Below are 283,394 nucleotides of genomic sequence, written 5' to 3'. Positions count from 1 at the left end.
CAGTGGACGTCTACCGGGAAACGGAGCCGAATGGAGGCCACTTGTATTCTGTTGTCTTGGCCCCGTTTCTTGCGAAATAATGTTTCGGCCATATCTACCTCGTTACTTATCTGATTGCAGCGATGACCGCGTCTATGGAAACCTTATTCCGATCCCTACGGCCCGATGTGGTCGAATTTGACGTTCGACTTCCGCACAAAAAACTGGACAAGAAACGGGATATAGCCCTTGACGAAAAACGCAGATCCCCACTGTTTTGGCCGTATCTCCTTCGTTACTCGACGGATTGGGACGATTCTCGCGCCGTTGGAAAGCTAAATCAGAGGCCCAAAACAATGCTGACCGGTCCAAATCACAATTTCAATCCGTTGAAAAATTATCGGGCAGGTTGATCGGTAATCCAAGCACCGAGCGATCTGCCATCCCGGCCCGAACCGAGATGCGGTCGGAGCGTGGTTGGAACGTCACTGTATGTTTCCCATGACATATGGGTTCCAAAGGATAAAGAATCAAGGCATTCCGACTTGTAACGAAGGAAAGGTGCGAATAATACCCGATTCATCGTTCGGAAGCAGTTCTGTACCGCACGATTTTCAAATATGATGCACTCGGGATCGTGCGGATCGGCCCGACCATAGTCGTAGCCCTCTGAGTTAGCTTGAAATCAGCGTTGGTTTGACACGAATCCGACCCATAACGAATGAGTTATGGCCAAAACAGTGGACGTCTACCGGGAAACGAAGCCGAATGGAGGCCACTTGGATTCTGTTGTCTTGGCCCCGTTTCTTGCGAAATAATGTTTCGGCCTTATCTCCCTCGTTACTTATCGGATTGCGACGATTCACGCGTCTATGGAAACCTTATTCCGATCCTTACGGCCCGATGCGGTCGAATTTGACGTTCGACTTCCGCACCAAAAACTCGGCAAGAAACAGGATATAGCCCTTGACGGAAAACGCAGATCCCCTCTGTTTTGGCCGTATCTCCTTCATTACTCGACGGATTGGGACCATTCTCGTGCCGTTGGAAAGATAAATCAGAGGCCTAAAACAATGCTGACCGGTCCAAATCACAATTCCAGTCCGTTGAAAAATTATCGGGCAGGTTGATCGGTAATCCAAGCACCGAGCGATCTCGCCATCCCGGGGCCGAACCGAGATGCGGTCGGAGCGTGGTTGGAACGTCACTGTATGTTTCCCATGACATATGGGTTCCAAAGGATAAAGAATCAAGGCATTCCGACTTGTAACGAAGGAAAGGTGCGCATAATACCCGATTCATCGTTCGAAAGCAGTTCTGTACCGCACGATTTTCAAATACGATGCACTCGGGATCGTGCGGATCGGCACGACCATAGTCGTAGCCCTCTAAGTTAGCTAGAAATCAGCGTTGGTTTGACCTGAATCCGAACCATAACGAATGAATTATTGCCAAAGCAGTGGACGATTACCGGGAAACGGAGCCCAATGGAGGCCACTTGGATTCTGTTGTCTTGGCCCCATTTTTGCGAAATAATGTTTCGGCCTTATCTCCCTCGTTACTTATCGGATTGCGGCGATTCACGCATCTATGGAAACCCTATTCCGATCCCTACGGCCCGATGTGGTCAAAATTTATGTTCGACGTCTGCACAAAAAACTAGGCAAGAAATGGGATATAGCCCTTGACGGAAAACGCAGATCCCCTCTATTTTGGCCGTATCTCGTTCGTTACTCGACGGATTGGGACGATTCTCACGCCGTTGGAAAGCTAAATCAGGGGCCCAAAATAATGCTGACCGGTCCAAATCACAATTCCAGTCCGTTGAAAAATTATCGGGCAGGTTGACCGGTAATCCACGGACCGAGCGATCTCGCCCTCCCGGGCCGAACCGAAATGCGGTCGGAGCGTGGTTGGAACGTCACTGAACGTTTCCCATGACATATGGGTTCCAAAGGAGAAAGAATCAAGGCATTCCGACTTGTAACGAAGGAATGGTGCACATAATACCCGATTCATCGTTCGTAAGCCGTTCTGAACCGCACGATTTTCAAATACGATGCACTCAGGATCGTGCGGATCGGCAAGACGATAGTCGTAGCCCTCTGAGTTAGCTTGAAATCAGCGTTGGATTAACATGAATCCGACCCATAACGAATGAGTTATGGCCTAAACAGTGGACGTCTACCGGGAAACGGAGCCCAATGGAGGCCACTTGGATTCTATTGTCTTGGCCCCGTTTCTTGCGAAATAATGTTTCGGCCTTATCTCCCTCGTTACTTATCGGATTGCGGCGATTCACGCGTCTATAGAAACCCTATTCCGATCCCTACGGCCCGATGCGATCAAAATTTATGTTCGACTTCTGCACAAAAAACTTGGCAAGAAATGGGATATAGCCCTTGACGGAAAACGTAAATCCCCACTGTTTTGGCCGTATCTCCTTCGTTACTCGACGGATTGGGACGATTCTCGCACCGTTGGAAAGCTAAATTAGAGGCCCAAAACAATGCTGACCGGTCCAAATCACAATTCCAGTCCGTTGAAAAATTATCGGGCAGGTTGACCGGTAATCCATGCACCAAACGATCTCGCCCTCCCGGCCCGAACCGAGATGTGGTCGGAGCGTGGTTGAAACGTCACTGAACGTTTCCCATGACATATGGGTTCCAAAGGCGAAAGAATTAAGGCATTCCGACTTGTAACGAAGGAATGGTGCACATAATACCCGATTCATCGTTCGGAAGCCGTTCTGAACCGCACGATTTTCAAATACGATGCACTCGGGATCGTGCGGATCGGCATGACCATAGTCGTAGCCCTCTAAGTTAGCTAGAAATCAACGTTGGTTTGACCTGAATCTGACTCATAACGAATGAATTATGGCCAAAACAGTGGACGATTACCGGGAAACAGAGCCCAATGGAGGCCACTTGGATTTTGTTGTCTTGGCCCCGTTTCTTGCGAAATAATGTTTCGGCCTTATCTCCCTCGTTACTTATCGGATTGCGGCGATTCACGCGTCTACGGAAACCCTATTCCGATCCCTACGGCTCGATGTGGTCGAGAATTTATGTTCGACTTCTGCACGAAAAACTAGGCAAGAAATGGGATATAGCCCTTGATGGAAAACGCAGATCCCCTCTATTTTGGCCGTATCTCGTTCGTTACTCGACGGATTGGGATGATTCTCATGCCGTTGGAAAGCTAAATCAGGGGCCCAAAACAATGCTGACCGGTCCAAGTCACAATTCCAGTCCGTTGAAAAATTATCGGGTAGGTTGACCGGTAATCCACGGACCGAGCGATCTCGCCCTCCCGGGCCGAACCGAGATGCGGTCGGAGCGTGGTTGGAACGTCACTAAACGTTTCCCATGACATATGGGTTCCAAAGGAGAAAGAATCAAGGTATTCCGACTTGTAACGAAGGAATGGTGCACATAATACCTGATTTATCATTCGTAAGCCATTCTGAAACGCACGATTTTAAATACGATGCACTCAGGATCGTGCAGATCGGCAAGACCATAGTCGTAGCCCTCTGAGTTAGCTTGAAATCAGCGTTGGATTGACATGAATCCGACCCATAACGAATGAGTTATGGCCAAAACAGTGGACGTCTACCGGGAAACGGAGCCCAATGGAGGCCACTTGGATTCTGTTGTCTTGGCTCCGTTTCTTGCGAAATAATGTGTTGGTCTTATCTCCCTCGTTACTCATCGGATTGCAGCGATTCACGCGTCTATGGAAACCTTATTCCGATCCCTACGGCCCGATGTGGTCGAATTTGACGTTCGACTTCCGTACAAAAAACTGGGCAAGAAACGGGATATAGCCCTTGACTGAAAACGCAGATCCCCACTGTTTTGGCCGTATCTCCTTCGTTACTCGACGGATTGGGACGATTCTCACGCCGTTGGAAAGCTAAATCAGAGGCCCAAAACAATGCTGACCGGTCCAAATCACAATTCCAGTCCGTTGAATAATTATGGGGTAGGTTGACCGGTAATCCATGCACCGAGCGATCTCGCCCTCCTGGCCCGAACCGAGATGTGGTCGGAGCGTGGTTGGAACGTCACTGTATGTTTCCCATGACATATGGGTTCCAAAGGTGAAAGAATCAAGGCATTCCGACTTGTAACGAAGGAAAGGTGCGCATAATACCCGATTCATCGTTCGGAAGCAGATCTGAACCGCACGATTTTCAAATACGATGCACTCAGGATCGTGCGGATCGGCACGACCATAGTCGTAGCCCTCTGAGTTAGCTTGAAATAAGCGCTGGTTTGACCTGAATCCGACCAATAACGAATGAGTTATGGGCAAAACAGTGGACGTCTACCGGGAAACGGAGCCCAATGGAGGCCACTTGGATTCTATTGTCTTGGCCCCGTTTCTTGCGAAATAATATTTCGGCCTTATCTCCCTCGTTACTTATCGGATTACGGCGATTCACGCGTCTATGGAAACCTTATTCCGATCCCTACGGCCCGATGCGGTCTAATTAGACGTTTGATTTCCGCACAAAAAACTGGGCAAGAAACGGGATATAGCCCTTAACAGAAAACGCAGATCCCCATTGTTTTGGCTATATCTCCTTCGTTACTCGACGGATTGGGACGATTCTCGCGCCGTTGGAAAGCTAAATCAGAGGTCCAAAACAATGCTTACCGGTCCAAATCACAATTCCAGTCCGTTGAAAAATTATGGGGCAGGTTGACCGGTAATCCATGCACCGAGCGATCTCGCCCTCCTGGCCCGAACCGAGATGTGGTCGGAGCGTGGTTGGAACGTCACTGTATGTTTCCCATGACATATGGGTTCCAAAGGTGAAAGAATCAAGGCATTCCGACTTGTAACGAAGTAAAGGTGCGCATAATACCCAATTCATCGTTCGGAAGTAGATCTGAACCGCATGATTTTCAAATACAATGCACTCGGGATCGTGCGGATCGGCATGACCACAGTCGTAGCCCTCTGAGTTAGCTTGAAATCAGCGTTGGTTTGACCTGAATCCGACCCATAACGAATGAGTTATGGCCAAAACAGTGGACGTCTACCGGGAAACGGAGCCCAATGGAGGCCACTTGGATTCTGTTGTCTTGGCCCCGTTTCTTGCGAAATAATGTTTCGGCCTTATCTCCCTCGTTACTTATCGGATTACGGCGATTCACGCATCTATGGAAACCTTATTCCGATCCCTACGGCCCGATGCGGTCTAATTTGACGTTCGATTTCCGCACAAAAAACTGGGAAAGAAACGGGATATAGCCCTTGACAGAAAACGAAGATCCCCACTGTTTTGGCTATATCTCCTTCGTTACTCGACAGATTGGGACGATTCTCGCGCGATTGGAAAGCTAAATCAGAGGCCCAAAACAATGCTGACCGGTCCAAATCACAATTCCAGTCCGTTGAAAAATTATCGGGCAGGTTGACCGATAATCCATGCACCGAACGATCTCGCCCTCCCGGCCCGAACCGAGATGTGGTCGGAGCGTGGTTGAAACGTCACTGAACGTTTCCCATGACATATGAGTTCCAAAGGCGAAAGAATCAAGGCATTCCGACTTGTAACGAAGGAATGGTGCACATAATACCCGATTCATCGTTCGGAAGCCGTTCTGAACCGCACGATTTTCAAATACGATGCACTCGGGATCGTACGGATCGGCACGACCATAGTCGTATCCCTCTAAGTTAGCTAGAAATCAGCGTTGGTTTGACCTGAATCCGACCCATAACGAATGAGTTATGGCCAAAACAGTGGACGATTACCGGGAAACGGAGCCCAATGGAGGCCACTTGGATTCTGTTGTCTTGGCCCCGTTTCTTGCGAAATAAAGTTTCGGCCTTATCTCCCTCGTTACTTATCGGATTGCAGCTAGGGTTGTAAACGAATCGAATATTTTTGCTCGATTCGATATTCGATTCGAAATTTTGATATTCGTATTCGAAATTATTCGATTCGTATTCGATTATAAATATTCGATTCGATTCGATTAATAAACGAATCGAATATGAAATTTTGATATTCGATTCGATATTCGTATGTATTCGATTCGATTAATAAATAAATAGATAAATATTATATATATATATATATATATTGAATATATATCTAATTTTAAAATATTAAATTAGATATTAAAAAAATTGAAAATTTGAGATACACGCCTATTCCCTAAATTTCAAACACACACCTATCCCACGCGGGCCACGCCTGTATCCCTATTATTTGAAACACACGCATTTTCCCTTTACATTTCTTTTTCTCTCTCATTTCATTAACCTAAATTTGAAACACACACCTATTTGTTTCCGCCGCCCCGCCCCCCACACACCAGACCACTATCGCCGCCCTCACGGCTCACACGCTGCCAGCTCCAGCCAGCCTTCTCTGCCGCCGCCGCCCACACCCTACTGACGTCGTTGGATCCTCAGCCTTCTCCGCTGCGGGCTGCCCGTCGCCACTCGCCAGCAACTAACGTCGCTCGTCTCCAGTCGCCAGCACCCCGCCACGGCGTCGCCTCTCCTCCAACTGTCGTCTGCTGCTGCCGTATACTAGCAGGTTAGTATGTGATGTCTGTTTAAGAAATCTCCCATTCCCTCTCCTCTGTTGCGCCGCTACTTTATTTTTTGAGTTATTGCAAGAACGCATATATTACATATTGCTGAATGTGATTTCTGTTTAAGAAATCTAGTGTTTTATGAAATCTAATAGCTGCATTGATGAATGTGATGTATGCTGTAGTATACTTTTACTTTTAATTCTTGGATTCTTGGATTCTTTTGTCATCGAACTAATTAATTCGTGTCTGTTGTCGGTGGAGTTTGGTTTTGGGGTTGGGGAAGGAAGAAAGTAAGGTCTTTAATGGATTAAATCAAGTTATAGTGGCTATCAAGCACTGTTTCCATGTAATTTTCATCCAAACAGTTATTATCGAATTGGTAAAACATTGGGAAATTTATTAAGTGTTTTGATTATGATTCCAATAATCCTAATATGATGATTAAGCATTCTGATATAATAGTCCGATAGCAAGCTTGCATGTTAGGGAGCTTTAATTTTATTTTACTGTTATTATGAATTTAGATGGTTGGAATTTGGAAATGTGGAATTAGATTTACTGTTATTGTGAGGCTTATTTAATATTTTTGCAGGAATATGGATGCTTCAAATTTAATAAGCATACATTTAATTATTTTATTACTTCTTGTAGGAGCAAGAAGAACCTTTCCATGTGATGTTGAAGTCCACTTAGTTTACAAGCTTGGTGGAAGATTGGATGTTTGACATTGTTTTATTGAAGTGTTGTTTTGATGAATTTGAAACCTATCTTTATTTTATGTATTGCAAACTTTTGAATGTTATGATGTGTATTGAGAATTTAAATGGTGGAATCATCAAATGAGCTTTTTTTGATGTGTGTCATTATTAGGTAGATGTATTGAAATATATCACTATATTTTTTAGAATATTATTTCACATATTTTTTTCTCTAAAATTTCGAATCGAATAGTTCGAATCGAATCGAATAGAAGGGAAAACGAATCGAATATTCGAATCGAATATTCGAATTTTTTAATTTAGAGTAATTTTAAAAAACGAATCGAATACACGAATCGAAGCGAATAATTTCAAAATCAAATCGAATCGAATATCGAATCGCATTTTGTATTCGAAATCTAAACGAATACCGAATCGAATATACGAATTATTTCACGAATACGAATCGAATATTGAGATATTCGTCAGTATTCGATTCGGTTACAACCCTAATTGCAGCGATTCACGCGTCTATGGAAACCTTATTCCGATCCCTACGGCCCGACGTGGTCGAATTTGACGTTCGACTTCCGCACAAAAAACTGGGCAAGAAACGGGATATAGCCCTTGACGGAAAACGCAGATCCCCACTGTTTTGGCCGTATCTCCTTCGTTACTTGATGGATTGGGACGATTCTCGCGCCGTTGGAAAGCTAAATCAGAGGCCCAAAACAATGCTTACCGGTCCAAATCACAATTCCAGTCCGTTGAAAAATTATGGGGCAGGTTGACCGGTAATCCATGCACCGAGCGATCTCGCCCTCCTGGCCCGAACCGAGATGTGGTCGGAGCGTGGTTGGAACGTCACTGTATGTTTCCCATGACATATGGGTTCCAAATGTGAAAGAATCAAGGCATTCCGACTTGTAACGAAGGAAAGGTGCGCATAATACCCGATTCATCGTTCGGAAGCAGATCTGAACCGCACGATTTTCAAATGCGATGCACTCGGGATCGTGCGGATCAGCACGACCATAGTCGTAGCCCTCTGAGTTAGCTTGAAATAAGCGTTGGTTTGACCTGAATCCGACCCATAACGAATGAGTTATGGCCAAAACAGTGGACGTCTACCGGGAAACGGATCCCAATGGAGGCCACTTGGATTCTGTTGTCTTGGCCCCGTTTCTTGCGAAATAATGTTTCGGCCTTATCTCCCTCGTTACTTATCGGATTGCGGCGATTCACGCGTCTATAGAAACCCTATTCTGATCCCTACGGCCCGATGTGATCGAAATTCATGTTCGACTTCTGCACAAAAAACTAGGCAAGAAATGGGATATAGCCCTTGACGGAAAACGCAGATCCCCTCTATTTTGGCCGTATCTCCTTCGTTACTCGACGGATTGGGTCGATTCTCACGCCGTTGGAAATCTAAATCAGAGGCCCAAAACAATGCTGACCGGTCCAAATCACAATTCCAGTCCATTGAAAAATTATCGGGCAGGTTGACCGGTAATCCACGGACCGAGCGATCTCGCCCTCCCGGCCCGAACCGAGATGCGGTCAGAGCATGGTTGGAATGTCACTAAACGTTTCCCATGACATATGGGTTCCAAAGGAGAAAGAATCAAGGCATTCCGACTTGTAACGAAGGAATGGTGCGCATAATACCCGATTCATCGTTCTGAAGCAGATCTGAACCGCACGATTTTCAAATACGATGCAATCGGGATCGTGCGGATCGGCACGACCATAGTCGTAGCCCTCTGAGTTAGCTTGAAATCAGCTTTGGTTTGACCTGAATCCGACCCATAACGAATGAGTTATGGCCAAAACAGTGGACGTCTACCGGGAAACGGAGCCCAATGGAGGCCACTTGGATTCTGTTGTCTTGGCCCCGTTTCTTGCGAAATAATGTTTCGGCCTTATCTCCCTCGTTACTTATCGGATTACGGCGATTCACGCGTCTATGGAAACCTTATTCCGATCCCTACGGCTCGATGCGGTCTAATTTGACGTTCGATTTCCACACAAAAAACTGGGCAAGAAACGGGATATAGCCCTTGACAGAAAATGCAGATCCCCACTGTTTTGGCTATATCTCCTTCGTTACTCGACAGATTGGGACGATTCTCACGCCGTTGGAAAGCTAAATCAGAGGCCCAAAACAATGCTGACCGGTCCAAATCACAATTCTAGTCCGTTGAAAAATTATCGGGCAGGTTGACCGATAATCCATGCACCGAACGATCTCGCCCTCCCGGCCCGAACCGAGATGTGGTCGGAGCGTGGTTGAAACGTCACTGAACGTTTCCCATGACATACGAGTTCCAAAGGCGAAAGAATCAAGGCATTCCGACTTGTAACGATGGAATGGTGCACATAATACCCGATTCATCGTTCGGAAGCCGTTCTGAACCGCACGATTTTCAAATACGATGCACTCGGGATCGTGCGGATCGGCACGATCATAGTCGTAGCCCTCTAAGTTAGCTAGAAATCAGCGTTGGTTTGACCTGAATCCGACCCATAACGAATGAGTTATGGCCAAAACAGTGGACGATTACCGGGAAACGGAGCCCAATGGAGGCCACTTCGATTCTGTTGTCATGGCCCCGTTTCTTGCGAAATAATGTTTCGGCCTTATCTCCCTCCTTACTTATCGGATTGTGGCAATTCACGCGTCTATAGAAACCCTATTCCGATCCCTACGATCCGATGCGATCGAAATTTATGTTCGACTTCTGCACAAAAAACTAGGCAAGAAATGGGATATAGCCCTTCACGGAAAATGCAGATCCCCTCTATTTTGGCCGTATCTCCTTCGTTACTCGACGGATTGGGACGATTCTCACGCCGTTGGAAAGCTAAATCAGAGGCCCAAAACAATACTGACCGGTCCAAATCACAATTCCAGTCCGTTGAAAAATTATCGGGTAGGTTGACCGGTAATCCACGGACCGAGCGATCTCGCCCTCCCGGGCCGAACCGAGATGCGGTCGGAGCGTGGTTGGAACGTCACTGAACGTTTCCCATGACATATGGGTTCCAAAGGAGAAAGAATCAAGGCATTTCCGACTTGTAACGAAGGAATGGTGCACATAATACCCGATTCATCGTTCGTAAGCCGTTCTGAACCACACGATTTTCAAATACGATGCACTCAGGATCGTGCGGATCGGCAAGACCATAGTCGTAGCTCTCTGAGTTAGCTTGAAATCAGCGTTGGATTGACATGAATCCGACCCATAACGAATGAGTTATGGCCAAAACAGTGGACGTCTACCGGGAAACGGAGCCGAATGGAGGCCACTTGGATTCTATTGTCTTGGCCCCGTTTCTTGCGAAATAATGTGTCGGCCTTATCTCCCTCGTTACTTATCGGATTGCGGCAATTCACGCGTCTATGGAAACCTTATTCCGATCCCTACGGCCCGATACTGTCGAATTTGACGTTCGACTTCCGCACAAAAAACTGGGCAAGAAACGGGATATAGCCCTTGACGGAAAACACAAATCCCCACTGTTTTGGCCGTATCTCCTTCGTTACTCGACGGATTGGGACGATTCTCGCACCGTTGGAAAGCTAAATCAGAGGCCCAAAACAATGCTGACCGGTCCAAATCACAATTCCAGTCCGTTGAAAAATTATCGGGCAGGTTGACCGGTAATCCATGCACCGAGCGATTTCGCCCTCCCGACCCGAACCGAGATGCGGTCGGAAAGTGGTTGGAACGTCACTGAACGTTTCCCATGATATATGGGTTCCAAAGGCGAAAGAATCAAGGCATTCCGACTTGTAACGAAGGAATGGTGCACATAATACCCGATTCATCGTTCGGAAGCCGTTCTGAACCCACGATTTTCAAATACGATGCACTCGGGATCGTGTGGATCGGCACGACCATAGTCGTAGCCCTCTGAGTTAGCTTGAAATCAGCGTTGGTTTGACATGAATCCGACCCATAACAAATGAGTTATGGCCAAAATAGTGGACGTCTACCGGGAAACGGAGCCCAATGGAGGCCACTTGGATTCTGTTGTCTTGGCCCCGTTTCTTGCGAAATAATATTTCGGCCTTATCTCCCTCGTTACTTATCGGATTGCGGCGATTCACGCGTCTATGGAAACCTTATTCCGATCCCTACGGCCCGATGCGGTCGAATTTGACGTTCGACTTCCGCACAAAAAACTGGGCAAGAAACGGGATGTAGCCATTGACGGAAAACGCAAATCCCCACTGTTTTGGCTGTATCTCCTTTGTTACTCGACGGATTGGGACGATTCTCACGCCGTTGGAAAGCTAAATCAGAGGCCCAAAACAATGCTTACCGGTCCAAATCACAATTCCAGTCCGTTGAAAAATTATAGGGCAGGTTGACCGGTAATCCATGCACCAAGCGGTCTCGCCCTCCTGGCCCGAACCGAGATGCGGTCGGAGCGTGGTTGGAACGTCACTGTTTGTTTCCCATGACATATGGGTTCCAAAGGTGAAAGAATTAAGGCATTCCGACTTGTAACGAAGGAAAGCTGGGCGTAATACCCGATTCATCGTTCGGAAGCAGATCTGAACCGCACGATTTTCAAATACGATGCACTCAGGATCGTGCGGATCGGCACAACCATAGTCGTAGCCCTCTGAGTTAGCCTGAAATCAACGTTAGTTTGACCTGAATCTGACCCATAACGATTGAGTTATGGCCAAAACAGTGGACGTCTACCGGGAAACGGAGCCCAATGGAGGCCACTTGGATTCTATTGTCTTGGCCCCGTTTCTTGCGAAAAAATGTTTCGGCCTTATCTCCCTCGTTACTTATCGGATTACAGCGATTCATGCGTCTATGGAAACCTTATTCCGATCCCTACGGCCCGATGTGGTCGAATTTGACGTTCGACTTCCGCACAAAAAACTGGGCAAGAAACGGGATATAGCCCTTGACGGAAAACGCAGATCCCCACTGTTTTGGCCGTATCTCCTTCGTTACTCGACGGATTGGGACGATTCTTGCGCCGTTGGAAAGCTAAATCAGAGGCCCAAAACAATGGTTACCGGTCCAAATCACAATTCCAGTCCTTTGAAAAATTATCGGGCAGGTTGACCGATAATCCATGCACCGAGCGATCTCGCCCTCCCGACCCGAACCGAGATGCGGTCGGAGCGTGGTTGGAACGTCACTGAACGTTTCCCATGACATATGGGTTCCAAAGGAGAAAGAATCAAGGCATTCCGACTTGTAACGAAGGAATGGTGCGCATAATACCCGATTCATCATTCTGAAGCAGATCTGAACCGCACGATTTTCAAATACGATGCAATCGGGATCGTGCGGATCGGCACGACCATAGTCGTAGCCCTCTGAGTTAGCTTGAAATCAGCTTTGGTTTGACCTGAATCCGACCCATAACGAATGAGTTATGGCCAAAACAGTGGACGTCTACCGGGAAACGGAGCCCAATGGAGGCCACTTGGATTCTATTGTCTTGGCCCCGTTTCTTGCGAAATAATGTTTCGGCCTTATCTCCCTCGTTAGTTATCGGATTACGGCGATTCACGCGTCTATGGAAACCTTATTCCGATCCCTACGTCCCGATGCGGTCTAATTTGACGTTCGATTTCCGCACAAAAAACTGGGCAAGAAACGGGATATAGCCCTTGACAGAAAACGCAGATCCCCACTGTTTTGGCTATATCTCCTTCGTTACTCGACGGATTGGGACGATTCTCACGCCGTTGGAAAGCTAAATCAGAGGCCCAAAACAATGCTTACCGGTCAAAATCACAATTCCAGTCCGTTGAAAAATTATGGGGCAGGTTGACCGGTAATCCATGCACCGAGCGATCTCGCCCTCCTGGCCCGAACCGAGATGTGGTCGGAGCGTGGTTGGAACGTCACTGTATGTTTCCCATGACATATGGGTTCCAAAGGTTAAAGAATCAAGGCATTCCGACTTGTAACGAAGAAAAGGTGCGCATAATACCCGATTCATTGTTCGGAAGCAGATCTGAACCGCACAATTTTCAAATACGATGCACTCGAGATCGTGCGCATCGGCACGGCCATAGTCGTATCCCTCTGAGTTAGCTTGAAATCAGCGTTGGTTTGACCTGAATCCGACCCATAACGAATGAGTTATGGCCAAAACAGTGGACGTCTACCGGGAAACGGAGCCCAATGGAGGCCACTTGGATTCTGTTGTCTTGGCCCCGTTTCTTGCGAAATAATGTTTCGGCCTTATCTCCCTCGTTACTTATCGGATTACGGCGATTCACGCGTCTATGGAAACCTTATTCCGATCCCTACGGCTCGATGCGGTCTAATTTGACGTTCGATTTCCACACAAAAAACTGGGCAAGAAACGGGATATAGCCCTTGACAGAAAACGCAGATCCCCACTGTTTTGGCTATATCTCCTTCGTTACTCGACAGATTGGGACGATTCTCACGCCGTTGGAAAGCTAAATCAGAGGCCCAAAACAATGCTGACCGGTCCAAATCACAATTCTAGTCCGTTGAAAAATTATCGGGCAGGTTGACCGATAATCCATGCACCGAACGATCTCGCCCTCCCGGCCCGAACCGAGATGTGGTCGGAGCGTGGTTGAAACGTCACTGAACGTTTCCCATGACATACGAGTTCCAAAGGCGAAAGAATCAAGGCATTCCGACTTGTAACGATGGAATGGTGCACATAATACCCGATTCATCGTTCGGAAGCCGTTCTGAACCGCACGATTTTCAAATACGATGCACTCGGGATCGTGCGGATCGGCACGATCATAGTCGTAGCCCTCTAAGTTAGCTAGAAATCAGCGTTGGTTTGACCTGAATCCGACCCATAACGAATGAGTTATGGCCAAAACAGTGGACGATTACCGGGAAACGGAGCCCAATGGAGGCCACTTCGATTCTGTTGTCATGGCCCCGTTTCTTGCGAAATAATGTTTCGGCCTTATCTCCCTCCTTACTTATCGGATTGTGGCAATTCACGCATCTATAGAAACCCTATTCCGATCCCTACGATCCGATGCGATCGAAATTTATGTTCGACTTCTGCACAAAAAACTAGGCAAGAAATGGGATATAGCCCTTCACGGAAAACGCAGATCCCCTCTATTTTGGCCGTATCTCCTTCGTTACTCGACGGATTGGGACGATTCTCACGCCGTTGGAAAGCTAAATCAGAGGCCCAAAACAATACTGACCGGTCCAAATCACAATTCCAGTCCGTTGAAAAATTATCGGGCAGGTTGACCGGTAATCCACGGACCGAGCGATCTCGCCCTCCCGGGCCGAACCGAGATGCGGTCAGAGCGTGGTTGGAACGTCACTGAACGTTTCCCATGACATATGGGTTCCAAAGGAGAAAGAATCAAGGCATTCCGACTTGTAACGAAGGAATGGTGCACATAATACCCGATTCATCGTTCGTAAGCCGTTCTGAACCGCACGATTTTCAAATACGATGCACTCAGGATCGTGCGGATCGGCAAGACCATAGTCGTAGCTCTCTGAGTTAGCTTGAAATCAGCGTTGGATTGACATGAATCCGACCCATAACGAATGAGTTATGGCCAAAACAGTGGACGTCTACCGGGAAACGGAGCCGAATGGAGGCCACTTGGATTCTATTGTCTTGGCCCCGTTTCTTGCGAAATAATGTGTCGGCCTTATCTCCCTCGTTACTTATCGGATTGCGGCAATTCACGCGTCTATGGAAACCTTATTCCGATCCCTACGGCCCGATACTGTCGAATTTGACGTTCGACTTCCGCACAAAAAACTGGGCAAGAAACGGGATATAGCCCTTGACGAAAAACACAAATCCCCACTGTTTTGGCCGTATCTCCTTCGTTACTCGACGGATTGGGACGATTCTCGCACCGTTGGAAAGCTAAATCAGAGGCCCAAAACAATGCTGACCGGGCCAAATCACAATTCCAGTCCGTTGAAAAATTATCGGGCAGGTTGACCGGTAATCCATGCACCGAGCGATTTCGCCCTCCCGACCCGAACCGAGATGCGGTCGGAAAGTGGTTGGAACGTCACTGAACGTTTCCCATGATATATGGGTTCCAAAGGCGAAAGAATCAAGGCATTCCGACTTGTAACGAAGGAATGGTGCACATAATACCCGATTCATCGTTCGGAAGCCGTTCTGAACCCACGATTTTCAAATACGATGCACTCGGGATCGTGTGGATCGGCACGACCATAGTCGTAGCCCTCTGAGTTAGCTTGAAATCAGCGTTGGTTTGACATGAATCCGACCCATAACAAATGAGTTATGGCCAAAATAGTGGACGTCTACCGGGAAACGGAGCCCAATGGAGGCCACTTGGATTCTGTTGTCTTGGCCCCGTTTCTTGCGAAATAATATTTCGGCCTTATCTCACTCGTTACTTATCGGATTGCGGCGATTCACGCGTCTATGGAAACCTTATTCCGATCCCTACGGCCCGATGCGGTCGAATTTGACGTTCGACTTCCGCACAAAAAACTGGGCAAGAAACGGGATGTAGCCATTGACGGAAAACGCAAATCCCCACTGTTTTGGCTGTATCTCCTTTGTTACTCGACGGATTGGGACGATTCTCACGCCGTTGGAAAGCTAAATCAGAGGCCCAAAACAATGCTTACCGGTCCAAATCACAATTCCAGTCCGTTGAAAAATTATAGGGCAGGTTGACCGGTAATCCATGCACCAAGCGGTCTCGCCCTCCTGGCCCGAACCGAGATGCGGTCGGAGCGTGGTTGGAACGTCACTGTTTGTTTCCCATGACATATGGGTTCCAAAGGTGAAAGAATTAAGGCATTCCGACTTGTAACGAAGGAAAGCTGGGCGTAATACCCGATTCATCGTTCGGAAGCAGATCTGAACCGCACGATTTTCAAATACGATGCACTCAGGATCGTGCGGATCGGCACAACCATAGTCGTAGCCCTCTGAGTTAGCCTGAAATCAACGTTAGTTTGACCTGAATCTGACCCATAACGATTGAGTTATGGCCAAAACAGTGGACGTCTACCGGGAAACGGAGCCCAATGGAGGCCACTTGGATTCTATTGTCTTGGCCCCGTTTCTTGCGAAAAAATGTTTCGGCCTTATCTCCCTCGTTACTTATCGGATTACAGCGATTCATGCGTCTATGGAAACCTTATTCCGATCCCTACGGCCCGATGTGGTCGAATTTGACGTTCGACTTCCGCACAAAAAACTGGGCAAGAAACGGGATATAGCCCTTGACGGAAAACGCAGATCCCCACTGTTTTGGCCGTATCTCCTTCGTTACTCGACGGATTGGGACGATTCTTGCGCCGTTGGAAAGCTAAATCAGAGGCCCAAAACAATGGTTACCGGTCCAAATCACAATTCCAGTCCTTTGAAAAATTATCGGGCAGGTTGACCGATAATCCATGCACCGAGCGATCTCGCCCTCCCGACCCGAACCGAGATGCGGTCGGAGCGTGGTTGGAACGTCACTGAACGTTTCCCATGACATATGGGTTCCAAAGACGAAAGAATCAAGGCATTCCGACTTGTAACGAAGGAATGGTGCCCATAATACCCGATTCATCATTCGGAAGCCGTTCTGAACCGCATGATTTTCAAATACGATGCACTCGGGATCGTGGGGATCGGCACGACCATAGTCGTAGCCCTCTGAGTTAGCTTGAAATCAGCGTTGGTTTGACATGAATCCGACCCATAACAAATGAGTTATGGCCAAAATAGTGGACGTCTACCGGGAAACGGAGCCCAATGGAGGGCACTTGGATTCTGTTGTCTTGGCCCTGTTTCTTGCGAAATAATATTTCGGCCTTATCTCCTCGTTACTTATCGGATTGCGGCGATTCACGCGTCTATGGAAACCTTATTCTGATCCCTACGGCCCGATGCGGTCGAATTTGACGTTCGACTTCCGCACAAAAAACTGGGCAAGAAACGGGATATAGCCATTGACGGAAAACGCAAATCCCCACTGTTTTGGCCGTATCTCCTTTGTTACTCGACGGATTGGGACGATTCTCACGCCGTTGGAAAGCTAAATCAGAGGCCCAACACAATGCTTACCGGTCCAAATCACAATTCCAGTCCGTTGAAAAATTATGGGGCAGGTTGACCGGTAATCCATGCACCGAGCGGTCTCGCCCTCCCGACCCGAACCGAGATGCGGTCAGAGCATGGTTGGAACGTCACTGTTTGTTTCCCATGACATATGGGTTCCAAAGGTGAAAGAATTAAGGCATTCCGACTTGTAACGAAGGAAAGCTGCGCATAATACCCGATTCATCGTTCGGAAGCAGATCTGAACCGCACGATTTTCAAATACGATGCACTCAGGATCGTGCGGATCGGCACGACCATAGTCGTATCCCTCTGAGTTAGATTGAAATCAACGTTAGTTTGACATGAATCCGACCCATAACGAATGAGTTATGGCCAAAACAGTGGACGTCTACCGGGAAACGGAGCCCAATGGAGGCCACTTGGATTCTATTGTCTTGTCCCCGTTTCTTGCGAAATAATGTTTCGGCCTTATCTCCCTCGTTACTTATCGGATTACAGCGATTCATGCGTCTATGGAAACCTTATTCCGATCCCTACGGCCCGATGTGGTCGAATTTGACGTTCGACTTCCGCACAAAAAACTGGGCAAGAAACGGGATATAGCCCTTGACGGAAAACGCAGATCCCCACTGTTTTGGCCGTATCTCCTTCGTTACTCGACGGATTGGGACGATTCTCGCGCCTTTGGAAAGCTAAATCAGAGGCCCAAAACAATGCTTACCGGTCAAAATCACAATTCCAGTCCGTTGAAAAATTATCGGGCAGGTTGACCGGTAATCCATGCACCGAGCGATCTCGCCCTCCCGACCCGAACCGAGATGCGGTCGGAGCGTGGTTGGAACGTCACTGAACATTTCCCATGACATATGGGTTCCAAAGGCGAAAGAATCAAGGCATTCCGACTTGTAACGAAGGAATGGTGCACATAATACCCGATTCATCGTTCGGAAGCCGTTCTGAACCGCACGATTTTCAAATAAAATGCACTCGGGATCGTGTGGATCGGCACGACCATAGTCGTAGCCCTCTGAGTTAGCTTGAAATCAGCGTTGGTTTGACATGAATCTGACCCATAACTAATGAGTTATGGCCAAAATAGTGGACGTCTACCGGGAAACGGAGCACAATGGAGGCCACTTGGATTCTGCGATTCACGCGTCTATGGAAACCTTATTCCGATCCCTACGGCCCGATGCGGTCGAATTTGACGTTCGACTTCCGCACAAAAAACTGGGCAAGAAACGGGATATAGCCCATGACGGAAAACGCAAATCTCCACTGTTTTGGCCGTATCTCCTTCGTTACTCGACGGATTGGGACGATTCTCGCGCCTTTGGAAAGCTAAATCAGAGACCCAAAACAATGGTTACCGGTCCAAATCACAATTCCAGTCCTTTGAAAAATTATCGGGCAGGTTGACCGATAATCCATGCACCGAGCGATCTCGCCCTCCCGACCCGAACCGAGATGCGGTCGGAGCGTGGTTGGAACGTCACTGAACGTTTCCCATGACATATGGGTTCCAAAGGCGAAAGAATCAAGGCATTCCGACTTGTAACGAAGGAATGGTGCACATAATACCCGATTCATCATTCGGAAGCCGTTCTGAACCGCATGATTTTCAAATACGATGCACTCGGGATCGTGTGGATCGGCACGACCATAGTCGTAGCCCTCTGAGTTAGCTTGAAATCAGCGTTGGTTTGACATGAATCCGACCCATAACAAATGAGTTATGGCTAAAATAGTTGACGTCTACCGGGAAACGGAGCCCAATGGAGGCCACTTGGATTCTGTTGTCTTGGCCCCGTTTCTTGCGAAATAATATTTCGGCCTTATCTCCCTCGTTACTTATCGAATTGCGGCGATTCACGCGTCTATGGAAACCTTATTCCGATCCCTACGGCCCGATGCGGTCGAATTTGACGTTCGACTTCCGCACAAAAAACTGGGCAAGAAACGGGATGTAGCCATTGACGGAAAACGCAAATCCCCACTGTTTTGGCTGTATCTCCTTTGTTACTCGACGGATTGGGACGATTCTCGCGCCTTTGGAAAGCTAAATCAGAGGCCCAAAACAATGCTTACCGGTCCAAATCACAATTCCAGTCCGTTGAAAAATTATAGGGCAGGTTGACCGGTAATCCATGCACCAAGCGGTCTCGCCCTCCTGGCCCGAACCGAGATGCGGTCGGAGCGTGGTTGGAACGTCACTGTTTGTTTCCCATGACATATGGGTTCCAAAGGTGAAAGAATTAAGGCATTCCGACTTGTAACGAAGGAAAGCTGGGCGTAATACCCGATTTATCGTTCGGAAGCAGATCTGAACCGCACGATTTTCAAATACGATGCACTCAGGATCGTGCGGATCGGCACAACCATAGTCGTAGCCCTCTGAGTTAGCCTGAAATCAACGTTAGTTTGACCTGAATCTGACCCATAACGATTGAGTTATGGCCAAAACAGTGGACGTCTACCGGGAAACGGAGCCCAATGGAGGCCACTTGGATTCTATTGTCTTGGCCCCGTTTCTTGCGAAAAAATGTTTCGGCCTTATCTCCCTCGTTACTTATCGGATTACAGCGATTCATGCGTCTATGGAAACCTTATTCCGATCCCTACGGCCCGATGTGGTCGAATTTGACGTTCGACTTCCGCACAAAAAACTGGGCAAGAAACGTGATATAGCCCTTGACGGAAAACGCAGATCCCCACTGTTTTGGCCGTATCTCCTTCGTTACTCGACGGATTGGGACGATTCTCGCGCCTTTGGAAAGCTAAATCAGAGACCCAAAACAATGGTTACCGGTCCAAATCACAATTCCAGTCCTTTGAAAAATTATCGGGCAGGTTGACCGATAATCCATGCACCGAGCGATCTCGCCCTCCCGACCCGAACCGAGATGCGGTCGGAGCGTGGTTGGAACGTCACTGAACGTTTCCCATGACATATGGGTTCCAAAGGCGAAAGAATCAAGGCATTCCGACTTGTAACGAAGGAATGGTGCACATAATACCCGATTCATCATTCGGAAGCCGTTCTGAACCGCATGATTTTCAAATACGATGCACTCGGGATCGTGTGGATCGGCACGACCATAGTCGTAGCCCTCTGAGTTAGCTTGAAATCAGCGTTGGTTTGACATGAATCCGACCCATAACAAATGAGTTATGGCCAAAATAGTGGACGTCTACCGGGAAACGGAGCCCAATGGAGGGCACTTGGATTCTGTTGTCTTGGCCCTGTTTCTTGCGAAATAATATTTCGGCCTTATCTCCCTCGTTACTTATCGGATTGCGGCGATTCACGCGTCTATGGAAACCTTATTCTGATCCCTACGGCCCGATGCGGTCGAATTTGACGTTCGACTTCCGCACAAAAAACTGGGCAACAAACGGGATATAGCCCTTGACGGAAAACGCAGATCCCCACTGTTTTGGCCGTATCTCCTTCGTTACTCGACGGATTGGGACGATTCTCGCGCCTTTGGAAAGCTAAATCAGAGGCCCAAAACAATGGTTACCGGTCCATCACAATTCCAGTCCGTTGAAAAATTATCGGGCAGGTTGATCGGTAATCCATGCACCGAGCGATCTCGCCCTCCCGACCCGAACCGAGATACGGTCGGAGCGTGGTTGGAACGTCACTGAACGTTTCCCATGACATATGGGTTCCAAAGGCGAAAGAATCAAGGCATTCTGACTTGTAACGAAGGAATGGTGCACATAATACCCGATTCATCGTTCGGAAGCCGTTCTGAACCGCACGATTTTCAAATAAAATGCACTCGGGATCGTGTGGATCGGCACGACCATAGTCGTAGCCCTCTGAGTTAGCTTGAAATCAGCGTTGGTTTGACATGAATCTGACCCATAACTAATGAGTTATAGCCAAAATAGTGGACGTCTACCGGGAAACGGAGCACAATGGAGGCCACTTGGATTCTGCGATTCACGCGTCTATGGAAACCTTATTCCGATCCCTACGGCCCGATGCGGTCGAATTTGACGTTCGACTTCCGCACAAAAAACTGGGCAAGAAACGGGATATAGCCCATGACGGAAAACGCAAATCCCCACTGTTTTGGCCGTATCTCCTTCGTTACTCGACGGATTGGGACGATTCTCACGCCGTTGGAAAGCTAAATCAGAGGCCCAAAACAATGCTTACCGGTCCAAATCAAAATTCCAGTCCGTTGAAAAATTATGGGGCAGGTTGACCGGTAATCCATGCACCGAGCGTTCTCGCCCTCCTGGCCCGAACCGAGATGCGGTCGGAGCGTGGTTGGAACTTCAATGTTTGTTTCCCATGACATGTGGGTTCCAAAGGTAAAAGAATTAAGGCATTCCGACTTGTAACGAAGGAAAGGTGCGCATAATACCCGATTCATCGTACGGAAGCAGGTCTGAACCGCACGATTTTCAAATACGATGCACTCAGGATTGTGCGGATCGGCACAACCATTGTCGTATCCCTCTGAGTTAGCTTGAAATCAACGTTGGTTTGACCTGAATCCGACCCATAACGAATGAGTTATGGCCAAACCAGTGGACGTCTACCGGGAAACGGACCCCAATGGAGGCCACTTGGATTCTATTGTCTTGGCCCCGTTTCTTGCGAAATAATGTTTCGGCCTTATCTCCCTCGTTGCTTATCGGATTGCAGCGATTCATGCATCTATGGAAACCTTATTCCGATCCCTACGGCCCGATGCGGTCGAATTTGACGTTCGACTTCCGCACAAAAAACTGGGCAAGAAACGGGATATAGCCCTTGACGGAAAACGCAGATCACCACTGTTTTGGCCGTATCTCCTTCGTTACTCGACGGATTGGGACGATTCTCGCGCCTTTGGAAAGCTAAATCAGAGGCCCAAAACAATGGTTACCGGTCCAAATCACAATTCCAGTCCGTTGAAAAATTATCGGGCAGGTTGACCGATAATCCATGCACCGAGCGATCTCGCCCTCCCGACCCGAACCGAGATGCGGTCGGAGCGTGGTTGGAACGTCACTGAACGTTTCCCATGACATATGGGTTCCAAAGGCGAAAGAAACAAGGCATTCCGACTTGTAACGAAGGAATGGTGCACATAATACCCGATTCATCGTTCGGAAGCCGTTCTGAACCGCACGATTTTCAAATAAAATGCACTCGGGATCGTGTGGATCGGCACGACCATAGTCGTAGCCCTCTGAGTTAGCTTGAAATCAGCGTTGGTTTGACATGAATCTGACCCATAACTAATGAGTTATGGCCAAAATAGTGGACGTCTACCGGGAAACGGAGCACAATGGAGGCCACTTGGATTCTGCGATTCACGCGTCTATGGAAACCTTATTCCGATCCCTACGGCCCGATGCGGTCGAATTTGACGTTCGACTTCCGCACAAAAAACTGGGCAAGAAACGGGATATAGCCCATGACGGAAAACGCAAATCCCCACTGTTTTGGCCGTATCTCCTTCGTTACTCGACGGATTGGGACGATTCTCACGCCGTTGGAAAGCTAAATCAGAGGCCCAAAACAATGCTTACCGGTCCAAATCAAAATTCCAGTCCGTTGAAAAATTATGGGGCAGGTTGACCGGTAATCCATGCACCGAGCGGTCTCGCCCTCCTGGCCCGAACCGAGATGCGGTCCGAGCGTGGTTGGAACTTCAATGTTTGTTTCCCATGACATATGGGTTCCAAAGGTAAAAGAATTAAGGCATTCCGACTTGTAACGAAGGAAAGGTGCGCATAATACCCGATTCATCGTACGGAAGCAGATCTGAACCGCACGATTTTCAAATACGATGCACTCAGGATCGTGCGGATCGGCACAACCATTGTCGTAGCCCTCTGAGTTAGCTTGAAATCAACGTTGGTTTGACCTGAATCCGACCCATAACGAATGAGTTATGGCCAAACCAGTGGACGTCTACCGGGAAACGGAGCCCAATGGAGGCCACTTGGATTCTATTGTCTTGGCCCCGTTTCTTGCGAAATAATGTTTCGGCCTTATCTCTCTCGTTGCTTATCGGATTGCAGCGATTCATGCATCTATGGAAACCTTATTCCGATCCCTACGGCCCGATGTGGTCGAATTTGACGTTCGACTTCCGCACAAAAAACTGGGCAAGAAACGGGATATAGCCCTTGACGGAAAACGCAGATCCCCACTATTTTGGCCGTATCTCCTTCGTTACTCGACGGATTGGGACGATTCTCGCGCCTTTGGAAAGCTAAATCAGAGGCCCAAAACAATGGTTACCGGTCCAAATCACAATTCCAGTCCGTTGAAAAATTATCGGGAAGGTTGACCGGTAATCCATGCACCGAGCGATCTCGCCCTCCCGACCTGAACCGAGATGCGGTCAGAGCGTGGTTGGAACGTCACTGAACGTTTCCCATGACATATGGGTTCCAAAGGCGAAAGAAACAAGGCATTCCGACTTGTAACGAAGGAATGGTGCACATAATACCCGATTCATCGTTCGTAAGCCGTTCTGAACCGCACGATTTTCAAATAAAATGCACTCGGGATCGTGTGGATCGGCACGACCATAGTCGTAGCCCTCTGAGTTAGCTTGAAATCAGCGTTGGTTTGACATGAATCTGACCCATAACTAATGAGTTATGGCCAAAATAGTGGACGTCTACCGGGAAACGGAGCACAATGGAGGCCACTTGGATTCTGCGATTCACGCGTCTATGGAAACCTTATTCCGATCCCTACGGCCCGATGCGATCGAATTTGACGTTCGACTTCCGCACAAAAAACTGGGCAAGAAACGGGATATAGCCCATGACGGAAAACGCAAATCCCCACTGTTTTGGCCGTATCTCCTTCGTTACTCGACGGATTGGGACGATTCTCACGCCGTTGGAAAGCTAAATCAGAGGCCCAAAACAATGCTTACCGGTCCAAATCAAAATTCCAGTCCGTTGAAAAATTATGGGGCAGGTTGACCGGTAATCCATGCACCGAGCGGTCTCGCCCTCCTGGCCCGAACCGAGATGCGGTCGGAGCGTGGTTGGAACTTCAATGTTTGTTTCCCATGACATATGGGTTCCAAAGGTAAAAGAATTAAGGCATTCCGACTTGTAACGAAGGAAAGGTGCGCATAATACCCGATTCATCGTACGGAAGCAGATCTGAACCGCACGATTTTCAAATACGATGCACTCAGGATCGTGCGGATCGGCACAACCATTGTCGTAGCCCTCTGAGTTAGCTTGAAATCAACGTTGGTTTGACCTGAATCCGACCCATAACGAATGAGTTATGGCCAAACCAGTGGACGTCTACCGGGAAACGGAGCCCAATGGAGGCCACTTGGATTCTATTGTCTTGGCCCCGTTTCTTGCGAAATAATGTTTCGGCCTTATCTCTCTCGTTGCTTATCGGATTGCAGCGATTCATGCATCTATGGAAACCTTATTCCGATCCCTACGGCCCGATGTGGTCGAATTTGACGTTCGACTTCCGCACAAAAAACTGGGCAAGAAACGGGATATAGCCCTTGACGGAAAACGCAAATCCCCACTGTTTTGGCCGTATCTCCTTCGTTATTCGACGGATTGGGACGATTCTCGCGCCGTTGGAAAGCTAAATCAGAGGCCCAAAACAATACTTACCGGTCCAAATCACAATTCCAGTCCGTTGAAAAATTATCGAGCAGGTTGACCGGTAATCCATGCACCGAGCGATTTCGCCCTCCCGACCCGAACCGAGATGCGGTCGGAGCGTGGTTGGAACGTCACTGAACGTTTCCCATGACATATGGGTTCCAAAGGCGAAAGAATCAAGGCATTCCGACTTGTAACGAAGGAATGGTGCACATAATACCCGATTCATCGTTCGGAAGCCGTTCTGAACCCACGATTTTCAAATACGATGCACTCGGGATCGTGTGGATCGGCACGACCATAGTCGTAGCCCTCTGAGTTAGCTTGAAATCAGCGTTGGTTTGACATGAATCCGACCCATAACAAATGAGTTATGGCCAAAATAGTGGACGTCTACCGGGAAACGGAGCCCAATGGAGGCCACTTGGATTCTGTTGTCTTGGCCCCGTTTCTTGCGAAATAATATTTCGGCGTTATCTCCCTCGTTACTTATCGGATTGCGGCGATTCACGCGTCTATGGAAACCTTATTCCGATCCCTACGGCCCGATGCTGTCGAATTTGACGATCGACTTCCGCACAAAAAACTGGGCAAGAAACGGGATGTAGCCATTGACGGAAAACGCAAATCCCCACTGTTTTGGCCGTATCTCCTTTGTTACTCGACGGATTGGGACGATTCTCACGCCGTTGGAAAGCTAAATCAGAGGCCCAAAACAATGCTTACCGGTCCAAATCACAATTCCAGTCCGTTGAAAAATTATAGGGCAGGTTGACCGGTAATCCATGCACCAAGCGGTCTCGCCCTCCTGGCCCGAACCGAGATGCGGTCGGAGCGTGGTTGGAACGTCACTGTTTGTTTCCCATGACATATGGGTTCCAAAGGTGAAAGAATTAAGGCATTCCGACTTGCAACGAAGGAAAGCTGGGCGTAATACCCGATTCATCGTTCGTAAGCAGATCTGAACCGCACGATTTTCAAATACGACGCACTCAGGATCGTGCGGATCGGCACAACCATAGTCGTAGCCCTCTGAGTTAGCTTGAAATCAACATTAGTTTGACCTGAATCCGACCCATAACGAATGAGTTATGGCCAAAACAGTGGACGTCTACCGGGAAACGGAGCCCAATGGAGGCCACTTGGATTCTATTGTCTTGGCCCCGTTTCTTGCGAAAAAATGTTTCGGCCTTATCTCCCTCGTTACTTATCGGATTACAGCGATTCACGCGTCTATGGAAACCTTATTCCGATCCCTACGGCCCGATGTGGTCGAATTTGACGTTCGACTTTCGCACAAAAAACTGGGCAAGAAACGGGATATAGCCCTTGACGGAAAACGCAGATCCCCACTGTTTTGGCCGTATCTCCTTCGTTACTCGACGGATTGGGACGATTCTCACGCCTTTGGAAAGCTAAATCAGAGGCCCAAAACAATGGTTACCGGTCCAAATCACAATTCCAGTCCGTTGAAAAATTATCGGGCAGGTTGACCGATAATCCATGCACCGAGCGATCTCGCCCTCCTGACCCGAACCGAGATGCGGTCGGAGCGTGGTTGGAACGTCACTGAACGTTTCCCATGACATATGGGTTCCAAAGGTGAAAGAATCAAGGCATTCCGACTTGTAACGAAGGAATGGTGCACATAATACCCGATTCATCGTTCGGAAGCCGTTCTGAACCGCACGATTTTCAAATACGATGCACTCGGGATCGTGTGGATCGGCATGACCATAGTCGTAGCCCTCTGAGTTAGCTTGAAATCAGCGTTGGTTTGACATAAATCCGACCCATAACAAATGAGTTATGGCCAAAATAGTGGACGTCTACCGGGAAACGGAGCCCAATGGAGGGCACTTGGATTCTGTTGTCTTGGCCCTGTTTCTTGCGAAATAATATTTCGGCCTTATCTCCCTCGTTACTTATCGGATTGCGGCGATTCACGCGTCTATGGAAACCTTATTCTGATCCCTACGGCCCAATACGGTCGAATTTGACGTTCGGCTTCCGCACAAAAAACTGGGCAAGAAACGGGATATAGCCATTGACGGAAAACGCAAATCCCCACTGTTTTGGCCGTATCTCCTTTGTTACTCGATGGATTGGGACGATTCTCACGCCGTTGGAAAGCTAAATCAGAGGCCCAAAACAATGCTTACCGGTCCAAATCACAATTCCAGTCCGTTGAAAAATTATGGGGCAGGTTGACCGGTAATCCATGCACCGAGCGGTCTCGCCCTCCTGGCCCGAACCGAGATGCGGTCGGAGCGTGGTTGGAACATCACTGTTTGTTTCCCATGACATATGGGTTCCAAAGGTGAAATAATTAAGGCATTCCGACTTGTAACGAAGGAAAGCTGCGCATAATACCCGATTCATCGTTCGGAAGCAGATCTGAACCGCACGATTTTCAAATACGATGCACTCAGGATCGTGCGGATCGGCACAACCATAGTCGTAGCCCTCTGAGTTAGCTTGAAATAAACGTTAGTTTGACATGAATCCGACCCATAACGAATGAGTTATGGCCAAAACAGTGGACGTCTACCGGGAAACGGAGCCCAATGGAGGCCACTTGGATTCTATTGTCTTGGCCCCGTTTTTTGCGAAATAATGTTTCGGCCTTATCTCCCTCGTTACTTATCGGATTACAGCGATTCATGCATCTATGGAAACCTTATTCCGATCCCTACGGTCCGATGTGGTCGAATTTGACGTTCGACTTCCGCACAAAAAACTGGGCAAGAAACGGGATATAGCCCTTGACGGAAAACGCAGATCCCCACTGTTTTGGCCGTATCTCCTTCGTTACTAGACGGATTGGGACGATTCTCACGCCGTTGGAAAGCTAAATCAGAGGCCCAAAACAATGGTTACCGGTCCAAATCACAATTTCAGTCCGTTGAAAAATTATCGGGCAGGTTGACCGGTAATCCATGCACCGAGCGATCTCGCCCTCCCGACCCGAACCGAGATGCGGTCGGAGCGTGGTTGGAACGTCACTGAACGTTTCCCATGACATATGGGTTCCAAAGGCGAAAGAATAAAGGCATTCCGACTTGTAACGAAGGAATGGTGCACATAATACCCGATTCATCGTTCGGAAGCCGTTCTGAACCGCACGATTTTCAAATAAAATGCACTCGGGATCGTGTGGATCGGCACGACCATAGTCGTAGCCCTCTGAGTTAGCTTGAAATCAGCGTTGGTTTGACATGAATCTGACCCATAACTAATGAGTTATGGCCAAAATAGTGGACGTCTACCGGGAAACGAAGCCCAATGGAGGCCACTTGGATTCTGCGATTCACGCGTCTATGGAAACCTTATTCCGATCCCTATGGCCCGATGCGGTCGAATTTGACGTTCGACTTCCGCACAAAAAACTGGGCAAGAAACGGGATATAGACCTTGACGGAAAACGCAAATTCCCACTGTTTTGGCCGTATCTCCTTCGTTACTCGACGGATTGGGACGATTCTCACGCCGTTGGAAAGCTAAATCAGAGGCCCAAAACAATGCTTACCGGTCCAAATCACAATTCCAGTCCGTTGAAAAATTATGGGGCAGGTTGACCGGTAATCCATGCACCGAGCGGTCTCGCCCTCCTGGCCCGAACCGAGATGCGGTCGGAGCGTGGTTGGAACGTCAATGTTTGTTTCCCATGACATATGGATTCCAAAGGTGAAAGAATTAAGGCATTCCGACTTGTAACGAAGGAAAGGTGCGCATAATACCCGATTCATCGTACGGAAGCAGATCTGAACCGCACGATTTTCAAATACGATGCACAACCATTGTCGTAGCCCTCTGAGTTAGCTTGAAATCAACGTTGGTTTGACCTGAATCCGACCCATAACGAATGAGTTATGGCCAAAACAGTGGACGTCTACCGGGAAACGGAGCCCAATGGAGGCCACTTGGATTCTATTGTCTTGGGCCCGTTTCTTGCGAAATAATGTTTCGGCCTTATCTCTCTCGTTACTTATCGGATTGCAGCGATTCATGCATCTATGGAAACTTTATTCCGATCCCTACGGCCCGATGTGGTCGAATTTGACGTTCGACTTCCGCACAAAAAATTGGGCAAGAAACGGGATATAGCCCTTGACGGAAAACGCAGATCCCCACTGTTTTGGCCGTATCTCCTTCGTTATTCGACGGATTGGGATGATTCTCGCGCCGTTGGAAAGCTAAATCAGAGGCCCAAAACAATGCTTACCGGTCCAAAACACAATTCCAGTCCGTTGAAAAATTATGGGGCAGGTTGACCAATAATCCATGCACCGAGCGATCTCGCCCTCCTGGCCCGAACCGAGATGTGGTCGGAGCGTGGTTGGAACGTAACGGTATGTTTCCCATGGCATATGGGTTCCAAAGGTGTAAGAATTAAGGCATTCCGACTTGTAACGAAGGAATGGTGCACATAATACCCGATTCATCATTCGGAAGCCGTTCTGAACCGCACGATTTTCAAATACGATGCACTCGGGATCGTGCGGATCGGCACGACCATAGTCGTAGCCCTCTGAGTTAGCTTGAAATCAGCGTTGGTTTGACCTGAATCCAACCCATAACGAATGAGTTATGGCCAAAACAGTGGACGTCTACCGGGAAACGGAGCCCAATGGAGGCCACTTGGATTCTATTGTCTTGGCCCCGTTTCTTGCGAAATAATGTTTCGGCGTTATCTCCCTCGTTACTTATCGAATTACGGCGATTCACCCATCTATGGAAACCTTATTCCGATCCCTACGGCCCGATGCGGTCTAATTTGACGTTCGATTTCCGCACAAAAAACTGGGCAAGAAACGGGATATAGCCCTTGACAGAAAACGCAGATCCCCACTGTTTTGGCTATATCTCCTTCGTTACTCGACAGATTGGGACGATTCTCGCGCCGTTGGAAAGCTAAATCAGAGGCCCAAAACAATGCTGACCGGTCCAAATCACAATTTCAGTCCGTTGAAAAATTATCGGGCAAGTTGACCGGTAATCCATGCACCGAACGATCTCGCCCTCCCAGCCCGAACCGAGATGTGGTCGGAGCGTGGTTGAAACGTCAATGCACGTTTCCCATGACATATGGGTTCCAAAGGCGAAAGAATCAAGGCATTCCGACTTGTAACGAAGGAATGGTGCACATAATACCCGATTCATCGTTCGGAAGCAAATCTGAACCGCACGATTTTCAAATACGATGCACTCATGATCGTGCGGATCGGCAAGACCATAGTCGTAGCCCTCTGAGTTAGCTTGAAATCAGCGTTGGTTTGACCTGAATCCGACCCATAACGAATGAGTTATGGCCAAAACAGTAGACGTCTACCGGGAAACGGAGCCCAATGGAGGCCACTTGGATACTATTGTCTTGGCCCCGTTTCTTGCGAAATAATGTTTCGGCCTTATCTCCCTCGTTACTTATCGGATTACGGCGATTCACGCGTCTATGGAAACCTTATTCCGATCCCTACGGCCCGATGCGGTCTAATTTGACGTTCGCTTTCCGCACAAAAAACTGGGCAAGAAACGGGATATAGCCCTTGACAGAAAACGCAGATCCCCACTGTTTTGGCTATATCTCCTTCGTTACTCGACAGATTGGGACGATTCTCGCGCCGTTGGAAAGCTAAATTAGAGGCCCAACACAATGCTGACCGGTCCAAATCACAATTCCAGTCCGTTGAAAAATTATCGGGCAGGTTGATCTGTAATCCATGCACCGAACGATCTCGCCCTCCCGGCCCGAACCGAGATGTGGTCGGAGCGTGGTTGAAACGTCACTGAACGTTTCCCATGACATATGGGTTCCAAAGGCGAAAGAATCAAGGCATTCCGACTTGTAACGAAGGAATGGTGCACATAATACCCGATTCATCATTCGGAAGCCGTTCTGAACCGCACGATTTTCAAATACGATGCACTCGGGATCGTGCGGATCGGCACGACCATAGTCGTAGCCCTCTAAGTTAGCTAGAAATCAGCGTTGGTTTGACCTGAATCCGACCCATAACGAATGAGTTATGGCCAAAACAGTGGACGATTACCGGGAAACGGAGCCCAATGGAGGCCACTTGGATTCTGTTGTCTTGGCCCCGTTTCTTGCGAAATAATGTTTCGGCCTTATCTCCCTCGTTACTTATCGAATTGCGGCGATTCACGCGTCTATAGAAACCCTATTCCGATCCCTACGGCCCGATGCGATCAAAATTTATGTTCGACTTCTGCACACAAAAAACTAGGCAAGAAATGGGATATAGCCCTTGACGGAAAACGCAGATCCCCTCTATTTTGGCCGTATCTCCTTCGTTACTAGACGGATTGGGACGATTCTCACGCCGTTGGAAAGCTAAATCAGAGGCCCAAAACAATGGTTACCGGTCCAAATCACAATTCCAGTCCGTTGAAAAATTATCGGGCAGGTTGACCGGTAATCCATGCACCGAGCGATCTCGCCCTCCCGACCCGAACCGAGATGCGGTCGGAGCGTGGTTGGAACGTCACTGAACGTTTCCCATGACATATGGGTTCCAAAGGCGAAAGAATAAAGGCATTCCGACTTGTAACGAAGGAATGGTGCACATAATACCCGATTCATCGTTCGTAAGCCGTTCTGAACCGCACGATTTTCAAATAAAATGCACTCGGGATCGTGTGGATCGGCACGACCATAGTCGTAGCCCTCTGAGTTAGCTTGAAATCAGCGTTGGTTTGACATGAATCTGACCCATAACTAATGAGTTATGGCCAAAATAGTGGACGTCTACCGGGAAACGAAGCCCAATGGAGGCCACTTGGATTCTGCGATTCACGCGTCTATGGAAACCTTATTCCGATCCCTATGGCCCGATGCGGTCGAATTTGACGTTCGACTTCCGCACAAAAAACTGGGCAAGAAACGGGATATAGCCCTTGACGGAAAACGCAAATCCCCACTGTTTTGGCCGTATCTCCTTCGTTACTCGACGGATTGGGACGATTCTCACGCCGTTGGAAAGCTAAATCAGAGGCCCAAAACAATGCTTACCGGTCCAAATCACAATTCCAGTCCGTTGAAAAATTATGGGGCAGGTTGACCGGTAATCCATGCACCGAGCGGTCTCGCCCTCCTGGCCCGAACCGAGATGCGGTCGGAGCGTGGTTGGAACGTCAATGTTTGTTTCCCATGACATATGGGTTCCAAAGGTGAAAGAATTAAGGCATTCCGACTTGTAACGAAGGAAAGGTGCGCATAATACCCGATTCATCGTACGGAAGCAGATCTGAACCGCACGATTTTCAAATACGATGCACAACCATTGTCGTAGCCCTCTGAGTTAGCTTGAAATCAACGTTGGTTTGACCTGACTCCGACCCATAACGAATGAGTTATGGCCAAAACAGTGGACGTCTACCGGGAAACGGAGCCCAATGGAGGCCACTTGGATTCTATTGTCTTGGGCCCGTTTCTTGCGAAATAATGTTTCGGCCTTATCTCTCTCGTTACTTATCGGATTGCAGCGATTCATGCATCTATGGAAACCTTATTCCGATCCCTACGGCCCGATGTGGTCGAATTTGACGTTCGACTTCCGCACAAAAAATTGGGCAAGAAACGGGATATAGCCCTTGACGAAAAACGCAGATCCCCACTGTTTTGGCCGTATCTCCTTCGTTATTCGACGGATTGGGATGATTCTCGCGCCGTTGGAAAGCTAAATCAGAGGCCCAAAACAATGCTTACCGGTCCAAAACACAATTCCAGTCCGTTGAAAAATTATGGGGCAGGTTGACCGATAATCCATGCACCGAGCGATCTCGCCCTCCTGGCCCGAACCGAGATGTGGTCGGAGCGTGGTTGGAACGTCACTGTATGTTTCCCATGGCATATGGGTTCCAAAGGTGTAAGAATTAAGGCATTCCGACTTGTAACGAAGGAATGGTGCACATAATACCCGATTCATCATTCGGAAGCCGTTCTGAACCGCACGATTTTCAAATACGATGCACTCGGGATCGTGCGGATCGGCACGACCATAGTCGTAGCCCTCTGAGTTAGCTTGAAATCAGCGTTGGTTTGACCCGAATCCAACCCATAACGAATGAGTTATGGCCAAAACAGTGGACGTCTACCGGGAAACGGAGCCCAATGGAGGCCACTTGGATTCTATTGTCTTGGCCCCGTTTCTTGCGAAATAATGTTTCGGCGTTATCTCCCTCGTTACTTATCGAATTACGGCGATTCACCCATCTATGGAAACCTTATTCCGATCCCTACGGCCCGATGCGGTCTAATTTGACGTTCGATTTCCGCACAAAAAACTGGGCAAGAAACGGGATATAGCCCTTGACAGAAAACGCAGATCCCCACTGTTTTGGCTATATCTCCTTCGTTACTCGACAGATTGGGACGATTCTCGCGCCGTTGGAAAGCTAAATCAGAGGCCCAAAACAATGCTGACCGGTCCAAATCACAATTTCAGTCCGTTGAAAAATTATCGGGCAAGTTGACCGGTAATCCATGCACCGAACGATCTCGCCCTCCCAGCCCGAATCGAGATGTGGTCGGAGCGTGGTTGAAATGTCAATGCACGTTTCCCATGACATATTGGTTCCAAAGGCGAAAGAATCAAGGCATTCCGACTTGTAACGAAGGAATGGTGCACATAATACCCGATTCATCGTTCGGAAGCAAATCTGAACCGCACGATTTTCAAATACGATGCACTCATGATCGTGCGGATCGGCAAGACCATAGTCGTAGCCCTCTGAGTTAGCTTGAAATCAGCGTTGGTTTGACCTGAATCCGACCCATAACGAATGAGTTATGGCCAAAACAGTAGACGTCTACCGGGAAACGGAGCCCAATGGAGGCCACTTGGATACTATTGTCTTGGCCCCGTTTCTTGCGAAATAATGTTTCGGCCTTATCTCCCTCGTTACTTATCGGATTACGGCGATTCATGCGTCTATGGAAACCTTATTCCGATCCCTACGGCCCGATGCGGTCTAATTTGACGTTCGCTTTCCGCACAAAAAACTGGGCAAGAAACGGGATATAGCCCTTGACAGAAAACGCAGATCCCCACTGTTTTGGCTATATCTCCTTCGTTACTCGACAGATTGGGACGATTCTCGCGCCGTTGGAAAGCTAAATCAGAGGCCCAACACAATGCTGACCGGTCCAAATCACAATTCCAGTCCGTTGAAAAATTATCGGGCAGGTTGATCTGTAATCCATGCACCGAACGATCTCGCCCTCCCGGCCCGAACCGAGATGTGGTCGGAGCGTGGTTGAAACGTCACTGAACGTTTCCCATGACATATGGGTTCCAAACGCGAAAGAATCAAGGCATTCCGACTTGTAACGAAGGAATGGTGCACATAATACCCGATTCATCATTCGGAAGCCGTTCTGAACCGCACGATTTTCAAATACGATGCACTCGGGATCGTGCGGATCGGCATGACCATAGTCGTAGCCCTCTAAGTTAGCTAGAAATCAGCGTTGGTTTGACCTGAATCCGACCCATAACGAATGAGTTATGGCCAAAACAGTGGACGATTACCGGGAAACGGAGCCCAAAGGAGGCCACTTGGATTCTGTTGTCTTGGCCCCGTTTCTTGCGAAATAATGTTTCGGCCTTATCTCCCTCGTTACTTATCGGATTGCGGCGATTCACGCGTCTATAGAAACCCTATTCCGATCCCTACGGCCCGATGCGATCAAAATTTATGTTCGACTTCTGCACACAAAAAACTAGGCAAGAAATGGGATATAGCCCTTGACGGAAAACGCAGATCCCCTCTATTTTGGCCTTATCTACTTCGTTACTCGACGGATTGGGACGATTCTCACGCCGTTGGAAAGCTAAATCAGAGGCCCAAAACAATGCTGACCGGTCCAAATCACAATTCCAGTCCGTTGAAAAATTATCGGGCAGGTTGACCGGTAATCCACGGACCGAGCGATCTCGCCCTCCCAGGCCGAACCGAGATGCGGTCGGAGCGCGTTTGGAACGTCACTGAACGTTTCCCATAACATATGGGTTCAAAAGGAGAAAGAATCAAGGCATTTCGACTTGTAACGAAGGAATGGTGCACATAATACCCGATTCCTCGTTCGTAAGCCATTCTGAACTGCACAATTTTCAAATACGATGCACTCAGGATCGTACGGATCGGCAAGACCATAGTCGTAGCCCTCTGAGTTAGCTTGAAATCAGCGTTGGATTGACATGAATCCGACCCATAACGAATGAGTTATGGCCAAAACAGTGGACGTCTACCGGGAAACGGAGCCCAATGGAGGCCACTTGGATTCTGTTGTCTTGGCCCCGTTTCTTGCGAAATAATGTGTCGGCCTTATCTCCCTCGTTACTTATCGGATTGCGGCGATTCACGCGTCTATGGAAACCTTATTCCGATCCCTACGGCCCGATGCTGTCGAATTTGACGTTCGACTTCCGCACAAAAAACTGGGCAAGAAACGGGATATAGCCCTTAACGGAAAACGCATATCTCCACTGTTTTGGCCGTATCTCCTTCGTTATTCGACGGATTGGGACGATTCTCGCGCCGTTGGAAAGCTCATTCAGAGGCCCAAAACAATGCTGACCGGTCCAAATCACAATTCCAGTCCGTTGAAAAATTATCGGGCAGGTTGACCGATAATCCATGCACCGAGCGGTCTCGCCCTCCTGTCCCGAACCAAGATGCGGTCGGAGCGTGGTTGGAACGTCACTGTTTGTTTCCCATGACATATGGGTTCCAAAGGTGAAAGAATCAAGGCATTCCGACTTGTAAAGAAGGAAAGGTGCGCATAATACCCGATTCATCATTCGGAAGCAGATCTGAACCGCACGATTTTCAAATACGATGCACTCGGGATCGTGTAGATCGGCATGACCATAGTCGTAGCCCTCTAAGTTAGCTTGAAATCAGCGTTGGTTTGACTTGAATCCGACCCATAACGAATGAGTTATGGCCAAAACAGTGGACGTCTACCGGGAAACGGAGCCCAATGGAGGCCACTTGGATTCTATTGTCTTGGCCCCGTTTCTTGCGAAATAATGTTTCGGCCTTATCTCCCTCGTTACTTATCGAATTACGGCGATTCACGCGTCTATGGAAACCTTATTCCGATCCCTACGGCCCGATGCGGTCTAATTTGACGTTCGATTTCCGCACAAAAAACTGGGCATGAAACGGGATATAGCCCTTGACAGAAAACGCAGATCCCCACTGTTTTGGATATATCTCCTTCGTTACTCGACAGATTGGGACGATTCTCGCACCGTTGGAAAGCTAAATCAGAGGCCCAAAACAATGCTGACCGGTCCAAATCACAATTCAAGTCCGTTGAAAAATTATCGGGCAGGTTGACCGGTAAGCCATGCACCGAATGATCTCGCCCTCCCGGCACGAACCGAGATGTGGTCGGAGCATGGTTGAAACGTCACTGAACGTTTCTCATGACATATGGGTTCCAAAGGCGAAAGAATCAAGGCATTCTGACTTGTAACGAAGGAATGGTGCACATAATACCCGATTCGTCGTTCGGAAGCCGTTCTGAACTGCACGATTTTCAAATACGATGCACTCGGGATCGTGCGGATCGGCACGACCATAGTCGTAGCCCTCTAAGTTAGCTAGAAATCAGCGTTGGTTTGACCTGAATCCGACCCATAACAAATGAGTTATGGCCAAAACAGTGGACGATTACCGGGAAATGGAGCTCAATGGAGGCCACTTGGATTCTGTTGTCTTGGCCTCGTTTCTTGCGAAATAATGTTTCGGCCTTATCTCCCTCGTTACTTATCGGATTGCGGCGATTCATGCGTCTATAGAAACCTTATTCCAATCCCTACGGCCCGATGCGATCGAAATTTATGTTCGACTTCTGCACAAAAAACTTGGCAAGAAATGGGATATAGCCCTTGACGGAAAACGCAGATCCCCTCTATTTTGGCCGTATCTCCTTCGTTACTCGACGGATTGGGACGATTCTCACGCCGTTGGAAAGCTAAATCAGAGGCCCAAAACAATGCTGACCGGTCTAAATCACAATTCCAGTCCGTTGAAAAATTATCGGGCAGGTTGACCGGTAATCCATGCACCGAGCGATCTCGCCCTCCCGACCCGAACCGAGATGCGGTCGGAGCGTGGTTGGAACGTCACTGAACGTTTCCCATGACATATGGGTTCCAAAGGCGAAAGAATCAAGGCATTTCGACTTGTAACGAAGGAATGGTGCACATAATACCCGATTCATCGTTCGTAAGCCGTTCTGAACCGCACGATTTTCAAATACGATGCACTCAGGATCGTGCGGATCGGCAAGACCATAGTCGTAGCCCTCTGAGTTAGCTTGAAATCAGCGTTGGATTGACATGAATCCGACCCATAACGAATGAGTTATGGCCAAAACAGTGGACGTCTACCGGGAAACGGAGCCCAATGGAGGCCACTTGGATTCTGTTGTCTTGGCCTCGTTTCTTGCCAAATACTCCCTCCGTCCCAATAAAAGTGGCCACTTTTTTTTGGGCACGGAGATTAAGAAATTGAGTGTTATATGTTTTAATAGAGTGTGGCCTACAATTGTTGACCAAATTAGTGAGTAATTATTGACTTAATTAAAATAATTTTGGCATTTTTAGAAAGTGGCCTACAATTGTTGACCAAATTAGTGAGTAATTGTTGATTTAATTAAAGTAAACTTTTGCCATTTTTAGAAAGTAGTCACTTTTAATGGGACACCCAAAAAGGAAATGTGGCCACTTTTATTCGGACGGAGGGAGTAATATTTCGGCCTTATCTCCCTCGTTACTTATCGGATTGCGACGATTCACGCGTCTATCGAAACCTTATTCCGATCCCTACGGCCCGATGCTATCGAATTTGACGTTCGACTTCCGCACAAAAAACTGGGCAAGAAACGGGATATAGCCCTTGACGGAAAACGCAAATCCCCACTGTTTTGGCCGTATCTCCTTCGTTACTCGACGGATTGGGACGATTCTCACGCCGTTGGAAAGCTAAATCAAAGGCTCAAAACAATGCTGACCGGTCCAAATCACAATTCCAGTCCGTTGAAAAATTATCGGGCAGGTTGATCGGTAATCCACGGACCGAGCGATCTCGCCCTCCCGGCCCGAACCGAGATGCGGTTGGAGCGTGGTTGGAACATCACTGAACGTTTCCCATGACATATGGGTTCCAAAGGAGAAAGAATCAAGGCATTCCGACTTGTAACGAAGGAATGGTACACATAATACCCGATTCATCGTTCGGAAGCATATCTGAACCGCACGATTTTTTCAAATACGATGCACTCGGGATCGTGCGGATCGGCACGACCATAGTCGTAACCCTCTGAGTTAGCTTGAAATCAACGTTGGTTTGACCTGAATCACACCCATAACGAATGAGTTATGGCCAAAACAGTGGACGTCTACCGGGAAACGGAGCCCAATGGAGGCCACTTGGATTCTATTGTCTTGGCCCCGTTTCTTGCGAAATAATGTTTCGGCCTTATCTCCCTCGTTACTTATCGGATTGCGGCGATTCACGCGTCTATGGAAACCTTCTTCCGATCCCTACAGCCCGATGCGGTCGAATTTGACGTTCGGATTCCGCACAAAAAACTGGGCAAGAAACGGGATATAGCCCTTGACAGAAAACGCAGATCCCCACTGTTTTGGCCGTATCTCCTTCGTTACTCGACGGATTGGGACGATTCTCACGCCGTTGGAAAGCTATATCAGAGGCCCAAAACAATGCTGACCGGTCCAAATCACAATTCCAGTCCGTTGAAAAATTATCAGGCAGGTTGACCGGTAATCCACGTACCGAGCGATCTCGCCCTCCCGGCCCGAACCGAGATGCGGTCGGAGCGTGGTTGGAACATCATTGAACGTTTTTTTATGACATATGAGTTCCAAAGGCGAAAAAATCAAGGCATTCCGACTTGTAACGAAGGAACGGTGCACATAATACCCCGATTCATCGTTCGGAAGTAGTTCTGAACCGCACGATTTTCAAATACGATGCACTCGGGATCGTGCGGATCGGCTCGGCCATAGTCGTAGCCCTCTGAGTTAGCTTAACATCAGCATTGGTTTTACATGAATCCGACCCATAACGAATGAGTTATGGCCAAAACAGTGGACGTCTACCGGGAAACGGAGCCCAATGGAGGCCACTTGGATTCTGTTGTCTTGGCGCCGTTTCTTGCGAAATAATGGTTCGGCCTTATCTCCCTTGTTACTTATCTGATTGTGGCGATTCACGCGTCAATGGAAACCTTATTCTGATCCCTAAGGCCCGATGCTGTCGAATTTGACGTTCGACTTCCGCACAAAAAATTGGGCAAGAAACGGGATATAGCCCTTGACGAAAAACGCAGATCTCCACTGTTTTGGCCGTATCTCCTTCGTTACTCGACGGATTGGGATGATTCTCATGCTGTTGGAAAGTTAAATCAGAGGCCCAAAACAATGCTAACCGGTCAAAATCACAATTCCAGTCCGTTGAAAAATTTTCTGACAGGTTGACTGGTAATCCATGCACCGAGCGATCTCGCCCTCCCGGCCCGAACCGAGATGCGGTCGGAGCGTGGTTGGAACGTCACTCTATGTTTCACATGACATATGGGTTCCAAAGGTGAAAGAATCAAGGCATTCCGACTTGTAACGAAGGAAAGGTGCGCATAATACCCGATTCATCGTTTGGAAGCAATTCTTAATCGCACGATTTTCAAATACGATGCACTCGGGATCGTGCGGATGGGCCCGACCATAGTCGTAGCCCTCTGAGTTAGCTTTAAATCAGCATTGGTTTGACATGAATCTGACCCATAACGAATGAGTTATGGCCAAAACAGTGGACGTCTACCGAGAAACGGAGCCCAATGGAGGCCACTTGTATTCTGTTGTCTTGGCCCCGTTTCTTGCGAAATAATGTTTCGGCCTTATCTCCCTCGTTACTTATCGGATTGCGGTGATTCATGCGTCTATGGAAACCCTATTCCGATCCCTACGGTCCGATACGGTCGAAATTTATGTTCGACTTCCGCACAAAAAACTGGGCAAGAAACGGGATATAGCCCTTGACGGAAAACGCAGATCCCCACTGTTTTGGCCGTATCTCCTTCGTTACTCGACGGATTGGGACTATTCTCGCGCCGTTGGAAAGCTAAATCAGAGGCCCAAAACAATGCTGACCGGTCCAAATCACAATTCTAGTCCATTGAAAAATTATCAGGCAGGTTGACCGGTAATCCATGCACCGAGCGATCTCGCCCTCCCGGCCCGAACCGAGATGTGGTCGGAGCGTGGTTGAAATGTCACTGAACGTTTCCCATGACATATGGGTTCCAAAGGCGAAAGAATCAAGGCATTCCGACTTGTAACGAAGGAATGGTGCACATAATACCCGATTCATCGTTCGGAAGCCGTTCTGAACCGCACGATTTTTAAATACGATGCACTCGGGATCGTGCGGATCGGAACGTCCATAGTCGTAGCCCTCTGAGTTAGCTTGATAACAGCGTTGTTTTGACATGAATCCGACCCATAACGAATGAGTTATGGCCAAAACAGTGGACGTCTACCGGGAAACGGAGCCCAATGGAGGCCACTTGGATTCTGTTGTCTTGGCCCCGTTTCTTGCGAAATAATATTTCGGCCTTATCTCCCTCGTTACTTATCGGATTGCGGCGATTCACGCGTCTATGGAAACCTTATTCCCATCCCTACGGCCCGATGCGGTCGAATTTGACGTTCGACTTCTGCACAAAAAACTGGGCAAGAAATGGGATATAGCCCTTGACGGAAAACGCAGATCCCCACTGTTTTGGCCGTATCTCCTTCGTTACTCGACGGATTGGGATGATTCTCGCGCCGTTAGAAAGCTAAATCAGAGGCCCAAATCAATCCTTACTGGTCCAAATCACAATTCCAGTCCGTTGAAAAATTATGGGGCAGATTGACCGGTAATCCATGCACCGAACGATCCCGCCCTCCCGGCCCCAACCGAGATGTGGTCGGAGCGTGGTTGAAACGTCACTGAACGTTTTCCATGACATATGGGTTCCAAAAGCGAAAGAATCAAGGCATTCCGACTTGTACCGAAGGAATGGTGCACATAATACCCGATTCATCGTTCGGAAGCCGTTCTGAACCGCACGATTTTCAAATACGATGCACTCGGGATCGTGCGGATCGGCACGACCATAGTCGTAGCCCTCTAAGTTAGCTAGAAATCAGCGTTGGTTTGACCTGAATCCGACCCATAACGAATGAGTTATGGCAAAAAACAGTGGACGATTACCGGGAAACGGAGCCCAATGGAGGCCACTTGGATTCTGTTGTCTTGGCCCCGTTTCTTGCGAAATAATGTTTCGGCCTTATCTCCCTCGTTACTCATCGGATTGCGGTGATTCACGCGTCTATGGAAACCCTATTTCGATCCCTACGGCCCGATGCGGTCAAAATTTATGTTCGACTTCTGCACAAAAAACTAGGCAAGAAATGGGATATAGCCCTTGACGGAAAACGCAGATCCCCACTGTTTTGGCCGTATCTCCATCGTTACTTGACGGATTGGGACGATTCTCGCGCCGTTGGAAAGCTAAATCAGAGGCCCAAAACAATGCTGACCGGTCCAAATCACAATTTCAGTCCGTTGAAAAATTATGGGGCAGGTTGACAGGTAATATATGCACCAAGCGATCTCGCCCTCCCGGCCCGAACCGATATGCGGTCGGAGCGTGGTTGGAACGTCACTGTATGTTTCCCATGACATATGGGTTCCAAAGGTGAAAGAATCAAGGCATTCCAACTTGTAACGAAGGAAAGGTGCGCATAATACCCGATTCATCGTTCGAAAGCAGATCTGAACCGCACGATTTTCAAATACGATGCACTCGGGATCATGCGGATCGGCCCGACCATACTCATAGCCCTCTGAGTTAGCTTGAAATCAGCGTTGGTTTGACCTGAATTCGACCCATAACAAATGAGTTATGGCCAAAACAGTGGACGTCTACCGGGAAACGGAGCCCAATGGAGGCCACTTGGATTATGTTGTCTTGGCCCCGTTTCTTGCGAAATAATGTTTCGGCCTTATCTCCCTCGTTGCCTATCGGATTGCGGCGATTCACGTGTCTATGGAAACCTTATTCCGATCCCTACGGCCCGATGCGGTGGAATTTGACGTTCGACTTCCGCACAAAAAACTGGGCAAGAAACGGGATATAGCCCTTGACGGAAAACGCAGATCCCCACTGTTTTGGCCATATCTCCTTCGTTACTCGACGGATTGGGACGATTCTCGCGCCGTTGGAAAGATAAATCAGAGGCCCGAAACAATGCTGACCGGTCCAAATCACAATTCCAGTCCGTTGAAAAATTATCGGGCAGGTTGACCGGTAATCCTCGTATCGAGCGATCTCGCCCTCCCGGGCCGAACCGAGATGCGGTCGGAGCGTGCTTGGAACGTCACTGAACGTTTCCCATGACATATGGGTTCCAAAGGCGAAAGAATCAAGGCATTCCGACTTGTAACGAAGGAATGGTGCACATAATACCTGATTCATCGTTCGGAAGCCGTTCTGAACTGCACGATTTTCAAATACGATGCACTCGGGATCGTGCGGATCGGCACGACCATAGTCGTAGCCCTCTGAGATAGCTTGAAATCAGCGTTGGTTTAACATGAATCCGACCCATAACAAATGAGTTATGGCCAAAACAGTGGACGTCTACCGGGAAACGGAGCCCAATGGAGGCCACTTGCATTCTGTTGTCTTGGCCCCGTTCCTTCCGAAATAATGTTTCCGCCTTATCTCCCTCGTTACTTATCGGATTGCGGCGATTCACGCGTCTATGGAAACCTTATTCCGATCCCTACGGCCCGATGCGGTCGAATTTGACGTTCGACTTCCACACAAAAAATTGGGCAAGAAACGGGATATAGCCCTTCACGGAAAACGCAGATCCCCACTGTTTTGGCCGTATCTCCTTCGTTACTCGACGGATTGGGACGATTCTTGCACCGTTGGAAAGCTAAATCAGAGGCCCAAAACAATGCTGACTGGTCCAAATCATAATTCCAGTCCTTTGAAAAATTATCGGGCAGGTTGACCGATAATCCATGCACCGAGCGATCTCGCCCTCCCGGCCTGAACCGAGATGCGGTCGGAGCATGGTTGGAATATCACTAAACGTTTCCCATGACATATGGGTTCCAAAGGCGAAAGAATCAAGGCATTCTGACTTGTAACGAAGGAATGGTGCACGTAATACCCGATTCATCGTTCGGAAGCCGTTCTGAACCGCACGATTTTCAAATACGATGCACTCAGGATCGTGTGGATCGGCACGACCATAGTCGTAGCCCTCTGAGTTAGCTTAAAATCAGCGGTTGTTTGACATGAATCCGACCCATAACGAATGAGTTATGGCCAAAATAGTGGACGTCTACCGGGAAATGGAGCCCAATGGAGGCCACTTTGATTCTGATGTCTTGGCCCCGTTTCTTGCGAAATAATGTTTCGGCCTTATCTCCCTCGTTACTTATCGGATTGTGGCGATTCACGCGTCTATGGAAACCTTATTCCGATCCCTACGGCCCGATGCGGTCGAAATTGATGTTCGAATTCCGCACAAAAAACTGGGCAAGAAACGGGATATAGCCCTTGACGGAAAACGCAGATCCCCACTGTTTTGGCCGTATCTCCTTCGTTACTCGACGGATTGGGACGATTCTCACGCTGTTGGAAAGCTAAATCAGAGGACCAAAACAATGCTGACCGGTCCAAATCACAATTCCAGTGAGATATTGGCAAAACGGTCTGTCGGGGGACGGCGCTACATCCCCTCCGTTTCCCAACCTATCATTGTCTAATTTGGTCAGTTCAAAGACCGTTGGGAATATTTTTAAGGTGGCTACGTGGGAGCATGATCAGAATTAAAATCCGTGTCGGTCGATTTTTGGGCGAGTGGTTCGCCAAGGCCATTTTAGCTACATTAAGTGGCTCGGAGAGCCGAAATCTCGATTTTGGCACGGAAGCGATTCTGCGAGGAAAATTCACCACATGTTCCCCATCATGAAAGATAACCAAGGGCCCAAGAATCATGCAATTCAGACGTGTAACGAGGGAGATATTGGCAAAACGGTTCGTCGGGGGACGGCGCTACGTCCCCTCCGTTTCCCAATCTATCATTGTCTGATTTGGTCAGTTCAAAGACCGTTGGGAATATTTTTAAGGTGGCTACGTGGGAGCATGATCAGAATTGAAATCTGTGTCGGTCGATTTTTGGGCGAGTGGTTCGCCAATGCCATTTTAGCTACATTAAGTGGCTCGGGGAGCCGAAATCTCGATTTTGACACAGAAGCGGTTCGGCGAGGGAATTTCACCACATGTTCCCCATCATGAAAGATAACCAAGGTCCCAAGAATCATGCAATTCAGACGTATAACGAGGGAGATATGTGCAAAACGGTCTGTCGGGGGACGGCGCTACGTCCCCTCCGTTTCCCAACCTATCATTGTCTGATTTGGTCCGTTCAAAGACCGTTGGGAATATTTTTAGGGTGGCTACATGGGAGCATGATCAGAATTGAAATTCGTGTCGGTCGATTTTTGGGCGAGTGGTTCGCCAAGGCCATTTTAGCTACATTAAGTGGCTCGGGGAGCCGAAATCTCGATTTTGGCACGGAAGCGATTCCGCGAGGGAAATTCACCACATGTTCCCCATCATGAAAGATAACCAAGGGCCCAAGAATCATGCAATTCAGACATGTAACGAGGGAAATATTGGCAAAATGGTCCGTCGAGGGACGGCGCTACGTCCCCTCCGTTTCCCAACCTATCATTGTTTGATTTGGTCAGTTCAAAGACCGTTGGGAATAATTTTAGGGTGGCTACGTGGGAGCATGATCAGAATTGAAATCCGTGTTGGTCGATTTTTGGGCGAGTGGTTCGCCAAGGCCATTTTAGCTACATTAAGTGGCTCGGGGAGCCGAAATCTCGATTTTGGCACGGAAGCGATTCCGCGAGGAAAATTCACCACTTGTTCCCCATCATGAAAGATATCCAAGGGCCCAAGAATCATGCAATTCAGACGTGTAACGAGGGAGATATTGGCAAAACGGTCTGTCGGGGGACGGCGCTACGTCCCCTCCGTTTCCCAACCTATCATTGTCTGATTTGGTCCGTTTGGGTGGCTACGTGGGAGTATGATCAGAATTGAAATCCGTGTCGGTCGATTTTTGGGCGAGTGGTTCGTAGAGGCCATTTTAGCTATATTAAGTGGCTCGGGGAGCCGAAATCTCGATTTTGGCACGGAAGCGGTTCGGCGAGGGAATTTCATCACATGTTCCCCATCATGAAAGATAACCAAGGTCCCAAGAATCATGCAATTCAGACGTATAACGAGGGAGATATGTGCAAAACGGTCCGTCGGGGGACGGCGCTACGTCCCCTCCGTTTCCCAACCTATCATGGTCTGATTTGGTCCGTTCAAAGACCGTTGGGAATATTTTTAGGGTGGCTACGTGGGAGCATGATCAGAATTGAAATCCGTGTCGGTCGATTTTTTGGCGAGTGGTTCGTCAATGCCATTTTAGCTACATTAAGTGGCTCGGGGAGCCGAAATCTCAATTTTGACACGGAAGCGGTTCTGCGAGGGAATTTCACCACATGTTCCCTATCATGAAAGATATCCAAGGTCCCAAGAATCATGCTAAAAGAAAAGTAGAAAATTATTTGATAGACAATGGGAGTAATTTACATGTCAACCTTCTAGCAAAATATATAAGAAACCAAAAAGAATCACAGTTCGATTTCAACCAGTGTCATTCCTCAGCTTAACGTAATCCACTTGAAGTTTCTAAAAATTTATCACTAGTGAATAAATAAAATTTTCTCAATTCACAAATTCGAAATCCACCACAAAATAAAGATCTTACATCATTATTCAATTGTTACACAAGCACTCACCTCATATTTCATTTCATCAAAATTCAATACATACATGGAACTACGGAACACCGAGATTTAAACACAATGCACAACAATTTCCAAGTGCTCAAGGTGTATATAATCATCAGCACCACACCAGTTTTGGATAAAACCACCAAATTCAAATCCACAATTGCTCTTCATCAGTATAAATGCATCTAAGAAGTTGTTTAATATACAAGGACAAACTTCACATAACTTTCTTTGGGTGTTAGCAGAAGAAAGCAGCTCTGACTCATATCCATGATCAAAATCAAGATGCCTTTAGTTAGCTTGACAGCTCGAAACTCAGTGTCACTTGTCAAGAACAGAATTCAGCCTTCCAAACTCATTTGTCGTAGCACCTCTGTGATCAGGTCGTGTTTCTAGTTTTGAGTGAACAATCGTCCATCTCGAGCCTCTATGCTTCTCCTGTATTTCCATATATAGGAGGATAATATTAAAGAATGGAATACTGCAAATGGAGATTGTAATCATAAGACATCATTAAACTTTACTACATGGCAAGTAAATACTCCCTCCGTCCATGAAATGAGTACCCATATTTCCTTTTTCGTCCGTCCACGAAATGAGTGCCCATTTCCCTTTTTGGCAAGTGTACCCCACACATCTCTTTAATTAATACACTCAAAAAGTGGGACCCTTAAACTATTCACGCTACATTTCATACATTTCTTAAAACCCGTGCCGTCCACAAATGGGTACTCATTTCGTGGACGGAGGGAGTATTATTTACAAGATCAAACGTTAGGATGAGCAAACGGATGGCTCAGTTAAAGAACTGCGAAAACCAAGAAAACCAAAATTTTAATGGCTTTTCTGTAGGCGGGAGGAAAAGATCAAACTATAAATATATGCCAAAGTAAACAAGAAGCCCTTGTCTGTGATAAAAAGGTGTATGATATAAAGACATGTGATGTACAGCAGCATATAACCGAAATATCACAAATGGTAAACGTACGACTTTATGGTGTTAAAACAGAAGATAGAAAAAGTTGTATCAAGAATTATTGTAGGAGTCTAGCATCCAGAATCCTGATGAGACCACCAAGATTCTTAACCAATCTACGACGTAACATTTGATCAACAATCAACACATTGAAGAAAGTAAGCAGGATCTATGTCGAGCTTAAATGAGATATAAAAGTAATGTAATATGCATTAGAATAAAATGTTCCTTGAAGGGGGACGCTCAGGCTATGATGTTTCTTACCTTCAGTAGGAAAGCCAAGATGAGAGGGTCACAATTGGGAACATCAACGCTAAACCATAGTTAACTAAACTATCTATTTGCTTTATCTTTTCCATCCGGCCCAGAATTGTATTCCAAGTGTGTGTAAATGGGCAACTGACTTGTTTAGCCTGCAACACAAAACCCTCACTTTCAGAAAATTATGGTGGTAAAACAGCAAGAGTAAAAAAACAGCCATCATGCACTAGCAAGTATATAGAGGTCGCACATTTAGTTTAGGGTCAATTCTTCTGGAACATCTGAATCTTCTAATGTCCTTCAGTTCCCCCAACCTGATTGATCTGAAGGCATCTCAGTTGTAGACTTTCTGTAGTATCGGCCTGAGAAGGCACGATAAGGTGAATCCGTATGGATGGTTTCCATGACAGAACCAAAGAAGTTGGTAACCGGTACCTAAATCAGCAGGAGGGTCAAAACAAAGTTATTTGGATGTCTATAATAGCCATTTGACCACAAAGATATTTGTCTTCACATAGGCTGTTGTGATAAATTCGGCCACTTTTGGGGCATATGCTGAAAAATCTGTGATTGGATTCCACATATCAAGATTTTAGATACCCCAAATCCTGCAAGTTCCTCTAAGGACTTGAATATTATTTAAAACGTGTAGAATAGAAAAAAGCCACTCATGACTTATATAGATCAAAGGACAGGCAAGTTAAATGAAGATGGAAAGAGAAGCAAGGGAAGATTCTACAGGTCTCTTATCACACTGCACCACAGTAAAACCAAAAAGAAGAACCACATACAAAACCAATATCTGTATTCTATATACCTCCTCTAACAGCCGTTGGTATAAATCAGTTCGATAATATGCAGTTGACATCAATGTATTTGGATTGTACGAATTGAAAAGACTGCAAAACAAAGTGGGTCAACTTAAAAGTTATTATCAGTAATGGAGACATCATAACACAACAAATTGGGATCTCATAATTAAGCGAAAAATCCAAAGTAAGAATGGTCCTGCAAAACCGAAATGCTCATTATGTATACCTGCTCAATGAGGCATTGTCATACATATTTAACCTCTCAAAGAAGGCAAGAGTATAAAATGTAAATCGATCAACAACAGATGCACCAACCTGCAAGAAAAGAACAAAAGAAACAGTAAAAACCAAAAAATCCTGGAAAAAGTACATTTACTATACGAAAGAATAAAAAATAACTGCAATTTAACATCTTCTAGAAATACCAATACCATCCCTCATGCACAACGCAGGTAAAATATTAATACTTACATCTGAGTCCAAGTGGTGTGAGTATGAATTTTCTCCCTTCTTGCTACTTCCAATAGCCAAAACACCAAGTGATTGTAGCTGCCGAGCAATGAACAGAGCCCTTAGTATATGAACAACTACAACTAGCATGACAAGAAAGTAGATGCCCGTTCATAGTGCTTTGGTAAAGGTAGAAGTTGCAACACTATATAAAATAAAAAACACACACACAAATATCAGGCAAAACTGTAGGAAACAATAACTCACCTGGGAAAATAGAGTGGCAGCCTGGCAAGTATCTACCATTATTAGCAACTCTTTAAATCTGAAAGTCAGAATAGAAACAAGAAAGCACTCATTAAAATCCAGAGTGATAGAAAATCTGATCTTACAGGTCAATTACATTTACAGAAAAAAGAAACTAGTTTAACTCAACATGACATTCCCTTGTTACAGAAAGGCTCAAAAACTGAATCAAACAGCAGATGTTTTATGCAATTATGCTTCTCTCCAGTTCTTAGCCGTGTTGCAAAAGCAAACATTGGGAAAATATATGTAACTATAATACTCCTTAGTCATATGATATCAGGATACCTGCGCTTTTCCTTCATTTGTTTCACTGCATCAGCTAAATCATGGCTCTGAAGCTCCTCTGAGTCTTGAAATTTCATAAACTCATCCCCGCCATGCCCAGTCATGTAAAGAAGTATATGACTGCCTTCATCACTTAGCAGTCGTTTTGACCTAGGAACTGCTGTTCATGACGCCCAGTCAATATTCGCAAAAAGTTTTCAACAGTCACTTCATAACCTCGATAGTCTACCTAGTATTTGCAAAAAAGATTTCAGAATAAACAATCAAACATATCGTTTTCGAGAGAAGCAGGATTATGATATTAAAGTGAAACAGTCTGTCTTACATGCTCTTCTTATGAAATTGATCGTGAAAAAGCAAACAAGTTCTGCCTAAATGAAAGATGAATACTCTAAAAATGTTTTAGAGTTAATGATAATTCGTGTCATGACATGCGATGTCCAATGGTTTACTGTTTACATACTAAAAGTTTGAACCCACCTCCACATTGTCCCCATACAAGTTGAGACGGTGGTTTTCATTGTTGAAGACCTGGGCAGGATACTTGTTCCAAGCATTGCAAGCTATATCATCAGCCAGCATGAGAATTATCCTCTCATCTGGAATTCCTAATCGTTTCACCGTTCTTAAGACAAAAAGCCAATTAAAAAATAAGTAAAAATCATTATATAATTCGTTTTGACACGTCAACGACAACAAATAAAAAACCAAGACAAGCACGGGAGGAAGAATAGACCCCGATTACCTGTACAAGGATAAAGTATTGGCCATATGCCGATAATTAAAACTGAAGGATAGATTTTTAGCAAAATTGAATTAAATGCTGATTATATGAACAAGCTGCAATAACAACAATGTAGAAACTAGAAACACAACTATAACAGTTCAAAAGAATTAGTAATAAATCTAGCGTTCGATTTGCTTTACCCTCAACATCAAACCCAGTAATTCGACCATACAGCCAACATTTATGGTTACCACAAAAAATTCATTCTCTTCACTTATGTACTGATCCACCAACAACAAATATTCCTTATGAAAAGATCTTTTTTTTTACAATTTTCTACAAAACAAAGCATACAGTAAGAGCTCCAATAACTCGCCTACTAATTCTAAGGTTCCGTTATAAAAATTCTCAAGCTTTGTTTTCAGTACCTCGGCCGAAATCGAATAAATCAAGGCATACAGGTTGAGTGAAGGAAAGGTACAATACCAGAAGCGGGAGGTACAGACAAGAAAAGCCCAATTGTTGGTGTGCATAGTGGTATAGGAAGAACCGGACGCACTTGAGGCGATCGCATTGCAGAGAAACAGTAGAAGGATCGCAATCGACAACGGCTTGAATTTGGATGATGTCGCCATTTTTCAGCGACTGTGAGCTTCTGTTGGACTAATATTTCTCAAAGCTTGGCAAATATTAAAATAACCATTTTGCTTAAGCAAAGGTTAATAATAATTGTAAACACTTTACAAAAATATCCTTGTACTTTCAAAACCTGTTTAAAATCTGGAAAGAAAGAAAAATGAAATCAAAACCCCAACCCATTCCTCCCATCGTCTCCCTAAGGTCAAAAGTCTTGGGTTCGAATCCCTTGTGGTGGGGCCTTTAAATTTCTTTATTTAATATTGTTAATTTATCAAAAAATAAATGCGAAATTGGGAAGCACAAAAACCTTGTTCTGCATATAGAAAAAGGGATAACGAAACTGAAGGTTCAATAAGGCCAGGCAGCTCATGAATCACAAGATTGAATAATGATTTGTGAACAAAATTGGAGTGACTAAAACATCAAACTCGCAACCATACATTGATCCACCAAAATGTTTAGTAGGAAACGATTTGAAATCGGCAGAATTACCTCTTCAATCATCATTTGAAATGTTCACCATCCCTACACGCTCATCTTCTGGCAAAACTGACCAATTAGGAGATTGCAGTGCCCTCAACCATCGAAAATCATCCACATTCGCCCAATTCCCAGTCTCCTCATCAAGATTTGCCTCTGCCAAATCCTCCTCCATTCCTCTGTAACTTAAGCAATATGGCGCAAACCTAACGCCATTACTGTCCTCTATTATAGGTCTGCTCCTCACCCGAAGATACAAGTCACAATTCTTTGCCTTATGAATCCTGATCTGGTGCGAGGCCAACACGAACAAGCACCCTTCTGCTCCCTCGATCAAGACCGAACCCATAACCACCCCAACATAAACCTTGCACTTCACCACATTATCCACAAACACTGCCCTCAAACAACCCTTCAATCTGACCTCACAATCCCTCAAATTCGATAGTGTGAACTCCCCATTTCGAGCATCCAGCTCGCCTCTCTTGAATTCCTTCACCAATACCTCTTTATCCTTGTTCCTGAACCCGGGAGCAGCGCTCAAATCCCTAAACCCTACCTCCCCGAATCCAGCATTGATCTTACTACTCTCCGGTTCAGAAACGACTTCATTCTTCTGATCTGGCGCTGGGGCGGCACTCTTCTTCGATGATTTATTCTTGAAGGCGAATTTCTTCTTCGGAGCGACGGCCGCGGATGCGTCATCTAGGGTTTGCCTGAGGTACGTGATGGCGCTGAGGGAATTACGTACTTCGTAGGGCGGGAGCAAGTAGGAATTCTCCGCGACCAGCTTCTCGAGGGCGGAGATTTCGAGGGAGATCGCCTCCAGGTCGGTTTTTTTAGGCAGGTCCGGCTGTGTTTGGATCCGGGAGATTTGGGCTTCGATTGAGAGCTTTGATTGCGAGAACTGAGACAGGAACGATTTTGTGGATCCGGATGAGTTAGGCTCAGGCTTTGCGGTGGCGCGGGACTGTTGGCGGTTGGCGAGACGCTCCAGCATCGCCGCGTGCTTCTGCTCAAGAGCAACGGCGCTGGAATCATACGACGATTGTTTTTTGTCTTCCATTTCGCCGTGCTGGAAAGTGGTGTTCCGGCTGCAGCTCTTTTATTTCACTGACCTGAAATTGAATTTTTCCAACAATTCAACTCCAAATTAATGTGCCAATTATTCTATTTCTATATATATTTATATACTAGCACTAACATTTGTATTTGCTCAATGCACTAAAACGAGCTTATATTTCTTTTTATAAATTAGAAAAAAATTAAAAAAAAAAAAAAAAGAAATTGGAGATTTATACATGAGGATTCGTTATGCTAAATTTCACAGTCCATATAAGACCGACTAAGCAAGTTATCAAAATAATATAGTACTAGTATCGCTATCCCGTGCGATGCACGGGAATCGTTATAGTTATCTAAAATAGTAAAAAAAAAATTAAAATTAAATTACATAATTAATTAATTAATTAAGAATGATTCACTTGTAAGTTGTAAATTATAAAATTTAAGTAGTCAAATCATTCACTTGTGTTCATCAAGCAAGAGCAAGACAATATGTTCGATGCATCGTAAAAAATATCTTTATACCATATTCTATAATAAAAATAAATAAAATGTTAAAATAATAAGAGAGAGAATTAAGAAAATAATTTCTTTTAAAACTTCTAACTATTAATTTTAAATTAATTTATTATATAATATATATCAAATTGAAGCTATTGTCATAATCTTTAATTTGATATGTATATTGAATATTTAGTCATTAGTTAAATTACATTGTGATTGAAAAGAAAAAGAAAAAAAAGCGCAAAAAAAGCAAGAATGAGTATGAATTGTGAAAGAAAAATGGGCATTTTGGAGTAGCAAAAAATTATTATAAAAAAAAACTAACACTAAAAATCATCCGTTATTATATATATATATATATATATATATATATATATATATATTGATGTTATATTTTTGCTATGAATAAAAGAAATTAAAATTAAAATAAAATAAAATAAAATAAAAGTATAAAAATTGAAGAAAATAAAATAAACCAAAACATAAAAGATAATATCCAAAAATAACGAGAGATAAAAAAAATTAGTTTGAGCCTTTTAACTTCTATATTTTTATTTTAAATCTATTAATTTGATATGTGTATTGAATATTTAGTCATTAGTTAAATTACATTATAATTGAAAAGAAAAAGAAAAAAAGCGAAAACAAAAAAAAGAAAGAATGAGTGTGAATTGTGAAAGAAAAATAGGCATTTTGGAGTAGCAAAAAATTATTATAAAAAAAAAACTATCACTAAAAATCATCCGTTAAAACTGTTTGTTAAAACATCCGTTTTTATATATATATATAAATATATATATATATTGATGTCATTTTTGCTATGAATAAAAGAAATTAAAATTAAAATAAAATTAATTAAATAAAATAAAAGTATAAAAATTGAAGAAAATAAAATAAACCAAAACATAAAAGATAATATCCAAAAATAACAAGAGAGATAAAAAAATTAGTTTGAGCCTTTTAACTTCTATATTTTTATTTTAAATCTATTTTTAACATAATATATACTAAAGTAAAGCCCTTATTATAATTTTTAATTTAATATTATATTTTTTAAAATATTTTATCATTAGTTAAATTATACTACAATTTTTATAAATAGAGAAAAAGAAAAAGAAATAAAAAAATACTCCCTCCGTCCACCAAAAACAGTCCTAAAGGTGGACGGCATGGGTTTTAATAAAAACTAGATGACTGCCCAAAAACTGTAACAGAACAAAGGAAAAATCAGGATGTACAAGCATAACCCAGAAAAAATCAGGATGTACAAGCATAACCCAGGAACATATAAAATATTTTTAATTGTGTACTCTCCCATATCTCAAATAAAAAAATTAAACATTTGATCTCAAGTAACCAATGTCATTATCATTATCTAACCATATAACAGATTTAATTTAGGAATTTGTTGTCAAGGGATATATTCAAAGGTAAAAAGCGGAGAGTTATCCACAGGAAGATAATAGAGGAGAACAACCAATGTGGCAATACAAAACAATCAAATAAGAACCGACTAAGTTAAGGGAAACAGAACTTACGGTTGCTTCCGAACATTTTTCTTCAGCAAAATAAAGCCAATAGTGCGTATTCGTTAACCTGGAATGTGAACAGCAAGAGATTATGAGAAAAACTCCACTAACAAATTCAAAAACAACAAAAGTATGAAATCATAAACTATTCAAAGCATCAATAAAAGAAATTTAATGCAGACATATACTATCTCAAACACTCGCATCCCTATCATGGCAATCAGTTCAGTGAACGAATAAACACCGAGGTATCGTCATTATTATAATTTGCCTCAATACAAACGACATTGGGACGATAGAAACATTAGTAACACGATATAATGCGGTAAACGGACAAATCAAAAAACAGTAGTTTTGTATAATTTCAAAGTCCAAACTTACCATCACCCCTTACTTTTTACCAACTATGCCCCTTTAACATCATCACAAAACACTCTCTGCAAAACCAATCCATCCTTGTTCATTTCTCACAAATTCAATCAACATTTCGCAAGAAAGAGGAGTTTCAAGTGCTGAGCTAATTCCAGCCTCCACCAAATTTCAAGCAACCAAACATCAGCAAGTTTTCCAAAGGTTTTTAACTTTTAAATTTCTGTAACTTCAGTTCTAATTTCAGCTATAACACACATCTCGATATATATACACATATATTTCAAATGAAACCAAAATGCCGTACATGAATTAACAGCTGCATATGTGTATATTTTGTGTATAGCAGAACAAAGATTTCAAAAGGAATGACAACTTCACAAATAGTTTTAAAGAAAAGAACTTTGACTTGAATAATCTGGATTTTAGCTTTTGAACTCTATTTTGTGATGCTTGAGTCGAACTGAGTCGGTGGGTACCGAGTTGAGTCGGATGGGTGTTGTTGTAGCTGCTGAGCCGAGTCAGGGAAGGTGGGCAACAGCCTCAGGGCTTTGTTTTATCACCGGAGTTCAGAGGGAAGAGATGGAGGGAGACCGGGCGTCGACTGTGGTGGCACGGCTGCTGCTGTAGTCTGTCCGGCGAGGCTTTGAGATGAGGGAGAACGGATGGAGGCAGCGCTGCGTAGGGGCGGCGTCGTTGCCAGAAATTGAGAGGAGCCGTGATTGGGGCTAGGGCTCAGACGGCGGAGTCCCTCACCGTCGCCGTTCTGGGTCAGAGAGGAGGCGAGAGCAGAGGGGTAAGGGAGATGAGGCGGTGACCGTGGCGGCGGTTGCTGCCGCCGAGAAAGAGAGGGATATGGGGCGCCGGTGTGGCCGGAGATGAGGGAGAAGATGAAGGGAGTCGGGTGAGGGGCGGCGTGTGTTGGTCCGTGTGTGTGTGGCCGACCTTGAGTGAAATAGAGTCGAGGGAGTCGGGAGAGGAGTGGCTGGCGGCGTTCGTCGCCGGAGGAGGAGCCGTGGCGGCGAGGTTTTGAGAGAGGGCCGGATTCAGTAAGGTTTGAGAGAGATTAGAGAGAGGGCGAGTTTTGGTGCTCAGAGAGATTGAAACCTTTCTTGTGAGTTGTGAGTGTGAAGCGGAAGAAGAGGAATAGGGTTGGGGTGTTGGGCCATCTGTTTTGGGACGGAATTATTAAAGTTTGGGCTGCAGAATTAATTTGTGTTTGGGCCACACCATTTTAATTAAACTCTTGGGTCTGAATCATTTTAAAGAATGTGGGCTGCACTATTTAAATTATTGGGCTGCCAATTAATTTCTTTAATTAGATTATTGATTTAGGCCTAAATTTATTATTTAATTAGACTATTAATTAGTTTAATTATTTATGTTAAAGAATGAATTGCATAATAATATTATTATGTACATATATGGTGTAATTACTTATTATATGATTAAGCATGAAATGATTTGCATTAAGTATTTGTGCAATAAGAGTATTTATGATTTAAATTGGTTTTTCATAAATCCAATCATCAAAGAAAATCGAACAAGGATATTGTTGGTGTCCTTAGCTCAGAATTTAAATTTTCAAGTATTTATGATTAAATTTTGAAAACCCGACTTGGTGAATCATAAAATGTTAAGCACTTCACTATGACTTAAGATTACATTCGAGAGACCTATTAAGAATAGATTTCTTGTAGGCTTTGTGGTTCAGGAGAATTAGCGTCGCTATTCCGATTCAGAGTTATGAGTAAAACTGCAGGCATTGCCTAATCAGGTGGGCTTACTTTCCAAATGTATAAAGTATGAATGAGTTATTAAGCTCTAAATGTTTCAATGAAATGCAAATTGTTTATTCAATTAAATGCAAACTGTTTATCCGATAAAATGTTTATGTGCACTCTGCTCTGTTTAAGGCTCGCCACAACGAATCGTTCGAGGTTCTCTTATGGCCTAACACGTTATTTGAGAATTATGTACACTCGTTAGCTGACCTGGTGGGTTGATCTCCATCGGGTACTAACTAAGAGACGTTATAAGAGTGCTTGTTGGATGTGTTCCGGAGCATGTAATGTAAGGCCTGTCTGGGTAGCGTCCCGAGGTCAAATGAAACTTGTCTGGGTTACGCCCTTGTCTGGGTCAAAAGTCTTGGGTTCGAATCCCTTGTGGTGGGGCCTTTAAATTTCTTTATTTAATATTGTTAATTTATCAAAAAATAAATGCGAAATTGGGAAGCACAAAAACCTTGTTCTGCATATAGAAAAAGGGATAACGAAATTGAAGGTTCAATAAGGCCAAGCAGCTCATGAATCACAAGATTGAATAATGATTTGTGAACAAAATTGGAGTGACTAAAACATCAAACTCGCAACCATACATTGATCCACCAAAATGTTTAGTAGGAAACGATTTGAAATCAGCAGAATTACCTCTTCAATCATCATTTGAAATGTTCACCATCCCTACACGCTCATCTTCTGGCAAAACTGACCAATTAGGATATTGCAGTGCCCTCAACCATCGAAAATCATCCACATTCGCCCAATTCCCAGTCTCCTCATCAAGATTTGCCTCTGCCAAATCCTCCTACATTCCTTTGTAACTTAAGCAATATGGTGTAAACCTAACGCTGTTACTGACCTCGATTATAGGTCTGCTCCTCACCCGAAGATACAAGTCACAATTCTTTGCATTATGAATCCTAATCTGGTGCGAGGCCAACACAAACACGCACCCTTCTGCTCCATCGATCAAGACCGAACCCATAACCACCCCAACATAAACCTTGCACTTCACCACATTATCCACAAACACTGCCCTCAAACAACCCTTCAATCTGACCTCACAATCCCTCAAATTCGACAGTGTGAACTCCCCATTTCGAGCATCCAACTCGCCTCTCTTGAATTCCTTCACCAATACCTCTTTATCCTTGTTCCTGAACCCGGGAGTAGCGTTCAAATCCCTAAACCCTACCTTCCCCAATCCAGCATTGATCTTACTACTCTTCGGTTCAGAAACGACTTCATTCTTTTGATCTGGCGCTGGGGCGGAAATTTTCTTCGATGATTTATTCTTGAAGGTAAATTTCTTCTTCGGAGAGACGGCCGCGGATGCGTCATCTAGGGTTTGCTTGAGGTACGTGATGGCGCTGAGAGAATTACGTACTTCGTAGGGCGGGAGCAAGTAGGAATTCTCCGGTTCAAGCTGGGACAAGATGTTCTCTTATACAATTCTAAGCTGCGTTTGTTTCCTGGCAAGCTGCAGTCAAGGTGGACGGGGCCGTATGTGGTGCATAAGAGCAATTGGAATGGAACGTATGAGTTGTTCGCTGCTGATGACATTACTTTCACTATCAATGGTCATCGTCTCAAGCATTACTTCAAGTCGGATGATGATCGCGGTCTTGAAGTTGTCAAATTCAACGACCCATGAGATTGAGGTATCGTCGAGCTCTAGACGTTAAATTAAGCACTTGTTGGGAGGTAACCCAATTTTTATTGCTTTATTTCTTTTTTTCATTTTTTCTCTTTTTCGTTGTTTCGTCTCGTTTTTCTGTTTTCTAAAAAAAATGCAGATGAGTGCGGCGACCGCCGCGGATTGAAGGAAATTCGTGAAGTAGGCGGCGACCGCCGCGAGCCCCGCCGAGAATTCGACGACCTGCCAGCGCCCGCCGAGCCCAGGCCATTTTGAAAGGTAAGAGTGGCGATCGTCGCCTGACCGCCGCGCCAAGCTTGTGGGTTTCTTTAAAAAAATGCCCTTTTTTCTCCCTTTTTTCTTCACTCTTTCAATTCCTATCTCTCTCAACCTCTAAACCCCACGAAAATTTCATTTTTTCTTTCTCAAATTACTCCCAACTCACTTCAAATCCACCAAATTCCTTCCACACATCTCCTACCCACATCATAACCTTCCATTCCATCCGTTTAATTTAAGTGTTCATCTACTTTTTCATCTACATTCAAATTTGGGGGTTTTGTGTAGGGTTTTTGATTCTTCACTCTTTATTGCGAAAGATTCAAGGTAACTCACTTCTATCCTTTGCTTTTATTGTTATTCTTGCTAGTTTTGCTAAGATTTTGGCTATTGTTATAGCTTAGCTTGGTGATTTAGCTTGATTCTATGATATTGGAGTAGTTAGTGTAGTGTATTATTTTGTGAAGTTTTGTTGTGGATTGAAACATGCTAGGCACTAGTTGAGTTCCTTATTCATATTTCTTATATATGCTTTATTTTGGTGCTAGCCTATGAATTTGTTGTGGAATTTTGTTGGAATTGCTTGAATGAATGATGGGAATAGGCATTATTCATGGTGGTTCTTGTTTTTATTTGTTTGATGATTTATATGAGTAGTGTTATCTTGGGAGTTTTTGATTATGCTCAGAGGAGTACCATATTGCATTTTGTGGGGAGACTTTGCCTGTTATTGAGGGGATTAAGAGTTGAATTTTGGATTAGGGGGATGAGTTTGAATGATGATTTTGCTAAGTTAGGGATTTCATTTGTTTATTTTTGTTGGTTTGATTGGTTTTGGTGGTGCATTGGAATTAATTGAAAAAAATTTGTAGGAACAATGCCACTAAAGAAACGAAAGGGGAGCATTGGAGGAGCCTCGGGATCAAGAAGTGCTCCATTGACACCCGATCAGCCGGAGTATCACGGCGTGGTACTCATGTTGGAGTTAGATCGACCAAAGTTCTCGGCACTGTGGCACCGGAAGATAGAGCCCACACATTATGTTGATCCGGTAGTGCTTCAAGAGATAGGGGTGTATGGAGACGTCCAACAGTTATTTGTTAACATCGGGTGGAACCGCATTTTAGTAGGAGGATGGCCCACATAAGAGAGGGATACCCTCGAGATGATGAGCACGTTTGATGAGAGATTGGTGTCGATGACATACCCCGACTCTATGGCCTTCCAGCTTAACAACAATTGGGAGCATGATGTGGATATGAGTGCCATTAACAACATCTTTGAGTGCCCAACTGACTGCACTTTTACACATATCAGTGGATTTAGACCAGTGGAGTTGTGGCAGGATTTGGTGCACCCCGAGGTTGGTGACTACCCATCGGGCACCTCAAAGGCAGCATCAGAAACCCGATCTTTCGGGCAGTCCAACACATCATCGCACATACCATTCTCGCCCACAAGGAGAACAGTAATGTGAGCCAATTGGATCTTTATATTATCTATGCCATGCTCACAAGAACCCACATCAGCTTCGCCGACATCTTGGTCCAGTAGTTGTATAAGGTCGCCAAAGCCAACAAGGGCATTATTACAATAAGAGGGATGTTCACCCCTATTGCCCTACATTTCTGTCCCGAGGTGGAGGGATGGTCGATTGTGCGGGGTGACACGTTATTACATGCTTGACGGATGCACGATATGCGGGTGATATCCCGAGCTCATCCGCCTTTCCAGTTTGTTCAGAGGGACGGGGATCACTTTCCCTTGCCCAACACTGCGCTCACCACGATCAATGGTCGTTATGATATGGCCAACTGTAAGATGGACACTCCTGCTCATCATGCACTTTCAGGACCAGGAAGAGGCGAGCACAGGGTGCAAGCACAGGGCGAGGCAGAGGTAGACGAAGAGGAAGAGGCTGCATCCCCCCCCTCATGGACATAAAGGTGCTGCTACCGGCGAATGAGGACACTATGACATGGCTGAGTTAACTAATATGATGGGTAGATTGGATGTCCAGTTCACCGTCTTTCGTGGCGACGTGATGGCTATTAGGATGGCGCAACAAGAGGCCGACCGACGCCAGACAGAGTTCAATGCTTATACACGTGAGCAGTTTGGCCGCCAACAGCAATTTGAGGAGTATGAGCGAGCTGAGCTAGAGCGTCAGATGACTATGCAGGAGGAGCTTTTGCGCGATTTTCGACGGTTTCGTGATCCACCGACCTCCTGATTGCGTTTCTGTAAGTATGCATAACATAATCTTTATCCATTTTTCCCTCCAAATTTATTTTCGAGCTTTTGCTCTTTAATAAGTTTGGGGGAGAGAGATGGAGATTAGTTATGTTTTGCATTATTTTCTTCTGTTTTAGTTGCTTTTATTTGCTTGTTTTAGTCTGCTTAGCTCGTGTTTGGTCTGTAGTCGAAGAGTGTTGGTGTCTAGCCTGTACTGTATATTCTTGATATATTATGTTTATGTTGGTTGGTGCTTTTCTGCGACGCATTTGAGTTGTTTATTACTCCGTTTGATTTTTGGTGAGAGACCTATGATGACTTATGTGATAAAATTTCTTGGAATTCAAATTTCGTTGATAATTTGAGCATAATTGGAACTAATTTGCATAATATTTTAGTGATTTTAACCTTGACTTTTGGACGTTGAATATACCTGTGAGGATTTGAGCCATAATTGTATATCATACACAATTTATTCTTTATTGTAAGTTTTGTCATGCATGTAGTGATCTTCTAGAGCTTGTTATGGTTTATGTATTGAGGTTGTTGTTGTTCCCATGATTAGAAGATGATTTTAGGCCATATTTTGTTAGCCACATTATTATCCCAAACATTGTCCTTAACGAATAAACTATCATTTGTTATCCACTTTGAGCCTATTTAGCTTTTATTCTTTAGCCGGATGATAGGGGGTGGTGTAGTATATGGGGATCTCTGTGTGGTGAATGTTCATAGTGGGTCATGGAAAAGAAGGGATGATGTTGTGTTACTATTTACTCTTATAAGCTCTAGGAAATTGTGAAAAGAAAAAAAAATGTTGAAAGAAGGAAAAAAAAGAAAAAAAAGTATGAAGTCAAGTGTTTATTGAGAAATTTGTTGGAAATCGACTTTGTTTATGGAAAAAATAGTGTTGAAGAGCATAAAAGAGTGTCTAGTCTTGAATTATGATGATTAAATCCCTTGGTTGGAGTGTTTATGGTGATATAGTTGGGTGGAAGATGAAATTTATTCCATGCTTGATTAGTGAAGTCATAAGGTTGGTGTTCTTAATTTAATTGAGTCACTTAACCTATATTTTCGCTACCTTAACCAATGTCCCTACATTAAAACCCGAAGAAAAAGACCTTTTTGATCTTAGTCTTGGTACACTATTAGCGATGGAGATTGTAGACGATTGGCAAGCTTATGGTAAGTGATCTACATTGCATTGAATTCGATGAGAGTATACACGTTCCATTCCACCAATTGAGAGTTGAATGATACACATACCTTGTGAGATTCAATTGTTTGGAATGTCAAGGTTGATTTTGCTATAAGTTGTGTTTATTGGTGAATTTTGTGCTTAATTGTTGAGGATTTGAGAATTCTATCTTTCTATGTTTTTCTGAGGCTTCTATGATCCAGATTTCTGCCCATTCGTGTTTATTGACTTTATTCTTCCCATTATTCGAGGACGAACAATGACTTAAGTTTGGGGGAGTTGATAAACACTCATTTTGCGTTGTTTTTATGAGTGTTTAAGTGCTAGGATTATGCTTGATTGTGAATCATATGGTTTAAGTTTTATATTCTTTTGTGATATTACGTTTAGGTTCGGTTTTGGCTATTTTGTTATAGGTTTGAGTGTTTTAACTAAATATGAATATTGAAGATCCAAGTATCGAGTCACAAGTGTTTCGGATGCGAAAATCGAAAAAACGAGCTCGAAGAGCTCGAAAAAATGAAGATGTGGAGTGGACGGCGGACTGCCGGCGACCGCCGCCCACATGAGGAAGTTTGTGAAGGATGCGGCAACCAGGCGGCGCCCGCCGTGAAAACCATCGAGAATTCGGCATTTTGTGGTGTGTTGGCGGCGACCGCCGGGAAACCGCCGCCACATGAAGAGATTTATTGAAGGAGGCGACGACCGCCGCGTAATCGCCGACTAGGTCGCTGCGTGTCCGAGTTTTTTTTTTCTTACGCGTTTTCAGTGTTGTTTTTTAGTTAAAACTCTATTTTTTACCCTGACACTATATATAGATCCTCTTTCGACCTATTTAGGGGTCCCGACTTTAGTTTTTCAATTTCTTAGCTTTAAATTATTATTGCTTTCCAGTTTTGAAGGCTTGGATTGGATTTCTACAAGATTGAAGATTCAAACTGTTGCAATCGTTTTATTTCCGGTTTTATATAATTCAGTTTTTACAATTGCATTTTTTTTAATTATGTTTCCGTTTTATTTCAATATGTCTGCCTAGTTTTCTTATCTGATTCCAGGGTTCGTAAGTAGTTAATTGAATTCATGTGATTTATTTGTTAATACCTATTTACTTTCCAGTTTATGATTCATAATTCCTGGTGCTTGAATTCGTATGAATTATCTGATCAATAGTTTGCATGTGTAGCTATCCGGTTTGAGACCTAGCGGAGATAATTGTTTAGCGGATTCAAGAATGGATGATATGATGTTAACCTTGAGACCTAGCGGAGATAGATTGATCATAGAGAGTTATTCTTATGTGCTTTTGGGAGTTAGTAGATTTTCTTGAGACCTAGCGGAGATAGAGAATTTACTAATCCACGATCATTGCTGCTCTAGCGAGAGTAATTGATTAATTAAGTGACTCTCATTATAACTGGATTAAACTAGTTAATATGATTAATAGATTGATTATGTGGATTTAGTTAATGAATTTACTACCTTAGGATCAGTTGTTTTCATTATTTGATTTTCCCTATTGAATTTTATTTGCTGCTATTTGAATTTAGCTTTAGTTAAATTTTCTTCATTTTATGTTTGCCTGTCTACTGTTAGGGGTGTAAGTGAGTCGAGCTAGCTCACGAGCTACTCGGGATCGACTCGAAAATTACTCGAAATCGTCTCGGTATAAGTCGAGTCGAGCTCGAGCTCGAGCTACTCGACTAGGTATCGAGCCCGAGTTCGAGTTTCATCATACTCGACTCGTTAGGCTCGCGAGCCTAATCGAGCTTTCAAACAAATTACGATTTTATCCCTATATTATAGCTTAATTACTAATATAGCTCATAATATATACAATTTGTTGAAGCATGTATGAGACGAGCTTAAACGAGCTCGAGCTCACCGAGCCTAAACGAGCTCGAGTTCGATTAAGATTCAATAATCGAGCCGGACCGAGTCGAGCTCGAGCTCATCGAATATGCAATCGAGTCGAGCTCGAGCTCAAAAATCTCAAACTCGACCGAGTCGAGCTCGAGCTCGAGCTTGATACATATAGACCGAGCTCGAGCTCGAGTATGTCAATACTCGACTCGACTCGACTCGGCTCATTTACACCCCTATCTACTGTGAGAGTTTATTTAGGGAGTAGCTCAGTCCCTGTGGAGACGATACTCTGCTTACTATTTGTTACTATAATTGTGCTGCATGAGTTGCGGTTTTGTTGCTAATAAAAATAGTGATCACACTTATGGCACTATTAGTGCCAAAGTACCAACGGAAATCCAAATTAAACCATAAGTGTCAATGGAAATCCAAAATAAAACCAAGTAAAATCTTGAACCTAACCCGATCCGGCACGCGACCCGCGTGCCTAATCCTACCTGGTTCGCCTAATTAAGGGTAAAAATGTCCGAAATCATTAAAAATGCTAAAATTTACGTTTTTTCAATTAGTGACCATAAATGGTGTTTTATGCTTCATTTTGGTTATTTCAAAATTTCGCTCAAAAAATGGTTTCAAAGAAGGGCAACGTGGCCTCATCACAGCCGTTACCACATTGTGGGTCATTCGGGATAGAACGTCCCTCTATGTGATCAAAATAGTTGAAGAAGCGCACGTGCTGTAAGCCGCCCACCGCCCAATTGCTTTGCAACTACAATTCCAATTTCAATTCTAACCCATCGATGCTTCCCATGAGTTTCACCTTTCTCCTCTAACCATAATTCAACTCTCCAGGGCAATGGCTTCTCTGCACCTTCCCTTCTTTTCTGTAAGTCTCTCTCTCCCTCCGATGCAGAGCAGACCGCAAGTATTTCCTATTTGCTGTTTTTCTTTTGATTTAATGCGAAAAGTTTTTCGAATGCCAAATCTCGGATATTATATGGTAGTATTCGCTTGAGCGACGGTAGCAATATAAATGTGCCATCATTATTCTTCCGCGCATGTCAGCTTTGTTTGCATTTATGTTAACAGAGTTTAAAATTAATGTTTCATAGATCAAATGATCGTTTAAATTATCGTGATTAGTTTACTGAACGAGGGAAATCTCACTATCTGAGGAATGGGATAGTTTTCTTCGAAAGTTTAGACTATAATTTTCCATTTCTCTTAACTTCTTAAGGAGGGCAGCTGGTAATTCCGCGAACTTCCGATGCGTGTGCAGATAAATGGGAAGTGTCAAAATTGAATTAATGGAGTAGGAAGTGGGTGAAAGAAAAGATAAATGGGAAGTGGCAAGATATAGTTAATTGAAAACGAAATAGGTAAAGTTCTTTCAACTGATTTTCCCCCATTGAATCTGAATTTCTAGTTAGAACAACATATATTGGCAACTTAGTGTGTTACTTCAAATTGCGTCTTTTTGAACGCTTTTATGAAAAATTTAGTTGCCTCAACTCTGTGTCATGATTTGGGAAGGAAAGATATACCATTTGGAGTTGAGTATAATCCGACTCAAAATTTATTGTTTAAACTTGCTCCTCTTTCCACGTCTAGATGTCTATCACTTGTATTGGTTGCAAGCATCTCTATGATTGCCTGAGAATGTGTTTCCATGTGCATATGGAATTGCTAAAAGGATATAGATTGCATGAGAAGAGTAGAAGCCTGTAGGCTTTTTGTTGATATTCTAGTAAGTTATGTCTTCCTACACATGCAGAAAGTCGGTGGTACAAGAGAGTCGCTGAGGACATTATTAGCTGGCAAGTCTTCCCTCATTGTGTTATTGTTCTTCATCTTACTGATCATTCTCTAATATCCCTTACTTGTGGCAGAAACCGTTCGATCAATTAGTATGAACAAAGAAACTTTTTGGAGGCCAAGAATGATATCTTTTCAGGGATCTCTCAAGTTTGTGCATACTTATCGCATCACACCTACTGGAGCCACAATGGAGAATAAAGAATTACCTTCAAATTACTTAAAAGACAAAATGATGGTTCCAAATGCAGATCCGCCCAGAGACGAAGATGTCAATCTTCTATCTCAGTTCTTCAAGAGAAGGTACAAATGGTTCGAGTAGTGAGGTCCAGAGTAGCTACATGAAACTCTTCCAGATTAATATTATTTGAACAAACCTTCAGAAATTGGTTAAATGAATACTCTAATTTATTTCAAGCAGAGCTTGCTAGCAATTGCTAGTAATTCCATTTTGCTGAATATAACTTGGCCTGATGATTTATGTGAGAAGTCAAGTAGCAAGTTGGTTTGATCAGTCACCAACTGAAAATCAGGCTTGTCTTAATGTATGAGAGGCTAGTCTGCACGTTGGTTCTGTTATTCGCTTATGCATGTTTTTGTTCAACCTAAGAGATTCTTGCTCGTGCTAATGATATCAAATATGTATATATGAATAATATGATTATATCTCTGTATCTAAGTTTTAGTTTGTAAAAAGATATTTTGCTGAATCATGGCAAGCAACATTAATCGTCGGCTTGCTATGAGGTTCATTATGTTTACCAGTGCCGTTGTTTGAGAGAACAATTTTTCTATTTTGGATGCATAATATGTACTTATGTTGTGGTGGGTTCATATCTCAGACTAGATTGCATTCCTGACTGGGTAGGTCAATGAAAGTATTTGCAGAATTACATTGCATCAAGTTCCTTCCATAATGTTAGCATCTCTTGATCAAATTAAATGTGTTTCTTTCTAGTGCAACATCTGAAAATATTTAGATTGTTTTGCAGTTCAAGGCTTGTTATCTTGACTGGAGCTGGGATAAGCACAGAGAGTGGGATTCCTGATTACCGGAGGTTATGTTACAACCTTGTATAAAAGTTTCCTGCTGATATATAGATATCAACGATGACCCCTCATAAAGATTCTTCTATGTTACTTAACCCCCCCCCCCCTTCTGAAATACATGATACTTCAAAAGTTCAAATTAAAAACTCCCTATGTCCGGAATGACATTTGTTTCATTGATTTTTTTACTTTCTTTTCTTTCTGCTTCTTAGTTATTGTAGTTTCTAAACTTAATTTCCATCCAATTCTGCCATTTAGTTGCAGATTTTACTTTTTTCTTTTATTGTCTAAGCTATCTTGTATGGCTATGTCATCTGTCATTTTGTTATTCTCATGCAGCCCACATAAAGCAAAATTCATAAACTGTGATACACTGTCTTTTTTTTCTGAATTTAAAGTAACTGCTCTGATCCTGTGAGCTTGTGGCAAAGCTTCCCTATATTATTCATTCAGTTGTTGAATTCCGAATTTATTGTTCACATCTAATGTTATTTGCAGTAATAGTTGTGATTAGGGTATCCACTTGGAGGTTTCTTCTATAGCCACTATGAGCATTGTGTTGTTTGGTTCAGTCAGATTGTGAATTCTAATGAACAGATGGAATGCAGCTTCATATTAAATTTTCAAACTTGTTTTGATTCCATTAACTTGTTCTTACCTTGCTTATCCTTATTTCATTTTAACATCAAAAACTTATCTGTTAAAGTTATTCAGATGTTATCTGATTACTGGTTTCTATCTTAAATCCTTGCAGTCCAAATGGAGCTTATAGTACTGGTTTCCGGCCAATCACTCACCAGGTGATATAAGCATGTCTTGCAAATAATTTATTTTCTTTATATTATCTTATTTTTAAATTTTGCCAACTTCTTTATGCATTTGGGTCTGAGGTATTACTAACTATGGCGTGTGAGTAAACTGCCAGTTGACTCATATGATAGTTGTGCTGTTTCATTATTTACTTCGGCTAGATCTTAAAATCTCCCATGCATCCTTGATAGATGCAAGCATGGAATAAAAGAACATCATTGATCTCTCTCTATTGTCTGTAAAAAACTTGATTATCTTTCTTATAGGATAAGGGCGGAAACACAAGAATTTATGGCTTCATCTGGGCATTCTGGCCTGCCTTTGTTACTAGAGCAGGCTGAGAGTTGCTTAATAATGAAAACTAGCTTTTGAGATTTCCCTTTTATCTGTTCTTTTGGTTCTAAAGACTAATAGTTTGATAAGTTGTCAATGGTCCGTATAATAGTCTTGTCAATCAATTGAAAAGGAAATTTTGGACGACTAATCTGTTATTTTAAACTTGCACTGGCCACCTGTGTATATGTGTGTCAGTTTACATAGATGTACTAGAGTTTTAGAAATCTATTACTTTCATATTATCATACTACTTAATCCTCTTTGCCTTGATAAGCTCTTTAATTGTGAGAATTTTGATGTACTTGCAGATAGATGATTCAAATATTTAAGTTTTTATATGTACTATTTCAATAATAGGAATTTATGCGGTCCAGTCGTGCCCGAAGACGGTATTGGGCTAGGAGTTATGCTGGGTGGAGAAAATTTACTACAGCACAACCAGGGCCTGCACATATTGCATTAGCTTCTCTTGAGAAAGCCGGGCGTGTAAAATTTATGATGACTCAAAATGTAGACCGGTAATGGCTATTCACTCAAGGTATCTAGTTTTAATGTTAGTAACGCTTTTATAACTTTATTAGACATTAATTATGTGTAGAAGTTCTAACATATCAGGTTATTAGGCAGTATGGTAGGAATCCGCCTCACCCTGCAACTTGTCTGCTGTGTATACTTATTTATGCACATATATATGTGTATGATGTAATTACTTGTATTGGCATAAAAACAGCAGCGTACTGGATTGCGCATTCTTTATCCTTGATGTTTGTTATGAATTCTGTACCTTTTCAATCCCAAAACACACTGGAGAAGTGCTTCCTTTTTTCAGTATTAACCACAAGCACTTGTTATTTCCATCTATTTAACTTTTTCTTTTTATTACTTACTGAGTTACAAGTATGATTACTTTTTTTATAATCAGTATTATTTACTTGAGCTCTAGTTGAGAATAACTTGTAAAAGCCAAGGGCTAAATATACTAAAACGAACATAACTTAGTAACATAACTGGACTGCTCAAGTATAGAAAGAATTTTTGGCGGGTTTACTGTTGGTATCGTGCTTATATGCAAGGGTTTGGTCTACACTTGAACTACCTGGCTAAACCATATAAACATACATATCTTCAGGCGTTAGCAATACTTTTATTTCTATATCACAGGTTGCACCATCGAGCTGGAAGCAATCCTCTAGAGTTGCACGGGACTGTATATATTGTTGCTTGTACGAATTGTGGCTTTTCTCTTTCTCGAAGCTCATTTCAGGATCAAGTGAAGGCTATAAACCCAAAGGTTGCTTTTGGAAATCCACACTGTTTTTTTGTAGTTTTGTTTAACAAAGAAGCTTAGATATTGCTTTTAAATTTGTAAATTGTACCCTGAACTAGTTTAGCCTTGATAACCATTTATAAAATAAAACTTGATAGTTTGAAGTATATAAAAGATGACGATAAATTGATTCAATAATTATTGTTAATTTTATTAATTTATTTTCAAAATTATTTGATCTGAAATTATTTCCTCCATCATTGTTCTAATTATGATTCAACTGTATACTTTAGTGGTATTCGAATATATGTTAGAGGCTAATGGAAATTGGGCAAGTCATAGATGTAAGCCAAATGTTGATCCATTTTATATCTGTGCTTGTTTCATTCATAGATCATATACTCCTCATGGGTGTCTCAAATCATTCTTGGCTACGCTTTGGTATAATGTCTTACCTTGTTCCGGCTTCTGGGTATATTATACTTATTCACACTTCAATTTCAAATTCATGGCTTATTCCGCCTAATGACGTGTTATTTTTTGTCTTTTCTCCCCACTTGATAGAACTACAGCACTTCCAAGATCTATTCAAATCCTTCATCTGATAACAAGTTGCGTACTTCGACATATGCATGTTCAACTGGAGAGGAAATTTTAAAATTTGAAGTTGCTAACTTGAAATAATTATAAGCACTTGCTTCCTATTATTCTTCTTATTGACAATCCACTTTTATAAGTTTATAGTTGGAATGCAATTGCAAGGGAGAATATTATAAATACACAAGTGTTATAGCCCTTTGGATATATATCTATGTAATGGTGTTGTATTATTTGGTAATTAAGATGATATATTTTACTTCAGGAGAAATTTTAGCCATCGATGTGATGTCATGTCAGTATTGCTTTTGTGGTAGTCAGTGCGGCATATGATTATCTAATTAGAATAACATTCATAAGTATCTGCAGAGAATGAAATATGTTCCCCTAAAACTTTAGTGTCATACATCTCTGTTATAGGAGAAGGGAATCATCCCTGGTAAATCCTAAACATGGCCACAACTTTAGTTGAATCTTGCCTGACTATTTTCTGGAGCATGATTTTGCTCAGCCTCAAGAACTCTTGCTTGGTCCATAAGCAGTTTTATGGTGACTTCTGTTTGTCACGATATGTAAACCTCCTTTCTGGCTGCTTAACTGAATTTACCAATATAAAGGAAACTCATAATTAAGAAAAATCTTGCTTCTTCTATCTTTTCTGTTCCTTATAAGCTTCTCCTTCATCATGTATCTTTTCACGGCAGACCACAAACTGAAGCTGACAACTTTTAAGTTTTTTGTAGATTTCCTTTGCTTGCTTCGTGTAGGCTTATTCATTAATCACTCTAGCTATTGCAAATTTATGCTACAATATTTAATGTCATTGCAGTGGGCAGAAGCAATCGAAAGTTTAGATTATGACAGCCGTTCGGACAAGAGCTTTGGAATGAAGCAAAGGCCTGATGGTGATATTGAGATTGATGAGAAGTTCTGGGAGGAGGAATTCCATATACCAAATTGTGAGAAATGTGATGGTATACTGAAACCTGATGTAAGCACCTCCTTAACGTGTTATTTGGGTCCTACCCTGAGTATTATTTCTTTGTTCCGTGCAGCATAAATTAAAGTATGTATTCGTTGAGCTAGTTTGTGCTGCATGCTACTTTTGTTGTTAGTACTTGTATGTTTTTTGAACAAGTAATAACCTTATTTTATATAACAATTAAGACTTATCAAAAGAAATTTGTGTAATTTAACAAAAATAACAAAAATAAGTAAATAAATATCAAATGGTGAAAGGACATATGTAACCTAAGTTTATTAAATGAAACAGTCAAATGATCAAAGAGGTAAAGAATTATGTGTAATAAGAAAACCCTTAGTGTTTAAATTTTTAAAGGCGCATTGTATTTAAACACCTTTGTTCGTGTGAAGGGTATCTCGATCCAATTAACTGAACAATGAATAACCCTTTTAGTGAGTTTTCTTTTCCACAGTTTTTTATGATAGCTATAGCTTTCTGGGTGGACATTTTCCTAAGGAGAATCTACCTCATATTTACTTGCATTATCTCTCCTTCCATGGAGGTAGCAAATTTTGGATGAACTACATAAATCTCTCATATACTATCTAGTTTCACTCTTCTCAACTTTGTGAAAAATTGTTGTATTCAGCTGCTAACGTTTTGTAAATTTAGCCTCATAGTTTTACATCATTAAGCTGCTATTGAATTCAGGTGCCCTTCTCTCTCTCATAGATATACCTTTTCAGGTTGTCTTTTTTGGTGATAACGTCCCAAAGGGTAGATCAGATAGAGCAGTAGAAGCTGCGAAAGAATGTGACGCTTTCCTTGTACTTGGTTCTTCATTGATGACGATGTCTGCTTTCCGACTCATTAGGTAAAACTTATGCTGGTGTGTCTTTTATATTCATGTAAGTTATGTATTTTTCTCTGTCTATTTCAACATTGTGGATGTCCATATAATCTTTGACCATATGTCAGGAATGGTCTGTAACTTTCTAATCTGTTGTCAGTCTAGATTATATCAGTTGACTTAATCATTAGTGCTTTCCAAGGTTTATGTATCATCTAGGATACTTCTGCGTCACTACAAAATTGATTTATGTAAACGAGAGTATGTTATCATAATAAGATAATAATTAATCTATACGTATAGTGAAAATAATACTTGAAGCAAATAATGCAATCATACAAACTGCACAATTCTATTTGGAAAACTGCTCATTCTAGTTGGAAAAGGGTTTTAACTTTAATGAAAATGAGTAATGATGTAGGAATTCAAGGACTTCAGGGCTGGCCCTGTAGTATGGAAAGATCTTCCCATGTTTAAGCCTTAATTTAGATAACTTATATCCGCCTAACCCTGTTGCTTTCTCAATCATGAAATGAAACCATACTTCCATATATTTGTGCAGAGCTGCTCACGAAGCTGGTGCTGCTACTGCTATTGTAAATATTGGCATTACCAGAGCTGACGATTTCGTTCCTTTGAAAATTAACTCCAGACTTGGAGAGGTATGCATTTCTATCTCTTGTACTCAAACCTATGTAGTGGAATTATTGATGTTTCGTCACCTGATGGTACAGATATTACCAAGATTGCTTTCAGTTGGATCCCTTGGTGTCCCTGTTGTCTAGAGCGTGCAGCAAAACCATGTAAGGTTGACTTGCTGCACAGACGCTCCTTGTTGTATTTGAAGTCTAAATATAATTATGTTGTTATCAATTCAAAAATTGGAAATTCAAATTTTCATTGGAACTCATATTGTGTCGATGAAAGATGCCTATCCCAGCCAAGTTCTAATTGAGGGAACCTGATGTTTCAAGAAAGTTAATATTCTTTTTCTTCTAGATCAATGCAAGAGATTTGTTACTTGCACCTTCTCATATTTACACTTCCTCCGTTCATGATAAGTATGGTCTTTTTGTCATTTCATTCGTCCATAATAAGTATGTTTTTTCGTTTAAAGATATATACCCTTGTATTTTTCTTGTCTCGCACACGATATGCAATAAACTTATCTCACAAATTATTTATTGATTACCTAACAAATTAACTTTGGTGGATCTCTTTTTTCATTTTATCACATTTCTCAATATTTTTTTTAACCTGTGCACCACTCTTATCATGGAAGGATAATATGTACATTTTGGGGCAATAGTGTTAATACTTTTTTTATCCTGACATATTTCATGAGTTGGTGTCATACCCAACTCAATATTTTGTTGAGAGGCACTCCCATGCGCTTTGAGCGTACGGTGTGCTCACCCAAATTAACGCATTAGTTAGAATATAGATAGAAAAGGAATAGATTTTATACCAATTGGAGTATGTGGATAGATGGTCCGTCACTTGGTTTTGGGCTCCACTTTTGTCCTTGATCTCGATGTCAAACTCTTGTAGCAATAGGATTTGTCAGATCAACTTTGGTTTGGACTCTTTCGCCATCAAGTACTTTAGGGCAATATGGTTTGTACACCACGGTCTTGCTCCCAAAGAGATAGGACTTGAACTTCTCAAATGGGAATACCACGGCGAGGAGCTCCTTCTCGGTAGTGGTCTAGTTGCTCTGGGTAACATTCACAATTTTTGAGGCGTAATAAATCACGAAGCCCTCCTTCCCAATCTTTTGCCCTATTACAACTCCCACCGCATATCCGTCCGCATCGCACATGAGCTCAAAGGGCATGCCCCACTCAGGTGGTCTGATGATGGGCATTGTGGTCAGATGCGTCTTCAGAGTCTTGAAGGCTTCATGAAATTCTTGATCAAAGTCCGAGGGCACATCATTCTAGAGTAATCTGGTCATGGGCTGAGCGATCTTGGCAAAGTCCTTGGCAAAGCGTCGATAAAACCATGCATGCCCAAGTAATCCTCTGAATTGTTTGACTGATGTCGGTAGTGGTAACTTGGCTATGATGTCGACCATGGCCTTGTCCACATCGATACCACACTTTGATATAATATGTCTCAAGATTATGCCTTTTTTCTATCATGAAATAGCATTTCTCATAATATATCATGTATATATAACTGTATATTTATGTGTAGTGTAAATGTCTTTACCAAATGATGGTTATGGATATGGTGCACACTTTGTGATGTTTGGAGCAAGCATTAGTTGTTTATGGATTGCATTTATGCATATGTGTTTTGTTTACTGACAATTGAAAGGAAATGCAAGAAACAAAATCAAGGGCTAGATATCTTGATCATGGTATATATATGATCAATGTTTTTTTCGTTTAGTTTACAAATTAATTTGCAAATTTGATCTCTTGAAGTAATGTGTTGAAAAGATGTACCTTTCACATGGAGTATATCTTACTCTGTTTGTGAAGAACATGATTTGAAATTGGATTCCACTATAAATATGTGGAGCAAAATAAAGTGTTACGTGGATTCTACTACTATAAAGAGAAGTGAAATGATATTATGGACAGATCAAAATGATAAAAGTGAAAACGATACTGTGGAGTATATTTTTAAAGGTGAAAATAAAGGTGGACATTTTTTGTTTGAAGTATGTACGTATAAGTTGTTTTGTATTTGCACTTGATGAGAGAGCTGGATTCCCAAAGTGGCACGAAAAAAAGGAGAAAAAGACTCAAAAAATGGGGCGCATGATCAACAATCAGCATCTCCCCAGCTCATCAGAATCTGACCTTACTTCTTGTCCCTCTCTCTCTCTCTCTCTCTCTCTCTCTCCTCAACACTAGAAGGCCATGTTACCACTAAAGCTGGTTCGCTCTCTGGTTTCCGGCGATGATGTCACGAACCCCCTTTTCCTCTGCATCCACCACCACAATCTCGAACACGAGAGCGACGACAACGAGGATCCCACTCTCTCGAGAAACAAAACCCCATTGATGCTCTTCCTCCCCAATCAAGAATTGGTTAGAGACACATACAGATTGGCCTCCATTGCTAGAGCCATCGGAATGGATCTCCAACCCAACCCTTCTCTCTCCCACATCATCTTCTCATGGCCATCGCCGCCGCCGCCCCAGTCATGCACGTTGTCGTCCTCATCAACATCACCACATTCATGGGCTTCATCGTCTGCACCGTCATCATCGCTGTCGTATTCATGGTCGCTGCCAGATGGCAGCGTGCCGCTACCGTTCCCCTCCTTCGCCACCGCGTCCCTCTCCCACCTCCGCCTCTTCGTCAGCCTCTCCAAGGGCTACTTCAAGCTGGCCTTCTTGAAAAACGGCTGCACCCCTCTTGAAAAAATCGAATCTTTCAGCAATAATAACTGGCATTGCACCTCGCTTTCGCTCTTCGCCGCAAGCACCGGCGAGCGCGTTGAGTCCATGGATGGATTTTCGAGGGCCTTGCTTGGGAAGGGGTGGGCCCTTTTCAAGACTAATTGTGGTAGCGAGAGAGATTTTCAAGATTCTACGGAGAGGGAATTATATTTGTATAAAAAGTTGGATGCGAGTAGGATTTGTAGAAATGGGGATTTGAGGGAATGCAGTAGGGCCAGAGAGTTGAGGCTGCCGGCATTGGATTTTAGGAATGCGCCATTGAGGATTTTGCAGTATATTCTTCTCATGACTGACGATGTCTTCTACCTTGCCTAGCAATAGCAATTCAAGTGAGAATCCATTTCCTTTTCTTGGCTGTTCTTGTTCAATTTGATCTTATCTGTATGTGTTTCCTTAGAGGGCGTACTATAGGTTAATGTATTATTTATTAAGATTTATTAGAGACCTCCAATATGCTAAAGCCCTTGATTATTTCTACAATTTGAGATAACCTACTTGATTCATATTCTCTTGAAAGGGCTAAGATTGTAGAAATCGTTGTAATGAAGTTAAATATATTCAATCATGTGTATTGTCGATCTTGAATAGTAAATGCCCCCTCGGTGGTTTGGTTTGTTTTTCTTGATTATTATTGGTATTGGTATGGTAGGAATTTAGGTTGTTGCAATTAAATAGACTTGTACCGTTATTGGCATTTGTGAGTAATTACAAGGTACTCTCATGTGTTGTCAATGTATTAAATGGAACTAATAATTGGACTGTTACACTAGAGGGTGCTTAAGTGAGCCTTCATATGGAGGGGATATAGTATATGATTAATGTAGAGATCCTTGAATATGGATATTGCTCGTAACTATTAGGTGCTAAGCATTTATTCCAGCATCAGTTGAAGGACATGAATGCACGATAGGTTGGAGATAGGATTTGATCTGCATTCAACTAAGTCTGAAAATCTGTTTAATGATTCTATCAGATAATGTGAGGAGTATATAGTGCTGATTGATTAAATTTAGCTGAAGGGAAGTGTCTTTGTGATGGCTATTGTTTTTGAGGGGTGGTCGTACACTTAATAGAAAACCATATCCTTGTAATTTTGTCTTTCGCAAACCCAAACAAGATATTGTTTTATCAGTTTTGATCTTCGCCAAAGGAGGTATAAACTACAATCTTAGATAGACATACACATAGTGCACGCAAACTGCAATTCTATCTGTTCAATCCATTCAAGCTAAATACTTTTAGAGAAACATCTTGATCGTGCTCGCTATCTTTTACACGTGTCAGTAATAACTCTATGATGAACCTCTGAGCACTAACTATCTTAAACAGACTAACTAATGATGTAGAAAGATTGTAGTGTTTAAAACTTTAAATGCATATGGATATTATCGTGTAAGATTGTGGTTGCGCTGAAGTTCTGTGCATATGGATATTGTCATGTAAGATTGTGGTTGCGCTGAAGTTCTGTGCATATGGATATTACCATGTAAGATATGGTTGCGCTAAAGTTCTGTTGCTGTTAATTTACTTCCATGCGGCCAAATTCCGGAACTTCATGGTTGTCTGAGTAAAAACTTAAGTGTGTATGAAGTGATTGTGATGATGAATTTACTATAATTTTGGTGTCCGTTGTTATTAATAGCAAGAGCTGTAGTAACCCTGCACGATACCAATCTATACTTCAAATCTGTATAAAGGTTGACCTGTTTCTGGTTAAGCTTGATTCACGTGTAATCCTCTGAATCTTCAACTTATCAGGTAGATCTAAGCTTTTATACTCTACTTTTGTTGTCTGTGGTTGGGCTAGTATTGATTGATTGAACATCCATGAGTTTTTTCTTGATGTCTAGTAAATATGTAGAATCCTTCTCACTATAGCGGACTAATATATAAAGAATCGTATAGTTTACACTTTACACCATCTGTACCATGTGAAGACCAGATAAAAGTATTTAAAGGTTTGTAACTAGCATTTTCACATCAGTACTATTATACTTTGGGAAACATGGGATGTTTTACTTCAACAAATAATCTGACGAAGTATTTCCTAATATTTGCATCATTGGTTGAAGGACATGAGAGGTAATAGAAGCGCCCAGGTGAACTTGATGGCCCATAGGCAAATTGCAGGTCACTTTGTTGGCAAATATGTAAAGGTAAATTATTCTTTGAGTATGACAGTTGAAATTCTTTATGGGGTGTTCGGTTTGGCGGATTAGACAGGACTTAGTTTCATTATATGCTGTTTGGTTGGGTGGACTCAACCCAATAACTAGTCTTAGGATAGTGCCATGTAGGGGCTCTGGGGCTGTTTGGTAGGGCAGATAAAGCTAAGATAGCTTACATATCTGAGCTTAATTAGGTGTTTGGTAGCCATGATACATATTAACAAAAGCCCGAGATAAGGCTTGGACCCATGTAAAAAACACTGTTCCTCTTAGTATAACATATCCGACCTCCCCCCTCCGTTTCCTAATCCTAACATGAACAGTAACACATATTAGAAAATACTTAGACTAAAAAACCCATGGAACCACGCGAAATTCAACTCATATACAGAATTTGAAAAGCAACAAAGAACTAGAAACTTTCTTCACCTTGATGAATTCTTCAGTCATTTCCTCCAAGATCACAAAATATACCTCCAAACGCTCAGGAACCCACAAAATTTCGATTATCAGCAGAATCCTTGAAGAAGCCTCCAACTACGATTGATGGAGAACCGGTGAGAAGGTCTGTTGCCCGATTGAAGGAACCAAAAGGAAACCGCGAAAGAAGCAAAAATCGAACCTTATTTCTTAGGATGAGTTATTGAAGCTGCATAGCTGAGAAATTTCTTTCTCAGATCTGATAAATCAGACCAGTTTCGTCTTTTTAGGGCAAATCGGATCTTAATGAGGCGCCTTTTCTTCATTTGTCTATTGTGCACATTTGGTTCTCTTATTGAGAATTTACATTTTAACAAATACAACTTCAAACTGATAATTTGATTTCAAGTCTGATTTAGAGATTCTATTTTGATCGCTGTAGAAATCTATTAAAGGGCCTCTTCTGATGTCTGTTTAAGAATATTAAGAAATGTACAAAACAGCGTAGAAACGAGGTTCTACTCAAATGGGGTGGGCTTTTTCGAAACTATTTTTGTTATTACTTGCATCTATTAATTACATCTTCAACTGAAGTTGAGAATTAAGTCTGAAATGAGAATGATGATATATAAGTCGTGCTATTTCTGATATATAAATGATAAATCTGATATATAAGTCATGCTGTTTCTGATATATGAGTCTGATATATAACGCAGATATATGTGAAGGATGATATAAGTCTGATAATTCTTGTCTGATATATGAGAATGATAGGTCTGTTATATGAGAATGATGATATGTCTGTGAAGTTGTGAAGTTGTGAAGTTTGATATATGAGAATGATGATATAGTGGGCTGTGAAGTTGCTGTATTTTGGGCTTCGAATTTGCTCATATATCAGTCATATATGAGAATCATGATATATAAGTCTGATATATGAGAATGATGATATATAAGTTAATATATAAATTAGAAATTTCTTACTTTTCTTAGTTTTTTGATGTTGATATATAAGTCTGAATACCAGATATAGAAGTCTGAAATTTCTAATGTTGATATATAAGTCTGAATACCTGAATATATAAGTGTGAATACTTGAGATACCTGATTCTTCAGGCTTAGTTTTCTTAGTTTTCTGATGTTCGTAATTATTTCTTAGTTTTTTAGAGTTGCCTGAGATAAAACAGACAACATGTTGATTACAACATTTGAATAGATAGTGGTAGTGGTCTTGAATAATACAAAATTAATTATCTTTTAACCTCGTTAAAATGCAGATTTGGTTATCAAAGTCTTTCTTAACTAGTTGGGATGTTTATATGCAGAAATTGAGTTCACCTCTCATTGAGACTTTATTGCTATGGCGCGGAATGATGATAGATATGAGTTCACCTCTGTATGCTCAGCTACTAATTGTGCTATAAGAAGTAGAGAGAGATCTGGTTGAGTGGTGGTGAGTTTGCTGGAGATGGTTTTGGCATGTATTCTTTTTGCGGTTCTGTTGTAACTATTAGAGCACTTTGTTTCGGTTAAATATCTGGCTGACATTGTGATCTTCTATGTAAAGTTATTTGCTTCTTACTAAGAGGGTGTTTCACTAAGCTTCTTTTAGATGTTTGAAGAGCTTATAAGTTGTCAAAATATTTGGATAATTGAGCTTATAAGCTAGAGTGAGAGAGAGAATGTTAGTGAGTAAGAGAAAATTGGATTGAGATGAAATGGTAAGATATATGATGGAAATAACAAACCATAGTAGTGTTATTTTTGTGAAATGATTGTTGATTATGAAAAGAGTTGGGGTTAGGAACTTATTTTGGGGGAGCTTATAAGTTGTTGGAGCTTATTCTTATTTCTTACAACTTATAAGCTATTTAGAAGCTTATTTTGCCAAACATCCTCAAAGGTTATTGGGTTTGAATTTGCTTGAGTTTGTGTTGAATGGACATCAGATTAGTAGCTCGAGTTAGAAGGATCTGCTCCTACACCTTCTAATTTCATTGTCAGCATCGTTGATGTTCTATATGTACGCTAGTTTGAATCTAGTTGTAGACTTGGTTGCTAAATACGTAGAACTTTAATGTTCTGTAGATGCTAGAGTATATTTTTTTTCTTTCAATCTTACACTTGAGTTTAGATTGTATATTCCTATCTTTTGATCAGTATAATCTATGGCTATTGATTCCACATTTGTTCATTAGCTTCTCTCTCCATGTTTTGTTATCTATAAAGTAAGGCCCCTTCCAGCGATGGCATTGATCATCTTTGACCTAGGCACTGCTTGTTCTCGTTTGCCACAGTTGTCATGAACTTGCTTTCGGATTATGTTGCACCAGCACGCGTGCTGAATTATATTTGTTTGTTTATATATGCACGCCTTATTCTTTATTTTCAAGTCATTTAACATTAAGGGTGCGTTCTCTTAACTGTATAATAGGAAACGAATGTCAACTTTTTTCCAGATCCCAGGAACTTCGGTCTGTACTCTGGCATATAAATGAAGGGATGGAAGAGGGTTACGTTCACCATGAAATGACTCGGAACTTGGATCTCAGTCTGTTTGAGATTGCTCATTATAATCATGACCAAGGATGTTTTCGTGCAAGCCAGGGATAAGGAATGAATAAACAGAACCGGTCCTCGCAGATGACTGATGTTTCAAAATGTATGAATTCTGCTTTAGATTGTTATTGAGATATAGATTAGCTACTGCTGGGAAATAAAATTGATCTTGCAAAGCATGTACGAAGTTATAGTGTGTTTTGCTGCTTTATACAGTTGCTGCATTTAGCTTACAATGTCTTGCAATTCTACAAGTTGGATTGAATTTGTTCTACTTTACAAACATTGGGCTTTTAAGAAGTTTGTTAGATAATGGAAATATGCATGCAATCTGTTTGTTAAATTCTATTTAAGTAAAAACTAGACAAAATTTAACAAGAGCCGAGGTCAGTAGTGGGGGTGACCTAATAGCTGACCTGATAGAGGAGGAATCACATTGGGTTAGTGAGACTACAGTGAGATGATATGATAGCTGACCTGATCTTTTTAGTTTTGATTATTGTATTTTTCATTTAATTTTAATTGCAGAAATTTAAATAACACAATTGACTTCAAATTAAACTTCATTTAATTTTAAAAATCCTAAAAATTACATTAAAAAAAAAATCTAAAGACATAATTTAAAATTACTTAATTAAAAATTAAAAACATAAAATCCTAAAGATCTTTTCCTTCTCTCATCCTAGCGATGATTTTCGCGCAACGCTGCTTGTGGAGGGCGAGGGTTTCTGGACTCATGTCGTCGGTCTTCATGAATAAAATCCGATCGTCGTGCATCTTCTTCTTGAGTTCGTTCGAATTAGCGACCTCGGCCATCATTTGTTTGATGTTCTCGTCCGACCTGTCCATCCTCTCCACGTATTCGGGTGGAAGCCCGAAGCTTTGCGACGCCTTTCATTTCCCTTTCGCCGCTCTCGCCGCGCCGCCTTGTTTTCAATCGACCGGGAAGACGTGATCTTCTCTCCCGACGCCAAGGTAGTGAAGTCGCCTGTCTCCGACGTCTTCGTCCTCTTGGAGGAATGGACATCGCCCTCAAGGTACACGGACTTGAACCTCCGGTTGATTCGGAGCATCCTCCATGCATTCCAGTAGTTGAAGGGGCCGTTAGTTAGGCTCCTTGCTTGGAAGATGATTTGGGCCTTTTGTTGGAGCATGTCGTCGGAATGACCGGAAGGCCACTTCGCGCAAACCTCCACCCAAACATTCTCCCACAATTAGGGCTGTAAACGAACCGAGCCGAACCGAATACCTCTAGCCTCGGGCTCGGTTCGCGAATTTTTGGGCAGGCTCGAATTCGGCTCGAGCTCGAGATCGAGCTTTAAAATGAGCTCGAGCTCGGCTCGATGAAATAATACTAAGTTCGAGCTCGATTCGTATTCGGTTCGTTAATTATTCGTTTAGTTCGAACTCGAGCTCGAGCTCGAGCTTGGCTCGATTTTAGAGTTCGATTTCAAAACCGAACTCGAGCTCGAATTCGAATTCAGGCTCGAGTTTGAGCTCGGTTCGTGTATTAATAATATATACAACCTATTTTGTAGTTCACTCCACAAATTTCAATCCACAATACAAAATCACAAAATAAATCCCAAAAAAAGTATCAAAATTACATAATAAACATAATTTCATAAAACATGGCATTGGGTCTTGAATCTCCTTGCAAATAGCATCCTACAAATATAAAAAATATTCAAATTAAATAAAAACCAACAAAAAAGTAATACAAAGAATTAGACAAATTCAAAAGAAACCAGTACTAACAGTTGGAACAGACACAGGGGAAAAAAGAAGAAACAGAGAGGGTGAACTTGATACTGCACAGTCTAATAATCGCCAGCGTTCCTACACTCAAGCGTAACAACTAGAGCATCTGCTCACAAATAGGTTTTTCAGGCTGCATGTTTCCATGTTTCCATCTGCACTAAATAGAAATATAAGCATAGAGCCCAGAAGCCCACAAATAAACACTTCAGGAATGGCGATATCAACCTGTAAAAGTTATATTTAAGTATTTTAAAAGTTAATTGACTAATTAAGATGTATTTAGCTTATATAATAAATATTAAATTATAATTAGTAAATAGTAATATAAGACTATATAAGTTATCTTCTTTTAGAATTAATAAAATAATTATAAATATAAGAATATATTATATAACTAATTAATATTATTATAATCATATTTCTAATTAATGATGATTTATAATTTTTAATTTATTTTTAATAAATAGATACTTTGTAAACTTACTGAAAATTATTTGTTTTAACTATTATAATTATCTTAATTATTCAGAAAATGAAATATATAAAATTAATAATTTAATGAACCTATTCGCGAACCTATTCGCGAGCCTATTCGCGAACCTGTTCGCGAACCTATTCGCGAACATGTTCGCGAGCCTATTCGTGAACCTATTCGCGAGCCTATTCGCGAATAGGCTCGCGAATAGGTTCGAGCCGAATAGGCTCGCGAGCTCACGAACCGAATATGTAAAGGCTCGAGTTCGGCTCGATAATTTTATCGAGCTCGGATTCGGGCTCGAGTTCGGCTCGTTAAGAAAACGAACGAATTTCGAACGAGCTTTTTTCGAGCCGAGCTCCGAATAGTTCGCGAGCGGCTTGGTTCGTTTACACCCCTACCCACAACTTCACATCCTGGGCCACTCGGGAGAAGTGTCCCTTTATTTGGCGGGGCTTCAAGTCGAGGCCGAGGAGGGCGTTCACCCGCTCTAGAATCCGGCCCCAGTAGGCCTCGCCTTTTTTATCGACACCCCAGATGGCGTCGTTCGTCTCCTCCGCCCAAACACGGACAATAAGGTCCGTCTCCTCGAGGGTGTATGTATGTCGAATGGCTCTTCCCTCCTCCGGCTCTCTCACCGGCGCCTTCTCCTTGAAGGCCATAGCCTTTCGCGGCCCTCCTTTCTTGGGCTTCGACGCACTGTGGGCGGCCGGTGGCTCCTCGTCGCCGCTTGGACGAGGTTTCTCCTCCAAGTTGATACCCGCCAAATTGGGATGATAATCATCTCCGCCGGAGAGGTCGGGAACCCAATTTGAGTCGTACCAATTGGTGTTGTATGGATCCATTTTTTTTAGAGAGAAATTGAGAGAAGATAGAAAAGTATGGAAGAGAGGTGAAGAAGAAGAAGATAGGAAAATTTATAGAAGAGAAAAAAAAAATTAAAACTCAAACGATCAAATGACCGAGAATCAAACAAAAAAAAGCAATAGTCAAATGGCAGATTTCCTTTTAATTCGAATTTGTTTTTTTGTTTTTTAAAAAATAAAAATAAAAATTGGCGTGTGTTTATCGAGGCTGCCCTGTTCTATCGGGACCCCATCGAGTCGCCGTCGCCTGCAGTGGGCGACCCGATAGGCGGGGTGACTCGAGACCCCCCTATCGGGTCACCACTGCGGATGCTTTAATAGATGATAGCATTACAACACAATTTCATAATCTAGTTATGAAATTTCCTTCCAAAGCCACTTTAGATGTAGAAGAAATTTGCATCAAATTCACCAAACCTGTACGAGAAAAGAGTGAAGAAAATTCGTTCAACAAAACGGTATTGTCATAGGCAACAAAAATAAACTCATAGCAAATCAAAATGATGTCTCTCCATTACCTACTCTTACTCCTGAATATACCCTTCTTTAGAAACACTTACGCTAACAAATGAAAATCTTTGCTAATTCAAACGAAAATTGAAGAGTAATAATCAAACCAAAGGAACAAAGGTATGTCTCATAGGTCATGTTAAAGATCCATTACTGGAATAACCGTAAAATGAGATTTCCCTAGCTACAGAATTGGAGAAATGCTTATTATCAACACAACCTAGTAAACACATAAAGAAGTGTGTGTATGTTGATTAATGTCCAATGTCTGAGATCCTAGGTTCAAGTCCACCGTGGCGGTCATTAATTTTCTTTATTTAATTTATCTCAAAAAAAAAAAGTTATCAGAAATACTATCCCTGATTCTACAAGAAACTGGTGACCTGTTTACCCGTAGATCGTCAGCTGTATCGTTGTTTCTTATCAAATTTACGAACATTCAAGGAGGAGTGCTGCGTTCTTGATTGAAAAAAATGAAACACGTTGGAAACCCTAGGTATTGTGTGGAAAGGATATAATTGTCTTTTTAAAAATTGTTGAAGGTCTAAATTGTAATAATAGTTATTAATTTAGGATTTAAACCTGCTATCAAACGCAACATGTGTGCTATCTGAGTTTTTATCTTGTCTATCAAACGTAATAAACCTTATTTTAGTATACTACATCAGTCCACGAAAAGTATGGTAATTTTGTCATTTTCAATGTCCACTTTGTATTTTAAGCTATGGTTTCACTTTTTACTCTTAAAAGTTGTCAACAAAACCAGGAGGGGCCCACTGTTTAATTACTTGGAGCCAAAGCTTGACATATTTTTCGGAGTTGGCCACCGATAGAGTTGAGTCCGCTGGAGACGAGAACATCGTTCCAACTAACTAGCCGACTAGACCACCTGACCCACACCAGCTTCAATTTCGACAGATTATAAAGATCATATTTTTTGTACCGAGATTAAAATAATCATAATGTAAACCAAGAAAAGATACTGATGCACGAATCAGCAAACCTTAGCAGTGACCACACTTCAAGAAAATCTTCATTAAGAAACATGGTTCTACTGCAAATTACTATTACATCCTCGGATGATTCTGGGGAAAGAAAAAAACACAACAGAACAATCATCATAATAGATTGTATTATCACTAACTACTAACTACATAAGATGAATAAATAGACACAAAAGATTGAAACATATTCACCAGTGAGTGGGAAGAGGAAGGAAAACAAAGCATCATGTGGCATGAGAGCCGTGTGTTCGTGATGCCCATATCCCAAACACAAGAAACCAGAATACAAACAAGATTGCCCAGTAACGAGCAGGCCCGTACTTGATTCTTGTTAGAACGAACTGTAAACACATGGAGAACATTCATCAGCTCAAATATCCAATGAAAATAACTTTCCTCAAAAGAGTAGTATCGAGCAATCATTCAAATGAAAGCACCTAACTTGACAACTACACCAAATCCTCAAATCAAGCACCGGAAAGGATCCGAGAGTTTTATGGATCCCATTTAAAAACATCCCTCCTTAATAGCCCCATAGGCCATAATGCAACTTCAGAAACTATCTAGTGTAATGCAGGTTAGGTTTCCTGACCATTAATTTTCTCCCTATTGACACCGACTGGAACTTACATATCCTACCCAACATTTTGGAAGAGTAAGCCACATATCCTATCATTATATTATAATTAGGCAAGATGCCAAAAAAGATTTTTTTTAAAAATACCAACCCTATAACTGAGACAGTTTTTAATAAGTGTAATCAGATTTGCTTTAATACCTAATTTATATAACTTTCTTATTTTTTTCAAAAATGATATCCTAGTCCTACACAAGGAAAAATGAAAAAAATGTAGAAAGAAATGCTTTTCGCCTGGATTTTGGCTGGACTCATCCATCAATTTAGTACAGAAAGAACCAAAAGTTCCATTTTTGAATGGTTTTTGCCTCAAACGAGTATTTTGTACCCCTCCACTAATGGCCAAGAAAACATAATATCCACGGAAAATATATGATTTTCAAGAAAAATAAGAAAAACAACCCATGAATCCAAGAATGTACACTTTGGTTATGTAAGAGAGAATAGCAAGAGTCACAAGCTACATCAATTAGGATTTCTGGTTTACAAAACTTGTACAGCCAAAAATATCTCTTGAAGAAATTCATAGCAAGAATTGTAGTGGAGACCGAAATTCCATGATAAAGTTTCAAAATGCACAGACAACAGCTTGCTTTCTAGCAACAGAAAGTATGGAAGTTATTTTGGATTTGGATGAGGTTTCCATGTTAGCTAAAAAGGGATCGAAGTTGTCCTTTTTTATTTTTATTTTTATTTTTCATATTTGATGGTTGACGTAAAGCATGCATGTGCCATAAAAGTGGCAGTGGATCATTTCCCCACAACACTTGAAAGGTGGGGTGTTAAAATGTCAAATCTAAATGGATGGCTTATTTTGTTAAAATGTTGAAGTTTAGGAATTTTTTGGCACTTACCTTTAAAACATCCAATGTTTGGAGAACAAATGTTTTATTTACACATCACAATGCAATGTATCCTATGAAAACTCCTAGCTCTAATCGTGATGAAGGCAGCTGCATTCATTTCCTACACGTTAGGCACTAATGATCATAACTAATTCTAACTAATCTACTTATATTATAAAGGTGTGTTCTTACCAATTTTGATATACCTACAATATCCTTATTTATTTTAAATTCTCACGATAATATAGTAATTTAATATATATTTTCTAAAATCCCTTAAAATTATGATAAAGTTTATCTATTTCTGAGAGAGATATCAACTAAAAAGCAACTGAACTTACGAATCGGAAGAAAACTACAACAGTCAATGCACAGACACCTCCAAGAAGAATATGCAAGCCATTTTTGGCAGTTTTCTGCAGTTGAAGGAACAAGTTTCGATTAAGTTTATGCAAGAAAATAACTGGCAAATACAAAACGAAAAGAACTAATAAGTGATTTAAAAAAAAAAAAAGCATCATCCAATGCTCAATCCAACAAGTGGCAAGACCAATAGCTCGCTCCCAAGCTTAATTATGTCGTAGGAATTAAGAAATTGTAATATACATGAGATAAAGTACAAGCTCATCTTGTCAACGAGCATTACCTAGTACTAGTACTCCTTTTATATCCTTCGGTGTAACAATACTTTTTAGCCATTAATTATGGTTTTGGGCTCAGTCAGTCATTTCCCATTCTTCATTTCAGAATTCAGGGTAGCACATACAAGATGGATCATGGATGTACAGAGCAAGAGATTTGGAATGGAGTCAGTGATGAATGACCCACACACTTAAGAAGATAAATTAAATGAGCAGGTACATATTGAACTCCAAGCATTCATCCGATAAGGGAAACTAGATTAAATAGCACTTTCCCCACATGACTAATAACTCAAAGCATGAAATATTAAACCATGTCTGTGCTTCAGAGCTGAAGACTAATTAGTTACTGTTAGATACTTAGATTCATTTCCCATTATATCTACTTATTATATTTCTCTGATATCTTTTATGTCCCGTATTGATTAAGTTAATTAGGTTAGACTAAAACTAAAAGGATGAACCTGACTTTTGTTTCAGGAGCCCAAGTTCCTTTTGTTATTTAAGTAGAGTTGAGCCATTCAGGATGAACAAAAAAAATTATCTTAGTTGAGTCGGCAGATTTTCCGCCTGAGCAAACCTTTCTGATCAGCATTTCGCGCTCGAGTATTTCAAGATGAAAGAAAATTTAAACCAAAAATGGAAGAGAAGAAAAACAACTTACAGGAGAACCTTCTAATAAAACAAGAACTTGCAGGCAAAGCTACCCAAGTGCCAGGCGCCGATCAGCCCAAGCAGAAAATCTGCCAAACCATTAAGAGAATTTTTTTCGTTCATCCTAAATGACTCATCTCTGCTACTTAAAAAACAAAAGGAACTAGAGCTCTAGACACAAATGCTTAGTTCAACTGTTCTAACATATATAGACATCATTTTCCAATGAAAAAAGGCACAATAACTTCCCATGCTAAACAATTTGACAATGAAGTGCTCCAACCATCATCAGGTTGGGAGTTAGAGTCACCACGGAGGGGAAATGGGGAACCATTATTGATAGTGCAGTGCCGAGTGGTGGGATAAAAGTTTATACTCGACGCAAGTCCAGGGCTCCTGCAGTCTAACTGGAAGAGTAGAATTATAATCATCTTTTTATTTATTGTTTATTATGTTTTCTTGTTGGTTAAGTTTTGCGGGCCTTTGTCTTCTACATGGGCCTTAGTAGGAATTAGTATTTATTAGCCTTTTCCTGCAGAATTAGGGCATACATTATATTTTGAGATTTAGCGGCTTTACGCTGTGGCAGAACTTCTCGTTCTGTGGACTTCGTTAAGGAGTATCTTTCAATTGTGTTCCTGTTGATTCGCTCTCTTCACTCTACTAATTTGGTCCGACCTGCCGGATTCCACCATGTCCACATAGAAGGAACGTCTCGAAGAGGTAGAGAAGACAGCGAAAGATTTGCAGTCCACTTTTGGCTCGCTTGCGGACAAAGTCGATGGGTTGGAGAGTTTTCTGGGGACTGTTGAGACTACTCTCGCTACTCACTCCAAACAATTCGCAGAAATCCTTGCCAAACTCGACGACATGGGAGGCCGTAGAGAAGGCTTTCTCGAGGTAAAGAAAGGTTCGACAGATTTGACGGGGGAGACATACCGCGCATGGACCTTCCTCCATTCGATGGAACCGACCCCATCGCATGGCTTGCGCAGGCCGAGCAGTACTTCTTGGTTCACCGCACTGCTATGGCCAATCGCGTGCAGCTAGCACTTATCGCCATGTCCGGCAAGTGGGTTCTCCGACGTGGCTTGCGCAGGCCGAGCAGTACTTCTGGGCACAGTGGGTTCTCCGACTCCGACGTGCCGCCTCCATTCTTTGGGATCAGTTCACAAAGGGGCTCATAGAACGTTTTGGAGATAGTTCCGCTATCAATGCCTACGAAGCCATGCATCTTACTCGACAAACAGGATCCCTGGAGGAATATTTGCGGTTGTTCGAGGAACGAGTAGCCCAGTTGCCGGCTCTGCCCCCAGAGCAATACTTGGGGATGTTCCTAGGAGGGTTACAAACTTCCATCCGAGATCGGCGTTCCCGACTCGGAGATGATAGATGTTTTTGCTGCCATCCGTGATGCGGCGTTCCAGCAAATCGTCTGCTCCCCCGCCACGATCAAATTTTCCACTGGGAAATTCTTCCAGACCCACTTCGACCTTTCTGAGGTCGTTCCCAAATAGCAGGCAGCCCGCGGTTCCACCTCCAGGCCAACTTCCACACTCGACAACAAGACCCACTAGCTCGCCCGTATTTCGGAATTCTCGACGTCTATCGCCAGCACAACAAGAGGAGTACCGTGCTAAAGGCAAGTGTTATCGTTGTGCCCGCTCCATAAGTGTCCTACCAAATCCTTAGAAGTCCTTCTGGAGGCTGAAGAGGATGAACCGGTGGTCGAAGGGGATGACAGGGAACAAGAACTAAAAGAGGAAACTATCGGGGCGGAGACCATCACGGGGTTGCAACACTTACCAAAATGTCTTCCAACGGGTGTGATGGTGCACAGACTCTTAAGTTGTTTAGCCAAATCGAAGGACGTCGCCTCCTAACGATGGTCGACAGTGGGGCGAGTCACTGCTTTATCGCCAATCAGGCTGCTCGTGCCCTGCCGAGTTTGCAGTGGTCTTGGGAGATGGTACCAGGGTGACCTCCCAAGGTGTATGTAAGGCAATACCCTTCACCATCGCTAATCATTTGTTTCATATCACTTGCTATGTTTTTCCACTGCGCAGTGTCGATGTTATTTTGGGTGTATCATGGCTTGCTCAACTAGGCGATGTTACTGCCAACTGGGCAAATTTGTCGATGGAGTTTGTGGTAAACGGGCAACAAACGTGGGAACCCCTCGCTGACAAGGCGGGCGTGTGGGCGGTCAGAACTGTGCTCCCTCGAGCTTGGCGACGACGCATGGCTACTCTGGGCCATGGAGGGTGAAGGTGTTATGTCCTTTCTGACCTCACCATCCTAACCGCAGCCCAACAAGATGACTTGGGAAATTTGATTTCAGGGTTTCCAACTATGACGCAGACTCCGACGGGATTACCACCATCACGGCAGAGTGATGTGTTGCAGGAGGGTGTTTTCCCCGTTTCTGGTCGTCCTTACCGTTACAATCACTCTCAAAAGGACGAGATGGAAAAGCTAGTAGCCGAGATGTTAGCCGCCGGCAGTATTGCCAAGTTGCAGGCCCTACTCGAGCCCACTTCTGCTTGTACGCAAGAAGGACGAGTCTTGGCATTTTTGCGTAGAATATCACGCTTTGAATAAGGTCACAGTGCCTGACAAATACCCTATCCCGGTCATTCAGGAACTGCTTGATGAGCTTCACAGCGCCAGATGGTTCAGTAAGCTTGACCTGCGCGCCGGCTACCACCAGATCAGAATTGCACCTGAAGACGTTTCTAAAACTGCATTTCGGACTCATTCAGGCCACTATGAATTCCTCGTCATGCCATTTGGACTTACTAATGCTCCGGCTACATTCCAGTGCCTCATGAATGACATTCCGACCCTTTCTCCAGAAGTTTGTGCTCGTATTTTTTGATGACATCCTGATCTATAGCACCTCATGGTCGGACCATTTGCGACATTTGCAACAGGTACTCACTATTCTTAGCAATCACTCCTTAGTACTTAACCCGAAGAAGTGTGTGATTGGGCACTTGCAAGTCGAGTATTTGGGTCATATTGTTGCCAACAAGGGTGTGCAAATAGATCCTTCTTAAGTGGGAGCGGTTTTGAAGTGGCCAACACCCCGTGGTTTTCTCGGCCTCACGGGTTACTATCGTCGCTTTATTTGCGATTATGGCAAACTCGCGGCCCCGTTGACAGCATTGTTAAAGAAGGATGGTCAGAAGCCGTGGCAATGGCCTTCTGAGGCCGAGGCTGCCTTTCAAACTCTCAAACAAGCAATGACTACTGCTCCTGTTCTGCGCATGCCGGATTTTTCTCGACCCTTTGAGATCGAGTGTGATGCATCAGGGCGAGGGATCGGAGCCGTATTGATGCAAGAACGACAACTCATTGCATATTTTAGCAAGAGTTTATCTGGCAGATTACCATCCAAGTCGGCATATGAAAAGGAACTCATGGCGCTAGTCCTTGCAGTGCAACATTGGTGGCCTTACTTATTGGGGCGGAGATTTGTGGTTCGTACGGATCAGAGGAGCCTTAGACAATTGTTATCGCAAACTCTCACAACCCCAGCACATTAGAACTGGGCAGCCAAGCCGTTGGGATTCGATTTTGAAATAACCTATAAGGAAGGGTGACTGAATAAAGCAGCAGATGCCTTTTCTCAACGTGATGAGGAATTGGAGCTAGCGGCGGTCACAGCACCGCATTGGCAGGATTGGAGCTCACTTCAAGACACCGTGAAGGCAGATCCACGGCTGTCTCGGATCATCGAGGCACTTGAAGCAGGCCAGGAGGCGCCAAGACATTACAGTTACTCGCAGGGTACGTTGTTTTATAAAGGCCGAGTTGTGTTGCCCGCTGACTCGCAGTGGATTTCAAAACTCTTTGCTGCATTCCACGCAACCCATTCGGGTGGACATTCGGGAGCTTTCAGAATTTATCGCAGGTTGGCTGCAAATCTTTATTGGACTGGAATGATGAAGTTGATCACTTCATTGGTGGCAGCTTGTGATGTTTGCCAGCAAAATAAGTATGAGACCAAGAGCCCTGCGGGTCTCCTAATTCTACTTCCTATTCCAGATCAAGTGTGGGAGGATATTAGCATGGATTTCATTACAAGACTCCCGCGTTCTGGTGGATATGACTGCATTCTTGTCGTAGTGGATCGTCTTTCCAAATATTGTCATTTTATGGGGTTGCGTCACCCATTTACAGCAAGGACTGTGGCAGAACTCTTTGCTCAAGAGGTGGTGCAATTGCATGGAATGTCGGGATCTATTGTGTCTGACCGCGATCCTATATTCTTATTTCTTAAGTTCATTTTGGAGAGAGCTGTTGGTACTACTTTGCGCATGAGCTCGGCCTACCACCCAGAGACCGATGGGCGGACAAAGGTTATGAATCGTTGTTTGGAAACTTATTTGCGTTGTTTTGCGTCGGAGAGGCCGAAAAGCTGGGGAAAATGGTTGGCCTGGGCCGAGTTTTGCTTTAATACTGGATTTCAATCAAGTGCCGGAATGACACCATTTGAAGCTGTCTATGGCAGACCGCCGGCAGCCCTCATTCTCTTTTTACCTGGGGAAGTTCGCGTGCAGGCCTTAGCAGATTCTCTTCGAGAGCGGGATGACATATTGGTTCATTTGCGGGTTCATTTAGAGCGAGCACAACAATGCATGCTTCACGAGGCTAACAAGCATCGTCGTCCTTAGAGTTTCAAGTGGGGGACAAGGTCTACCTCAAATTCCGTCCTTATAGGCAGCGGAGTTTGTTTTCAGCCGCACATGCTAAGTTGGCGCCGCATCTCTTTGGGCCATTTGAAGTGGATGCACGGATTGGGGCAGTGGCATACCGATTGAAACTTCCTGTTGGGTCCAAGGGGCACCCGGTCTTCCATGTTTCCTTGCTAAAACTTGTTTTCGGTCAGGTCAGGTGGTTGCCTCCCCGACCCTACCAGAAGAGCTTCTGGCAGTGGATCCTCCATATCTTCCAGGTGCTATGTTACAGCGCCGTTTCTTACACCGTGACGGGGCTGAGGTGGAGCAGGTCTTGGTTCAGTGGCAAGGGTTAGCTTCAGAAGAGAGTTCGTGGGTAGATGTTGCAGATATGAAAGGGCAGCTTCCGGATTTTAGCCTTGAGGACAAGGCTGTTTCGCCAACGAGGGCAATTGATAGTGCAGTGCCGAGTGGTGGGATAAAAGTTTATACTCGACGCAAGTCCACGGCACCTGCAGTCTAGCTGGAAGAATTGAATTATAATTATCTTTTTATTTATTGTTTATTATGTTTTCTTGTTGGTTAAGTTTTGCGGGCCTCTGTCTTCTACATGGGCCTTAGTAGGAATTAGTATTTATTAGCCTTTTCCTGCAGAATTAGGGCATACATTAGATTTTGTGATTTAGCGGCTTTACGCTGTGGAGAACTCGTTCTGTGGACTTCGTTAAGGAGTATTCATCTTTCAATTGTGTTCCTGTTGATTCACTCTCTTCACTCTACTAATTATTGATCCTCTTAAATATAAAAAATATAAAAAAATCAGCTCCACGTGATAATTAAACAAGTTTCATGCTCAAATCAGAACTACTAGACAAGTTTCATTTAGTGCTTTGGGGGTTATATTATGCGCACCAGGATTAATCCTGGATGATAGAGTTAAGGTGATTCTCACACAAAGAACAAAAGAAACTGAATTAAATTTACGAATAACTGAATAAAACTCTCCTCAAACTGAGTACCAACAGAAAAACCGTTGTTCCTATTTTCTGCTCCCAAAAAAACCTCCTTTACCTTAATCCGCTAAAACCTATTTATAAAAGATAACATAGACTCCTACTGACTCCTGCTCGAACTCAAAAACTGACTCCTAAACCAACAATAAATAGAAGCAATAAGATAACAAACTCAATAAAATAAACTAAAAATACTCTACGCGCTGAATACTTCTGCTCTCTTTAATAATCAACCACAGCTCCCTCCCCTCGCACTTAAGTCTTACAAGTTGCTGGAACACTAAGTGTCTAAAACTCACCTATGCCTTGTGCTTGTGATAGTAGCCACCCATTCGAACCCAAGCTTCACAAACAGTTAGCTTTAAAGCTAGATGTGCCGTGAAAGGGAACATTGTGAGGCCCCAAAATAGTTCCTGTGCTTTACAGGAAAAGCTCTATTGAACAATTTGTGAATGCAATTCACATGCTGGCTATCTATTCTGGTACATGTTTGGATTGAAATGTACATCTAACAGTCTTACAAGTTCAAAACTCGAGGTGTAATAAATTAACTCAATGCATGGTGGAATATAAGGACTTGTTCTTAGCCTGTGGAACAGTCTAACCTAGACTGGCTGGGCACAGTAAGCTCACAGTTGTTATTGAGGTTCCAAGCCATAACGTCTATAGAATTTCAAGGATGCGTAAAGTCCAATAAAATGGCACTATTAATTTCCATTCTTTGAATTTCTCAAGAAAATCTCCAGGTTCTAACTCTGGGTGTTGCTGCAGCAATCCAGCGGAGGCCAACTTCCAATCATTGGGTTAGTGTAAAATAAAAAGGGTTATTCTAAAATTATAGCCCGAACTTTGATCCCCTCGTAACTTTTTAGCCCGAAATCAAAAACATTACAAATATAGCATGTAATTATCTACGGTGTTCACTTAATGGCCCACATCAAATTTTTCTGCAAACTAAAGCAGTGTGGATTTGTGGCCTGATTTGTGCCTTGAATTTTCAAACTTTCACAATTTCTTACTTGAATTTTTGACAAACTTTGTTCCATGTCAGCTTTAGTTGGCCAGAAAATTTGACGTGGACTATTAAGTGAGCAAAGTAGATAGTACATGCTAAAGTCGGGGGGGGGCTTCAAAGTTCATGCTATAATTTAAGAATAACTCATACTCCCTCCGTCCACGAAATGAGTACCCATTTGTGGACGGCACGGGTTTTAAGAAATGTATGGAGTATATTGTGAATAGTTTAAGGGTCCCACTTTTTGAGTGTATTAATTAAAGAGATGTGTGGGGTACACTTGCCAAAAAGGGAAATGGGTACTCATTTCGTGGACGGACGAAAAAGGAAATATGGGTACTCATTTCGTGGACGGAGGGAGTATATAAAACGCTCTACTTTTATGTTATCATCTTAAACCACAACAGTCATTCTTGTCATCAATTGCAGAATCCATATCAAGCAAAAGGAGGATTGTCATCATGTGAAAAAATGCCATTTTTATGAGATTTAGCCTTCTCACATGTTAGTACACTTAGGGTGCGTTCTCTTTGGTTGTAAATTTATCATGGGAAAAGAAGGGATAAACAAAACTTCACCCTTTAAATCCTTCCTTTCTTTTTCCCTCATTTCCTACAAAATAGAATTTGACCCTTATAAATGGAGGGATAATATTATCCCTCATTTGTAGTGAAAAGGACGAATGAGTAGGGTCAAATTCTATTTTGTAGGAAATGAGGGAAAAGAAAGGAAGAATTTAAAGGGTGAAATTTTATTTATCCCTCCTTTTTCCATGATAAATTGACAACCAAAGTGAATGCACCCTTAAGGTTCCTCAAGAACACATCCTCAACTTGAAATGACTAATCATTAGAACTACAATGATAAAGATCAGTATTTAGTTATAGTTAATTAATTATATATTGTTTCTTTAATTTATTTAGTTATTTAGGCTTAAGTTATTTAGGGCTAGAATAAAGTAATGGGCCATGCTTTTGTACGGGCTTTAAGATATTTCTTGGGCCTCAAGTTTCTGTAGGTCTTTAAATAGTTATTAGTGAATTAGGGTTAGGATTATCGTTGCAGTATTATTTTTGACAGCTTCTGCTGTAGGCCTCGCAAGAGGAGTTTAGGACAGCGTTCTCGCTTTAGGCCTCGCAAGAGGAGGGTTACTCTCTATTTTCCTTGTTCAGTATTTACTTCAATTTATTTCTCTTTCAGCTTTCCTGTTTTCTGTGTATCTCAAACCCTTCACTCTATCATACAACTAACTTATTAGTTATCAATTAGAAATAAATACATGTCTTCAATCAAACCATTATCCTCCAACATCCCAAACTTAATTTCACTAACTAATATAGCGGGAAAAAAGTGAATAATTTGCACCTAATAAGGGCTGAACTGCTACTGGCTCATTCCAGTATGATGGCTAGGGAAAATGAAAACAAAAAATAAGACTATGACTACTGGGCTATTCAAATCTCTATTTTCTATTTTCTTACAGAAATAGAGTATCACGAGTCCAGAAGCAGATAAGTTCAATACATAATCCTCATCTTCTACCTACACAAAAAACAAATGTTCCCTCTCAAAAAAAAAAAAAAAAAGGAAACGGATCTAGGAGTCATAAGCTCCTTTCCAATTCTTGTAATTGTAAGATTACACAAGTCACATGCTTAAACTCAAGATTTATTGAAGATTATCTAAACTATAATGCTACTATAAGTAGAATAAAAATGCATACCAGGGCAAACAAAATGCATTTAAACAAGAAGTTCAAAAAAAAGAGTGCATGCAGCCAGGAAATTGTCAAGCCCAATACCTTTCCCACATGCGGGGCGAGAAGCCAAGCAAGAGTAACAGTCAGCAGACCTGTAGCAAGCAGGATCCCGGTACCCTCCACAGCCCATTTAGTAGCAGTATTTTCAACAGGGGCAACCTCTTCCAAGACAGTATTAGAAGCTGAAGGTTGCTCGCTGACCACCTGGGAAACAGTGATAGAGTTGTTGTTATGTGGATTAAACCACAATGAAATTTCGCTTAACCTCTGCCTTCGAATTGCAGCAACAGCATCAGGATCCACACCATAATTTGTTTGTGGTGCTGCAGGATTAGGTTCTCCATTAACAGTTCTTTCTCTCAATGCTTCATACTCTTTTAAAGAACCTAATATCCTTTTGTAATCTTCAGGTCTTATATTCTTCGTAATAGATCCACATATTTCGCAGACAGTTGATCCATGGCTGATAAACCACTTAAGGGCACAAGCGTAATGTGCTAATGCAAGATCATTTTTGCAAGCACAGCCAAGCTCGAACAGCCTGTCCTGGCTGTCCTCAAGACCTAGCTCTACATCAGCTGTACAGAGAAAAACCTCCCCATTTGGGCTAACAAACTCAACCAACTCAGATCTTTTATAAAGTGAATTATTTTCAATATTCCCTGAGGTGACTTTCAAATTAGACTTAACCTCCTCTTTACCATTTGTAAGATCACATACTGGTGGAGATATACCCAAGAATCCCAGGGCAATATTTCCCCTTCTATCAGGTTCGGAACACTGACAAACTCGACAAGTTTCCGAGACAGCTTCCTTGTCTACATTAAGACATGTTCTGTCAGTTCTTGGTTCTTCATCCTCAGTAGAAGAGAGAATGTTCTCACCGACTACACCCGTTTGATTGGGCCTTTCTTTCTCCATATATTCGCGCAAAGCTACACCTATAGAACATACACTATGTGCTTTTGATGGTAGTGCTATCTTTCAACCAAAAATATCCATCAGGTGAACTCCGCCGTTAGACATATCTTTGAAGTGGTGAGCAAGAGTCTAGCAGAACAAAGTTCGAAAGGAATCTCCCATAAAAGAAACCAAGCATACTTCTCTAGCTTGATATTGGACACTGATACCATGCAGCCAAGAATCACTTCCTAAAAGAAAGAAAAAAAAAAGTCCTGATATAGGAAACGAGCATAGAGGAGGAAGAAGATCTCCAATACTGCAAAGATGGAAAAGGAGTTACGGAAAATATAAGACAGCTTAAGAACGAGAAGAAATCAGTTCTTAGCTTATTGGACTCATCCATATGCAATATCAATACGTAAATAATAAATCCTAGAATTTAAAAAGAGCACGAAATTATTCATGCCAGCTAAACCCCCTTAAAAAGAGGACAAAATCGGATTCACAGGATAGAAACAATACCTAAAAATAATTGTCACAAGTAACAGGCATGATTGAGCTCTTGAAAACAAATCAAATGTTTCCTAAACATGTATAGTGAAACTGAAGTACAATACGTTTATGAAGACTGACTTTAATTCCACACCAGAAAAAATAAATAAATAAAAGATGAAAAACAAAATTGTTGGAGCAATATGCAAATAAACTTGTGCGTCATTTCAGTTTCCCAATCCATCATTACTAGTGTAACAATTACATATAAAGAAGAAATTGTTTATATAATTAATCGGCAATTATGTATATGGGAGCAAAATCTCAACACTAATGGGAAAAGGGAGATGCCCACTAGAATTTCTGGGTGAGATGAACTTTATTAGTAGATACAGCTTTAACAATCGATACAGCGATGACAATAGCATAATTACAGCGGGAAAAGGCCTAAAAAATAAATGCAAAAAAGATGCAGCAGTGAACATAAATCTGAATCTAGTGCAGTAATCAAAAAGCACCAGGAACACAATACTCATATCAGTTGAAGTAATAAACTAGTTTTGAAGAAATGAGAGGACGATGATTCTCATCAAACCAAAGCTAAAATACCAAATATTTGAAGAGAAGAGGAAGAAACAAACCTCCACTAATTAGGAATGCAAATCGTGTGAAAATAATTTGGTAGGTGGCCAAGAAATCTCTCTCTGTCTCTCTCTCTCGTGTTCCAGCGAGTACTGATGGGACTGTGTATTTAGTAGTTGTGCACTTTACTTGTGGCTCTTGCATCCACACCCTTCAGCATTTGCGTGCTTATGTTATAGGCCCCATATATTTTGGCTTTTGACTTTTTAACTATTGAATTAAAATGTTATTGAAAGAAAAAGGGGAAAAAAAAAGAGAGACCCTAATTAAGGTCGAGCTTATTAAAAAATTTGGCAAAAATTCACTCAAAAAAATACTACTAATAAAGAAAAAAAAAGTATCCATCTATTACACGACAAATAACTCGAGTTACTACTAAAATAATCAACTCGACAAAATCACAAAGAATACAAAAGAGCCAGACCGGTCCAAAACCAGAACCTAGCTGACTAACACTCTAAGAAAAACCACCAATGTGCAAGGCAAAAAAGATAACCACAAAGTGCAATCAAACCATGCACAAAACAAGGCATATCATTGACTACCTTGGGGTCCTCGACTGAAGAAAATAATCGATAAACCACACAAGCCAAGCGTACACCTCCCCCACAAAAAATATGACATAATGATACCGGAAGAAAGAGCAAAAGGAACGTTTAACTCCCATAGCCCGGAAAGAATCTCAGGCGCTAAGTACACCCATTCCACGGATACAAGGACGAGGAATAAGAGAAACATAAAAAACCCCTGCACGCCACTGATGTTAGGCCAAGAAACCACATCAACCACCCATGCAACCTAAAGTTGAAGCACGAATCAAGAGCAAGAGCAAGAGCAATGCAAATGATAGATATGAAAATGCTTCTCGAACACCTCCAAAACATGCTATCCTAACTTCAGATTTTGTTTCAATGAATATACTTAGTTTCTTTTGCATGGTTTGTCTCATGTGTGATGTTTTACCCTTAATTTTCTAGATGTAGTTATTTTTGGGCTAGATCTATGTATGATTTTTGTTCATTTGATTTTCTTTTGTTCATGTCTGTTCTATTGGGCATTGTCGCTTTTGGGCATTGTCCTGATACTGGTTGATTTTTATTTACAGGTTGGGGGTTCGCCTAACCCCTTGCCCTTCGGGTGTTTGTTTGTTTTTTTTTTTTTTTAAAATCTAATTATGATGTGTTCTCTTTAATTGATAAATTTATGATGGAAAAATGGAGGATAACAAAAAATTCTCCCTTTATATGCCTTATTTATTTTCTCTCATTTTCTGCAAAAGATAATTTCACAAATTCTCATTTATTCTTTTCACTCCATGAAGAAATAATTTTATCCTCATTTGTGTGTGATAATATTATCACTGCTTAAAGTAAAAAATGATGAAATTCTATTTTATAAAAATAAGAAAAAAAGAGATTTAAAAGGAGAATTTTTTGTTATCTGCTTCGTCGTGTTTGTGCCATTGTCTATTGTTAGTTTAGTCATATTTTATTGTAAAAGTTGTGTAGAGTAGTGGTGATTTTGTGTTAATTGTGATGTTTTAGGTGTTAAATGAATAATGTCGATGTTAAAGCATTTGAAGATTGTGAAGAAAGCTCACAACGACGCAAAAGAGAGTGTTTAAGACATGCTAACCATGGCTCACAATGAATCGGGGGTGATTAGAAGAAGATTGAGAAGAGAAGGCAGTGAACCGCGGCGCACTAGTCAACCGGGTTGACTGCTTGAAGGAAAATGGGCAGAATGTGAAGTGAGCCGCGTCGCACTTGTCAACCGGGCTGACCCTGACAGTTTTCTGACGGGATTTCTCATAAGAATGACGATTTTTAGAGATTCAAATACACTTTTTTCACTTAGAACTTCCATCATTTTCCCTTTTTGAAGCAAGAACAATAGGAAAACTTTAGTTTATCATTTTATTTCACTTTCTTTACGCATTGGAACGGATTTGCACTTTGAATTTCGCAATTATTTCTTTCTCTTTCTTCTTTGTTTTAATACCATGGTTTACTTTTTCTCATACTTTGAATTCTACAGCATGATGAACTAATTTCCATAATCTAGGGTTGGAGATTCAATGGGGTTTAATTGATTTGCTTGTGATGTATTGATGCACATTATCCGATTCAATTGTTTGATATTCGATTTAGCAATTGATCACTGCTTGATTGTGTTTGCAACGTGTGAGATCGAGAGAATAACTCGTTGCTTGATCGTGGTTGAATTGGAATTAGACTTAATCGGAAACGTGTAGTCTAATAATTGATGAATTCATGTGATTTAATTAGCGTAGACTCATACTTGAATGTGAAAACTATGGTTTGAGCACCTACGTTAGGAGAATTTTGTGAGTTTATTAATTGTGCATGATCTTCACTTGTTTATTGATTTCCCAAGAAGATGATCCGTCGCCCTAGAATATTTAATCCTTGAATTTTAGTTTGTTTTATTATCTAGAATTTTTTTCTCGTTGTTTTTGATACACTACTTGATCACTTGAAAATTGGTTAGAATGTTTAGGTGTTATTGTTTTTACGTGTTTAACACATAGATAATTAGCCCTGCTAAGTCTTTCTCGTGGAATACGACTTGGGTTAACTTGTCACTCTACGATTGACCTCGTTCTCTTGCGAGCAATCTAGAGAGTATACTTTAGGTTGAACATTATCCCTCCTCATTTTCCAATTATAGATTTATCAACATGTGTATACATTATAGACATATTCAAACATTTATCGACACGCTTACGTAAATTTTCTTTATTCTTGAATATTTTTCTTATTAATACTTCATCCGTCCAATAAGAATGTGCATGATTGTTGGTGACATGAGTTTTAATAAATGTTAGGTGAGTGTGCTGGTAGTGAAAGAATGAGCCCACTTTTATTAGTAGAAGAATGAGTCCAAAAAAGGAAAGCACATTCTCGTGGGACGTACAAAAAGCGAACAATTTTATGGGACAAAGAGAGTATTATTTATTTTTAGTTCTAAAACAGTTCAATCATTAATCAACACGTGCAAGGAATTTTTTCTCCCTCCGTCCACGTCATGGCTAGTCAAAGTTATTATTCATAATCGAATCTTTCGTCGTGTGTAAATTGCAATTAAATTAAGAGTATAATTTTGAAGTAGCCAAAATGAAACATAAAACATAATTTATGGCCACTCATTGAAAAAACATAAAAATTGGCCATTTTTATTAATTTTGGACGTTTTTACCCTCAATGAGGCGGACCGGGTAGGATCAGGCACGCAGGTCGCATGCCGGGTCGAGTTAGACACTTATAGCACTATTAGTGTCATAAGTGCCAAGATTTTACTTGATTTTATTTTGAATTTTCGTTGGCACTTATGGCACTACCATAAGTGCCAATCCCGCGATGCTTTCTGTTTCTGAGTTCCGTTAGACGCCTCTCAGACGTCGGCGCCCTCCTCTTCCTTTGAGAGAAAGCTCCGGCGATGGTGAGGTGCAAGAGCTCCGCCGTTGCCGGAAGACCGCGACCCTCGTTCCCCTCTCACAGACCATCTCATCTATCTCTCTATTCCCCAATCCAACCCCATACTCCTAATTCAGCAAACGACGTCGTTTTGTGACTAATAATTTCAAAGAAATGTGAGGCAAAACGATGTCGCTTTGATTATCAGAATTCCAGGACACGTAGATAAGTCCGACCGCCAAGTTAGCTTCAATTTTCCGAAAAATTACATAGAGCGCAAAAAATCAATTCAAAGCTTAATTGGGATATACTATGACAGAATTTCTGAAACTGATGCAAAACGCGAAAACGCATATAGTTATAGGATTTAGCGACATTTAGCCCTTATTAATTTATACTTAACGGATTACTCAGAATTTAATGAACAGTCTCGAATCGAAAATCAAGGATTGTGGTAGCAGATGGAATGCACAAGCAAAATAAGGTTAGTCGATGGACTGCAATTTTGAAATAACTAGTACACGCGCCCGTGCGATGCACGACTAACATCAAAATTAAATGATATTTTAAATAAAAAAGTATATCTATTTAATATATTCAAAATATAAATCATATTTTTAAAAGTGAAATATTTCACATCAATTAATTAAAAAAAATATATGAATACGAAAACATATGAATTTTTAACTTTATATTTTCAATATTTCAAATATCAATTAATTAATTTTAATTGATAATGAGTACAATACATAAATTTATCAAATAAATAAAGATCTACAAAATCATCTATTTTTATATAGTTTAATATATTTTTTGAATGCATATTTAAATTATCTTTTCTCGATCATTTTGTCTAAATAAAATTTTTACAAATAAAGTTCTCAAAATTCCGATTTTGCAAAAAGAGATAGGATTTATTTTCATAAATAATAATTGTTCAATTGATTAAGTTTAATTTTATACTCCCTTCTTCCCACATTAATAAGCCATAAGGGCCGGACACAGATTTTAAGAAATAAATAATTTATACTAATAAAATAAGAAAGAGAGTACTTATTTTTTTAGTTTTAAGATATGTTTTTCAAAAAAGTAAGAGAGATAATTATGATTGGATCACATTGACATATGATTTAAATAATGGGTTATATGATTGCTATGTAATAAGCTTCCAATTTAGGAAATGACCTATTAAAATGGGACGTCCAAATTAATAAGGAAATGTGGCCCATTAGTATGCAACGGCGGGAGTAATATTGAATAATAATGTTCGGTTATTTTAGTTGGGTTTCGATTTTAATAAAAAAAATTGAATATATATATGACAACATTCATATTTATATGCATTTAAATTTTAATTTGTATTTTTTATAGACAAATAATTTTTTTATCAATCGATTAGTGGAAAAAAATGGGGCTGAACATGGTATAATTACCATTTAAATTCAAATAGACGAGCTACTACAAAATTAAACTGTTCAATTTACTTTTTTATTTTATTTCTAAATAGGATCAATAATGATTCTCCGATTAATGATTTTTCAATGGTAATTTTGATGCTTAATATATACGTAAATCTAACGTAAAATTTAATTAAAAATAATAATAGTAGATATGTTAATATAAGTAAATATAAAAAATAACACAAACATAACTACAAATTTAATAAATTTAATATTTAAGATGATATAATTAATTATTCATCTATAAATTTATATTAAAAATATTTTAACCTCTACTTCAAAAATAATATTTTTAAATTAAAGAACTTTGAAATGAGCTAATATAAATATTTTTTTAAAAAAACGCAAAAGGAAGAAGAAATACTAGAGAGAGTAGAGAAGAAAGGAAGTGAAAACACTTCAATACATAACTTTTCGAATTTTATTTATGTAATTTTAATCACATTATCTTTCAGATCTTTAATTTACACCAATAAAATTTTTAGAGAGAATTGATTGTTTAAAAGAATAAAAAAAGAAGTGAAGAAAAATTGGTGGATAAAAATACCATAGATTGTGACTTGTGAGAAGTGAGAAAGTTAACGTGTGATTGGTTAGCTAAAAGGAAAGTAAAATAAGTGATATAGGAGAGAGTACAACTAAAACTGGTGTTTCATATATATATATATAGATTAGAGATTAGAGATATATGTCACGAGCTTTCCTAAAAAATTTAGCAATAAAACCAATACAGATCCTTATTTATTGCAACATTCCAAAATATTAATTGGGTAGTTTTGACCACACTCACCTCAATTACATGACCTAACAATCTGATTTTATCTTATTTTCCCTTTTATATAATGTGGTGAGAATTTTCCACATACTTTTCCACGCAATTCAACTCATGTTAATTTTATTACTTTGACTTGTGTAGAGACTAGAGAGAGACAATCAACCATTTATACTTTTCTTAAAAAAAAAAAAAATTGAAACCAAGAATCAGTAGGTTTTGCACTGAATATCTATATAATTTTGAAATTATTGTATGTATTTTATCTCGACTTTTAAAACTTATCAATTACTACAAACATCACAATTTTTTCATTTTTTTAATCATTTTCACAATCGAAAATCTACTCAACTTTAATGAGGATATGGCGTATCAAAAGATAACCTATTATTTTGGTCCAAAAAGTAAATTGCATAAGAGGAAATTAATATTTCTTTCGCAACCGTTAAGGCAAGAAGGCAAAAGCAGAACTATGAATTTTAATGTGTTTTGACTCAATTAAAGAAAAACCCATCTCCTGATTTCAAGATTTATTACAAGGCAATCCGAGAATTTAACCCACAAAAATATCTCCTCATTTACATCGACGTTCCTTTATCCAATGTACATCTGCCACGTCACCGAAACCGCCACCGTGGCGCTCATTCAGCAAACACTATATAACTGAGCCGCCCTTTTCCATCACTCCCTCCGTCTCAGCTCTCCCACCCTCACATGCAAAACTGTTTGCACAATTGGGGAAAAATTAATTCACTCCTCCTTTACAGAAGCAGAGGAGTTTTTAGCAATGGTGTCTAAGGTTTGGTGTGTCCTTCTTCTGGTTTCGGTGGCGGTGCTATGTCCGGCGGCGGCGGCGGCGGACGAGGAGGTTGAAAAGGTGTTGACTTTAGACAGCTCGAATTTCTCCGACGTAGTGTCCAAGCACGATTTCATCGTCGTTGAGTTCTACGCTCCTTGGTAAATTGATAGATTCCGTTATTACACAGATTTACTCTCTAAGTTGATCTGATTTTCTCTTGTTTTTTTTGTTGGTTTTTAAATGTGAGATCGGTTTTTGAGTAAGCTCGAGCTTTGATATTTGATCTGTACTTTATGCATTATACGTTGTGCTTTTTGACGTTTTTCTTCATTAGCAAGGGCCTGCACTTTTGTGTTCTGAATGCAGATTGGGTTCTGATAATTTAAATGATTAATCTGTTAGTTTCTTCCATTTTCTGTATGTGAGTTGAGAAACTGCTGGTTTATGATGCATCTGAAAGCAAAAGGCGAAAACTAAATATCGTTATTTCATTGAACATAATCTTTCTTTAATGTTGGGATCTAACATTTTTTGGCTCTCCTTCTGTTCCGTCTATGATGCCTCTGATAGCGAAAACCGAAAACTAAAAAATTGTCATTTCATTGAACATACTCTTTCTTTTAGGTTGGGATCTAATAACATCTTTTGGCTCTCCCATAGCGGAACAAAAGAAAGTTGGGCAGAAAGAATGACTTAGTGCATTATATGAATTATGAAATATAGTTTAAAATGCAATGTTGACTCAAAATCTTTAAAATAACGCAAAATTACCATAGCTTTTTATGCAAATTGAAACGGTAAATTCCTCTTTTCTGAAAGGGTTTGTGTCCCAAAGTTACAGCGTTGTTTAGAAAATTTCCCCAACTTTTGTTTTCTATTCAAAAACCCAAAATTTCTATGTTTTTAAAAATATGTGCCGCTATACAAAATTCGACGACGGAATAGTGGGTCACCTCGCCGGATTCTTATGTGGATTGATATTGTTTTATTGGGAGAGGTGGGAAAAAAAATTCCACCTAAAATTACGGCAAGGTGACACATATCATTCCGGATTTTTTATAGTGGGATATTTTTTGAAAGACGCTGAAAGTTGGGGGATTTGAATAGAAAATGAAAGTTGGGGTCATTTTCTGAAAAACGTTGAAAGTTTGGGACTCAAAGCATGATTAAGAAATGTTATACATGTACTGTTCATCTTTTTGCATATTTTTTTTTTCAAAATTTAATACTATGTGAAACTGGGGCCACCTTTAGATCATTACTGAATTTTATTTATTAATGTACTTGTTAATATGTGAATAATCCATATTTCCTTTGTTATTTATGTTAACAGGTGCGGGCACTGTAAGTCTCTGGCTCCAGAGGTAATCGTTTCTCCCCTTGCTGTTTGCGGATTCAAGCAAACACACTTCACTTCTTTCTTTTCAATGTTTGTTTCCTTGTATTCAATAAATAAGCTATTTCTCTAATTCATTCTCTTGTTTACAATTTTTCTTAGTATGAAAAAGCTGCATCCATATTAAGCAGCCATGAACCCCCCATTGTCCTGGCTAAAGTTGATGCAAATGAAGAAGCAAATAAGGAGCTGGCTACCGAGTATAAAATCCAGGGTTTTCCTACCATTAAAATCTTAAGAAATGGTGGCAAAAGTGTCCAAGATTACAATGGTCCTCGTCAGGCTGATGGCATTGTCGATTACTTAAAGAAGCAAGCTGGTCCTGCATCAGCTGAAATTAAGTCAGCAGAAGATGCCAGCAGTCTTATTGATGAGAAAAAGATTTTTCTTGTAAGTTATTTTCTCATCCTAATAAACCTGTCTCCTTCTCTTTAATCCTGAGCCGCTGATGAATGTTGTATTGGAATACTAGGTTGGAGTGTTTCCCAAGTTCTCTGGGGAGGAATTTGAGAGCTTCATGGCTTTAGCTGATAAGTTGCGCGCTGACTATGACTTTGGCCATACCCTTGATGCTAAACTCCTTCCTCGTGGTGAATCAGTCAGCAAGCCCACTCTTCGCTTACTTAAGCCTTTTGATGAACTGTTTGTGGATTCCCAGGTATTTCTTGATCAAGCACTTTCCTTACATTTTGTTTAAACCTTTTTTTTCATGCTTCTTTAAGACTTGGTTCATACGAAGCTATTCCACTTTAATTTGTTTAGTTTAATAAAACTGGGAGTATGCTATGCTATTTCAGGACTTTAATGTCGAGGCAATGGAGAAATTTATTGAAGCATCTACTGTTCCAACTGTTACCGTTTGGAACAATGACCCTGATAACCATCCATATATTAACAAATTCTTTGAGGGTCCTGGCTCTAAGGTATCCCTTATTGTCGTTTGATTTTCTGTTTCATGTTGATAACTTGTAATAATATATTTCTTATAAATCTGTTGATTTCTACAGGCCATGCTATTTGTAGATTTCAGCAAAGAGCAGGATGCTTTCGAGGCAAAGTATAAGAATGTGGCAACCCTTTACAAGGGGAAGGGCATCAGTTTCATGTTTGGCGATGTTGATTCTACTCAAAATGCATTCCAGGTAGTCATGTTTTGCATATGTGTGTTCAACTGTTTTTCTCCTGTTCTTTTGAATGAATCAGTTTTGACACAATGTTATTTCTATGCATGACAGTACTTTGGACTTAAGGCAGAACAGGCACCTGTGCTCATTGTACAGCAAACTGATGGACAGAAGTATCTTAAAGCAAACGTAGAGCCTGACCAGATTGAGTCGTGGGTGAAAGATTATCTGGTAGTGAACACGTTTTTAGTAATTACACTTTATTTTGGTGATTCAAATAGCTTTTAATGTTCTTCGTATTATAAAGAATAAAAAAGTAGAGAACAAATGTCTGTCTTGTCTGGAAGCTTTTGCAAATATGGATTTTATCTTATCTGATTTTTCATTCATTGATGACAGGAAGGACTAGTGAAGCCATACATAAGATCAGAACCTATTCCTGAAGTGAACGATGAACCAGTCAAGGTGGTTGTTCGTCACAGCATTCAGGACGTTGTTTTCAACTCTGGAAAGAATGGTATGTCAACAGGGATTCTTTGTTTCCCGCTGTTCTATCTATCTATCTATCTATCTATCTATCTATCTATCTATCCATCTATTACTATTATTATTATTTGATAAAATTAACAATTAAATAAGCAAATTTAAAGATGCTGATGCATTCATCTATAATGTTTTGAATGTTTCAAACTAAGTTTCGTTACAAGTTGCAGTGATAACACATGCTGGTTTGCTATGGTAGGAAGTCATGTTAATAATAATATCTCCATCTTACAGTTCTACTAGAGTTTTATGCGCCTTGGTGTGGACACTGCAAGAGTCTTGCTCCAATCTTGGATGAAGTTGCCGTCTCCTTCGAGAAAGATCCTGATGTTCTGATTGCAAAATTTGTAAGTTTCCTTCCAATGTCTTGATTTGTATGAAAAAGTTGTGGTGTAACACTTGCTTTAATTGCCTTCGAGATACTTGCAGTTCCTGCCATTTGCCTAATGTTATATCCTATATACTTTGCAGAAACAGTTCCATTGCTTGTACAACTGTTTGTTTGATCGTATATGAACCGGTTCTCATAATCAAACCAAACCTTCTCATTCCTAGAATTACTTGTAATAAGTATCATCCATTTTGTTTCATGTGTAATAACTGTATCTGTCATCTCAGGATGCAACTGCGAACGATGTTCCAAGCGACACATTCGAAGTTCAAGGGTTCCCGACACTCTACTTCAGATCTGCAAGTGGCAACTTGTCACAGTATGATGGGGATAGAACGAAGGAGGACATCATCAATTTCATCAACAACAACCGGGATAAGTCTGCCCCGTCATCCTCAGTCGAAACTGAATCCGTAGACGTAGATTCTGCTAAGGACGAGCTTTAAAGAGGTATGTACATTCAACATCACATCGAATTCTCATTCTCGTAATCGAACTAACTGTTATTTCAATTGACACCAGCTATTTTTCCTGTGCAGGCTAGTGTCTAACGAGGGAACTTCTGAAGCGGATTTTATTTATATACCAGTTCCTGCCTTTTTCTACTTTTTAGGTCAAATAAAATCTGGTTTTGTTCCAGTTCTGTAGTAGGATTATATTTATAGTAGCAGAAGATCCGATGCATGTAGCAGATCGTTATCAACATTTGAATTTTGAGGCTCACTTTTAATCAATCTCCATACTTGTTTATCCTCCATTGAAATATAATTTATTACTGACAGTTACATATATAGATGAGAAACAAAAGCAGAGCAGAACAACAGCAAGAAGTCGGTTGTAGATTTAGGCAGCATCTTCATCGAGCTTGTGTGTTAACATTTTGAGAAAGCCTAGCATCTCGTTTCTTGCCCCATTCATGAATCCTCAAATGCAGAGCGGCAGCAGCGATGAGGTAATGCACAGCCTGCATCGGAGTGAGAATATCGATCACCTTCCTGAGCGTGTTGAGTCTCAGCTGATCCGCCATGTGAAGTAATCCAACCAAGGCATCTTGCTTGGGGGCGAGGGTGGCATCGACCCTGCTCTGCCCGACGTCCACGTCCATGGCCTCGGCCTCCGTCATGGCATGCGCCAGCTCCACCATGGACGCATCCGCCACCGTCTCCTGCTGCTCCGCCAGCTTCTCCGTGATCTCCTGCTCCTTCCGTATGGTCTCCTTCTGCAGCACGTCCACCTGCTCCAGCTGGGTCGCGGACAGGTCGCCCAAGTCCCCCGTACTGAGCCCTTGCATGAGCTCCTGGAGCCTGGCCTCAAGCTGCAGCCCGGACTTGGAGTAGAGCAGGTGGAAGGCCATGCTTGGGCGCCACCCTCCCACCCAGAGGAAGGCGTCTTCGAGGCTGCTCCGCCACGAGGGGCTCAGCATGGCAAGAATGTCCGTCTTGCCCCACCGCCCCTTGGCCCTATAGTAATGCTCGTAATGCTGGACCACGCGCTTCACCAGGGGCCGTAGCACCCCCCGGTCCGGGGCCGCCTCCTCCTCCTTGGAGGCGGACACGAGTTCTTCGAGGTGCTGATTCTGTTCTGCGATCCAGCGCTCGAAGAATTTCTCGAAAGAGTCGCCTTCACGGAGACCGCTTCGAATTGTATGTCTCAAGTATGTGAGGCTGTCGGGCGGGGACGTCGACATGGTGTGAGGAACTAGAGCTTGGGTTGAGTGAGGAGTGGAACTAATCAACGTTTTTATACTAAAATCTTGCAGCTGGGTATGTGGTTGTAATTAAGGTGTTTAATTATTATTTTTTTTCAAAAATATAATACAGCTGTTAATATTATAGTTGTTTGAAATAAATATAATAATATAGGGAGGGGCGGGTGTATCTTGAAATCTGAGTGCGAAAATAGACGTAGTTTTGGAAATTATTAGGTGATGTGATGAGGTAATGTGCAGTGCAAGTTGCACATATGCTCTAGCTTTATTAGTCGGTGCGCTTGACGTCGGTAAACAAAACAATTACTATAACCTCAAACGGAGCTCCACTATCTTTCTTACTCTTCATTTATCTCATAGCTGCAACCATAAATTTTAAATTCCGTAACTAACTCTAAACATTTAATATGTTATCATAATTTCTTTTTTGGTGTATTCACAAAAAATTTACTACTATTTTTATTTATAATAATATGGTCGTGGAACCTTTATCTCGTTAATAATTTCACTCATATTTTATTAAAATATGTGTTGTTTACAATGTGATAAGTTTTTTATGAATGAAAGAAGTACTATAATATAATTTGGAGGAGCAAAACACAAATATTTGTGTGTGATTAGTCGCATATTAGTTAGTAAAAACACAAATACTTTTGCGTGGGACACTTAACGATGTTTAATGATAAAAAGTTTCATAAAAAATGCAAAAAAGATGTGTCGCAATGGATACAACATTGTATTCAATCTTTATAGATTCTAGGTTTGAACTTTAGCGCGGTGCATTTTTGCGCGCTTTATCTATTTTTTTTCATAAATTTTATTTTCAATGTATCAAAGTTTTTTTTATTATTTTTGCTTAACAATAAGGTACTTATTTACATAGCTTCGTCTTATGAAAGGTCTGTTCGTCAATTAGATTATACTATTAGTGTTGAATTCTTAGTACCTCATCTTTTCTTCTCTTTTGATTGAAAACTCTCTTGAATAGTTGGCTGAAAAAGTTTATGTTAATATACTATTGTTGCATCGTTAATATAAAAGAAATTATAAGGGTCCATTTTCTAGTTTTTGCTTAGGGTCCTACGAAATACAAGAATCGGTCCTAATAATAATAATAATAATAATAATAATAATAACTACTTAATTATCACAACATTTTTGTGTGAAAAGTATGCATTAAAAATAAGGCTTTTCTTAATATTTTGAAAATTAAAAAAAAAAACATTTTTTGAATTATTCAATTCAGTTTGGCATTTTCCGAACCGAAATCTGCATTTAAAGTTAGAACTGAATTAAATATATAAAATTATTAAATTTGTATATATTTAATTCAATCCTAACTTTGAATAAAATAATAAAAAAGTTGGCTTTTTTTGATTCAGTTCGATTCTGATGAGTATAAAATTTCAACCAATTCAATGGATCTTTATGTGAAGGATTCCGCCATGCTTCTTACTTCACCTTTAAAAGGTTGTGTTTGACAACCTTCAAACGCAGATTTTGCACATGAAGCTTGCCTTCAATTTTGTCGTTTCTCATATTTATTCTTTTTCTGCGGCTCTATTTATAGGTAATGACATTTCACCATATTAAATCTCAACTTGGGCCGCGCTTATGCTATTATATAACCACTTTTTGAAACTATATAAGCTATCTGACAAATAATTATGTTATACAAATAATTTTCTAAAAAACTTACTTCGATGCTACGCAAGCCCAAACTGCAATAGATGTCGTACATGAGTTTTAAAAATTGAATAAACATATCAACTCATTCTCGAACCAAATTTTGGACACATTTCTTACCTGTTAGCATTTTCGAAATTTCACAAACACTTCCTCCATCCACGAAATATTGTCCTACTTATATATTATTTTTGGTCCACAAACCTTTTTTTTTTTTTTTTTTTAACCATCAATTACCACTGATGGATCCACCCATTTCAATTACCCACACTTAAGCCTCACAAATTTTTCCCACTAATAACCTAAATCCTATTATACAAATTTAGTTAACAATTCAACTTCACAACCACGTGAAGTGGTGAGATGGGAAGGCGGGTTGCTCCATCATGTCGATATCTTCGGCCAAAGGTGGTGACCACATATATTCAAGGTTTAATGTAGGAGGTATGATAAAAAAGATACTGAGCTCTGTAACCCAATATTCTTCTAACTTAACTAGAATATGCATCTGAACCAACTTTACAGGTACGTCTCAAAAAAAAAAAAAAAAAAAAGATAAATAAATTTACAGGTACATGAACCACAAGATCAAACTTGATAGACAATAACCGTGAAATGAGGAATTAATAAAAATCAAAACTGGTGATGGCAGAGTAAGGCCAAGGGACCAGCAGCAAGCAACTACCTCTCCCCCAGCTGCACAAAATTAGAGAAACCCTAAGCACTACAAAACACGTAAAAATCAAAATGAACGCGTATCTTGAACTCATACAGCAGCTTAACCTGCTAACTCCATAATCAGTTGCAATGTTTGACTCACTGATGAAACAAAGCTCAAGATTAACAGCTGTACAATGAATGAGCAAATCAGAATTTTCTCCACTTCTCAAAATCAACTATCTCAAATAAAAGAATTTCGCAGCGGTAAATTTTTTAGCAAACCTCCTCAAAAGTAATTGTTACTAAATATGTCATATCTAATGAATCTTGGAAAACTATCCCGTCAAAACATTAAAAATAGCTACCAAGACTGCACAATGGCACTGACTCTACTTTTCCAAGTGGATTTTAGAGAGAAAAAAACATATCTAGAATAAAACTGAAAAGCTGCAAGCAATATTACCTCAGAAGCGCTTTTTCTGCTGTGGAGGGTATCCAGTCATTCCCATCCCAGGATCTTTCCTTCTCATCTATTATTAAATTAAAAAAAAAAAAAACTGTTCAAGGAAGGAACAGAAACTATCATAAACATTCAGCATTATTATTGCCTAAACACCACAAACCTGCTGCTGTTGGTGAGCCTGGGCAGAAACACCCCGTTGCATAGGGATACCACCAGGATTTACACCACCTCCCATACCCGCCTGAGAAGCAAGATTGTAAGCAGGGATTCCTGGAGGTTGCATCCGCTGCATGCCTACCATGGGCATTGGCCGAGGTATTGATCTATTTTGCATTACATGGGCACCTGCCATCGACCCAGACATAGTATTCCCAGAAGATACCTAATAAAAGAAAACCACAAAAGCCTCCATGGGATGAGATGCAAATGATCAAGACAAAATAAGATAGCTACATGATAGCGAGTGCCATCCTTGGAGAGTTTACACACGTGGAACGCATGTGGTGGTTGATTATTAAGTATTTCTGGATTAATTGTTAGTTTTATCATTCAATTAGTTGAGTCAAGCCCAACGCGTGGATGAGCTTTAGATATTATGGTTTTATTATTTATAGGTTGAGTAATAGCTAGTTCTGGTTTTTATTGGATAACTGAAGAAGTTTTCCAGTAGGCCTCTGGGGAGGAGTTATTTATTCAGTTACATATTGGTTTTCCTTATCAATCATCTTTACTCTATCACTACATGGTTAATATAACCAAAAGAATTTTTGGTTAGATAGAAAAAAAGGTTACTAGGCTGGACCTTTTTATGCATTACTCACGAGATGATTCAGTTCCTAGTACATGGTATTCCTTGTATGTCCTTGTATTATGATGATTTCATCCTCCTAATTTTGTTTATGTTATCTGATTCTAGACAAGAATATTGATACCCGAATCTTTTATATTTGGGTAAAAAGTAAAACAGGTCAATGTCTCATTAACTATTGAGTTCAATTATGAAGTTTAACGAAAGAGGAAAAATCTTTCACTTATCCAATGAGCATTCCCGATAATAGCAACTTAATCCTACAAAAGTAGGTTAAGATACTACCATACGCCTCACTCACCGGATGATTATTTCCATGTATATGGTGCTCGTTAAATGTCCTTGTAAAGAATATTGAGACTGGAAACTTTTGAATTGAGAAACAAAGTAAAATAGACCATTCTTATCATCTATGATTTTAATGAGTAGTAGAAATACGGCTCTTCCCACATATTATCACTTAATCCAAGATTTAGATCGCCTTACGGCCCTTACCAATATTCATTAAATTGTAAACAATTATTTTCCACTTTAATTCTAACTGATAAAGAGTCAGAATTACCATTTCGGAGTTTAAATTCAAAAAGAAATCTAGGATGTAATCATCAAATCTTAAGAGTTAATGGACAAGATAAACAATGCAGTCAATCTCCGTCGTAGGTCTAATTAGCCCCTGACAAACGTTTTTCAGGACTTAGTTGCCAAAATAAACATTAGGAATCGCCTCTTGGTGTAAACATTGGGGAGGGAAGTATTTGCACCTTTTCCCTTTAATAACAGTCACAACACATCAAATTACATAAAACCAATTATACGAGTCTTGTAAGTTGGTTAACATAAAAGAATGCAAGGACAAAAAAGTAGCTGCTAATTATGTACTAATTATTAAAAATATCTCATGTTTCCACATTGTTGAACATTTCAAACAGCTTGCATTACTGTTTATTAAAAAGACATTGTTGCTTTTAAAGTTTAATAATACCATTATGTTTGCTGTTTAGAATTTGCATCATCCTCTTTACTCTAACACATCGGGTTTGGGGTTATAATAAACTCGCCTGGAATGTGGATTATTATAATTTCCAAATGACAACAAGAAAACAATTCTTTCCCATGTTTGAAACATGATATTCCATGAGATATTTTCACCTTATCAAAAATATTTGTATTTATATTTTATTCAACGACATGGGGGTAAGAAGGCATTTGTAGACGTGTAATTAGCTGATAGATTATTGATATCCAGAATTAGGATAGACTAAAAGCTGCTGCAGCAGGTATATAGCAAAAACATGATCAAGGCTCATTCAACTTTTGCAACAAACTGAAAACCATTAACCATCACCAACATATAGTACTCCTGCTGGATTAGCATCAATGTTGAAGAAACACCGAATTAAACGTTAAAAGAACAGCAACCATCTGGGGAACTTACCGGTTGAGAGGGTTGGAGACTGATGGTTCCCTCAATATCAGTGCTTGTGTCCACAGGCCGAGTTGGGTAATTCACAACTTTCTCTCCTGGTTGTGGAGGTAACAATGCACTGGCACAATTTATATATCAACGTACATATTAGTACAAAAATGTATCATTAAACATAAAGTGCTTAGAAAGAGAAACATACTTGCAACCCGGCAAAGGTTCCATGCGAAAATATCTGCAGACCAGGGAAAATAAAAAACTAATTGGATTACTAGGTAAATGTGAAATTGATGAGCCTTCAAAACTACCGACACATTACTGTATGAATGAAGCAGAACATTTTTTTTGGTATAAAATATGAATTAAGAGGTTAAAAGAAAAAGAAAAAAAAGATAAAAGGCATGTAAAATGGAAGGATTATGTGAAACTATGGGAATATCCATGAAGCTTTAGGCAGTAACATCTAAAAACTTGATTTGTATGACGAAGCCCACAAATGACCATAATTACATATCTGAAACTCCTTAAGAAAACATTGATCAGTATGCTAACAGTAACACAATTAACAACTAATTAACTGGCGCTTAAAAAAAACAAATCAACTAATTAACTGGAATGACTAAGCATCAATTTTGGAAGATGGAATCCTAAAGTTTCCAGTCAAGAAGTTACAGGCCACACTTAAACTTGAGAAGGCATGAGGCAAAGGAGTAATTCTCTTTTCCTGACATAGGATCATGTAGCAGGCTTGTGGTCATCAATCATGAATGGCTGAATTAAGTGATGAACTTGCATATTATAGGTCAGACAACCCAAGATAGCATGAGAAAAATCGATGACAACACAAGTCTTTCAAGAACCAGAAAAGCATAAATCCATCATTCAGTTCAAAACCTCTTTATGAAACAGAACATATGCATAAAGAACACAAAGATGAGGAAGCAATAGCTGCTACAGATTGGGAAACAAATTCCAATATATGTAAAAGCAGTCATTCATTCAGCCACCCCTACCATAATGAAGCCACAAATAAAGCATATAGATAAGTGAATGAAAAAGATCATCTGAGAAAGGGGGAGAGCCAACAACTCAGTTACATACTCATGCTCAAGAGCTTGTGTGGCTGTTATTCTTTTTCTGGGATCATACCTGTAAGTAAAAATCAGACACGGATTGCATGTGAGACAAAAACAAAAACAATAATATGCACAAGTTACTAAGGAAACTGCGAGGTTTGAACCAATATTATCGATTACATAATTCAAATACAGCAACGGGCAAGATGTCCGCCCAATCACAAAACAGAGAGAATCCATTCAGAATGCCAAACCTCCAATCTCTAAGAATGCCTCTCACAAGAGAAACTTTAAACTCTCCTTTCTTGGAAGTTTACACTCCACATTGCTACATTTAAACTTCCCCATAGATCATCCAATTATTCCTCAAAATCTTCCAAAATTATCCTATTTCGTGCTAACCAAATGGAGTAGAAGAATGCACTGGCCATTACTCTCATAAAATGCCTTCTTTTGCTTACATGCTTACAAGCACTTGATTTTATAACTGTATATGCTACAATTATTGTCAATCAACACCAATTCAGAGGACTAATTACTACTCCCTCAGTCCCACAAGAGTGTGCATCACTTTTGGTGGCACGGGTTTTAATAAAATCTTAGATGAGTGTATTGGGAGTTGAAAAAGTGGTGGGGTAGTGTCCAAAAATGGCAAATGCCCACACTTGTAGGACATCCCAAAATAGAAATAAGGGCACTCTTATGGGACGGAGGGAGTATCTAATATTGGGTAAAGAAGCATATTACTAGATGGAAGCAAGCAATCCCATTAGAATCTCTTAACTGACAGTGACACTTTAACGCACCACTAAGGACATGCATAATTGGGGAAAGATAATAAAACCCATACTTGCATGAATTTAACTATAATCACATACTCAAGCATCTTTGACAGAAGGTCATATGCTGGATTTTTCGGAGGTAGATGGACTACATTGTAAAGTCCAGCATTATTGCTGCACAGATAAAATTAAATAAAATGAGTAAATTCAGTCAACTACATACTACACAAACTAGAGGTCCTCCAGAACATCAATAACAGTTGATGGACAATCTATAGATATCAAGAAACAGGAGTAAAGAAAAGCTAACTATGTACGCCCTTGAATGTGTTGCGAATCAGACTGCCAATGTGGAAGATTTACAAGAGTCGGCCACTTTTCTGGCGTGGGATGGCCTAAAGCCACAAGCAGTTGTCAGCAATTATACAAATAAAAATCACAAAAAGTGGAATCATCAAAAGAACATTCTCACCTAGAACCTTAAATATTCTATCAAGTTGGTCAAGCTGCATCATTAGAAGAAATTTCAGAAAACATACCCAGAAAAAACACCAAGAGAAATACAAGCCGCATACCTGGTGCAAGATTAATACCAGAAAACGCTATAGAAAAGATAAAAATCATACCTGAAATGGGTTTGGTGTCCCTTTGACTTCTTGCCCTTGAAATAGAGGCTTCAGAGTGAGAAGCTCTGCAAAAATGCAGCCGACAGCCCACATGTCTTCCACATAAATTAGGAAGGCCACAAATTAGCAAATGAAATAACTATTGATCTTGAAATTTTCTCTTTAACAATATAGAATGGAAATAAGGCTATCATAATTTGACTTAAAATGCCTGCAATAATGTATATAAAAATATATAATAACTATTTATATATATATACACATGTATATATACATATAGAGAGAGAGAAATGATATCCAAATGGATCTTACCTACAGCACTCGTATAGTGTTTAGCTCCAAGGAGTAACTCAGGCGCACGATACCAAATGGTCACTACAACCTACAGTTCATAAATTAAATGACAAATTATTATCAATATAGCAACTCAAGCAGGCATATATGGACTTAGGACTAAAAGAGGGTCTCATCCAAATATGACAGAATTCATATCTTTCCAAGTTTGTCATATTTTCATTCTCAAAGTTAGATGTTTTACATAAAGCTCACCAACCATGTTGTTTAAAGAATTGTATGAGATATTACAAAAAAATGTGGAGAAAGATTTAATGTAGAACAGTTTACAAACTGCAATAACAAATAATGCTAGAAGAAGACATGGGTTTGGGAAGCATGCCTAAAACAGAAAATTGAGGAAGAATCTCTTACCCCATTTTCAGATAGTGGCTTTAAGGGTGCTTGGTAAATTCTTGCAAGGCCAAAATCAGCAATTTTCACCACTCCATGTTCTTCCCCATCACCCATTACCTGGTTAGCAGAAGTTGAAGATAAATCGAAAGGAAGAGCTTGTGTCACTATCAAGTATCAATAGGAAATTGCACCAATATAAGGGCACGTAAGGAAATTAAACTATATAAACATAACAAGAGGGACAATGCCAACAAAAGTTAGAATAAAATAAAAGCGTTTTACCAAGATATTCGATGGCTTTAGATCCCGGTGAACAATCCAATTACTGCACAGATTTTTTATTGCAGGTGTTAACTGAGGTCTATTTCAAACTTGGATTGACAAGAAAAACTAGGGAAAAATATACCTAAAATTGCATGTAAGATTCTAGTTTGGCGGAAACAAAGAGATCACATATTATCATTATTATACTGACTAAGCAAAAGATAGAGAAAACATATGCACAACCTGTGAAGATAGTTTAGCCCATTAAGAAGCTGCCACAAAATTGACTTAATGGTGTATTGGTTGATAGATTGGTTGACCTTGTCCCTGTGATGTCTGATGATTTCCTGGCACGATCCACAAGACGTCAATCATTTATGCAGCAGTCAGATTGATGGAACATAAATAAGTTCATAGAGCTCTATCTCAGTAGTCAGTCCAACGCAAAACATGAATGAGTTAGACTGCATGCATGATCACAAAAGTCATGATTAAGAAATTTACTCACATAAAGGTCGTGCTCAGCGTAGTCAAAAGCCAGATAAAGCGACATGTCTGTGTGATTGATGTGCACATTTGCAAGCTTTACCACGTTCTCATGAGAAATCTCCCTAAGCAACTGAGGAAAAGCACAATTAACACAAACTTCAGGCAGAGGGCAATGGTGAGAGAAGAGTGAATCAAGAATAGGTAAAGTCATGAGAAAATTTATTAACATGTTATATTCTAGAATTGGAACACAAAGAATGAGAAAATAAGTAAAGAAAGTGAGGAATCTTGAAGATTATTTTTTTGCTTAGCACAAATATCTGTGTTTACCAGGCAGAACATGAATTAGCGAAAGAATTTCTCATTTCATGTTTCTTTGTCAATCGTAAATGAAAGGAAAGATAAAGAAAAAATGGCCAAACTACAGAACTGCAACATGATAAATAAAGAAACGTAGAGAAAGGATGACAGAACACAAACATCAAACTCTTCGTTTCTTCCTTCTCCAATGGCTTATTTAACAGTTAAAGTTTATACTCCACCAAAATCAGCATACACTCAAACAGAAAACCAAACAAAATGGTTGCCCTCATTCAATTCATCCCAAGAAAGAAAACAGAACCCCCTTGAAACAGACGAGAACAAACACCGCAGTTAAGACAAACACACGCACTGCTAATTAAGGGCATAATACAGGACAAGAAGGTCAGAAACATTGAATTCGGAGGGCGTAATTTCACCATGATTTCTCGAATTGCGGTGGGAGAGACGCCGTCACCGTCCTTGGACTGCTTGAACTTCTTGATGGCTATGGATTTGGAACGGTTGGACTTTATCTTGGCCAAGAAAACAAGGCCATAGGTTCCTTCCCCGATTTTGCCGATCACGTCGTACTGCTCCAGCCACTCCGGCTTGCTACTGCTGTTGCTTCCCGAATTGCTCACTCTTCCGTCCCCCATATACGCGATTCAATTACTTTTTTTCTTATTGTGTTGCGATATGTGATGGTTATGTTTCAGCACCTGAAATTGAAACTGAAATTTTTGGGGAAAACCATCTCCGATCCAAGCTTTGGCAATGGCCGGGAAAGAAGAGTATTTACGTCTATTTATACAATTGAAACCGCTGTATGTCGCGTTTGCGTTTCTATCCGCATCACTTCCTTAGTCGCAATTCAGATTTTTAGTCTCATGTGTTTACTCACAAACTTCAAATCATACTTAATACTTACTATGTGCTAATGTGTAAAAAATAAAAATGCCTAATCTAGTAATGGAGCTGGTTTGGTGGATGACTGATGAGATACATAAAATTAATAAGATTCGAGGATGCTTGAATAATTTATCAAACTTTGAGGTGAACAAGATGGCCTAGCACTTGAACAAGTACAAACGATTCGAGTCCATGGTAATAGAAAAATGGATCGTACTAAAAAACAATTACTATATTTTAAGTTCCAGATAAGATAATATTCAATAGCAAGTTACAATCTTTTAAGCTCAAGATAATGATACTTAAAAGATACTATAACATTTCAAGTTTCATACAAGATGATGCTAAGAAGTTCGATATTCAAGAGTCAAATATTATCTTCCGAGCTCTAGATGATAATTTGGTCTTACAATGTTTAGATGAAATGATGCTCAAATTGCAGACGTGGTCTTAAATTAATTCGTATTTGCCAATTTGAAAAAGTTGTACAAAATTAATAAATATTGTCTACATACGATTAACAATAGATGCGGTACATCAATCCCTCCATCATATTTTCCATAAAATTTATATATTTTTTCTAATTATTTTTAATCTAAAATCTTCAATCTCACATTTTAAAACTTCATCAAATAAAAGTTTATATGAAATGATACTTTTATTATTTCAACTAAACTTTGAGATTTAATTAGCAAAAATAACCGTGTGACATCGAATTAAAATAATAATTTATATACAAATAATTTTATTATATAAAGTAATTTAAATTAGGACACAAAGTCTGACGGGTTACACGAGTTATGAAATAGTAGTAACATTGGTAGCACCAACATGTTCATCCTATATAGGGATCCAAGGCCGCAGCTCCGAATTCCTTGCAGCTCGTACCACGCAACAGCAGTGACGAGCTAAACCCTAGCTTCGAAGCAGGCACATCAAACTCCAGCAGATGATTCTCCAGCTGATAACCCGCCACAACTATCGACGTCGTAGGCCCTGTTGTATTCGGCTCCCCCTCCACGAACGCCAGGCACATCACGCCCTTCCCAACTCTCACCATCGTGTTCCACCCATAAAACCGCCAGTACACCTTCTTCCTCTGCAGAATCAGATCCACAGTCGGCACGTCGCCTCCACTCTTGATCGTCTTCGAATCGAAGCAAGCCCCGAACGGAGCCACGGACGCCACTCTCTTCATCCCCTTGCCTGCAGCGGCCTTCACGAACTCCTCCACCAGGGCTGCGTAGATCGATCCGTGCAGGCTCGTATACGCCCTCACCGTTCGTAAGCTCGTGCCTCCTTCTCCGGTCACCTTGTCGATCGACAGCAGAGTTTTATTCAAGGCGAGAGACGTTCCGCCAACTCTGATGGACTTGACGCCGATGAAATACGTGTTGGAGAGATTGCCGATCACTTCGTCGCCAAAGCCTTTCCATGGATTTCTGAGCAAGGGCGTGGTCCACATTGATTCCGAGATCCGTCGGAAAGGTTCTCTGTACACCTCCTGGCCGGCGATCATGTACCCGTTGCCGCCCGAAGGCGGGATGCAGAGGGCCAGCTTGTTGCGGATTTTGAAAGCGGATGAAAGCTGCGACTGGAGCGAAAGCCTAGTTCGGCCTAGGGCGAGGAGGCCCGCCGTGGGGGTTGCGAGGCCTTGGCTTAAGATGGGGTCCGAGTATTGGAAGGGGAAATTTAGCTTATATTGGGTGCCGCGTGTCGACAAGGCCAGCATGACGTCCGTGCTTAGGCCGCTGTAGCCATTGGTGCCGGTGAAGGGGTTGAGGGCCCAGTCGGCGCATGTGTTGTTGGAGCATCCCGGCGCCGCTGCCGAGAAGCAGAAGACACAGCCGATTAAGTTAGCAATCTGGCACCGTTTGGTGCCGCAGAGGATGGGGCGGTAGGTGTCGGCGGCGGAGAAGTAGTCGAGGGAGTTGAACCATAGGAAATTGCCGCCGAGATCGATCCCCACGTTCAGTGTGGTGGCGTTGGAGCCTATTTGGATAGTCGTGTAGTATTGGTTGGTTGTGCCATCTTTTCTGATAGGGAAAATGAAGGCCTTAGGGGATGTTAGAGCATTTGAAAACAAGGATGAAAGGAGCAACGAGGAAATTATCAAGATCGGAACACTAGGGGAAGCCATTATGGTTGTATTGTGAGTGAAGCTCTTGGAATGGATGCATGTTTATGTATTCAGTTTTGGAATAGGATGCCAGCTAATCAGCATTATATTTCAAATCATATTGTCAGGTTGGTCCCCAGCTGAATCCGTTGTTTATTTCTCCACTTACGTATATTTAAGTAATACAATGAATAGTGATACTTCTTTTGCATTCTGTATGCTTTCAATGAAATTATGAAACACTAACCAATTATAACCAAGAACGCACTACAATATTAATACTCATATCTTCCACATTTGTGCTTATCATCACAATCCCACAAACCGATCATAAACACACAACCCCACACATAGAGTCCAACCTACGCAGCTCCAAACTGGTTGCAGCTCGTATCACTGAGCAGCAGCGTCGAGCTAAACCCTAGCTTCGACGCAGACACATCGAACTCCAGCAGATGATTCTCCAACTGATAACCTCCCACAACTATCGACGTCGTCGGCCCCGACAAATTCGGCGGGCCCTCCACAAATGCAAGGCACATCACTCGGTCGCCGACTCTCACCATCGAGTTCGACCCGTAAAACCGCCAGTAAACGCTGCTGCTCTGCAGAACGAGATCCACAGTCGGCACGTCGGCCCCCGTCTTGCTGCTCGAGATCGTTCTCGAATCGAAGCAAGCGCCGAACGGAGCAACGGACGCCACTCTCTTGATGTTCTTAGCTGCAGCAGCCTTCACGAACTCGTCCACCACAGCTCTGTAGATCGATCTGTGCAGGCTCGTATACGCCCTCACCGTCCGTATGCTGGTGCCGCCTTCCCCGGTTCTCTTGTTGATCGACAGAAGTGTCTTGTTTAATGCTAGAGAAGTTTCTCCAACTCTGATGGATTTGACGTCAATGAAGTAGGCAATGGAGAGATTTCCGACCACTTCGTTACCCGAGTTGCTCACTGGGTTTCTGAGCAAGGGTGTGGTCTGGATTGCTTCCGAGATCTGTTGAAACGGTTTCCTGTAAACCTCGTCTCCGATGATCATGTTTCCATTGCCGCCTGAAGACGGGATGCAGAGCGCAAACTTGTCGCTGATTTTGAAGGCGGATGAGAGCTGTGACGGGAGGGAAACCCTAGTTCGGCCGAGGGCGAGGAGGCCGACGGTGGAGGTTGCTAGGCCTTCCCTGAAGTCGGGATAGGGGGAGAATTGGAAGGGGAATCTTTTCACCTCATATTGGGTGGCGCGTGTGGAGGAGACGCGCAGGACGTCCTGGCCGAGGCCGCTGTAAACCTGGGTGCCGGTGAAGGGGTTGAGGGCGTAGTCGGAGCATGTGTTGTTGGTGCATCCGGGGACCGGAGGCGAGAGGAAGCAGAAGACGCAACCGACTCCGTTGGCAATGCGGCACTGGTTGGTGCCGCAGAGGATGGGGCGGTAGGAGTCGGCGGCGGAGAAGTAGTCGAGGGAGTTGAACCACAGGAAATTGCCGCCGAGATCGATCCCCACGTTCAGTGTGGTGGCATTGGAGCCTATTTGGATAGTCGTGTAGTATTGGTTGGTTGCGCCATCTTTCCTTATTGGGAAAATGAAGGCTTTAGGGGATGTTAGAGCATTTGAAAAGAAAGATAAAAGGAGAAACGAGGAAGTTATCAAGATCGAAACACTAGGGAAAGCCATTGATTGCGAAGCTCTTGGATTTGATGCATGTTTTATTTATTGAGTTTTGGAATGGGATGCCAGCTAATCGGCATTAGTATATTCAAATCATATTCAGGTTAGTCTCCCAATTGAATCTATTGTTTATTTCTCCCCTTTAAATCCACTGATCGATATATATATAATTAATATACCATATGGTTGTTGGTGTTAATATAATAACATTATGTAATAAACTACTCAAGTGATGATATATATTGGCGTTCGATTCTATGTGAATTTAAGACTTATTTTTAATTACCTCAAGAAAAAGTTAATCTTAATTTACGAGCGTTTACCAATGAAAGAAGAAGACGGTGATGGCCGTAACAGCAATACACGTGATCATGTCTTAAGCTAATTGTGTCGCGACGAATTCTTTTAGAATCTTTCTTCAATACAACATGTGATTCAAATTTAACAAAAATATATTTTTCGAAGCAAAATTGCTCGTTTAGTTGTGCCAACGCAGAGCCACTTGTTAATAAACTAGTCTGGGCTTTTGATGATAAGGGATCAAAGAAAGGGTTAAATAGTAAATATATTTCTAATATTTATAATAAAAAGTAATAGATCCTTAATATTATAGTAATAATTCTTTTACTAAACATTACAATCAATATTGGACTCTTTCTTCACCCTCAAACTCGTGTTGTTTCATACCATGCATGTCTTTTTATAAGACTGATGATGTATATTATATCATACTCCCTCCATCCTCATAATGACACGGATTTTAATAAAGTAGTAGTTGAATGTGTTGTGATTGGACTAAGAGTCTCATTTTAATTTATTGTTTTATTGTGAGCGGAAAACTTAGTAAAAATAGATTGAATATATTTTATGATGATGTATATAAAATATTTTTTGTTAACTAAATTGGCCACTAAATATATCTGTATATCTGTATGGGCGATTATGCAGATTCATCCAATCAAATAAAATAGAGGTCCCACGAATATCAAAGTCGACATATTATGTGCAAATAAAAGTGAAGAGACAGTCAATGATACAACAATCCTTTTACTCATGTAATGTCAAATGTTAAGAAACCAATGAATATAATCCACAAATTCCAATATTTGTAGCCAAGAATAGGAGCCCAGAATGTGTGGACTAACAACAACTCGTGCAATCGCAACATCAACATGCGTTTACACCTAAGAAAAACAATCGTTAAGCTTCAGCTCTTGTGTTATTCCTTCAACCTATCTGTCGTCGCAGTTTGATCACTTCTCATAACATGGCAGGATTTCATTGCATGAGAATTTGCAGAATCCGATGCAACTTTGAAGGAAACAATAACAAGTGCTACATACCTGGTCGTGTATCATGATCTAGAGCGCTTTAAGCAAACCAAAACACCAATGCTAGCCAGGGCAACGATGATTCCGTAGTGGAGAGGAGTCCATCTACCTTCTACTGGACTCACACTCTCACTTGACACCTTCCTCGTTTCGACTCTCTCGCGACCGTAGTCCAAGTGTAACCTCATCACCTGCAGATAAAAACCACATTGATATTGAATCATGGATATTTTCAAAGATGTGCAGCCAATAATATGATGATGTACAAGTAAAAAATTATTCTGACCTTTAGACCAGCTGATCGTGCACAGGTTAAAGCATTGGCAAGATCCCCATCTGTTGTGAGCAGAACTTTATCACCCTCATCATCTTCATACTAACAGAGGATAAAGCATTAGTGAGTGTCTTTATAAGCAGCAATCTAGAAAGAATGGGTTATATATATGATCTAGACCCACCAAAATTCGAGGGCGAGTGTGATGATTGGATGCTCCCGCCCGTTGCAGAACAGCCGAAACGAGTTCAGCTAGATGCTCCGTGCCTGGTAATACAATATCAAGTTTAATTTCTGTAGAAAAACTGATAAAATATCCATTGGGAACCAGAATGCATGTGCATTGTTGTTGATTACTCACTTACCACAATTAAATCGGTGGACATGGCCTTCAAGGTCCATAAATTTGAAACAAAATGAATTCCCAGGACCAACCGATGGGTATGGGGGCTTCTGATGCTCTGTAGCCTCCGATGCCACATATTGAGATATAGACAACTCACTGTATCAGAGAAGCAAGATAAGCTCCGACATCAACAAGTTTGAAATTAATATAAGCTACAGAAAGACCTAGTAGTATCATAGTCATCAGGATGATCCATGTTAAGAGCTGAATCCCAGAAATTCTGCATCACTGTATTTGCAGTATCATTTACAGAGCCAGAGCTGGTCTCAACCTTTTCAACAAAAATTCAAGTTAATCTCCTCCTACTTGTAGAGATAGCATACAAATAAAGTGCCAAAACGACACCTATATTGTCAATACAAGTCGGAGATTTGAAGAAATTCTAATATGACAAAATTTTCATGAAGTGAATTTAGAACAGAACATCTAAATTCGAATTATGAGTGCAAACAGAACAAGGCACTGACACATATAATTCGAATTATCTCACCATGGAGATTGCCGCATGACTTATCTGCAGAACATCTAAACATGCAGCAACACATCCATCTGCAAAGAAGATAAGTTAATCTTTTCTTTTTTTGCCTTTTTTCAGTGGAAAAGACCGAAGAAAAGCACCAGTTACCTTTATCAAGAACCGGAATATGTAAAAACTTCCTATCGTGCATTATATGCAATGCATCGAGAATAGTTGTCTCTAAGGTTGCACATTCTGGGTTCGGCGTCATTACCTTGAGTAACCAAAGCACGGATCCATGATAAGTCAACAGAAACATCCTAGACGAAACAATAGTTATCATGCAAGTAAAGGAAGAACAACCAATTAGGACTACAATATGAAGTTTAAAGGTAGGAAAATCCAGGGGTAATTATTTAAAATGGAGAAAACTTGGGAGAGAATTATGAGATATTTGAAGCATTCGGATACGAAGCAGCATGAAGATAAGAGTCTATATACACCCTGATTGCAAGGTACTCAAATAGCTAATGCAATGGGAATAGAGTAGACAGCATGTTTTTGCTGTCTTGCAAACTAGAACTACTGAACCAAACAAGCTGTTAAACCTTTTCCATTAGAGTCAGATCTGGAGAGAGGTTTTGGGCCACAACTCGGAAGAGTATATCTCTAGAACTGACATGAAATCACAAGAAATCAGCAGTGAGCTGACTAATCTTGAGAAAAGCAAAATTGATTTACAAATCTTCACACACATATATAGTAGTACAAGTATAGTTTTGTGATCAAAATATCATACGTGAGTATGCCCTGGACGCTGTTCCCTGTCATAACAAGAACTGAATTGACCTTTAGTTCGCGCATCTTTTTAGCAGCAGTTTGAACAGGATCTGAAGGTGCAACAATGGCAACCCTGACGACATAACAATATTGCAGGCTTCTTAACATGATGCAATGTAAATCATATCTCATCAGACCATCAGCAAATGTCATTTACCTAGAATTTTCAGATATGATGGTGGAGAGAGAAGGCTTGAACACACGTTCCCTGAGTGTTTCTATAAAAGTCAATGATGCTGAAATATACAAGACATCAAAAGAAATAAGATAATTTATCAAGATTAGATGCACTTGTGTAAAGACAAATATAAATGCTAAGGAAGAGTATTAAAATTAAATTAAAGAAGAGCTATAACCTCAATGAACCAGAAGAATAGTTAGTGCAAGCAATTGAAAAATATCAAAAAATTCACAAGGAATTCATTAGCTGTGTTAGAAATTGATGTTGCTACAAATACAGCAACTCAACTCAACACAGCAATGCAGAAAACGCAGCAACAAACTCTCAACTCTCAACCTTTAACACTCAAGTTTGTGAAGAGAATTAAACAAGAAAGCAATGAAAGAAGACACCAGATTTTTACGTGGTTCGGTTGTTAAACCTACATCCACGGAAGATCACCCAAGAACTTTCACTAATCAAGATCAGAGGTTACAAAGAATTACACAACAAAGAGCTAGAGATGATAGCTTCTCAAGCCTGAAACAAGACTGCTTTTCTCACTCTCTTTTCACTCTTCTTCTCAGAGAATTCTTCTAACTTCTAACCTGATCTAGGAGGATTACATCAAGTATTTAAACTCATAAAATGGTCAAGTAACGAGCTCACAAAACCAGCTGCAAGATGCTCTGCTCAAAAACGAATTCTGTTAGTTTGTTAAAACAAACTAACTTCCGGTTCTTTCACATAAGCCCTCCAACTGTTGTTAATTGCATCCAAGTCCTTACTTAACTAACTGCAATTATGAATTCACAATCTACAATTCTCCACCTTGAATCATCAGTGCAGTTCTACAGCAATCTCCACCTTCAACCTGCTACTTCACTTTGACAGATTACTCTCCTCATGAGAGTTAAGCTTAACCAATTCACAGCAGTACTCAAACTTGTTCTTAGGTAATGCTTTAGTAAGCATATCTGCTGCATTATCCTCAGTGCCTATTTTAACTATTTTAACATCACCTTTCTCAACTATATCTCTGACAAAATGCATCTTCACTTCAATATGCTTAGAACGTTCATGAAAAACCTGATGTTTAACAAGATATATTGCACTTTGATTATCACAGAATATAGTAACAGGCCCTTGAACAATTCCCATCTCTTGCACCATACCTTTAAGCCACAATCCTTCTTTAACTGCCTCGGTGACAGCCATATACTCTGCCTCAGTTGTGGAGAGAGCAACTACAGACTGAAGCATCGATTTCCAACTGACAGCAGAGTTGAACAAAGTAAAGATATATCCAGTTTGAGACTTCCTGGTATCAATGCTCCCAGCATAATCTGAATCAACAAATCCTTGCAAGGCCTCTCCATCTTTATCCTTCTGTTGTTTATACAGAATTCCAACATCCAGAGTTCCCTTCAAGTATCTCAGAATATACTTTAGAGCCTCCCAGTGAGCTTTTCCTGGATTAGACATGTACCTACTGGTTACACTGATTGAGTGAGCTAAATCAGGTCTAGTACAGACCATAGTATACATAATGCTCCCAACTAGATTAGAATAAGGAACCCTTTCCATCTCCACCTTCTCTCTGTCAGTTTGTGGCCTTTGCTTATCATCCAATTTGATATGTTGTGGGAGAGGAACACCAATGACTTTAGCTTCATGCATCCTGAATTTCTTAAGAACTTTACTAATATAATCAGATTGAATGAGAATAAGCTCTGACTTCTCTCTATTCCTCTTAATATCCATTCCTAAGATCCTCCTTGCTTCTCCCAAATCCTTCATATCAAATTCTGAATTTAAAGCTCTCTTAACTGCATTCACTTCCTTCATTGATTTGCTAGCCACTAGCATATCATCAACATATAGTAGTAGATATACAAAACTACCATCTTTAGCTTCTTTAAGATATACACACCTATCATAAGAAGACCTCCTGAAATTTATGCTCAGCATAAACTCATCAAACCTCTTATTCCATTGTCTTGGACTTTGCTTAAGTCCATACAAAGACTTCTGTAACAAGCATACTTGAGATTCCTTCCCTGGAATACTAAAGCCTTCAGGCTGATCCATATAGATAGTCTCCACTAGTTCACCATTGAGGAAAGCTGTCTTCACATCCAGTTGATGTAATTCAAGGTTAAACTGAGCTACTATTGACAATAGAAGCCTGATCGAACTGTGTTTTACAACTGGAGAATAGATCTCATTAAAATCTATCCCTTCTTGTTGAGTAAAACCTCTAGCCACCAACCTAGCTTTATACCTCAATGTTTCCTTTCCATCAATGACTTCAATTTTCCTTTTAAACAACCATTTGCAGCTTACACACCTTTGTGTCTTAGGTTTAGGAACAAGTTTCCAGGTCTTGTTCTTGATCAGAGAATTGAATTCCTCATTCATAGCTTCAATCCAGAACTCTGACTCTTTGCAAGATATAGCTTCTTTGTAAGTCTTGGGTTCTTGGTAGCTAATTTTCTCAGCAGCTGTTAATGCAAATGATATCTGATCTGCTTCAGCAAATCTGGCAGGAGGTTTGATGCTTCTTCTGATCCTGTCTCTTGCAAGTTGATACTCATGTAGATCATTTCCTCCTTGGTCTGAATCATCATCTCCTTGTTCATCATCAACTTCTTCCTTAACAGACACAATCTTACTTGCATTTTCAGACTTAGTTTCAGCCTTTGAAGACTCCACCTCAAAATCTGTATCAGAGTTCTCCCCCTTAAAAGGCATAATCTCCTCTCTGAAGATTACATCTCTGCTGATCAGAGCTTTTCCTTTTCCAGCCTCAATACACCATAGTTTGTAGCCTTTTACACCACTAGGGTATCCTATCATTACACATTTCAGTGCTCTTGGTTCCAACTTATCTTGCTTTATATGCATATAAGCAAGACAACCAAATTTCCTCAGATTTGTGTAATCTGCTGGCCTTCCAGTCCATCTCTCTTCAGGGGTCTTGAACTCAATTGCTGAAGATGGACATCTATTTATGAGATAGGCTGCAGTAGCAACAGCTTCTCCCCAAAACCTTGCTGCCATTCCAGAGCTGGATAACATACACCTGACTCTCTCTAAGAGGGTCCTGTTCATCCTCTCAACCACCCCATTTTGCTGTGGATTTCCAGGAACAGATTTGTGCCTCTTGATTCCTTTTGCTTTACAGTAGTCTTGAAACTTTTCAGATACAAATTCTAAACCATTGTCTGTTCTTAGACATTTAAGTTTAGAATTCTTCTCATTTTCAACTAGGCTGCACCACTCAACAAACTTATCAAACACATCTGTTTTATTTTTAATCACATAAACCCAAACTTTCCTGGAATAGTCATCAACAAAAGACAAGAAGTAGTTTCCTCCACCTACTGTGGTGGTCTTAGAAGGACCCCATAAGTCAGAATGCACATATTGAAGTGGAGCAGTAGAAGTATGTTTGCCTATTGGATATGACAGCTTTTTACTTTTACTTAAAACACATGCTTCACAGTCATGCATTTTAATATCATGTTGTAGCTTTAGAGTGCCTTGTTTCTTAAGTTCAGTAAGTCCTTTTTCACTAACATGACCTAGTCTAGCATGCCATAGCATAGTATCATTATTAGCAATGTTCTCATTTTCACCTGTTATGGTAGATGCAATCAAATGATATAAACTATGCCTTCTCATGCCTTTCATGATAGTTCTAGAACCCTTAATCACAAGCAAACTATCTTTATCAGATTTAAACTCATAGCCTTTGGCTTGCAGAGAACCAAGGGAAATCAAATTTCTCTTGAGACTGGGAATATACCTGACCTCAGTTAACTTTCTGATGGAGCCATCATGAAGCTTGAGTTTTACTGAGCCGATTCCCTTAACAGTGCATACTTCATCATTTCCTAGTATCACTGATCCCAAGCTTTCTTCCTGCAAATCACAAAACCAGGATTTAGTTGGACACATATGGAAGGAACAACCTGAATCAAGAATCCATTCAGATCCAGGTTTGGAAGAAATTATGTTTAAAGCTTCTGCTTCTTGAATTTGTTCTGCAATGTCAGCAGTATCAGGTGCAGCTCCCTTTTGAGCTTGCTTCCTCTTCCAACTATAGCAATCCTTCCTTATGTGGCCAGGCTTTTGGCAGTAATGACACTTCCTGTTGTCCTTGGAGTCATCATCCTTTCCCTTTGAATTCTGCCCAGACTTTTGCTTATCTTTCCATGGTTTCTTTGACTTTCCCTTTGTGAATTTTCCCTTGACATTTAGACTCTCATTTGGAGCTTCTGGTTTGGAGTCTGCAGCTTTCTGGAGTTCCTTTGATTTCAGGGCATTGATCACTTCTTCAAGAGTAATGGAAGCCTCTCTTCCATAGAGCATGGCATCTTTTAGGTTGTCATATGATTTGGGTAAAGCATTCAGGAGAAGAATGGCTTTATCCTCATCTTCAAGATTGACTTCAATGTCTGCAAGATCATCAACTGCCTTATTGAAGTCATCTAACTGATCCAAGATTGCCTTATCATCTGTAATCCTATAGGAATACAGTCTCCTCTTCATGTAGAGCCTATTTGCCAAAGATTTGGTCATATAAAGGCTCTCCAATTTCTCCCAAACTCCTGCTGCTGTCTCCTCTTTGGCAACCTCACGCAAGACTTTGTCTCCCAAGCAAAGTATGATAGCACTGTGAGCCTTTTGCATCATTTCAAGATGCTTTCCACCATCTTCTTCACCCTTAGGGAGTTTCTTGGTTGTTAGAGCACCAAGAAGTCCCTGCTGAGTAAGAATCGCCTTCATCTTCAATCTCCAAAGGGAAAAATCATTTTTCCCTGTGAATTTCTCAGTTTCAAATTTCGCTGTTGACATTTCAACAAACAGTTTCCAGTCGCCTTAGTATGAATCTTTGACAACTTCACACACTGAGCTCCTTCGGTCTGCCTTCTGTTGGATCTTGCAAGAATCCCTTGCTACGCCTTCTCTTCGATTCCCACAGACGGCGCCACTTTGTTAGAAATTGATGTTGCTACAAATACAGCAACTCAACTCAACACAGCAATGCAGAAAACGCAGCAACAAACTCTCAACTCTCAACCTTTAACACTCAAGTTTGTGAAGAGAATTAAACAAGAAAGCAATGAAAGAAGACACCAGATTTTTACGTGGTTCGGTTGTTAAACCTACATCCACGGAAGATCACCCAAGAACTTTCACTAATCAAGATCAGAGGTTACAAAGAATTACACAACAAAGAGCTAGAGATGATAGCTTCTCAAGCCTGAAACAAGACTGCTTTTCTCACTCTCTTTTCACTCTTCTTCTCAGAGAATTCTTCTAACTTCTAACCTGATCTAGGAGGATTACATCAAGTATTTAAACTCATAAAATGGTCAAGTAACGAGCTCACAAAACCAGCTGCAAGATGCTCTGCTCAAAAACGAATTCTGTTAGTTTGTTAAAACAAACTAACTTCCGGTTCTTTCACATAAGCCCTCCAACTGTTGTTAATTGCATCCAAGTCCTTACTTAACTAACTGCAATTATGAATTCACAATCTACAAGCTGCTTATAAACAAACTACAAACTACTAACAAGAACATTATGGTTTGAGCATTCACAGTCAAATATTTTAGCTAAATCAATTCTCAGCAGCAGTTCAATCAGGTTCATGTTAGTCTCATATAAAATATTTAGATGACGTAAAGGTTCAAAGACGCTAGCATTGAACAGCACAGTATAAAATCCATTCTTGTGAAAGTTCTGTGTACTAGAGTTACGTCGTAGCAAATATAAGTTGCAGGAAGTGTTTGGTCCAGTTCAGAGTGTTGCTTGGATTTGTAGACTTTTATAGTATAAGAATGTTGAAAGTAGCACCAACTTCTTCAGCTAAAGCTTTTTAAGCCAGTCACTTTCCATTAGAGAATTACTGTTACCAGTACTTTGGAAATGCATCATATCATATACTCCAGTGAACTATGTACAAAATATTTGATATTATCTCATATGGACCCCATTACACTTACAATCAAAGAAAAGCTCAATTTTGCAACTACCCTATCAATGCTTTATATCCACAGTTGATAGCATTCTTGTGTAAGAACAAAAATAGAGGGTCCAACATAAACTTAGAGTCACCAAAGGGCCTCCTTCATATACACTTCAATAATAACAGGAAGAAATCAACCAAAAATTAATCAAACTTCATATGAATACATAATGTGCAAGGGGAGAGAGAGAGAGAGAGAGAGAGAGAGAGATTGGAACAAAAAGACTTGCCATTTCTATTTAGGAAAAGGAAAAGGGCTTGATTGGAACAACAGGGAGGTGCCGAAATGTCCTTGATGGGACCTTGTCCCTAAAAATTGAACATTGAAGTGTAAATAACTAACTAACCTGAGAGATTGCTTCCAAATTGACGTTCAACACCTTCAACTGCTGCAGCAATAGCACTTCCCTGCTCTGCAGCCTTCTCCATTCTTGATATAGCATCATAAAGGCATTTTGTGATATCTAACAGTGCAATGACTTCGCCATTCTCAACAACAGGGAGGTGCCGAAATTTCCCTATCAAACACAAAAGACATAACAGATTAACTTGGAAAATATGTAAAATAAATGGATAATAATCACTGCATTATTAGCAGCAAACAGGCCAAGGGATAAGTAGCCTCATGGATTAAGTAAGACCAAACAAGTCAATGCGTAAGTAGCCTCAAGGAAACTGGAACTCAAGTACTATTTCACAACCAAATAATAACAACTTCTTAAGCGTTAAGCATCAAATGGCCATAAGAAAACAAAGCACAAAATTTAACCTTGGACCATCTTCTGTAAAGCTTCAATAGCCAATGAATCCGAGTTCACAAAAATTGGATTTCTTGTCATAACTTTTGAAATTATTGTATTCTCTGGCTTCAGGTCCTCAGCTATAACTCTGGTTGTTATGTCCTAGACCCACACCATAATCAGAAATGTAAGTAAAGTCAATCAACTTATAACGCAATGCCACATTGCATTGCACAGCAATGCTACGACACTTTATGAGCATGTCGCATTGCACAGCAATGCTATCTTTGAATTCTTCACCTTCTTACTTTCTCTTGAGAAGAGGGAAAAAAGAAAACATAAAAAAAGCATATGCACACAATGCTAACATATAATCACCTTATCAGTGACAATTCCTGAGAGCAAGACATTAGAATCAGTCAGCAGAACAGCATCAACCCGCCTTGATGCCATCCTCCTGCATGCCTCCGAAACAGTGGTTGCTTCCGGAATTGTAAGTGCCTTATTTAACCTTAGTTTCTTCACCGTCCTCTCCCAAACAATAGACCTGCTGCATATAGCAAGATAACGAACATATTAGATAACATATGCCATAAAAGATGAGAGTTAAAGCAATCAAGAACTATATAATAGTACAGTAACCAAACAAGAAAAGCACGTGCTTAATATAATCATAGGTAGAATCAACAATTACAGAAGAAAACATGGACAAACATATTTATTGCTTTTTACGCGACATATATTAGAATCAACAGAAATAATGCCAAATCTGAGTGATGAAATTCAACCAAATGAGCCTCAATAAAATGTCTACACCTTTTTGCAGCCAATTGCTCAACCTTATTCATATATTGGAAACATGCAAACTAAATACTATTTGGAGACCATTTTGTCTACATCTTTTTGCAGCCAATTGCTCAAATACTTCAATACAAGACAAGGCCAAAAGCATAATTCACATTGTCATCTCACTCAAGCTCCATTCAAGAAAGCATTCTACGTACTCGTGGAGAAGAAATTTGGAGGCACCCTATACTTTTCAAGTATATAGTTATTAAATTAAGGAGCCAAAAACTAAATTAATCCATATTTAACGACTAATTTCACACGAAAATGCATCTTTAATATCCGCAACACTTCTCATGCACAAAAATACTCACCAGTTTCTCATAATCTATCTCCAAAAACATTGCGATCAAAGCTCATTATTCGTTTAATTTTACGTTCCAACACATCAAAAAACTCAATACAAAACAAAAAGGATGGAAACAACATTTGCACGAACGTAAAATCTTTTTCTTTCTGTTTTTTCTGTTTAATTCATCTTACGAATTTGGGGAGGAGGGTTTCGCATTTGTGGAACTTGCGGCGGCGGAGCCGCTCTCGGAAGGAGGCCCCGACGACGACCTCTTCATGGCGGGGGGAGCACTGCGCTTCTGCGACGGCGGCATGCTCATACTGTTGCGCCTCGGCAGCGGCGCCGGCGACCCGCTCGATTTTTCCATTTTCTTTGTTTAATTTAGTCCAAAAAACTATATTAATCCATATATGATTTGAGCGATGATATATTCATTATCATGCATGCAGAATCTCTCGATCATCTCTCCTGTTGTCGATCACCCTTATTTCTGGTGAAAGCTGATGAATGATTCCTCTGAAATCATTTCTAACCCACCAAATAGCTTATCGATATTTCACTATATAAATTGAGCCATGATTTAATATCAAAGATTATACTATCATGTAATAAATGGTCAGATGTAAGTATTACTCTCTATTTGTGGAAATGTATTTGTACTTTCCTATAGCCATCATTGACATGTTTTTTTTCCTTTTTGAAAAAACTATATGTAAAATACTAACAATAAGATACTGCAATTAACCGTGCAACTGATACCAACTAGTATTCACGGTGATTGAAAAATAAAAAACACAATAAATAATCTCACACAAGTACTAATTCAATATCCAAGCAAATTGATAGAAATATGATGATGAACTATAGCTAAGTTAAAGCAAAGAAAAGAAATAAAATCAGATGATAAAAATTCAATAGTAAAAATACTAATTCTAGAGAATGCAATTAAGCTAATTAAATCTTAGACAATTAACCTATGAGTCGGTCTCCCGTGAGGCCGGTCTCATCCATGAGCCCAGTTCTCATTAGGAGCGCATATATAAAAAGTATTCGCAATTCTACAAACAATATATGCTAGCTTAGAGGTATGCTCCTTTATCTATCATTTCTCAGGTGTGGGTTTGATTCTAGCAAGTTCTCATGAATAAAAATAACAATTCTTGTGAAAAAAAAGTAACTTCTTACAAACATTAACTTTCTTCGGTTCGATTATTACTTTTCATCACAACAATAACTACTTTGACATATGTATTTACGGACAACAACGAACTATCTCTACACTATCATCCAAACTTAACAGAAAGGTGGGGACCAAACTCCACGTCTCACTAATGCAGCACATGTGGGCCGTCTCATTTCATCTGGATCATTGGTGTTGTGGGCTTCTTCTTTCGTTCCATCGGCCCAACTTGGGCATGTTCCATAGTTGTAACAATAAGTAATTCTCATTAAAAATAGTTTTAATTTTCTAATTAGAGCTGCATATATAATCAATAGGTGTAGTATGAAAGCGTGTTACGAATTCCCAAGGACAAAAATGATAAAGTTGTAGAAAAAATAAGGTTGGGATTTGGGAGGAGGAGAAATTAAGAATCAATGATACCACTAAATTACAAGTTCGCGATATCCGACTCAAGGTTATTGCTTCATGTTATTTTATTAAGCACAACTATTACTAAAATGTATATCTGTTATTATTTTTACACAAAGTTGGAGAGATGGTCACAGTTTACTCCTTGGTGAGCAAGTCATAAAACACCTCTGGCTTCTTGCATGCTGATATACATAGTGCCTGGAGAGAGTTAAAATAAAATAAAATAAAAAGCTAAAACAAAAATAAGAACATCTACATATTATTTCTTCCGTTCGTCAAAAGTATAACACTTGACATCGTAAAAAAATAGAACCTTCCTTTTCAAAGAACAACGCCACCATCGGCCCTTCTTATAAATATCCTTAATTGTTTAGGGTTTGTTCAATTTGAAGAATTAGATGTTAGATTAATCTTATGATATCTTGTTCAGTTGGATGGATGTACAGCCGGGTATTCAATCTTGGGACAATGTCATATAGGAATAGTCTTAGTTTATGAGTCTTGACTTACCTCCTATGACAAAATTAATCTCTGATCAATTCAATCTCGATTATTCTCGGGCTAATCCAATCTCAACAATCGAATGCCCCCTTACAAAAAAATCAATCATGACTTATACTTAATTCAACCTCAACCACTCATTTTATATATGGTGAAATCATTTATCTATTAAAAATATATTAATTACCAATTTTATTAAAATGTGTCGAGTCAAAGTGTTATGCTTAATTCTAGCTGACGTAAAAATTATATTTTTTAAAATCACGAATAGTTAAAATTTTATACTATTAAATTAAATAATATGCCCTGTCACTGTGAATCCAACAAAAAGAATGGAAACTTACTTGCATAGCAGAAGCAATGTAAATCAACAAAGATTCGGACCATGGCTTCCCGATAAACTGCAGCCCTATTGGCAACCCACAGCTATCATAACCAACCTGCATGCCGTCACCCATAAATTTTAACTCATGAAATTATATTTGGCAAATTAATTAAAGAGTTGAGAAATTTGATGAGTACAGGAATAGTGACAGCAGGAAGTCCCAGAAAGTTTCCAGCTATCTGATATCGTACTAATGCAGCTGCAAATATATATAAATTAGTTAATCAAAATAGTATAATACAGTACTTATTTTGATTTGAATATCTCAAAACTTATTATTGACATATTAATTTTACAATCTACGTAAAAATCAAAACTTGTTCTTTTATTCATTTAGTTGAAGTTAATTATAGAGAAATATAATGCTAATAGAAATGGTGATATAAGAGTTGATACCTCCATTTATGTAGTCTAGTTCACCGGTTTTCAAGGCGTCGTCCTTTATCGTGTAAGCAGTCACACTGTAACCAAATTTGTTCAGGCAAATGTAAGAAATGAGAGAGAGAGAGAGAGAGAGAGAGAGAGAGAGAGAGAGAGAGAGAGAGAATTTCGTACGTACCCAACAGTTGGAGTAACAATCACATCTGCTATAGAAAATATTTTCTCGTGGAATTGCAGCTGACGTCTCCTGCATGTTCAAATTATTCAAACACTAATTGGCTTTAACCATCAAATTGAGCTTTAATTTTGTGAGGACTACTGTAATAAGATGTTAATTACCTGATTTTCTGTGCATTTAGATAGTCATTGCTGTAGAAGGAATCATATACAGCGAGGCCTACTCGCACATCCCACCCGACCTCTTCCTTCTTCCTGTTCCAACTCTTTTTTATATATCATCAATGTCTCTATCTAAATCTTAATCATAATTAAATACTCACACATTTTGTAGGTAGCTCTTGATTGCATTACTACATTCTGATCCGATTGTTGTATAATGCGACAACCGCATCACCTCTATTTCTGGAATGGTCACCTCTACAGTCTATTTAACAACCAAACTCATTGTTAAATTAATATATACTATATAATTGTTTATAGGATTAATTGTTGCATCTTAAGATGCATGAATTCTACTCTTTTTTCAATTATATTATGACGATCGATGATGATATATGTAGATGAAAGTTACCTTCCAGCCGTATTTGTCAGATAATTTAGCAACCGCGTTGGAGCAGCAGGCCTTGATATCATCAGTGCAGTCATCAAACCACTAGATACATATATGTCACAAAATCACCATACATTCAATGTTTTCATCTAAATAAATTAAAAACAGAAATTAATTAATGCATTATACTATCACAAACCTCTCTATATCTTGCAATCTTGATGTCAGCAGACATATAGTTTGCAGATTTGAGCAAGGGCAAACCTACTTTGGGCTGCAGAAGACGCGATTTCATAATTAAGCTTTTATTGATTAGAGATTCGAATATGAGAAGATGCAAAATGTCTAACCACTGTAGTGGCAGAGTGATGAGATGAATCGCCTCCAGCAATGGCTGCATAACTGTAGGCTAAACATTATTATTGTTATTTATCTAGCTAGGTTTATAAATATTGAATTGTATTCTAGATTTTATTTGGATAAGTGAAAATTAATAGTATAATTCAAGTTTGAATAGTCACTTACGCGATGAGCGCATCTTCAACTGTTGCTGCAAGAATCCCAACCATCCCAATTGTGTAGTTTATGGGAAGAACTCTGCAAAACAAGATGAATACATAAATGAAGTATTTATTTATTTAGACTAAGAAATGATGATAAGAAAATTAAACTTAGTGTTTACCCTTGATGAGGCACACGAGCAAAAGTTGGTTTGAAGCCAACCACACCACAAAGAGCTGCAGGAAGCCTTACAGATCCTACCCAACTCATCAAAACCAACATATATGCATCAAAATGTGTATACATTTTCCATAAAACTTTAAATTGTAAATTACTGAAATCAACGAACCGGAATTGAAAATTCAGTATTAATTAATTTAGTTAGTGTATAAAAGTTGTACCTCCTCCATCAACACCAAGTGCAAGAGGGCATAATCCAGCTGCTACCACTGCTGCCGATCCACTCGAAGATCCTCCAGTAATCTTGCTTCTGTTATAAGGATTTCTAGCAGCCCTTTTTACATATCAATTATAATTATTAATAAAAAGAATTAGTATAATCAAATGAAAATTAGCTAGGATGAGAAATGCAGACCCATAATGAGGATTGATCCGACTAATTCCAGCTCCGAGTTCATGCATATTTGTTTTCCCAACTATTATGGCACCACATAACCGCAGACGCCTAACACAACACGCATCATTTCTACATTCTCTCACTTTCTGCATCCACTTTGTTCCTCCTATATATATATTTTCCCCAAATTTAGCATTCACTCAAAAATTCCACATAAAAAAACTACACTATATACAACTTTGCACTTCATGTAGCCACGATGGTATTATTTGCAGAAAGCTAACAATTGTGTGGAAAATCAAAACAGTTGAAAGTTCATGTATTTTAATCCATGTACAAAACTAGCTAGAATTGTGTCAAAGTTTACGTATTTAGGCACAATTACCCCAAAAAATAACTCTCTCCCAAATATGATAGGCGTAGCTAATTAACCTGTAGTTGGATATGGCATGCAATCGATCTCATCTTTAACAGCTACTGGAACTCCATCTAACACCGATATTGGCTCTCCTGGAAATCGTATCATTATCAAAAACATATACTCCATATGATTAATTCTACAAAAACTTTTAAATTTGTTGTAATTAATTATTGATTGTGGACCTCGTTGATGGCGAAGAGTTGATTCTGCAGCCTGCCTAAGAATGTCTTGGACGCAGTAGTTGATGAAGAAGGACATCTGCTGCTTCTCACTTGATGATTCCCGAACACAACCTATGAATCTCTCTGCCACCTTTTGCACACACACACACACATCATTCTCATTTATGAGTCCATATGCAAAGGGCTAATTCATAATTGCGCCTATAAATATACAAACTTTCAATTATTCTAGTTTTTCCACACGTTTGTTAGTTTTTGACGAATTAATAATATAATATAGTTAGCTAAAGTGGCAAATTAAAGTTATCTTGACTAACTGAAGTAGCGTAGACATTCAACTACGTAAACCATTCAGTACGTCGACTGTTTAAGTCATGTGAACACTTCACAACATTAATTTTAGGACAGTTGACAATCGTATGAAAAGATAATTAAGAACAATTGAAAATTAGAGTGTTATATTGACAGAATTTTTTTTCATATTATATCCCAAATTTAAATGCATGCATGCATGTGAGAAGAAATTTACCATTGTAGGTGTTGTCTCCCCAGATTTATACGCCGTGGCATAATCAAGAACCGTCCAACGATGGAAACTAGGTTGTGGAAGCGTAGGTTCTTCTTCATTATTAACACAATTCACAGCTTCTTCAACTTTTTCTTGAGGTGGTGCATGGGCCTCTACGCATATTGTTTCCTTTTCCTCGTTTCCTGTTAATTACTTGTAAATTTATAAATTATTATTCAATTTTGATTTTTCTCCTATTCTATATATAAATGTGATGTGATGAATAAATACATAAATTTTGATGGTTTTTAGAATTTATCTCAAATTGAAACTGATATGTCATCGATCGGAATTTTTAGCGTGATGATATTTGGATTTGTTGGGCGATGATGGCATCTCTAATAAGTTTGATGTCACGTTCATTTCGATTTTACCGTATTAATTAAAATTTGTATTTAAATAACCAACTTTAAAGAATATAAAAAATATAATAATTTATGCATTTACAATCAATTAATTCTTTTTATAATCACATGATACAAAATAGTAGTATATAAATAAATTGTGCAAGATGTAATAATTGGCAGTTGATCTTAATTTAGAGAGAGTTATTGCATTTCTAACCGTGATGCGGATGCAAAGGAACAAAAAGCGGCTCTTCTTGCAACTCTGCAAACGACACGAGCTGCGAGATGAAGACATTTTCTGAGATACATATCGGAATTTCCAAGAATACTGTGTGAAAGTATACTACAAAAAATATCACAATTAACTGTAAAAAAAAATCATCGCTAAAATATAATTAACGACGGATCCGTTCCATCGTTTCCCATTCCTTTTGTAAGTGGTTTTGAACTTTCATTTATTTGTAAATTAATTAGTTATAGTTTAAAATATTTACAATTAAAATTACCCCTATTTATTGAACTTTACTTTTACTTTTTCTTAAAGTCAATTTCTTTATTTTTTTATTGAGTAGCTAGGCTGAAGAAGATAAAGTGTTTTTTCTTTTCTTTTACGTACAAAATAGTGATCATATAATTAAGGGTAGTTATCTATAATTAAGGTTGATTTTAACTTTTTTTATTATTATTAATTTGTGTGTCAAAACTTAGGAAGATTTGTAAATTGAATAGGAAGGACTATTAAAATATGCACAAGTCTTTTATTTTATTAATTGGGGATAGTTTAATTCCATGATCATTTACTCTTTTAAAGATGAGGAATTATTTAATACAACTGAGCTATATATAAGTCTGTAATACTATTGCAGTAAACAAATTGGAGGGAAAACTCCATAAAAGGTCAAAAAATTTATGTGGCTTGTATATATGATTGGGTACGACTGAGTTCCAGTTTGTATCAAAATGGAACGATGCTTACATCGAAATAGAAACATAGTAATAATTAAATTTGATCGAAGTGCAATTCTCTTAAACATAATACTATATATTTGAAATTTATCTAAGTAGCAAATGATTATATAAATCAAGTCGTATGAATTTTCTGTTGAACCCAACAAAAGCAATTCAAAACGGGGCTCTAGCTAATTGAATCTTCGATTATAGCAGAGGCATGTAAAATAAAAATAAAAATAAAGCGTCACTTGTCACCTAACAAGGGCAATTAATTTAATTAGGTATAGACTTTCTAATAAATTCATTTCATACTAGCTGTCATTTCCTCTTAATTTTATATGTTGTAGCCTATATATGAAGCCACAAATTAGAGGTGGTTTTGGGGGCATCCTGCCGCAACTTACCGTCGGCGGAGGGGCCGCTCCTTCTTTTTTTTTATATATGTAATTGTTTAATTTGGATTAAATAATTCAATTAATAATTAATTAAATTAATTATAAACCTTAATCAATTATTAATAAATTTTAACTAAAAATTAATAAATCTTTTCTTTTTTGGATATTAATAAATCCCATTTGTATTTAATAAGGTGACAGCGCCCAAGTTTTTTGCCTACAAATTTGCAAACGTCCACAATGAAATTTTTTTATAACATATTAGCAGAAAGAGCCTATGTTGTGCATATAATCAATGTTATTTTATTCGATAAAAGAAAAATATAGATACAATATTTATTATATTTAATTTTTTAAATAGCAATTCGATATATTTAATTCTATAATTATAGTAAAACTTCTTTAAAATAATTAAACTCTATAAATTACTCCATATAATACTGATTTATTGCTATTTCCACTGATCTAGTTAAGTAATTAGATTCTATATGATATTATCTTTTTCATGATTCAAAAAAGAGTTCTATATATATCAAACAGATTTGGACATAATGTAAATTAAGTAATTAATTAATACTAATATTTTAATATCTAATGAATTAATATATTTTCTAAATATATAATATACAATTTATATAACTATTAATATAATAGACAATTAATATTTTGTGCCTAATACACATTTTATATTAGTGTAGAGATAATATAATATTTAATTTACCTTTCTGCACGGCAAAACATTAAGTCTTTAGGAATTAAATATACAAAGAGTGTTTGGTAGGCCTATACATTTTTTTTGACTTGATAGGCCTATACATAAGCAAAACAATATGGTACAACCACTGTAAAGAAATTTATGTGCTATCCCATTTTATGAGACTCGTAACTATCAATTTCTCTAAAAAGAATCGTCCCATTTTTATGTAGTATGGTCCATATCTTTGCAAATAATTCAGTCTGCCACAAACCAATTTGACGGCACATTTTTATTGCCTTTCCTAATATCCTTTACCAAAACAAAGATTAATTATTCATTTGACAATTTGAAATTATTTGGATTAAGTTGTTTTTTATATTTTTTTTTTCGTTTTTAACATATTTGTAATAATTGTAATTTTAAACATGTGCATATCAAATTGGAACCACGCACACACGTGAAACTAAAAGTTAAACGGGTTATTCAAATTCGTAATAGTTAATTCTTCTTATAATTGAGAACTAAAGAACTAATAAAAATGTATATAATTAAAAGTGATGCCTGTAAATGTAAATATTTAAAAAAATATGAATTTTTCTATAACTCAACATTTCTTTCAACTCAATTAATTATTGTATTTATTTATCATTCCAAATTAAATAATGTAATAGCGACTTCTAGAAAAGGACCTTGCCGGTATACGGCATATAGATAAGATAACCTTATTTCCACCAGACAAAAACATATTTTTCATCTCCGCACATTGATTTTTACAATTAGCTAGGAGTAGTATATTTTAATTAATTACATTAAATAATGAAAAATATAGTAAATGTGAAGAGGAAAATCAAGAAAATTTAATTACCTTGTGAATTAGATTGTTCTTCTTGAGAAAGTAGAGTAATATGCCTCCCAAAATCGGCGACTCCAGCAACCAAACAAACACTTTCACCAAAAGACCAGCCATGCGAGGAGCTATATACATATACATATATACATAATATTAATGTATATATATTTCCCCACTCTTGGAGATAAATGCAAACCAGTAAATATATATGAGAAATATTTAAAGCATCAAATCAAATAATCAAGCACTTATTTCATAGCAATAACCAAACAATTTTTATAATCCATGGCAAAATTCAGTCCATGCAAGTTCGTTATACAGCAGAGATCATATACTTCTCTGTGATCAATTTCGTGCATGCATGATGAATTATATTGAAAAATGATAATGATAGATTATATATATGTCCGTTTTCACATAGAATTGACTATGGAACATCCATTAATTCCTTAAGCTTTGTCTACTTCATCACACACACACACACACACACACACAATTAACCTTTGACATTGGCTCGGAGATAAAACTCATCGCTGTCGGGGCCGAGATCGACATCGTCGACGGCCTTGTAAACGACGCCGTTATCCTTGAAAATACCCATCCTAACTTACTCTACAATGAAACTATGCTTTTATAAGTGTATATATGATGGAAATGTTTATAAGGGTTTAATTTGATGGACAAAATGATGCTGGTACAAGGCCGCACGTATATATATATAAAGAGAGAGAGAGAGACGTAGCAGTGAGGGCGGAGATGGCAATGAAATGAAAGAAGAATTTGGAGGTAAAGTGTGGCACATGCATATTAATGTGTTTGGGGGGTGTTGAGAAAAAAACAACATCAAATAATAAAGTTATGTTTAAGGTACAAAATTAAAGCCAAGTAGTTCTCTCTCTCTCTTTGGTATTCACGATTCTACCTAACATATGAAATTAACAGAGTGTGGTAAGTGGTGATTCATAATTTTGAACCGGGTTGGGACAAATAATTATATAATTATAAGTGTAATAGATATTTATTGTTAAAAGTGGAGTAGTATATATCTTGAAATATATTGTTCAATTTTAAAGTTATAATACACTTTAAAATACAATTATAAATTATTTAATTAATTTATCTTTCGACGAGTCTTCGTTTCTTGAGAGCGACTGACAAGCTCGTCATCGAAAAGTTTTCTCTCAATGAAAGTGACCAAACAATCATTTACAACTTAAGACCCTTAAGTTATTTCGCTACTTATTTTTTGACAAGTCATTTCAGAAAACACTCTGAAGAATCAACATCAACTTGATTAACAAAAACACCAGAGGATAAGTCACATGTCTCTTATTTTCAACACGCTTCATCGAAAGAGAACTGATATTAGGAGACGGACGCCTAAACATGAGGGAATAGGTCTTTTTTGACCGTGTGAGGGTAGGCTGGGTAGCTCCTCTCAAGATTTTTTCTCGTGTTGGGGTCGATCGTCTGTTTCGTCTAGTTCTCCTTCAGGTGAACACAGAACTCCATTAAGTTGCCATGTTGGATATAACTTTGATGAAGTATCCTTGTGTTTGAAGATAGATGATTCTGATTTGGCTTAAACTCCTCCTTTTATAGAGCAAGAAACTCTTACTATTCTTCACGTGATATGCTCGTCGAAAAGCTTGTGCTCAAATGCCTGCCATTTTCTTCTTTATATTCATTTTAGCCCTACTGAATGGCGTGGTTTAGTCCTGTTGCTGATTTGATTTGTCTCTGAAATAAAATCTTGTAAGATTCTTAGATTGTCTTCTGCCTTTTTTTTATACATTTCATATGTATTATTGGAACACATAAAACACAATGGAAACATCAATTGTAATAAACACCACCTTAAAACACAAGTGGTTTTGACTTTTGATCACATTGCCCATTGAGTATGAATGTGATGATAACTCTCATTCACTCGTATTAGTCTCTTGATGTGCAGTCCGCAAGCAATACATTTACAACAAAGAGTGAAAATTTCCCCACTTATTATTGTATGAATGCTCTCCTCCTGCTCATGTCAAGAAGACGAGCACAAATAGAATAATGAACAAAACCAGTAAAAAACAAATCATCATGATTTGGCCCTTCGCACCCGCCTTCTTCATAACCACACCAACCTTTTTCTGCAAATATGAAATACTACATAAGACGACTAACCACTAACCACCATATAGTCAAGTTATTTACTTAGGAAGCATTTACTTTTGAGAAAAATAGTAAGACTAATCATTTGTTTACTAAAATGGATTGAAACTTTGGGGTATCCCAAGGCCCTTGATTATTTCTATCATTTGATCTAGTTTTGCTTGATAATATCTCATTGAAAGAGTGGGATTGGAGAAATCCTACTCTTGTAGATAAAAATACCCAATCATACAGCTTACCAATCATGCAAAGTAAATGCCATTTAGCTTCGTTTAAGCATGCACATTGATACAGGCATGAAGGCGACATGTTTTTTACCTGAACAAAATCAAGACGGTTTGATGTGCCGTCCATCTCCATGCCAAGTTCATCTACAATTTTCTCCTGATAGATAAGCAATTCAAATGAAAAAGTATAATTCATATAAACATGAACCAGAACATTAATTTGCAAATACTCAAGATATAAGGTTTGAGAAACCTGTTTAGATTAATAAAACGCACTTCATAGTATGTCTTATTAATAGAGGTAGAGGGACTTTCACCTGTGCAAGGAGCTCTTCATGTATAGTAAGCCCTACACCTCCGATCCTTTGCACACTGTTACTAAGTTCATCTAGTTCTTCATCCTGTTGCCTGCAAGAGAAGACTCATCAATAGGAAGGACAGAAAACTGATAGATAGCCCCAAATCCAATAGAAAACGGAGCAGAGAGCATCAATAATCCTACTATAGTTTGTTATTTTCTAACATATACCCTTCCAATTTCATATCTTTTCGGTTTTTTATCTCTAACTATGATGTCCTCTTTCTGACTATAGTTTTCGCTCTCTAGCTTATAAGTTCAATTATCCAAACACTTTGACAGCTTACAAACTCTTGAGACCTTAAATCTCATAAGCTCTGGAAACATCTTATAAACTGTTGGAGCTTATAAGCACTCGAAAATAAGCTTAGCCAAACACCCTCTCAGTCTACATTTTATAGCACCCTTGGTTTTAAAAGGCGGAAGGCGCACAGAGGCGCAAACTGCCCCGTAGCATAGGTGCAGGGCTTTAAGTGCAGGCACGGCCTTTTCGTAGGCAAGGTGCACCTAAAGTATAAAATTTCTAATATATCTACCTATAATATATTTTCTACTAAAAACACAAATATATTCCACCATAGTTCAATAAAACTATAATATCACAATTGACTGGTCAGAGGAGGTTCACAAGGCGTGTAGGAAGTTAATGAAGGAAATGAAAGAGATTGGTCTACGAATTATCGGAGGATCTATTAGTATTGGATTCCTAATTATAACAAAACAATTAGAAGGCCTAAGCAGCATATCTGGTTAGCACGATTCTCTTCTTATTGGGGAACTTTATCCTGTTCTCATCATTCCTTTCCAAAATACACATGCATAAGAGATAATGGTCTCAAAGAGGAAAAAGGGTTCTATGCTACTGGGAAATCACAAAATGCAAGAATCATAGATAGACAGTCACCTATAGCTTACAATTCAGACTAACCAACGGAAAGAAAACAACACAAGGGTTTATAAATATTACCTCATGAGAAGTAGTTGTCTATCAGATTCTGATGATATAAAATCATCATTATCTGCACTGTACTTTTGTGATTGATCAGCATGATGAGGATTTGGCAGTCTCATAAGCTCTCGGCGCATTTCACTGAAATTAGATGTGCTAGTGTCATTCAACTCTTTTCCAGTTACAACTGAATTCTTGACACTTTTCACCTGTTGGCCGAGAAAAATTCCAGTTTATAAGAGCCATAATCAACCAATGAACAAAAAACTATTGTAAATAGCTCAATTAAAATCCTTAAAAGAATTAACCTTCAGAAGCAAACCAAATATTTTGAACTCTAAAAGGAAATCAAATAGGGTAACCAATTTCCTGAAAAATAATAGCTGGTACCTGATTCCGAGCATTGCTTGTCCATCTTCTTCGATTATCAAGCTCCACTTGATCGATACCATACAAAGCAGGATTCCTAGATGCAACAGTTATTGCCTTGTCCAATTCATCTACCTTTCAGTCAGGAGACTATCAGTACTAATGTGATAGAAATGTATCATACATCAGAAATTCTAGAAGCAAATGTATTTACATCAAGCAAACAATAATACTTGTATAGCCGTTGTTCTAATCATGATCATCCATTACGAAAAAGAATCTCATAAGGTGCACTAATAAATATAGTATTGACAGTCTATGACAAAATCTACAATCTTAGCATCCAATAGCAGATTGAAGAAAACTTGTCTACTGATATCTGTCAACTATAAGAATTTGGAAATGTAACTCAAGGAAAATACGTGAAGTTCAAATACAAAATCATACCTGCCATTCTATGCTCTCAGATCCAGTAAGAACCTCCTTAGTGAGGTGTATCCTCTCCCCACTATCTGAAGGCATCCGTTCCCATTTGTGAAAGGTTTGGAGAAACTTATCAATCTAACAAAGCAGGAACTTCATTGTTTAGCTAACATTCAACAAATGCAAATTAATGTAATAGAAGCTATCAAATAATTTATTCAAGAGTTGGACACCCCCCTAGAGGGAAATATCAAACTAGTGGCAGGTGAACATATCTAAACAAACTTGCCTTTAAAGGGTGTTTTTGAACAGATCATCGGCCTACAGATACATTAGGAATTTTTAAGATTCATGGTGCTCAAATTGAGATAGGCGAATCTTTACTCAGATGTCCACTATTGCTTAGCAGAAGGTATTTGACAATATCACAACTAATAAGCCACCGCTTGCTGCATAGCATCTTAGGGCATAAGTACAATGGTTGATACCCGAATTAATCTACTAATATTAGAAGTGTTTAGCTACACGAGCAACTCATGTTACAGTTCGATGATGCTCAAACTCAAATGTGCAAACCTTTACTTATATGTAACTATTGCTTAGCAGAAGTAATCAACAATGTGTGTGTGTGTTAACCTAGTGATAGAGTAGTTAATGCCTGAGGCCAAAGGTCTCAGGTTCGAGTCCACCGTGATGCGGCCTTTAAATTTTGTTTATCCAACCAAAAGAAGAAGTAATCAACAATATCACAATTAATAAGCTAACACTTTCTGCATAACATCTTAGAAAGTATAAAGATAATGCTGATTCAAGAATGCTAATCTGTAATATTAGATGTGTGTAATCACATAACATCTTATCACTAACTCTAAGTTCAATATAGAAGTGCTCAACACATCCTGTACACAATTTGCACTAGATCAAGGGGACCGGATGCGTTCACCAAGCAATCCAGGCGTACAATTCTAAACACCATCAAATCACTCACAAGCTACACTAATAGTAATACACAAAAAGCAACAGCGTTCCAAAAAATACACAAATAAAACAAAGGCGTGGATGCATAGTTTAGTTCACATCAAAGCTTCAAAATCCAATAACATAGGAGGGCCGGGTTCATTAATCAATGTAAAACCCAGTTCAAGCAATTAACGGAATGTGGAAAATCAAAAAAATAAATCCTGGTAATAATAGACCTCTTAAACTATCCCAGAAATAAATTAATCGACCGATCGATCTGGTACCGAATGATGGATATAAAAAGAAACATTAGGTTAAAAAGAAAGAACTTACAGAATCCTGAATCTCCTCTTTCACAATGTAAAAAGGGTCTTGAGCTGACGACATAATCAACTCCAAATAAAGCAATTAAATGGGTTGTTGGCACCTCCAAGTCGCATAGAAACGCTAAGATCTATGGTCTGAGAGGCGACGCTGGGCGGTAGGGGGCGAGGGTGGGGCTCTGCAGTGCAGCGGCGAGCTCCGATCGGTTTGGGATTTCGATTCTCGATTGGGGTGGGAGGGCGGTGCTGCAGCAGGGAGCTCTAATTGTTGTGTTTCCTCAATGCTTCTGAATGAAGCATGGCTTCTCCGTTTCCTCAAATGCTAAGCTAGTTCCGATTGCTCAGCTCACATGACTAGAAGAACTTATGTGTCTCATGTTTCCTTTTCTTTGATTGTTGTGTGAATTTCGGAATGTTTTAATTGGAAATATTGTGCCGAATAGGGGTGTGCACGAACCAGCACCAAAAAAAATTGACTGAACCGATAGATTTTTGAGCAACTTGATTGAACATTTGATTGGGCGATCGAGAAATCATGAATCGATTGTTAGAAATGGATATTGTGTAACACCCTAATCTAATTAAGGAGTTAAATATAAAATTTAAATAAATATTTAATGCGGAAGTCTTTTAAAATAATTTAAAACTCATTTTTAAAATAAATATTTTCGAAAATAATTTTAAGAAAAAGAATTCTTTAAATAAAATTGGTCTTTAAAGTACTTTTAAAACGATTTATAAGATATCAAAATTTTCAATAATGTATTCAAATATAAATCTTGATTTTTAAATCATAAATTTTACAACTTTATTTTCAAAGTACGACATGAAGATGTCAGAAAAATAATTAACTAATTAATAAAGCTTGTACTAAGGAAAAACTCTAAATATAAAATAATATCTTTTTAGCAGCGGAAAATATAACAAAATAAAAGCTTTATATAATTAAAAATTATGTATGTATCCATGTATATATTTTCGTAAAGATATAAATTCTTAAATAAATATTTGAAATGAATTTAAAATATAAATTAAACAAGTCATGACATTAAAATAATATAACAACATTTATTTAAATAAATCACACACAAATCTCAAATAGTATAGAATTTCAGAGTTTACATAACCAAAAGATATAACATGAAATAACATAATATGTTTTAAGAAACATTTATTTTAAATAGATTCGACGCGCCCATTCGACTCTCCACGCGCCTCCAATATCAATCACCTGAAACTGTTGAATATGGGATGAGCATACATGGTACACTCAGTGTGGGAACATGCAATAATTGTCCATGTTAATAAAATGGTAACACATATTGTCATAACGTAACATAAATTTCCATACGCACTGTGGCAACTCCAAGGACTTTAATGTCCCGGACCCTATATGTGGGCCCCTGGCGACAATATAATGGTTGCAACCCTGTAACGTGAAATCGCATTGTGGCATACCAAGGACGGTGAAGTCCTGGACCAATTATGCTGGCCCCTAGCGATAAATATTTTTACAACACATACGGTAAACACATAATATTAAAATGGACAAATATTAACCACGTGCATGTACTGAAATAAATCCCACACCTGAAACTGGAGCTTTGAAAGTTAACTGTGATAATTTAAAGTTCACGTCCTAATCGCGCCGCACCTAGTCAGATAAATTCAAAATATAAGGGCCTATTTGAATCTATAAAAATAATAATAGTAATAGTAATTTAAATCTTAAGAATTTATTATCATATAACCATTTAAAAATCATTGGTCTAATAGATTATAAAAGAGCTTTTCTTATAAAAATATTTGGGCTCAATATTTAATTAAAACTAAGTTCAAATTAATAATGTAAATCGAAATATAAAATTTAATAATATCATTTGTAAAAATATATGCAAATGCAGCCATATTAAAAGTAGAATTAAGCCCAACTTATTTAGTAAAATTAATGCCCAACCATTTAATAAATTAAGCCCCAATTAAAGCTTTAGCCCACCCTTAAGCCCAAATTCATTTTCTCTCTTAAATCCCTAATTTAACTCTCACTTTCACCACACAATTACAAAATACGCAGCTCACCCCACTTCACCATTCACGCAGGCTCCCTTTCCCCCTTCTCCCTCTCTCCCTCGGCCTCCCCCTGCCTCCGCCACCGGCACACCGTCGCCGGAGGCCGACGACTCCTCTTCTTCCACCCAATTGGCCGACCGCAACGCCACCACCGCCGTCCCTGTGTCGACGGAGGCGCGTCCAGCCGCCTCCCTTCTTGTACTGCCGCCGCCGCCCTCTCTCCCTTTCCAGATCCGGCCAGACAACCATCTGACGCCGCCCCCTGCTCCGGCGGGTAGCTCCTCATCCCACTTCATCCCAACTCCCTTTATCAATATAGGTTTCTAAATCTAAATTTGTTTTCTGTAAAATCAATGAATATGTATTCCTTTTCGATTTCTTATGAATTACAAACACTAGATCTAATGATGTGTGTATGCATGTTTGGATTTATAAAAATAAGAATTTTGTGGGAGTTTGGTTGTTTTCTGTAAATTGAAAGAAAGCAGAGATCTTTGCATATGAAAATAAAACTATACAAGTTTATGAGAATTACCGATTGATGATGTGCAGTGAGAAATGGCAGATTGAATTATTTTGTGAAAAGAGCAAATGGAGAAATCTGTTGATGGTTTATGATTTGAAACTGATGGAATGAGAATGATACAATGAGGTTTAAATAGATTGAATTACTTGTTTGAACATAAACGTGTGAAAGAGATCAATCAAAGTTTGCTGCTTCAAAATTTGCTGCTGTGGAAATCAAATTTTACGGAAAGGCTTTTGAATCTTCTGTTTGCTTTTGAATTGAAGATGTTGGGGATTTTAGAATTTGAGAGTAAAATGAATTGTGAGAGTTTAAAAATTATTAAAAATTGTATTTTGTGCAGATATAGAAGTGAACTGTAGGAAAATGAAAATTTGCAGAAATAATAAAATTACCTTTACAGAGAAAAGAGCACAAATGATCTTAAAGATTGCTGCGTTTTTGGCATGATAACTGAGATGATAAAGGATGATGTTTTAAATAAGAAAATTTGAGATGATACTTGTGGCTCAAGAATGTTTTGAGACGAAACGTGGCCGAGTGAAATGAAATGGCTGTAGCAAAGTGATACACCTATACCTTCTTTTAAATTAAAATAATAATTTATATAATATATAAGAATGTATGGGCTTCCATGAAAAATATGAAGCTTTAGCCCATTAATAACAACAAGCCCAACATTAATAAAAATTAAGAAAATATTTTATTCTTTATCCAAAAATCAATATAATGTCATAATAAATATATTTAAATAAATAATTTTATTTAGGCACAAATTTATATAAAAATATGAGTATAGATCTTTATTTCCATAGGTATAATTTATAGTTCAAAGTCACATCTAACTAGGGCGGTTAGATATCTGATAAGAATGAAAATAGGAATGGCTGGCTTGGAGACTTCTTTAAACAAATGTAAATAAATAGAGTAGAAATTGTTAATTTGCAGATACGAAAATAAGGTATCCAAATCCTTGAAATCATTAATTAACTATAAATATTGAAACTTGAATAATTGTTTTAAAATCATTGCAAAAGAATTTGGCATGTTCTTGTATCTCAGAATAAAGCTTCATAATTAAGAATCAGTAAAATATCATAATATGGTTTTTTTATGGGCCCTTCTATAAAATTCTCAGCTTAAAACATAATTCAGGTCCAATTATAAATAAGCTTATAAAATGAGCTATTTAAAGCCCAAACGTAAGAAAATATATATACATGGCCCAATATCAAGAAATTTATAAATATTTATTCAGGCCCAATCTTTGAGCATAATTTTCATTTGCTAAAGTTATAATTTATAACTTAAAATTATCTATCTGACTAGGAGCGCGACTAGACATATTCATAAATTCGCTCAATAGATATATATATATATTAATAACGCGAAACTTTAATAATTTTCAAATAAAAATTGCAAATGAACTAAACGGTTTTGGGCTGTGACAAACCTACCCACTTAAAAAAATTTCGTCCTCGAAATTAACAATTCATAGCTGCAATAATCTTCAACATAATAACTTGAATACTGAACTTGAACATTTTCTCATAATAACTTCAATCATTGCAGCAAATTCACTATACTTTCAACGTAAATAATTTATACTCATCCTCTTGAAAAATATTTGAAATATCTTTACTCATAGCCGCAATAATCTTCAACATATAATTTGAATACTGAACTTTCTCATAATAACTTGCATAATGAACTTGAACTTTCTGATAATAACTTCAATTATTGCAGCAAATTTCAACATACTTTCAACGTAAACAATTTATACTCATCCCTATAAAAATATTTTGAAATACTTTTAAAATACATTTACCTTGAAGTCGGAGTACGTAGAGGTCGAATGGATTTTCTCACACATGACATTTAAGAATTTTATGTAAAATATTTTGCAGAGTCTACAGGAAAGTAGACCTGCTCTGATACCATGCTGTAACACCCTAATCTAATTAAGGAGTTAAATATAAAATTTAAATAAATATTTAATGCGGAAGTCTTTTAAAATAATTTAAAACTCATTTTTAAAATAAATATTTTCGAAAATAATTTTAAGAAAAAGAATTCTTTAAATAAAATTGGTCTTTAAAGTACTTTTAAAACGATTTATAAGATATCAAAATTTTCAATAATGTATTCAAATATAAATCTTGATTTTTAAATCATAAATTTTACAACTTTATTTTCAAAGTACGACATGAAGATGTCAGAAAAATAATTAACTAATTAATAAAGCTTGTACTAAGGAAAAACTCTAAATATAAAATAATATCTTTTTAGCAGCGGAAAATATAACAAAATAAAAGCTTTATATAATTAAAAATTATGTATGTATCCATGTATATATTTTCGTAAAGATATAAATTCTTAAATAAATATTTGAAATGAATTTAAAATATAAATTAAACAAGTCATGACATTAAAATAATATAACAACATTTATTTAAATAAATCACACACAAATCTCAAATAGTATAGAATTTCAGAGTTTACATAACCAAAAGATATAACATGAAATAACATAATATGTTTTAAGAAACATTTATTTTAAATAGATTCGACGCGCCCATTCGACTCTCCACGCGCCTCCAATATCAATCACCTGAAACTGTTGAATATGGGATGAGCATACATGGTACACTCAGTGTGGGAACATGCAATAATTGTCCATGTTAATAAAATGGTAACACATATTGTCATAACGTAACATAAATTTCCATACGCACTGTGGCAACTCCAAGGACTTTAATGTCCCGGACCCTATATGTGGGCCCCTGGCGACAATATAATGGTTGCAACCCTGTAACGTGAAATCGCATTGTGGCATACCAAGGACGGTGAAGTCCTGGACCAATTATGCTGGCCCCTAGCGATAAATATTTTTACAACACATACGGTAAACACATAATATTAAAATGGACAAATATTAACCACGTGCATGTACTGAAATAAATCCCACACCTGAAACTGGAGCTTTGAAAGTTAACTGTGATAATTTAAAGTTCACGTCCTAATCGCGCCGCACCTAGTCAGATAAATTCAAAATATAAGGGCCTATTTGAATCTATAAAAATAATAATAGTAATAGTAATTTAAATCTTAAGAATTTATTATCATATAACCATTTAAAAATCATTGGTCTAATAGATTATAAAAGAGCTTTTCTTATAAAAATATTTGGGCTCAATATTTAATTAAAACTAAGTTCAAATTAATAATGTAAATCGAAATATAAAATTTAATAATATCATTTGTAAAAATATATGCAAATGCAGCCATATTAAAAGTAGAATTAAGCCCAACTTATTTAGTAAAATTAATGCCCAACCATTTAATAAATTAAGCCCCAATTAAAGCTTTAGCCCACCCTTAAGCCCAAATTCATTTTCTCTCTTAAATCCCTAATTTAACTCTCACTTTCACCACACAATTACAAAATACGCAGCTCACCCCACTTCACCATTCACGCAGGCTCCCTTTCCCCCTTCTCCCTCTCTCCCTCGGCCTCCCCCTGCCTCCGCCACCGGCACACCGTCGCCGGAGGCCGACGACTCCTCTTCTTCCACCCAATTGGCCGACCGCAACGCCACCACCGCCGTCCCTGTGTCGACGGAGGCGCGTCCAGCCGCCTCCCTTCTTGTACTGCTGCCGCCGCCCTCTCTCCCTTTCCAGATCCGGCCAGACAACCATCTGACGCCGCCCCCTGCTCCGGCGGGTAGCTCCTCATCCCACTTCATCCCAACTCCCTTTATCAATATAGGTTTCTAAATCTAAATTTGTTTTCTGTAAAATCAATGAATATGTATTCCTTTTCGATTTCTTATGAATTACAAACACTAGATCTAATGATGTGTGTATGCATGTTTGGATTTATAAAAATAAGAATTTTGTGGGAGTTTGGTTGTTTTCTGTAAATTGAAAGAAAGCAGAGATCTTTGCATATGAAAATAAAACTATACAAGTTTATGAGAATTACCGATTGATGATGTGCAGTGAGAAATGGCAGATTGAATTATTTTGTGAAAAGAGCAAATGGAGAAATCTGTTGATGGTTTATGATTTGAAACTGATGGAATGAGAATGATACAATGAGGTTTAAATAGATTGAATTACTTGTTTGAACATAAACGTGTGAAAGAGATCAATCAAAGTTTGCTGCTTCAAAATTTGCTGCTGTGGAAATCAAATTTTACGGAAAGGCTTTTGAATCTTCTGTTTGCTTTTGAATTGAAGATGTTGGGGATTTTAGAATTTGAGAGTAAAATGAATTGTGAGAGTTTAAAAATTATTAAAAATTGTATTTTGTGCAGATATAGAAGTGAACTGTAGGAAAATGAAAATTTGCAGAAATAATAAAATTACCTTTACAGAGAAAAGAGCACAAATGATCTTAAAGATTGCTGCGTTTTTGGCATGATAACTGAGATGATAAAGGATGATGTTTTAAATAAGAAAATTTGAGATGATACTTGTGGCTCAAGAATGTTTTGAGACGAAACGTGGCCGAGTGAAATGAAATGGCTGTAGCAAAGTGATACACCTATACCTTCTTTTAAATTAAAATAATAATTTATATAATATATAAGAATGTATGGGCTTCCATGAAAAATATGAAGCTTTAGCCCATTAATAACAACAAGCCCAACATTAATAAAAATTAAGAAAATATTTTATTCTTTATCCAAAAATCAATATAATGTCATAATAAATATATTTAAATAAATAATTTTATTTAGGCACAAATTTATATAAAAATATGAGTATAGATCTTTATTTCCATAGGTATAATTTATAGTTCAAAGTCACATCTAACTAGGGCGGTTAGATATCTGATAAGAATGAAAATAGGAATGGCTGGCTTGGAGACTTCTTTAAACAAATGTAAATAAATAGAGTAGAAATTGTTAATTTGCAGATACGAAAATAAGGTATCCAAATCCTTGAAATCATTAATTAACTATAAATATTGAAACTTGAATAATTGTTTTAAAATCATTGCAAAAGAATTTGGCATGTTCTTGTATCTCAGAATAAAGCTTCATAATTAAGAATCAGTAAAATATCATAATATGGTTTTTTTATGGGCCCTTCTATAAAATTCTCAGCTTAAAACATAATTCAGGTCCAATTATAAATAAGCTTATAAAATGAGCTATTTAAAGCCCAAACGTAAGAAAATATATATACATGGCCCAATATCAAGAAATTTATAAATATTTATTCAGGCCCAATCTTTGAGCATAATTTTCATTTGCTAAAGTTATAATTTATAACTTAAAATTATCTATCTGACTAGGAGCGCGACTAGACATATTCATAAATTCGCTCAATAGATATATATATATTAATAACGCGAAACTTTAACAATTTTCAAATAAAAATTGCAAATGAACTAAACGGTTTTGGGCTGTGACATATTGGGCTCATTCATCCCTTAAAAGGGCTTATAAGGGAGAGGGTTGCCTCACCATATCTATAAAGTGGCTCATGCCACTATCTAAGGGCTTATAAGGGAGAGGGTTGCCTCACCATATCTATAAAGTGGCTCATGCCACTATCTCCAATCAAATGTGGGACACTTCAATACACCTCCCGCACGCGCAGCGTGGACTATCCCAAACGTCATCTGTTGATAACGATATTGGGGGGCCCATCATTGACTCATGCCACTATCTCCAATCAAATGTGGGACACTTCAATACACCTCCCGCACGCGCAGCGTGGACTATCCCAAACGTCATCTGTTGATAACGATATTGGGGGCCATCATTGGATTGGGTTGGCTCTGATACCATGTTAGAAATAGATATTGAGCACATTCCTCCCTTAAAAGGCCTTATAAGGAAGAGAGTTGCCTCACCATATAAAGTGGCTCATGCCACTATCTCCAATCCAATGTGAGACACTTCAATATTGATTTTTTTGCAATTCAATTTCGATTTTATGTACATGATGATGAGATGATGCTCGAAAATCTATGTAGACATCGAGATTTCACATATCAACACGTAATTAAAATTAATTTTAAATTATATTTACAACAAATACATGTATATAAATTATAAACGAGTCTAACCACTAAATTTACATGTTTAGATAATATTTTTTTTTATTTTTTAATCTTTGATTATTTATACTATTTATTAATTAATGTTTACTTTATAGTGTTTGACTCTCATTTAAACGAATAATCAATTACTATTACTACCTATATTTATATATTTAAATGGGTTTAAATAATTAATTGAGTGTGAAATAAGTACCACTATATAAATTCTAGATATATCCAGATGATTAAATCCTATAAAATAATTTTGAAATACTTTTGTGCTCTGCTTCGATGAACTATATTAAGTAATTATCCATTAAAATTCAAGAACATACAATTTATATATTTATATAATTATATCCAAAAATATTGCTATCATAGTATTATTCATTTTGTGAATAAAATTATACCAATTTTTAAAATATTGTCATAAAATGATTTCCGGTCGAATTTCAATGGACTATAAACTAATTAAAAACTCTTAATTAAACAATGGATCGAGTCTAGTTGTTAAGCACGCAACTTCCTTTCTTTCTTTAATTCTTTTTTTTTTCTTTTATTCTGTTATTCTTTTTTATTTATTTTTGTTTATTTTTTAATTGTCTCCGATTTCCCTACTATTGTATAAGTATTTCAGCCGAGCAATTTCGTTGTTGATCATAGTAGCAGCAACGCGATGCGTACTATGAACAATATTGCGAACGACCGTTGGTCGGATGTAATTGACATGGAAAATGATCGCAACAAGGATGATTATCATTCCAATATGGATTTTACTTTTTGATTGTTGGTTTTTGCGGTAACGTTTAGACTTTTCTGAGCGTTGTTGTTTTTGTTTATCGGACTCTTTTAGAGTCTCTGTTCCTTGCTTGCGTCTTGTGCATTCAAGGGTTTTTATTTCTTCTTTTTATATTAAACTTCCATTTCAGCAGTATAAGTATTGATTGTACGCAGGTTTGACCAATAGTTTTACGCGGCGTATTAAATATATATATTAGATTATTTTATTTGAAGGGAAAAGGTTGGAATTGTTAATCATCATCATCAAATGTGAAAATTAGTTCATAAACACAAGTGGGTCGCCCAATTTTGTGACCAATTTATTTTCTCACAAAATAAATTTTTATTTGAATGCCATGCTGTACGGAAAGAAGTTTCTGCACCGAGAATTGAGAAACCAAACTTTAATTATACCACATCATTACATGTCTTCTTCATTTCGTGAGTAAATACAAAGAAAACATACACACTCGTTTATCTCGTAAATTAATTATGTGATAGTTATAGCTCAAACTTTAATGAATACTATATTTTATTCAAATCTCATATACAAATTGATTATTTTTTATCCGTTATCATTTTTTTGCATTAGAAAGTTTAGTTAGATGCTGGATTTCATGTGTGGCATTTCCACTAAGTATAATTATAATAAAATAAATTGTTTATTCTAAAAAATAAATAAATAAAAGGTTGTAATATTCCACATTATCATTGTTTTTTTATTCTTTTTCTTTTTCTATATTTTTTTAAAATAAACCGATGTCATTTTGATGGTGTGGAATATCTCAATTTTCCTTGTTCTAATTTAGTTAGGTGACAATGACACGCATAAAATTCGACTATCAACTGAACTTTATCATGCAAAAAATCACTGATACACTAATACTGTAACTAAATTAACTTATAAGGTTTAAAATTAATGTATCAATTGAAGTTCATGCTACAACTATCACTATATATATCCCTTTATTTTAAGGCATAAGTAGTATATAATTGAAAAAGATAGAACTGGATCTGAAGTGTAGAGTTTTGACTTTGACCTTAATTAATTGAGTTGGGAATGTTGACTTCAACCAGACAATTTGAGATCCAAATTAAAGATAATGCTGATTTGCTGGCTTGCCATCCCAAGTCAAAACTACAGAAATCCTATACCTATCCAAATCACTTCATCCATTACCAGTATAAATAACTAACAACTATTAACTCAATATATCAAAGAACGAAGATAATGGCTTCTCCCACTCTCTCCATCTTCATAATTTCCTCTTTGCTCATTGTATCTTCTTTCTCAAACGCTCAACCAAAACCTAAAGCCTTCACTTTCCCAATTAGGAAAGACGACGCAACCAACCAATACTACACAACTATCCAACTAGGCTCCAACGCCACCACACTGAACGTGGGGATCGATCTCGGCGGCAATTTCCTATGGTTCAACTCCCTCGACTACTTCTCCGCCGCCGACACCTACCGCCCCATCCTTTGCGGCACCAAACAGTGCCGCATTGCCAACGGAGTCGGCTGCATCTTCTGCTTCCTCTCGCCTCCGGTCCCCGGATGCACCAACAACACATGCTCCGACTACTCCCTCAACCCCTTCACCGGCACCCAGGGCTACAGCGGCCTCGGCCAGGACGTCCTGCGCGTCTCCTCCACACGCGGGGCCCACTATAAGCTCAATGACTTCCCCTTCCAATTCTCCGACCCCGTCTTGCGGGAAGCCCTAGCAGCCCCCACCGTCGGCCTCCTCGCCCTCGGCCGAACTAGGGTTTCTCTCCCGGCGCAGCTCTCGTCCGCTTTCAAAATCAGCGAGAAGTTCGCGCTCTGCATCCCGTCTTCAGGCGGCAATGGGAACATGATCATCGGAGACGAGGTTTACAGGAAACCGTTCCAACAAATCTCGGAAGCAATCCAGACCACACCCTTGCTCAGAAATCCAGTGAGCACCTACGGTAACGAAGTTACCGGCAACCTCTCCATCGCCTACTTCATTGACGTCAGGTCGATCAGAGTTGGAGAAACTTCTCTAGCATTAAACAAGACACTTCTGTCGATCAACAAGAGAACCGGGGAAGGCGGCACCAGCATACGGACGGTGAGGGCGTATACGAGCCTGCACAGATCGATCTACAGAGCTGTGGTGGACGAGTTCGTGAAGGCTGCTGCAGCTAAGAACATCAAGAGAGTGGCGTCCGTTGCTCCGTTCGGCGCTTGCTTCGATTCGAGAACGATCACGAGCAGCAAGACTGGGGGCGACGTGCCGACTGTGGATCTGGTTCTGCAGAGCAGCAGCGTTTACTGGCGGTTTTACGGGTCGAACTCGATGGTGAGAGTCGGCGAGGGAGTGATGTGCCTTGCGTTTGTGGAGGGCCCGCCGAATTTGACGGGGCCGACGACGTCGATAGTTGTGGGAGGTTATCAGTTGGAGAATCATCTGCTGGAGTTCGATGTGTCAGCGTCGAAGCTAGGGTTTAGCTCGACGTTGCTGCTGAGTGATACGAGCTGCAACCAGTTTGGAGCTGCCTAGGTTGGACTCGATTGTGTGTTTATGATCGGTTTGTGGGATTGCGATGATAAGAATAAACGTGGAAGATAAATGGAGTATGAATGTTGTTATGCGTTTCATTGCTAAAATGCATTACTTGGTTATTGGTTATGACTTATGAATGAATAAAGTGTGCTGGTACACCCAATGATTGAGTGTGTAACTGTGTGTTTAATTTAATCTTCTTTCTTTCTTCTTTTTTAATTATTATTATTATTATTATTATTTAATAAATGCATATAATTAAATAAAAAAAGAAAGTTTTACTATTAATTTAATTTAATAGCACTTTTACTATTAATTTAATTTAAGAAAGTTTAATTTAATTTTAGAATATATTCTTGTTTTTTTTTAATAAAAATATTTTTTTAGAATTACGATTCATGTAGTATATACCTTAATAATGTATATTACTGTTATTGGAAAAGTTATTAGGTAAAAATCTGATGCATGTCAATTACAATTTAATTATTACATCTATATGTTGATGAATTATATTTAATTAGTGGATACAAATTTAGAATTCTAATTCATTTTTTTGATATTTTCATACATATAATAAAGAATCTACAAGATTTTATTTTTCACATAATGATTTTTTTAGGGATAATATTTTCAATTAAAATACTTTCATGTCAAATAAATAGGGCAAAGTTTTGTTATTTTGATGCATTAGCTACTAAATTAATTAAATATATAGTCCAAGTTCCCACTTCAGATTTTTTAATTTTTAAAATAACTGTCTTGCCTTTATAAATTTTTATGGAGGGAGTAATTTTGCCACAAATGTATAAAAAATGGAAACCACAAAGAAATTTTTATGGAGGGAGTTGTTCTGCCACGATTGGGAAATATGGGGTCGAATTTTCATTTTACAAAAATTTTGGCTAAGACTTGAAGAAACAAATCAAGAGAGCGAGAAGACAGAGGGTGGAGAGTGGTGGTTTAAGGCTTCTCCAAAATCGTGGAGGCCTTAAACACCTCAATCGATTCAAACACTTATTCACTTTCTTCAAAAATATTTCCGCCCTTCGAATTCGCCGAGATATACTATTATTTTGCAAATTCAAATTATTAGTATATATAGAATTGAAAAGGCAAAAGAAGATGAGCGGTGTGATTGGTCCGACGGCGGCAACGAGACGCAACAGTATGGCCCAGAAGCGCAACCCCTCCTCCACCGTGAAGCGGTCTTCGGGGCCTTCATCGGAGAACGGCTCCGCCGCTAATGGCACCAACGTCAAGCCCTCTTCCCCTCCTCACTTGTAAGTTTATTATTTTTAAGAAAAGAGATGAATAAGAATTGCCCGTTTATAGCTTTGCACATGTTGCTCTTCACATTTTTCCTCTGTCGTCGTTTGATGGAATGAGATTTGAGCTGGTTGATGTTGAAGTAATCGATGGTGTAAATCCTTGAATTGGATTTTCTGTTGATTTCCCGTAGATGGCATAGCTGGTGAACTAGTTCTGGTTTAGGTGCCGTTGACATATTACTGGGAAGTGATTTGGTTCATATAACTAAGAGGGTGTTTGGCTAAGCTTATTTTAAAGAGCTCATAAGATGTTTGAAGAGCTTAAAAGATGCTTAAGAGCTTATAAGTTTTTAAAGTGTTTGGATAATTGAGTTTATAAGCTATAGAGAGAATTTTTAGTTAGAGAGAAAATCGGAAAGAGATGAAATTATAATGATATATGATGAAAATAAAAAATCATAATTAAGTTATTTTTATAAAATGAGTATTGCTTATAAGATAATGAGAAAATAAGTTGGGGGTAAAGGAACTTATTTTTTGGGAGCTTTTATTTTGCCAAACACTTTGAAGGAGCTTATAAGCTCCTAAACAACTTATAAGTTGTTTTAAAGAGCTTATAAGCTCAGCGAAACACCCTCTAAATCTTAGATCGTAATGGCAGTGGCAATAGGATTGATTCTGAATTAATGAGGATTTATTGTATGAGCAACTTTTTAGGTTTCGAGTGTTGATGTACACAAATTTGTTGGAAATTTTGGGTGTTTATGGAGGTTGGGGAGGGGGTGGGGTTACTGTGTTTCAAAATGTCAGTTTTTCTCTAAATAGTATATTATCTTTTCATGCTTTAATTTTCACTGCCAATTGCTTAACATAGGTAGTGTGGATTTATGGTACAACTGTAAAATTAATGGTTACCTATTTTGTGCAAATATTTTTACATTGATTATGCTGAGTGCTTATATCTGTTTTTTGTAAAGCTGTATTTAATGTGTTTATGGTTATTTATATGGTGCACTACAATGTAAATCTTAAGGCGTAAATCTATGGTTCTATTGAGTTATATACGCACATGCAGGTCTACTGCTGGTGAGAGAACAGTGAAGAAGCTTCGGTTATCCAAGGCACTCACAATTCCCGAGGGGACCACTGTATTAGATGCCTGTAGAAGAATGGCCGCCAGACGTGTTGATGCTGTTCTTCTCACTGATGCTAATGCTTTACTTTCAGGAATTGTCACTGATAAGGTTACAATTCCTCACTATTTCTTTTGTTTGTTTAGTATTTATCTTTTATGCATATAAACATGTTGTATATGTGTGTATATATCTGGGAACTGAGTCTCTGCACTTAAAAATCAATCTGAAAAGAATATGCATTAATATCTCTTTAAATTTTCATTGTTTGTTGGTTATTGGTTCATTTTTGGTGCACAGGACATAGCGACGAGGGTTATAGCAGAAGAGTTGAGACCCGAGCAGACATTAATTTCAAAAGTTATGACAAGAAACCCAACTTTTGTGAGCTCAGATTCTCTGGCTATTGATGCATTGCAGAAGATGGTCCAAGGTTAGCTTTTTCTTTTGTTGCTTGCTGAGAATTGCTATGCTTAGTGCCTAAGACTTTATAAATACTTAAATAGTGTGTTAAGAGTTTAGCAGAGTAATTATGTCGTCTTTCCTGAGACATTCCCAAAAAGTATTTCGCTCCATCTGTTTATAAATTACTAGCATTTCCAAGAGTTTTTTTGCTTAAAAAAGAAACACAATATTAAATTGTCTAGTTACTCTATTACCTTCGACATTTCTCACTTAAAATTATAGTTTACCTGTTTTATCAGGGAAATTTAGGCATCTTCCAGTAGTTGAGAATGGTGAAGTCATAGCAATATTAGATATTACTAAATGCCTTTACGATGCCATATCAAGAATGGAGAAAGCTGCAGAGCAGGGAAGTGCTATTGCAGCAGCAGTTGAAGGTGTTGAACGCCAATTTGGAAGCAACTTCTCTGGTTAGTTTATTCATTCTTCTTGCTAGTGTTTTATCTGCAGTAAATATCAGTATCATATTAGGAAGATCATTTGTGGGTATTCCAATGAAGAAAATATCTCGTTAGGGTTAGAGGACATATTGTCAACTCCTCTGAACATTAGAATCATGCTAGGAAGATCAGTAGTAGATATTCCAAATAAAGTAATGGTCTCCTTAGTGTTTGAGAACACATTTTTAGTTGCACATGTTCACTTTCTTCTAGCCCTATCTTTTATAGGTATATTAATTTGTGGTTGGTTATTACATGTTTGTAAGAAACATTTCTTGCAATAGATATGCATGATGACTTGCCATGCCATGCTATGAATTTGAGAGTTAGTTAACGTTGGATAAATTTACAGATCATACAACTTGCCTTAACTTGGTAGTTGGTAATTAGATGCATCTTTTCACATTTTTTGATTAGTTAAGATGCTGACATGCTGTATGACACTATGTTTGGGTAGTAGTGGATCCAAAGTCCAAACTAGTTCAGCTTCATGCTTTTTGCTTAGATTCAAGGACATAAATGTTTTCTAGTTGATACTACCACGGGTTGTTTCAAACATTTTGGAATTGTAAACACTATCTTATCTTGTTTTGGTACTTCATGAATGCTTCTTATTTTTCGCTTGATTGGTCTGCTATCTTTTATTTGTATAAAGATTCGTAAATTTGACCGGAGATTATGTTTATGTTGTTTGCTTTTATTTTTCAGCATCATCGGCTCTCATAGAAACACTTCGCGAACGCATGTTCAAACCTTCTCTGTCTACTATCATTTCCGAGACTTCCAGGTACTTTTTGAGGTTTAGGCATGAAATGGACAAGCATTTTCTCAGTATTGTTTATGCTACTCTATCTATATCTTTTTTTAGGGTTGCAACTGTATCGCCTTCGGACCCAGTTTATGTTGCTGCTAAAAGAATGCGGGAATCACGGGTCAATTCAGTTCTTATTATGACTGGAAACAACATTCAGGGGATACTCACGTACAATCTTTGATCAGAAACCTTTGCTTCTTTTTTTATACTATAAGAGTGAAAGAATGTTTCAATTGACAATCTTTGATCAGAAACATTTGCTTTTCTTTTCATTTTTTTTTTTGGTTTTTGGTTTTCAGTTCAAAAGATATTCTTATGCGAGTTGTGGCTCAAAACCTCTCTCCTGAGCTTACTCTAGTGGAGAAGGTTTGACTACTTATCTTCTCTGTGCTCGAGCTTGTAGTTCATACATTAAATTTTCTGAACACGACATCAATATTTGACCTTTCTTGATATAATTTCTGCATCATTCATGAAGCTGCCTTTGCAATTTAATTTCAATACAAATTAAATGTAGTTCTGCTATGACCCCTTGAAGTTTGAAGTGATACTTTTTCATCCCTCATTAGTTTCAGTTTCATTGGTAGTGGGGCATGTATCGTGAACTTTCATCTTGTAATCATTGTCTGGTATGTTGCTTTTGACTTATTGTTCTTTCATGGTACTTGGTCTTAAGGTAATGACGTCCGACCCTGAATGTACAACACTAGATACAACTATTCTTGACGCACTGCACATAATGCGTGATGGGAAATTTTTACATCTTCCAGTTGTTGACAAAGGTCAGTATTAGTTTTCTATCTTTGAATGCGTGCACCGTTTATTATAAAAAAAATTGACATTTTCCTTTGCAGATGGAACTGTTGCAGCTTGTGTGGATGTTTTGCAGATCACTCATGCAGCAATTTCTATGGTAAAGTTCATTCCTGATTGACTTGTATCTGCATCTTGTGTGGATGTTTTGGCTTGATTTTATGATTTCTTTCGTTGTTTATTGAGACTATTGTTCACTGTATGCCTTCTAATGGCGTGTATTGCCAAAACTTGAGTAGTTATTTATTCATGCAAGGGGTGCAATTGAACTGCGCTTAGCCGAATATCTAAAAGGCTTGAGCTTGTCTTGTTTGTTATCAGCCCGAGCTTGTCTTAATTTACATTATGTAACTATCTTTATAAATAAATTGAAATATTTATCAATTCATTGAAAGAAACAGGTTTTGTTCTCCAAAGACTACCATCTATTTGCCAAAATCCGATATTTTCCTCTGTAAGATAAGTTTCATTAGATGTTTCCTATGTTTGTCAAGTAAAAGGATTAGTAATATATTATATTAAATGTCAAACAATATTTAAAGAGATCTCACAAGCTTGCTCACAAGTCACAAGCCAAATATCTCTTATGGCATGCCAAGTTAGAATGTTCCCCACTTCCCCATCCTAAATATTCCTGCAGCTTAGCTATAGACAAAGGATACGGGATACCTCCTGAATTTTGAGGCTAATTGAGATTTGTGCATTTATCTTGAAGTCGTGCATATAAAACAGAGCTAGTTGTCTTTACTTTTTGAAAATGTATACTAGATATCTTTACTTTTTTTCAATTTTGTAAGGTAGAAAACTTAGGTACACGTAATTTTATTTTGACTCATTTTTTGAGGTTATGCGTTTTTGTACCCAACTCTTGTAGTGATAATTATAGAGATCTGTTGATTAAAAAAGTGAAGGTTGTATTAGTGAAAAGATATGTTATTTCTTAGAGCAAAGATTTACATACCTCCTATTTTCTTTCTAGCTCGAAAATAGCTCTGGTACAGTTAATGATGCAGCGAATACTGTGATGCAAAAATTTTGGGATTCAGCACTTAACTTGGAGCCCGCTGACGAGTGTGATACTCAAAGGTCTTGCTTACCCTTGTTCAGTAAATTGGTGATTGTGAAGCATATATACTAATGAGTTGCTTGCTCTTTTATACAGTGAGATGTCTATGTCCCAATATGTCCCATCAGATGCTATAGAACATTTGAAACCTTCTTACCCAGTTGGAAATTCATTTTCTTTTAAACTTAAGGACCATAAAGGACGTATGCACAGATTTATTCTGGGTAAGTAAAGCTTATATGTCTTGGTTATTTATTGATTTTGTACCCTCTCCAACTCGTGGGATCTTTTAGTATTATTCGGAATTTTCTGTTAACATTTCACCAGGTGCTGTTGTATTAATACACAAAAATTTAACGTTTAGCTGAATTGTGAATTTTACATCTTTTATATAAATTATTATAACAGACTCATAATAGGGGCAGACAATTTTTTTAAAATGGTGCTTCAATGAAATGGACTTTGAGGATATTTAAATGTAATTTATCTATGAAATGCTATGCATGCTTTTAAATTTGGAGGGAAGTGGTCATGATCTTTAATTTACTTAGGAAGTATCATGGTGATGTATGTTAGGCCTCTTTTAATTAGCATTGTGCGTAGTCAGTCTGATTGATCTTAGTAAGAATTAAGATGCATGGTTACTTGTGATTTTTTTTTTGATAAATTAACAATTAAACATAGAAAATCAAAGACCACGTCACGGTAGACTTGAACCCAAAACCTTTGGCTTTAGGCATCATCCACTCTACCGTTGGGCCAACACATACACACTCAGATACTTGTCACTATTGCTTTAAAGGGTGAAGCTTCATAGTTTTTAATAGAAACCTATATCAAGTTTATTTAGGCAATAATATAAGAGTTTTTTTTTTTTTTTTTTTTTTAAACATATTTGTCTCTTTCTCTTCCTATTCAGTCACAGAGAGTTTAGCTGAACTTGTTTCGGCTGTTATGCAACGGGTGGGTGTATCTAATGATCAAAATCGCCCTCAACTTCTGGTGCGTATATCTTTTGTAGTAGATTCTTTCTCATGTGTATTCTTGTTAATGTTTTTGTCGTGTTATCTTTTAGTATGAAGATGATGAAGGTGACAAAGTTCTGCTTACAACGGATGGAGATTTGGCTGGTGCTGTTGCCCATGCAAAATCTGTGGGACAAAAGGTAAGCATAGTTGTCCTCCCCCATAGTTCGCATTATACGCTATGTTGAACTATGTTAAACTGTGAAATCTACTGGATCTAACATATTCTCTAGTGATATTCATGATTTGATAATTAGATAAGATCGAACATCCCCTTGACAATTATCTAGAAAATCATCAATAAAAAATTATACCTGATCCACCTCACTCATTGAGAGTAACATTCCTTCTCAAACTCGATAACTTTCACCTTGACCTTGTGTATACCACAGAATTTTGCTATTTTATGGTATTTGCCATCATTGTCACTTGTATCATCTCCCCGCCCCCTTATTTTGTTATTATAATTTTTTTTTGTATAGATATAAATCATATTACAACATATAACATAAGAAAATTCACATGGTATGTACCTTGTGTGTCACGCACCCCATGGAAGTTATACATGATCTTACTTAAATTTGTATTTACAATGGTTAACATTAGTAAAATTATTAGTACCGATGGTCTTAGTCCGAATTGCTTGCTATTGACACAGTTCAGGTTTTCGTGCTTTGCTACTTTTCAGCTGTGCGTAACAAAGTTACTTGGCTTCGTTGGTGAAATAATACTAATTGCAGGAAGCAAGCTTGCCTTTTGTTACTTTTGCTGTGTGTTTTTGTTCTCAATGCTAAACTAAGTTTGGAATTTCATCATCACAACCACCACCATTAATTATAGTGGTGAGAATGCCATCAGTAATGGCAGCTTAAGCTTAGTCAATGGTATCACGATATCCTTAATTTGGAGTTTTAGATATTAGCTGGAAACCTTAGTTTAAGAAGTCGTGCTTTATCTTCATTTGATATTGTCCTTAACTCTCCAGGTCTTGAGGATTCATTTGGAGTACTATGATTCGAGTCAAGAAACGAGAGAATTGTCATCTGCTACCGCGGCTACAGAAGCCATGGCTACAAAAGAGCGCAAATCAAACTCCCTCGGCTATGGGATATTTGCAGGAGCAGTTGCTGTGACCACCATCGGTGTACTGGTATATTTGAAGCGCTCAAAAGTATGATGCTATGAATTGCCTCTTGAAGGAACAAGTAACTCATTTTGTAGGTAGTATAAAAAAAAATGCCGTAATACAAGGCCATGTGAAATATGGCAAAAGTTGAATTATTTTATATTACCATCTTTTATGGTATATCTTTTAGGGTCTTTAGGTTTTTTTTTTTTCTTGTAATAAAATCTTAATTCAGCTACTCCAGGGGAACAAAATTGTACATCTTAGGGGCTATCTGAAGTTCTGAACAACTTTTTGGTTGAATCAGATATAACCCACTATTGGGATGTTAGCATAATTATTGTTTCTCGATGAACAAATTCTTCAACACACTATTGATCCATTAATTTTATTTTTCTTAATCTAAAGGCATGTGCCATAAATAATGGGACTGAGGGATTATTGTTTCGGAATTTTTTGAGATTTGACACATTGTTTACACTTTTGAAGAGTACTTTATATTTTGTTTTTTCATTAACTTTTTTTTTTTAATGATTTTTTCATTAACTTAGATACACTAATTTATTGCTTCAAAAAAAGATACACTAATTTATGCTATTTCTTTGGAGGAAAAACCTTAGGAAAATACATTTTGAATTGAGCAATGTTTTTCTTCCTGTTTTTATATGTTGTCTTTCCAACATGTTTCAATCCATGATAAAATTTGGCTATTTTACAAATTCTTTGAAGCTGACACCCTTTTTCTATCCTGTTAAATTTGGAAACTCATTTTTTCTCTCACAAAACATAGATCTCTTTCTATCCCTCCCTCTGTCCTCTTCCAAACCACGAAATTGTATGGCGAAATCAGAGAGAGACTGATGTGAGAGAGAGACTTTCCGTGATTTAATTTACAGAGGGGAGAGAATTTGTTGCGTCAGTGCCAGTGGAGAGAGCAGAGGAGAGGAGAGAGAGAGTTGAAAATGTAAATTTTTAATAAAATATTATTAATTATTATTAATCCTTTTATTAAAGTTAAGATGACTATATTTATGTATAATGTTGATTTTTCAAGTAAAAAACTCGCCTCTCTACAATTTTGAGGCTTGGCTGGTTAAAAATAATTGAGAAAAAAAATATATGGGGTGGTGTTCCATATTTGCAATGGCCGTTGATTGTCTCATTTCCCAACAAAAATAAATAAATGTCAGTTTTGCTTGGTAGTTCTCTCTCCTCAATAACTCATGATGTTGGCTCAATTCCAAACCTATCCATTCAATTACTACTTCCTTCTCTCTTGTTAGTTGGAAATGTAAAAACTGAATAAACTTAATTGAGGCTTTCACGCTGTGTTGAAGCCACAGTTGCCATCCTTGGAAAATATACATTTCTCATCTCTCTCTCTCTCTCTCTCCCAACATGCATGTGGTCAGAAACATGTTTGCAATTGGTAAAAGAAAATGATGCAGTATCTAAGTCTCCGACAACCCTCTTTCTTTTCTAGTTAAGAGTTGACATCATCTAGCTAGCCCTCCTAGCTTACTACATTCGAATTCTGGGGCTCCAACACATGTTCAATTTTGTCCACACCTCATCTTCATCTTCATCACCTCTCTCTTAAATCATCTTTTTAATTACTTGAAGAAATGTCAGTTTTTCTTTGCAAAGAAGTGGCAACCAGATTGAGACGTTAGATTGGATATCTACACACCACACCACTGCTCTTCTTTACATTCATCCAGACCTGCCTGCCTTTCACACTTTCGTGAAAGATTTCTGCCTTTTTAACTTTGTCTCATAGATTTTCCATCAGTTGAGTGTAAATATGAATTTACGTTACTCAAAAATCACAAGCTTATAAATTAATGTCTCAAAGTTTGAGCACAGAAAATAAAAATGAAGTAACTAAACAAAATGTGTGAGCTAAAATTACTCAAACACTCCAGAAAAATCTAACGAGAAGAATAAAAATTTACAGCAATCTAGAGTTGAAAAACAGCACAGCCACCAGAGTAGAATAAATAAATATATAAATAATCTTATGATAGATCTTTTTTCACACACATCCCTTCCCACAATTGTATTCTCCTGCAAAAAAATAGAATGCATATTATCAAAAAACATTTTTTCAAGAAAGGTAAATGCATTTCAGCATGCAAAAGAGTGTGAAAGTCATCTCTCTCTCTCTCTTTCTCTCTCACATGGAATGGAAGGAGCAAATGATTGTTGGGGGGAATGAAGCCTGGTCCGAAGCTAAGCATTGGTGGCTACGACACAAGGTAGCAGCTCCGATCCATGATCGGCTTCGAGCCAGACAACACTCCACTCAACCGAAGCACTCACAAAATCAAATATTCGATGATACGTTTGAGGGGAATGAAGCCTGGTCCGAAGCTATTTCCGAGCCTAGCTAACTCAGAAAGCAACTTCGAGCCAGCCAACAATTCCCCCCAACTTATATAAACACCCACTATTTCTGTCTGTGAGAAACCCTACTTCAACTCTCATGTCTTTATATATGCGAGGCTTTGAGGGTTTTGTCACTTCCACTCACACACACACACATACCAACTAACACCTTCTCACTCCAAAATCTTTTATATATAATATATTGCTTATGAATCAGAGGTTGATCCTAAATTAATCTCTGCAAAATGGCATTTATGAGACAAATTTACCCGCTTCATCATATCCCATGTAGTGTAGAAACAAGAAAGTGGAAAAAATTCTCCCAAAATTTTTACCCCTTTATACCTGAATACATACCTAATTTCACTTTTATGTATAACTTTCATTTCCAAGGCTATGACTTCTTGACTCACCAAAACTCCCCCAATTTTTCTGCATCTCTTTTTCATTATTATTATTATTACTGCGCGCTCGTTATATGTGTTGGATTTTTTTTTTTTTTTTATCAGTAAAGTAAAAATTTTATTAAAAGAAAAGGGATCAAGGCATCAGGAATGCCAATCAAAACAACAAAACAAGTTTAAAGTCTTTGGAACACCAAGAAGTAAAAGTAATTCATAACTCCACGATTTTGTAGGCCTCGTTCCAACTCCAAAGTCTCCCCTTAATCTGTAAAACAAGTCTATCAATATCCCAAGCCTTGTCCCGAAAACGACTACCATTCCTGCTTTCCCAGAGCAACCACACTGTTCCCACCCACAAAGCTTTAAGCAGTCTTCTTTCTCTCTTCTTTTTTCCAGCCGCAATGAAAGAAATGAAGTGTTGAAAAATACCTCTCGGATTTGCCGTTTTGATGTCAAGCCATTGAAAGATCTGGTCCCACACCGCCGCTGCTTTCGGACAATAGAGGAACAGGTGTTCCGTCATTTCCTCACTAGAAACACAGGCATTGCACCATCTCTCCTCCACGCTGATCTGGACATTTCTTCTACTCAGATTATCACATGTTGCCAATCTGTTTCTAAGACATCTCCATGCCGTCACCTTGGCTTTATTTGGTGTTGGGGCCTTCCAAACCTTTGCCATCTCCAAAGGTAAAACTTATTGCTCCTCTATTGTTTTTGCCACAATTTCATATGCCGACTTGATTGTGAAGCATCCATCTGGTGTCGCCTTCCAGTTCCATCCGTCTATTACATCTACACAAGGAACAAAATCAGCTATAACCAACTGGAGATCCTCCGCAAACCCTTTCTCCCTCTCCCTTAACTCCCTCCTCCACTCCACCCTCCACACCCACGACCCTCCCTCCCAAAATCCGCTTTCACCAACCAGCCTTTTCTTGTTCAGGCTCAAATTATACAATCTCGGAAACACAAACTTAAGGGGTTTGTCAACCGCCCACACATCCTCCCAAAAGCTGGTATCAAGCCCATCCCCAATTCTTCGCCTCAAATTATTGATGAACCACCTATCTCTCATTCCTCCTTCCTTATCCACAATTTTCTGCCACCACCCTTTCTGTCCACCTCTTCCCGCCACCGAACATTCACCCCCTTCCCCCCACACTAGCCCCCCATAAATCGATTTGATCACCCTTACCCACAAAGCTTTCCCCTCCCCTAAAAATCTCCAGAGCCACTTACTTAACAGGACCTGATTAAACCAATCGATATTCCGAAACCCCAGACCTCCTGAATCCTTGTTTAGGCACAAGGCATTCCACTTGAACCAAGTGATACCCCCCGTCTGTGTGCCTCCTCCCCACAAAAATTTGGAGAACAGTGAATTAAGTTCCTTAATCACCGCTTTAGGTATGAAAGCGAGGGATAATTGATATACCGGGATGGATTGCAACACCGACTTGACTAGAGTAATTCGCCCTGCCAACGAAAGATGTCTCTTCTTCCAGCTTGCCACTTTGTTTGAAACTTTTTCAATCAAAAACTTCCAATCTCCAACACCATTGCTGCGCCCCCCCACTTTAGTACCCAAGTAGTTGCACGGAAAGGAACCGATCTTGCACATGAGGAGCGATGCCCATCTCCTCTCAACTGCCTCATCCACTCCCACTGTCAGAAGACAACTTTTGTCGAAATTTACAGCTAAACCCGAGGCGAACTGAAAGAGAATCAGGAGTTTTTTTACGCTCTCCATATTCCTGTCATCTGCCTACAACAAGAAGATATGTGTTGGATTTTATTATGTGTATTTAATTATTAAAGAGTATAAATTTAGTCATTTGTCTCACCAAATTAGTCCATTCTTTTTTCTTGGGATGTCTCCAAGTATAGATCATTTTTTTAATGAAATTGTGATAAAATTTTATTTTACTATAATGAGCTTACTCATTAATTGTAAAAATGATATGTAGAATAATAAATATCAGAATAATAGGAAAAAAATGCCTATAAATGTTATTTTCTAAAGAAAATTAAATATATACTTTTTCTGTGTGAAAATTAAAGGTCTAATTTCGCACGACGGATGACTCAAATCCAGAACCTCAAATTTTGGACATTAACCTCCTATCGTGAAACCAACACACGCACATGCAAATGATAGTATATATTTATTGGTATTAGAACAAGAGGTATAGTGTAAACTGTAAAAAGAAAAGGAAATTGATTTGTTTAATATTTTTGCATAGAACAAAAAATGAAAATGATTAATTTGTCTTCAGTCAACTCAATAAATCTGTTGGTTTCTCTTTCTCTAGCTAGAATAGATATATAATAAGCATATAGAGTATGATATATGAATTTAAGTTTATGACAGTCAAACACACACAGCAAGACAAAAAGTGAAACATTTCAAAAATGCACTTTACACGAGAAACAGAAGAGTGATTCAGACAGAACCCTCCAATCTCATAAATGCGATTCTTGGATGATATGATCATCACTATTTTATTTTCCATCATTACCTTATTATTTTTAGCTTCCTCTCTACACCTACTTTACAACTCCCACATCAAATGCCATCATGCCCCATCTATTCAATGCTCCATTTTTTTTTTTTTTTTTTTTTTTTTTTTTTTTTTTATCGGTCAAAGTCATGTTAGATGTTAGTAGTTAGTTCCCCATCCACTCCAAGAACCACCTTATCTCTCCATTCACCAAACTCCACCTTATATCTCCAATCACCAATTCGTTCCCAAGAGGGATCGAACCCGGGTCACTTCACTTAAGTGAGGACCCGGTGGCCAGTGTCAATGCTCCATTTTCTACAAATTCATTCTTTATTTAACAAAATTAATTCTAGTATGGCCCCTCTTTTAATTGTTTTGTCTCATCCACTTCTTGTTTTGTCATGATAAACCCCATCTCAATTAACCAACGGCATGATATATTGTGTTAATTTTGTTGCAAAATTATTAAGTATATTTCTATCATAGCATTATGGTCAACTTACATATCTTTGTGTTTATACGGTATGATCTTTGTTTAAAAAGTTTATCACACGCCTTTTTCGTGAGACGAACAATGCATTTAAAAGTATCAATGATCATTCAACACGGATCATATTTAACTAAATGGACCTTTATCATGTGAAGTAATCAAATATGATTAATTAGATTGTATTATTAGTTTATTAAAAATAATTTATAGTCATCCACAGAAATTAAACATGCTCGTAAGAACAAGAATTAATAGGATGAGTATTTTTTTCTCCATTTTGTAAATATGGGAATATATATATCTGATAGATAACTAGCTCAAACTAAAAGGCATTGGTGGTGAGTATCAAATCTTAATTTATTTATGTTTAATTTTATCAAGATTAATGCATGTGTCCATTAATTAAGTCAGATCACATGGTTAAACGGAGATAGCGACAAAACAAGCATGACAAATCATAAGAAGTCAATAACTTGATGGTTTCAAAAAACAAAAAAAAGAAGAAGAAGTCAATAATTTCATATCAACTTTTTCAATCAATTACCAAAGTCATTAATTAAAAAAATGAAAAAGGAAAAGTGAGTAGAGTTAGAGAGGGGTAAAAACACGATTTAAGCGGAATGGTTATTTCCGGGTTGGTGTGAGAGAAACAGTAGCGTTCCGCAAAACACGTCTTCTAGAAAGACGGCGATTTTGGAATGCGAAATCTGGGCGCTTCATCAAACCAATCCAACGGCTGCCCACCCTTTGACATGACACTCTGATTGTCGCTGTCAGCGCAACCCAAGCACGGCGTTCCTACCGAGCAAACACTATTATATATATTGGGAATTCAAAATTATATAAATAAATAAATATGCAAAATCAAGAAATTAAATACTCCATTCATCCTTGCAAAATACTCCCTCTCTCCATATTATAACATTCCAAAAAAATAATATACGCAAATTAAAAAAATATATTAGATAAAATAAACGAGGAACGAGATAAAGAGAATAATGAAAAAAGTAAGAGAAATACAAAGTAAATAAGAAAAGAGATGGAGAGTAGATAAAGTAATTTATTTTATTTTTGGGGTTGAGACATTATAAATGGGACGTCCCACGAAGGAAATTGAGACGTTATAAATGGGACGGAGGGAGGTTTGCATGAAAAAATTGCGGATATCATGAACTTTAAATTTAAGTATTAATTGTAGGATTCAAAATTAATTTAGAATTTTTATTTTAATGTTTTTATAATTTGAATTAATTTATTTTTTATTTTAATGTAATTTTAATTTTGAATTAGTGTAGCGTTAAATTTTACTAATTTAAATAAAATTTATGTTGTTAAATGTAATATTTTATTTAATTGAAAGCACATGAAAAATAAAGATAAAAAAAAATAAGAGTTCAAGTGAGAGAGCCCATTGTAAGGATTGGGCTCACAAATGGCGGAGACCATTTAAGAGCCCCTAGAAGGGCTCTTAGCTGCGAATACTCTAATTCTCTCACATTATCGATTTAATCAGATCATCTCATCTAATCAGATCATCTCAGAGGTCATGTTTGATTTCTTTTGTACTGTGGTTAATAATGGTTACGTATCTCATTCCAGCAAGCTAATTTATGAGGCTTAAATATGAATATGAATATGTATTTATCATAAATTAGCTTCAATTGTATGGGACAGTTTTGGTTGGGGCGAGGGTCATGCTAGCAATGATGTACTTTGTTAGTAAATGTGTTTTTTATTTTTATTTTCATACATTTTATCCTTCATTTGATTATGTGGAGGAAATTTTTCCTTTTTCTTTCAATATAATTTGCATTTTAAGAATAAAATATCGTCGTTCTAATATGAACGAAAAATTTAACTTTCATTTAAGTTTATATCTATTGTGCAAAGTAATTTCCAAGTAATTTCTTAAAGAAGTTGGTCCCCTGTAATTGGTTAAAACAAAACAAATACTCAAGAATGAATATCAACTTAATTGCCAAAGAAGACTAGCCTAAATGAACGTCAAAAGACTACTTATTGAAGAGCTCTTTAATTAGTCCAAGCTAAATGTGAGCATTGGTTGTAGTTCTATTTTGCTTGGATTTACTCTAGTTTGTATTAGTTGCGTTTGTATATAATCTAGTTTGTATATATTTTATTTATGCGAAGCATACCTTGTAGTTATATATTCAATTCATGGTTTCCTCAAAAAAGAAAAAAAAACATATTAAATTCATGGTATAGTAAGTATCTTGTATTTTGAGAAAAAAATGATATAGTAAACTATATGAAGTCTCCATTACAATTTCCTTTTCCTTGAGCATTCGAAACAAAGTACACCCATTTATAAATTTATTGTATGCATTTTTGACTTGGGTAGTCACCAATTATTTATCAATTTGTATGATTAATTACTACATATGTTCTGCTATTTAATCTCTAGCTAGAACACAAATATATACTCCAAAACAATTTGAAATACACCGAAAGGTACTCATATAACTATATTCCGAACAACTTTGGAAATATCATTTTCCAAAGATTCCAAATTTATAGTTGGAACAAAAAGGGTAAAAAGCTATGTACTTTCTTAGGCTAGATCTTGAAAATTAATATTTTATACAAGGTAGTGTACACTTCCAAAGCAACTTTTATGGCTATATATACATATATAAATAACCAATTTAAACGAACCACACTTGTAATCCACCAAATTAAGAAAAACTCTGGAATTAATTTATTTGATCAAAGACAAATGCAAGGGAAAAAGAAGATGAAGATGAAGATGAAGAAAGGGTGTGTGGCAGTGCTAGTTGGAGTTGATGAAACCAACATTGAAAGTGAATTTGAAAGATTCATCATCCCAATCTCATACTTACGCAATCCTCTATTTCAAAGCCTTCTTCATAAAGCTTCACAAATGTATGATTACCAAATCCAAGGTCCCTTAATTCTACCATGCTCTGTCCACGAATTTCTTCGTCTCATACAAAATCTAAATACCTAATTAATTATATATGTATATCATGTGGAAACAATTTTTTTAATTAATTTACTTCTATTGTTTAGAGCTATGTCGTAGTAACCATTTTAACTGATTTTCTTCATGTAATTTAGGTTCTATCATATTGATGTTTTCATCCTAGCTTGTATAAGTGATTTTGTACAGGACATTCTCATACTCGAAGTTTACATATATACTAGTTTTAGTTATCTTCCTTTTTCGACATGCCTAATTTCAAAATTATGTCTCTCACTAGAACATAATTATATATATTTATAAAAAGAGAAGTTATCTTGTATTAAGGGACTTATCTATACTATAATATAAAAAAGCCTTGGGCACAACATGTGGATTGCCTGTTAATTTTACTCTTATTACATGTTTTATTTTAAGGTTATTTTACGTATTATATATTTGTAAAAAATATATTAATTCATTAAATATTACACTAAATCTTTGTGATTATATCTATAGCTATTGATGAGGCTTATAAATAAATATATCTATCCAATAAATTGTATTTTGTAGAAGTAATGAATTAATAGATTTTCTATAAAAAAAATGTTGTAAGAGATAATAGAATTAAATAGATCAAATTGTTAATTGAAAAATTAAATATAATAAATATTATATTTATATATTTTTTATTTTATCAAATAAAATAATATTGATTATGTGTACAACGTACACTCTCTCTGCTAGTACCTCAAAAAGTATCTCACAACAAAATTAATTAACCTATATCTACATAGATTAATTACATAATTGAAAATATACTCTTAACACAATTAATTCCTAATGCACCATACATCAAATATATGTGTCATTCAACATACAACTTATACAACTGAAAATCTATATATATATAAAAGTAAAATAAATTCTATCCTACGTGGCGGCATATAATCACTCTATTTCAATTTTTCTCAATTCTCATCCATTCTTATATTTTTCAATATCTCTAATCAATCTCCACCTCTAATCAAACTCCATCTATTACTATCTTTATAAAAATCAATAATATATAAATCTATAAAAATCAATCAACACTACAAAAAAACGCGTAAATACCGACGAAAATTACCGACGGCGGCGCCGCCGCCGGCAATTACCGACTGCACGGCGGCGGCAAAAAATTACCGACGGCGACGGCATTTTTCCGCCGCTAATTACCGACGCCAAATGCTAATTACCGACGGCATTTGCCGTCGGTAATTAATTTTATTTTTTTTATTTTTTTTTCATTTTTTTTTCATTTATCATCTAATAAATTGATCAAAGATAAAAAATACAAAAACATTAAAATCAAATATATATTGAAATACAAGTGAAAATAAACATTGATTATTACTAATCTAAGATTCTTAGTAAGAATAAGAATCTTATAATTATAAATTAAGAATGTTAATTTGATTAGTGATTCACTCATCAATCATCACTAATACAAGATTATTACTAAGAATTCAAGATTCTTAGTAAGAATCTTATAATTATAACATAAGAATGTTAATTTGATTAGTGATTCACTCATCAATCATCACTAATCCAAGATTATTACTAAGAATTCAAGATTCTTAGTAATAATCTTATAATTATAACTTAAGAATGTTAATTTGATTAGTGATTCACTCATCAATCATCACTAATCCAAGATTATTACTAAGAATTCAAGATTCTTAGTAAGAATCTTATAATTATAACTTAAGAATGTTAATTTGATTAGTGATTCACTCATCAATCATCACTAATCCAAGATTATTACTAAGAATTCAAGATTCTTAGTAAGAATCTTATAATTATAACTTAAGAATGTTAATTTGATTAGTGATTCACTCATCAATCATCACTAATCCAAGATTATTACGAAGAATTCAAGATTCTTAGTAAGAATCTTATAATTATAACTTAAGAATGTTAATTTGATTAGTGATTCACTCATCAATCATCACTAATCCAAGATTATTACTAAGAATTCAAGATTCTTAGTAAGAATCTTATAATTATAACTTTAGAATGTTAATTTGATTAGTGATTCACTCATCAATCATCACTAATCCAAGATTATTACGAAGAATTCAAGATTCTTAGTAAGAATCTTATAATTATAACTTAAGAATGTTAATTTGATTAGTGATTCACTCATCAATCATCACTACTCTAATATTATTGCTAAGCATTCAAAATTGTTAGTGAGAAACTTATAATTATAACTTAATAATGTTAATTTGATTAGTGATTCACTCATCAATCAACACTAAGGTTATGAATGGTGTATAAACTAGATTGATAAAAAAAAAAATCGAAAATTAATAATAAATTAATTAATAAATATTTTTTCGACATAAAAATAAGACCGGAAACGAGCCCAATCCGTAATTAACAATATTTTTTGTATATCATCTCGACATATTCTAAGGTTATGAATATATATGATATTGTATATTGAAGTAGACTTTAAATGAATTAATAGATACTATATATATCAATAATACGAGTGTTCTGTACTGGTGACCATTCGAAAAGAACTTCAAGGTTAAGCGTGCTTGACTTAGAGCACAACTAAGATGGGTGACCGACTGGGAAGTTCGTCTAAATTATGCAATACTGTATAAATACCGAAATAAATTGTGGATATACAATAAAATAAATAAATAAAATAAATAAATAAAAAAATAAATTAAAAAATATTAACGAGGGCAAATGCCGTCGGTAATTACCGACGGCATTTTGCCCTCGGTAATAATTATTACAACTCCGGCGTGTGCGCCACCACCGTCCGGTGGAAATTACCGACGGTGATCTCGCCGCCGCTAATTACCGACGGCATTTGCCGTCGGTAATTTTCCGGCAACTCTCCGCCGTTCAACGGCGGTATTTAACGACGGAAATGCCGGCGGCTTCGCCGCCGTTAATTGCCGGCGGCGGTCGATCGCCGTCGGTAATGGCATTACCGACGAGCCGGTTAGCGACGGCGAGTTGCCGCCGGTAACGCCGCCGGTAGCCTTTATCACCGGCGGCCATGTCTTATTACCGACGGCAAAATGCCGTCGGTAATCGTGCGTTTTTTTGTAGTGCAATAGTATCACTTATACATAATATTTGTAAGTTACTCCAACGAATATAACATCAAGTTGTACAATTAATAACAATATAATTCTCCGATGAATTTTACATTAATATGCAGAATATATACATCAACTTATTCCAACGAATTTTAGATTCATATGCAGATCATATACATCAAAATACTAATTAGTTAACATCTGAGTTTCAATTACATATCCCAAGTTTAATTATTTTTTTTCAATAATCATTCATTCTTTTATTTTTAAAAATTTTAATTAATTTTCAATAAAAATAATTTATGAATATGTCTAAGATTTATAGTTTATAGTTTTGATTTAGATATTACATTGTTCTAATGACTTTTTTTAACGGATTTGCAGTTCACAGTGATCAAATAATCGCATTGGTTGAAATTGAGAAGTTGCTTATTGCTAATTTCACCAGTTTAACCAATTTTCTTGGCATGTCGTTATCAAATGGAACTTTCATATCTGATTCAGACAATCTACTGATATTAGAAGAGATGTCTTACAACATGGAAGAAATGAAAGAAGGCAACGTTAAACTATATGTCTATATCCCTCTTTGACAGATGAGCAAAGAATGATATATGAAAAAACATGGAAGAAATGAAAGAAGACAACGTTAAACTATATGTCTATATCCCTCTTTGACAAATGAACAAATAATGATTTATGAAAAAATAATGGTCGTGGTTGATAGTGGTGTAGGGAGGATTTTTCTTTCTATATGGATATAGCATCATTATTGTTGTCTAGGGCAGTACTACACACTCTAAATTCGGTATACCATTAGATTGCCACAAAGTGTAATTTTTTTATAGCTATTAATTTTGAAAATTAAAAAATGCAACTTTAATTTATTTTGAGTTCGTCCTCCATTTTAGAAAATAGAAAAAAATATTAAAATATAAAAATTACTAATTGTCTTTATGTATGTATGTATATGGTCAGAAACATCTGAGTTTCAATTACATATCCCAAGTTTAATTATTTTTTTTTCAATAATCATTCATTCTTTTTTTTTTCAAAAATTTAATTAATTTTTACTAAAAATAATTTATGAATATGTCTACGATTTATAGTTTATAGTTTTGATTTGGATATTATATTGTTCTAATGACTTTTTATTTAACAGATTTGTAGTTCACAGATGATCAAATAAAAAACTTAGCATTGGTTGAAATTGAGAAGTTGATTCTAATTTCACCAGTTTAACCAATTTTCCTAGCATGTCGTTATCAAACGAAACTGTCATATTTGATTAAGAGAATCTACTGATATTAGAAAAGATGTTTTACAATATGGAAGAAATGAAAAAAGACAACGTTAAACTATATGTCTATATCCTTCTTTGACAGATGAGCAAAGAATGATTTATGAAAAAATAATGATCGTGGTTGATAGTGGTGTAGGGAGGATTTTTCTTTCTATATGGATATGGTGGTATAGGAAAGACATATATTTGGAATACCTTATACTCGATCATACGTAGGAAGGGTAGTACTCCAGGTAGCTTCAAGTGGTATAGCATCAATAATGTTGTCTAGGGGCAGTAGTACACGCTCTAGATTCGGTATACCATTAGATTGCCACAAAGTGTAATTTTTTATAGCTATTAATTTTGAAAATTAAAAAAATGCAAGTTTATTTTGTTTTGAGTTCATCCTCCATTTTAGAAAATAGAAAAAAGTATTAAAATATAAAAATTACTAATTGTCTTTATGTATGTATGTATTTATGTGGTTAGAATGGTTGGTCTAATATATTTTTCTCATTAGCTAAAATTCGTTATTTTGCTATTTAAGGTTTGATTAATTGTCTTCTTCTATACAGAAAATGAATGAGTACATATTTGATAAAAGTACATTTTGATTTCAAATATACATATTACATATAATAATTTTCTCATAAGAAATAGGCAAATGCTTCTGGTTCGAATATAGAAGAAACCAAACAATTTACGGAATGGATACTTAAAATAGGTGACTGTACTGCCGGTCAAAATCTTGGTGATGGAGAATCTGTTGTGACATTATCAGAAGACATTCTTATACGTGATGCAACAAATCTTATTGCAGCTATAGTGGAAACACACATATCATGCATTTGACCTATAAATGTTTATGAATAAAGCTATCTTGGCTCCCACCAATGAGATGGTTGATACGATAAATGATGACGTCATGTCTTTAATGTCTATCAAAGAAAGGGTTTGCCTAAGTTAAAACAGCATTCGCAAATAAGATGGACAAGTGGACCTCGATGAACAGGTATTCTCGGATGAATATCTAAACACGATCAAGTGTTCACGATTGTCGACTCATGAAATTAAGAGGAATGCATAATCATGCTTTTTAGAATATTGATCCATCTAATGAGCTTTCCAATGACACTAGGCTAATAGTAACTAAACTTGGGGAACGTGTAATTGAAGGCAAATTCATTTCAAGAAAAAATGCGGGCAAATAGTTTCCTATAGCTGGAATGATTATTAGTCCATCAGATTTCACTAAATTTTCAATTCGGTTTTAGAGAAGACAATTCTCTGTGAGTGTTTGTTTTGCTATGAACATAAATAAAAATCAGGGACAATCTCTTTCATATGTAGGATTATATCTACCGAAATCTGTTTTTAGTCATGAACAACCCTACGTGTCAAATTTAATAATTTATTCAAACTTTGATAGTTTAAGTCATTAATGACTTTATTAATTTATTTATTTTTCTTATTTTTTTCAGTTGCTGGTTCCAACTACATGTATCTAATTTAAGTACGTTTCAAATAATTGTTTCTATTTCTCTTTTAATATCTTGTGGGTTGAAACTATGCTTACATATAAATTTCATAAAGACATTTAAATTAGATCAATTTCAAATAAATATTACGGTCTTTTACTTTAAAATAATTTTATTAAATTCTCTATTTTATTGAAAAGAAATTCATAAAACAAAAAATATAATATTAAATAATTTTATAAATTTATATTTTAATAGATCCCGTCGAAATTGGACGGGTCACTTACTAGTAGCACATCAAACGAGAAGCTTGTATTTTTAGGAAAATTCGAGGAATCATAAATCTACGTACATTTTGAAGAATCTTGTCCATTTTTCGACAAGGAATTTAACACGTACGACTTTGTCGTGTGCGTTTCGGTTGAATTCTCTTGTGTATAAACTACATGCGTCGTAATCTTAAACATATTTATCCTATATAGTACAATACAATAATGCTAAAAGATGAAGTTACATTTTTAAGAATCCAATATATATTTACGATAATAAAGAGGGATACTGCAATGAATATTAACAATGTCCAATAGTTTGTACGACTAATTGTCAACCGACAGAATCTATACATGCCCCCTAATAGGAATTAATTAGTGACATGACATTGACACGTATAAGAATTATAAAACATACTACTTTTGATAATTTGTTAAGACAATGATTTAATTTGCTCATAAAATTAATTAAACGCCTTAGGATTCTTGTTCCTAGCTATAAGTATTCTTAGTTTTCATCGAAGGAATAAATAAGAAATCAAGGAATCGATAGCTTCTAAGCTCATAGTAAGATTCTTGCAATACAAGTAAAATAAACTGATTAATATCAATTGGCGGCATTGATAAATACAATGCAAACACATTAATTTTGTAGCTATAAATAATTTCCTAGATTGGCAAACCTAATAACACAGAAAGAAAATCAAGCAAATTAGAAAGAAAAACATATACTATATTGAATTGAGAATGTTTTCTCCTGCAGTGATGAAGATGCAAAGAGGAAAAAACATGAAGATGAAGAAAGGTTGGTTGGCAGTGCAAGTGGGATTACCAAATGAGGATGAAAATCAAGATTTTTGTATGTTTGAAAAATTTGTGATCCCAATTTCATACTTACACAATCCTCTCTTCCAAACTCTTCTTCACACATCTTCTGAAGTATATCACTACCAAACTGCTGGTCCTCTTATGCTAGCCTGCTCCGTCCAGGATTTTCTTCGTCTTCGCCGCCGGATCCAAAACTTACATAATTAATATGTACATATTTACAAATTATTTATGTGCATAGATTGTATAATACATTATCTAGGTTCAATCTTCATTAGTTGGATAAGATATGTATTCGCTTCCAAGTAGTTGTAAATTTTCGACCACTTAATTGTTGGGAGTGATTCAAAATGAGAATGGAATTTGTTAGTATATCTTTTCTTTAATTCCTATATGGTCATGAAATATCAAAATATTTTGCATGTTTCGCTAGTTCTTTATAATGGGAACAATATGGTTAACAACAAATTAATACGATCAAAATATATACTCATATCATATATATGATTCAACAATTAATCTTCAAAATCTATTTAAACTGCTAATTTGGAAACATCCAGATGTTGAGATAAAGGTAGGGTGAAGATTGCCAGAAGATGAACTGTCCATGCCTTCTTTTTGATTTGTAAAGTTCATTTATTACGTCAAGTAAGTTGTGTTCTTATTTTTGGAGGAATTTTCCGAAGTTACATATATACCCTATATAATATAAAAATCTGTTAGTTGATTTTGGCTATAATGAAACAATTAATTCTAATTTCCAAGTTTTCTTGTACTATTTCACTACAACAATCCTATCAGATACCAACGGAATTTTTCGCCGGTATCGTTCAAAATTTCATTGTTAAAAAGAAGAATCAACTGCCCGATGCCCAACGTTCGACGCCGTAAATCATGTTTACCGCGACGAAATCACCGACCAATATGATGTCGGTAACCCTTAACGCCAACTACCGCGTCAGATGATTTCTCCAGCGGAATGTCTGGCGGTAATAACTACTAGTGATAATACAAAGAGAGGAACAAGTATATTATGTTGGATGCTTCATCAAAATAACTCACGACAACATGATCAAATTCCATTCGAGAACCTTGTTTTTAACTTTTACAAAGAAAAAAAGTTTATTTTTCTAAGGTGATCTAGCCCTAATTTTGTTTGGAAAAGTCAAAGAACATCAACATATAGGTATATAGAGGGAGAACAAGTACAATATTGGGTGCATCGTATAAACGATTCCTGTAATTAATTAATTTATTTAATACATTACAGTTTGGTAAAAAATGGTTATCACATAATAATATACTATTATATATATCATGATTCTTTCTAGGAAAACTCTATATACCTTTTGTGCTAGGGTTCATGACAAAATTCAGAAAGAGTTTTGGCAACGGTATATATTGTGGAAAATCTATCTTCATCGACTATGTCAAAAGTCTACAGATGCCATCACATACTAGTTGTAATTAATATATTATTTAACTAGAAGTTAAAGTAAATTTCGAATTAATGTAATAAACAAACAAAAATGAAAAGAGAGGACCTTTGCAATTAACGATACAGAATCACAAGATCTCTTTATTGTTTATAACTAGCTAGGTTTACACATAATTGAAACACTAAGTGAGTCATGCCAAAAATCTAAGTAGGTAGAATCTCTTGTTGCTAAGAATTCTTGTTATTGAGAGGAATATTAATAATCAAACAATTTAATCGATACCTTCTAGCTATTCTTCATTCTTGGTCAATGAGAGAGAGAGCTATATATATATATATATATATATATATAAGTAGTTCCTACATTTCTCATACCATTTATACACACAAACCAAACTATATAGCTCAATTAATAATGTTTTCTTCAAACGTGAAGATCCAAAGAGGAGAGAAGATGAAGGTGAAGAAAGGGTGGGTGGCAGTGCAAGTTGGAGATCAAAATCAAGATGATTGTACGTTTCAAAGATTTGTTATCCCAATCTCATATTTATACAACCCCCACTTTCAAAGCCTTCTTCATAAAGCATCCGAATTATACGACTATCGAACTAATGGCCCCCTAATGCTACCATGCTCCGTCGAGGAATTTCTTCGTCTTCAATGCCAGATACAAAATATTTAGCTATCTAATTTTTTTTTTTCCTTCTATTAATTGTTTGGCTAGCAAGCATCTATTAGTAGTCTATGGAGGTTGCAAAACACCATTATCCCATTGTAAATGTATCCTAGCTAGTTTCAAAATCCATTTTTTAAACATGGGAATGAACGATATTTCTTCTATAAAACGTAGTACTTCTAAATGACGAAAATGACAAATCGAGTACAATTTTTGTGGACCAAATGAGTATTAAATAGTGGTTGAATTTTCTTTTATATCCACTATTGATGATTCGTATATGTTAAAATTACTCATTTTCGTTGAACATTAGTTTTGCGCCAGTACGCGATGTACAAGGATTATTATTTTTGTAAAAAATAAATGTTAAACAAAATAAATTTTATATTTTTTATTTAATAATTATATAAAAAGTATCAATTTTTTTTATTAATTTAAATAAAAGTTATTGTGCAAAAAATTATTGGCATGTTTAAGTAAAGTAGCAGAGCTTGTTTCAGTTCATAGTGTTGGGCTGTAGTAGTGGACCGAAGTTTATATATAATTGAAGAAGCCCAAGCTTTGGTAAAACTCCCAAGTAGTTATCTTCTGATATTTTTGTCGGTGAAGCTTAAAGGTGATTCTATTCATGGCCACTATTTTAGTTTCTACAGTTTTTTATTTATAGCTATCTATCATACTATATTAAAGAAACACGTTTATGTAGATATAAATTCTATAAAAAAAAATTATATAGCTTCCAATTCAAAATTATGAGAACCACATGATGAAAAATATTATTATTTTTTCTTTAATATATTATGATTGAGATTATAAATATTTTCAGGTTACTATATACGATATATTTTGATAGATACTGCAAGTCATCTTAACAAGCCAGCTCCGTTAAACTGATCACACGGATTATGCGACCGTAACTGTAATTGACAATTTACACGAATGGTCACTATATGTTATTTCTCGGTAGCACTTCTTATTTCCCTAACTTTTAGACTTCTTCTTACTTCTACACCTATCTTTTACAATAATGGGTGGGAGTGCTATTTTTCGTGAGAAATGAAAATGCTACATAAATCAGTATATAGTTGCATTAGCTGATTGAAATGACGAATATGATATTCAATTAATTGATAAAATATCCACTTTCTCGAGATCAAACACATGTAAATTTTCGCCCACTTTTAAGTAAATAGAAATTAAAAATTTAACATTATTTTCATTTCTCATCATATTTTTCTATTCTTATTTAATTCTAGGAATAAATCAATATAATTAATGAACAAACGTATTTATTTAATATGGTGAAAATTTCATCCTATCAAAAATTTTAAGTTTTTAACTTGTACCAAAATACATGTTCATAAAAATTATTGACTTACGCATTCTCAGTTCTAACACATTTCATATATTCTCGAGTCAGGGGATGTTTTAGGACATTAACTTAGATTGATTTGAAAATTAGGACAATAACTTTCGGACTTGTAAAAATAGGACACTAATTATTTTTTAGAGTAAAATAGGACACTAATTAATAAGCGTCGTAAAAATAGGACATTTCTCAGCCGATAATTGGCTAAAAAATGTCCTGAGTGTCCTATTTTACTCTTAAAAAAAATTAGTGTCCTATTTTTACAAGTTCGAAAATTATTGTCTTAATTTTCAAATCAATCTAAATTACTGTCCTAAAAAACTCTCGAATTATATATATTCTCAACAGAATCTTCACAGTAAATTACGAATTTCTTTCATGGTTAACGTTGAAGCCAATCATAGAAAAAGATTCTTTAATTAGCAAGTATCCGATATGTGGACAAAATTCATCTCTAAGAAAAAATGAAACAAAACTATAATACACATATTTAGAGAGAAAAAGAGAAGAAATAAAAGAAAAATTTACCATCAGTTAACAGAGGAGTACTGAGTGTGTTGTGAATAATCTGAACTTTTTTGTCATTGATTTTCCACTATAAATACACAATGATCGGAGACGTTTCTCACTATAAAATGAAATTAAACTCCTTTTGTTGAGGGAGCAGATGGATCTAATTAACAAGAGTGAAACGATAAAGAAGGAGCCGGGAGCTGATGGCGGTGGCGATGGTGATGGTGGTGGTGGCTACCGGTGGATTCCTTCTCTATCCGCCACCGCAGATGCAGAAAATCCTCGACGGAGCAGGGCAGCATCAAGGGGCCGGCCGTGTTGTAGCCGTAGACCTCACGCGCCTTGTCTAGAAGCTTCTGAAAGAGCGGGTGGTATAGGTAGGAAATCGGAATCGAAAATCTCTGAAATCCGCCGTCTTCATCGTCTAATCCCACCTGCACCGCCAGCCAACCTTTCTTCACCTTCATCTTCCTATCCTCTTGCATGCTGTAACCTACCTAGCTACTAGAATTTTGATTTATCAAGTAAATTGAGTGTGTGTGTGTGTGTTTTTTTGCAGCCGAGTTCTATGGTTGGTGTGAGTGAGTGGATTTACAGGGAATATATAAAGGAGCGTGTGATGATGATGATATTTTTGTGGTATTAATTTAAGTATTATTTTTTATATTTATATATGTTTAGTAATAGTAAGATAATAATAAAAAAAATATTCTCGAAACGAAAAGAATAATAAAAAATAAAGATAGTGGGTGGGGGGTGGGGGTGGAGGGGGTTTGACAGCCGTACGCATACGGAATATAGTGATGAAGTCCAACAACGAGAGTCTTCCACTTTTCTTGTTATCTAGCTCGTCGATTCCTACGTGTGCTCTTTTTTTAATATTATCTCAAAGGTAAAAATTAAAATAGATTCACTACTAATAAGGTGAGAGTTGATCACCTACCTACTATGAATCTTTATCTTTATATATATAAAAATAAAGTAAATGTAATTTAATTCAATTACAAGGGTGTAATTGAAATTGGAGTGAAAATATATATATAAACCATGTTGATAAAACTACCGAAAATTAGCCTAAACAAAAAAAGAACTATCGAAAATTGTGATTAAGCAAAAAACTACCCAACTTTAATCTTAGTTTTTTTGTAAATTCAGTTTTAAATTTTAATTTCATTCTGTTTTTTTTTTCTCATTTTGTTGATAAAACATATTTTTCTCATTTTCATGAAATTATATTTTAGATAAAATATGCAATATATATACATCTTAAATAAAAGGTCATGAAATTACCTTTAATTTGATATATAGTATGTAGAAAAAAATATTTAAATGAGCAAGTTGTAATAATTTAAAGTTTTAACATATTTAAAGTTTATATTTAAGAAGAGATATTTTCCTTAAAATGAGGAACCGTATTTTAACTCTTTTAAGTTTTTTTAGAATTAATATTTTAAAATTTCAAATTACATATTTAAATTTTATTTATATTAAAAATATATTATTAATATTACATTATGTAATTATTATAAAATCATATCATATTATATATTACAATTATTTTAAGAAACACTAAGTAAATAATCTTATCCAACTAATTGAAAATTAAATTATTTTTAAAATTATAAATTACAATCTATGTACACGTACTTTCTCAAAGTCTCAGCCAATTAATTTTTTTATATAAATCTTTCTTAAAATTGTATACAATTAATTGTTTATATAAATCATTCTTAAACCATACTCCGCATAAAAATAGAAAAGTGGATATTTTTTACACCAAATTCATAATGTTACATAGCAAATTCAGACACAACTTATTTAATGCGATAAATCTGGTTCAATTTGTGTAACTATAGAAACTCACTATATAAGTGATACAATATCGATCTATATATAGACACATGTTATATTTATGTATAATTACATTGATAATATTAAAATATTAGATCACTTAGCAAAAACTGATTTTGGCATCGAATTTTAACTATATTAGTTAAATTATATTAATATTATAAAACATATATATGCAGATTTTGCGCGAGTCTAAATTCACGGCGCATAGCGCGGGAGATATACTAGTAAGTATAACGTGCCAATGATTCGATAATTTTAATTAAAAAGGAGAAATAACATATCTTGTTAGAATCAAACTTATTTATATTCTCTCTGTTCTAATAAAATCCACCTTTCTATATTTGTTTGACACACTATAAATGGCTCAAACTCAAAATAGATATGGCTCAGTTAAGCTCTGTTGGAAATTGGTTGTGAGTAACCAATGTTTAATAATTTTTCGAGTACCGAAAACATTTAATTTAGCAGAATTAAATGGGACAGGATCGATCTACGTTCCGAGTAGATGATCGTAGTATATTTATTTACTCAAAACCGATTTCCGGTGAGTGAGAAATAATTGTTTAAAGTTGGGTACTTGAAACATGGAGTTGTGGGAAAAGATAAGCATTAAATAATATTTAATACTTATCCCACATTGGAATGTGGATCACATTTATTACAGTATAAAAGCTATTACATCACAGGATGTAATAAAACTGTGTGCACACGTGACGGGTTGCACAGCCCACACGCGCGCGCCGCCGCCGCCGCCGCCCGCCCGGCCCGGCCCCGGCCCCGTCGCCCGGCCCCGTCGCCCGTCGCCCGGCCCCCGGCGCCCGGTCCCGTCACCCGACGCGCGGCCGTGGACTTGGATCTTGGCAATTGGTCTTTGGGTGGTCTTTGGGCTGGTCTTTGGGCCTACCCTAGGCCCACATCGACCCTTATCTTTTTGGACCAACGAAAACTTGGTTCGAAGGAGACGAGGCCCAACCCGGTTGGGCCTACGCGCACGCAGAAAGGAGACGAGGCCCAACCCGGTTGGGCCTACCCTAGATTAATGGCCAGGATTACATTTAGGCAGTTATTAATTCCTTTTTTATATTTTCTGAATAAGCTAAAAAAGCAATTAAATATTCGAAGAGGGGTGTATCTGTCAATTTTCTTATTCACTGAACTGTAATTCCTAAATTAACGTCGGAATTCTCTCTCCCTCCCCACGACTTCTGCAAACCCCACCTCCACTCAATTCAGAAAACCTACAATAGAGGCAAATTCATCTCTCTTCAATATATCAATGGTGAGGCCGTCGCCGTCGTCTGCCTCTACCGGCGTTGCTCCGCCTGATTGCAACGCTCCTCAGTCTTCTCTTCTCTCAATTTCTCGAACCCAAATCGCAAAATCGAGATGAATTGGTAATTGGTCGTCGCTCTTCCCTGCACTTTCGGTAATCGATATGAATTGGTAATTTCTCAAACCCCAATTTCTCCTCAGTCCGGCGCTTCCCTGCACTTTTGCCTACCGCCGCCGCGGTCTAAGATCGGTAATTGGTCGTCGCGCGCATCTGAAGGCGCCGCGGCGTGTCCGGATTTCATCCACTCATCGGTGCAGCCTCTGCCTGAAAACGGCGTGATGAAGGTTCTTCTCCGGCGAAAGTTGTTGTTTTTTGCCGTTAAGCGATTCCGCCCCCCTCCTTCTCCGGCGTGATGGATTGATGAAAGTTGTTGGTTTTCTGAATCATCTTCTTTAGTGGGCATTTTTCTTTCTTGCTTTTTCTGTGGTTTTCTGCAGATTTGCTTTTTTTGTTTCTTTTATTTTTTTCAATTGTTTATTTATAAATGTGGCACCACTGGTTGAACATATCATACGATCTGTGTTTTGTGATTTTTTCCCAAGAAATGCAAGCACATGCCCTGCCCAGAATAGTGATGCTAGAGGCGATGAGGCTTCTGGTTGGATGCCAAGTGAAAAAGATTTGGTTTTGCACGTTTCCTTAATTTTACTTGTTTTACTTATTCGGTTTATAACAAAGTGGTATTCGATGAATTTTCAATATTATTCACTATAATTTTAGTGAATTATGCAGTTAGCTTATGTGATGTTTTCGTCCATATTTACACATTTGTAGGCGATTGATTCCTTATTCACATAAATATGATGTTTATTCGGTAAATTTTGAACAATATTCAGATAAGACTTATTCATGAAAAATGCTACTTTATTCAACAAAATAGTTTCCTTATTCACAATTTATGAGTATCATATAAATTATTCAGAAAACTATTATCCTTATTCGCATAAATATGATTTTTATTCAGTACGTCATGAACAATATTCGAATACGATATATTCACGAATAACGTTACTTTATTCAACCAAATATTTTCTTTGCTCACAATTTATGAGTAACAGTTACGTTTTTCTGCAAATTAGTATCCATATTCGCAAAAATATAATTCTTATTTGGGTACGTTTTGAACAATATTCAAATACAATATAATTATTTATTATCACACAAAGAACCAAATTAATATGTACAGGTTTTGAAATAATGAAAAAAATAAAATGCTACATGAATTACTAATTTTATTTAAGCAATTAAGAGTTAAATTATGAATAATTAATTATTGGACTAATAAAAATATAAATTAGGTGAAGATTCTATTATTTATTCACATAATATTAATTTTTGAATACACATTAAAATAATTTGAACAAATAAAAAATTTGGATGAATTCATGAATTCGAGTATATAAAATAATTGTGAAAAAAAACCATAAATAACGTAAAATATGAAATACAGACTATGTTGAATTAACATTTAACTAATCTGAATAATTTCACATATTAAACTGAATAAACTTTCAAGTTGTGCGAATATGGAAAATACGAAAATGCTGAAGAAAATGTTTTTCTTCAATTGCTGACGATAATGGCGTGAGGCTGAGTTGAGGAAGAATTAATGTACCGTGTGATTTACTTTAATTTAATGTGTGAAAGAATTAAAGTTTGATGCGTGTATGTCCATAAATAATAAAATCATATCTACCTTAAATATAGGAATGGTTGTTAATGATAAAAAGTAAATTACATGTATGTCCTTGAATTTAATTATTATAACCGAAAATTAGGAAAAATCTGGTGCGTTAGATGGCATAAATCAAGGCTCAGGATTCATTCTTCATTCTCTCTACATTTAGCCTTCTTTTTTGATCCCTTCCCTATATATATATATATATATATATATATATATATATAATAATAATAATCATATATACTATTCATTCCCTTAGGTTGTATCGCACTCATTAAATCATGTTCATCATTTCATGCCTTTCAAGAGCAGAACAAAAACTTTAACAGTCCACAAAATATATAGTTTGGGCTTAATTTATTATACTATATATGCAGAAATATAGATTTTATATTCTCTCTTGCTCGAGTAGCGGTGTAAAAGTTTAGAATCTTAGTATTTAAAATTAATTTGAAAATGAATATGAAGAGGGGAAGACAAATAACTCAATGTAACAGTGGCACAATAAAGAAAAATCATTAATGAAAGTAACCCGTAAATATGGAATAATACGACATTAAATTTCCGGCCTAAGAGCACTCAAAATTTTATGGGCCATGCAAAGTGCCACCACATTTTCAAGATGATGGGAAAAAGATAAGTCAACAAAATTGTTCATTTCTTCTTTTTTCCAGTTGGGATTTAAAAAAAAAAAGAATACAAATGAAATTGGCATTAAATAAAAATATCGGCGGGATATTACAAGCACCACAAATAAAATTGGTTAGTCAAAAGGGGGTGTGTTAAATGTTAATGATTGAGATATGGCCATTATTCTCAAATATTCTTAGTATAGTGGAGCTGCCAGATGGTTGATGCAATGAAGAAATTCTTTCTTTTTCTTTCTTTTTTATTTATTTTTTACTTGATAGTATCTTTAAAGTCGTCTGGCCACAATGTTAGGTTGTCTATTGCTTTGTTATGATTTAACGCGTTCTATATTATTATTTTATTATTATTTTTTTCGCGAAAAAAAATAATGATGTAGAAAAATTCTTCAACGTCTAAAGGTTGAGTAAAATATACTTATTGCTTTTCCTATTTTGTAATCTAAAAGTAGAGATATGTAATACCGCTTCAACCTATATATTATGTATTTTGATAATGGAAAAACCTATAATATTCCAACGTATTGTGAAATTATATATATTATCATTATTATTAACAATTCTACCTAGCTACCACGTACACATTTCCGGTATTTTTGATAATTAAATTCAAACTATCGTGAAGTATTTTCCAACGATATTTTTAGATATCATCTATACATTACATTAGACAACGCGGATGGAATACCTTGTTTACATATAATGAAAAAAAATATGGATGATATACCAAACTCTAATTCAAACTCACGTTGCCATGCATGGAACACAGAAAATATAGCAGGATAAAAATAATACCTTTGTTACATATAATGAAAAACCTCAAATACTAACAACAAATGCCATAATTAACTTTCATAACTAGTATAAACGAATCCATAAATAGGATGTGATCAGTTACAGAAAATAAGATCAACAAATACACCCTTAATTATATTTGTTTTTTTTTTTAAAAAACCCCTTAATTAGATTGCTAGCAACGGGAAATTGAGTAATAATGGGATAATATTATCCCTCCTTGAAGTGAAAAGAAGGAATATTAAAAAATGGTGAATTTCTCTTTCGGCTGCGTTTACTTTGATGAATAAATTTATCCATGGAAAATTAAGGATAACAAAAAATTACGCCTTGAAATATCTCCCTTCTCGTCCAACATTTGACACAAAAGAGATGTTCATCATTTTTCCTTCCTTATTTTCACTTCAAGGATGGATAATATTATCCCTCCATTTTTGAGTGGATAATATTATCCATCATTAATGAAGTGAAAATAAGGAAGGAAAAATGGGGAACAACTCTTTTGTGTTAAATGTTGGAAAAGAAATGAGGCATTTCAAGGCATAAATTTTTTTATCTATCATTTTCCATGGATAAATTTATCCATTAAAGTAAACGCATTCTTCATACAAAATGAGGGAAAAGAAAGGAGTACATTACATTTAAAGGTATGCATAAATTTTTGTTATCCCTTTTTTTCTCATGATAAATTTATCCATCAAAGAGAACACAACCCAAATCTATCATACGTATGTATCCATTTTGCACCTAGCAAGAGCTAGCTCAAACATAATACTATTGTTTAACTAAATTAATATACACATGTATACAAAAAATTAAGTAGAAGATTGGGATAAATAAAGGGCATATACCCAAACACCAAAAATATATATGTTGGAGGGTAGGCAGTAGGCACATCTCCATTTCAGCTTTCGGCTAAACCATTTGCCCACTTTAATTTCGTGTAGGTGTTTGCTTCTTGTGGTCTCACTCTTCATTCTTATAATATCCTTCAATTTTCGAATCTTTCTTTGGCCGCTTCTATGCCTTATATATGTGGAATTCCGACATCCCTTTCAATCTTTTTTTCCCCCAACACTTATAGAGAATATTGACCCTAACAGCCAAGGATATATCAAAATCTCATATTATTGGTGTTGTGACGAAATAGGATTAAAGAGCACGAGTGAAGAACATATTTTATTATGCGGCTAGGGTTACAAACTTACAGATTACAGATCTCAAGTATATATAGTACTGAGATAAAACACTCAAATTGGGCCTAAAGCCCAAAACTACATACCGTTGGGCCGAATCGAGAAATTCAAGACATATCAACAGGTATGTTACTATGCCAACTTCTTTCGGCTGCCAAGTTTTGCAACAAATACTTATAGGTATTACTTAAGAGTGAAGATGACTAAAGCTTAACATAATACTGTTCGAATTTCATATATTTTTCAAAAATCAGAAAGTTAATACTCCCTCCGTCCCACGAATCTTGACACATTTGGTTTCGGCACAGCCGCACGAGAATTAAGGAGTTGTAGATTAGTGTTTTAAGAGCATCCGCAGCGCTGGTGTCGAAGGAGGCGTCGATCCGGGTCGCCAAGGTGGTAGTCGCGCTGAAGATGCGGCGTGGTTCGAAGCAATGGCGAAGCTAAGACTCGGGGCGAAGGGCGATTTTGTGGGGAGCGTGTATATCACGCTCTGAAATTAAAAAAGAGAGAGAGAGAGAGAGAGAGTTGCAGGAGGAAAGAAGAAGAAGAGAAAAGGAGGCGGTGGGAGACAGTTGCGATTTTGAGTTTGATTCAATTTTTTTATTTTGATTTTTTATTTTTTAAAATTTTAAAATTCTAATTTTTTTATCATAATTTTTATTTTTTTATTGCATTTTAATTATGTCTTTAATTTTATTTTAATTATTGTGATGTTGAATTTTAAAAATAAAAATATAGAAATGTGAATTTTGTGGAAATGGAAATCTAAGACCCCCTCTAAGACACAATGCATTGGAGAGGGGTGTGTCTTAGGTGGGACCCACTCCTAAGACACCCCTCTAAGACACAAGCATTGGAGTTGCTCTAAGTGTGTATGTAATAAAGTATAAAAATGATAAATTAGGAGAGAGAATGTGATAAAGTAGGAGAGAGAAGGTAATAAAGTGATAAAGTAGAAGAGAGAAGATAATAATTGTTACTCTCTCCGTCCCATTAAAGTTGGCCACATTCGTTTCGGCACGGAGATTAAGAAATTGAGTGTTATATGTTTTAATAGAGTGTGGCCTACAATTGTTGACCAAATTAGTGAGTAATTGTTGACTTAATTAAAGTAATTTTGGCACTTTTAGAAAGTGGCCTACAATTGTTGACCAAATTAATGAGTAATTGTTGACTTAATTAAAGTGAACTTTTGCCATTTTTAGAAAGTGGCCAACTTTAGTGGGACACCCAAAATAGAAATGTGGCCAACTTTAATGGGACGGAGGGAGTACTATATTTAGAAACGTGTCAAGATTCGTGGGATGACCCAAAAAGGAATAGGTGTCAAGATTCGTGGGACGGAGGGAGTACTAAAAGTCAAATATTATTATTAATGTACCATCTTATTTGTAACTATATATAAATTTATGGTGTAGCCGTTGAGCAGGAATTCACATTCTATTCACGAGTTTATCTTTTACTTCTTCAACAATTATAACCATTTTGTGCAGGAATTCAAAATTGACAAATTCAAGAATATATATTGATGAGGAGTAAATTATGCATGGAAGATTCCAGCGTTGACCTTGGAGCGGAAAGGATAAGTCAATCCGAGGGTTCCGCGAGAAGACCATAAAGTGAGGCTTGTGAAAACGTGACCATGATAATTCTACGCTAGCATGAGTATAGCGCTGTGAGATGGGATGGGCTGAAACCAAATTGGGCTGTAGAGTAATGTCGATTGTGAGGACGAAGAGCGTAAGGGCAGGGCTGTATCCGAGCATATTATATATTATATACGATTTATTCGGAATTTACTACTATTAATTTTCATGCAACTCCACTTTATCTGGCGGGACGAGCTCAACCTCCACCTCGGTGCCCACTTCCTTCAGTGGAACAAGCTCAGTCCCAGGCCCACCCACAGCCCCATTTTTACCTTTTGGAGCTTCGCAGCCTCATCCACAACAGCTCCACCCTCTCGTGGGATAACCTCTGGTGCAGGGCGGACCACCTCAGCTTTTCGTGCATAGCTGGATGATGACATTGTGCCTACAGTGGGACAGAGTGAGACAACGTTATACCATACACGACTTATGGCCGAAGATTTCGAAGTCGATGAAACAACAGATCCGGCAGAATGGATTGCGCACATATAACACGCATCACCTCACTAGCCAACTACGTCAAGATATGCACACTTTTTGGCCGAATTTGATGCCATGTCCGAATAGTGTGAGCAGCGTTAAGCACGACGAGATGTTTTGGCAGCACCAGTGGAACAAACACGGCGCCTACTCTGGATACACCCCCGAGGCCTATTTTAGTTTAGCTATTAGGCACTATACGGCATTGGGGTTAAATCAGCATGCCTGTAGTTTTAGATCTGGTTCATATAGAGATGTACGTACTGTACAGAGGACAGTGCAGCAGTGGACAGTCAACATGCAGGTTGCCATTACGACCAAGATTGATCAGATATCTCCTTTCTATCCTTACTGCATGCATGAGATCCGGATTCCAGTTTCATCACTTCATATTTGTACTCCCGAAAAACTAGCGTATAAGAAAAGAAGGTTTCATTGAAGAACATTGGAGTGTTTGTCTGCCTTTGCACTTCAGGTTTCGATCTTCTATTTATTCTTTAGTTTTAGGATGTTGGTGAGTTGATGCTTCACCATATATGTTGTTGGATCAATTTTACGGGGACGTTGGTCCTCGCCGTATAATGTTTTCTGTCCAATGGCCTATGTCGGTTGAAGCGGCGGATATATTCCCTCAAAAATCCTCGATGATAGGGAAATGACCAGGCTCTTGATCTTCCATAATCCAAAACTATTTCTCCCGATGAATTTGTCAACCTTTACGTTGAAAGCAGACATTCTTGATTGACTCTAAAAAACCCTAAGAGAGCTAAAAAAAAGATACTCTGATCGAAACGACCAGGCTCTTGATACTAGTTTGTTATGACATAATAGAATTAAAGAGCACAATCAAACAGAAAACGTAAACAATACAAAGATTTACGTGGTTCACCAATTTGGCTACATCCACGGGCAAAGAGGAGAACAGATTTTATTATGCGGCCAAATTGGGCCTAAAGCCCAAAACTGCATACTGTTTGGCCGAAGCGGGAAATTGAAGACATATAAACAGGTGCGTTACTATGCCAACTTCTTTCGGCTGCCAAGTTATGCAATAAATACTATTAGGTATTACTTAAGAGTGAAGATGACTAAAGCTTGAATAGCATAATATTGTTCGAATTTCAAAAATCAGAAAGTTAATACTAAAAGTCAAATAACATTATTAGTGTACCATCTTATTTGTAAATATATATGAATTTATAGTGTATCCGTGGTAAAAGAATTCTCATTCTATTCACGAGTTTATCTTTTACTTTTTCAATAATTATAACCATGTTGTGCAGGAATTCAAAATTGACAAATTCAAGGACATGTTGTTGGATCAATTTTACGGGGACGTTGGTCCTCGCCGCATAATGTTTTCCGTCCAATGGCCTATGTATGTTGAAGTGGCACATATATCTAGCATGGAGGAGGAGAAGAGAGAGATGTTCTATATGCACGGCCCATGGCCGATGCTTCCCTCAAAAATTCCTCGACGGTAGGGAAATGACCAGGCTCTTGATCTGCCATAATCCAAAACTCCCGGTGAATTTGTCAACCTGTACGTTGAAAGCAGACATTCTTGATCGACTCCAAAAAATCCTAACAACGAAGAAAAAAAATACCCTGATCGAAATGACCAGGCTCTTGATACCAATTTGTTATGACATAATAGAATTAAAGAGCACAATCAAACAGAAAACGTAAACAATACAAAGATTTACGTGGTTCACCAATATGTTTACATCCACGGGCAGAGAGGAGAACATATTTTATTATGCGGCCAAATTGGGCCTAAAGCCCAAAACTGCATACCATTGGGCCGAAGCGGGAAATTCAAGACATATCAACATGTGCGTTACTATGCCAGCTTCTTTCTGCTGCCAAATTTTGCAACAAATACTAGTAGGTATTACTTAAGAGTGAAGATGACTAAAGCTTGAATAGCATAATACTGTTCGAATTTCAGATATGTTTTAATAATCATAAAGTTAATACTAAAAGTCAAATATTATTATTAGTGTACCATCTTATTTGTAAATATATATGAATTTATAGTGTACACGTTGTGCAGGAATTCACATTCTATTCATGAGTTTATCTTTTACTTTTTCAATAATTATAACCATGTTGTGCATGAATTCAAAATTGACTAATTCAAGGACATGTTGTTGGATCAATTTTACGGGACATTGGTCCTCGCCGTATAATGTTTTTCGTCCAATGGCCTATGTCGGTTGAAGTGGCAGATATATCTAGCATGGAGGAGGAGAAGAGAGATGTTCTATGTGCGCGGTCCATGGCCGATGCTTCCCTAAAAAATCCTCGACGATAGGGAAATAACCAGGCTTTTGATCTGCTATAATCCAAAACTATTTCTCCGGGTGAATTTGTCAACCTTTACGTTGAAAGCAGACATTCTTGATCGACTCCAGAAAACCCTAACAGCGCAGAAAAAAATACCCTAATCGAAACGATCAGGCTCTTGATACTAGTTGACGTAATAGGATTAAATAGCACAATCAAACAGAAAATGTAAACAATACAAAGAAGCGGGAAATTCAAGACATATCAACAGGTGCATTATTATGCCAGCTTCTTTCAGCTGCCAAGTTTTGCAACAAATACTAGTATGTATTACTTAAGAGTGAAGATGACTAAAGCTTGAATAGCATAATACTGTTCGAATTTCAGATATTTTTCAAAAATAAGAAAGTTAATACTAAAAGTCAAATATTATTATTAGTGTACCATCTTATTTGTAACTATATATGAATTTATAGTGTACCCGTTGTGCAGGAATTCACATTCTATTCACGGGTTTATCTTTTACTTCTTCAATAATTATAACCTTGTTGTGCAGGAATTCAAAAATTGACAAATTCAAGGACACGTTGTTGGATCAATTTTACGGGGACGTTGGTCCTCGCCGTATAATGTTTCTCGTCAAGACATAACAACAATTGGCCATGCCAATGTCCGACCACAATGTTTGTGACACGATCAACAATTAATTCGTTTACATATCCGCAATATTGCAAGCACTTGATTGTTTATTTCAGCGTAAAAATAATATTTTGATTGTTGGTTTATGTCGAAAATGCTTATTAATGGTGGTAAACCCATAGTTAATTATGGTCGATTTGTTGGAAATTACAAGACTTAATTGTAGATTTGGAACTACGTCTCGAACACATAAATTTAATGTATTTGGCCTAATCTACCGAACAATATGATTTGCTATGTTTTTGGGTACACCATGATGCGTCGTGTTTGTTAAACAATATTATAATTGCACTTAAACTCTTTTTTATCTTTTGCTTGAATTAGAGTCCTCATACTCTAATTCTTTAATTATGTTACAAGATTTTTGATGGTATCATCTAAAATAGCGATCCAAGTTTTCACTTTCATTTCAAAGTTTATCCTGCATAGGAGTCAATTAAGAAGACGTTTGGTTTGGTGGATATGATACATTAGATTGATAAGATTGGAGTAGTGGTTAAATAATTCACACAATTTTGGGGTGATAAATGATCATTCATTTGGATTATAAGATGCGGGCTAAGTTATGAATCACGGGCTCAATCATGCAAATCGAACACTTAATTGAAGTGAATTATTTTATAAAGGGTTAAGGTGCAGATAGGCCCCTTAAGTGGAGGCCCTTATAGCGTTTTGCTCCCCTTACTCACTGTGTGTGCAACTAAACCCCTAAAGTTCAAAAAATCGCACAAATTGGCCCCTCTGACCTGACGCAGTTAGTCAACGTTAGTAATTTTTTTTATTATTATTTTATTTCGAATTGTGGGGCCTTGTTGATGTCCCCTCCTTCTTTCTCCTCACACACCCGCTGCATCTCTCTCTCTCTCTCGCACAACACTTTTCTCACTCTCACCAAACCGTCAGCGGCGGCGCCTCGCTTCGGGCGGCGAGCGCCACCACTTCTCCTTCGACCTCCGGCGAACAACGGCCCTCCCTCTCGTCTTGACTTAGCAGTCGACGGCAGCAACAACAAAATCCGGCCACCACCGCCTCATCCCTCATCTCCCTCTCGGGTCGCTTCTCAGACCGGATACCCCAACAACCCTTCTCCTCGTCGCTTCCTCGATCCCCCCCTTGGCGACGGCGAAGCACCGCTGCCTCCCTCGGTCTCTCTCTCTCACCTCTTACAGCACAGATCCCCCCCATTTCTTTGAACGGCGACTACAGCAGCGACAAGTCGCCGCCGTGCCCTTCCTCCCTCCGCTCTCTCAAAGACCAAAACTCCCCAGTCGTTGGGCGAAGATTTAGAGGGTGGTGTACTCCTTTCTTCACATTTTACTGTTGTTCTGTTGCTTGGCGGTGGTGGAGATTTTTGTGGTGGTTGAGGTGAGGGAAAACGGTAATGGTGGAAAACAGTGGTGGTGGTGGTGGTGAGGGAAACGAGTGGGGCGTCGGGGTGTACCCCCTCCTTCATATTTTCACCGCGAACATGATCAACTACGGGACGCAGAAGCTCCAGCCGTTGGGGTGGCGCCTGTCGTTGGGGCTGGCGGCAGCGCCGGCCATTCTGATGACGATCGGAGTCGGAGACCCCCAACAGCTTAATCGAAAGAGGATTGGAGAAGAAAGGGATAAAAGTGCTGGAGAAAATCAGAGGGGGATACGAATTGTAATAAAAAATTGAAGAAAAATATAAGTGGGCCCCACAATTTGAATTAAAATAAAAAATAAAAAAAAGTTACTAACGTTGACTAACGGCGTCAGGTCAGAGGGGCCAATTTGTGCGATTTTTTGAACTTTAGGGGTTTAGTTGCACACACAGTGAGTAAGGGGAGCAAAACGCTATAAGGGCCTCCACTTAAGGGGTCTATCTGCACCTTAACCCTTTTATAAATCATATCTTATCACTCAAACCAAACACTTTGTAGGTGTCTTGTTGAATGGGTTGAACCCTGTTCACTGGTCAACATTAAAGTTGCAATCATATTTCAAATGAAAATCTGCAAGTATTGAGTAGTAGACAGCTCTTCTAAAGTTGGCCATACTTAATAATCCAACAATAGGCTACAAACCAATCTTCTGCCGAGACTTGTTCTTACCAAGTAACATCTGGTTTGCACGCTCTTCCTCCTCTTCGAGTCTTCTCCTTCGAGCAGCCTCTTCTTTTTGTCTTTGGATCAATTCCAACTCTCGTAGTCTTTCCTCCTCTTTCCTCTGCTGTTCCAAAGCTTCTCTCCTCTGAGATTCTTCTACCCTCCGTTGATTCTCTTCGAGCATCTTATCGAGCTCTTCTCTCTCCCTGCGAGCTTGTTCCTATTGGCATGACCATCAAGATTTAGATTAGTATGCAGAACATGGGAGAAGCCCAAATTCACATATCAGATTGCAGGAAGATCAGAGGTAGCAACATTTTGGATGCCTTATAAATCACAGGTAACACCAGAAAGGAGAGATAATAAAAGTATCTGAATATAGTCTGATTGAAATGGGACATAACCAACACATTTTCTACTTAAACGTTCTAGATTGAAAGAGAGGTAGACAGTGAAAAAAAATAAGGTTGTCCTCTGTTTCTTCTAGCTAATTTGTTAACTTTAGACAATTAAAGAAATGACATGAAACTAAGGATACCAAGAAGAATGGGTTGATTTCCCTCAAAAAAAAAAAAAAGAAGAAGAATGGGTTGATAAGACGGCGTCACAAATTCAAAAAGTACCAGTTAAATCACTTCAAAGGAGAGCAATGCGGTTTGTATGAAAGCGAAGGATTGGCATCTCAAGGACTTACTTCTTTTGCCCTTGCTTCAGCAAGGGCAGCTTCCTTTTCTCTTTGAAGTTGAGCTTCAACATCATCAAACAGTTTCTTCCGGGCTTCTTCTATTTGTCTTTCAATTTCTAACCTGACTTCTTCGGAACCCAATTTCTCCTCGACTCTATTCCGGATTTCCTCCTCCAACCTCCTTGCAGTCTCTTCCTCTAATTGTTTGAGCTCTTCCTCCTGCTGCAATCTAGAAGAGCACTTAATCGATCAAGTTACAAAGTGGAAGCTCTTAAGCAGCAAAGTAGGTTTTGGTGGCACAGTGAAAAATATGCAAGGTTCTGGTAGGTTTAAGTGATTATGATTATTTTCTCTTTTAAAATAGAGTGGTAAACATTTAGAAACCAGTAAAGGAAAGTATTGCCGAGCAAATAAGAACTTTTGTGAACTCTGAGTCACTTAACAACAAAAATAATATAGATCGGCCCCTAAACTGAATTTTATCTTCATGGATTATTGTAAAGTGAATCTCAAGAACATTCACATGAAACCATTTTAACCCTCTAGAGCAACAGAAAGAATCCAAATATATATGTATATATATATGTATATTGCTATGCATTTCATCAACAAAACAAGAAAAAATGTGAGCAATTATTTTTCCTACCAAAAGGCGCAGGAGATAACTTGTTAATTACCTTTTCCTTTCTTCTTGTTCTTCTTCCTTTTCCAATTTTTCAGTAGCAAGCTTGCGCTCAGTCAACGTTGAACTGGGACTACGAGATTTAGGTGAAGGAGACAAAGAAGAACTTTGGCTTCTACGTCTCCTATGACGTCTTGGCGTCGGGGATCGACTCTTGCGATGCCTCGAAGCTGGAGAACGACTTCTTCGTCGTCGCGGTGTGCCAGAATGACTTCTTCGCCTGCCATACCATACACATAGTAATCATAGAAGCCTACTTACATTGTCTACTTGAGCATACAAACCAATTTGAAAACTAGTGCAGGCCAATGAAATTTGAAAATCAATTTTGTTCCTATTATCTTTTCCACATCCTAAATAATTCGGAGTTGCTAAATTGAGCTTGGAGCAGGGATGCTATCATCCATATTTGTAAGCACATTACAACCTGATGCACTAAAATATTCAGTTTCCCCAAAATTACAGCTCTCCCAATTTAGAGACAGAACATCATCACATAAAAGGAGATACAACTTTCCTATCCTAACCATGTTCACCCCAAACAAATCCATCTCCAAACTGTTGAATACCTAACAGTTTATCTTTCATAATCACTATAACCAAAACAGATGAAATTACGACCGAATTTATGCAATTCGGTCCAGGAAATGGTGATAGGTCAGATCAAGAGATGGTGACAGTACTCTACACAATCAAAAAGGATTCAAATGGTAGCCAGCTATATACAATACGATAACAGAGTAAAATTCGAAACAAATAACAGTAGGAAAAAAGAGTAAAGCAGTAGCAACAATTGGAGGAGGAGAGGAATGGTAAAGCGACCTGCTGTAAGGGGAACGCGCACGGTCCCGGCGAGTGGAGTGGCGGTGAGTGACCGCCGGCGAGCGAGACCGGGAGTATCGCCGCCGCGAATACGACGGCGACCTCGATATACTCCGCGGCATGCGTAATTTTCAAATTTATCCCCCAATTTATTTTTCTAAAGCTTTGCAGTATGTGTTGGCGAAGGAGACGCAGAGACCTAAAGTCAAGTAGCAACTTCGAGCTGTTGTGACGACATCTCATAAAAGATATCGCGTGACGCTCACGCACCCCGGGATGACTAGGTGTATAAATTGCACAATTGTTGGCGGGAATTTAGATACACGTTTCCCTCCCAAAAACCTCCTCTTCCGCCACCACCATGAGCGCCACCGGCAACACTAGGAAGCGGGGGCCGCCGCCGCCATCAGCAACTCCATCTCCTCAACTGAAGCACCGGGCAATAGTGGAGGATGAGGAGTTGGACGAGGACGTATTCCTCGAGGAAACCCTACTACAGTACGAGGAGGAGGACTCGCAGCGCCGTGCGCTCGCCGACCGTCTCGTCAAGTGGAAGCGTCCGCTGCTTTCCCACGCCTACCAGTCTCAGTCTCAAAACATCGGTAATTGCTCAAATTCATACTCGAAGACTTCGTTCCGGTGCTCCTGTTGTACTACATTCCCCAGATGCTGCACTTGACCTCAGTTTCGTTTTTTCGATTGGCTTCTTGTCCATCGTGCTTCATTAAAGGCTATAAATTTGGATATCATGGTTCGTTTAGGTCTCAGGATTGCGTTACAGAATAAGTTTGCATTTTTTTTCTTCTGCCCAAATTTGTTAGTTATTCATTGTTACTGAAAATTGTAGTGAATAGTGGGAACCAGTAGCTTTGTTATGTTATGGTTGTTATATCACGGTACCTGATCAATGGATCTATAACTACAGATTTTTTCTTGGGGGGGGATTATGGATTATTTATTCTTTTCTTTCTGTAATTGAGTTTGGATTTTGCCACTAATAATCCTCCCCCCACCCCGTCGATTTTCTAATTTGTAGTTTTTCAACAATTGGAGATCGATTATATTATTGGAGATAGCAACAGGGAACTGTTGCCAAGTTCTACTGGCCCGGCTGCAATTATAAGGATTTTTGGGGTAACCAAAGAAGGTAACCTCTTTTACCTATGTTTCCTGGACTCCCACGTATCTAATATTTTCAAGAATCTGGAATTTCCGAATTGAGTGAAATCATGGCAGATCATTAGGATATGTATGATTGGACACAGACACACACAAACACACACACACACACACAATGCTTATGACTTGGTACATATGTTAAAGACTTTTTTGGAGGTTCAAAGCATGAAATCATAGTTGCTGTTTCAAATATTGCATTAGAAAAAGGGAGGTAACATTGCACTGATCAGTTTTGTACTTTGATTCTTGATCAAAGCCAAAGAATCTAAGACCTTAGACTTGGTATTAATGTTGTTTACTAATTTAGCTGTGAAAAGATCAAAGTCAATGCTTTCTCTTAGTCATCATAGAATTTGTGTTTTACATAGAAATACATACCTACGGCATTCGCAACTTTGTATAGCTCTTTCCCAATGATTATGACCTGTTGATTTCTTAGAAATTTGATTGAGAAATAGAAAATTTTATGTATGGTTATAGATTTTTGAAAAGAATCTTTAGTATCATATTTTAACTTATTACTGAGTATTCCTTCCTGACCAGGGCATAGTGTGTGCTGTAATGTACATGGATTCGAACCATACTTTTATATCAGCTGCCCACCAGGAATGGGTCCTGATGATATCTCCCGTTTCCATCAAGTCCTTGAGGTAGTCTTTTATAAGTTTCTTTATGCTTGTGTCTGCCATGAGTCACATGGAACTGCTGTTTCATCTAACCTATTGCATACATCGTTTTTGCTTTTGGTCATCACACATAGATTTATTGGTTGCTATAGGGTAGGATGAGAGAAGCAAACCGAAATAGTAAGGTTCCAAAGTTTGTTCGTCGCATTGAACTTGTACAGAGGCGAAGCATCATGTACTATCAACAGCAGAATGCTCACCCATTTCTTAAAATTGTAGTGGCACTGCCAACAATGGTCGCTAGCTGCCGTGGTATGACTGAACTTTTTATGCTTTGCAAGTATAATTTGATAAGCCTGTGACATATTACGACATTGTAGTCAAATACTGTGAAAGGGCATGTAATGCATGAATGATAGTTAAGTGGGAAGATATGTATTTAAGAAGTAGATGATATTGACATTGCTGATATCATATTTCTGATATTTTACATGATAACAATATTTGATTTTCAAGATTTTTTATCATCTACAGTGGTAATTTGGCAGGTATCCTTGATAGAGGAGTACAAATTGATGGGTTGGGAATGAAGAGTTTCATGACATACGAGAGTAATGTGCTTTTTGCTCTCCGATTCATGATTGACTGCAATATAGTTGGGGGAAATTGGATAGAAGTTCCTCATGGAAAATATAAGAAGGCAGGAAAAAACTTCTCCTATTGTCAACTAGAGTTTGATTGCCTGTATCCTCAAACAAGGAATAGTGAAAATTGTCATGTGTAATCTTGCTCAACAGGCTTAATCTTGTTCAAATGTTTTTTCCCTTAACAAATGCTGTTAGTTTTTCGGACTTGATCAGTCATACTCCTGAAGGGGAATTCTCAAAGATGGCTCCATTTCGCATACTAAGTTTTGATATTGAGTGCGCTGGAAGGAAAGGGCACTTTCCTGAGCCCACTCATGATCCTGTTATTCAGGTTTATGATGACTCTGTATTTATATACACAACCAGAGTATGCTGCTTTTCTCCAATCCCTTCTCTGATGCTTGCCTTTTCTTTTCTTTGGTTATTTCTAGGTAGCCAATCTAGTAACCTTGCAAGGAGAAGACCAGCCATTTGTTCGCAATGTGATGACCCTTAAGTCTTGCTCACCTATTGTTGGAGTTGATGTTATGTCATTTGACACAGAAAAAGAGCTTCTTTTAGCTTGGAGGGTAATGTTTTTTGATAAATCTGACAACAGTAGTATTGACAGAGAGTACCCTTCTTTTTAATATTATTATTATTATTTGCATTATACTTAAATTATCAGAACTGTTCAGAAAGCACTGGCACTGACTTCTTGGATAGCATGAAAACTTTCATTTTGCTTTTGATTTCACATGTTTGATGACTCTTCTGCTTGATGATACATTGGAGCTGGTCTATTTTTGATTTCTATACTTCCAGAGGACCAAGGAAACATACACACTCACAAACATACCAAAAAAACCTAATCATCATTTAATTACCCCCCATGCCAATATATCACCACCAACCACCATGCAAACACCATTTGTTATATTCCAGTAAGCTGAGACTAGGATATGAGATCCTCATCTGTTGCAAACATTTAGAAAATAAAAGAGAAAAGAAGATCTCAAGACGAGTAGTTAAGATGGGAGATCTTTGTAACTGGTTTTTTTTTTCCTTATATTCACTGGAATTTTATTGAAGATGTCCATAGGGATTTTAAGTTTAGTTTTGTCTTCTAATTGCAGGACTTCCTTCGTGAAGTGGACCCAGATATTATAATTGGTTATAACATATGCAAATTTGATATGCCATACCTCATTCAGGTAGGAGAATTTTCATTGTTTTGCCAGTTGATAGTAATTCATTCCAATGAATAGGGAATATCTTTGACTTGCTGATTCAGGTCAAGACTGAAAAGGAATTAATTTTGTTAAAGAAATGTATATTTACTGCCTTATTTGTTATATATCTGGACAGAGAGCTGAAGTGTTGGGGATAGCTGAATTTCCAATACTTGGACGTATCCGGAACAGCAGAGTCCGTATCAAAGATACAACCTTTTCATCAAGGTCATGAACTAGTTTCTCCTTGCTCCCGTTATACTTACATAGACCTCTTAGTTTATTCTGTAGTAGGAACATGTTCCATCTTTTGTTACCTTGCAATCTTTAGATGAGGACTAGCATGATAGGAATCTGATCTTTAAGAGAATGTTTTGAATAAAAAAAAACAGCCATATTAGTTTGTAACTTAATACTAAGTTATCTAACTTATCAAAGCTTCTTGGGGTGCAGACAGTATGGGACCAGGGAAAGTAAAGAAGTTACAATTGAGGGGAGAGTTCAATTTGATCTGTTACAGGTTTTTTGTCTTTTAACTTTTTCTCTTGGCACATGAAGTTTTGTCATATGATATTCAATTTATTTTAGAATGACTAATCATTTTGTTGAAGTCTTACTATCACACCCATGGACATTTTTATGTAACCTTCCATGATCTGATTCTTTTCTACGCAGGTCATGCAAAGAGATTACAAGTTAAGCTCTTATTCGCTAAATTCTGTATCTGCACACTTTCTTAATGAGCAGGTGATTTTATTTTAGATAATCTTCAATTTATTTGTTACCTTTTCACTTATAAAATGTTCTAACTTCACCATGTCCTTAGTAACATTTTATATTCCCATACATTCAAGTATTTCAGATAGTTTTTATTATTATTTGTGTTATTCTTTTGGTATTTGATTTTCTCAACAGCAGTATGAAATTTTGCTCGTCTGTGATAGGATTTAATAGAAATATTGTATGATTATTTTGGGGCTTCTGCGAAACTAACATGATCAGTTATTGAGTAGATTATAATTGGGCTTCTGCGGCTTTCACAGGACTTGACATGGGGATGGATTTTCATCTGGACTTGAATTACTTGGACTCTCTGCAATTATTTTGGCTTAACCTTAGACATCAGTTTCACAAATTACCTTTGGTTCCCTGCTGTCAAGAATTATATTAGTGGTTTCTCCTTTCCTTTTGTCATTGAGGTGTAAAACTGTCCAAATAGTTTAGAAGCATGTGCAACATTTTACCATCTGACAGGATCCATATAGTTAACTAGACAATTATCAAGGCAATAATGACCAAAAACAAAATTTCTTCCTTAGATTCTTATAAAAAGAGAAAGCTATATCTTCAAGGGGCACTTTGTGCTTTTACTTTTAGAAAATTGCTTCTTTAGATTCTTATTCTGGAGTAACCAAAAACAAAAACAGATAAGTTGCAAAGTTGAACAAAGATATGTGATCTGTCTTGGTTCTGTCGCATGAGCCTGCAGTCATTCTAGAGTATCCAAAATTGATGTACCATTAGGTGCATAACTTTCTTGATTTTATGTTGTACTTGAATTAATGAATAATAATTCAAAAAATTATTTACTGAAGTCTTTAATTCTCCATTTCTGCAAAAATAATTGCTTGTTTTTACATTGGAATTTCAGTCACATTCACATTTTAAGGTTGCCTTGTATCTTTGTTGTTCTTTTTCTGACTTATTCGATGTAGTCGAGGTTTTTATCCTTTGATCTTTTCTTATGATACACGTGCAGAAAGAAGATGTTCATCACTCAATTATATCTGACCTTCAGAATGGAAATTCAGAAACGAGGAGGCGCCTTGCCGTGTATTGTTTAAAGGTATATTTCTAGGCTCAGTTATATTCAGGTAAGTTCTTTATGTGATATCATATAATGGATTCTCAGGCTTTTCTTTGTCTTTTGTGGATTTATGCTTACTTTTATCAAAGTCATGCATGGGGAATTTTTTGATAAATGTGTGGTGGTGAGATTTGAATACTGGATCTTTCATCTAGCTGGTTTCGATACCATCTTAAATGACCATTTCATCTAAAAAAACAGCTAGGAGAGTGGATATCATCTTAAGATTTAATCTTATATTTTCAACAATGGGGCCCATCCTGCAGAAATTCTCACTTCTTCTTTCCTCTTTCCTATAGAATTACTGAATCTTCTGGCAAAAGCATCTTTTATGTTTTTGAGTCCGCTAACTGTGCTTTAGCGTTTAATCGACTATTGGATCTCGAAAGGTTCCTCATATCAATCAATTATGAGTTTCATTACCTGTACTATTGCTCAAAGGATCATTTTTTTGTAGGATGCTTACCTTCCACAACGTCTTTTGGATAAGTTGATGTTCATATATAACTATGTCGAGATGGCTCGAGTTACAGGTGTTCCCATCTCGTTTCTACTTTCCAGAGGGCAGAGCATTAAGGTATTGTGACAAATCTGCAGCTTTCATCTTTGACTGATAGTTGGTGGATTGTGAACTGCAGATCTAATTTTAAGCTTTAATTTCAGGTGCTTTCTCAGCTTCTACGGAAAGCAAAACAAAAGAATATGGTTATTCCAAATGTGAAACAGGCTGGATCTGGATCTGAACAGGGAACATATGAGGGTGCAACTGTAAGTGCAGTTTTTATCATCTATATACATGCAGTTTATCAATTCACTAGGATTTGCATGCAACAAGTTGTTCTTCTGTGACCAACATGTTGATGTAAACTTTAAACTAGTGAACTTTGACACTGGACTTATAATGTATTCCAGGAACTTATACATATTGTCAATGCTACTTTTAAGTATTTTGATCATGCAAAGGAATGTTATCATCGGGTTTTTTTTTTTTTGGCTTTGAATATTTTGGGTCATTCCAGAGTTGGCTGCAGCTTTTGGTATCTTCCGAGAAAGTTCATGATTATGTGTTGTCACTTGTCAGGAGTGATGTGTGCTCTTACGCATACACTCTCACTATCCCTCTTCCTCCATCTCACTCTTTAATGGAATTAAAGATTTAAACATGGGATGGAGTGTAGTTCAGCTTTCTTTGCATTTTATAGTGTTATCATATAAAAATAGGAGATGTAGTTGATGGATGGAATTTGATACCTTTATGTGCTTCTGCACATGTTTTCTGGCTATATATAAAACCAGTAGCTTTTGTTTTTTCTTCTATGTATCGATTCATTATTTATTTTTTACTTTTTTATGTAAAGGGCTTTGTGCAATATGCAGAGGAAATAAAATATTTTCTTACAAGAAAAGGATTTTGTGTGCAGGTTCTGGAAGCCAGAGCAGGATTCTACGAGAAGCCTATTGCAACACTTGATTTTGCATCTTTGTATCCGTCAATTATGATGGCATACAACTTGTGTTACTGTACTCTGGTAAAAGCGCTCTTATCCTCAATTTTGAGTCTGCATTGTTGATGATTGATGAATGAAATCAGATCAATCTCAAGGTGCTAATCCAGTATGTTTATGATGTCCTAATGACTTTTAATAGGTAACTCCAGAAGAGGCCAAGAAACTTAATCTTCCATCAGAGTGCATCAATAAAACACCATCTGGTGAAACATTTGTCAAATCAAATTTACAGAAGGTGTAATTTATGCACGTGTACACTTTCCTTATTTATCATCAGCATGATGTAAAACAAATTGGAGTTTTGGTAATGTGCAAATTTCATCTTCACCTCTCCCTCAATTAACAAGTTTTACTTCAGGGAATCCTACCAGAAATTCTTGAAGAACTTTTGACTGCTCGTAAAAGGGCCAAGGCAGATTTGAAGGTACTTAAGTAATTTATGAATTTTTGGCTGTCTTGTGCATTTTCTTCTTTCAAGTGTCAATTTAGATTCACTACAGTTGCATTTTTCTAGTCATATTGAGTTATAAATATATTCATATTTAGCTATGCAACACGTATAGCTCTTCCAGATAAATATAATTTCATAATGGAAATTTCTCCTCAAGTTTTTTAGGGACTTTGCTTGGGTTGTATAATTCATTGTTTTTTCCCCATCTAATTGTTGCAAGCCTACAATTTATAAATGGGTCATCTTGATAGATATAAAGATAAGAGATGCTAATTAAAGTGTAATTAACAAAGGTTCATGAAAGTAATGGACTATTTTGGGGCCAACTAAAAAAAAGGACTATTTTTGTGACAGTTACCCTGCTTCCTGGACCCTAAATGGGTGTGGTAATTTATGTTTCTGAAAACAACTATAGCAAATTTATTTTCTGGTAAACTTGTCCAGAGGCATCAATGAGTAGCTAACTACAAATGAGAAAAAAAGTCTGAAACTTGTATCCAATCTAGGGATTTTGAGAGAACGCCTTTAGGACCAATAGTTAACGATGTCTCTGATGGGCGGTTTTGCTAGAATCAGATAGATTAATGTCTGAAAGAGGTTGTCAATAAGTTCTCCAAAATTGACTATTTGTCCCTCTGTTAGAGGTCAGTAAATTATCTCTTGAAATGTAATTATTGTTCATAATAAAGAATCTCTCTCTTTTTCTCTGGAAGATACCTCAGTTAGATCATTGTATTGATCATCTGAATTACTATGCTGGGAATGGAAACTTCTGCAGGTTTATGGTCTACTTAGTTTATATATGGGTTAATTTTGGGAAATAACATAATGTTTACCCTAATTGGCAGTTTCGACACGATTTTGAAAGTGTTGCAATTACAAACTGCCTTCTCCAATTACAACTTCCCCAAATTTTTTTATATATATTTTTTTTATCAAAGCTTGTCCAATATTTACCACTAAAATGATGCCGTTTACCAACGAAATGCTGTAATATATTGCTGATAAAAGTGAGGATGTTAAAAAACTAAAAAGTGGTGTTGTAATTGCAATATTTTGAAAGTAGTGTAAAAGTGCAAATTCAGGTAAAAGCTGTGTTAATTTCTGGCAAATAACTCTTTATATTTATAAATGTACTTTGAGTGTAATCACGTCATGCCCTAATACTTTATGATTTACGAAATCTTGATAAAAAGTTGATGGAAGCGGAATTCTTCTGATGATGAACAAACTGTATGATTTGTTTTTTTTTAGGAAGCTAAGGATCCTCTCGTGAAAGCTGTGCTAGATGGTCGGCAACTGGCTTTAAAGGTAACTGTTTCAATTTGATCCCTTTCATGTGTTATGTTTTACATATTACTATGCTACTGCACATGCCTAGAGGTTTTTGGAGTTGAAGTGATTAGCCATTCATTTCTTTCCAGATAAGTGCGAATTCTGTGTATGGTTTTACTGGAGCAACAATTGGTCAACTACCTTGTTTAGAGATATCCTCCAGTGTTACCAGCTATGGTAATAAATTCTGAAGCACTGAATGCATAAATGCAAGACTTGGACTTTGTTCTCTAAAACATTACAGTTGATACATTTCTTGAAATGTCATTTGTTCTCATGGTTTTTTATAATCTTTAAGGTCGACAAATGATTGAACACACAAAGAAACTTGTGGAAGAAAAGTTCACTGTGCTTGGGGGCTACGAGCATAATGCTGAGGTATATTCATGATCCTTCTGGCGATTAGCTTTCTTCGTTAGCATGATAAACAGAATTTTGGTTGATCTGGTTTTGGCTTATTAAATAGATTAAAATTTTCTACACTAGAGTTGGTACAGTGAATATGTAGTTGTACAATTACATCTAAACTTGGAAATCTCATTATGGGAATGTATCTTACTTGACTTATAAATCGGGGAGCTGATTAGCTTGTTGCTAATTTCTTCTGCTGTTTAGTTATGCTGGGAGCTGAGTGAGAGGATATTAAAATGTTCTATGGCAAATACCAACTTCTAACTTGTATGGGGCGTAGACATGATACAGAAGAGGCTAATTTATGTTGTAGGTGAACCCTTTTACTGTTTGATGCATATACTCCCAAAGGAACCACATATTATCTCCCTCTTGTCTTCATTTTTATAAATATATCTTCAGTTTCTGCACAAAAAATGTTATGTAGATGAATTACTAATGTCTTCAGTAATTGTCTAATTGAAGAGGACATGGGCTTCTTGGTCATTTACGTCACTAGTTGACTTTGGACATCATACTCTGTTCCTTAATTCTACATCATGTACTCGTAATCTATAGTTCTCTTTCTATGTCATGGTCAGTTTTTGATAAATAATGAAATCTTAATGTCACAGGTCATATATGGAGATACTGATTCAGTTATGGTGCAATTTGGTGTGCCCTCAGTTGAAGCAGCTATGGACTTGGGCAGGGAAGCTGCTGATTATATTAGTGGCACTTTCATTAAGGTACGTTACTCTTATTTTGCTGCTTTGTCAGGTTTTCATTCGTCACCTTGTCTTAGCACGTGTAAAAAATACTCTGAATCGTGTGCTTTACTTCTGTCAGGTGTTCTCAATGTTCTAATTCTCAGTGATATTAAGTTTTGTTTTGTGATTCTTTCCATTGAACTTCCATAGTTTCTCTGCTTATAAATTAATAGATATGCAGTCCTGTAATGTTCAATGCCTCAAACAACTTTCTGGATCGGGACTTGGTCTGATCAAACTTTACTGTTTAAGGCTCTGTAGTAATGCACCTTGCACTGATGAGCAGATCAGGTCAAGCAGCTTGTATTGCATCTATCTGTGTCCAGTTCGCTGGTTTTTTTAGTTTCTCGCATCTGAAAATTGTTTCTAAACTTATCAATGTTTTTACTTGATTGATTTATTAGGTGCAACTTTTGTGAACGCTATGTTCTTGTTATTGTTTCTATATTTCTTCCTTTTTCTCTTGCCTCATTACTTTCCTTGTTATTATCATGGTGTCCTTTATTTGTTTGCAGCCCATAAAGCTAGAATTTGAGAAGGTTTACTACCCATATTTATTGATTAGTAAGAAGAGATATGCTGGCCTTTATTGGACAAACCCAAATAAATTCGACAAGATGGATACAAAAGGTGAGACGTGCTGCCTGCTAATTTTACTTTATCTGAATATTTGTTGTTTCCCTGGGTTTGATTATTTTCTGTCATTGCTATTCCCATCTTACGATATTATCTTTTTAACTGACTCCTTTTTCCTGTTCACAGGGATTGAAACTGTACGAAGGGACAATTGTTTGCTAGTCAAGAACCTAGTGAGTGAATGCCTCAATAAAATATTGATAGACAGAGATATTCCTGGTGCAGTTCAGTTTGTCAAGAACACTATCTCAGATCTTCTTATGAATCGTATGGATTTATCCCTTTTAGTTATCACCAAGGTAAGAAATTAATTTTACCTGGAGATGTTTTGGGCTTTTTATCAGTGCTTAATGTTGCAGACCTGTTAAATTAAAAAAAAATGTTGGAGGCCTGTTTGATTTTTCCATTTTGACAATGATTCTGCTTCCACTACGATTTCCTTTTCAATAGGGTCTGACAAAAACAGGGGATGACTATGAAGTTAAAGCAGCGCATGTTGAACTTGCAGAACGGATGCGCAAGGTGATAACATTTCATCAGTTTAATGTCCTTTCGCTATACAGTTACCAATAAAAGCCAAATTTGTTCTTTTGGACCAAGAAAATAAAATGTTCATGTACTTTTGGACCAAGAAAATAGTGTTGGTTAAAAATTGGAATTTGGTTATAGTTTGTGTATTTATAAACAGTTAACCCTTATTTTCATTAGATTGTTATTGACAAGATTTTTTGTCATTTCCATAAGAATTCTTAAAAATATATCTGTTTTGTTTACATTATCACAAATAGAGAGATGCTGCTACTGCTCCAAATGTTGGGGATCGAGTTCCTTATGTCATTATCAAAGCAGCCAAAGGTGCTAAGGTAAGCTTATTGTTGGTATTTGTCTAGTAACCTCATAAAACTTAATAAGAAAACCTGACATGATATTTGAACAGGCTTATGAAAAGTCGGAGGATCCCATCTATGTTTTAGAAAACAACATTCCGATAGACCCACATTACTACCTTGAAAATCAAATTAGCAAGGTTTGTAAATCAATTTATTGTTTTTTCAGGCTGCTGATACCTATGAATCCTGTTAACATTTAACAATTTTCTTATGCAGCCATTACTGAGGATCTTTGAACCCATATTGAAGAATGCTAGTAGCGAGCTTCTTCACGGAAGTCATACACGATCTATTTCCATTTCTACCCCTTCCAACAGCGGCATTATGAAATTTGCTAAAAAGCAACTAACTTGCATTGGGTGCAAGGCTTTAATTAGGTACTACTCATATGTTACTTTCTTCTCTATTACTTTTCTAGATCATATCGACGTTGGTTTGCTTAGATAAGCTTGCTAGATAGTATTTAGATGCCTGGGATAGATATGCCTTAGCTTTAGTTATTATTCAAAAGCAAGAAATGACAACTAAGCTGTTTAATGTTTGAGACATCAAAAATTTTGGCTATCGCAACTTCATATTTTAAAGATGTAACAGTAACAAATTTGGTAAGTTTCTTTAAAACAGGAAACCCAGAAAAACAAATTTGATCATTGGCCTTTTACAAACAAGAGTTGGTAATTTGCAGACACAGAATAATGTCTCACAGAATCATAAACATTTATGGCACTTATATACGGGAGTCTTTCCTGGAGTTCAAGTTATTTTGCCCAACAGAGGCATTATAAGCACATTGGAGGTTCGTTATTGAACTAAAAAAAATAGCAGTCATACTAAGTGAATAGGTTGGGGTTGTGCCACGTTCATTGGCAAATTGTAATTTCACTTTTAAGTTGTAACCTAAGGAGTTGAAGTTGTTTCGGGTTCTTGTTCTTTTGGTAACTTGTAATTTTTAGTGATGTATACTGGGAAAGGAGTGTACAAATAATAACGGTCTTTCATCTTGCTATTAAGTTACATGTCATAGGCATGTTAAATCAACTTGGTACAATCTATTTTCTGTCAATCTTACTGCTTAAATAGACATCCTCAACACCAAACTATCTCCCAAAGGCTCTTCTTTAACGAAAAAAGAAATGAAAAATTTAGAGAAAATAGCAAGGATAATGTTACATTACTAACTATTGTATCATATCACCAGATTATTATTAACCAATTTCAAAAATGATGCAGTAATTCTGATCAAACTCTATGCCCGCACTGCAAAGGAAGAGAAGCTGAACTTTATTGCAAGTCTGTGGCTAATGGTATGCAAAGCATTGTTTTGTACAATTTATGTCTTCCTCTCATATAGTGGCCATGCAGAAATTCTCTTACAACTCAAGACTACATAATGAAAACACATTCTATATATGTTTTTTTTTCAGTGGCCGACTTAGAGGAACTTTTTGGAAAACTCTGGACACAATGCCAGGAATGCCAAGGCTCTCTTCATCAGGATGTGCTCTGTACTAGGTTAGATACGAGACCTGCTCTTATGTCCTTGTCACCTGATTGGTTGGATGTTATTCTATATAAATTTTAATGAACTTGTTTGAAATGTTATCCCGTCAATTCATAAATAATACTGGAATTCCTGTTCTGATGGTTGTGTTGGAGACACGTTACTTACAGATTTTCAATTGTTCTGTATTCATCAAATCCTGCAATATTGGTTCTTTGGTTTCTAATAAGTGCATATTTGATCAGTCGAGATTGCCCAATATTTTACCGGAGAAAGAAGGCTCAGAAGGACATGGCAGAAGCCAAGCGACAATTAGACAGGTGGACATTCTGATCATCGTAGAAGATTCTACATTGTGAAGATGCTAAATGACCATCAAAATTCTGGGGTGGATTCAATCGTGGCTATGAAGTTATTTGCATATTCTGCACCAGGTTAGTCTTGACTGGTTGGAAAGCTGGTGAAATTTCATTTGTATGCTTTGGTGCGTAGGCATCTTTGTCGGTGGAAATAGGTTGATCGATGAGATTAAGCTAAAGTATACAATGAGGTTTCGGTGCTGAGCATTGGCAGATTTTTGGTGTGACCAACTTTGCTCATCTCCATTTTTTGGCTCTGCGTCGAGAACAGCTAGGATATGTAGTGACGCCCTTGCTTGCTTTAACCATTTTTGTACATAAAGATGATTTTAAACTATGAGGAAATGTTTGGTTTGAATGATAGGCATGATTGATATTCAACTTAACTCTTGCAAACATCCACCGATCTCAAACCACGTGGTTAGAGATTCTTAACTTTTTGTGGGTCAACAACAATTTCATTAAACTCAAAATGAGTGAAATAAAAATAAAAATGATGGCAATTTAGTTTAAAAATGTGGAAAATTACATAATCCCTAAACAAAGGTATTACTCATTCCGTCCCACTTCAATAGGCACATTTTTTTTGGGCACGGAGATTAAGAAAACTTACTTTTTAGTAGAAAAGTGGTAGTAAAGTGGTGTGATCCACACCAATTAAGTACATTTTTTTACCCAAAAAAGAAAATGAGTCTATTGGAGTGGGACAGAGGGAGTATTATTATGGGCAGATTTGGAAGCGAAAGCATAGGTAACATCTTTAACGAATGCTTCCACCGCAGCATACTCAGCAAGAGCCTTATGAACCGCATCACACCTCAAAAACTCGGGAAAAAACAACCAAAACGCCGTCGCCATTACAAACCCAATAGTTAGAGGCCCCGTTATAAGCCTCGGCGGCCGCCACCTGCCCCCGATGAGCTTCTTAGCCGCCACCTCCGCCGCCAAGCACACGCCGTGGAGCATGAAAAAAGCGGTGAGCTCGCCCGTGGGCAGCCGCCGCCCCAAGTAATAGAAAATGAGCTCGTGCATCAACCCCGACACCATAAACGATCCCACCATCGCCGGCAAGGGGGCCCACCTTCGCCCCGTGATGCGCGAAGCGCATTTTAGCACCGGCTCGTACACAGTGGGCCTCAAGATTTTGGAAACCATAATATTCCATCTTCTGCCCCAGAATTCCTGCACTCAATTCTTTTGTGAGAAATATTGCCTATATCAAATGGAATAATACAACAAATTCAAAACAGAAATTGAGAAAATAATACTCCGTCTGTTTTAATTCAATAGTCCACAAGCCTTGGATACGAATATTAAGAAACACATAGATAATTATGTGTTAGGTAAATAATGAGTTAATGTACGGATATTTGTTATGTACTTCATCCGTCCCACCAAATATCAGTCGTTTATTTTGGACACAAATTTTTTTAAAAAAATTACTCGGTATTTAGTGTATTAAATATGATAAATAAAAAAGTGAAAATTAGAACACAAATACTCTTGTGCAATTGATTGCACCGTACAACTGGTTTGCCAGAATAACACTACTTTATTCGGGAAATGACACTTGAACATTTTCGAATGATACTACTTCAACATACAAATGATACTTGAAAATCTTCAAGTGTCATTTGTATGTTGAAGTAGTGTCATTTAGAAACCAGTTGCACGGTGCAACCGGTTGTACAAGAGAGTGCCTCAAAGTAGAATAAAGGAAAAAACTTTTGTCATATTTATTCACAACCAAAAGCACCGGTCCTTAGGGCTGTAAATGAACAGAGCTACTCGCAAGTTATTCTAGATTCAGCTCAAAAAAAGTTCATTCGGAGCTCGATTTGATATTAAACGAGCCGAGCTCGAACTTGATTTCGAGCTCGAGATTTTTATCGAGCCGAGCTCGAGCCTGACAGTGCTCGTCTCGTTAAGCTCGCGAACATGTTCAGATTCGATTGTTTGCGAACATGTTCGCGAGCCTGTTCATGAACCTTCAGTCGAGACTTCAATCGAGTTAATACACGAACCTTAAACGAGTCGAACAAGAGCTCAAATAACATATTTAGTAATTTTTTTTTCTTATATTTATAACAAATTCGAGCTTGAACATCATATATACGAACATCTAACGAGTCGAGCTCGAGCTCGAATTTTACATTATCGAGCATCACCCGAGCCAAACTCGAACCAAGCTGGAGCTTGGTAAGTGGGTGACGAGCCGAGCTCGATCATCGAGATAAAAGCTCGAATCGAACTCAAACACCAAAATATTTAAACGAGTCGAGCTCGAGCCTGCTAGTATTCGGCTCGACTCGTTTACATCCCTACCGGTCCTCATAAAGGACAAAAACTTTAAACAACAAAAAATATAAAATATCAATTGAGGCCCTAACCGGTTGTGTCTGCGTTTGCAACCAACCCTTCAACAAACTTTTTCAAACAAATAAGATAATGCCATTTGGCATTCAATTATTAAAAAGCATGATAATAAATATAGTCTAACAAATTCGTAACCACCTAAAACGAAATACTATGACTAATGTTTCGCGAAACGGAAAGAGCATTGAGTAGGAATTTTTGGTACCTGCAGGGACGCGGACAAATAGGGCTCGTCGAACTGCGGCTCCAGTTCGATCCCAATCAAGGCCTTAGCCAATCCCCCAAAAGTGGCGAGGATTATTTCCAGCCCGCAATAAATGTGGAGGGAATACAAAACCCAAGTCAGCTTGGGATGAACCAGATCGGTGTAATCATACATCTTCACAAACAAGCATATAAGCAGAGCTTTCGCCAGATAATTCCAGAACGACTTAAGGCCGCGTTTGGCAGGGTCCTTACCCGGATCCGTGATTTGGTGAGATTTGATTGGGAGGCAAGCGAAGGCGGCGAATTTCGGTAGGGAAATGGATGGATCCGATAAGGGGCCTTTCCCGAAGGCCAACATGATGAGCTTGAAATTGGCGAGCCAAACAAGGAAGAAGGCGGAGGAGCCGCCGAGATGCATGGTGTGGAGACTTAGAGGAAGGATTAGGTTGAGGATTAAGACGGGGATTATGGCGAGGAATCTAGAGACGCCGCCGGGGACGACCTTCGATAAGAAGAAGCAGTAGGAGAGAGAGGCGAAGACGAGAGACCATACTTTGATGAAGTTTGTGATCTCTCCTTCTGCGTGATGTTTCACGATTTCGATGATCAATGGCAGCATCATAGCTAGCGTCTTCTCTCTCTGTCTCTACTGCCAAGTTCAAGTGTGAAGTGAAGATCTATTGAGTGATGATGGAGCCGCCGAGGCAGATTTAAGAGTGTTTTGGTTGACTGGAGATTCAACTTTCAGCTGCTTTCCAACATATTTTAATTGCAGGAGTGGCCCATACGAGGCTTGCCAAATCTGAAATTGATATGATATTATGCTATAATTATATTCATTTATACTCTCTCTGTCAGCAAAAAAATTTACTCCCATTACAAATAACACGTATTTCAATAAAATATGAGTGGAATTATTAGAGCACCTACATCGATCGACTCATTCGGAGGCTCGAGTCGATTTATGGATGAGTTGGCCAATGCACGTGGCGGGCGATTCGAGCTCGACTCATATGGATAAGCCATGCTCATTCGTTACTTTGTGCATGTGTGTGTGCGTGCAATGCATGCGCCACGTTTTATATGGATGAGTCGGACTCAACTAATGCAAGGCATTGACTCATAATCAACTCACTAACTTTTTATATAGATGAATCGATCAATGCCCCTGCATTGACTCATAATCGATTCATTCGTGGATGAGCCTTCAATCGACTCAACGAATTTGGATGCTCTTAGGGATGGCAATCTATCCGCGGGTAGCGGATATCCGCGAAAACCCGAACCCATTAGGGTGGGTTTGGATACCATTTGATATCCACAGATAGTTTTGTGGGTGCAATTCACTATCCATTTAGTTCGTGGGTATGGGTTTGGATACTTACTATCCATACCCGCGAAACCCGTTTACCCGCGAAAAATACCCTCCAATTACCCGTCAATTATCCATCAATTACCCGTCAAATATCCACAAAAAATTCTATAAAATATGGGCTTTGAATATATATTTTGAAATTATGGGCTACTATTTCTACTGTCGAACAATTATAAACATTGTTCTTTGTTGGATTTTATATTTTAGTTGATGAATTTGAACATTGTACTTTGTGAATTTGAATTTAAACATTGTTCTTTGTGGATTTGAACTATGCTATTTGTGTTGATTTTTTTTTCTATTAAATTTGTTGTAAATTTATATTTAAATTCTATTTCGTGGGTATCCAGCGGGATAGTGGGTATCCGGCGGATAGCGGGTGTCCGGCGGATAGCGGGTGACGGATATCCGTTGGATAGCGGGTTCGCGGATACCCGACGGGTAGCGGGTATCCGCGGATAGCGGGTTTGGATACCATTTGATATCCATGGATAGTTTCGTGGTTAGCAACCACTATCCATTTAGTTCGTGGGTATGGGTATGGATAGTCACTATTCGTACCCGTCGTACCCGATTGCCATCCCTAGATGCTCTTAATGAAGTGAGGATCTTAGATGTGAGTGAAATTTACGTGTGTCTTAATACTTTAAATAGAAGTGATTTTTTTAATAAAAGAATCAAAAATAAAATTGTGATAAATTTTTTACGAATGAAGAGATGTATTTTATACGTCCCATTGTTCTTGTCCTATTTTGTTCAATGTAAAATTGGCAAAAATTTGTGGAGCGCTATCTGGATCGGAGCTTGCCAAAAATAAGTTACTCCCTCCGTCCCAATAAAAGCGGTACATATTCTTTTTTGAGTCGTCCCAATAAAAATGGTGCATTTTTTTTAGTAATAATTTTACACTACAAATAATATGGCCCTACACACTTTCACATTACAATTTAAATCTCTTTAAATCTCGTGTCGAAAAAAAGACCACCGACTTTGTATTACTAGGAAAAGTCAACAATGGATGACCACATTCACTACAATATACCAGCTTTTGCAATATGATAAGTACTCCCTCCGTCCCCAAAATAAGTTCCTCTTTGGGGACGGCACGGGTTTTAAGGAAAATGGTAAAGTGTATTGATAGTGGAGAAAAATATGTTATAATTAGTATTGGGAGTGGTGAAAAGGTGAAAAAGTGTTATAATTAGTATTGGGAGTGGTGAAAAAGTGAAAAATAAGAATAAATAAAGTATTATTAGTGGTGGGGTAGGTGTCCAAAAATAGAAAGAAAGAAAGAGGAACTTATTTGGGGGACGTCCCAAAATGGAAAAAGAGGAACTTATTTCAGGGACGGAGGGAGTATTTTTTACTGCGTAATAAAAATTCAGCCCACCTTTCAATACAATTAAGATCTTATATTCATATTTATATCCATTGTTAAATGAGTCACATATTTAACATAAAGATATAATTAATTAGAAAGAAGATGACACCATTAATAAACTTAATTAACAATAAGATCCCTATTATAATTTTAACTCCATATCTACATGAAACTTGACCGATATTGACAACTAACCATTAACTTACTATGAAATTATTAATATAGTGTATTGTAAGTTTTTATGTAATTAACAAAAAATGACTTCGATTTTAAATCAATGGATAATCTTAATACACAAAGGAGCATTCCTAAATTTGTATTCCCTCCATCTCACTATAGGTGGCTCAAAACTTTTCGGCACGAGAACTAAGGAAAATACGTAATTTGGTTAAAAGTGGTGGGACTTACACTTCTTTAAGGGTTAATTTTTTTCATTTATGAAAAGAGGCCACTCATAGTGGAACGACTCAAAATGGAATACAAGCCACTTTCAGTGGGACGGAGTATCATTTAAAATTTTATACTCCATTTCTTTGTGAAAACATTTTTATCCAAACATGTACTACATTTTAGTAATTACGTACATACACATTATCTTGTTGTACAAATGTTATTCTCATGCTCTCTACGTCGACCAAAAATATGATTATTTTGTCATTTTGGCTCGTCCACAAAAAATATGCCTAATATATTTTTTGGCAATGTACTCCATGAACATTTTTTACTATTACACTCACAAATATTGTGAAACTCATATATATTCCACTCACTAACACTTAACACGATTCTTAATCATATAATATCATGAATTACCTTGTCTAGACATACTACAATTCTACTTAATTAGATGTTAAAAATGATGATAGATGAGTTTAAAAATGCGAAAAATGCAATCTTCCCTAAACAATGATATGATTAATTAGGGATAGGCAAAGCATAATAAGTAGTAACATCCTTAACGAATGCCCACAGCGCTGCATATTCATCTGATGCGTTGGCAATCACATTGCACCTCAAAAGCTCCGGAATAAACAACCAAGTCGCCGTAGCCATCAGGAATCCCGACGTCAAAAGCCACCTTAGCAACCACGGCAGCCGCCACCGCCCCTTGATCACTTTCTTGACAGCCACCTCCGCCGCCATGCACACGCCGTGAACCATCAACAACGCCGTGAGCGCGCCGCTGGGCCGCCAGCAGCCCATGTAGTAGAAAATGAGCTCGTGCATCAACCCCGACACAAAGAACGTAGCGATCACAGCAGGTAAGGCGGCCCATCTCCGGCCGGTGATGCGCGCCGAGAATTTTAACACGTGCTCGTACACACTGGGCCTCAAGATCTTCGACACCATCATGTTCCATCTCCTGCCCCAGAAATCCTGTTCCCAAAATAATTAAGCAAACAAAAATAATACTCCCTCCGTCCCAACAGGGCCGGTCCTCAGATTTCGAGGGCCCCAGGCAAAACCATAAAAAAGAGGCCCATAAAAATGAAACCTGAAAAATTTTGTTGTTTCAAGATCAAGTTTTTCTCTAGTACTCTCAATGTATAAAATTTATAGGTTACTTGGCATTTCTCAAGCTGTAGCCACTTAGAAACAAAAAAAAGAATGAAACAAGAAAGAGAGTAAAGTGTGAGATGAGAGAGCAAAATATAGGAGGCGAGAACAATACAATAAAATTAATGTTTTTTTTGTGATTAATATAAATCTATTTTTAAAATTTAGGGCCCCTCACCCTTTGGGGGCCCTAGGCCCTTGCCCCACTTGTCATATAGAAGGGCTTACCCTGCATCCCAATAATAACATCTCAAAAAAATGGTGCACACAAATTAAAAAAAATGTAGATAAAGTAAATAGGGAAAGGGATAGAGTGAATATATAAAGTAAATTATTTTCTTTTTAGGTTAGAATATTGTAAATAGTACGCCCAAAAAGAAAATTTGGGAGAAGAAGAGTATCTTTTATTCTTATAAAATCGCCAAATTATAATTTTTTTTTTTTGTGAGAAATTTCGTGCAAAAGCTCATATCAAGTATAGAAAACCGTTTCCTAAAAATCTTAAAATCGAAATATAAGAGCATCCGCATCCGTTGAGTCAGTTGGTAAGTCATCCATGCTTCGGAACCACTTATAAGCCAAGGTCTGTATAGGATTGGCTCATCGAGTCAGCCCTATGAGCTGATCGATGTGGATGCTCTAAGAATTTTTTTTGTACCTGTAGCGACGCCGACAGATAGGGCTCGTTGAACTGCGGCTCCAGTTCGATCCCAATCACGGCCTTAGCCACGCCCCCCAAAACGGCGAGGATTATCTCCAGCCCGCAATAAATGTGGGGCAATACAAAACCCACGTCACCTTTGGATGAACCACATCGGTGTAACCATACATCTCAGAAACCAAGCACATAACCAGAGCTTTCGCCGCATAATTCCAAAACGACTTAAGGCCACGTTTGGATGGATCCGTGATTTCGTGGGCCGCTCTAACGGGGAGACAAGCGAAGGCAGCGAATTTCGGTAGCGAAATGGAAGGATCGGACAACGGGCCTGCCCCGAAAGCGAGCAAGAGGAGCTTGAAGTTGGTGAGCCAAACGAGGAAGAAGGCGGAGAAGCCACGGAGGTGGATGGTGTGGAAGCTCAGAGGGTGGATTAGGTTGAGGATTAGGACCGGGATTAGGGAGAGGAGCCTCGAGAAGCCGCTCGGCACAGCTTTGGATAGGAAGAAGCAGTAGCAGAGAGAGGCCAAGACGAGAGACCAAACTTTGATCAAGTTTGTCATCTCTCCTTCTCCTTCTGCATAATGTTTCAGCATCTCTTTGGTGTGAACATGTGAATTGGTTTGGTGAAAGAGTGAGGAAATAGTAATGCTTGACGATATCGCCGAGGTATAATTAGGTGGGGCTTGCATGATTTAAGACAGGATTTATTGAGTTTAGATACATCACTTTCCATGCATCTTGCCGCCCATTCTTTTCTACATGTTATAAATTTTGTATTAATAACAAATTGTAGTTTTACTTAGGAGTGCTGACTTAATTTATGTTGGGATTTGTATACTGGAACCAAGAACTTTTATATATGTCTGTATACAATGTTTATATACGTAAATTTGTGTATGACTTTAACTTACGGGTGAGAATTACATGAGATTTGGTCATCTTTATTAGGTAATTTAGGTAATTGTATCTCTGTATAGGATGCTAACATCCGCTTAAGCAGCTCGAAAGGTTTATTGAATTAATAAGAAATTAATTAATATAAGTGGTCAGAAACTTTAATTAATTAATGAATGTTGGATATCTTAAATACATGAGTCAGATAAGTCTAAATACAAGCTCCGACTCATCATCAATATTGATTATCTAAGTGAAAACTGTTGTAGTGAGAATAGTATCATTTGTCAAAAAAGGAAAAAGGACTTGTACATATTGCTTTGAACAACCACTCCCATTGTTGAACTCGAAAGGAATGAAAATACATAATGACACAAAGAAGACCAAACATAGAAGCTAGGCCTCAGATTTCAAGATGAGTTGCATATTCAATCGGGAAAACCTTCCGACGTTCGAGCTACGAGTCTCCATTTCAACCGTAAAGTCGAAGACGAGTAGTGATAGGCTTCCGGCACAAGGGGCACAAAGTTAACGTCGCACCACAATCCTTGCATGTCTGCAAATTTGCATACACTCCAACGCTAATTAAAAGACAAGCCTCAATGTTGAAAGATGAGATGCCTAAATTCATAATACCCTTAGGTGGCATTCACTTTTCATTATTGATAAGATACAAGATTGAGTATGTTTATCACTATTTGGATTTCTCCAGTCATATCCTTTCAATGGATATAAATCAAGCAAAATTAGCTCTATTGATAGAAATTATCCAGGGTTGCGGGATATCCTAAGTTTCAATCTATCTTAGTAGACACTGGATTAGCCTAGACTATTTTTATATGTCGAGATTAATCCTTAAAAGTAAACACCATCTTAATTAGACAAATGAATTATTTGTAGAAGTAAATTCATCTTGCATAACTCGGGTATAGATGCTTACCAGATGTCCACACCCGAAAGCCAAGTCCTTCCGATTGGTTAAGCAGATCGGGCATGCCTTGAAACAAGAGGAAGATGTGTTTGCATATGGAACAGAAAAATACAGCAACGTATATAATAAGAGGCGACAAACGGGCGTGGAAATTCACTTACTTGTTCAGCCGGTGGTCCTGCAGATTCAGCTGGTTCTAGGCTGCTCATATGTGCAATTGATCTTGTAGCTTTCTCCTTGTCGTGGTCGATTATTGCATGAGGAGGAGGAAGAGGTTGTTTCCTAGGACCTGAACTGTGACTTCTGAATAAAACAAAAAACAAGAGAACATTGTTTGATTTATTAAGATGGTAGAGATACATGATCATGAAAGAGGGGCGAGGGACTCCAACGAGACGTTTGACATAAATTCGAAGAGATGCATACAAAAGGGCGGAGCTCCAGTTGAGGAGTACTGAGAATTATTGGCCTTACTCGGTATATCGTAGTGTCAGTGTTGCTTTGAACTGAAGTGGAATTTCCATCAACGCAGCAAGGGCAAAAGCTGATTCCTTTTTATCTGTCTCCGTCTGCTCGGATATAATCTTTGTGAAGTTGACAAACTGTGACACAAGAGGGATGTCAACTTCAAACTCACATTTCGTGTCAAGGATAAACCAAACTATATATTTGCAGAAATTATGCAGTAACCTGAAAATTGTCAAATGCTCGTTGAGGAAGGTTATCATCGAATTCTTTCATCTCATCCCACGGTCCATCTCCCACACCGACAAGAATGATGGAGAGGGGATATTCGCTGCATTTCATGTGCCATAGATTACTTAAGGCAAGAATACAGCATAATCTAATTTGTTAGGAATCGAATCGTGCATAACTTAAATTAATAAATCTGTTTACCTTGCAGCAACTACAGAATTGATAGTTGCTTGTTCTTGAGGACTTAACTTTCCAGGTAACGTGTCGGGACTTCTAGTTACCTGATTATAGAAAAAGTTTAATGAGTTATTCAGCATGAGAAATTAAATGATAAATTCAATGGATGAAAGAAACATGACCTGTCCATCTGCGATGATAACAAGGACATGATACTGAAAATTGCTCTTTTCCACAATATGAACCGCTGCATCAATTACTGGAGCAAACGATGTTGGACCTGTATGTCAAGCAGCCATGGGAAAGCAGTTCTAGTAAACGATGTGTGGTAAGAGAATATCTATCGTTTACTGATATGAACTGGAGTTCTTGAAATAAAGAAGAAAAGCTGTACAATCCAATCTAGAAAATATAAATCGAGTTCCTAAATAGATTTTAACAGAGTATCATTTATATTCATTTTCATTCAACATTAAGCTACTAAAATGGTATCTTTTGTGAACACCTAACACTCTTTGCTGTTGTTTGATAAACAAGAGCACTCCATTTTTCGGTCTCCAACTGGAATTCAAGACACGAACAACTCGATTAACACCTTCGAAGATGGTTGTAGTTAATAAGGAATTTTACAAGATTTTCGTTCAAAGAGGGTCATCTCTCAGAGAAGGTACCATGAAAACTGCAGATAATTAGCTCAAATCAAAGTGAAATGATTACCCGATAGATTCAGAAGTGGAACAATTTCTCTATATCGTGCAAGTGCTTCCTCAAATCCATTGCAAGGTCGATGATCGGGGTAAAAGCTGAATACATGTTGATCATGTGTCGTTGCTGAAAATAAAATATAATCCATCTAATTACTGTCATGAATAATTATTGATCCCCCCCCCCCAAAAAAAAAACAAAAACAAATAACTCACCATCACCAAATCCAAAGCAAGGTATTAAATTGTCTTCGTCAAAGGGAGATAAAGTCCTTCCAATAATGGAAATGGCTTGCTCGTATGGGTTAGGAGTGCTACCGATAGCATGGAGGCTTTTTCTGTGGAAAGAATACTTCCCTACAACCTTAACTAAGTAAGATGGTCCTTGATCTCCACTTATAAGACACTGCATATATAAGAAACGACTTTTATCTAAAGGAATCACCTGTCCATTCGTTGCTCTTGGTAAAATCGATTCCAAGGATTAAATTTGATGACTCCAGGCCAGCTTCTCTTAATGCATTGATAACCTGTAAACATGATCATATACCATCTTAGTCACCCGAAACCAATGTCTAAAGAAGGCATCTTTTTCGGACAAATCATAATGCAGAATAAGTAAAACTATGTTGGGTCGAATAAAGAACCTTGATCTTCATAACATAGAGCTGATGAAGTTTGAAATGGAATAAAAATACAAAAGATATAACAACAGACTACGAAGCAAAGATTTAGTCGCCACGGCAATGCAGTGACTGTTTGAAAATCACAAAAATCACAACACTACCATGAGGAAAACCGATACCTCGTCCAAAGAGTTGAAGTTATCTGCTATGTATGCAGAGTGCTGTTTCTTCCTATAGCTAGTACTCGTCGAAGTTGTTGTATCTGACGGGATATGATGCTGATAACTAGATGGTGTCGAACTGGTGGCATGCTCTGGAGATTGAGGTCTGTAGCCAGCATCAACCGTGTATCCTCCGTGTACAGCCGGTTGACGTGAAAAATTTTCATATTCATCTTCAGGTGATGATTCGCTGTTTCCCATCACGTGGCAGTTTATGTCGACTCAATAACAGAAAACTCTGCATAGATAGAGAAAGAAGCAGTGTGAGATAATGAAACTGTAGATGATGTTCTTGATTCTCAATCCAACATTACATAGAATTGGATAACAAGAAAGCGCTGCCAAAATGCAAGATTGAGTCCTATATATCACTCATTTCCAATCAAAGAAGATTCATTTCTGTCACAGCTTGGAATTGAAAACTTTGTGAGATTTAGGCCCTTTTTTCCAGCTCCCAAAAGACTAACAACATGAAATTTTGGATGTACATGACAGCGAAGATTCATCATATCACAATTTCTTCCAAAAATATTGACCCCATCTCATTTTCAACAGAGTTGATGCATTTAATGTATTTGAAAACTATCCACATTCACTCACTTAAAATAAAAGATCATTAATTCCCAGATCAATAAATAGAGATATATTACTTTATTATCATTTAATAAAGAAAGAGGGCTTCTTTGACCACCGAATTCTGACCAAACTCTGTCATTCTAATTGTGTCTTCTAAAAATTTTTGCTTTACCAAGAAACTGCAGAATTCTATTAATCAAGGATGAACTACTCTTTGAACTATAAGTAAGCAATGATTGGAGTCAAAGTTACTTATTTCTGCAGTTATCCTAAACAGAACTTGGTAATGAAGAAGCAGAAAATGTTCGGTTTACAGATCAGTTGCCGCAAATGGATAAATCATATTGGGCAACTCAACAATACGAATTGTGACTACATCCAAGAATCCCAATCCATATAAGTCAACTAGGAAATCATAGCATATTCATGACTTTGATCACGAGAGATTTAATCCCTTTTAATTGAAAACTATTAGAAATACATATATGCAGGTGAGAGAGAGAGAGAGGAACCTGCAGTTTGTGTTCCTTAATTGGTGCAGCAAAAGAAGCAAGAATGGGAAAGTGGGGAAGATGGCTAAACTTGCAAGCTTCGGCAACAGCTGTAGTAGTTGGTGTATAGCATTAGCGCATGCTATTTTACTGGATATTTATATGGTCTGAAAAGTGCGGCTGAATGTAAGAAATGTCAGAAGTCAGCCGCTCACAACATTTTTTTAAGGAAAGGTGCTGTACCGTATAATCGGGTTGACCCGTACCCAAAATAGTATTATTTATATAGATTGGATCAGGATATGGGTTCAAATTAGGATGCGGGTCAAAGTTTAAGTGAATGTATAATTTGAATGTACCGCAAAGACTTTACCATTTTTCATATAGCAAAGACTTTATAAAGTCGGTTCTATATTTTTTTTTTGTAAATCAACAATATTAAATAAAAAAAATTAAAAGTCGCGTCAAAGGGATTCAAACCTAAGATCTCAAAGATTCTTTTTTTTGATAAATTAACAATATTAAATTTTTTTTATTTTATTTTTAAAAATTAAATTAAATTTAAATTTAAAATTTACAATAATATGTAAAAAATACATTAAAAATAAACTATAAAATTACATTAATTAAAATATATCCTAAAAATTAAATTAGATATATCATCTTCGATGTTTCACGATCTCCTTTACACCATTCGTTTATGTATGGCCAACCTCATTCACGAAGTGTCGGTGTTTAAAATTTTGTGGTTCAGGACATCATACTTCACTTGTTGTAAAACGTTGAGGAGGTTAACGGCCTTTCCAACGTGCATTTCCACTTGTCTGGGGTCGACGATGGCTCACCTTGCTTCTCTTTATCTTTGTTGTTCTTCTTTGCCACCTTTTGGCTTGTAGACCTAGTTGTGATGCTCGGTTCGGAAGACGTCGTCATGTACCCCCTTCGGAGGTATTCTTCGTCCATTTCAAAGAATGGACGTCTCCACCGACAGAAGCAAATCGTTCAGATTCGAAGAGGATGCACCAAACCGAGAAGTATTTGTAGTATTTAAATGAATAGGGGTGAGCTGAATGGGGCAGAAAAAGCGGATCGTCCTGATCTCATACATTGGAGTCTCATATTGGTCTTGTACAAGACCACCTTTAGTTTATATGAGAATTTATGAAATCGATAAAAAAATTTTGGAGTACTGATATTGGAGAAAAGGTATTGTTACAAGTGTATTGTTAAGTAGATTGTGGATAAAAAGTGTAAATTAAAAGAGCAAAATTGTGAAAATTATATATGGGGTATTGTTCAAAAATAAAATATGCATAAATTTGATGGATGTACCAAAAAGAAAGAGTATGTATAAATATGGAAGACAGATAGAGTAACAAATTTCAATCGTACTCAAATAAACCTCAAAATAAATAAATAAATAAATAAATAAAATAAAAATAAAGAAAGAAACTAAAATGCATAAAGCAGAAACTAAATTTTTGGCAACATTATGGAAACCAACGGCGACTCCAAACACCCAAACCATAATACGACGAAAACAAACACACATCATTACTCACTCCTGCTGTGGCGGCAGCTCCCTCTTTCAGGTACTTCTCTCTCTCTCTCCAATTTGTATAATTCAGATTCTCCATTAAGATCTCACTATGCATGTCACTGGTTTTTTCTCTTCCAAGAAAAGGAAACGGCTGTTTGTATAATTTCAAGTGGGAATGACGTTTATACTGCATAAGATCCGATTAACCAAATGGGGTTTCCTTGCAAATAAAAATCTTAAATTCTCCGTCACTCTTCACACCGAATTGGAATGAAAGACTCGGTTTTTAGGATTGTGCATGCGCTGCACATGCAAGAGTTGATCATCACAATTCACAACCAACACTACAGTTTTCAGCAGTTTTTGAACGTGCATGCAATTTTGATACTCTGCGTTTGCGTTGAAATGCCTAGTTTTGTGGGTTTTATGTTTATCTCTCAAGGTTTTTTCCCCAAATAGTTTATTATAATTTCTGTGTGGTTCGTCTTTAATTCTGAGTCCTGTATCCCTTTTTTATTTCCTCGAGTCTTTTTTACCCTGATGAATTTGAAAATTTCTGAATTTTCCACTGAATTGAATTTGTGAGAATTTGGAATAGTGCATTGAATTCAGCTTTTGGCATCCCACTTTTTATATTGTCCTTTTGTGTGTGTGTTTAGTAAGAGGATAGAGAGATTAAATTTCTCTTTCCAATTTTCATCTCTCTCTTGTGCAATTAATTCTTTTTCTAAGTTGTAAGTTCTTTTTCAAGAAACTCTTTGTATCATATCTGTAAAAAGGATTTTGGGAGTGATGAGGTTGAGACCATGTTGATTATAATTTCTTGTATAGTATTTCACTTACATATGAATCATATCTGTAATGGATATTGGCATTCATGTGGTACACCAAGTCCAACTATGTCAATTGCAATTCTTTTATATGATCTTATCATTGCTTTTACTTGGCAATAACTATTGATTCAGCTTATATGTCCACAAATTTCCTTCTGAATGAGGCAATAACAAATACATCTTGCATTTTTTGGCACGTGGTTGCCGTTCTATGTAGAGGTAATTGATAATGGAATATGCTTAATTGGTATTGAATGATTTTATTAGTGATGTGAACTTACATGTCAAACTTTTACTACTAGCCCTTGTGATTTCATCTCTGTCATAGCTCAGTTTTACTTTAGCTTTCTTCATCTCCTTTCAGTAAAATCCTTTTTTGAGTTGCATAGCTATTTTATTTCATGTGCAGGGTAATGGATACTGGAGGTAACTCTTTACCGTCTGGAGCAGACGGGTCGAAAAGAAAAGTGTGCTATTTCTACGACCCTGAGGTTGGAAATTACTATTACGGCCAAGGTCATCCGATGAAGCCCCATAGAATGCGCATGACTCATGCTCTTCTCGCACATTACGGGTTGCTGCAAAACATGCATGTCTTGAAGCCAAACCCTGCTCGAGATAAGGATCTTTGCAGGTTTCACGCAGATGATTACGTCTCTTTCTTGAGAAGAATCACCCCGGAGACGCAACAAGATCAGTTGAGGCAGCTGAAGAGATTCAATGTTGGGGAGGACTGCCCTGTTTTTGACGGCCTTTATTCCTTCTGTCAGACCTACGCTGGAGGCTCCATCGGTGGTGCTGTGAAGTTAAATCACGGACATTGTGACATTGCCATAAATTGGGCCGGTGGGCTGCACCACGCCAAAAAATGCGAGGCTTCTGGTTTCTGCTATGTCAATGATATAGTGCTGGCCATTTTGGAACTCCTTAAAACGCATGAGGTACACAACCTTCTATATTCGAACTGTCATTTTTGGTAATTGACATATAAAAGTTTCAATCGAAAATATATTAATGACAATGCTTTGCTTAGTGTAGTATATGAGATAAAAGAGACTTGTAAGAGATCATGAATTCATGTGCTTGGTAATGGGGTTGATGCTTTCGATCAGCTTATATTCTCATATCCATGTGGTGTATGTTCCCATTGCAGCGTGTCTTATACGTGGACATCGACATTCATCATGGTGATGGAGTTGAAGAGGCTTTCTATATAACTGACAGAGTCATGACTGTTTCCTTCCACAAATTTGGAGATTATTTCCCTGGTACTGGGGACATACGAGATATTGGATTCGGAAAGGGGAAATATTACGCGCTTAATGTCCCGTTAGACGATGGAATCGATGACGAAAGCTATCAATCCTTATTCAAGCCAATTATTAGTAAGGTAATGGAGGTTTATAGGCCTGGAGCAGTGGTCTTACAATGCGGGGCTGATTCCCTATCCGGGGATAGGTTAGGCTGCTTTAACCTCTCAGTTAAAGGTCATGCAGAGTGTGTCAGGTTTATGAGATCTTTCGATGTACCCCTTCTTTTACTCGGTGGAGGTGGCTACACGATACGCAATGTCGCTCGTTGCTGGTGTTACGAGGTATCACAATTACTAATACTGTCTAATTGTTTTCCCTATAGTCAGAAATATCATCGTGCAAGCGAAGTCCATAACATTTTGCCACAGAGATTGTTACCATCCCTTATTCTCATTATCATCTTCATAGAAATATCTTGTTTTAACCTTTACAGCGAACCATTTTGATTCTTAAACAAACTCTTATCTGATTAATACCTAAATGTATAAGAAAGAAACATCTGCATACTACATACTGTAAAAGTTGTATGCTAAAAGGAATTTGTCTTTTAGTTATTGACACCATTATTGGGAAACTTGAGTTTGCTGGGCAGCTGCAATATTTTCCCAATATAGAAGAAAAATATACTTTTCTCGACTTGCAAAAAGAGCCGGAAGCAGTTTTCTTCTTCTGACCTTTGTCAATTGTCATAATTGATTTCTGTATTTTGAGCAGACAGGAGTGGCGCTTGGGATTGAGGTCGACGATAAGATGCCACAGCACGAATATATAGAGTATTTTGGCCCAGACTACACTCTTCATGTTGCTCCGAGTAACATGGAAAACAAAAACTGTCGGGACATGCTCGAAGAAATAAGAGCAGAGCTTCTAAAAAATCTGTCAAGACTTCAGCATGCTCCAAGTGTTCAGTTTCAGGAGCGGCCACCCGACATTGAACTACCTGAGGTATATTCTTTACACCCGATGATTTGTTCAGTTAGAAGGTTTTATCTCTATATGTTATGTTTTCAGTTTAGTTATTCTTGTAATTTTCCTTACACAGCTATTTGTTTTTACCTTAACTGAGCACGTTAAGTCTTATTAAGGATGTGTTTACGATTCCACCTCTGTAATATGTTGACCGGCTCCGAGCAGAGCTTAAGCTTGAAGAAACTCATGACACCAAGACTATGAAAATGATAGTACAGCAAATAAGTAATTGAAATCATGAAATGAGGAACTATAAGAATAGAAGAACTGTTATGATCATGAAGAATCAAATGATATTGATGTTGGCTACAACGAATTATGTAAATTTTCTGCTGCTGCAAATAGTCAATTGTTAATAAAATGTGTATATGTATGCAAGGAGAAATGGCATGTTTGATTAAGTTAGTTCTCATATAAGCTGTCCATGTAGGTTGACGAAGACGAAGAAAATAAGGATGAACGGAAACGCCCTGATTCGAACGTTAACATTGATTATGAAAGGTATAGTTGTGTGCTAAAAAAACCTCAGTGTTTCTGCTTATCATGATTTATCTTGTATATACAGGAATTCTACGCCTAGCAGGGTGAAGATGGAATTTGTTGAACCTATGGCAAACGACAAGGTATGTGTTCCGTAAGGTCTTAAATACAAAACAACAATTTATCGAATCTATGGTGAAATCTTGAAGCATAAACTAGATATTACATCATCTGAAAATGTAAGAGCTTCTCTGTTTCATTGTTTAGAACGACGAGGCCGTGGATGAACTTGCTCGAAAGATAGATTCAACACTTGCGCCTACAAGCTCAAAGGTACGCACCATACTTTCATTTTCTAATATGCAATTTTCATGGCTTAGCAATCAGAATTGGTGTTGTTCCATAACAGGGCTCAATGGCAGCTGCAGAAGTAGATGGCATGCAATATGTTAAGCTCGAGAAGGAGAACACGAAAACCCTACTCGATGAGCTTGCCCAGATGGATCAGCATTGACCTTTCATCGATTTGAAAAGACAGATCAGACAATGAAGTGCAACTCAATTGGTAGGCAGTTTAGATTGCATGCATGGGAAGTGGAAAAATTGTCCTACCGCGTGGGCAGGACAATATGCAGGTCGTAGTGAAAGTCCTAAGATTATTCTTGAAGTTGTAGCGGATTATGATATTTGGATATGGATTATTATTTAGCTGATGGTATAAATCTTAAATGGTCTACCCTTGTGCAAACAATTCACGAGCCTCGTACTCCGAAGACAAGGCATTTTGCAATGAAACAAGAAGCATGTCGAAAAGACGTCCAACGTGCATTTGGAGTTCTTCATTCACGTTTTGCAATTGTAGTAGGACCGGTACATTATTGAAATAAAGAACTGCGCTACATGATATAATGACTACCTGCATAATTCTTCATAACATGATAGTTGATGATGAACGCAATCTTAGTGCTCCAATTGAAGTCACGGTAGAAACGCCACAGCTGGATGTCGAAATGGTGATGGATGAAAGTACTCGATTTCAAGCGTCCATGTCTCGATATGACAAAATAAAGATGCTCATGTGGAACTTTGGAATGCATTAATTGATCATTTGTGGGAGGAATATACAAATTTCGAATCTTGAATGATAATCTACTTTCTCTTAATTTAAATTCATGTCTAGGCATAAGTTTTTGTAATATGGAGTATTAATTATGTAATTTTTTTTCAAGTTCTGTAATTTTCTTTTATTTAGTAAACAATTAATTTAGTAATTTTTATTTATTTATTAATACTCGTATTATAATCTAACAATACCTTATTCTGTTTAAAAATATTAATTATAAAGTTATTATGATCTAACGTGGAATTTTAAAAAAATATATAGATGTGATTGTAAAAGCATAAAAGTTAATATGTGAAGAAATATCTAAAGACTAAATTTGCGAGTTGGAGTAAAATGAAATTACTGTTTGATGTAACATTAATGTAGTTGAAGTAAAACATCAAAAAATGTAAAGAAAACACGTGGCTTAATCTCCTCCCTCTTTGTTCGCGCCTTAGTGAGGTGCACTCTATAATAAATAAGCTGCAGCGGTTACAATAGAATCAAGTTTCTCTCACACATTCAACAACTCACAACTTCAACGCCATGGATTCTACTTCTGAAATTGGTATGAAAACCCTTTCTGTTTCATTTTCTTGATCCATATCTACTTCCATATCTTGCAAGGTTGCATTTTTGTTTTATGATTTCTACTTCTTCCTAAAAATGGCAGGTGCATTGATCATCGAAGCTGGTGCTAGTGGAGACCTTAAAAAACTTAAAGGTGATCATCATCATCATCATGTCATTGTATTCTTACTTTTTTTTTTCTTAGATTTTCATTTTTGTTGTGTGATCGCAGAGATGAGAAGGAAGGTTGGTGATGACACAGAGTTGAGGAGAATATGTGATGTATACACTGACTTCTCCACAGGCCGGTGTGTGTTGCATCACGCTGCTGAAATCGGACATTTTCAGATTTGCAAATTCTTGATTCACAACCTCAAAGTCCACATCGATGCCCGGACTTTCACCAGTTCTCTCTCTCTCTTCTTGGGATATGATTCTTGAATTGTTTTTTCTGGGATTATGTTTTCTTCGTGACTACCAATTTTCTTTTAATATTTTTTCAAGCTTAATTTTTTATTCATCCATTAGTTACTAAGGGTGCGTTTACTTCGGTTGTAAAATTTTCATTGGAAAATGATGGATAAGAAAAGATGAGAAAATACCGTAGGATAAACATTTGAGAGAAAATGAGTGAAAACGGGTTGGCTGAGAAAATATTCCACCGTGCCCGAAGAAAATTTTCCATCATAGTAAATATGTGAAAATGGTGGAAAATGGACGAAAATATACTTTTTCTCTCATTTTCCATCGAAGTAAACGCACCCTAACTCTTTAACCTGCTTCAGGGGATACTCCTCTGATAGCAGCTGCCAAAGGGGAACATGTCAAAATCGTGGAGTATCTCATCAACCAAGGTGCTTCAGTTAGTTCAGCAAATTCAAAGGGATCCACTGCGTTGCATTACGCAGTTCTGAAAGGTCTGGTTTTGTAGGTTGCTTGTGTCACATTTTTGTGAAAGACTTTGCTAATAGTGTTGTATGCTAATTTCTTGGTTTTGTTTCAGATAACAGGGAGCTTATGGAATTGTTGGTGACAAAAGGTGCTCTTTTAGAGGTTGATTCTATGGATGGAACACCTTTACAAATCGCTCTATCTCGTGTAAATGTCGAGACTGTGAAGTTTCTGCTGTCTCATGGCGCGAAGGTTGGCAGGCACGACCTTGAGTTGCACTGTTTTGCTTAAGAGAAGTCTTGTCGAAATATTGTTTGTTTTTGTCATGGCATTACTTGTCGTGTTAGGACACCAGATTTTGTTTATTTCTATAACTTGTAACTGATTTTGGTTTTGAATGTGGGAAAGAGTTTGATATATTTCTTTTGATTAATCTATTTGCTGCTTTCTATTTTGCAGCCAAATATATGTTCTCTAGTTTTGGAGTCCCCTCTTGTACTAGCAATCAAGGCTCACTCATTCGAATGCTTCGATTTGCTGCTTAAGGTACCTCTCTTGTCTAATTTGTTGTTTGAGTTTGATATCTAATTATGTATTTGAACACTGTTATTACTTGCACAATCAGCCTACCATTGAAAGATTCACTTGAAGAAGTTCTAGTTCATCTCTTTAGCTGTCGTTTATTTCAAATTTCTTCTTGTTTTCACCATCGTTTCATTTCGTGGGTTAAGTCCTTTCCCATTGCAGGCTCGAGCTGACCCAAATATGTATATCGTTGGATTCAGCCCTTTGTCGTATGCAGCAAAAGTAGGCGACACGAAATTTCTGAAGTCTTTGCTTGATGCTGGAGCAGATCCGAATTCATCTTTGATAGTAAATTTCTATCTCTTGTGATATTCTCAGTCCATCTCTTGTTGCAGACATCCTACACCACCTCAATCTGTCAAACCAATTCGTTGTCGTCTAATCTTTTCGCCACTTGATGAGTGATCTCTCAACTACTCTCTTTTCTAGTTGGATCATCAAGAATATAAACCTATTGCTCTACAATGGCAACTTTCAGGGTCATGTGAAAATCATTGAGGATGCTGCTCTGGTGCGTGATCGTGAAGGCGTTGAGATTCTGTTTCCACTGACTCGACCGATGAAACATTATCCAGAATGGACCGTTGATGGCATAATGGACTACTGTCGTTCTGAACGAGCTAAAACAGAGGTCTGAAACACTATACAATCAAGCAACTCTCTGATCTCTTTCTCTGTCTCATCACATATCTTGCAGAGAGACGAGTATAAGAGGCTTTGCTTGGACGCGCTGGACAAGGCAGGGCACGCTGCGATGGACCTCAAGCAATACAGACGTGCAATTGTATATTTTCTAACAGTGAGTCCTCATACACTTGGTTCATAGTGAAGTTGATCATATAAATCCCTGACCATGTGTAGTAAGACTTGTCGTTGTGAAGCGTAGGCTCAAAAATTTGATCTGTCTAACCCGAAATGGGCATCAAAGCGGAGCCTGTGTCATGCGCATGGGAATAAACGCGTGCTTGCGTTGTACAGCGCTGAGGAATGCATTAGAATCGAGCCACGCTTCCCCTACCCTCACCCCGGAGGAGACGGGGCTGCTGCAGCTGAGATATTGAAGGTATATTATATGATCATCAAGCTCCATATCTGCAGAGTGATTGTTGATTCATCATCTGAGAAACTAGTGTTTGTGTTTGTGAAGAGATTCTTCTTGGAAAGCCTTTCTTTCACGTTGGAACCTCACAACCAAAAAATCAATGATGCATTTAGGTAACTATTCATTTTTCTAACCAAGATTAAATACATTTTTGTAACTAAATACTATGTTTTGGTTGTTTTGGTGGCAGAGTTGCTTTGTTTGATTACTTTGCTTTGTTGTATCTGATGAGCAGCCCGGAGGAGATTTTGAGTTTTACCCAAATGTCCTGACATTGGATCATGTAACATTGCAAATATTGTTGCATTTTCTATTCTTTTTTTTGTTAAAATGGAGCCAAAACCAAAATAGGAGCTGCCTGCTGTTGATTATATTTGGTTAGAATTTATGTTTTTGGGGCAACAAAGACATTGGAAGATGGACTAAAGATTGGAATACATATGGGGTTAATAGTGTTTTATGTCCCGAACTTTCAGCGTTTTCCATAAAATGTCTCGAACTTTCATTTTCTCCTCAAAAAGCCCGAACTTTTAGTTTTTTTCCATAAAATATCTCAGTATATAAAATTTGAAGATGAAAAGATGATTAAAAAAAGCCCAAACTTTCAACGTTTTTCAACAATGGTGGTTCATAATATGATTTTCCAACAATAACGGTCCCCAAAATATTTCTTTCGACGAGATAATTCATCTTTTTGTCACCAAATTTTGTGTAACGGGACATTTTATAAAAAAAAAACTGAAAGTTCGGGGTGTCTTTTAGATGAAAATGAAAGTTCGGAACATTTTATGAAAAACGCTGAAAGTTCGGGACATAAAACACTATTAATTTACATATTATGATAAAACCTTTATCAAGTCATATATTTTGGACTAGAAAAATTATTTTTAAATGAAGGTCATTCTTAAATGCAAGTCGAAGATTTTTTTTTCTTTTTTTGAAAAAAAAGGTTGAAAAGAGAAATTAGAAGAAAAAAAAATGCAAATACGTATTTGTGTTGCTTGTTTGCATGCAGTTAGTCAAATGCAAGTAGTCCATAAACGTGAAGTAGGGGTCTCGCAGAACTGAAGTGCGCCAGGATTCCAACTAGGAAACAAAATTGAGTGACTTTTGCAATAAATTATGCTTAAATATTTATCTTCTTGTATTTTTATATCCTAGTTTCTAGATGCTCAATTGGCCTTTGGTCAACCATTTGCATTCGTATGGTCTCCAATCAATATAAGTATTTTAGAAAGAACTTGAGGTGACTTATTTTTTATTTTTATTTTTTATATTTCGTATGCAATGGGACCCCACCACATTTAATATGCAAATTCCACCATTTCTTCTTCGCCAAGGTCGCCGAAAATGGCCTGTGAAAATAAGTAACGATCATTTGAGAGGAGAGTTTAATTACACCGAAATTGGAACATCGGAGACTTGATTGATCTAATGTCGAGTATAATTAAGGGGCTAAACGTCATAGAGTTGTAATTGCTACTTAACCCTATTTCATTAATATTGCAAACGCATTCGGTAAGCCATATCGACTTTCAAGAGTCGAAAAATGAATGAGGGTACAATTGATACAAAATCAATAATTCATGATTTTAAATATACTTAGTGTAATAATAATTTAAAGTTTAAATTAATATTTACATATCGTATATCCCACGAATACAATACTAATTGGCCAAAGAATTTACTCCATCCATCCCATAAATTAGTTCATTATTATCTTAAGCGAATTCTTATACAAAGAAAATTGGTTTTGTTTCCATGCCACTAAAACTTCCGCTCAAGGAATATAATTTAATTTGCAATACTTTTTTGTTTGTTTAATAAAATCGACGGTGCTTGCGACAACGATTGTAAAATAATGAAATAAAGTAACAAATAAACTATTATGCAGAATAGGCATTTCCACACTTTTATCAAATTCCAATACGAAAAGACAATAAAAAAGGGGAAATTAAACCCCATGTATTTTGGCATGCACAATTGGAAGAAATTTTGAATACTGACACATTTCCTAATCGTCTCAATGTAGACGGCAAAGACTTTGAATAAATCGTAGAAAATAGCAACTTCATTAATTACTTTATCACAATTCACAATATATATACGACTTCTAATCATGTTTAATTTAATGAAGCAACCACTCACTGCCTCTACTCTCCTCCTACCATAACCTTCACCCTTCATTCTTCATCAAGGAAACATAAACACACACATACATATATAGTTATGGGAAGATTGAGTGATTTCAAGTTTTGGGAAGAAAGGTTACCGGTTGCTCGTCACGGCTGTGAGGATGAGCTGTTTGAATTCCAAATGTGTGGAGAAGATCAACTCGGAGCATCGTCTCCTCTGCTGTGGAGAAGACCAGAAACCTCCACTTTGCTGCCGGAGAACCACCAGTATAGCTGTCTCTCTCCAACGTCCCGGTTGAGGGCAATCGTTGATAGTAGAAAGGAGCTCATGGAGATGCTCAAGCAGATGCCCGAATCTTCTTATGAACTGACACTCAAAGACATAGTAGAGCAGCAAGACAAGGAAGATGCGGTAGCAGAAGAAGACAAAGTGAAGCATAAAATCCCGGTGAGGGCAAAGAGTGCCAACACTAAGCAAATATGCAGGAGCGAAAGCATGGAGAGCGAAGTGTTCCTACTAAAGATGTTCTTACCTGTATCTCTTAGTTCGAAGAAGAAGAAGAAGAAGAAGGCCAAGCCGAGGAAGCACTCGAGAGAGGCGCCTGAGAAACAAGCAAATAAAGAATGGTGGAAGATTATATATCTAGCTATAACAGATTATCAGAAGAATGCAAATATCATCAGAAAGAGTAATATTAGTAACCTAACCAGGTATGCCTTCCCTAATCTTTTCTCTTAGCAGTAGAATTCATCCCTTTTTTTTGGCATAATTTAAATAGGCTATGGCAATAAAAAAATTGGAAGAAAATGTAAAGAGCCTCAATTATGGGAATGTTTAAAGCTAAAGACATAATGGTTTATCACTGCACAGTCATCTGTTAGTTGGTTACTAAATCAAGAAAATGAACCTAATTCAAAGCACAAAATAGACTTCAGACTATATAAATGAATATGGAGAACGGGAATATAAATGAATTTGCAGAATGTATAAAGAATAGGACTAACATTATCAAATCGAAACATGATCTTGCTGTCGTTAAAGAATTTAATTAGCAAAAGCAGCTCAAAAAAGGGCACATGGTCACAATTAGCAAACCCCATAGATGTAAGCAGTTGATAGCCTCTTGTACTTATTTAAACTCCAACATGATACAGTTTGGTTTAGAATAACATGATACCTTGTCGATGTCTTTCAGCGAGAAGAAGAAATACAAATCAGAAGGACAGAGAGGGTGCCTGTTCTGGACAAGTTCACAGAGCTGCAAAAGTTGATCGTGTAGATCAAGCACAGCAAGCAGCATATATTTGAAATGCCGCACATCCAGATGCTGCTAAAAAATTTCAAGGTACCAGCAGGCATCAGCTGGAACGCTTCCCACCAAACGTATTGAAAGCTGACTTTATTTGTAGTCACAAATATTGTACCAGTAGGTTGCAAGCAGACGCGTTCAGTTGCTATGTAGTAAAGCCACAACTAGTACAGTAGAGAGAGGGCCAACAGGTTTATAAGTATGACAGTGGCGATCAAGCACAACTAATACTTTTTTTTAGACAAATCAACTCCAGAATTTACGTATTGTTCAAATTCCATTTCTAGTTGTAACAAATGAAAATACAAATTGTCACAAGAACCTTTACTAGCAGTTGCAATTCACATCAGAAGATGCTGCCTGAGAGATATTTCCATTTCCTACATTTGAAACAAATCCACTGATGCACTGCTAGATTCGGTTCTCCAACTACCGAGCGTCAGTTGAAAAAAAATCTAGAGCTATCAACTTCTGACACTGTAATGAACATGATAGACGCCAGTAATTTTCATAACACGAAGACATGTAGTCAGGATCCTTTGAAATTCTATGCATCATCTTCAGTGTCATTTAAAATAGCTCCTCTTACTTTAGACCTGCCAAAGGAGATTCTTGTCATCAAACTAGATTCTACACAATTCATCTAACAATCGAGAAACAGATAGTAACCTGCGGTATGTCGGTGCAACACGGGTAGTTCTTTTTCTTGAGTTTGTGTCAGAAGCAGTTTCCTTGTCTGCTACAATTCAAGCACAAAATGTAGAGGGGAAAAACATGCAAGTCCAAAATATTAGACATAAGAGAGCAAATTACTCTAAACAAGGCAGTTTACAGCTACATTCCTAAAGTTGGCCATGGCAAAAAATATATACAACCCAAACAGTTGAATCTTATAAATAAATACAAAACATAGCTCCATCTCTACATTACCATTATGTACCGATCACATGATCTGAAGTTCTGAACTGCTGATGCTTCATTGATAGCTGGCTTGTAGTTATTACATTAAGATTTAAAACAATTAAGAGGCAGGGAGGATAAGTTTAATCTTGTCAAATAAGCTCGTGTTTGTTGAACTGTAATAGTTACTAGTTTCATTGCTCAAATATATTGTAATAAATTGTCAGAAGGGTCTAGCAAATCCATGCAGATAACATCAAATGTTCAAAACTCTAAGCTGGTGTTCGGTTTGAAGGATTAGATAAATTTAGGCTTATTATATGTTATGATATGTTGTTTTGTTAGATGGACGCGGCCCATAACTTAATCTCGGGACAATACCACGTAGGATTAGTCATGGCTTATGAGTCTTGGCTTCCCCTATGACAAAATTTATCTTGGATAATCTTAGGCCCACTTAATCTTGAGTAATCTCGGGCCAATATACTCTCGAGTAACAGAACATACCCTAAGGAGTAGATCACATCCGTAACAGATCTGGTAATTAGTAATCTCTTTTGTGTTTTCAGGAGATCTATTAGTAGCAACACGATTATATTTCTAATTAAGGCCCAGACAAAAAAGTTTGGAGCCTTTTCAAGCTCAAGAAACAAGCAAATGCAAAGAGCTACATGATAAATAAAGTCTATAGGAATTGTTGATGCCATATTCAGTCATCTATGCATGTTTGATCATAAATGGTGAAGACACTGGCTTCCATCTGGAACAGAAAGTTATTCATAAAGAAAATGAAGGATAAAAAGAAAGGCCAATGAGCTTTCTTTCTTGAAGAACTGATACCTGGTGACTCTGCTGAAATCACAACAGACGTAGAACCTGAGTCTTTTCTGTCATTTATCTTCTGTGACTTGTGCTTTCCTGAATATAATGTCATGTTCAATTGCTTCTGGAGATCAACGTTCTTCTCCTGAGATGTGTTGAGTAAATATCTTAAAAAAAACAAAACCCAAACCACCAACTTGGCAACAAGTATGGCAATCATCAATGTGACAAGAAATGGGAAGTGGGTTCAACTTTTTCATATAAATAGATATTGGATGAGACACAGAAACCAGTATGTAGCAAGAAGAAACTCTTAACCAATTTTTATTGCATATAGCTACAAGAGTCTGAAAGAATCCAGTAAAATTATATTAAATTTGCTATGCACAATAAGCCTAAATACAACAACCTTAACAAGTGCAAACATATCTACTTGGTTCACGCCAGAAATTGTAAGAAACAACAATACAATGACATCCAAATCAAATGAGCATTCAGCCAAAATATAAAGATCAATTAAATTTGTTACAGGAACCACTCTTTGGGCAGCAACAAAAGAGTACCTGTTCAGTAGCTAGAACTTTTTGCAAGTGATATTTGCTCCCTTTCTCTGAAGCATAAACACACGGAGATTTTTAGCATTTCAAGTAATAATAACAATAAATTCAATATTAACACAGGAAGATACCCATAGGTCACTGAACATATGACATAAGCCCATTACATAAATGATAACAGTATGTAATGCATATCTGTCACACCAAACTATATTGGATGAATAAGTGAATGATCAAAGAGCTTGCGTATATTATTACAATGGAAACAACTGATTAGAAATGCTCGTGTAATGAATTGGTAGAGCAGATAGTTCTATGCAGTCATTTATAATCTTCTCCTCCTACAGCTGCCTGCCTACTTAATGTGAGTTCGATAAATTACTCCCATGTGGACCAACTCTGGGACGATAATTATAGAGAAAAAGGTGGTGCTTAGTGTCGGCATTTGCAACTGTAAGGGAAAAAATTACTACAGATTACACATTCCATGACCAATGAAGATTCATTTACCTTGATCTACGGAATAAATAGAATTAAACACTGGAAAGGATCTAGTAGTAAAACTTATCATCAAATAAACTTAAAACAAGTCAATAAAAGGTAAGCTTCTGTTGTTTGGTAGTAAGGATTTAAAAAAAAAAAGTAAAATCAAGAACCATACACTGCCAGATGCCATAGATAACAATAGTTTTTGTTTAAAAGAATAGTACTCTTTGGGGGAATTTACTTTCGAGTGATAGGCTAGATTGATAAAAGTAAAACATAGGATTGAGTATTTGAAGTATAAGATGGTCAAACAAGTTCAAAATTAATCAATCCATCCTATCGCTCAAAGTTAACTCCCCCTTTGGGGAGAATTGTTAAATAACCCATGACATTTTCCTTATTTTGCAAATTCAACATGACTTTTAAACATTCAATAATAGCACCATCTTTGAATAGAAAATTCATCATCCCCAACCTTTTCAGCATCAAAACACAGTACATTTGTAAAACTTAGGGACAATTTTCAGTGAAAAACTAAAGATGTTGAATTTGCTATAATAATGGTGATGCTATCATTGGAATGTTTTATAGTTCAAGTTAAATTTGCAAAATAGGGCAAAAGTCATGATTTATTCAATTATTAACCCTACTTTTTCGTTTTCAAAAACTGCATGCTTCGCCAACATGGAGTCTTAAGCAATTTAAAATCCAAGGAAAAGAGAAACAGGGATAACTTATGTCAAGTTAGATCATAGTCATGACACATCTATATAAGCAAAAGAAGAAAGGTGTGTCTGAACCACAGACTATACATAGATCAGCTTTAGGAAAATTACAAAATTCAGGCAGGCATACTGGGTTTCCTCTATCCATCAGCAACAAACCTCAAGCCTTGAGCGTAATTCTTCATATAGTCGTTAAATTGGCCTTCCATTTTCTGAACTAAATTTGAGAGAAGAAGATGGAAAAGTGAGAGAAGAAGAGAGAATTGTTGTGTTGGATATAAAAAATGAATTAGGGAAAGTGGCATTTATCGAGGATGAAAGGAATAAAAATAAATAAAACTAATAATAATAACAAGAAAGAGTTGTTTGCTTCAAACGGTCAGATTTTAAAAATAAAAATAAAATTAAAAAAGGCAAAAAAGGGTAAGATGTTTTGAATTTTAATTTTTTTATATTATTTTAAATGGGGCGCGTGTTTTACACGCGCCACACCCTTCGTCCAAACCGAGCCGGCACGCTCCATCGTAACCAGCACGAGGCGGGGGGTGCGCCACCGCGCGGCCGCGCACAGCGCGCCGCATCGATGCGGCTCGGCCACCCCCCATTCGAGGTACTCTAGTGCTTTCTCAAAATAGGCATCAGAATACAAAAACATCGATGCAGCTCGGCCACCCCCCAAGATATTATCTCGGGCTTGCATTTATAAAGTAACTTAAGAAGCAGAAAGGAGAATAATTTTCCATAGCACATGCAAGTGGTAATTAATGAAAAAGGCAAGATAACTACAGTAAATTTATACAATAGCAAATCAGCTCGAAATGCAGAATCATATGATGCATCAGTGGGTGAGTTAGCTTATTTTACATTTTTACTTGAATGGAATTCCTATTTCTATATTTCCCGTGGAATGTCAAATTCTTTCCTATGTTCTTGAACATCAGATTGTTCTTCTTTTCATTAGCCAAATGACCACGGGATTATTCCATTATGTTACATTATTACTCTGAAGCTCATTTCAAACTCGTACCACCATCCCGTATTAAGAAAAAGTAAAAGTTGGTATATACATTAAACAACATTGGTAGCAGATGTTGCTAGTAAACAGCCCACCTGAGAAAATAAAAGTTTTTTTTTTGATGTGTAGAGGAGAAAAGAAAACACAAAATCAGATATTAAGAAAAAAAGACTCCAACCAATGAGCTAATCCTCAACTAAAGAAAAACTTAACCATCTTTTTGAGTGGTATTAACTGGAGCTATGATTTTGTAGGTGGAATTTACTAGTAGATTGAGATTATGAATACTTCTATGCAATTTAATCAATACAAGACCTTCTGCAAGTGAACTCTGAACGTCCTTGAATTCATTGTACAGTTCCAGCGAAAGATTGGCCATTGCCTCATTAGCAGCACCATCAACAAGCTTATGAAGAGAAAACAAGATCCGTGGCATTCCTTTTGCTTTTTGGGAAATTAATTTTGCCTGAGAAGCACCTAAAATCACAAAGGACATTAGGTATATGATATATCTTGATGCATATATTTTAGAAGATACTCCTACCATCTCTGAAAATTGTGGTCTTATTACCATATCGGTACGTCCCTGAAAATTGTGGTTTTTCCTTTATTTAGAAACCCCACAAACTTATACTAATAAAAAAAAACTATCCCCACTCACTATTTACAAAAGGTGTGAGGCCCAATCTCCACTCAAAACACAACTACCACACTTTTTGTTTAAAACCCGTGCCATCTCCATTGCACCATAATTTTTAGGGACGGAGGGAGTACATCAAATCATAAACTGGGAACAGAAAATATATTTCAAGTATTTTCATGTTACAATGTCATCGCTAGCTTTCCACGTAAAATAAAATTGATTAACTATATTACTGTGGATTATATAGGTTTAGAAATAGTAACTACACGGAAAACAGCATAATTAGTAAATTTTGAAAGATCTTGTTAGGTACACGCTACTGCATTGCTTGATAAATAGTTTCTAAGAGAGAAAGAGAGACGTCTTTTTCATAAATAAATAAAGATCAAACAATTTGAGTTTCAATATCATTTTCCTGTTTTAAGTATCTAGTATGTTGCATGGAGGGATGTTTTTTTTTTAATATAAAAACAGATCAAACAATTTAAATCTCAAAAGTAAATAACAGAAACATCTCATCCACTACACGGGAAAGAGGTCCACAACTTTCCTCCTCAGTTCCCATTTACAGAAAACTGAGACCGTTCACCACGATGCTTGTAAATAAAAGATTAGAAGTATTGAATTACCTCCGAGTTCTGACACACCATCCATGACAAGCTTTACATCTCCTGATTTTAGGGAAGATGTGATGTAGTCAACAAACTCAGACCACGAGCCACCAATCCCGATATCATCCTTCTAAGTATATCAAAAAACAAACAGATAAAATGATCGCTTATGTCAGTGTTAATAAAGTATAAAGCAGTATGTAGAAGCATCTATCAAACTTTAATAAGGTCTTGTCTAGCAAAATATTCTCAGCTAGATCAGCTCACATATTGTTTTGGTTACATCTGCTATTAGACCAGGAAATGATATTATGCTTCTTAAACATACTAAACAAAACAAACTCAAGCACAACTAACATGCAATAATTAGTATAGTGACTCATCTCATATACTTCACCAAATACTCAGCATATGTCCGGTGTATTCAACCTCTTCACCTCTCCTTTCACAGTCCCCATAATATTACATATACAATCCAAATACCCCAGCAAGCCTTACCCGTAATATTCTCTCTCTTATAGTTGAATCCATAGTAGCACACTGACAGCTAACACGAAATAACATATTTCATTTGAGGTGAGAAAATGCATGATACGATACAAACCAAGCCACATTACATCCTTTGGAGTTACCCACAGGCCTCGGAAATTGAAACTAAGATCACAAATATAGCTTTAACAGCAGCATTTCCTAAATTTATAATCCTCGAGGCAACGATCATCAACATTACTAGGTGCATGTTACCACTTATAAACGTCTCTCAGAGGTAAATAATTGAAAGCAGAACTTGAGTAAACCAAAAGTTCTCAGTTAAATCTCTTGCAGTTTGAATTCACTTTAACTTATAATGATGTGCCATTGCCAAGAGAAAAAGTCATCCAAATAAAGGTAAGAGTTCACAACTATTTCGCAAATACTCTTATTTCACCCCATCTTTCAAGGCTGAAGCAAACCTAAACTGCGAAATCGCGTAAGGCCAATTTTGACATTGCTCATTACAACGCGAAAGACTGCAACACTAGTGTTTTCCAATAAAAAGAAAAAAAGAAAAAAAAAAAAACTATATTTTCTCTTCTTTTCTTTTTCATACAATTCGAGCTTCATCACTTGAATAATTGTCCTTGATTACTGATCAGTAACTAGAATAAATCCACGAAAATGTAATAGAAATCCGAACACTAGACTGGAAAAAGAAAACAAAATGAGAAATAATTTGAATTAAGAATATAAAACGGAAGAGGGGATGAAAAGATGAATGTACCAAGTCTTCGAGCTGTTGGCGAGACCTAATGGTCTGAAATGTATTGCACTGGAAATCGGTGGCGACGACTCGGAGCACCGAGCCGTCGTCTCCACTACGGTGCAAGTAATAAAGAAACGGGACACGCGACGAGGTTTGCTGCGGCGGCGCTGACGATTCCGCCACCACTCTTCCAAATATAGGATGCATTTCTTGAAAAGTCATGTTCTTTGTAAGATTGTTTGGCTTTAGCTCCCTTTTACTTGAAATGCCCTTAAGATGTTGACACGTTGCATGCAAATAAAGTGTTTTTTGTTTATTTTTTTTGTCCGCCGGTCCGGGTTTCAAATTCAATACCACCGATTCTTGGCTTCACTATTTTATGAAATACCACTTATCCCCCAAAATACTTACACGTGTCCCTAGAAATTGGCTAGACCTGCCTTTGTATTTTTAAATTTCCATAGGGCCACGTTTCGAACATCTGATATTTTTAGATGTATCTAGCAATTCAAGTTTTTACTTTATTAATTGATCGGCAGTATGAACTTATGTTAGATTATATAATTGTATTAATTTATTTTTCATTTTCTTTGAGTTTTATGTACGTTATCCTTATTTAATTTGACATTTAATTTGAGGTTTGTCGTATTGAATTTTTGGATTCATTCTTTTAGAAAAGTATTTGATAATCGTCACATTTAATGCAAATCTTGACGGTAGTCTTTTCTGGTATTATGTATGTGGACCATGGATTAAATAAGAACATTTAAATCATATTCACCTTTATACCTTTTGTAATAATTTTGAAATATTTTTATTAATTAATTGCCAGCCTGAAATCTAATTATATGGATGAATATTTTATAACCTTTTTTTTGGGGGGGGGGGGGAGCAGTGGGGTTTGAACCCGGGACCTCACTGTTCACACACAGGAGGTCGCACCGCTTGGTGTCCCCTTGGGGACTTATAACCTTTTATTTCTTATGCAATTAATGGGTAATGTGTATTCTGAGCATATAGGATTTCGATCTATCATATGTTAAAATGTTTATTTATATTAATTAGGGTTAATTGCATGAAAATACACGAACTTTAGTCATTTTTCCATTCTGCACACGAACTTTAAAATTTACATTTTAAACCATGAACTTTGAATTCGTTCCAATTTTTCCTTAAAATTCATTTCCGGTCATCGGAAATCTTACGTGTCCTTAATAGTGCCAGTTGGATGTCTGACGTGTCACGACAAACACGACGTCGTTTTAATCGCGGTTGTCAAAACACCGCGTTTAGGCATGTGACGACGTCGTTTTACATAAGTCTTTCGAATTAATCTCTTAGATTAGGGCATTTGCAATTTTACAACTGTAAAAACTAAGGAGACGCCATTTTCACCGAGGGTTGAAGGTCAACAGCTACAAGGAGATCCTTGACGAAGAGGTGGTCCCAGCTTTGGTGTAATACTTTAACATCAATGGCAGACAGGTAGGTCATTTTCAATTGCGCGCATTTTTTTGCTTTTGTCCAGTTGTTCGTAGGTAAACTCTGTAAAATTGTAGTCGATTTCCACGAATTAGGGTTTTTTTTCATGTTTAGATGTAGGAAAATTGGAGTAAATTGGAGTAATTTTGATGAATGCAGTTAGAAATGATTAATTCCTGAAATTTTTGCTATTCTTTTAATTCTATGCAGTGACGACGAATTTGGGATTTATATACATCATGGGGGGAAATTTACTACCGTGGGGTGTGCAAGAATGTATCTTGGGGGTAAGGCAGATCTCAGCATGCAAGATAGGGATAGATTTGGTTTCTTTGATTTAGAGGAATTAGTGCGTGAATTTGGGTATGCGAGGTGGGATTGCCTTGCTTGGAAAGCACCTAGGACACTTGCATTTTTTGACATACACAATGATGCTGATGTTATGAAAATGCTTAATATAAGTCTGTGCAAGAATAAATTTTGTAGTGTGTACGTAGACAAGGGTGAATTGGGTAGTGATAAAACTGTTGAACAGGGGAGTGAGAAGCCTTTGCAATTGGGGAAAGAGAAGCCATTAGAAATGGGGAAAGAGAATGCAGGTGAAGTGGAGAAAGGGAAGACAGTAGGAAAGGGGAAAGAGAAGTTGAGTAGACCCGAGAAGAAGAAGGTGAATAAGCCAGTGGGAACTTCTCCCATTACTAGAAGTAAGAAGGTTATAGATGAAGGACAAGGTACTGTTTCAGTAAGAACCTCTCCTATAACTAGAAGTAGGAAGGTGTTAGGATTGGGAGAGAATAGTTTGCCAGTGGAGACTACACCCAAGAAAAAGGGTAAGGAGAAGCAGGTTACTAGAACTTTAGTTGATGAGCCTATTATAGAAACAGACCCTGAGGATAGTGATTACATTCTTCCTGAGGATGGTGAACAGTATGAAATAGATGATTCATTAGGTGACAATGAACTGGGCTCTGATGATGAAGAGTATAGGGATGCTAGATTGAACCTAAGACTAGTGGAAGGGGTAGTACAAGAAAGAGAAGAGGGAGACTTGCCAGATGATGTATCTATGAGTGAGGGTGGGAGTGCTGATCCAAGGGGTAGTAACACTGAAGGAGATGGGGGAATGCTATCTGATTACATTGTATCTGATGGAGATGTGGTGTCTGATTCCACAGATGAAGAAGAAGGACCTAAGAGATTGCCTAGAATCATGTATGACCCTAGGTGCAATCACAAGGACTTGATAGTACAGATAGGGCTAAGGTTTGAAAATGGTTATCAATGCAAAGAAGCTCTTAGAAGCTGGGCTATACTGAAGGGTTATCCTATTCGGTTTAGGAGAGTTAGTAAAAAACAACTAGATACTAAGTGTAGACCACCATGTATCTGGAGGTGCTATGGGTCTGACATCAAAGACCAATGTACTTTTGCTGTGAAAGTGCTTGTTGGTGAGCACACCTGCCTTTTTGACATTCACAACAAGTTGGCAGATTACAAGTGGTTAGCAAAGCAATACATTGAGGTTTTCAGATTGAGGCCCTGCATGCAGGTTCAGGAGATGGCATTGGATGTCAACACTAGATTCTCTATACAACCCTCTTTGGGGAGACTGTATAGGGCAAAAGCTCATGCTTTAGAGCTCTTAAGGGGGTCAGTTAAGAAACACTACAATTCATTGAGGTCTTATATGTCAGAGTTGATGAGGGTGGATAAAGAAGGGAGGTTTGAGCTTCTATTAGGTGATGATTCAGTATTTAGGGGGCTTTATATTGGCTTCAGTGCATTAAGAAAGGGGTTCATGGAAGGATGTAGGAGAATAATAGGACTTGATGGCTGTTTTCTGAAAACCTATTTGGGTGGACAACTTTTATGTGCAGTTTCTAAGGATGGAAACAATCAGATGTTTCCAGTAGCCTGGGCTGTTGTAGAGGCTGAAAACGAAGAGTGTTGGAGCTGGTTTATAAAAATCTTGCTTGAGGACTTGGGTGTCACAGATGGTTTGGGGATCAGCTTCATATCTGATCAACAGAAGGTAATTTGTCTATTTGTTCATGTTGTTATATTATATCAACAGACTGCTTGAGTACTAACAACATTGTTGTAATGGTCTTTTGATAGGGACTACAAAATGCAGTGGCAAGTCTTGCACCATTTGCTGAACATAGAAATTGTGCAAGACATGTCTACTGTAACTGGAAGAAAACACACAAATGAGCAACACTAAAGAATCTTTTTTGGAGAGCAGTACGTGCATCATATCAACATGAGTTTGACTTAGCAATGGAGGAGATGAAAGCTGAGAGTCAGGAAGCACACACAGATTTTATGAACAGGGAATACCACAGGTTTTGTAGATGCTTTATCTCTACACATTGTCTATCTGATATGGTTGATAATAATGTCTCTGAGACATTTAATGGCTATATAGTGAAAGCTAGGGCTAAGCACATAATCACCATGTTAGAAGACATTAGAGTTGCTTTAAGGGGGAGACAGTACAAAAAGCTGGGGTTGGTGACTGATAGTACTGAAAAAATATGCCCAAACATAAGAAAAAAACTTGACAAACTGAGATATGATGCCAGAATGTGCCAAGCCTATCCTGGTTTAGGTGGCAAATTTGAAGTAAGCTGTTATGATGATAGGTTTGTGGTTCAGTTAGGTGAAAAGCATTGTAGTTGTAGGCAGTGGGATATCAGTGGGATACCTTGCAAGCATGCCATAGCAGCCTTGCATTTTATGAAGGAGGAACCCACAGAGTATGTGCATGAATGCTACTCTGTGGAGAAATACTTGAAGGCTTATGCATATGGCTTAGAGCCTATCAATGGGGAAAAAATGTGGCCAAAGGGTGTTGGTTATCCAGTGCAACCTCCATTGATTAGGGCTATGCCAGGAAGACCAAAAAAGAAGAGGAGAAGAGATGTAGATGAGAGGGATCCAAACAACAACACAAGGCTGAAAAGAATTGGGATTAAGATGACATGTCAAAATTGCCTTCAAGTTGGTCACAATGCAAGGTCTTGCAAAAACGAAAAGGTGGTCAGAGAAGAAGGAAATCAGGTTGGATTATTAACTTAAATTTGTAATCTGCCATTGTCTTAATTTTCTTACATGATAAATGATTGAATTTTACAGAAGCCAAGAGGTAGGCCAAGGAAGCATCCTCTCACATGCAGTGAGAGGCCTACAAAGGAGAGGAAGCGGCGCACCACAAAGAAAAATGCTACATCAGCCATGAATGAAGACACTGCTCCAACTCCTACCTCAACTGATCCTGCTTCTACTGGTCCAGCCCCCACCTTACATTCAACAACACATGCAAATGCTTCCACAAGCACAATCATGAAAGAAAGAAACACGGCCTTAAAAGGACTTGGGGTATATGTTGCTCAAGGGACAGGGAACATATATGTCAATGTATGTTCCAAAAATCATTTCAAAATACTTCCTTCACTTCATTTGCTACCATTTGTACTAACTCAAATTTATTGCTTATGTAGATGTCTTCAAGGAGTGCCCGAGGAACTTTCGTGCCACCTCGTCCCAACACAAGGTCTACAACCAGTGGAAGCCAAGCATCTGGAGTAGGATCCTCCAACACACAATCTGCTCCAACTGCCCCAACAGGGTCCGCTCCAACACAAGAATCACAAGGAACCTAAGCACTAGATCAGTCCATTTTGTGTTTGTAAAATGTTGATGAAACAAATTCAGTGACTGTTTGCAAATGTTATGTACTTTTAACTTATGAATACTGTTGTGTTTTTTGGTTGGCAGATCATCTTCTATCAATGAATCCTTATTTCAGTCACTATTTCTTATTGGCAGATGATTTGTTTTTTGTTTGCAAATTATAGTGTTAAACACAAAATGGCCATTTCACAGGCTTCAATATTCCACCAAATTCTGCTAATGTCATTACAAAGGTTCAAGATCATACAAAATGTCATGGATTAAACTACAATCTATCTAAACATTAGCCCAGCAAAATCAAAGAAAATGCCATCTCCACAACCTATCTAAACATTAGACCTAACACAATCACCAAAAGCCCAACAATGACAAGGCGTTGAACTACAATCTGTCTCTCAATTCCCTTCTTTGCAGCCTCCAGAATGGCGAGTTGCACTCTTACCTCATGATTATGCTTCAAGAAGACAGCATTTGAGTCAGAAATCTTGAAGTATTCCCCAATCCAAAAGTTGATCTTTTCACAGCAGTTCTCATGTACGAATGAAGAAGATGATGACCTTGGTTGAGAATCAACCCAATCAAAATAATTACACTACAACAAAATTGAAATAATTAACACAAGTGCAACAAAATCAAGAGGAGGCGAAGAACTAATCCAAATTAACCTACCGTTCCATAAGCGCAACAGTAAAATTCGCGCCCAGGATTCTTGGTAGTTCTTGAGATCTCTTTTTTCACCGGAGCTTTACAATGGCAATTCCGTGAGTTCATTTCTGAGTGACATTGGCTGGAAGTCGCAGACGATGAGGGCATTCCACCTGATTTGCTGACGAACCCTAGATTGAGCTACAAAATATGAATGAATTGGGATAAGTAATTCATATTTAACCTAAATTAAACGATTCAATGAGAAACGACGTCGTTTATCACTATTAAGAACGACGTCGTTTAACATATCGGACCGGCAGTTGTGAGTCACATTTCCGGCTGCCACATAGGCGCCACCTCATGACCAAATTGGGGGTAAATGAATTTTAAGGAAAAATTGGAACGAATTCAAAGTTCATGGTTTAAAATGTAAATTTTAAAGTTCGTGTGTAGAATGGAAAAGTGACTAAAGTTCGTGTATTTTCATGCAATTAACCCTATTAATTATGTGAAACCAGATAACGTGATTTTTGCCGAAATAGTGGAATAGCTATTTTTTTTTGTTAGAAAAATAGTGGAATAACTAATTGTTATTAAGTTGAATGGAAGAATTTGTAGCAATGAGGCATGTATTCTGTACTCTCGGAATCTATAATTTTCTTTAATTTTCGTCTTCAATTTTCGTGTGGGTGTGGAGTTAACAACGAGATGTCAACTATGGTATCTTGATGACATTAGACATCGATTATCGGAGTCTAACATACCATGAGTTTGTTACGAAAATCCAATTTTGGGCATTTATTTAATATTGGTGAGATGAAATTCCAAGGTGAAGTTTTGACTTTGTTAAGTAAGAGACTATACTCTAACAGTTTGGATAGAAATTTGTTAGAATTTAACTTTGGTGGATTTTCGGTTGAATTTGGGCCAGCTGACTTTTGTCTTATGAGTGGATTGAAGATTGGTCCTAAACCTTCACTCCCTACCCACTCCAAATTTCATGGAATTGTCTTTGCAGCTGAAAGTAATTTGAAAATTTTGAATATACAAGATGCATTTCGAGAAGAGTGTATGTTAACTGGGGGGAAATCTGTTAGGGCTTTGAAGCTAGCCAATTTGTTTATTGTTTATGGATTGTTATTGATGAACTACGAGAGTTGGAGGAGGCTTGAGTTAGGCTATATGATACGCCAATAGAAGAAGCCCAACAAGTTATACAAGATGAACCAAGCCCAAGCTTAGCCCAGAGCCGACCTCGTCGAGTAGTTCGAAAGCCCATCCGATATCTTGATTAGTTATTCATTTACTTATTGTTTTACTGTTTTCATGGGCCGTTTAATGTTATACTTAGATTAGGGCTAGATTAGAGTTTATTTCTTGTTTTCCAAGTAAGTAGTTGTTGCCCTAGCTTCTATATAAGAAGAAGGGAACGTTTTGTTATTATTATTGCTATGAAATTATTTCTTTGAAGCTATTCTTTGTGTGATCGTAAGAATTGTCGGAGTTTTGCGTTCTCCCTAACGTGAACATTAATACGTAGCGTATTAATTGGTGCTTTCATTGACGTTCCCATGGCCTCCGAAGTCCCCGCCTGGCAGAGACATCTCGACGCCCAGAACGCCGCCCTCCAAAAACAGATCGACGAACTCGTCGCTCTTTTCAAATCATCCCACAACACTTCCTCCTCCCACACCTTCGACAACTCTCATGCTCGCAGCCCGCTGATCCGTTTGGACGTTCCTCGTTTCGACGGCGACGACCCTCATTCTTGGATTTTCAAGATAGAAGAATACTTTCAATACCACAACACACCCGACAACCAACGCCTCCAGATCGTCGCGTTCCACCTCGATGGCAAGGCATCTACGTGGTTTCAATGGCTGAAATCGCAGAACATGCTGTCGACCTGGCCAAATTTCTTAACCCGCGTCCGCTCGCGTTTTGGTCCCTCTCAGTTCGAAGACCCCGAAGGCATGTTGGCCAAACTCACGCAACAAGGATCGGTGACTGACTATCAATCCACCTTTGAATCATTGATGGGCCGCATCCAGGGTATCTCTGAACCCCTTCTCATATCCTTTTATATATCAGGACTTCAGCCCTCTATTCGGAGCGACTTACAGATGAATCGATCGTCTACATTGGATGAAACTTTTGCTCTTGCTCGCCTCTTTGAGAGCAAAAATTTAGAGGAACCGCCCATCCATATCGGCCCCAACCGGCAGCCCAATAGGCCGGCCTACTCACCCCACCTCGCGCCACGCCCACCATCGACACACACGACACCACCGCCACAATCGAGCCACCCCGTCACCACTCCTCCAGTTACTGGACCCCGCCGTGACTCCACTACTGCTGTTCCCTTTAGACGCCTCAGCCCGGCTGAAACTCGCGAGAAGCGAGAGCGCGGTCTCTGCTTCCATTGTGACCAAAAGTGGAACCCCGCCCATCGTTGCAAATCAAAAGGCGCTGTCATGCTTTTAGAGGGCGACGACATCAAAGCTTCAGAGGATATTGAACCCACTGAACCCGCTGATCACCCCTTGGATGAGACACTCATCATGGGCGATATCTCTAGCTTGCACTCATTATCTGGCACTACTCACCCCCGATCTCTCCGTTTATGGGGCACCAAGCTCAATCACCGTTTTCAGGTCCTGATTGATAATGGTAGTACTCACAATTTCATCACACCTGCCCTTGCAGAGCGCCTCCAATTGCCACTTTCACCGGTGCCCAGCTTTCGAGTCCGTATCGGCAACGGCGACTCTATTCTCTGCCAGCACGTCTGCCACCACACCATTATTAACCTACAGGGAACCGACTTCACATTGGATCTCTTTGTGTTGCCCATCAAAGGCCCCGATGTCATTCTCGGCATTCAGTGGCTCCAAGAATTGGGCCGTGTGATACACGACTATAGTCACGGCCGCATGGAATTCACGTGGAATGGTCAGGAAGTTTTTCTCGAGGGAGACCCATCGCTTTGCTCTCGCGAAATCTCTCTATCCTCGCTCCAAGCCCTACTTCAATCTGCTGAGGTTGAGTCGCTCTTTGAACTTTGGTTGCTCCCGCCCGCCACACCCACCGTCCCATCTATTCCCCTTAAGGAACTCCAGGATGTTCCTCCAGATTTTCGTCAGCTCCTAAATCAGTTCGCCGATGTCTTTGCAGAGCCAACTGGACTTCCTCCACATCGCCTCTTTGATCATCGTATCCATCTAGACCCGGGTTCCAAACCTATCAACGTTCGCCCATACCGTTACCCTCACTTCCAGAAGAGCGAGATGGAACGTTTGGTCCAAGAAATGCTCGATCAGGGCATTATACGCCCCAGCCACAGCCCTTTTTCATCTCCAGTACTATTAGTTCGGAAGAAAGATGGCTTTTTTCGCTTCTGCGTCGATTATCGCGCCTTGAACGCGGTAACCGTTAAAGATAAATTTCCAATTCCCACCGTCGATGAACTCATTGACGAATTAGGCACTTCTGTAGTCTTCTCCAAGCTAGATCTGCGCGCCGGGTTTCACCAAATCCGTATGCACAATCAAGACATCTTCAAGACGGCATTCCGGACTCACGACGGCCATTATGAGTTTCTAGTGATGCCATTCGGCTTATCTAATGCTCCGTCTACGTTTCAGGCCACGATGAACTACGTTCTCAAGAAATTCTTGCGTCGTTTCGTCGTCGTCTTCTTTGACGATATTCTTATCTACAGCCGTTCCGAGTCCGAACATATTGAGCATTTATCCACCGTGCTGTTCTGCCTTCGCACCAACCGTCTTTACGTTAAGCTCTCCAAGTGCTCTTTTGGTACCTCATCTGTCGCCTACTTGGGTCATATCGTGAGTGCTGGCGAACTCAGAGTTGACCCGACTAAAATTCAAGCTATGCTCGATTGGCCACAACCCAAAACAGCGAAACAACTGCGGGGCTTCCTTGGTTTGACAGGATATTATCGCAAATTCATTCAACACTACGCCTCCATCGCTGCCCCTCTCACGGACTTGCTACGAAAGGACAGATTCCAATGGTCCATCCAAGCCTCCTCCGCCTTTACTGCCTTACAACAGGCCATGATCTCGGCTCCTGTGTTACGACTCCCCGACTTTTCGAAACCTTTCACGATTGATACAGACGCTTCTGACCTCGGGCATGGTGCGGTTCTCCTCCAAGATAATCTTCCAGTCGCGTATCATAGCCGGAAACTCGGTGTTCGCCTCCAAAGTGCATCCACATACATTAAAGAGCTCCATGCACTTTGTGAAGCAATCGGCAAATGGCGCCAGTACCTCTTGGGCCGTCGTTTTGTCATTCGGACTGATCACCACAGCTTGAAGGAACTCCTCCATCAACAACTTCACACACCGGACCAACATCGCTACATTCGCAAGTTGTTGGGTTATGATTTTGTGATCGAGTATAAGCCCGGCTCTCATAATGTCGTAGCCGACGCCCTGTCACGTGCCCCGGCAGCCGATTCGGATTCTCAACTCGCCGCTGCCACCCCAGCCTCAGTTTCGCCTTCATGTTTCTCGATTCAGAGCATCCCAGTCTCAACCTTCCTTGATCAGTTACGACGCGCCAACTGCGAGGATCCCGACCTCCTCTCTTACCACCAGCAGCTACAGCAAGGCCTCCTCTCTTCCGACTATGCTGTGGCCGACGGCCTACTCACTTATCGTCACCGCTATTTTATTCCCCCTTCAGCTCCTTTCAAGCAGCAACTCTTACACGAATATCACTGCTCTCCCATCGGCAGACACGGTGGAGTTAAGAAGACCCTTGTCGGCCTCTCTGCTCTCTTTTATTGGCCCAAAATGCGCCGCGACGTCGAGGATTTTGTACGCGCTTGTGTGACTTGCCAACAAATTAAATCCCTCACCACTGCTCCAGCCGGCTTGCTGCAACCATTGCCCATTCCCGCGCTGGTTTGGAATGAACTTACTATGGACTTCATCACTCATTTGCCGGTTTCACATGGCTATTCTGTTATTCTCGTGGTTGTTGATCGTCTCACAAAGGCTGCCCACTTCGGTCCTTTATCTGCCGGATTTACTGCCAGCAAGGTAGCACGCCTTTTTATCGATATGGTAGTCAAACTACATGGTTTTCCTTCCACTATCATCTCTGATCGTGACCCAGTCTTCATGAGTAAATTTTGGTCCGAATTATTCAAACTTAGCGGCACCTCTCTCAAGCACACTTCCGCTTACCATCCCCAAACTGATGGTCAAACCGAGGTCGTCAATCGCTCTTTGGAGCAATATCTCCGTGCCATGACTTCCGATAACCCTGCCCGATGGCCGGATTATCTTGGTTGGGCTGAGTTTCACTATAATACCAGCTTCCACACTAGTATTTCCATGAGCCCTTTTCAAGCCGTGTACGGGCGCCTGCCGCCTGTCATTCCTCGATATACGCCCAGCTCAACTTCTGTCGATGCCCTCGACACTCTGCTTCTCGAGCGCGATAGCTTACTCCAAGCATTAAAGGAGTCTTTGTCGTCTGCTCAACATCGCATGCAACAACAAGCAAATAAACACCGCCGTGACGTTTCCTTTGATGTTGATGATCGTGTTTGGGTTAAGCTTCAACCATATCGCCAAGTTTCTGTGGCGCGTCGTCCTGTTCCCAAATTAGCTAAACGGTATTTCGGCCCATACCGTGTCTTGGAACGCATTGGCGCTGTTGCTTATCGTCTCGATCTCCCTGCCGGCAGCCGCATTCATCCAGTTTTCCACGTGTCTCTTCTCAAGAAATTCGTCGGTTCTGATTCTTCTCCCATCACTCATTTTCCTGTGGACTCTGACGGTTCACCAACATTGGTTCCTTTGGTCGTCATTGCTACTCGGACCATCTATCGTGAGGGTACTCCAGTGCTCCAGTTATTAGTTCAATGGGACGGCCTTCCACCCGAGGCGGCGACCTGGGAATCTCTAGCTTCCTTTCGGGAGTCATTTCCAGAATTTCACCTCGAGGACGAGGTGGTTTCAAAGGATGGGGGAGTTGATATGCCAATAGAAGAAGCCCAACAAGTTATACAAGATGAACAAGTTATACAAGATGAACCAAGCCCAAGCTTAGCCCAGAGCCGACCTCGTCGAGTAGTTCGAAAGCCCATCCGATATCTTGATTAGTTATTCATTTACTTATTGTTTTACTGTTTTCATGGGCCGTTTAATGTTATACTTAGATTAGGGCTAGATTAGAGTTTATTTCTTGTTTTCCAAGTAAGTAGTTGTTGCCCTAGCTTCTATATAAGAAGAAGGGAACGTTTTGTTATTATTATTGCTATGAAATTATTTCTTTGAAGCTATTCTTTGCGTGATCGTAAGAATTGCCGGAGTTTTGCGTTCTCCCTAACGTGAACATTAATACGTAGCGTATTACTATATGCATTTACTAGATGAAGATGGAGCGTTTGATGATTTTCCATGGGGGATTGTTGCTTATGAGTGTTTGGTGACATGTACTCATAGGTTGAAGAGAGAGTTGTCCGCATTAGATAACGGGCAAAAAAAAGACGCATTTGAAGCCTTTGGTTCTGTATGGTATCTTTCTTTTTACTTGTCCCTTGTAGTTTAACACGTTTTTAGTCGTTTTTGTAGAGTGTTGTGCTCTTTTTTTTTAAATGGTTATTATCGTTAATTTTTATTATTTGACCATAAATATTAACACTATCATTCATAATCAAACAGAAACATGTAATTGAATACACATTTGAAGTCATTATCAGCAATTGTAAGCTCATGTAATGTTAGCCATGCATGCAGGGTCAAGTTTGGAATAATGCTTTTATTTCCTTCATGCATCACGTGAGCGAGTACTATGAGATTTTTTTTGTTGATGGCTTCTTTGAAAAATTAAAATATTCGTCAACGAATCACTTGAGCATATATTCGTTTTTTTAAAACCTTTTCAGAATTTATGTCATCGGTTGACATGATTATAAGCTTTATCTTTTTCAGAAGATGTAAACAAATATATGAAATAGAAAATGAAATCTATGTTTGGCGTATATATAGTTATCGGTTGACACATTATACTTCAATTTTTTTTAACATACTTCCTCCTTCGTATCAATTTTTTAGAAATTAGTTCTGTTTCTGTTTCTGTAGACTTAGTTCTTCATTTTTAGAAATTTTTTATTCCTAGAAATGGTGTTTTATATTCACTAAATTAGAATTTTAGTAATAACTTGGTTTTATGAGATATTGGCTACGTGTCTACTAATTGCAAGATTCATTGTATTGTGTCATCTCATAACCAAGCGGTTCTCACCGCCACATTAATTATGGGTTTCTCCCAATTATTGATTTGGGGGGGGGGGGGGACTTTTCCTGATGGAAGTGTTAAAACAATTTGTGTGACAATTGTTTTTAGTTTTCACAATATAATAATAATGCCTCAAACTTTTAATTAATTTGGATGACAAGTAGCGAAATGAATGAATTACCCCATAATATTATAGTTGAAATTAAATGATCTATTTAAATAAATAAATTAAAATATTAAATAGAAACAAGAAATAATAAATATAAAAATGTTGAAAAAAGAATTAAAATTATACAAAGAAAAGAAAAAAAAATTGAAAAAAGATTGATGGGAGAAGAGATACAAAAAAAAGAGGGAAAAAAAGGAGGGAGAAAACTCATCTTTTATATATTACATAGATTACATAGATATAGCTAAGATCAAGAGAAAGAGTCAACGACAAATTAAATATAATTAGATTTAAAAAAATAGTACTAGTTATTGGGGTAATAATAAATATGAGTGCAGTTTGAAGAAAAAATGCGAGATTGAATTTGTTTTATTTGTATAACCCAAATTCATTTGGTTCACCGGTGATATGATTAATAATATTCAACTGCAAGTTTTTTATATTTGTACATGTAGATTGAAAAATATTCCATCGCGTGATTTAATGTAAATTATTTGTACCTGATTAATAATACTATGCAATTCAAAGAAATATTTGTAGTTATAGGAAGTCAGTGGTGACATTATTATATTCCCTATTTTTTCTACAAAATAATCATTGTAGTAACAAAAAAAAATAATCTTCATCTTTTACATATATATAATATACAATTGTCTTAGACGTGGGGGATAGATCTGTGCTCATATGTGAGAATTGGTGAGTTCACAGCAGTGTCGGCGTGGGCTTTGTTTCGATAGAATATGGCTTATTGTTCTTCATCAACACATGTATTTTCCTTCATGACTTCATGGTTCTGTGTTTTAAATTTGTGTTTCACTAGTTGTCGGACACCTAAAAACAATTTGTGTGTTTTAATAAAAAAAATTACAATTATAGGAGGATCCGATTTATTTGAGGCCAAGTACAATTAATGTCACTTCACATGTTGGGACATATTATCGGACTAAATACTTGAAATTGGTTAAAGAGGTATTGTATGGGAAAGGCGGTCAAGCGTTGGTAGACAGATTTTTAGGTGGTTGTTTTGGACACTTATTAGATTGGAATCCGGGGGCAAAGTGTGGTATGGCTCTTCACCATGTTGTTTCGCGCCAAATCCAGTCAAATGATAATGGATTGTGGTTTTACATTAACGGGAGCAGGCTACACTTCTCGGAAATGCATTATGCTCTTGTAGCAGGGTTGAATTTCGAACAAAGTGACTTTGATGTGAGGGCAGAGCACGATCTTCAGAATGTCGAAGTGTTTATAAAAATTTGTTGTAGCCAGAGGACTTTAAATGTGGAGAATGTCATTGACCTTTTTGAGAATTATGACATAATTGGTGATCCTGATGGGAGTTTACTATTACGTGTGGCCCACGTGATAGTACTGTATGGCATGCTACTAGGGTACGAGCGTGATAAGAAGGTGGCTGACTGGGTTTGGGTTTTGGTGGATAATGTTGATGCATTTAACCAATTTCCGTGGGGAGCTTATACGTATCAGATATTATGCCAGTATGCGTATAACTGTTCTACAAACAACTAGTATAAATTATACGGGCCGGTATGGGCTTTACATGTATGGTCCCTTGAGATTATACTTGAGTTTGGGTTCTACGGTTGGTACGTACGTCGAAGGCTGTGCACATCCCAGATGTTTGAGGTGGAAGTTTCGAAGTAGGCCCAATGTGTCGGATTTACGCCCCCTATTTGAGCAAGAGGTAGTTACTTCTTCATATCATTATCTTTATATATATTATCTTGTACAAATATTTTTTTTGAATTCTTCTTTTTAAATTGTAGCCACATCATCTATTTGAGATTCAGCCCGATGATTATGAGACGACAAGCCATTATTATGCTACGTTAGTCATGCTCATGCCCATTGGTGTTCACTATGAGCGACCAGTGAACCCATTGAGGGAGGGTAGGCAGTTTTCCCCGCGACCTGCACAGGATATACGTGTTGCCGAGCATGAATTGTCGAGGAGACGAGAAGAAAGGCCGGCGAGGCCTCGAGATAAGGGAAAGCGTAGTCGACCACCACCTACCACATCATCATCTAGTAGTGGCGATCACGTTATCCGAGCACGAGACTGTGGCTATATAGCAGGTGTGGTCAAAATTATAGGCGAGGAGCATGATCTTCGAATTAGAAGGATGTCAGAAGAGTAGGAGATAAGAATGAGAAGGATAGCAGAAGAGCAGGATATCAGACTGAGCAGGATGGCAGAAGAACAGGAGATTCGAATGAGAAGGCATAACGAGGATTTGGAGAGTCGAATGAAGAAGACATTGAAGGGTTTTTTGGATGATTTGAAAGGGTTTTTTCAGCTGTAGTGTTGTACATCATAAGGGTGTACATTCTCCTGCCCCTCGTCGTACGCCTGCACCAGAGACTAGAAATTGTGATGATGTCTAACTCGACGATGGTGGTCCAGTGGCCGATGATGTGTCACATCATACTGAAGCGACAATGTCCATGGCACATCGACATTCTGTGCATGAGTATGGCAACACATCTACTTCTCATCAGAATCCGCCACGTTTTTCTCTTCAAAATCCATTAAATTACAATTTTGATCCCAGACATATGGAGTATGTGATGCAGGTAGTATTGTTTTTTTTTTTTGGGCAAGCCTAATAATATTCATATACAATTTTTTTATAAAAAAAAATATTTTTGAAGGGATTGACGACTGAGGGCCTCGAAAATCTACTGTTAGATATTTTCAAAACACCATCGATGCCCCGAAGGAGTGAACGCGAAAGATCTCCAAACGCCAACAATTAGGTTGTTCTTGGTTTCGATGATCTAGTCGTATGTTGTGCTTGCATTATTTGTTTTTTTATTTTGGTAGTGGTAACCCCATTTGTAAGTGCAATTGGATATTGAAGTGGAAATTTGCTAATTCCTTCAGATAAATTAAAAATACCGTCGGGTTAAATTGAGAATACCTACGGGTAATTTGAAAATACCGTCGAGAAAATTGAGAATATCGCCGGGAAATTGAGAATACCGCCGGGTTAAATTGAGAATACCTACGGGTAATTGAGAATACCGTCGGGTAATTGAGAATACCGCCAACTAAGTTGAGAATACTGTCGGAAAAATTGAGAATACCGCCGAGAAAATTGAAAATACCGTCGGGTAATTGAGAATACCGCCGACTAAGTTGACAATACCGTCGGAAAAATTGAGAATACCGCCGAGAAAATTTAAAATACCGTCAGGTAATTGAGAATACCGCCGACTAAGTTGAGAATACCGTCGGGTAATTGAGAATACCGCCGACTAAGTTGAGAATACCGTCGGAAAAAAGTTGAGAATACCGCCGAGAAAATTTAAAATACCGTCGGGACAAATATTTGCTAACAAATTAGGCATTTGACACTAAATTGGTGGGGGAACATATTTTAAATTTATGTTTTAATGCGTGTGTGTATCTACATTAAATTATGTTTTAATGTGCGTGTGTGTGTCTTTATTTCAAATTAAATATAAGCTTTAATTTAAGATTCATATTGAAAAAATAAAGAGTGAAACAACATTATTTTGGAAGAGAATTGTATTATAATCTATATAACATCTTTATATTACATTATTTTTTCCATAAAAATATTTCAATATTCCTATTATATTAAAATTCCTGAAAAAAAATAATTAAAAAAATGTGACAATTTAATAAATCATACTAATTTAAAATTTTAAATATAAAACATTCTTTTTAATTCTCCATTCTCTCTTCCATTGTATCTTTCCTCACTCTTTTTCCATTTATTTAGGCTAGTGGGAATTACTTATATTATCTCACCTCTCTCAAGTTTGCTCCAACTTATATCATTATTGTTAATTGATGATTTTATTGTAAAAGTCCCATAAACTGTGTTTCTCAAGTCTACTGTTAGATATTTTCAAATTATATATATATATATATATATATATATATATGTATATAATTAATAAACATAAAATAAATAATATAACAACTTTAAGAGATATCATAATTTTTATATTTGTAAATAAATGTATAAAGTATTTTTATAAAGTAATACTAGTGGCAAAATGGTAATTTTTATAAATTATAATCTCATATATTTTCTCTCTCCTCTTTCCTCTCTCGTCTCTCCTCTTTCATCACACGATTTCTTTCAATTTTTCATACATACTTTCTCTCTCTCTCTCTCTCTCTCTCTCTCTCTCTCTCTCTCTCTCTCTCTCTCTCTCTCTCTCTCTCTCATATTCTCTTTTTCATATTTTTGTGATTTTTTTTAAATCAAATTTTATTTTAAACACAAAAATATTTATTATATATCTTAAATTAAATATAAATGCAAGATCTTTAATTTGGTATAAAAATTATCAAATATGAATTTAAAATAAATAAATTATTATATTTTAAAATTTTAAGATGTTTATTTTTTCTATCTCTTTTTTTTAATCAAATTTTCATATTTTTTGTCTTTTCTTATTTATATGGTTATTTTAAGGTTGTCGTTATTATTTATACTTTTTCTCTCTCCTTCTCTACTACAAAATATATATTAAAATTATGAAATATATATTATTTATTTTGCATACTCGCTTATTTTTTGGTCAAATTTCGTGCTGAAATACTATATGAAATCCTACGTACCATATTTGTCGATTACTAGTACAATGTTAATTTGGGCATATTAAAACAATGTCATTTACGTTTAAAATTAGCATCTAACTAAATAAATTAAGAATATATCGAAGTATTAAATTGTGAGAAAGTGAGATGAATGAAGCTGATGAGAGAAAATGACAAGAAGTAATCCAAGAAATCAAAGTAATAGATAGAAACTCTATTTGCTGCAAAAAATATGATTAGATATAAGGATTAGGAGAAAACAAAAATAGGAATTAAAATAATTTTAGGGTTTTTAATTGTCTAATAGCCTGAAACGACATTGTTTACATCCAACTGATGTTATATCTATTTTACACACAATCATATTTATGTCAAGCTGGGATTATATGAAAAATAAAATTTCTAAAATAATTTTGTTTTATGATTGTGAATGAAGGTATTTAATTACTATATAATAATAATGTGTGATGTCAATTGTCATTATAGGTAATTTAAATAGTTTACAAATAATTATAAATATACGTTTATATACCATGTTCAAAATTATAATCAATAAAATTTTATAAACTTTGAAATTATACCTTTTTAGCAAAAAAAAAATGAATTTAGAAATGTATTTAAATAAGTATGTTTAAAGGAGAAAGCTAAAGCAAAATGATATATTTCATTTTTATTGGGATTTATTTTTTGGCATCAAATAATTATTCATTTCTTTTATTAGTATTCTAAAAAATTCTAATAATATAATTTATTTTCCTACTGATCAATTGAAGCTTTTCTAATAAGATGACATAGGTAATGAGCTAACTTAGAAAAAATAATTTTATCCATGATTAGCTCTTTCTTTAAATTTGAATGTTATAATTACATATAAATAAAGAACATAAGGGTGACAAATAAATAACATGTAAATACCTAACAGAACCTCCACATGAATAAAGGCCAAGGGATGTCGATGGATAAACCCATTATCATTGATTACTTGTCTGCTATAAGTAGCAAATGATGCCATGCTACATTTTTTTTATATTTTGCAATATAAATCCCTGGGATTGTAATGTCCATTAACTGATTTTTTTTTTGGATTCTAATCCTAACGTAAACTACCACAATCGGCAGCCCTCTCACTTGATGGTATCCGTTCCTTACAATCACGCCGCCAACGAGTCAAAACCATTTCCTCCGGTATTCTATCCAAGTTCAAATAAAAGAAAACTTTAAATAGATGCCGACAAATGATACCTTCCGTCTCCCACTTATGACATGAACACTTGCCACTTTTCGTTTCTTGATTTATCGTCACAACCCGATAACCCCTCAAAGCGGATGATGAATGTACCTTAAACACCGAGAAATGAAGATTTAGGTCAGGGGGTTCTTCATGCATTTTCACAGTGATCGAATTAAGAACTTTGGCCTCAAAAAGCTTGAAAATTGTTCTAGTACAAAGCTCACCAAGCTGCAACATAATACTCGTGCGTTGGACGAACATCCCGGGCATTCCCCGACACAAGACGTCCTCCTCAAACTCGTGAGTACGCCAATTTTTCTGTAACTTCTCAAAACCGATGACAAATTCGTACACAGATGAGGTACTACAACAAAGTTCTTTGATGACCTTGTTTGTTACTTTACTTCTAGACGTTGCCTGGAGCCCACCACAAAATTCGTCGACACTAAAGGCCGATGACCATTGCTTCCTAAGGTTGTACATGCTCTTAAACCATCAATTTTGCAATAAGTTGAACTCATCCATCATACGATTCCAGCTAGCGTCAAACTCTATCTCGTTTTCACAACCATTCATACAACGGTACCACAAACTCTTAAATTCTCTATTATGGTTCAACTTACCAAACTGCTTCCCAGCATTTTTATTAATATGCCACTGACACAACCTGTGAAATGCTTGGCGAAACGTGTTGTCGAGCCCATTCATTAACGCTTGGCCTTGGTCGGAGAAAATGATTATCGGCTCCTTACGATGCATGGATTCAAGAAACGTTACAAACAACCATTCATATGATTCCGTCTTCTCATTCGACAAGAAAGCCATAGCAAACAAAACATTGCTACGATGATGGTTAATCCCGATAATAGGAACACACACCAAGTCGTACTTGTTAGTCTTGTAAGTGGCGTCGACCGAAATAACATCACCGAAATGTTGATAGTCTACAAGGCAACGTGTATCACGAAAATACAAATTTTTCAGCCTTCCATCATCATCGACCTTCACCTTCCAATAAAAGGAAGGATCGCTCAATCCTTTGTCCGTGAAATACTCGAGCAACCTATTCACATCTGCATTCGGAACTTTGGACATTCTCCTACGCTCACGGTTCAACTCATTATACGCGTCCTTGCGTAAAAATCCAACATTTGCACGACAACCTGCTTCAATCTCCATAAATCGATAAGCACGACTCACACCAATTCCGCTAGATGTCAAAGCTATAAGTAAAGTTTTCTTCGACTGAGACATATTGCGGGCAGAACGAAGCAAGTAACTCTCACTAGGATCAAGCAACTCGTGGTTGTGCTCATTGTAAAAAATAGTCACTTTCCATGGTGATTCAATATCATCTCGACAAACACGTAGCTTGGCCTTGCAGTTGCACCTATACGACTGTCGCTTGCATACAGGCACTCTACCGATCGAGCACTTATTATCAGGAAAGCCCTCACATGAACAATAATATATCTTCGCCCGAACACACGTGCTGTTGAAGAAATAACACTGCCTCCCTTTTCTAACAGAGAATCCAGTCAATCGTCCGTATTCACGATACAAGACATGCACCTCGTCCAAGGTGTCAACATAACATCCAACATTTAGCAAACCCTCTACTAGCTTTCTTGAAACTTGTACCGAACAATCACCTATTTCCGGATCACATTCTTCGCCATTGTCAAAATTATTGGAACGATTACAATCTTCATCACCATCGTCATCTCCACAATCATCGGATTGTGAACCAAATTCATTTTCATCAGGGAGCTACTCGTCTCATTAATTTCTTCCTCCGATTTTCCAAACTCACATCCATCACCATTGTTAAAAATTGACGATGGACCCTTACTCCCACTAACACTATCTTCAATGCCATCATTTCCAAAAGGAAGATTCAAATCTATGTTCATCGGCCCCAACTGCAAATACGACGAATCTGCCAAAAGATCCCAAATTTCAGATTAAAAAAAAAAAACGAACAAAAAACAAGCTTTCAGAAAATACAGCAGGATATCAAGAAAATAGGGCAACATATCATCCTCAAAGTAGCGAACCCACAGACTACTTACCCACAAAATCACCAAACAATATAATGTTGTCATTTCGGATAATTAATAAGAGTTTTACAATGTATAGGATCGAACTTACACTTCAGGGTTTACAATCATAAATTACATGAGCCATGATTTATTACTGACGAACATTCGAAAATGCTAAAAAAAAAATACGCTAACAGTTATCGATAATGCCATGCGATGATGAAAAAAAATTAAATGCGCAAACTAAGACAGGCACATTTACTATTAATGCAAACAATGGAACTAAACACAACTCGGAAACCCAGAAACAAAATTGTTTACCTTAAGACAAAACAACGAAAGGTATTCTGCCTTACAACTTCAAGCAAAAACTTCAAACGGGAGACGAGTTCAGTCTACAACATTGCATAATTCCCAACCTGGCCTTCCAAAATATTCGAAGAAAAAAAAAGAACTAAGAAAATTAAACTCTGTGCTAAAATGGAAGAGCTTCCTCTCCACGCCAGAAAATAATCTAATCCAACCTACCGCCACAATGACATTCTACTTGCACATCCATGTCCTGCAGCAGTTTCTCGATTCTCATTTAAGTAGGGAAAAATTGCTTTGGTTTTTTATAATGACATAAACTGTATTGATCTTCTTGCTTATATATGCTCAAGAAAGATGGGGAACTCTCCTCTCTACTTCACTCGAGATCAAGTGGCCTCAGAGGGGCAATGTCACAATGCCCATTTTATCCAGGAATTGCAGTATTTCTACAGGGGATTCTTCACACTTAACACATTGAGTTTGTTCAAATCGTAAGAAACGATGGATATCTCCTAGTTTTGTAGAGAGAGGGGCCTGAAATCAAGAGTGTTATCTAACAGTACATGGCACCCCACTTTTTATCACGTAGACATCAATAACAGTACTTGGGGCCGGAAATCAAGAGTGTTATCTGAAGTTTATCATTATCGAAAGCTAAAGCAAAGATATTTCAATTCAGAGTAAATTTACCTACTGCAGCTACAATTTTCTCAAACCCAAGTCCACTAACTGTCACACCCCAATTCTTGAAGGAATAAATATAATCGAGGTGTGATTAATTCATAGAAATAAACAAGGGAAAAACCTTGTTAAAACCGAAATGTGATAGAAAGTCGGGCTATGCCCCTTTGGATCACAAGTTTTGTTTCATGCTTCTGACAACCGACATTCATTAGCATAAATTTAGTAGTGAAGAGTCTAAGCTCGGTCAGGTATATCATTTGAAATTTAACATGAAGATCTTGAGTTGGGAAAATAAAAGACGGATATGAGTAATTGCTACAACGGAAGTCTAACAAAGGAAATTAACCCTAGCCTCAGCTCCGTCCCGTCAGCACCAGCCAGCCAACCTGAAAACATTTGAAAGTATTTTTGGGCTAAGTACTAATGTACTTAGTGGGCATGCATTTTCTGAAACATTTCATAATTTAATAAAGACAGTTTATCCAATCATACTTGACATAACTTAGAAGGTTTTAAAGTGAAATAACTTCTAAGCATGTTAAAATAATTTCTTTCATTTGTGCGCACATGTCACACTCCCTTTCCGTTACTCGCTGTGATCCCGGACCTTTTAGCCACCGACGGATCCATTTCTCCCATTGCACTTGCCCTGAGGACGTAACTCAGACAAGTTTAATTGACCTCGGGACGCTACCCAGGCAGGCCTTACATTACATGCTTCGGAATACATCCAGCAAGCACCCTTATAACGCCTCTTAGTTAGTGCCCGATGGAGATCAACCCACCAGGTCAGCTAACGAGTGTACACAATTCTCAAACAACGTGTTAGGTCATAAGAGAACCTCAATTGATTAACTTTGCGAGCCTTAAACAGAGCAGAGTGCACATAAACATTTTATTGGATAAACAGTTTGCATTTTATTGAATAAATAATTTGCATTTCATTAAAACATTTAGAGCTTAATAGCTCAATCATACTTTGTACATTTGGAAAGTAAGCCCACCTGGATAGGCAAAGCCTGAAGATCATAATCACATAAACTCGTCTTGGGAAAGCAACGCTAATCCCCTTGGTTCATAAAGCCTACAAGAAATTCTATTCTTAATAGGTCTCGTGAAGCTAACTTAAAGCCTTAGCGAATGTACTAAACATACTTGATTCATCACGCCGGGTTTCCAAAATTTAATAAATAAATAATTGAAACTAAATTCTTGAGTTAAGGACACCAACAATATCCTTACTCGATTTTCTTAAATAATTGGATTTATAAATAAACCAATTAAATCATGAATGTTTTTACTCACAAAAATACTTGATGCAAATAATCTCATGCTTAATCATATATGCACATAATAATATTAATATTATTATGCAATTTGTCTTTAAAATAATTAATCAACTACTGATAGTCAAATTAATTAAAATGTGGACTGCCCAAAATAATTTAATGTAAGGCCCAACTTCTTAAAAATTCGCAGCCCACATAAATAAATAGACATTGACTAATTAAATAAAGGGTGATTCTATTCACAGCCCCCATTTTACTCCTTATAACCTCTTTTTTAAAATATTAATAATAATTAATTAGAAATTTACTATTTTACCCTATATTCTATAGCCCCAAATTAAATTAAATTTTAAATTCATCATTTCAATTTCTTTTAGCCATAAATTTTTGAGGTTTCTCTATAGCCCGATTTTCTTGTAATTGCTAATTGTTCATTGTTGAAATCGCCCGTGAAGCCCGACTCCTGGAAATTTGCCGGTGAGCAAATTATGCAGGAATTTGTTGTTACCAAGAACATGCAAATCCAATTCCTTATTTGTTTGCGTTTCTTTCTGTGTGAACCCCTCCCCATCAATCCAGCTACCAAAATCCTACCCAGAAGATAACTGTTATTAGGGTTTGCAACATAGCTGAAATCAGAATTTGTTTCAATCCTATTTAGTTTGTCGAAACTACCTGTTTTTTAAATTTGTTGAGGTTTGAATTGTTGGGATTCAATTTGTATGGTTCTGTGCTGGATTTCTTTGTCTTCCTACTGATATATATATATGTATAGTCGTATAGCTATAGTGGGAGATGGATGTGAATCGCTTCATTTGATTCTATATTTTTACTGAATGGTAGATTATTTAGTTTGAGAATTGATGATTGTGTTGTAGAACTATAGAAGTAATTTCTTTTCGTATTTTGAGGTTGGATATCCCGGTTGGAGGTTTCAAGAATGAACAATTAGCAATTACAAGAAAATCGGGATATAGAGAAATCTCCAAAATTTGTGGCTAAAAGGAAATTAAAATGATAAATTTAAAATTTAATTTAATTTTGGGTTATAGAATATAGGGTAAAATAGTAAATTTTTAATTAATTATTATTATTTTTTTTTAAAAAGAGGTTATAAGGAGTAAAATGGGGGCTAGAGATAGAATCACCCTTAAATAAATAAAACGGGCCCAACACTCATTAAAATTGGCCCAAGACCCGGCCCAACAGACCAGCCCAACAACTTAAACCCTACCCCTCCTTTCTTCATCCGTAGCTGCACCCCCATCCAATCTCACTCTCTCTCTCTTCACGCTAGAAATCCGCCCCCTTCTCCCTCGGAATTTCGCCGCCGCCGAAGCTTGCCGGAGCAACAGCGACAGCCGCTGACGACGCTCGGCTCTCCCTCCTCAGGTCGACGGCAGCAAGGCCGCCGGCCGTCACCCCTCTTCTCACTCAAACATAACCCACACACGCAGACGCTCCTTGCGCCGCTCACGGCCCCGGCGAGGAGCGGTGCCTTGAAATACGGCAGCCGAAGCCCAAATCCACGACCACCGCCCTCAAGTTTCAGTTTCTACTCCGGCGGACGACAACCACCGGCGATGTCTCCGCCCCTCATCTCTCTTCTCTAGTTCCGGCCGCCGCCGCTCGTATTTCGAGCAGCAACGCCGCCGCCCTGCAAGCCCTAGGTTTCCCCTTCCTCAACTCCGGCGACTCAGGGCAGCGACGACGAGGCCGCCGCCTCGGATCCCCTCCCCCTTTTCACTCTTCGCGCTTGGCCGGACAGCAGCGGCGTGTTGCCGCCGTGCCGTGCTCTACCTCCCTCCATCTATCGACTCTCACAGCCAACAATCACACCAAAGGACTCACACAGCAAGGTTCGAAATCAGGGAAAAACAAAGCTTCAAGACTTCTCTTTTATCAAGTCGATTCTTTCATATGTACAAACATAAGTCTTTTCTTTAAATCAGTAAATGAATTTTGTTATACATACTGAAAACTTGGTTCGATTGTTTATGCGGATGCACACATATTTATATATATATATACAGGATAGATGTATGCGTATGTGCGTTTCTTTGTCAGTGCAGCTGAGTTTTTCAGAATGTGGAACACAAAATAAGGGCTTTGATCTCTGTAAAAAAAATAGGATAAGCAAGGAGTTCAAGATAAAACCTTGTGAGTTGTGAGTACTTGAATGGTGGATGATTCTGTTCTTGAACCTTTCTTGCGAGAGAGGAGAGAAATATGGGGAGGATTGTTGAAGCTTGAGAGAAATGCCAAAGTAATTTGGTTGCAGTGACTTGTTGAGGGAATGGTGTGAGTTGGCAGCTCTTTATCCGTGAAAATGAAGGGGAGGTGTTACATGTAGACTTGATATTTTCTTTAGGTGATTGATCCCTACGTGTACCTTGACATGGCCTCATGCTGAAATTGGGGGTTATGTTGAAGAGTAGTTGTACGTGAGTGGGGGTTATGTTGAAGAGTAGTTGTACGTGAGTGAGAGGAAGTATGGTGGCTGATAGGAATAGTTGAAAAGGCTATGACTAATTAAAAACATATAAGTAAAATTTTTTCGGGGTTCGCTAAATAAATAGCTCGTGTAAATGTTCAAATGCTCAATTTAAATAAATATGCAATACATAAGAATTTAAATCACTAAATTTACAATTTTTTTTTAAAACGTCTTTGTTGGAATTAAAATAAATTCATTTTCTTTCTCCGGCGTGAATCATCTTAATTTTTAAATTCAAAATTACTCTAAACTTAGCTATGAGAAAACGGGGTATTACACTAACAACCAGCTTATTAGCAGTTAATGGACTTACGTGAACTCTTGCCAGTTAATGGACTTACGTGAACTCTTGCCCTCAACCACGGGAGAGTTGGGGCTGCTGTATGGGTGAATGATTCCTTCTTGAAGGATTTGCTGGGCGTGATCCAAACCCCGCCGAAAGAAGGGTGAGAACTTGGCACTCCTTTACCACTTTCAGCGCGCGTAGGTACAGCTGACCTTTTTGCAGGTGAGCCACCAGACATGTCAAAAGGTCTGTTGGAATTGTTGTGTCTTGCCCGCGACGCGTTATAGCTTGGACTAAGGATGTGATCCTTTAGACTCATTAAAGAATTTGCTCGTGATCCAACTCCAGCGCCAAAAGAAGGGTGAGAACTTGGCCCTGGAGTGTCAGCAGTGAGAGCTGACCAATGTGCAAAAGATAAGTTTGCTCGCTTAATTGCTGAGCGATACAATGACTCAATTTCCTTTATTGTTTGATTGTTCATTTCATCGAGTTTCCTTTTCTGCCTGCAGTGATAATAAGATCATCATTAGTGACCACAACCATGTATAAACTAAGAAGAGTGCAGGGTATATCATAAAGAAGAGCAGTAGATTGACCTGCTTAATTCTGAAAACTTTTCTTGCAGTTGCAGTATTTCCTTGGAAAGCTTCTCATTCTCCAACTCAAGTATCCCGCACCTCTCACTAATTTTCTGGTACGCACCAACTGCCTCCTCCAATTTCTGTTTAAGTTTCTCATGGTTTTGCAGAATCGGATTCCGTGCTGTATTGAACTTCCATTCCATCTCCATTTCCCTTTGCCCTATATAAAACATTATACCAGAATAGGTAGCCTTTATTGCTAGCACATGTGCTAGCAATAAAGGCTACCTATTCTGGTATAATGTTTTATATAGGGCAAAGGGAAATGGAGATGGAATGGAAGTTCAATACAGCACGGAATCCGATTCTGTAAAACCATGAGAAACTTAAACAGAAATTGGAGGAGGCAGTTGGTGCGTACCAAAAAATTAGTGAGAGGTGCGGGATACTTGAGTTGGAGAATGAGAAGCTTTCCAAGGAAATACTGCAACTGCAAGAAAAGTTTTCAGAATTAAGCAGGTCAATCTACTGCTCTTCTTTATGATATACCCTGCACTCTTCTTAGTTTATCCATGGTTGTGGTCACTAATGACGTCCAAACTATAACGCGTCGCGGGCAAGACACAACAATTCCAACAGACCTTTTGACATGTCTGGTGGCTCACCTGCAAAAAGGTCAGCTGTACCTACGCGCGCTGAAAGTGGTAAAGGAGTGCCAAGTTCTCACCCTTCTTTCGGCGCTGGGTTTGGATCACGCCCAGCAAATCCTTCAAGAAGGAATCATTCACCTATAAAGCAGCCCCAACTCTCCCGTGGTTGAGGGCAAGAGTTCACGTAAGTCCATTAACTGCTAATAAGCTGGTTGTTAGTGGACTTGGGTTTGAGAAAATTGTAGCTGCAGTAGGTAAATTTACTCTGAATTGAAATATCTTTGCTTTAGCTTTCGATAATGATAAACTTCAGATAACATTCTTGATTTCCGGCCCCAAGTACTGTTATTGATGTCTACGTGATAAAAAGTGGGGTGCCATATACTGTTAGATAACACTCTTGATTTCAGGCCCCTCTCTCTACAAAACCAGGAGATATCCATCGTTTCTTACTATTTGAACAAACTCAATGTGTTAAGTGTGAAGAATCCCCTGCAGAAATACTGCAATTCCTGGATAAAATGGGCATTGTGACATTGCCCCTCTGAGGCCACTTGATCTCGAGTGAAGTAGAGAGGAGAGTTCCCCATCTTTCTTGAGCATATATAAGCAAGAAGATCAATACAGTTTATGTCATTATAAAAAACCAAAGAAATTTTTCCCTACTTAAATGAGAATCGAGAAACTGCTGCAGGACATGGATGTGCAAGTAGAATGTCATTGTGGCGGTAGGTTGGATTAGATTATTTTCTGGCGTGGAGAGGAAGCTCTTCCATTTTAACACAGAGTTTAATTTTCTTCGTTCTTTTTTTTCTTCGAATATTTTGGAAGGCCAGGTTGGGAATTATGCAATGTTGTAGACTGAACTCGTCTCCCGTTTGAAGTTTTTGCTTGAAGTTGTAAGGCAGAATACCTTTCGTTGTTTTGTCTTAAGGTAAACAATTTTGTTTCTGGGTTTCCGAGTTGTGTTTAGTTCCATTGTTTGCATTAATAGTAAATGTGTATGTCTTAGTTTGCGCATTTAATTTTTTTTAATCATCGCATGGCATTATCGATAACTGTTAGCGTATTTTTTTTTTCGCATTTTCGAATGTTCTTCAGTAATAAATCATGGCTCATGTAATTTATGATTGTAAACCCTGAAGTGTAAGTTCGATCTTATACATTGTAAAACTCTTATTAATTATCCGAAATGACAACATTATATTGTTTGGTGATTTTGTGGGTAAGTAGTCTGTGGGTTCGCTACTTTGAGGATGATATGTTGCCCTATTTTCTTGATATCCTGCTGTATTTTCTGAAAGCTTGTTTTTTGTTCTTTTTTTTTAATCTGAAATTTGGGATCTTTTGGCATATTCGTCGTATTTTTGCAGTTGGGGCCGATGAACATAGATTTGAATCTTCCTTTTGGAAATGATGGCATTGAAGATAGTGTTAGTGGGAGTAAGGGTCCATCGTCAATTTTTAACAATGGTGATGGATGTGAGTTTGGAAAATCGGAGGAAGAAATTAATGAGACGAGTAGCTCCCTGATGAAAATGAATTTGGTTCACAATCCGATGATTGTGGAGATGACGATGGTGATGAAGATTGTAATCGTTCCAATAATTTTGACAATGGCGAAGAATGTGATCCGGAAATAGGTGATTGTTCGGTACAAGTTTCAAGAAAGCTAGTAGAGGGTTTGCTAAATGTTGGATGTTATGTTGACACCTTGGACGAGGTGCATGTCTTGTATCGTGAATACGGACGATTGACTGGATTCTCTGTTAGAAAAGGGAGGCAGTGTTATTTCTTCAACAGCACGTGTGTTCGGGCGAAGATATATTATTGTTCATGTGAGGGCTTTCCTGATAATAAGTGCTCGATCGGTAGAGTGCCTGTATGCAAGCGACAGTCGTATAGGTGCAACTGCAAGGCCAAGCTACGTGTTTGTCGAGATGATATTGAATCACCATGGAAAGTGACTATTTTTTACAATGAGCACAACCACGAGTTGCTTGATCCTAGTGAGAGTTACTTGCTTCGTTCTGCCCGCAATATGTCTCAGTCGAAGAAAACTTTACTTATAGCTTTGACATCTAGCGGAATTGGTGTGAGTCGTGCTTATCGATTTATGGAGATTGAAGCAGGTTGTCGTGCAAATGTTGGATTTTTACGCAAGGACGCGTATAATGAGTTGAACCGTGAGCGTAGGAGAATGTCCAAAGTTCCGAATGCAGATGTGAATAGGTTGCTCGAGTATTTCACGGACAAAGGATTGAGCGATCCTTCCTTTTATTGGAAGGTGAAGGTCGATGATGATGGAAGGCTGAAAAATTTGTATTTTCGTGATACACGTTGCCTTGTAGACTATCAACATTTCGGTGATGTTATTTCGGTCGACGCCACTTACAAGACTAACAAGTACGACTTGGTGTGTGTTCCTATTATCGGGATTAACCATCATCGTAGCAATGTTTTGTTTGCTATGGCTTTCTTGTCGAATGAGAAGACGGAATCATATGAATGGTTGTTTGTAACGTTTCTTGAATCCATGCATCGTAAGGAGCCGATAATCATTTTCTCCGACCAAGGCCAAGCGTTAATGAATGGGCTCGACAACACGTTTCGCCAAGCATTTCACAGGTTGTGTCAGTGGCATATTAATAAAAATGCTGGGAAGCAGTTTGGTAAGTTGAACCATAATAGAGAATTTAAGAGTTTGTGGTACCGTTGTATGAATGGTTGTGAAAACGAGATAGAGTTTGACGCTAGCTGGAATCGTATGATGGATGAGTTCAACTTATTGCAAAATTGATGGTTTAAGAGCATGTACAACCTTAGGAAGCAATGGTCATCGGCCTTTAGTGTCGACGAATTTTGTGGTGGGCTCCAGGCAACGTCTAGAAGTAAAGTAACAAACAAGGTCATCAAAGAACTTTGTTGTAGTACCTCATCTGTGTACGAATTTGTCATCGGTTTTGAGAAGTTACAGAAAAATTGGCGTACTCACGAGTTTGAGGAGGACGTCTTGTGTCGGGGAATGCCCGGGATGTTCGTCCAACGCACGAGTATTATGTTGCAGCTTGGTGAGCTTTGTACTAGAACAATTTTCAAGCTTTTTGAGGCCAAAGTTCTTAATTCGATCACTGTGAAAATGCATGAAGAACCCCCTGACCTAAATCTTCATTTCTCGGTGTTTAAGGTTCATTCATCATCCGCTTTGAGGGGTTATCGGGTTGTGACGATAAATCAAGAAACGAAAAGTCGCAAGTGTTCATGTCATAAGTGGGAGACGGAAGGTATCATTTGTCGGCATCTATTTAAAGTTTTCTTTCATTTGAACTTGGATAGAATACTGGAGGAAATGGTTTTGACTCGTTGGCGGCGTGATTGTAAGGAACGGATACCATCAAGTGAGAGGGCTGCCGATTGTGGTAGTTTACGTTAGGATTAGAATCCAAAAAAAAAAATCGGTTAATGGACATTACAATCCCAGGGATTTATATTGCAAAATATAAAAAATGTAGCATGGCATCATTTGCTACTTATAGCAGACAAGTAATCAATGATAATGGGTTTATCCATCGACATCCCTTGGCCTTTATTCCTGTGGAGGTTCTGTTAGGTATTTACATGTTATTTATTTGTCACCCTTATGTTCTTTATTTATATGTAATTATAACATTCAAATTTAAAGAAATAATAATAAAAAAAAAGTATTCACATCACAATATGTATTTTTTAAACAAGAGCTAATCATGGATAAAATTATTTTTTCTAAGTTAGCTCATTACCTATGTCATCTTATTAGAAAAGCTTCAATTGATCAGTAGGAAAATAAATTATATTATTAGAATTTTTTAGAATACTAATAAAAGAAATGAATAATTATTTGAT

General features: G+C 38.4%; 28 protein-coding genes, 3 long non-coding RNA genes and 3 pseudogenes across 56 annotated transcripts; 12 read left to right on the top strand and 22 right to left on the bottom strand.

Moving 5' to 3' along the window:
* The first annotated feature begins 6,135 nt into the window (after positions 1–6,135).
* LOC130990108 (uncharacterized) lies at positions 6,136–7,402 on the top strand. Its single transcript, XR_009090830.1, has 2 exons — positions 6,136–6,550; positions 7,203–7,402. It is a non-coding gene; the product is annotated as an uncharacterized LOC130990108 (long non-coding RNA).
* A 38,450-nt stretch (positions 7,403–45,852) lies between these two features.
* On the bottom strand, positions 45,853–49,780 carry LOC130991037 (GPI-anchor transamidase-like; annotated as a pseudogene).
* LOC130990018 (tubulin-folding cofactor C-like) lies at positions 49,497–55,457 on the bottom strand. 6 transcript variants are annotated; one of them, XM_057914219.1, is made up of 4 exons: positions 54,802–55,457; positions 53,963–54,020; positions 50,868–51,973; positions 49,497–49,634 (listed from the first exon to the last, which is right to left on the bottom strand). In XM_057914219.1, the coding sequence occupies exon 3, from the start codon at positions 51,919–51,921 to the stop codon at positions 50,872–50,874; it is 1,050 nt and encodes a 349-aa protein (XP_057770202.1). In that variant the 5' UTR covers positions 51,922–51,973; positions 53,963–54,020; positions 54,802–55,457; the 3' UTR covers positions 49,497–49,634; positions 50,868–50,871. The 6 variants fall into 6 exon arrangements, with proteins under 6 accessions (XP_057770202.1, XP_057770201.1, XP_057770204.1 ...); XM_057914218.1 differs by lacking the exon at positions 49,497–49,634 and adding an exon at positions 49,641–50,391; XM_057914221.1 differs by lacking the exon at positions 49,497–49,634 and adding an exon at positions 50,391–50,516.
* Positions 54,406–72,028, top strand: LOC130990017 (NAD-dependent protein deacylase SRT2). 5 transcript variants are annotated; one of them, XM_057914213.1, is made up of 13 exons: positions 54,406–54,526; positions 56,023–56,099; positions 58,891–60,261; positions 65,092–65,134; positions 65,207–65,435; positions 66,125–66,190; positions 66,937–66,982; positions 67,686–67,846; positions 68,490–68,619; positions 70,022–70,183; positions 70,903–71,030; positions 71,569–71,668; positions 71,741–72,028. In XM_057914213.1, the coding sequence occupies exons 5-13, from the start codon at positions 65,227–65,229 to the stop codon at positions 71,789–71,791; spliced, it is 1,053 nt and encodes a 350-aa protein (XP_057770196.1). In that variant the 5' UTR covers positions 54,406–54,526; positions 56,023–56,099; positions 58,891–60,261; positions 65,092–65,134; positions 65,207–65,226; the 3' UTR covers positions 71,792–72,028. The 5 variants fall into 5 exon arrangements, with proteins under 5 accessions (XP_057770196.1, XP_057770195.1, XP_057770193.1 ...); XM_057914211.1 differs by lacking the exons at positions 54,406–54,526; positions 56,023–56,099; positions 58,891–60,261 and adding exons at positions 64,051–64,203; positions 64,555–64,696; XM_057914212.1 differs by lacking the exons at positions 54,406–54,526; positions 56,023–56,099 and having other exon boundaries at positions 58,529–60,261.
* LOC130991036 (tubulin-folding cofactor C-like) lies at positions 56,107–57,688 on the bottom strand (annotated as a pseudogene).
* A 1,652-nt stretch (positions 72,029–73,680) lies between the features above and the next one.
* LOC130990014 (uncharacterized) lies at positions 73,681–79,855 on the top strand. 3 transcript variants are annotated; one of them, XM_057914207.1, is made up of 4 exons: positions 73,681–74,754; positions 76,498–76,581; positions 78,339–78,466; positions 79,473–79,855. In XM_057914207.1, exon 1 carries the CDS (start codon positions 73,880–73,882, stop codon positions 74,738–74,740), a length of 861 nt encoding a protein of 286 aa, XP_057770190.1. In that variant the 5' UTR covers positions 73,681–73,879; the 3' UTR covers positions 74,741–74,754; positions 76,498–76,581; positions 78,339–78,466; positions 79,473–79,855. The 3 variants fall into 3 exon arrangements, with proteins under 3 accessions (XP_057770190.1, XP_057770192.1, XP_057770191.1); XM_057914209.1 differs by lacking the exon at positions 78,339–78,466 and having other exon boundaries at positions 79,473–79,610; XM_057914208.1 differs by lacking the exon at positions 76,498–76,581 and having other exon boundaries at positions 73,683–74,754.
* A 1,225-nt stretch (positions 79,856–81,080) lies between these two features.
* LOC130990015 (uncharacterized) lies at positions 81,081–81,677 on the bottom strand. The gene is made up of 2 exons (XR_009090815.1): positions 81,331–81,677; positions 81,081–81,240 (listed from the first exon to the last, which is right to left on the bottom strand). It is a non-coding gene; the product is annotated as an uncharacterized LOC130990015 (long non-coding RNA).
* Positions 81,678–84,195: 2,518 nt separating this feature from the next.
* Positions 84,196–97,648, bottom strand: LOC130990013 (uncharacterized). 10 transcript variants are annotated; one of them, XM_057914203.1, is made up of 5 exons: positions 97,471–97,630; positions 95,477–96,653; positions 95,157–95,217; positions 86,976–87,054; positions 85,924–86,086 (listed from the first exon to the last, which is right to left on the bottom strand). In XM_057914203.1, exons 2-4 carry the CDS (start codon positions 96,353–96,355, stop codon positions 86,987–86,989), a joined length of 1,008 nt encoding a protein of 335 aa, XP_057770186.1. In that variant the 5' UTR covers positions 96,356–96,653; positions 97,471–97,630; the 3' UTR covers positions 85,924–86,086; positions 86,976–86,986. The 10 variants fall into 10 exon arrangements, 8 of the variants coding, with proteins under 8 accessions (XP_057770182.1, XP_057770183.1, XP_057770187.1 ...); XM_057914199.1 differs by lacking the exons at positions 86,976–87,054; positions 95,157–95,217 and adding an exon at positions 84,196–84,529 and having other exon boundaries at positions 86,012–86,086; positions 97,471–97,648; XM_057914200.1 differs by lacking the exons at positions 86,976–87,054; positions 95,157–95,217 and adding an exon at positions 84,196–84,529 and having other exon boundaries at positions 86,012–86,086; positions 95,477–96,585; positions 97,471–97,648.
* Positions 97,649–103,707: 6,059 nt separating this feature from the next.
* Positions 103,708–108,150, top strand: LOC130990010 (protein disulfide-isomerase-like). The gene is made up of 11 exons (XM_057914196.1): positions 103,708–104,097; positions 105,273–105,303; positions 105,438–105,725; positions 105,808–105,993; positions 106,133–106,258; positions 106,343–106,477; positions 106,571–106,690; positions 106,859–106,976; positions 107,237–107,349; positions 107,621–107,843; positions 107,933–108,150. The coding sequence occupies exons 1-10, from the start codon at positions 103,928–103,930 to the stop codon at positions 107,837–107,839; spliced, it is 1,506 nt and encodes a 501-aa protein (XP_057770179.1). The 5' UTR covers positions 103,708–103,927; the 3' UTR covers positions 107,840–107,843; positions 107,933–108,150.
* Positions 108,118–109,080, bottom strand: LOC130990011 (protein DOG1-like 3). The gene has a single exon (XM_057914197.1). It carries the CDS (start codon positions 109,078–109,080, stop codon positions 108,250–108,252), a length of 831 nt encoding a protein of 276 aa, XP_057770180.1. The 3' UTR covers positions 108,118–108,249.
* A 2,484-nt stretch (positions 109,081–111,564) lies between these two features.
* Positions 111,565–119,209, bottom strand: LOC130990009 (cyclin-dependent kinase E-1). 2 transcript variants are annotated; one of them, XM_057914195.1, is made up of 16 exons: positions 118,809–119,209; positions 118,088–118,198; positions 117,823–117,926; positions 117,598–117,640; positions 117,334–117,432; positions 116,938–117,007; positions 116,626–116,720; positions 116,472–116,505; positions 116,310–116,394; positions 116,096–116,173; positions 115,243–115,290; positions 114,344–114,376; positions 114,154–114,262; positions 112,071–112,292; positions 111,911–111,977; positions 111,565–111,634 (listed from the first exon to the last, which is right to left on the bottom strand). In XM_057914195.1, exons 1-15 carry the CDS (start codon positions 119,025–119,027, stop codon positions 111,912–111,914), a joined length of 1,416 nt encoding a protein of 471 aa, XP_057770178.1. In that variant the 5' UTR covers positions 119,028–119,209; the 3' UTR covers positions 111,565–111,634; position 111,911. The 2 variants fall into 2 exon arrangements, with proteins under 2 accessions (XP_057770178.1, XP_057770177.1); XM_057914194.1 differs by lacking the exon at positions 111,565–111,634 and having other exon boundaries at positions 111,682–111,977.
* Positions 119,210–120,008: 799 nt separating this feature from the next.
* LOC130990007 (probable aspartic proteinase GIP2) lies at positions 120,009–121,499 on the bottom strand. Its single transcript, XM_057914192.1, has one exon. The coding sequence runs from the start codon at positions 121,418–121,420 to the stop codon at positions 120,116–120,118; it is 1,305 nt and encodes a 434-aa protein (XP_057770175.1). The 5' UTR covers positions 121,421–121,499; the 3' UTR covers positions 120,009–120,115.
* Positions 121,500–121,617: 118 nt separating this feature from the next.
* Positions 121,618–123,334, bottom strand: LOC130990008 (probable aspartic proteinase GIP2). The gene has a single exon (XM_057914193.1). It carries the CDS (start codon positions 123,061–123,063, stop codon positions 121,762–121,764), a length of 1,302 nt encoding a protein of 433 aa, XP_057770176.1. The 5' UTR covers positions 123,064–123,334; the 3' UTR covers positions 121,618–121,761.
* Positions 123,335–124,038: 704 nt separating this feature from the next.
* Positions 124,039–135,029, bottom strand: LOC130990006 (CBS domain-containing protein CBSCBSPB3-like). Of its 3 annotated transcripts, XM_057914190.1 has the most exons (15): positions 134,635–135,028; positions 133,684–133,855; positions 133,335–133,467; positions 132,913–133,083; positions 126,523–126,601; positions 126,325–126,438; positions 126,134–126,200; positions 125,694–125,799; positions 125,559–125,617; positions 125,233–125,339; positions 125,028–125,164; positions 124,847–124,929; positions 124,675–124,764; positions 124,401–124,579; positions 124,039–124,313 (listed from the first exon to the last, which is right to left on the bottom strand). In XM_057914190.1, the coding sequence occupies exons 1-14, from the start codon at positions 134,808–134,810 to the stop codon at positions 124,412–124,414; spliced, it is 1,662 nt and encodes a 553-aa protein (XP_057770173.1). In that variant the 5' UTR covers positions 134,811–135,028; the 3' UTR covers positions 124,039–124,313; positions 124,401–124,411. The 3 variants fall into 3 exon arrangements, with proteins under 3 accessions (XP_057770173.1, XP_057770174.1, XP_057770171.1); XM_057914191.1 differs by having other exon boundaries at positions 124,039–124,579; positions 133,684–133,852; positions 134,635–135,029; XM_057914188.1 differs by having other exon boundaries at positions 124,039–124,579.
* Positions 135,030–136,018: 989 nt separating this feature from the next.
* Positions 136,019–144,287, bottom strand: LOC130990005 (fatty acid amide hydrolase-like). Its single transcript, XM_057914187.1, has 20 exons — positions 144,025–144,287; positions 143,539–143,648; positions 140,848–140,908; positions 140,245–140,426; positions 139,716–139,845; positions 139,545–139,622; positions 139,131–139,278; positions 138,937–139,049; positions 138,717–138,792; positions 138,560–138,631; positions 138,385–138,436; positions 138,234–138,308; positions 138,056–138,136; positions 137,805–137,908; positions 137,644–137,736; positions 137,483–137,551; positions 137,320–137,384; positions 137,061–137,122; positions 136,883–136,978; positions 136,019–136,235 (listed from the first exon to the last, which is right to left on the bottom strand). Exons 1-20 carry the CDS (start codon positions 144,122–144,124, stop codon positions 136,173–136,175), a joined length of 1,830 nt encoding a protein of 609 aa, XP_057770170.1. The 5' UTR covers positions 144,125–144,287; the 3' UTR covers positions 136,019–136,172.
* Positions 144,288–145,363: 1,076 nt separating this feature from the next.
* Positions 145,364–149,729, bottom strand: LOC130990004 (syntaxin-61-like). 2 transcript variants are annotated; one of them, XM_057914185.1, is made up of 7 exons: positions 149,303–149,729; positions 148,034–148,147; positions 147,608–147,721; positions 147,236–147,426; positions 146,228–146,318; positions 146,002–146,067; positions 145,364–145,661 (listed from the first exon to the last, which is right to left on the bottom strand). In XM_057914185.1, exons 1-7 carry the CDS (start codon positions 149,354–149,356, stop codon positions 145,551–145,553), a joined length of 741 nt encoding a protein of 246 aa, XP_057770168.1. In that variant the 5' UTR covers positions 149,357–149,729; the 3' UTR covers positions 145,364–145,550. The 2 variants fall into 2 exon arrangements, with proteins under 2 accessions (XP_057770168.1, XP_057770169.1); XM_057914186.1 differs by lacking the exon at positions 149,303–149,729 and having other exon boundaries at positions 147,608–147,717.
* A 10,164-nt stretch (positions 149,730–159,893) lies between these two features.
* LOC130990002 (probable aspartic proteinase GIP2) lies at positions 159,894–161,419 on the top strand. Its single transcript, XM_057914184.1, has one exon. The coding sequence runs from the start codon at positions 159,958–159,960 to the stop codon at positions 161,254–161,256; it is 1,299 nt and encodes a 432-aa protein (XP_057770167.1). The 5' UTR covers positions 159,894–159,957; the 3' UTR covers positions 161,257–161,419.
* Positions 161,420–162,062: 643 nt separating this feature from the next.
* On the top strand, positions 162,063–169,746 carry LOC130990001 (CBS domain-containing protein CBSCBSPB3-like). The gene is made up of 14 exons (XM_057914183.1): positions 162,063–162,539; positions 163,603–163,771; positions 163,961–164,093; positions 164,365–164,535; positions 165,274–165,352; positions 165,434–165,547; positions 165,679–165,745; positions 166,056–166,161; positions 166,234–166,292; positions 167,172–167,278; positions 167,355–167,482; positions 168,178–168,260; positions 168,334–168,423; positions 169,269–169,746. Exons 1-14 carry the CDS (start codon positions 162,382–162,384, stop codon positions 169,458–169,460), a joined length of 1,656 nt encoding a protein of 551 aa, XP_057770166.1. The 5' UTR covers positions 162,063–162,381; the 3' UTR covers positions 169,461–169,746.
* Positions 169,747–189,144: 19,398 nt separating this feature from the next.
* On the bottom strand, positions 189,145–189,694 carry LOC130990000 (auxin-responsive protein SAUR32-like). Its single transcript, XM_057914182.1, has one exon. It carries the CDS (start codon positions 189,585–189,587, stop codon positions 189,267–189,269), a length of 321 nt encoding a protein of 106 aa, XP_057770165.1. The 5' UTR covers positions 189,588–189,694; the 3' UTR covers positions 189,145–189,266.
* Positions 189,695–203,592: 13,898 nt separating this feature from the next.
* LOC130989999 (uncharacterized protein At1g10890) lies at positions 203,593–206,246 on the bottom strand. The gene is made up of 4 exons (XM_057914181.1): positions 205,990–206,246; positions 205,163–205,387; positions 204,495–204,714; positions 203,593–204,020 (listed from the first exon to the last, which is right to left on the bottom strand). The coding sequence occupies exons 1-4, from the start codon at positions 206,109–206,111 to the stop codon at positions 203,772–203,774; spliced, it is 816 nt and encodes a 271-aa protein (XP_057770164.1). The 5' UTR covers positions 206,112–206,246; the 3' UTR covers positions 203,593–203,771.
* A 104-nt stretch (positions 206,247–206,350) lies between these two features.
* On the top strand, positions 206,351–219,740 carry LOC130989997 (DNA polymerase delta catalytic subunit). The gene is made up of 30 exons (XM_057914179.1): positions 206,351–206,591; positions 207,026–207,136; positions 207,712–207,818; positions 207,947–208,106; positions 208,343–208,538; positions 208,637–208,772; positions 208,873–209,010; positions 209,557–209,634; positions 209,789–209,880; positions 210,106–210,172; positions 210,328–210,399; positions 211,412–211,498; positions 211,977–212,096; positions 212,183–212,287; positions 212,941–213,048; positions 213,167–213,262; positions 213,386–213,451; positions 214,733–214,789; positions 214,903–214,990; positions 215,112–215,191; positions 215,839–215,952; positions 216,489–216,603; positions 216,736–216,908; positions 217,060–217,131; positions 217,398–217,472; positions 217,547–217,636; positions 217,716–217,876; positions 218,730–218,803; positions 218,924–219,011; positions 219,246–219,740. The coding sequence occupies exons 1-30, from the start codon at positions 206,351–206,353 to the stop codon at positions 219,331–219,333; spliced, it is 3,255 nt and encodes a 1,084-aa protein (XP_057770162.1). The 3' UTR covers positions 219,334–219,740.
* A 55-nt stretch (positions 219,741–219,795) lies between these two features.
* LOC130989998 (acyl-CoA--sterol O-acyltransferase 1-like) lies at positions 219,796–222,862 on the bottom strand. Its single transcript, XM_057914180.1, has 2 exons — positions 221,941–222,862; positions 219,796–220,541 (listed from the first exon to the last, which is right to left on the bottom strand). The coding sequence occupies exons 1-2, from the start codon at positions 222,562–222,564 to the stop codon at positions 220,053–220,055; spliced, it is 1,113 nt and encodes a 370-aa protein (XP_057770163.1). The 5' UTR covers positions 222,565–222,862; the 3' UTR covers positions 219,796–220,052.
* A 2,660-nt stretch (positions 222,863–225,522) lies between these two features.
* LOC130989995 (acyl-CoA--sterol O-acyltransferase 1-like) lies at positions 225,523–227,745 on the bottom strand (annotated as a pseudogene).
* Positions 227,746–228,093: 348 nt separating this feature from the next.
* Positions 228,094–232,418, bottom strand: LOC130989994 (E3 ubiquitin-protein ligase RGLG3). Its single transcript, XM_057914178.1, has 12 exons — positions 232,254–232,418; positions 231,124–231,403; positions 230,764–230,848; positions 230,535–230,675; positions 230,332–230,445; positions 229,797–229,894; positions 229,639–229,718; positions 229,432–229,537; positions 229,216–229,343; positions 228,903–229,044; positions 228,751–228,807; positions 228,094–228,366 (listed from the first exon to the last, which is right to left on the bottom strand). Exons 2-12 carry the CDS (start codon positions 231,364–231,366, stop codon positions 228,283–228,285), a joined length of 1,278 nt encoding a protein of 425 aa, XP_057770161.1. The 5' UTR covers positions 231,367–231,403; positions 232,254–232,418; the 3' UTR covers positions 228,094–228,282.
* A 692-nt stretch (positions 232,419–233,110) lies between these two features.
* On the top strand, positions 233,111–238,116 carry LOC130989989 (histone deacetylase 19-like). Its single transcript, XM_057914173.1, has 8 exons — positions 233,111–233,824; positions 235,015–235,546; positions 235,759–236,199; positions 236,633–236,863; positions 237,318–237,388; positions 237,453–237,510; positions 237,635–237,700; positions 237,777–238,116. Exons 2-8 carry the CDS (start codon positions 235,019–235,021, stop codon positions 237,879–237,881), a joined length of 1,500 nt encoding a protein of 499 aa, XP_057770156.1. The 5' UTR covers positions 233,111–233,824; positions 235,015–235,018; the 3' UTR covers positions 237,882–238,116.
* An 828-nt stretch (positions 238,117–238,944) lies between these two features.
* LOC130989990 (uncharacterized) lies at positions 238,945–242,039 on the top strand. The gene is made up of 12 exons (XM_057914174.1): positions 238,945–239,037; positions 239,143–239,193; positions 239,272–239,445; positions 239,825–239,956; positions 240,043–240,182; positions 240,390–240,476; positions 240,678–240,803; positions 240,994–241,146; positions 241,213–241,314; positions 241,402–241,578; positions 241,663–241,730; positions 241,808–242,039. Exons 1-12 carry the CDS (start codon positions 239,016–239,018, stop codon positions 241,887–241,889), a joined length of 1,314 nt encoding a protein of 437 aa, XP_057770157.1. The 5' UTR covers positions 238,945–239,015; the 3' UTR covers positions 241,890–242,039.
* A 1,627-nt stretch (positions 242,040–243,666) lies between these two features.
* LOC130989993 (uncharacterized) lies at positions 243,667–244,416 on the bottom strand. Its single transcript, XR_009090811.1, has 2 exons — positions 244,286–244,416; positions 243,667–244,119 (listed from the first exon to the last, which is right to left on the bottom strand). It is a non-coding gene; the product is annotated as an uncharacterized LOC130989993 (long non-coding RNA).
* Positions 243,847–245,411, top strand: LOC130989992 (uncharacterized). Its single transcript, XM_057914177.1, has 2 exons — positions 243,847–244,463; positions 244,949–245,411. Exons 1-2 carry the CDS (start codon positions 243,847–243,849, stop codon positions 245,022–245,024), a joined length of 693 nt encoding a protein of 230 aa, XP_057770160.1. The 3' UTR covers positions 245,025–245,411.
* On the bottom strand, positions 245,321–252,407 carry LOC130989991 (uncharacterized). Of its 2 annotated transcripts, none has more exons than XM_057914176.1 (7): positions 252,083–252,407; positions 250,840–250,951; positions 249,883–250,044; positions 247,348–247,394; positions 246,803–246,929; positions 245,732–245,798; positions 245,321–245,658 (listed from the first exon to the last, which is right to left on the bottom strand). In XM_057914176.1, the coding sequence occupies exons 1-7, from the start codon at positions 252,284–252,286 to the stop codon at positions 245,610–245,612; spliced, it is 768 nt and encodes a 255-aa protein (XP_057770159.1). In that variant the 5' UTR covers positions 252,287–252,407; the 3' UTR covers positions 245,321–245,609. The 2 variants fall into 2 exon arrangements, with proteins under 2 accessions (XP_057770159.1, XP_057770158.1); XM_057914175.1 differs by having other exon boundaries at positions 245,732–245,801; positions 252,083–252,324.
* Positions 252,408–253,129: 722 nt separating this feature from the next.
* LOC130989987 (uncharacterized) lies at positions 253,130–257,361 on the top strand. The gene is made up of 4 exons (XM_057914172.1): positions 253,130–253,549; positions 253,757–255,578; positions 255,665–256,966; positions 257,050–257,361. The coding sequence occupies exons 1-3, from the start codon at positions 253,539–253,541 to the stop codon at positions 255,758–255,760; spliced, it is 1,929 nt and encodes a 642-aa protein (XP_057770155.1). The 5' UTR covers positions 253,130–253,538; the 3' UTR covers positions 255,761–256,966; positions 257,050–257,361.
* A 47-nt stretch (positions 257,362–257,408) lies between these two features.
* On the bottom strand, positions 257,409–258,087 carry LOC130989986 (uncharacterized). Its single transcript, XM_057914171.1, has 2 exons — positions 257,912–258,087; positions 257,409–257,834 (listed from the first exon to the last, which is right to left on the bottom strand). Exons 1-2 carry the CDS (start codon positions 258,053–258,055, stop codon positions 257,565–257,567), a joined length of 414 nt encoding a protein of 137 aa, XP_057770154.1. The 5' UTR covers positions 258,056–258,087; the 3' UTR covers positions 257,409–257,564.
* Positions 258,088–271,666: 13,579 nt separating this feature from the next.
* LOC130991035 (protein FAR1-RELATED SEQUENCE 5-like) lies at positions 271,667–273,799 on the bottom strand. The gene is made up of 3 exons (XM_057915237.1): positions 273,742–273,799; positions 272,985–273,110; positions 271,667–272,895 (listed from the first exon to the last, which is right to left on the bottom strand). Exons 1-3 carry the CDS (start codon positions 273,797–273,799, stop codon positions 271,667–271,669), a joined length of 1,413 nt encoding a protein of 470 aa, XP_057771220.1.
* Positions 273,800–278,288: 4,489 nt separating this feature from the next.
* LOC130991034 (E3 ubiquitin-protein ligase CCNB1IP1 homolog) lies at positions 278,289–279,071 on the bottom strand. The gene is made up of 2 exons (XM_057915236.1): positions 278,878–279,071; positions 278,289–278,784 (listed from the first exon to the last, which is right to left on the bottom strand). Exons 1-2 carry the CDS (start codon positions 279,069–279,071, stop codon positions 278,289–278,291), a joined length of 690 nt encoding a protein of 229 aa, XP_057771219.1.
* A 1,633-nt stretch (positions 279,072–280,704) lies between these two features.
* On the top strand, positions 280,705–282,312 carry LOC130991033 (protein FAR1-RELATED SEQUENCE 5-like). The gene is made up of 3 exons (XM_057915235.1): positions 280,705–280,737; positions 280,886–280,994; positions 281,084–282,312. The coding sequence occupies exons 1-3, from the start codon at positions 280,705–280,707 to the stop codon at positions 282,310–282,312; spliced, it is 1,371 nt and encodes a 456-aa protein (XP_057771218.1).
* Positions 282,313–283,394: the final 1,082 nt, after the last annotated feature.

Source organism: Salvia miltiorrhiza, chromosome 6 (assembly GCF_028751815.1).
Source record: "Salvia miltiorrhiza cultivar Shanhuang (shh) chromosome 6, IMPLAD_Smil_shh, whole genome shotgun sequence".
NCBI classification, from domain to species: domain Eukaryota; kingdom Viridiplantae; phylum Streptophyta; class Magnoliopsida; order Lamiales; family Lamiaceae; genus Salvia; species Salvia miltiorrhiza.
The sequence above is the reverse complement of the archived record's forward strand: the minus strand, read 5'-3'. Positions and strand labels throughout refer to the sequence as shown.

What these genes read in the sequence shown, in the direction of transcription:
- LOC130989987 (XM_057914172.1), top strand. An exon ending in TCATATCTGATCAACAGAAG is followed by an intron (nt 255,579 to 255,664) that starts GTAATTTGTCTA and finishes GTCTTTTGATAG; the next exon opens with GGACTACAAAATGCAGTGGC.
- LOC130990010 (XM_057914196.1), top strand. Translation starts at nt 103,928, where the DNA reads ATGGTGTCTAAGGTTTGGTGTGTCCTTCTTCTGGTTTCGGTGGCGGTG. An exon ending in ATGAGAAAAAGATTTTTCTT is followed by an intron (nt 105,726 to 105,807) that starts GTAAGTTATTTT and finishes TTGGAATACTAG; the next exon opens with GTTGGAGTGTTTCCCAAGTT. An exon ending in ATGTTCTGATTGCAAAATTT is followed by an intron (nt 107,350 to 107,620) that starts GTAAGTTTCCTT and finishes CTGTCATCTCAG; the next exon opens with GATGCAACTGCGAACGATGT.
- LOC130990009 (XM_057914195.1), bottom strand. Translation starts at nt 119,027, where the DNA reads ATGGGGGACGGAAGAGTGAGCAATTCGGGAAGCAACAGCAGTAGCAAG. An exon ending in ACGCTGAGCACGACCTTTAT is followed by an intron (nt 117,927 to 118,087) that starts GTGAGTAAATTT and finishes GGATCGTGCCAG; the next exon opens with GAAATCATCAGACATCACAG. An exon ending in CTTCTGTCAAAGATGCTTGA is followed by an intron (nt 115,291 to 116,095) that starts GTATGTGATTAT and finishes TTTTACTTACAG; the next exon opens with GTATGATCCCAGAAAAAGAA.
- LOC130991034 (XM_057915236.1), bottom strand. Translation starts at nt 279,071, where the DNA reads ATGGAGATGGAATGGAAGTTCAATACAGCACGGAATCCGATTCTGCAA. An exon ending in AAGTTTTCAGAATTAAGCAG is followed by an intron (nt 278,785 to 278,877) that starts GTCAATCTACTG and finishes TTATCACTGCAG; the next exon opens with GCAGAAAAGGAAACTCGATG.
- LOC130990014 (XM_057914207.1), top strand. Translation starts at nt 73,880, where the DNA reads ATGTTACCACTAAAGCTGGTTCGCTCTCTGGTTTCCGGCGATGATGTC.
- LOC130989997 (XM_057914179.1), top strand. Translation starts at nt 206,351, where the DNA reads ATGAGCGCCACCGGCAACACTAGGAAGCGGGGGCCGCCGCCGCCATCA. An exon ending in TCAAATCAAATTTACAGAAG is followed by an intron (nt 213,263 to 213,385) that starts GTGTAATTTATG and finishes GTTTTACTTCAG; the next exon opens with GGAATCCTACCAGAAATTCT. An exon ending in TTGCAAGTCTGTGGCTAATG is followed by an intron (nt 218,804 to 218,923) that starts GTATGCAAAGCA and finishes TTTTTTTTTCAG; the next exon opens with TGGCCGACTTAGAGGAACTT.
- LOC130990018 (XM_057914219.1), bottom strand. Translation starts at nt 51,921, where the DNA reads ATGGAAGACAAAAAACAATCGTCGTATGATTCCAGCGCCGTTGCTCTT.
- LOC130990000 (XM_057914182.1), bottom strand. Translation starts at nt 189,587, where the DNA reads ATGCAAGAGGATAGGAAGATGAAGGTGAAGAAAGGTTGGCTGGCGGTG.
- LOC130990004 (XM_057914185.1), bottom strand. Translation starts at nt 149,356, where the DNA reads ATGTCGTCAGCTCAAGACCCTTTTTACATTGTGAAAGAGGAGATTCAG. An exon ending in CTGAGAGCATAGAATGGCAG is followed by an intron (nt 147,722 to 148,033) that starts GTATGATTTTGT and finishes CCTGACTGAAAG; the next exon opens with GTAGATGAATTGGACAAGGC. An exon ending in CAAGCAATGCTCGGAATCAG is followed by an intron (nt 147,427 to 147,607) that starts GTACCAGCTATT and finishes CTCGGCCAACAG; the next exon opens with GTGAAAAGTGTCAAGAATTC.
- LOC130990017 (XM_057914210.1), top strand. Translation starts at nt 64,174, where the DNA reads ATGGCTTCTCTGCACCTTCCCTTCTTTTCT. An exon ending in TCCGGCCAATCACTCACCAG is followed by an intron (nt 66,983 to 67,685) that starts GTGATATAAGCA and finishes TTTCAATAATAG; the next exon opens with GAATTTATGCGGTCCAGTCG. An exon ending in TTAACTCCAGACTTGGAGAG is followed by an intron (nt 71,669 to 71,740) that starts GTATGCATTTCT and finishes CTGATGGTACAG; the next exon opens with ATATTACCAAGATTGCTTTC.
- LOC130990006 (XM_057914188.1), bottom strand. Translation starts at nt 134,810, where the DNA reads ATGGAAAAATCGAGCGGGTCGCCGGCGCCGCTGCCGAGGCGCAACAGT. An exon ending in ATCTGACTCTAATGGAAAAG is followed by an intron (nt 125,800 to 126,133) that starts GTTTAACAGCTT and finishes TGGTTACTCAAG; the next exon opens with GTAATGACGCCGAACCCAGA. An exon ending in ACACTCGCCCTCGAATTTTG is followed by an intron (nt 124,765 to 124,846) that starts GTGGGTCTAGAT and finishes ATCCTCTGTTAG; the next exon opens with TATGAAGATGATGAGGGTGA.
- LOC130989994 (XM_057914178.1), bottom strand. Translation starts at nt 231,366, where the DNA reads ATGGGAAACAGCGAATCATCACCTGAAGATGAATATGAAAATTTTTCA. An exon ending in TTATCATCGCAGATGGACAG is followed by an intron (nt 229,719 to 229,796) that starts GTCATGTTTCTT and finishes TTCTATAATCAG; the next exon opens with GTAACTAGAAGTCCCGACAC. An exon ending in CTGACACTACGATATACCGA is followed by an intron (nt 229,045 to 229,215) that starts GTAAGGCCAATA and finishes TGTTTTATTCAG; the next exon opens with AAGTCACAGTTCAGGTCCTA.
- LOC130991033 (XM_057915235.1), top strand. Translation starts at nt 280,705, where the DNA reads ATGACAACATTATATTGTTTGGTGATTTTGTGG. An exon ending in ATTGTTTGGTGATTTTGTGG is followed by an intron (nt 280,738 to 280,885) that starts GTAAGTAGTCTG and finishes GTATTTTTGCAG; the next exon opens with TTGGGGCCGATGAACATAGA. An exon ending in TTTTAACAATGGTGATGGAT is followed by an intron (nt 280,995 to 281,083) that starts GTGAGTTTGGAA and finishes ATGATTGTGGAG; the next exon opens with ATGACGATGGTGATGAAGAT.
- LOC130990001 (XM_057914183.1), top strand. Translation starts at nt 162,382, where the DNA reads ATGAGCGGTGTGATTGGTCCGACGGCGGCAACGAGACGCAACAGTATG. An exon ending in GACGAGTGTGATACTCAAAG is followed by an intron (nt 167,279 to 167,354) that starts GTCTTGCTTACC and finishes TCTTTTATACAG; the next exon opens with TGAGATGTCTATGTCCCAAT. An exon ending in CAAAATCTGTGGGACAAAAG is followed by an intron (nt 168,424 to 169,268) that starts GTAAGCATAGTT and finishes TTAACTCTCCAG; the next exon opens with GTCTTGAGGATTCATTTGGA.
- LOC130991035 (XM_057915237.1), bottom strand. Translation starts at nt 273,799, where the DNA reads ATGAGAATCGAGAAACTGCTGCAGGACATGGATGTGCAAGTAGAATGT. An exon ending in AGTAGAATGTCATTGTGGCG is followed by an intron (nt 273,111 to 273,741) that starts GTAGGTTGGATT and finishes ATCTTTTGGCAG; the next exon opens with ATTCGTCGTATTTGCAGTTG. An exon ending in TTTTAACAATGGTGATGGAT is followed by an intron (nt 272,896 to 272,984) that starts GTGAGTTTGGAA and finishes ATGATTGTGGAG; the next exon opens with ATGACGATGGTGATGAAGAT.
- LOC130989991 (XM_057914175.1), bottom strand. Translation starts at nt 252,286, where the DNA reads ATGACTTTTCAAGAAATGCATCCTATATTTGGAAGAGTGGTGGCGGAA. An exon ending in TGGTGTGTCAGAACTCGGAG is followed by an intron (nt 250,045 to 250,839) that starts GTAATTCAATAC and finishes TTGTGATTTTAG; the next exon opens with GTGCTTCTCAGGCAAAATTA. An exon ending in TCAGAGTTCACTTGCAGAAG is followed by an intron (nt 247,395 to 249,882) that starts GTCTTGTATTGA and finishes TTTATGCTTCAG; the next exon opens with AGAAAGGGAGCAAATATCAC.
- LOC130989992 (XM_057914177.1), top strand. Translation starts at nt 243,847, where the DNA reads ATGGGAAGATTGAGTGATTTCAAGTTTTGGGAAGAAAGGTTACCGGTT. An exon ending in AATATTAGTAACCTAACCAG is followed by an intron (nt 244,464 to 244,948) that starts GTATGCCTTCCC and finishes GATGTCTTTCAG; the next exon opens with CGAGAAGAAGAAATACAAAT.
- LOC130990008 (XM_057914193.1), bottom strand. Translation starts at nt 123,063, where the DNA reads ATGGCTTTCCCTAGTGTTTCGATCTTGATAACTTCCTCGTTTCTCCTT.
- LOC130990007 (XM_057914192.1), bottom strand. Translation starts at nt 121,420, where the DNA reads ATGGCTTCCCCTAGTGTTCCGATCTTGATAATTTCCTCGTTGCTCCTT.
- LOC130990013 (XM_057914199.1), bottom strand. Translation starts at nt 96,355, where the DNA reads ATGGAGAAAGAAAGGCCCAATCAAACGGGTGTAGTCGGTGAGAACATT. An exon ending in TCGCCCCGCATGTGGGAAAG is followed by an intron (nt 86,087 to 95,476) that starts GTATTGGGCTTG and finishes CTTCAACTGCAG; the next exon opens with AAAACTGCCAAAAATGGCTT. An exon ending in TTGTAGTTTTCTTCCGATTC is followed by an intron (nt 84,530 to 86,011) that starts GTAAGTTCAGTT and finishes ATGTGTTTACAG; the next exon opens with TTCGTTCTAACAAGAATCAA.
- LOC130989986 (XM_057914171.1), bottom strand. Translation starts at nt 258,055, where the DNA reads ATGCCCTCATCGTCTGCGACTTCCAGCCAATGTCACTCAGAAATGAAC. An exon ending in ACTGTTGCGCTTATGGAACG is followed by an intron (nt 257,835 to 257,911) that starts GTAGGTTAATTT and finishes ATTTTGTTGTAG; the next exon opens with TGTAATTATTTTGATTGGGT.
- LOC130990005 (XM_057914187.1), bottom strand. Translation starts at nt 144,124, where the DNA reads ATGGGTATTTTCAAGGATAACGGCGTCGTTTACAAGGCCGTCGACGAT. An exon ending in ACTTGGTGTTGATGGAGGAG is followed by an intron (nt 138,793 to 138,936) that starts GTACAACTTTTA and finishes TGAGTTGGGTAG; the next exon opens with GATCTGTAAGGCTTCCTGCA. An exon ending in ATCACTCTGCCACTACAGTG is followed by an intron (nt 138,309 to 138,384) that starts GTTAGACATTTT and finishes CGTCTTCTGCAG; the next exon opens with CCCAAAGTAGGTTTGCCCTT.
- LOC130989990 (XM_057914174.1), top strand. Translation starts at nt 239,016, where the DNA reads ATGGATTCTACTTCTGAAATTG. An exon ending in AGACCTTAAAAAACTTAAAG is followed by an intron (nt 239,194 to 239,271) that starts GTGATCATCATC and finishes GTGTGATCGCAG; the next exon opens with AGATGAGAAGGAAGGTTGGT. An exon ending in CTGCAGCTGAGATATTGAAG is followed by an intron (nt 241,579 to 241,662) that starts GTATATTATATG and finishes GTGTTTGTGAAG; the next exon opens with AGATTCTTCTTGGAAAGCCT.
- LOC130990011 (XM_057914197.1), bottom strand. Translation starts at nt 109,080, where the DNA reads ATGTCGACGTCCCCGCCCGACAGCCTCACATACTTGAGACATACAATT.
- LOC130989999 (XM_057914181.1), bottom strand. Translation starts at nt 206,111, where the DNA reads ATGCCGCGGAGTATATCGAGGTCGCCGTCGTATTCGCGGCGGCGATAC. An exon ending in GCGCGTTCCCCTTACAGCAG is followed by an intron (nt 205,388 to 205,989) that starts GTCGCTTTACCA and finishes ATGGTATGGCAG; the next exon opens with GCGAAGAAGTCATTCTGGCA. An exon ending in CTGAAGCAAGGGCAAAAGAA is followed by an intron (nt 204,021 to 204,494) that starts GTAAGTCCTTGA and finishes TCATGCCAATAG; the next exon opens with GAACAAGCTCGCAGGGAGAG.
- LOC130989989 (XM_057914173.1), top strand. Translation starts at nt 235,019, where the DNA reads ATGGATACTGGAGGTAACTCTTTACCGTCTGGAGCAGACGGGTCGAAA. An exon ending in GTTAACATTGATTATGAAAG is followed by an intron (nt 237,389 to 237,452) that starts GTATAGTTGTGT and finishes TTGTATATACAG; the next exon opens with GAATTCTACGCCTAGCAGGG. An exon ending in AACCTATGGCAAACGACAAG is followed by an intron (nt 237,511 to 237,634) that starts GTATGTGTTCCG and finishes TTCATTGTTTAG; the next exon opens with AACGACGAGGCCGTGGATGA.
- LOC130990002 (XM_057914184.1), top strand. Translation starts at nt 159,958, where the DNA reads ATGGCTTCTCCCACTCTCTCCATCTTCATAATTTCCTCTTTGCTCATT.
- LOC130989998 (XM_057914180.1), bottom strand. Translation starts at nt 222,564, where the DNA reads ATGATGCTGCCATTGATCATCGAAATCGTGAAACATCACGCAGAAGGA. An exon ending in ATTTGTCCGCGTCCCTGCAG is followed by an intron (nt 220,542 to 221,940) that starts GTACCAAAAATT and finishes AATTGAGTGCAG; the next exon opens with GAATTCTGGGGCAGAAGATG.